General features: G+C 46.7%; 6 protein-coding genes, 2 long non-coding RNA genes and 1 pseudogene across 15 annotated transcripts in view; 2 read left to right on the top strand and 7 right to left on the bottom strand.

Annotated features, from left to right (window-relative positions):
• Positions 1 to 15,773: 15,773 nt before the first annotated feature.
• Positions 15,774 to 46,799, bottom strand: TOP2A (DNA topoisomerase II alpha). Of its 2 annotated transcripts, none has more exons than XM_021929164.2 (35): positions 46,654 to 46,799; positions 45,624 to 45,779; positions 45,338 to 45,428; positions 44,916 to 44,979; positions 42,228 to 42,373; positions 41,942 to 42,039; positions 41,504 to 41,716; positions 40,100 to 40,273; positions 39,807 to 39,908; positions 39,562 to 39,699; positions 37,067 to 37,205; positions 36,539 to 36,696; positions 36,118 to 36,243; positions 35,390 to 35,500; positions 35,141 to 35,246; positions 34,941 to 35,050; positions 33,236 to 33,328; positions 32,826 to 32,940; positions 32,599 to 32,720; positions 31,349 to 31,497; positions 29,291 to 29,522; positions 28,966 to 29,100; positions 28,647 to 28,847; positions 28,308 to 28,503; positions 27,455 to 27,546; positions 27,188 to 27,352; positions 26,982 to 27,065; positions 24,154 to 24,336; positions 23,048 to 23,138; positions 20,138 to 20,290; positions 19,763 to 19,886; positions 19,609 to 19,652; positions 18,738 to 18,872; positions 17,217 to 17,416; positions 15,774 to 16,897 (listed from the first exon to the last, which is right to left on the bottom strand). In XM_021929164.2, exons 1-35 carry the CDS (start codon positions 46,672 to 46,674, stop codon positions 16,769 to 16,771), a joined length of 4,596 nt encoding a protein of 1,531 aa, XP_021784856.1. In that variant the 5' UTR covers positions 46,675 to 46,799; the 3' UTR covers positions 15,774 to 16,768. The 2 variants fall into 2 exon arrangements, with proteins under 2 accessions (XP_021784856.1, XP_021784857.1); XM_021929165.2 differs by lacking the exon at positions 46,654 to 46,799 and adding an exon at positions 46,466 to 46,608.
• Positions 46,800 to 66,633: 19,834 nt separating this feature from the next.
• On the bottom strand, positions 66,634 to 68,442 carry LOC101021223 (annotated as a pseudogene).
• Positions 68,443 to 70,926: 2,484 nt separating this feature from the next.
• IGFBP4 (insulin like growth factor binding protein 4) lies at positions 70,927 to 86,049 on the top strand. The gene is made up of 4 exons (XM_003912975.4): positions 70,927 to 71,562; positions 80,107 to 80,264; positions 81,099 to 81,233; positions 84,771 to 86,049. Exons 1-4 carry the CDS (start codon positions 71,214 to 71,216, stop codon positions 84,903 to 84,905), a joined length of 777 nt encoding a protein of 258 aa, XP_003913024.1. The 5' UTR covers positions 70,927 to 71,213; the 3' UTR covers positions 84,906 to 86,049.
• Positions 86,050 to 101,740: 15,691 nt separating this feature from the next.
• TNS4 (tensin 4) lies at positions 101,741 to 127,205 on the bottom strand. The gene is made up of 13 exons (XM_003912974.4): positions 127,063 to 127,205; positions 121,653 to 122,186; positions 114,203 to 114,626; positions 112,975 to 113,402; positions 110,836 to 110,922; positions 110,400 to 110,525; positions 108,183 to 108,275; positions 107,988 to 108,065; positions 106,562 to 106,630; positions 105,558 to 105,726; positions 104,468 to 104,536; positions 104,195 to 104,221; positions 101,741 to 103,588 (listed from the first exon to the last, which is right to left on the bottom strand). The coding sequence occupies exons 2-13, from the start codon at positions 122,089 to 122,091 to the stop codon at positions 103,447 to 103,449; spliced, it is 2,151 nt and encodes a 716-aa protein (XP_003913023.1). The 5' UTR covers positions 122,092 to 122,186; positions 127,063 to 127,205; the 3' UTR covers positions 101,741 to 103,446.
• Positions 127,206 to 172,540: 45,335 nt separating this feature from the next.
• Positions 172,541 to 178,482, top strand: LOC116271062. Its single transcript, XR_004179454.1, has 2 exons — positions 172,541 to 174,609; positions 175,080 to 178,482. It is a non-coding gene; the product is annotated as an uncharacterized LOC116271062 (long non-coding RNA).
• Positions 177,504 to 189,227, bottom strand: CCR7 (C-C motif chemokine receptor 7). Of its 2 annotated transcripts, XM_003912976.4 has the most exons (3): positions 189,134 to 189,227; positions 182,598 to 182,647; positions 177,504 to 179,550 (listed from the first exon to the last, which is right to left on the bottom strand). In XM_003912976.4, exons 1-3 carry the CDS (start codon positions 189,141 to 189,143, stop codon positions 178,474 to 178,476), a joined length of 1,137 nt encoding a protein of 378 aa, XP_003913025.1. In that variant the 5' UTR covers positions 189,144 to 189,227; the 3' UTR covers positions 177,504 to 178,473. The 2 variants fall into 2 exon arrangements, with proteins under 2 accessions (XP_003913025.1, XP_021784858.1); XM_021929166.2 differs by lacking the exon at positions 182,598 to 182,647 and having other exon boundaries at positions 177,511 to 179,550; positions 189,134 to 189,201.
• A 42,534-nt stretch (positions 189,228 to 231,761) lies between these two features.
• On the bottom strand, positions 231,762 to 234,721 carry LOC116271063. The gene is made up of 3 exons (XR_004179455.1): positions 234,640 to 234,721; positions 233,580 to 233,641; positions 231,762 to 231,931 (listed from the first exon to the last, which is right to left on the bottom strand). It is a non-coding gene; the product is annotated as an uncharacterized LOC116271063 (long non-coding RNA).
• Positions 234,722 to 250,440: 15,719 nt separating this feature from the next.
• SMARCE1 (SWI/SNF related, matrix associated, actin dependent regulator of chromatin, subfamily e, member 1) lies at positions 250,441 to 272,840 on the bottom strand. Of its 5 annotated transcripts, XM_009190565.4 has the most exons (12): positions 271,277 to 272,840; positions 269,278 to 269,329; positions 269,058 to 269,101; positions 265,898 to 266,002; positions 260,941 to 261,021; positions 259,837 to 259,968; positions 259,374 to 259,545; positions 255,316 to 255,488; positions 254,713 to 254,814; positions 253,856 to 254,066; positions 253,351 to 253,429; positions 250,441 to 252,064 (listed from the first exon to the last, which is right to left on the bottom strand). In XM_009190565.4, exons 2-11 carry the CDS (start codon positions 269,282 to 269,284, stop codon positions 253,365 to 253,367), a joined length of 1,092 nt encoding a protein of 363 aa, XP_009188829.1. In that variant the 5' UTR covers positions 269,285 to 269,329; positions 271,277 to 272,840; the 3' UTR covers positions 250,441 to 252,064; positions 253,351 to 253,364. The 5 variants fall into 5 exon arrangements, with proteins under 5 accessions (XP_009188829.1, XP_021784860.1, XP_003913026.1 ...); XM_021929168.2 differs by lacking the exon at positions 265,898 to 266,002; XM_003912977.4 differs by lacking the exon at positions 253,351 to 253,429.
• Positions 272,841 to 278,157: 5,317 nt separating this feature from the next.
• The window catches only part of KRT222 (keratin 222), a 10,442-nt gene continuing 3,388 nt past the window's right edge, over positions 278,158 to 285,211 (bottom strand). For both annotated transcript variants that reach the window (XM_003912978.5, XM_003912979.4), the window contains exons 3-6: positions 283,475 to 283,695; positions 281,162 to 281,238; positions 280,838 to 280,973; positions 278,158 to 280,123 (exon numbers count right to left, since the gene is read on the bottom strand). In XM_003912978.5, coding sequence (XP_003913027.1) covers positions 279,895 to 280,123; positions 280,838 to 280,973; positions 281,162 to 281,238; positions 283,475 to 283,695 — 663 coding nt within the window. In that variant the 3' untranslated portion in view covers positions 278,158 to 279,894. The remainder of the gene's footprint in view (positions 280,124 to 280,837; positions 280,974 to 281,161; positions 281,239 to 283,474; positions 283,696 to 285,211) is intronic.

The following is a 285,211-nucleotide window of genomic DNA, read 5'->3' on the forward strand; positions in this document are numbered from 1 at the left end:
TTTAAAAAGTCCTTACAGAAATGCTGTCTTTTCGTGAGGCTTTCCCCAGCTGCCCTAGCAGAAATTTACCCCTTTCTTTCCTGTCCCTTCTCAGCTTTATTTCCTTTGTACTGACCACTACATAACTATACACACACACACACACACACACACACACACACACACACACACATTTTTTGAGACGGAGTCTCGCTCTGTCACCCAAGCTGGAGTGCAACCTCCGCCTCCCAGGTTCAAGCAGTTCTGCCTCAGCCTCCCAAGTAGCTGGGATTACAGGCGCCCACCACCATGCCCGGCGTATTTTTGTATTTTTAGTAGTGACGGGGTTTCACCGTGTTGGCCAGGCTGATCTCGAGCTCCTGACCTCAAATAATCCACCCACCTCAGCCTCCCAAAGTGTTGGGATTACAGGTGTGAGCCACCGCACCCTGCCAATGTTATCTTTTTCTTATGTATCCTGTTTAGCGTCCATGTCTCCCATTAGCACAGGCGATCCCCAGGGAAGGGATTTTTGGTCCTTTGCTTACTGTCCCATCCCCAGCACCTAGAATGGTTGGGGGCACACAGTGGATGCTCAGTAGATGTTTGTTGGGTGGATGAATGAATGAAGTGGGTGGAACTTTCTGCCCTAAGGTGGTAAGAATGCTGTGTATCTCAGGTCTCAACTGCTGGCTCTGGTCTCCTCTAGGGCTGTGGGCATTTAAGTGGCCAATCCAGTCTCAGGTCAGCAATCAGAATTTCCCATCCTCGACAGAAATAAGAACTCAAAAATGGATTCATGTTAAACATCTGCATCCAGCTCTGCTGGCCCTGGGTCCGTGCCTGGGTGGGAGAGGGAAGGGGTGGAGGGTGGCAGAGTTGGCTCTTCTTGGTCCCTTCTAGTCCTTCTGCACCCTCCCCAACCTACCTGCAGCTTCTGACCCTTTATATTCTTCCTAGTGCCCTGAAAACCCTCCAGACCACATGACTTCTGCCGCCCCAGGGTGGCCCCACCTGCTGGCTCTTGCCTTGGAGCTTGCCTTTGGCTCCCTACAGACTCCTGGAGCCCTGCATTTTCAACACCTGGGACCCGCCTTCACATCTAGCCTTTGCTCCCTCCTTTGGCTCCATGATTATTTAATATTAGGTTTGGGGCCCGGTGAGGTGGCTCACACCTGTAATCCCAGCACTTTGGGAGGCCGAGGCGGGCGGATCACAAGGTCAGGAGATCGAGACCACGGTGAAACCCCGTCTCTACTAAAAAGACAAAAAATTAGCCAGGCGCGGTGGCGGGGGCCTGTAGTCCCAGCTACTCAGGAGGCTGAGGCAAGAGAATGGCGGGAACTCGGGAGGTGGAGCTTGCAGTGAGCCGAGATTGCGTCACTGCACTGCAGCCTGGACAACAGAGCGAGACTCCGCCTCAAAAAAAAAAAAGATAAAAAAGATTAGGTTTGGATGGAACAACAATTCGAAACAGTGGCTTAAGCAAGAGAGAAGTTTGTTTCTCTCTCACATAAAAACTCTGCCTCAGCTGGGTGCGGTAGCTCACGCCTGTAATCCTAGCACTTTAGGAGGCCTAGAGGGGTGGATCACCTGAGGTCAAGAGTTCAAGACCAGCCCGGCCAACACGGTGAAACCCCATCTCTACCAAAAATACAAAAATTAGCCAGGCGTGGTAGTGCATGCCTGTAATCCCAGCTACTCGGGAGGCTAAAGCAGGAGAATCACTTGAACCCGGGGGTGGAAGTTGCAGTGAGCCACGACATTGCACTCTAGCCTGGGTGACAGAGCAAAACACGGCCTTAAAAAAACAAAAAGGGCCGGGCACGGTGGCTCACACCTGAGGTCAGGAGTTCGAGACCAGCCTGGCCAACATAGTGAAACTTCGTCTCTACTAATAGTCGGGCGTGGTGGCGCGTGCCTGTAATCCCAGCTACTCGGGAGGCTGAGGCAGTTGCTTGAACTCAGGAGGCGGAGGTTGCAGTGCACCCAGATTGCAACACTGCACTCCAGCCTGGGCGACAAAGAGAGACTCAAAATTTAAAAAAAATTTAAAAAAAAAGGAAAAAAAGCTCTGCCCCACGGAGTCCTCAAGGGAGCGGGCACCTCGCGGCCCCGCTCACAGCCTGCCTCTCTCTCTCTCTCTCTCTCTCTCTCTCTCCCCCCCCCTCCCCCGCCCCTCCCCCTCCCCTCCTCTCCCCTCTCCTCCTCTATCCCCCCAACAACATCCCGCTGTCTCCCCCAAGTCCGCCCCATCTCAGAAAAGGGCCGGGAAATGGCCACAGTTACCGATTTGCTCACATGTCATTGGGTAGGATGAGCCCCACGGCCACACCTATCCGCAAGGGATGCTGGGAAATGTCTTTATTCTTGTGCCCAGGAGGGAGCAGGGAGACTCCCTCACTGTCATAGATCTGCTTCTGGCATTGGTCCCCCACGCTGACATGGGGCATTGGACGCACTGGGTTCCTCCCAAGTCTTTGCCCCCATTAGCTGCTCTGGAGGAAGAAGGAAGCCTCCACAGTCTTGCCTGTCACCTTGTCCCTAGGCCCTTCCAAACCATTGCACCTCTGGGCTGTCCTTCACACCCCTCTGCCAAGCCTCATCCCTTCTTTACCGTCCTTGGGCAGATGGGTCATTTCCTTCAAGGGGAGCCCCTGAGTTTTCACCCATTTTTAGGTTGCACATGTAGCAACCTTGCTCTGGAAAGACAATGACTGTACCTGAAGGTGGCTGGGGACTGCAGTAGCCTCTTCTTAGAGACCAAGGGGCTTGGGAGTCCCTCTCTTCCTTTCCTTGAAAGCCCTTCTTTTTCTTGAAAGAGTGAACTGACAGGTGAGAGAAACTGCTTTGGGATTGGGGTTGGGGCAGGGGAAGGATTTGAGTCAACAAGAGGCATTTTTCAGAGTCCCTCCCCTGCACCCCCCACCCCCACCCCTTTGCCGTGCAGCTCTGAATGGCCTGTGTTTTTGTACATGTCAAGATGTGTAAGCAATCACTATCACTGCCTGTAGCCTGGGAGCCCGACCCTCTTTCCATCACCCCAGCCTCGTGATCCTGGACTTGGGCTGGATAGAGTACTCTGAGGTCCCTTCCCTTCCAGAGCCTCTCAAGGGGGACTGAGCAGGTCAGTAGTGCAATCAGGTCAGCTCAAGATCAGTGGACCCACAGACCATTGAAGCTCCCTCCCTGAAAGCAATTCTGGACCCAAAGGGCTGTGCTTGGCACAGGACCTGGAAAGTTACTAGGGGCAGAAGACAAGGTCATCTATGGATGGAGCTTCCTTTCTTCCACCTAAAAACTGTCAAGCGCATTCGTGTGAAGAGACCAACAGGCTTTGTGTGAACAACAAGGCTGTTTATTCACTTGGGTGCAATGGGCTGAGTCCAAAAAGAGAGTCAGCGAAGAGAGATGGGGAAGGGGTTGCTTTATAGGAGTTGGGTAGATAATGGAAAATTACAGTAAAAGGTGGTTATCTATTGTTAGCAGAAGAGAGGGTCACAAGGTACATGGCGGGGAGATCATAAGACTCATTGTCCAGAAAAGTGTCACAAGGTTGATTGATCAGTTAAGGTAGGGCAGGGACAAGTCAAAATGGTGGAATGTTGTAATGTTGGTTAATCAGTTAAGGCAGGAACTGGCTGTTTTACCTCTTTTGTGGTTTTTCAGCTGCCCCAGACTTCTTGGCTCCTGCAGGCCATCTGGACGTGTATGTGCAGGTCACGGGTTATGATGGCTGAGCTTCGGCTCAGAGGCCTGACAAAAACGACATTTATGGGTATAATATCTTTTTACACTCACCATGATGTATTGGAGCTACCTTGAGCCTAATGAAGATATCGTCTGTAATGGTTAATACTGAGTGTCTGTGAGGGTGTTGCCAAAGGAGATTAACATTTGAGTCGGTGGGCTAGGAAAGGCAGACCCATCCTTAATCTGAGTGGGTACAATCTAATTAGCTGCCAGCGCAGCTAGAATATGAGCAGGCAGAAAAATGTGAAAAGAGCGATTGGCTTAGCCTCCCAGCCTACATCTTTCTCCCATGCTGGATGCTTCCTGTCCCGCAACTCCAAGTTCTTCCGTTTTGGAACTTGGACTGGCTCTCCTTGCTCCTCAGCCTGCAGATATGACCTATTGTGGGAACTTGTGATCATGTGAGTAAATACTTAATAAACTTCCCTTTATATATATCTATTCCATGAGTTCTGTCCCTCTAGAGAACCGTGACTAATACATTGTCTTACCCAAGAGAACACAAATCTGACTCCTGACAGTACCAAGCAAGTAAGAGGGAATGTACCATGATGCAACTGCTTTGAAAACCAGCTCCTCAGTTTCTTATGAAGCTAAACATACACTTAACATGTAACTCGACAATTCCACTCCTATGTATCTACCCAAGAGAAATGACAAGTTATGTCTAGAAAAGGATATGTACTCTAATGCTCATTGCAGCTTTATTGATAATGATCCCAAACTGGAAACAGCCCAGATGTCCATCAACAGCTGAATGGAGAAACAAGATGATACCATGGAATAATATTCAGCAATAAAAAAAGAAGGGCCGGGGTGGTGGCTCACACCTGTAATCCCAGCACTTTGGGAGGCTTAGGCAGGCGGATCACAAGGTCAGGAGTTTGAGACCAGCCTGATCAACATGGTGAAACCCTGTCTCTATTAAAAATACAAAAATTAACTGGGCGTGGTGGCACATGCCTGTAATCCCAGCTACTTAGGAGGCTATGCCTGGAGAATTGCTTGAACTTGGGAGGTGGAGATTGCAGTGAGCCGAGATTGCACCACGGCACTCCAGCCTGGGCAACAGAGCGAGACTCTGTCTCAAAAATAAAAAAAAAGAAGGGCCAGGTGTGGTGGCTCACGCCTGTAATCCCAGCACTTTGGGAGGCCGAGGCTGGCAGATCACGAGGTCAGGAGATTGAGACCATCCTGGCTAACACGGTGAAACCCTGTCTCTACTAAAAATACAAAAAAATTAGCTGGGCGTGGTGGCGGATGCCTGTAATCCCAGCTACTTGGGAGGCTGAGGCAGGAGAATGGTGTGAACCCGGGAGGCAGTTTATAGTGAGCCAAGATCACGCCACTGCACTCCAGCCTGGGCAACAGAGTGAGACTCTGTCTCAAAAAAAAAAAAAAAAAAAAGAAGGAATGATTGATACATACAACAACATGGATGCATTTCCTTTTCTTTTCTTTTTTTTTTTTTGAGACAGAGTCTTGCTCTGTCGCCCAGGCTGGAGTGCAGTGGTGACATCTCAGCTCACTGCAGGCTCTGCCTCCCAGGTTCACGCCATTCTCCTGCCTCAGCCTCCCGAGTAGCTGGGATTACAGGCACCCGCCACCATGCCCGGCTAATTTTTTGTAATTTTAGTAGAGACGGGGTTTCACCGTCTTAGCCAGGATGGTCTCGATCTCCTGCCCTTGTGATCTGCCCGCCTTGGTCTCCCAAAGTGCTGGGATTACAGGCATGAGCCACTGCGCCCGGCCAACATGGATGCATTTCTAAAACATGCTGAATGAAAGAAGCCAGACACAAAAGCATACGTACTATGATTTCATGTATATGAAGTTCTAGAATAGGTGAATGTAATCTATAATGCTGGAAACCGAATTAGTGTTTTTCTGGGGCAGGGGTTGAAGTGGCACATAAGAACTTTTTTTTTTTTTGAAACGAAGTCTGGCTCTGTCGCCCAGGCTGGAGTGCAGTGGCCGGAACTCAGCTCACTGCAAGCTCCGCCTCCCGGGTTTACGCTATTCTCCTGCCTCAGCCTCCCGAGTAGCTGGGACTACAGGGGCCCGCCACCTGGCCCGGCTAGTTTTTTTGTATTTTTTAGTAGAGACGGGGTTTCACCGTGTTAGCCAGGATGGTCTCATCTCCTGACCTCGTGATCCGCCCGTCTCGGCCTTCCAAAGTGCTGGGATTACAGGCTTGAGCCACCGCGCCCGGCCCATAAGAACTTTTTAGGGTGATAGAAATGCTTTATATCTTGATTGTGATTGTGGTTATTCAAGTGGATACATTTATTGTTTACAGCCATACCACCCTGCACTTGGAAGCTAAGCAGAGTTGGGCCTAGTTAGCACTTGAAAGGGAGGAGTTTACCTTTGCCAAAAAGTCATCAATCTCTACACTTGGAATGAGTGCATTTTATGGCCGGGCGCGGTGGCTCATGCCTGTAATCCCCAGCACTTTGGGAGGCTGAGGTGGGCGGATCACCTGAGGTAAGGAGTTCAAGACTAGCCTGGCCGACGTGGTGAAAGCCCATCTCCATTGAAAATACAAAAATTAGCCAGGTGTGGTGGCGGGTGCCTGTGGTCCGAGCTACTCGGGAGGCTGAAGCAGGAGAATTGCTGGAACCCGGGAGGCAGAGGTTGCAGTAAGCTGAGATCGCACCACTGCACTCCAGCCTGGGCAACAGAGTGAGACTCCGTCTCCCCCTCTCCCCCAACACACAAAATAATAATAAATAAGAATAATAAAAATAAGAATACTCACTTTCATGCATTATTTAAGTTTTAATTATCTCACACTTTTGAGAAGTCAAATTTGCCTAAGCAATGAACACCTAATTGATTACATTTCTAAACACTTCTAATGCCTGATGGGACAGACGTGCAACTCTAACAAAATAATATCTTCCTATGCATTGAAACAACTCTTGTAAACCGAATAAACCAAATTTACAAATTTAGTAATTCACGTTCCTTTTTCTTTTTTGAGATGGAGTAGTCTCGCTCTGTTGCCCAGGCTGAAGTGCAGTGGCGCAATTTCAGCTCACTGCAACCTCTGCCACCCGGATTCAAGCGATTCTCCTGCCTCATCCTCCCAAGTAGCTGGGACCACAGGCATGAGCCACCATGCCCGGCTAATTTTTTGTATTTTTAGTAGAGATGGGGTTTCACCATGTTGGCCAGGCTGGTCTCGAACTCCTGACCTCAAGTGATCCTCCCGCCTCGGCCTCCCAAAGTGCTGGGATTACAGGCGTGAGCCACCGTACCGTACCCTGCCCTAATTCAGGTTCTTTTAAATTTTACAATAATGTTATAATGTTTACAAATTTAATCAAATTCCTTAAGCCTTCCAATGTAAAATCATACCTACAAAATTGTGCATTTAAATTGAAAAAAACAGCTGGGTTACAAGATTTGAGGGAGAGTCAAAACCAAAACCAAAACAAATAGCTGGGTGTAGGCGTGGTGGCATGTGCCTGTAGTCCCAGCTACACAGGAGGCCTAGGTGAGAGGATCACTTGAGCCCAGGTACTAGAGGCTGCAGTGAGCCATAGTTGTGCCATTGCATTCCAGCCCGGGTGACAGAGCAAGACTCTGTCTCTTAAAAAAAAATTGAAATTACAAGACAAATCTGAAAGATTCTCTAATGTGACGGGTTGAAAGAATGTTACAGGCCGGGCGCGGTGGCTCAAGCCTGTAATCCCAGCACTTTGGGAGGCCGAGGCGGGCGGATCACGAGGTCAGGAGATCGAGACCATCCTGGCTAACATGGTGAAACCCCGTCTCTACTAAAAATACAAAAAACTAGCCGGGCGTGGTGGCGGGCGCCTGTAGTCCCAGCTACTCGGAGGCTGAGGCAGGAGAATGGCCTGAACCTGGGAGGCGGAGCTTGCAGTGAGCCGAGATCGCGCCACTGCACTCCAGCCTGGGTGACACAGCGCGAGACTCCGTCTCAAAAAAAAAAAAAAAAAAAGAAAGAATGTTACATTCTCTTAAACATTAGGGACATTTAAAATATGCAATACAGACACATTATCCTGATGACTTTTAACACTAAACTGTAAATATTATGGGTTTGATTACCTTATCATTTCCATATTATTTCTTTACCCTCAAGGATGTAAAGTCATCTACCCCACTCTAAACAGTTTGACTGTGTCAGGTGGACTGAGGATTTCTACATTAAAAATAAATGAAGGCTGAGATTTAGGGTTAGTGATTCAAGGCTGAGATTTGGGACCAGGTTACTTTTTTTTTTTTGAGATGGAGTCTTGCTCTGTTGCCCAGGCTGGAGTGCAATGGTGCAATCTTGGCTCACTGCAACTTCCGCCTCTTGGGTTCAAGCGATTCTCCTGCCTCAGCCTCCTGAGCAACTGGGATTACAGGCATGTGCCACCACGGCTGGTTAATTTTTGTATTTTTTTTTTTTTAAGTAGAGATGGGGTTTCACCATATTGGCCAGGCTGGTCTTGAACTCCTGACCTTGTGATCCGCCCACCTCAGGCTCCTAAAGCGCTGGGATTACAGGTGTGAGCCACTGCACCCGGCCCAGATTGTTTCTTTTCTTGTAGTTGAGCCTGTCTGTTTTATCAGCAGCAGTCCCCAAGTTCACCCCTTTCAGTGGGAATTTGTTTTATAACTCAATTTGTCTAATTGTTCACTCATGATCAGGTTCAAGTTAAGTCTTTTTAGCAAGGATACTCCATGAGCGATGATGTACGCTTCCCATTGCATCACATCAGGAGCACATTATGGCATTTGGTCTCATTACTGGTGTGCCAAGTTTGATCACTTAGTTAATGTGGTGTCTGCCAGAGCGCTCCACCTTTTCACTTTGTAATTTATCAAAGATAGGTTTTTATGTTCTCGTTTTTAGTCTTTTCACAGACTCTCTTGTCTGGCAGAGACAATTATAAAGCACATAATTTGAGTTTGCACTCCCTGGATTCTACAACCACACAGATGGTAAGGCAACCATTTTTCCATCCAGCTCAAGCTCCTCTATTTCATCCGGCAAGAAAAGATACATTGGTGGTTTTCTTTCTTTCTTTCTTTTTTTTGAGACGGAGTCTCCCTCTGTTGCCCAGGCTGGAGTGCAGTGGTGCAGTCTCAGCTCACTGCAACCTCCACCTTCTGGGTCCAAGCGATTCTTCTGCCTCAGCCTCCCAAGTAGCTGGGACTACAGGCATGTGCCACCATGCCTGACTAATTTTTGTATTTTTAGTAGAGATGGGTTTCACCATATTGGCCAGGCCGGTCTTGAACTCCTGACCTCGTGATCTGCCTGCCTCAGCCTCCCAAAGTGCTGGGATTGTAGGTGTGAGTCACCGCGCCCGGCACCTTTGTGGTTTTCGTATGTTTAGGAGAGACAGGGTTTCACCATCTTGGCCGAGTTGGTTTCAATCTTTTGACCTCAAGTGATCCATCTGCCTCAGTCTCCCAAAGTGCTGGGATTACAGGAGTGAGCCACTGTGCCTGGCCAAAACTTCTTTCTCTCTCTCTGTTTTTTTTTTTTTTTGAGATGGAGTCTCGCTCTGCTGCCCAGGCTGGAGTGCAGTGGCGCAATCTCAGCTCACTGCAACCTCTGCCTCCCACGTTCAAGTGATTCTCCTGCCTCAGCCTCCTGAGTAGCTGGGACTACAGGCATGTGCCACCATGCCCAGCTAATTTTTGTAGTTTTAGTAGAGAAAGGGTTTCATCGTTGGCCAGGCTGGTCTTGAACTCCTGACCTCAAGTGATCCTCCTGCCTTGGCCTCCCAAAGTGCTGGGATTACAGGCGTGAGCCACCACGTTTGGCCATATTGGTGGTTTTCATGGAGACTCTTGAAGGCTAGATAGATAGTTCTCCCATGGTGATTCAAAAGTCTCTCCTCACTACCCCCAGTATATGTTCTGGTGAATCCCAGATCACATTGGTAGGTGACGTTTTTAGTTCTGTCTTGTGAGTTTCTTGCATAAAAACACAAGCGTCTGAGATCACAACAGTTGTAATACTGGGGTCAGAGTATCACCTTCTTTTTTTTTTTTTTTTTTTTTGAGACGGAGTCTCGCTCTGTCGCCCAAGCTGGAGTGCAGTGGCGTGATCTCGGCTCACTGCCAGCTCTGTCTCCCGGGTTCACACTATTCTCCTGCCTCAGCCTCCCAAGTAGCTGGGACTACAGGTGCCTGCTACCACGCCCGGCTAATTTTTTGTATTTTTAGTAGAGATGGGGTTTCATCGTGTTAGCCAGGATGGTCTTGATCTCCTGACCTCGTGATCTGCCTGCCTCGGCCTCCCAAAGTGCTGGTATTACAGGCGTGAACCACCACGCCCGGCCAGAAAAATGTGACTTCTAATGGCTGTACAATACATTGTAGGTAAGGATGTTAAAGTTTAACCAATTCTTTTATTTATTTATTTTTGAGAGAGCCTGTGCTGTCGCCCAGGATGGAGTATAGTGGTGCAACCGTGGCTCACTACAACCTCCACTTCCTGGGTTTAAGCGATTCTTGTGCCTCAACCTCCCAAGTAGCTGAGACTACAGGTGTGCTCCACCACACTCAGGTAATTTTTGTATTTTTAGTAGAAACAGGGTTTCGACATGTTGCCCAGGTTGGTCTCCTGAGCTCAGGCAATCTGCCTGCCTAGGCCTCCCAAAGTGCTGGGATTATAGGCATGAGCCACTGTGCCCGTCCCAGTTCAACAAATTCTTCTATTGTGAGACATCTATGTTGTTTCCAATTTCTCACCAGTGAATGCTTCAGTGAATGCTTTTGGACTTAAATGTTTTCGTTTGGACTTTAACATACTTTTTCCACAGCTAAATTACTAAGGAAAGGGTACTGGAGAGGCAAGAACAGGTATTCATTACTCAAGAATAAAAAGTTAATGAATTACATTTTTTCTGTTTGGGTTTCAGGAAAAATGGCTAGAAATCATTAAAAAAAAAAAATCCATTGCAGCAGAAACAGTGGGATGCAACGTATCTTAAAAACAAAAAGGGTCAGGTTGGGCATGGTGGCTCATACCTGTAATCCCAGCACTTTGGGGGGTTGAGATGGGTGGATCACCTGAGGTCAGGAGTTCGAGACCAGCCCAGCCAAACTGGTAAAACTCTGTCTCTACTAAAAATACAAAAATTAGCTGGGTGTGTGGTGGCGTGTGCCTATAATCCCAGGTACTCGGGAGGCTGAGGCAGGAGAATCGCTTGAACCCGGGAGGTGGAGTTTGCAGTGAGCCGAGGCTGTGCCATTCCACTCCAGCCAGGGCATCGGAGCGAGACTCAATCTTAAAAAAAAAAAAAAAAAAAAAAAATAATAGCCGGGAGTGGTGGCAGGCACCTGTAATCCTAGCTACTTGGGAGGCTAAGGCAGGAGAATTGCTTGAATCCCGGAGGTGGAGGTTGCAGTGACCTGAGATGGTGCCACTGCACTCTAGCCTGGGCAGCAGAGCAAGACTCCGTCTCATGAAAAAAAAGAAAGAAAAGACTCAGTAAACTTATTGTTGAATCCTTTACCAATTAATGCAACTTTTGAATCTTTTCTCAATAACCATTCTTTTATAATTCATAACTTATGTAATACGTATTTAAGGAATGTTTCATACACATAGGAAATAACCACATTCTATAAAGGGTCTAAATACATAAAACCATTACGTTTATTAGCAAATCTTTATCTCCTTGAATGTGTCAGTAGCTTAAGAAATAATGAAGGCCGAAGGCCGGGCGCAGTGGCTCACACCTGTAATCCCAGCACTTTTTGAGTCCGAGGTGGGTGGATCACGAGGTCAGGAGATTGAGACCATCCTGGCTAACACGGTGAAACCCCGTCTCTACTAAAAATACAAAAAAATTAGCCAGGCATGGTGGCGGGCACCTGTAGTCCTAGCTACTCGGGAGGCTGAGGCGGGAGAATTGCTTGAACCCAGGAGGCAGAGGTTGCAGTGAGCCGAGATCGCGCCACTGCACTCCAGCTTGGGCAACAGAGTGAGACTCTGTCTCCAAAAAAAAAAAAAAAAAAAAAAAAAAAAAAAAAAAGAAATAATGAGGGCCGGGCACGGTGGCTCACACCTGTAATCTGAGCACTTTGGTAGGCTGAGGCGGGCGGATCTCTTGAGGTCAGGAGTTTCAGACCAGCCTGGCCAACATGGTGAAACCCTGTCTTTCCTAAAAATACAAAAATTAGGACATGGTCGCGCGTGCCTGTAATCCCAGCCACTCGGGAGGCAGGGGGATGAGAATCACTTGAATCTGGAGGCAGAGGTTGCAGTGAGCTGAGATGGTGCCACTGCACTCCAGCCTCGGGGACAGAGTCAGATTCCATTAAAAAAAAAAAAAAAAAAAAAAAAGAAATAAAACAAACAAACAAAAAAGAAGTAATGAATAGGCCTGGCATGGTGGCTCATGCCTGTAATCCCAGCTGTTTGGGAGGTTGAGGCAGGTGGATCACTTGAGCCCAGGAGTTCCAGATCAGCCTGGGCAACATAATGAGACCCTGTCTCTACCAAAAATACAAAAATTAGCCAGATGTGGTGGCGTGTACCTGTGGTCCCAGCTATTTGGGAGGTTGAGGCAGGAGGATCGCTTGAGTCCAGGAGGCAGAGGTTGCAGTGAGCCGAGATGGAGCCACTGCATTCCAGCCTGGATGATAGAGTGAGACCCTGTCTCAAAAAAAAAAAAAAAAAAAAGAAAGAATAAAGAAAAAGAGTCAAGGAAATGTTATCCACTTTTAGTTAGCAAGGTGTTTACTCATCAGGAAATGTAAAACTTCTACTTTAAAAAAGAACTATTGGCTGGGCGTGGTAGCTCAGGCCTGTAATCTCAGCACTTTGGGAAGCCGAGGCAGAAGGATTGCCTGAGCTCAGGAGACCAGCCTGGGCAACATGGTGAAACCCCATCTCTACTAAAAATACAAAAATTAGCTGGGCATGGCGGCACACTCCTGTAATCCCAGCCACTTGGGAGGCTGAGGCATGAGAATCACTTGAACCAGGTAGGCAGAGTATAGTGAGCCAAGATCACGCCACTGCACTCTCCAGCCTGGATGACAGAGCAAGACAAGACTCTATTCCCCAAAAAACCAAAAACCCCAGAAAAACCCACAAATAAAAATACAAAAAATTAGCCAGGCATGGTGGCAGGCGCCTGTAGTCCCAGCTACTTGGGAGGCTGAGGCATGAGAATTGCTTGACCTTGGAAGGCAGAAAGCAGAGAATTGCAGTGAGCTGAGATTGTACCACTGCACTCCAGTCTGGGTGACAAAACGAGATTCTATCTCCAAAAAAAAAAAAAAGGAAAAATATTTGATTCTTTTACTTTCTAAAAAGGATTTACATACTTTCCTCCCACTCCAGATGGGGATTTCATCTTCGATTTGTAGCTGCTTTTTTCTACTTGGCAATGTCGTGATCATCTATCTTTTCATGTCAATAAACAGTATACATGATCGATCATTCTTTCTTTTGTTTTTGAGACAGTCTTGCTCTGTTGCCCAGACTGGAGTGCAGTGCCATCATGGCTCACTGCAGCCTCCTGGGCTCAAGCAATACTCCTGCCTCAGCCTTCCAAGTAGCTGGGACCACAGGCACGCACCACCATGTCCAGTTGATTTTTACTTTTTTTTTTTGTAGAGATGGGGGTCTCACTATGTTGCCCAGGCTAGTCTCAAACTCCTGAACTCAAGTAATCTTCCCACTTCAACCTCCCAAAGTGCTAGGAATACAGGTATGAGCCACTGTGCCTGGCCTACCTGATGGTTTTTTTTTTTTTTTCTTCTTGATGGAGTTTCACTCTTGTTGCCCAGGCTGGAGTGCAATGGCACGATCTTGGCTCACTGCAACCTCCACCTCCCGGGTTCAAGTGATTCTCCTGCCTCAGTCTCCTGAGTAGTTGGGATTACAGGCGCACGCCAACATGCCCGGCTAATTTTTGTATTTTTTAGTAGAGACGGGGTTTCACCATGTTGGCCAGGCTGGTCTCAAACTCCTGACCTCGTGATCCGCCCACCTCAGCCTCCCAAAGTGCTGGGATTACAGGTGTGAGCCACTGCACCTGGCCTACATGATCATTCCTATTCCTAATAGGCACCTGGTATTCCATATTTACCATTTTAACCTTTTGGACATTTAGGTTATTTTAAAATATAAAGTTTATTATTACAGAAACTTTAATAAGCATCTTTGCATGTGGTTTTGGTTTGGGATAATTGTACATTCAGGTAGTTTTAAGAAATGGATCAGGCCGGGTGCGGTGGCTCACACCTGTAATCCCAGCACTTTGGGAGGCTGAGGTAGAGAAGCCGGATCATGAGGTCAGGAGAGTTTAGGGCCAGCCTGGCCAGCATGGTGAAACCCTGTCTCTACTAAAAATACAAAAATTAGCTGGGCGTGGTGTCATGCACCTATAATGCCAGCTACTTGGGAGGCTGAGGCAGGAGAATCGTTTGAACCAGGGAGGCAGAAGTTGCAATGAGTCAAGATTGCACCATTGCACTCCATCCTGGGCAACAGGGCCAGACTCTGTATCAAAAAAAGAAATGGATCAGAAGCAAGGACTCTTTCTGAAAGGAAAAAATTAAAGGATGGAAATCCATTGTATACTTTGCCCATTTCCCAATTTTGCAAAGTTATATAGTAACCAGAATATTTACATTGAAACAACCTACTGATTTTATTCAGATTTACTTGTACTCATATTTGTGTGTTTACAGTTTTTTGCACATGTCTGATTCTTCTGTCAAATGAAATTCCTTTTTTTTTTTTTTTTTTGAGTTGAGTCTTGCTCTGTCACCAGGCTGGAGTGCTGTGGCCGGATCTCCAGCTCGCTGCAGCTCCGCTCCGGGTTCCATACATTCTCCTGCCTCAGCCTCCGGAGATTGGCCTGTAGGCTACAGGCGCCCGCCACCTCGCCAGCTAGTTTTTTTGTATTTTTTAGTAGAGCGGGGTTTCACCGTGTTAAGCCAGGATGGTCTCGATCTCGACCGCCATTGATCCGCCCGTCGGCCTCAAAGAGATGCTGGGATTGGGCTTTCGAGGCTCCCCAGCGCTCCCGGCCTTTTTTTGAGATAGGGACTTGTTCTGTTGCCCAGGCTGGAGTGCAGTGGCACAATCTCTGGTCACCGTAACCTCTGCCTCCCGGGCTCGAGCAATCTTCCCTCCTTGGCCTCCCAAACTGTTGGGATTACAGGTGTGAGCCACCACTCCTGGCCCAGATTTCTTTGAAAGGGCTAATTCCTCCATATCTTTGTCCACACTACTCTTGGGTTTAGTTTAGTTTATCTCTCTGTAACTCAAGATCACTTTTTTTATAGTTTTAAATAGTTTTTGACATTTAAATATTTCATCTATTTGAGCTTAATTTTGGTGTAAGGTGTGAAGAAAGAGATCTGATTTTTTTTCTAAATGGATTAGCCAGTTGCCTCAATATATCTTACTAATACCATGAAGTAGTTGACTAGGTTATCAATATAGTTGTTAAAGGAAGGTATCATTAAAAAAAAAGATACATGCATATTTACTGATCAAGTGTGGTGCAGATGAAGAACTTAGTACTCATGTATAAAATCTCAGGAGGCCGGGCGCGGTGGCTCAAGCCTGTAATCCCAGCACTTTGGGAGGCCGAGACGGGCGGATCACGAGGTCAGGAGATCGAGACCATCCTGGCGAACACGGTGAAACCCCGTCTCTACTAAAAAAATACAAAAAACTAGCCGGGCGAGGCGGCGGGCGCCTGTAGTCCCAGCTACTCGGGAGGCTGAGGCAGGAGAATGGCGTAAACCCGGGAGGCGGAGCTTGCAGTGAGCTGAGATCCGGCCACTGCACTCCAGCCCGGGTGACAGAGCCAGACTCCGTCTCAACCAGACTCCGTCTCAAAAAAAAAAAAAATCTCAGGAAAGAGCCTTATTGGCCTTAATTAGGTCATAATGCCTATCTCTTGGACCTATCACCATAGCCAGAGGCTGTAAGGTCTGTCAGAATATGATTGGAATGCTTCTGAAAGGGAAGTGAAGACTATATTTTAGAATAAGGAAAAGGGTGTAGTGTGTGTTTTAAAAGAGGCATTCTATGGGTTGCAATGTTTAGAACATTTTATTAAAGTACAAAATTGTTGGAATTTAGCTAATAGAAAAACATAGTAAATATTTACAAAAACACTGATAACATTACTCAAGTCACACACATGTAACAATGTAGACAGGTCTTAACAAAGTTTACAAATTGAAATTATGGAGATTTCCCAAAATAAATCTAATAGCTCATTGCTGAGCATGGTTATCAATATAACATTTAAGATCTTGGAGCAAATGTTGTCCCCAAGTCTTCTGCAATCCAGTGCCCCTTAAAATTGGTTTCTCTCTTTGGGAGATTCAGACTCAGAGGCAGCCAGAGGGGACAGGTCAAGAGCTGAAATAATAACCTAACTAGTCTAATTTTCTTCATTCTATTGACTGTGTCAAGTTATAGACACAGCCAAAGTGTTTTCCTTCAGCCTCTGATGATTTGAGAAGATGAAGAACGTGAGCAATTTCTCATTGCTTAAAGAAAAACTTAGCACATAAGAGGCTGAGTGTAGAGTATCTATACTAGAACCATAAAGTTCTGTCTGATGGTAAATTATGTATAAAACTAAGATAAAACAGAGAATTATGCTCTATCTCATATTTACTGAAAGTAGGAAAGGAGGAAGAGTGACACTTTTAAATCAAACTGCTCTAGTTTTAGCACAGTGGATGGTTAATAAACACACTGCTTTATGCTGAAGTGACCAGATAACTATTTCTACAGTTCAGAATAACTTAAAATCAGGTTGTAAAGACCAAAGAAAGCAGACTCAAAACACCGACAAAGCAGAGAAGAAAACAATGCCCATGAGATGGTCACTATTTAGACAGTATTATAAAAAGCTAAAGAACACTTGGGCTTTACTTCACTTTGATGGTCTTGTACTAAAAACACCTTCCCCAAACTAAATTCAGAGGGGAGGAAGTTAAGAGCTTCAGGTAACTTTAAAACCAGTCTTGGGCTCAGTAAGATAATTACTTAAAATAATCACCTCACATTTTAAAACAGATCATCTTCATCTGACTCTTCCAGGTACTTTATAGGTTTCTTTGCCCGCACAGATTTTGCCCGAGGAGCCACAGCTGAGTCAAAGTCCATATGGAAGTCATCACTCTCCCCCCTGGATTTCTAAAAGAGAAAAGCCCAGGTAACTTGTACAATGTAAATCTGACGACATAATTGTAATGTTAAAAAAATGTATCAAGACACTACATTCAAGGAGTTTTCTACTTTCTACTAAGTAATAAAAAGCAGATCTAAAGCCAACTCTTCCATTGCCCAAATAAGTGACATTATTTAACTTTGTTAAAACTAAATATGTACAGTAAAAGCTAACAGATTATGAAAGTTAATTTTCTTAAAGACATGCCAAATTATTAAGAGCAATGGCTTAGTTACGTGTTTCAGAACACCTACAGCAAAAGGACTGACTAGAATCAACACTCACCTTGCTTGTGACTGCTTTTGAAACAATTTTCTCAAAATTAGAGTCAGAATCATCAGAAGTGGATGGCTTCCTTTTGCGGCGAATCTTGGTTTTGGCAGGATCAGGCTTTTGAGAGATACCAGAATTCAAAGCTGGTTCCTTTTTAGTTCCTTTAGGGGCAGCCCTTTTTTTGGCACCGGTAGTGGAGGTGGAAGACTGACCTGCAATTCAATACATGCATTTGTTACAGCCGCTCTTTTTTTGAGATGGGGTCTCACTCTATCGCCCAGGCTGGAGTGCAATGGCGTTATCTTGGCTCACTGCAACCTCTGCCTCCTGGGTTCAAGCGATTCTCCTGCCTCAGCCTCCTGAGTAGCTAGGATTACAGGCACGTGCCACCACACCTGGCTAATTTTTTGTATTTTTAGTAGAGATGGGGTTCTACCATGTTGGTCAAGCTGGTCTCAAACTCCTGACCTCAGGTGATCCACTTGCCTTGGGCTCCCAAAGTGCTGGGATTACAGGCATGAGCCACTGCGCCCGACCTAGTCACAGCCACTCTTAGATGAATTGTTCTCATTGTGAACTTTCTTCAGCAATGTGATGACTGTGTATATTTAACATAGGAAAAGACAATCTAAGAGAGGTGAAAATAGAGAATCAAAGTATTCTTAAACATTCTATTTTTTTTTTTTTTTTTTTGAGATAGCCTTGCTCTATCTCGCCCAGGTTGGAATGCAGTGGCACGATCTCAGCTCACTGTAGCCTCTGCCTCCTGGGTTCAAGCGATTCTCCCGTTTCAGCCTCCCGAGTAGCTGACTACAGGCATGTGCCACCACACCTGGCTAATTTTGTATTCTTAGTAGAGACGAGGTTTCACTATATTGGCCAGGCTAGTCTCGAAATCCTGACCTCAGGTGATCCACCCACCTTGGCCTCCCAAAGTGCTGGGATTACAGGCATGAGCCACTGTATCCAGCCTTAAACATTCAATTTTAATATGTTTTACATTAAACATTTGCAATTGCTTATAAATCCTATCCTTGTCATAGAAATGAACTAGATGAAGCCTGGTACTGAGAGAAACACGCTGATTTTAAACATTTGGACTACCTTATTTTTGGAGACAGGGTCTCACTCTCTCACTCAGGCTGGAGTGCAGTGGCTTGATCATAGCTCACTGCAGCCTTGAACTCCTGGCCTCAAGCGATCCTCTTGCTTTAGCCTCCCAAAGTGCTGGGATTACAGGTATGAGCCACTCTGCCTGGCTTTTGTTTTGTTTTGTGTTTTGACTAGTCAAGTGCAGTAGTGAGAAGGAGGGAAAAGAGTAGAACAAGGAGTTTGATCTGTAACTGAATGAACAATCAGGACCAGCCTTGACTACTAATTTTGATTATAAAGATCTAAAAGAAATTGCTTCCATTTGGAAAAGGTTTAATTTGTAATATCAACAGTAAGTTTTGGCAATAAAAAATTGAAATTGCCACGTGAAAACCAGTTAGTTAGTTGCAACATTAACCCATCTCAAAGATTTAGGCTTACTTTTTGCTGCTGTCTTCTTCACTGTCACATTCTTTTTAGGAACTGTGTTTGTAATTTCAGTTTCATTTGGGAAATGTGTAGCAGGAGGGCTTGAAGACAGTGGTACACTGTCCTTAGCATCATCAGCTTCAAGGTCTATCATTTCAAATGGAAAGGAAAATAGTACATTTAAGCCAACACATGAAAATCCATTTTCTGCTTTGTGCTTGGTATGAATTCCTATTTAAACACCAAATATGTGACTTTTCTGGAATATTTAAAACATGCTTTTTTTTATTTTTTGAGATGGAGTCTTGCTCTGTTGCCCAGGCTGGAGTGCAGTGGCTTGATCTCGGCTCACTGCAAGCTCCACCTCCCGGGTTCACACCATTCTCCTGCCTCAGCCTCCCGAGTAGCTGGGACTGCAGGTGCCCGCCACCACGCCTGGCTAATTTTTTGTATTTTTAGTAGAGGCAGGGTTTCACTGTGTTAGCCAGGCTTGTCACGAACTCCTGACCTCAGGTGATCCACCCACCTCGGCCTCCCAAAGTGCTGGGATTACAGGTGTGAGCCACCATGCCCAGCCTAAAACATACTCTTAAAACTTTGTTCTAATTTCTGAATTTTTTATCAGCAAGAACAGTTTTTATTTTTTGTATCTCTAGCACCTAGCAAAGTACCTGGCAAGCACTATGATTACTTTTAGTATACTGAATGCAGTACCTATTTACATGTGAAACTAAACCCAACAAACAGTGTCAACATAATGTTATTAAGAACTCAAATTTATTTCCAAAGGAAGTACTTGGATAATGTAGCCAGGATTAGAACCCAGTTGGATCTGAGTGTCCCAGTAAGGCAGATGTCTCACTACTTTTACTTAAATACATACCTGACATAGCACTTTTCTGTGGTTTCAGATCTTTGTTAGTAAGTCTAGAATTAAAAAAAAAAAAAATCCTGACAACCAATTCTAAAGGTGTTAAGCAAAAAACAATATATTAGAAACAATCATGACAAAAACCCATATTAGATAAGATACTTACTTTGGGGAAGTTTTGGTCTTAGGTGGACTAGCATCTGATGGGACAAAATCTTCATCATCAGTTTTTTCATCAAAATCTGAGAAATCTTCATCTGAATCCAAATCCACTGTGAATTTGGTTTTTGCTAGTAAAAAAATCATATACAAAAAAATCAAAGAGGGTAGTAGGAGAAACACTTAATTCATAGGTCGATATAACATTTCATGAATATTTTAGTTTTTAATCTCCTGAAAGATGCTTCAGTGTTTCAAAGCTTTAACTTACTTTAATTTACTGCTCTATTAAGACACAGTAATTTCTGGGGCAAAGTACCCTGAAGTATATTGGCCATTCCACTCCTACAGCTTATCTATAATGTTCCTTAGTTTTCCTTACTTGCTGCTCTTCGTGGCTCTGTTTCTCGTGGAGGGACATCAAAATTACTTTCGTCACTGCTCCTATCTGATTCTGAATCAGACCAGGGATTTCTCTTCTTTCCTTTTTTGATTGGCTTAAATGGCAATGTAGTTTGTTTCTTTGTCCTTGTACCTAGAGGAGAGATAGAAATCAACCACCTTTATATATTCTTAGACTCACTTTTCTCCATCTATCATCCATCTATGCTTCAAATTTATTAACCGCTGTGATAGTTCTGAGAATACAATCGTGAAAAGAAACAGATATGGTCCCTGTTTTTGTGGTGCATATAGCTTGGTCACTTAATCTTATAAATAAATACAATGTGGCCGGGCACAGTGGCTCATGCCTGTAATCCCAACACTTTGGGAGGCTGGGGCAGGAGGATTACTTGAGCCCAGGGGTTTGAGATCAGCTGGGGTAAGATAGAAGACCCTGTCTTAGCTGGGTGCGGTGGCTCACACTTATAATCTCAGCACTTTGGGAGGGTGAGGTAGGTGCATCGCTTGAGCTCAGGAGCTCAAGACCAGCCTAGACAACATGGCCAAACCCCATCTCTACAAAAAATACAGACATCAGTGGGCATAGTGGAGTGTGCCTGTGGTTCTAGCCACTAGGGAGGCTGAGGTGGGAGGACTGTTTGAGCCTAGGAGGTCGAGGCTACAGTGGGCTATGATCATGCCACTATACTGCAGCCTGGGAGACAGAGTGAGATCTTGTCTCAAAAAAAGAAAAGAAAAAAAAAAGAAAAAAAAAAAAAAAAAGAAAAAAGGACTGTCTCTACAAAATACAAAAAATTTTTAGAAATTAGCCAGTCATGGTGGTGAGCACCTATAGTCTCAGCTCCTTGGGAGGCCGAGATAGAAGGATTGCTTGAGCCAGTATTTCAAGACCAGCCTGGGCAACAGAGTGAAACCTTGTCTCAAAAAAAGTAGATACTCAAGGACAGATACATAGCTCAATCAATGGAACAGAATTGAGAGTCCATAAGTAAACCTTAACATTTATAGTCAATTGATTTTTGACAAGGGTGAAGACAAACATTGCGGAAAGAAGCCTTTTCAACATATGGTACTGAAATAATTGGATATCTACCTGCAAAGGAATCAGGTTGGACACCTTCTTTACACCATATACAAAAACTAATTCAAAGTGGATCACAGACCTAAATGTAAGAGCTAAAACTATAAAATGCTTAGAATAAAACACAGAAGTCTACCTTCATGGGCTTAGCAAAATGGGAGGCCGAGGTGGGCGGATTGCTTGAGGTCAGGAGTTCTAGACCAGCCTGGCCAACTTGGTGAAATCCTGTTTCTACTAAAAATACAAAAATTAGCATGGTGGTGCGTGCCTGTAATCCTAGCTACTCGCAAGGCTGAGGCAGGAGAATTGCCTGAACCTAGCAGGTGGAGGTTGCAGTGAGCCGAGATCTCATTACTACTGCATGCCAGCCTGGGCGACAGAGCAAAATTCTGTCTCAAAAAAAAAAGAATGAAGTACTAATATATGGGCTACTACATGGGTTACCCTTGAAAATATTATGTTAAGTAAATAAGTCATCTCCAAAAGACCACATATTATATGATTCAATTTGTAGGAAATGCCCCGAATAGGAAAATCTAGAGACAGCAGATTTTTAGTAGATTTTTTAGTGGTTGCCTAGTGGGGCAAGGAGTTGGTGGCAAATGGCAAATGAATGTTAATGAGTTCAGTTTTCTTGGGGGGTGATAAATTGTACTAAAACTGTGTCTATACTAAAACCACTGAATGGCATACTTTACTTTTATTTTTTTTTGAGTTGGAGTCTTGCTCTGTCGCCCAGGCTGGAGTGCAATGGCACAGTCTTGGCTCTCTGCAACCTCTGTCTCCTGGGTTCAAGCAAAACTCATGCCTCAGCCTCTCGAGTACCTGGGACTATAGGCACACACCACCACACCAAACTAATTTTTGTATTTTTAGTAGAGATGGGGTTTCACTATGTTGGCCAGGCTGGTCTCAAACTCCTGACCTCAAGTGATCCGCCAGCCTCAGCCTCCTAAAGTGCTGGGATTAAGGCATAAGCCATGGCGCCCAGCCAAATGGCATACGTTAAATGGGCAAATATGGCATGCGAATATCTCAATAAAGATGTTTCAAAAAAAGTAGACAGTAAAGGCATTATCAAATGATTAAAAGAATTGTTAATTCTATTTAGTTCATTGAGTGAACATTACCTATATCCGAAGCATGATGTTGAACTCTAGAGATAATATAATACAAACATGACTAATATGTGGTCACTTTCCTTAAGAAACTGTATACTAGAACCTCATAAGTGGCTAGAAAACGAAATCTAATAAACTGGGTATTTTCTTAGATCCCAGTTCAGGAATTCAAATTAACGAACTACTTCATTACAAAATATTTTCTACAATGAATCAAATCCCAAGGACAGTATTAAAGAGGTCCAGGCCAGGTGCAGTGGCTCATGCCTATAATCCCAGCACTTTGGGAGGCGGAGGGGAGCAAATCACAAGGTCAGGAGTTCAAGACCAGCCTGACCAACATGGTGAAACCCCGTCTCTACTAAAAATACAAAAATTAGCCAGGCGTGGTAGTGCATGCCTGTCACCCCAGTTACTCGGGAGGCTGGGGCAGGAGAATCCTTTGAACCCAGGAGGTGAAGGATGCAGTGAGCCGAGATTGTGCCATTGCACTCCAGCCTGGACCAGAAGAGCGAAACTCTGTCTCAAATAAAAAAAAGATGTCCAAGTAGAATTCAGATACAGTCCTCTTTCACATTTCTCAATTCAATTCAACAAAAAGGTTTTGAACATCTATGTGGAATGTACTAGGTAACAATTAATTTAATCTTCGCTTTATACCATTTTCCTAAAAATGTTGTAATACCTGGTTCTCTTTTCTGTTTCTTTTCTAATCTTTGTTTTAGGCCTTCTAGTTCCATACCATCTTCTTGAGGGCTTCCTTCAGTATTTTCATTCTAAAAGATAGCAAAGTTAGGGTTGGATATAGAATAAATTCTGAACTATGGGATTAGAAATTTTATACATTTTTGGCCGGGAGCTGTGGCTCACGCCTGTAATCCCAACACTTTGGGAGGCTGGAGCGGGCAGATCTCTTGAGGTCAGGAGTTCGAGACCAGCCTGGCCAAGATGGTGAAACCCCGCCTCTACTAAAAATACAAAAATTAGCTGGGTGTGGTGATGTGCCCCCAACTACTTGGGAGGCTGAGGCACGAGAGTCGCTTGAATACCGGAGGCGGAGGTTGCTGTAAGCTGAGATCCTGCCATTGTACTCCAGCCTGGGTGACACGGCGAGACTCTATCTCAAAAAAAAAAAAGTATACTTTTTTTTCAATTTTAAGTGGAGGTATGCATCAATATTTTATGCATAATTTTTTTTTTTTTTTTTTGAACGGAGATCCTTGCTCTGTGTAGGCTGGAGGTCTGGCTCAGCGCCAATCTCGGCACTGCAACTCGCTCCGGGTCATTCTCCGTCAGCCTCAGTAGCTAAGGACTACAAGCGCCGGCCACGCATCCAGCTAATTTTTTTCTATTACAGAAAGCCAGAGGCAATTTCACGATGATCTGATCTCTGACCTTGTGATCTGCCACGCCTGGCCTCCCAAAGTGCTGGGATTACAGGCATGAGCCACCACGCCCGGCCTATGCATAATGTTTTTAAGAGTATTACCATTTTTTTTTTTTTTTTTTGAGACAGAGTTTCGCTCTGTTGCCCAGGCTGGAATGCAATGGTGTGACTTTGGCTCACTGCAACCTCCGCCTCCTGGGTTCAAGCAATTCTCCTGCCTCAGCCTGCCAAGTAGCTGGGATTACAGGCACCTGCCACCATGCCCGCCTAATTTTATTTTTGGTAGAGACAGGGTTTCACCATGTTGGCCAGGCTGGTCTTGAACCACTGACCTTGAGTGATCCACCCACCTTGGCCTCCCAAAGTGCTGGGATTACAGGTGTGAGCCACGGCGAGAGTATTACCTTAATTTTCTTTTTATTTTTCTTTTCTGCCTCTGCTTTCATTTCTATGGTTATTCGCGGAATGACTCTTTGACCACGTGGAGAAGGCAAAACTTCAGCCATTTGTGTTTTTTTCCCCTTGGCCTTCCCCGCTTTCCCAGGAAGTCCAACTTGTTCATCTTGTTTCTCCTTGGCTTCAACAGCCTACAGAAGGGATATAAGAAAGCAAGTTTATATGTTAACAAAAACATTACAGTATCTAAACGGTCAACAGTTAAACTGATTTCACTTTGTTACATCTTAAAACTTGTGATAAATTGCTCTATAACCTAGTATACTATCAACAATAGTGAAGATGTAATTAAAGCACACCTTGAAAAGGAAGGTGTGGAGACAGAAAACTGGGTTTTATTCCTGGTTCTACCACTTAACCTTTTTGAGGAAAACAAAGGAGAAACTAAGAATAAAACATGTATATACATAAATATTTGTAAACTCACATACAAAATATGAAAGGAAGTGATGCATACTTATCCAACCAACCGATTACAATCAGCTAGGCATCTATACTGAAGTGCAATAATACAAATTTGCTTGTTGAATTTAAGAAATAACGTTTTTGGTGTTTTTTTTGTTTTTGTTTTTGTTTTGAGACAGTTATGCTCTGTCACCCAGGCTGGAGTACAGTGGCATGTGATCATAGTTCACTGCAGCCTTGAACACCTGGTCTCAAGTGACCCTCCCACCTTGGCCTCTGGAGTAGCTGAGACTATAGGCCCATACCACCATGCCTGGCTATTTAAAAAAAATTTTTGTGGAGATTAGGTCTTCCTAGGTTGTCCAGGCTGGTTTTGAACTCCTAATCTCAAGTGATCCTCCTGCCTCAGCCTCCCAAAGCACACTGGGATTACAGGTGTGAGCCACAGTGCTGGCCTTTTTTCTTACGTTAAAATAATGTTGAGAAACAAATGTTATTAAGAAGATTTAAGTAACAAAGACTCTTCTGAAACCATCTGGATAGCCCTGCTTTCTCCTTTTTTTTTTTTTTTAGATGGAGTCTTGCTCTGTCACCCAGGCTGGAGTGCAGTGGCGCCATCTCAGCTCACTGCAACTTCGCCTCCTGGGTTCAAGCAATTTTTGTGCCTCAACCTCCTGAGTAGCTGGGATCACAGGCGGATGCCAACACACCCAATTTTTGTATTTTTAGTAGAGACAGGGTTTCACCATGTTGGCCAGGCTGGTCTTGAACTCCTGATCTCAACTGATCTGCCCACCTAAGCCTCCCAAAGTGCTGGGATTACAGGCATGAGCCACCATGCCCTGTGGCTTTGTTCTTTTTTTTTTTGGAGATGGAGTCTCACTCAGCTGCCCAGGCTATCTCGGCTCACCACAACCATCATCTCCTGGGTTCAAGCAATTTTCCCATCTCAGCCTCTCAAGTAGCTGGGATTACAGGCACCCACCATCATGCCCGGCTAATTTTTGTATTTTAGTAGAAACAGGGTTTCACCATATTGGCCAGGCTGGTCTTGAACTCCTGACCTCAGGTGATCCGCCTGCCTCGGCCTCCCAAAGTGCTAGGATTACAGGCATGAGCCACCATGCCCGGCCGGCTTTGTTCTTTTAAGTTGACTTGGGGGACTGGGTTGGTGGTCTTCTTCCACATTTAAGCTCTTTTTATCTTCTCAGTCCTAATATGTTCTTCCCTTTATCAAAAATCAACTCCTGCTCTTTCCTTTTTTTGTCCAAAAACGTCTGGGCAGTCTCCTGTTACGGTATTCTAAATAGCATTATTTTTTGAGACGGAATTCCACTCTTGTTGCCCAGGCTGGAGTGCAATGGCGCAATCTCAGCTCAACGCAACCTCCGCCTCCTGGGTTCAAGTGATTCTCCTGCCTCAGCCTCCCAAGTAGCTGGCATTACAGGCATGTGCCACTACGCCTGGCTAATTTTGCAATTTTTGTAGAGACAGGGTTTCTTCATGTTGGTCAGGCTGGTCTCAAACTACCAACCTCAGGTGATCGGCCCGCCTTGGCCTCCCAAAGTGCTGGGATTATAGGTGTGAGCCACCGCGCCTGGCCTTGTATTCTAAGTAGTATTTAACAATCTGGCCTTTTCTTTTTTTTTGAGACAGAGTCTTGCTGTGTTGCCCAGGCTGGAGTGCAGTGGTGCGATCTCAGTTCACTGCAACTTCTGCCTCCCGGTGCAAGCAATTCTCCTGCCTCAGCCTCCTGAGTAGCTGGTATGCACCACCATGCCTGGCTAATTTTTGTGTTTTTAGTAGAAATGGGGTTTCACCATGTTGGCCAGGCTGGTCTTGAACTCCTGACCTCAAGTGATCTGCCCAACTCAGCCTCCCAAAATGTTGGGATTACTAGCGTGAGCCACCGTGCCTGGCCAATAATCTGTTCTTTTTTTTTTTTTTTTTTTGAGACGGAGTCTCGCGCTGTCGCCCAGGCTGGAGTGCAGTGGCGCGATCTCGGCTCACTGCAAGCTCCGCCTCCCGGGTTCACGCCATTCTCCTGCCTCAGCCTCCTGAGTAGCTGGGACTACAGGCACCCACCACCGCGCCCGGCTAATTTTTTGTATTTTTAGTAGAGACGGGGTTTCACTGTGGTCTCGATCTCCTGACCTTGTGATCCGCCCGCCTCGGCCTCCCAAAGTGCTGGGATTACAGGCGTGAGCCACCGCGCCCGGCCTAATCTGTTCTTTTATATGTTATTTTGAATTTGTCCTTATGCCTCTCATTTTCTTTTTATTGCCAATTGTTAACTATGTTGACAAAGGTATTGCTGGAATATACTATTTCATTAATAAAAATTCTAACATGGGCATTATAAACTACACACCTCCAGTTCTTCAATAAATGTAGCCAAGTCTTCTTTCCACAAATCTGATGGACTCTTTCTCTTTAATGTGTCCAGCTCTTGTTCCTTCATAATTACAAAATTGAGTTAATATATGTACACAAGCAGCATTTTCATGCAATATACAAATTTTACTTTTACCATTAGAACAAAACTAAGCAGCATGTACCATCCTACCATCAACTCACTTTTTCATTTCTTAGTCTGCAGAGTTCATCTTTCTTTTCCTTGGTTAAATACCAAAGGGGCATATCAAGAAGATAGTTGAAGGTTGGTCCAGAATCTGTTACAGAGTCACTCTTTTCAGTTTCCTTTTCATTGTCACTCTCTTCATTTTCTTCTTCATCTGGAACCTAAAGGATGAATTAAAATCTAGCTTTATTAGAAAATGTGAAACGTAAACATTATACAATACATAGTCTTTAACAATACAGAAAAGTGCCACTCAAGATTACCTTTTGCTGGGCTTCTTTCCAGGCCTTCACAGGATCCGAATCATATCCCCTCTGAATCAGAACTTTAATTAATTCTTTCTTAGGCTTATTTTCTATTTTAAAAAAAGTAAACAGAGATAATGATTTTGAGTAATATTTTAGGAAAGGGATAAGGTTTTACCACAAGTGAAAAGTTTAAAACTGGAAATTAAACTGTCTTGGTACTTGCATAAATTTGTATATCCTGGTATACAGGCAAGTCTCCCTAAACTACTGACAAATGTAAATTACCACAAGAGGGCAGTCAAATCATATATGAGGCTACGATCAAATCTTTTTTTTTTTTTGGAGACAGGGTCTCTCTCACTCTTGTGCCCAGGCTGGAGTGCAGTGGCACTACCTAGGCTCACTGCAGCCTTGACCTCCCCAGCTCAAGTGCTGGGATTACAGGCATGAGCCATCGCATCCAGACAGTATAAGTCATTTGTAATCTTCCTGTTTTTTTTTTTTTTTTTTTAAAACCATCAGCCTTATTATCTATTCTCTCTTGGTCTCTTTTATTTTCTGTTCCTGTAAACATAATTGGTGTATCTATTCGCTTGATCAATCAGTTTATGCAAGGTCTTCTAGCTCTCTATTCTCATGTCTAATTGTCAACTAAATCTTGATTTCTCAAGATGCTCAGTCAAGGAAACACCATCTCTTTCAAACTATAAATACCTAATCAGATATTTAAAAGAAATGCTTGTATAAGTGACCAGGTGAATTAAATGGATTTTGCCTCTTTCTCCACCATTACCCTCACCAAAAATGTTTAAAGAAAGTTTGGTGTAACTAGAGTTTTAGTAAAGCAGTTATTATTCCCAAAACATACCAATGATTATTTTGCCATCTATTTTCTCTAAGATAAAGCGAGCCTGATTATTCAGTTTAGCAGATTCAGCACCAAGCATTCCTAGGAGCCATTCTTTTCTTAATCCATAATATTTAAGTCTGAGTTCAAAAAAGTCTCTTAGAATATCCAACACCGTGTCATATTTCTTTAAACAGCCTACGTGGTCAAAAAGCACCTGGAAAAGGAAAACAAGATTAGAGCCAAGAATAGACAAATTGGCTAAACTTTATAAAGGTAGACTAAGATATACTTTTAAAATTGATATTAATCTTTAATATAAATGGAAACATATGTACATCTCACAAAACAAATACATACCATAGAGTTGCATGTGAGACTAGTTTGGAGTTTGAAGACTTTGTGTAGTCCAACTCTCTCTGCCTCTGCCAGTTTTTCTTCAGTCATCTTCACAACAAATTTCACAGTGGTATCTGTATGGTATTCCCTATAGTCTGTTATGAGAGGAGGTGTCTTCTCAGTGCCATTCAACATGGGTTCTAGAACTTGTTCTTTGTATGTCTAAAGAAAGAAATAATCCTGAAATTTCTAAAATACAGGCTCCTGAATAGTCAACAGCAATGGTACAAAAAGTGTTTCTTTTGACACAAAACTAAAAAAGAAATCCACAATTATTTACCTGGGTCCATGTTCTGATGGGAAGCTCTGAGATTTCAATGGTTGTGGAATTAAGAATAGCTACTTCACCACTAATCACATATTGATTTGGAGCCAGTTCTTCAATAGTACCCTTGAAGTTCTTGTAACTTGGAAGCTAAATTGGCATTTTAAAAAACAATGTTTTTTAAACGTGATACTAGACAGAAATCACAACAGCGTTTAACAAAAAATCTAAGTATAAAGTATGAAATTAAATTTTATGTTTGCATCCTCTTTATTCATACAGTCTACTCAACTGAAACCCAAGGAAAAGTTAAGGCTCTTAACGCACACAGAATACTTACCATTGGCAAAGGTTCTTCTCCATCCATCAAACGCCTGATGTTATTTACAACTTCACGTACATCAAAGTTGGGGATTTTGCAGGACCACCCGGTACCGATTCCTTCAGCACCATTTATCAGCACCATGGGAATAATAGGAATGTACCATTCAGGCTCAACACGCTGGTTGTCGTCATATAAAAACTTCAATGTGTGATCATCTTTTGGTGGAAATAACAACCGAGCCAAAGAGCTAAATAAAGAATCAAAGAATGTTATTTTATAAAAATACTGAATTTGACACTTAACTTTTATCGAAAGGACATGTGTTATACATGAAAATTATCTTGGTTTTACTTGCTGACTAATATTCATTTAACACTATTTATTGAGCACTTTCTATGTGTCAGGCACATGGACATAAAGTCTCAATCCTCAAGGAGCTCACATTCCAGTAGAGGTTTGACACTGAACATACATTTTGTTAGGTGGTGGGATAAACACTGAGAAGAAAAAGTAGGAAAGTGACTGAAGAGTTGCTAAGGAAAGGTAAGCCGTTTCTGATAGGATAACATTTGAGCAGAGAAAAGAAACTGAGGGGGCCAGGTGCGGTGGCTCGCGCCTATAATCCCAGCACTTTGGGAGGCTGAGGCAGGTGGATCACCTGAGGGCAGGAGTTCAAGACCAGCCTGGCCAACACAGTGAAACCCCGTATCTACTAAAAATATAAAATTAGCTGAGCATGGTGGCGTGCACCTATAATCCCAGCTACACAGGAGGCTGAGGCAGGAGAATCACTTGAACCTAGGAGGCAGAGGTTGTAGTGAGCTAAAATCGTGCCACTGCATTCCAGTCTGGGCAAAAAGAGCGAAACTCCATCTCAAAAGAAAAAAAAAAAAAGAAAAAAGAAACTGAGGGACTGAGCCATTTGGATGTCTACAGAAAGAGCGTTGCAGGAAAAGGAACCAGTAAGTAAATGGCCCTGAAGAGAAAATGTGCTTGGTATAGTTGAGTATAGGCCGAGGACAGTGCGGCTGGAGAAGAGATGGTATGAGAAGGAATCAAAAGATATGGAAGGTGGGGACACGGATCACATAATGTCTAGTTAGCTAAAATAGGTATTTAGATTTTACTCTGAGCAGTTGAAGATTCTGAATCAGAGTGACTTATTTTTTAAAAAAATAATTGGCTGCTATAAGATGGTATATTACAATAGTTTAGATGAGATGGGGGTGGCTTAGTATTTTTCCAATGCAGATCCTATAGGATTGGCTGAGGAACTGGATGTAAGTATCGAGCAAAGGAGTCAAAGGTGACAAGGTTTTTAGCCTGAGCAGTTAGAAGGATGGTATTCCATTTACTGAGACAAGAAAACTAAGGATTTGGTTTTAGACTTATGTTTGAGATACTTAACTAGATATCCAAGTGACAAATGTTGAGAGGGCAGTCAGACATAAAAGTTGAGAGTTCAGGGGAGAGATCAGGACTGGAGATTTAAAGGTATAGACCAGATGAATGGGAGATCATTTGGGAATTGAGTGTAGAGATATTGGAAAGAGATCTGACGAAGGAGTCCTAGAATGGGCCAGTATTTAGAGGTTGGGAAGGTGACAAGGACCCAGCAGAGACAGCTAATGAGGAAAGAGAGAACCAGAAGAGTCTACAGTCATAGAGGCCAAATAGTTTCAAGAAGGATGGAGTGATTAGTAACTGTTTGAATGCCACTGAAAGGGTGACTGGGATGACAGCTGAAAATTGACCATTCATAATATACTTTCCATAGGCTTGTATAGGAGTAAAATTTCAATTGTGATATTTAGGAAGAATCAAAGTCTCCTTTACTCAGTCCTAAGCTCTACATCAAGATTTCTCAACCTTAGCATAATCGACATGTTGCGCTGGATAATTCTTTTTGTTATGGCGGGGCTTTCCTGTATATGTTAGGGTATTTATAAGCCTCACCCCCGCCTCTGCCCACTAGATGCCAGTATCTTCTGATTAACTGAGTTTTTGTTTTTTTGATCAACTAAATCTCACATTGTTTCAAAACTGGAATGGTGAAAGTGAAAGCATACTTACCTGAGCATTGTGAAGATGTATCGTGGACTAGCGGAATCCTTGCCACCATGTAGCCTGGTACCAAACTGACCAATGGGCTGCAAGAGGTTCAGATTATTGCTACCCACAAAATTCTGAGCCAAATTGATAATGGTCATCATTAGTGACATCTGTGGGGAAAAAAGATTCATTAAGTTGAGGCTTTTACTAATACAAATACATTATTATGACTTAATCTCACTATAATCCTGTAACATTTTGTGAAGTTTAGTTGTTTAGTGACTTTCCTCAGATTAATAGATGGCAGAAGTAGTACTTGAACCTACAACTTCTGGCTCCAAGTTTAGGGCTGCCGTCCAACAATTTCTACTAAGTCCCACTCAACTTTGAAGGCATAGCTCCTCTCCTTATCCTCAGCAAAACGAAATACTTCCTCCTTTGTGTTACAATGCTGTGCTCATTTCTATTCTAGCATGTATCACTTTATTCTATAGCTGTGTGTGTATTGGCCCTCTGGCTAAATTATTATATCTTGGGGATAAGGAACATATTTTATTTTTATTTATCTTTGTATACCTGGTACATGGTAGGCATTCAACAAATGTTCGTTGGGTGAAAATTTATTGTATCCCTACTATATTTTGATTGAAAGCAAAAAGACAACCATTATATTTAAAATTCTAGAAACCTGTAGGCAATCTAGTGCTTTAAAACTGTTTTACCTAATTAATGCAAAAAGCAATCACAAAACATTGGTGTAAAGTCAAACAATTCAGACACATATAAAAAGTGAAAGTTGCCCTTTCCAATTCCCAGGGGTAACTAAAGTGAACAATTTGGAACATATCCTTGTAGACCTTTTTAGTTATTGTTCTGCCTCTTTTTCTCCTCACCTGACAACAGACCGTGAATATTCCTCAGTGTCAGTGTACACAGTTTTACTGAAGCTATAGCAATGATTCTATGCATACATGTGTCACAATTTATTATAACAATTTTCAAATCAGTGGAGGTCTAAATTTTGACATCACAAAGTTATAATAAACATACTAAGTATCTTTTAATGTAGACCTTTGCAGACTTATGAGTATCCCTGCAGGAATACTACTTTCAGAAATCAAAGAGCAAGCAGTTTTATTGTTTGACAGATTTTACCAACTTGTTCTTTACTATGAATATATGAGCTTATACTTTCACCAAATCTATTTTGAGAATGACTCTGCAGGGATTTCTGACATAATGCTTTCTGGAAACATGGATTGTATGTTTACCTCACCATGATGATAAGAAGACATTTCAGCCACTGATCCAGCTAACTGGGCAACCTTTACCTCTCGCTTGTCATTCCGTTTGAAGCAAGTAAACAAAACCTTTCTCTGACCTGGTTTCAAACCTTTAAAATGAAATAAGAGCAAAAACATAAGTATCTTCAATTTAACCATTTTTGGAATTTGATTTCCATCTTACAATGAAAACAGACGAACAAATTGGAACTCACCATCCACCATAGAAGGGATAGATCTCTCGTTATCAGAATTTGAGAACAAGATAAGTTCCTTGTTGATGAAGTCATTATATGTCAGATATGTGGTAGTTTGTCCATACAAGTAATCCTGAAGGACCAAATAATATTACATGAGACCACCAGTCTTAACAATGCTCAACACAAAAATCAAACAGAAACCTTTCAGAACTAAGAATTATTTCTGTAATTCTTAAGTCTTAAAGAAATATTGAATAATACATAAATATTTTGTTTTAAAGATAAAGCAAATTTAACTGCTACACAATTCTATCATATCAAATTTTTTACTAAAATAACTATTCAGTAAGTTTAATTTGCTATAGTATCAATACGAAAAGGTCAGTCTAACAGTCCATTCTGTGGGATATATTTAATACTTTTACCTCAGGAAGTCCAAGTAACTTTCGTTGTCTTCTATCCTCCATGAAATTAGTTAACCATTCCTTTCGATCATCTATCTGTTTTTTGCTAAAGGCCTATAAATTAAAGGATGAAAAAGATGTCAGTGATACTAATAGGCTCCAAAATATCCTTCTACAAAGAAGGAACAAACAACAGAAAAACAACAAAAATCCTGTTTTCCTTTTTTTTTTGAGACAGAGTTACTGCTGTCTTGCCCAGGCTGGAGTGCAATGGTATCATCTCAGCTCACTGCAACCTCCGCCACCTAGGTTCAAGCGATTCTCCTGCCTCAGCCTCACCAGCCCCTGGGATTATAGTTGCCCGCCACCACGCCCAGCTAATTTTTGTATTTTTGTATTTTTTTGAAACGGAGTTTCACTCTTGTTGCCCAGGCTGGAATGCAATGGTGCGATTTCGGCTCACCACAATCTCCACCTCCCGGTTTCAAGTGATTCTCCTGCCTCAGCCTCCCGTGTAGCTGGGGTACAGGCGCGCCCCACCACGCCTGGATAATTTTTTGTATTTTTAGTAGAGACGGGGTTTCTCCATGTTGGTCAGGCTGGTCTCGAACTCCCAAGCTCAGGTGATCCGCCCGCCTCGGCCTCCCAAAGTGCTAGGATTATAGGCGTGGGCCACTGCGCCCGACCTTTCTTTTCTTTCTTTTTTTTTTTTGAGACGTAGTCTTGCTCTGTCGCCCAGGCTGGGGTGCAGTGAGTGGCGCAATCTCGGCTCACTGCAAGCTCCGCCTCCCGGGTTTTGCGCCATTCTCCTGCCTCAGCCTCCAGAGTAGCTGGGACTACAGGCGCCCGCCACCTCGCCTGGCCAATGTTTTTTTTGCTTTGTTTTGTTTTTTCTTTTGTATTTTTAGTAGAGACAGGGTTTCACTGTGTTAGCCTGGATGGTCTCAATCTCCTGACGTTGTGATCCACCCACCTTAGCCTTCCAAAGTGCTGGGATTACAGGCGTGAGCCACTGTGCCCGACCTTTCTTCTTTTACGTTTTTTTTGAGATGGTCTCACTCTGGCGTCCAGGCTGGAGAGCAGTGGCCTGATCTCGGCTCACTGCAACCTCTGCCTCCCGGGTTCAAGTGATTCTCCTGCCTTAGCTTCCCGAGTAGCTGGGACTACAGGCGCCCGCCACCACGCCTGGCTAATTTTTTTTTATTTTTTTATTTTTAGTAGAGACGGGGTTTCACCGTGTTAGCCAGGATGGTCTCGATCTCCTGATGTTGTGATCCGCCCACCGTAGCCTTCCAAAGTGCTGGGATTACAGGCGTGAGCCACTGCGCCTGGCCTTTTTCTTTTTTTTTGAGATGGAGTCTCACTCTGTTGCCCAGGCTGGAGAGCAGTGGCCTGATCTCGGTTCACTGCAACCTCTGCCTCCCTGGTTCAAGTGATTCTCCTGCCTCAGCTTCCCGAGTAGCTGGGACTACAAGCACCCGCCACCATGCCTGGCTAATTTTTTGTATTTTTAGTAGAGACGGGGTTTCACCGTGTTAGCCAGGATGGTTTAGATCTCCTGACCTCGTGATCTGCCCACCTCGGCCTCCCAAAGTGCTGGGATTACAGGCGTGAGCCACCATGCCTGGCCGAGACAGAGTCTTATACAAAAATGTAAATGTTTCAATTGACTAAAGTAATGATTTCTAAAATTAGAAGGTATATATAAAATACAACTCAAACGTACCAGGCTGATAGCAGCATCATCTTCAGGACCAGAATATTTGAACTGGATACGATGTCTTTTCATATCTGCAAAATATTCTTTAGCTTCCTTTGATGTGCTGGTACCCAAACCTATAAAAGCAAGAATACCAAGTTCCCTCATATAGTCTTGTACAGGGTGTATAATAAAATAAGAAGTTCTATATGAGTTTCATTACAAACCTTTGTAATATTTGACTTTCCATTTTTTATAATTTGGAGTAGAACTCTTCCATTCTTCAAATTCAGGAAGGCTATAAAATGCCATTTCTTGCTTGTTTTTGGACACCTGTGATAAAAAACAATGACTGTGGCTTTGCACACTGTGGGGTCCCCTGTATACCTCTGCATGTGACTGGGCTTATATGTATATCCAGGTTTGAGGAGTAGGGCCTTAAAATATCCATGATGGTATCTTAGAAATTAGTGTACCTTCACAATGGGAGTGATAAATTCCTCCAGGAAACGATGTCGCAGAAGAGAGGGCCAGTTGTGATGGATAAAATTAATCAGCAAGCCTTTGATGTGGGAACCATCTTGGTCCTAGAAATATTTGAAAGCCAAAGTTCAAAATAATTGTTAGGCTGGGCCTGGTAGCTCACACCTGTAATCCCAGCACTTTGGGAGGCCGAGGCAGGCGGATCACCTGAGGTCAGGCGTTCGAGACCAGCCTGGCCAACATAGTGAAACCCTGTCTCTACTAAAAATACAAAAATTAGTTGGGTGTGGTGGCATCCACCTGCAGTCCCAGTTACTCAGGAGGCTGAGGCAGGAGAATCGTTTGAACCCATGAGGCAGAGGTTGCAGTGAGCCAAGATTGTGCCATTGCACTCCAGCCTGGGCGACAAGGGCGAAAGTCCATCTCAAACAAACAAACAATTGTTTAGAAATTTAAAAAAAAAAAAAATTATGATTGACCTACTGGCAATTTGTCAAATTTTCTATGGGAATCAAAAAAGGTCTGTTCAAATCCTGGCTCACTTAACCTGTATTTGTAATATACATATGATATGAGCTTATCTGATTAGATGTTGATTAGAGGTAATGAATAAAGCTCCTATTTAAATAATTTATTTTCATGGCAAAAAACCCACAATGCAATTAAATTAAGACATGCTTAATTTAGTTGAACAATCTAAAAATTTAATAACAAATCTGACCTGATCTGTCATAATCATTATCTTCCCATAACGAAGAGTCTTCAGTGAATCTTCATCTTCATAGTTTTTCTTGTACTGAAGACCCACAATCTTGATGATATTGTTAATCTCAGCATTTTCCATGATCTGAAATGGACATATACCAAAAAAAAGCGTCTTGTTTATAAATTTGAAAAGAACAAAGAAATGTATCAGTATATGTTGCTTGAATTTTCTTGAGCTCCAATATTTTGAGCTATTAGCTTATAACTTACTACATCAGAAAGGTCTGTTAAAATAGGCTATAGTGTACCTAATTTCTCAAAATAATCACAAACTGTCTAAAATATATTTTAAAATGCCTAATGAGGGAATTAAATATAAGCATGAAGTCTTGTATTATAAACTAGATTTAGATTCCAGAGATAGTTTTATATTCTACCTGCTTATGAGAAGCTTCTCGAACATTGAGCATTTTTCCTCTCAGAGGGAAAACCCCATATTTGTCTCTCCCAACCACACCAAGGCCTGAAACAGCCAAAGTTTTGGCTGAGTCTCCCTCAGTCAGGATAAGTGTACAATCAGTGGAGTTTCGGCCCCCTAAAATAAAAATACACAAATTAATATTAGCTCATTCAGTTCAACCTCAAATATACTAACTTGGATATGCTGTTTATAGCCTTGTGATAAAACACAAATAATTTATTATATATCAAGTAAAATTATTTGTTAGGTAATAGATCATGATGTAAACATTCTTGTTTTATACTCCAAAATAATCACCTCAATATTATTTATAACATGGAAATGACCTAAATGTTCCACAATAGGAAACAGGTTGATTTTTAACAAGTTATTCTGTTGAATATAGTTATTCTGTCAAGGGAAAAATAACTATCCATGGTATGCCATTAATGAATAAAATAACAACTATAAGACTTAAAGTTTGGAAACATTATTAAATATGTACCTGCATCATTGGCATCATCAAGTTTGGGAATTCCCTTGATTCTGTTATGTTTTACAGCTGAACACTTCTTGTTTAACTGGACTTGGGCCTTAAATTTCACCCAGTTTAGTATGCTTTCTACAATACCACAGCCAATTGCCTGAAAATGAGGAGATTCATATTAGAGAAGAAGGGATCTTTCAGAACCTAGAATACAAATGAGCCTCAATAAAAACGATTCAAAAATTAAAAAGATGTAGAACAATAATTTCTGGATAGAGGATGGCACATCTTTCCATGTCAGGTTATCACTGCTGAGGGAGCTGCTCCTTTTGGTTCATTCGTTCAATAAATATTTACTATGTACATATATTGTGCTAGCACTGAGCTACTTGTTGGAGATATAGTGGTTTAAAAAAATTAGGACAGGCGCGGTGGGTCACGCCTATAATCTCAGCATTTTAGGAGGCCGAGGTGGGTGGAACACCTGAGGCCAGGAGTTTGAGACCAGCCTGGTCAACATGGCCAAACCCCATCTCTACTAAAAATACAAAAATTAGCCGGCATGGTGGTGGGCACCTGTAATTCCAGCTACTCAGGAGGCTGAGGCAGGATAATCGCTAGAACCCGGGAGGCAGAGGTTGCGAGTCAAGATCGCACCATTGCACTCCAGCCTGGGTGACAAAAGTGAAACTCCATCTCAAAAAAAAAAATTAGCCACGTGTGAAATGGCTGTAATCCCAGCTGTTTTGGAGGCTGAGGCAGGAGAATTGCTTGAATCTGGGAGGCGGGTGTTGCAGTGAGCTGAGATCAAGCCACGGCACTCCAGCCTGGGAAACAGTGAGAAGCTGTCTCAAAAACAAATTATAAATAAATAAATAAATAAATAAAATTAGACACAAATAAAACAAATTGAGACACTTGTCCTCATGAAGTTTAAGACACAACACAGAAGACAGACACAGGTGGGTGCGGTGGCTCATGCCTGTAATCACAGCACTTTAGGAGGCTGAGGATGGTGGATCAAGTGAGGCCGGGAGTTCAAGATCAGCCTGGCCAACATGGTGAAACCCCATCTCTAACTAAAAATACAAAAATTAGCTGGGCGTGGTGGTGCATGTCTGTAATCCCAGCTACTCAGGAGGCAAGGAGAATTGCTTAACCCTGGGAGGCAGAGATTCCAGTGATCCGGGATCACGTCACTGCACAGTAGCCTGGGCAACAGAGCAAGACTCTGTCTCAAAAAAGACCGGGCATGGTGGCTCACAACTGTAATCCCAACACTTTGGAAGTCCGAGACGGGCGGATCATTTGAGGTCAGGAGTTTGAGACCAGCCTGACAAACATGGTGAAACCCTGTCTCTACTAAAAATACAACAACAAAAAAAGTAGCCACGCCTGTAATCTCAGCTACTCAGGAGGCTGAGGCAAGAGAATCACTGAAACCCAGGAGGCCACTGCATTCCAGCCTGGGTGACAGAGCGAGACTCCGCCTAAAAAAAAGACAGAAATAAAGTAAGTTACAGTGTTATAAGTGTTATGGATAAGCAAAAAGTTTGCTAATAAGGTATGTTCGATATTATATTGGAACCAACTTGGGTGGTGGGAAGGGTAGAAAGTAAAGGCTTTCCTGAGGAAAGGACAAGACCTAAAGTAGCCAGGTGAAAAGGATGTATTTCAGACAGAGGGATTAGCATGTGAACAAACTCTGATGAGGGGAAGAGTACTGTGCTTTTCAGTAATTTAAAAGCAACAGGACCATACAGGAAAAACTGGCACTGAGATGAGTTGGAGAAGTAGGTATAATTAGATTACAGCCGATCTTTCTTGTTGGCCAAATTATGGAATTTGGACTTTCCCTGAGTGGAAGTCATTGAAAGATTTCAAATGAGAGTGAAGACAAAAATGTGTGCTTTAACACAAAAAGGTCACTCAAAAGCATTGCAAGGAAAGGACTTGACCAGTATGAAGGTTAAGAACCTACTGTAGCAAACCAAAAAAGAGATAATGGTGAGAAGCTACTGCGACATCCAAGAGATGATTCTTATTGACTGGATTAGAGAGGAGGGGAAATAAAGAGAAGGCTCCCAGCTTTGTTTACACAACCTAGAGGTTGGCTGGGGCTTTTTACAAAGATAGGAAGTTGTTTTTTTGTTGGAGCGTGGGGAGCTGCTTGTATGGGCAAATCAGTGAGTATGGAGGTAAAGAATTCAATTTTAGATGTGGATGATTGAGAGCAAGTCTTAGGCATTTAAGTGAGGGTGTTTGTTGAACAGCTAGATTAATTCAAAAGTGATCTAAGCTTAATGGTGATATGTAATTGGGAAATACTGAAATATAGATGGTAATTAAGTCCTTGGTAAAATCAGTTAAAGAAAAGCCCTTTTTTACTTCCTTTTCAGATTGGGAAGACTTGGAGAAGTGCACTGTGGGAAGAATCAGTTTCTGCAGAGCTGAGAAGTGCAATGGAAAATAAAGTCAGGTGTTTCTATTTTTATTTCCCTCTAAGTACTTACAGCTTTGATAAATTTTTCACTTAATTGGCATGTTGATCCAAAGCTCTTTGGTTGTAAGGTCATGTTTTCTTTTGTCTGAGAGTCAAAGGTTGGGTTTTCAATTAAGGCATTTACAAATATCCACATGTGATTTTTCACCTGCAATAAAAGTTGATAATAAGTCACTAAAAATGTACTCATGCTTTATTTATAGCCTTTCTCTTCTTCCTTGACTTTAGAAAAAGAAAACTGCCAAAAGCACATACCTGATGTGCTTTTACTGCAACACCACCCTTGTTCTTCTTCTTCACAACATCAACAAGTTTAGTCACAATCTGATCAGCTACATAATCAACATGTCTGCCACCCTAATAAAGAAAAACACCAAACCATAAAACTCAGTATCCTCAAAATTATAATCATCAAACATTAAAAAAAACTAATTTAACCTCCTTTATACTAGCTAGCCAAATATTCAAGTCTACTTCATATATTAAAAACAGTAAGAACACATATATGTAAAGCTAAAACATGATTAATAATTTAAGAATAAAATTACCTTGGAAGTAGCAATGCTGTTGACAAAGCTAATTTGCTGAAAGCCTTTTTCACTCATGGTTAAACACACTTCCCACCTGTGGTTCACTTGTTCATGTATTACTTTCAATGGGTTACCAGTTTCATCCAACTTGTCCTTCAAATACATGTCCACATAACTACGAAATCCTTTTACCTGTACAAGAATTAAAGGTAATAGTATTAAGAAAGTTATTAAAAAATAGTTTCAATGATAGACTATGAGGACTTTCCAAAACCAATGCAATGATATTCACTGATAGGCATAAAAGAATGGTCATGGCCGGGCGCGGTGGCTCAAGCCTGTAATCCCAGCACTTTGGGAGGCCGAGACGGGTGGATCACGAGGTCAGAAGATCGAGACCATCCTGGCGAACACGGTGAAACCCCGTCTCTACTAAAAAATACAAAAAACTAGCCGGGCGAGATGGCGGGCGCCTGTAGTCCCAGTTACTTGGGAGGCTGAGGCAGGAGAATGGCGTAAACCCGGGAGGTGGAGCTTGCAGTGAGCTGAGATCCGGCCACTGCACTCCAGCCCGGGCGACAGAGCGAGACTCCGTCTCACAAAAAAAAAAAAAAAAAAAAAAAAAGAATGGTCATTAAAGGACACAGGCCGAGGTGGGTGGCTCACTTGAGCCCAGGAGTTCAAGACCAGCCTGGGCAACATAGTGAAATCCCCATCTCTATTAAAAAAAAAAAAAAAAATTAGCTGGGCATGGTGTTGCTGCCTGTATTTCCAGCTACTCCAGAAGCTGAGGTGGCTTGATTGCTTGAGCCTGGGAGGGCCAGGCTGTAGTAAGCCGTGATTGCATCACTGTACTCCAGCCTGGGTGACAGAATGAGAGGCTATCAAGAAAAGAAAAAAAAAAGTAAAATTAAAAAAAGGACATGAAATATGTATTTTAGGTGTTTCTTTGAGAAATAAATTCCTTCAATACATTTAAAATGAGCTGATTAAAAAATGTGGCATACTATTCTTTTTTCAAGAACATATGTGAGAAGTGGTAAGAAAATACATATGGTGGCGCCGGGTGCAGTGGCTCATGCCTGTAATCCCAGCACTTTGGGAGGCCAAGACAGGTGGATCATGAGGTCAGGTGTTCGAGACCAGACTGGCCAACATAGTGAAACCCCGTTTCTACTAAAAACATAAAAAATTAGCCGGTTGTGGTGGCGGGCGTGTTATCCCAGCTACTCGGGAGGCTGAGGCAGGAGAATCGCTTGAACCTGGGAGGCAGTTCGTGCCACTGCACTCCAGCCTGGGCAACAGTGTGAGACTCTGTCTCAAAAAAAAAAAAAAACATATGCGAGGGGAAAAAAATCAATTTTGCATTTGACAATGATTACAAAATCCCTTATTATCGTTAACATCCAGGAAAATACTCACTGGCAGTTTATTTCCATTAAGAAAGACTTTGACATCTTTGGTGGATCCAGCAATATCATATGCTCTTCTGACCATTAGTGCAACAATATCTTTGTCCAGGCTTTGCATTTTAAACTTAGACAAATCAGGCTGAAAGGTGATACATGTATAATCTTCTCCACTGAAGGGCTTGAGTTCCATCTCACCAGCTCTCCCCATATTATCCATCCATGTCTATGGAAGTAAAGAATAGGAAAGATGAAAAATTCAAGTCACCTCACAAACTAGAAGTAAATAACATAAATTTATGCATCCTAATAACCTAATATATGCTTATGAATAATTTTTCATACTTCAATAGCTTATAAATTATGTTAAATTAAACTGACCATTAATGCCATTATAAATGGCTATACTACTACCATTTATCATTAAGGTACAAGACACTTTTTTACTTGCCTGTTTGAACATTTTCTTGTATTCTCTACTGGCTGTTTCCACAGTAAATTTGGTACTGAATATGTTACACAATTTGGCTCCATAGCCATTTCGACCACCTGGGCAAACAAATATGAAACACTATTTTATTGTTATTATCTCATTGACAGCTTTATTTCTTAATCACTGGGAGAGCTATTCAATTATAGAGATTTATTTCCATATTTTTAACCCTCATGCCACAGACAGTCATTTAAAATACATATATTTTTAGTAACAAATATGTTATTTCCCCTCAATACTCTACCTGTCACTTTCTTTTCATCATCATCATAGTTACTAGAAGTTAGGAGCTGTCCAAATATGAGAGCTGGGACATACATCTTTTCAACTTTGTGTTCAACAACAGGAATACCTTTTCCATTATTCCATATACTAATTAAATTGTTTTCCCTAAGAAAACAAGATTGAGAATTGTATTGTACAACACATTAAACGAATGCTTACCGTTTTAAAATATTTAAATACTATCATTTCTAAAATATGTATATTCAGGCTGGGCGCGGTGGCCTACACCTGTAATCCCAGCACTTTGGGAGGCTGAGGAGGGCGGATCACTTGAGGCCAGTTCTGGCCAACATGTTGAGACCGTCTCTACTAAAAATAAAAAAATTAGCCAGGCGTGGTAGCGCACGCCTGTGATTCCAGCTACTTGGGAGGCTGAGGCAGGAGAATTGCTCCAAGTGTTGGGATTATAGATGTGAGCCACCACGCCTATCCCTCAATTTTTTTTACTCTTTTCATATATACGTTCTGAAATTCAGCAGGAACAACATTTCCCACCATGCTCAGTTCCTGACATTCCTGAAATAGGAGTCAAGAGGAAAAAAAACTTTCCAACACCTGAATAGACACTGATAATGTTGAAAAAATATAAAAATTTAAAATGTTAGAATAAACAAAGGGAAATGATTTATGCCCAATGGAAAGAAAAGAACAATCTGGAAACATTATACACCACTCCCACTCCTTTTTTGAGACAGCATCTTGCTCTGTCACCCAGGTTGGAGTGCAATGGCAGGATCACAGCTCACTGAAGCCTTGACCTCCTGGGCTCAAGCAATCCTCCCACTTCAGCCTCCCGAATAGCTAGGACTACAGGCGTGCATCACTACATCTGGCTAATTTTTAAATTTTTTGTAGAGATGAGGTTCTCACTGTGTTGCCCAGGCTGGTCTCAAACTACTCCTGGGCTCAACTGATTCTCCCACTTTGGCCTCCCAAAGTGCTGGGATTACAGGAGTGAGCCACCATGCCTATTATACCCCTTTTAAGAGGATCATCTATACATCTCTTGTTTCCACCCAACAAAGTACATTGCAAAACAAACATAAAAGGGAAAACAGGCTGGGTGTGGTGGCTCATGCCTATAATCCCAGCAATCCCAGCACTTTGGGAGGCTGAGGCAGGCAGATCACCTGAGGTCAGGAGCTGGAGACCAGCCTGACCAACTTTTGTTCAATTCAACAAGTGACTCCTGAGCAGCTATGGTATGCTGTAGAATAATGAGAGAGAACCCTAGAAAGATATGGTACTGTCTGTGCTTAAGAACTCATTTGCTGCGGGGCGCGGTGGCTCACGCCTGTACTCCCAGCACTTTGGGAGGCCAAGGAGGGTGGATCACGAGGTCAGGAGATCGAGACCATCCTGGCTAACACTGTGAAACTCCATCTCTACTAAAAATACAAAAAAATGGCCGGGCGCGGTGGCTCAAGCTTGTAATCCCAGCACTTTGGGAGGCCGAGACGGGCAGATCACGAGGTCAGGAGATCGAGACCATCCTGGCTAACACAGTGAAGCCACCGCACTCCAGCCTGGGCGACAGAGCAGACCCCGTCTCAAAAAAAAAAAAAGAAAAAAAAAAAAAGAATTCATTTGTTGGCTGGGCGTGGTGGCTCATGCCTGTAATCCCAGCACTTTGGGAGGCCGAGGCGGGCGGATCACGACATCAGTAGTTCCAGTCCAGTCTGGCCAACATAGTGAAATCCCGTTTCTATCAAAAAAATAAAAAATTAGCTGGGCGTGGTGGTGTGCGCCTGTAATCCCAGCTACTCTGGAGGCTGAGGCAGGAGAATTGCTTGAACCCGGAAGGCGTGTTCAGCCTTGGGCAACAAGAGCAAAACTCTATCAATCATAAACTGCCTTGCTCTCAAATAAAATGCTGAAAACTTATTTGGACTTATTTCGGTTAATTCTTGGATGGTAATACATTTTAGTTAATAACTAGATATGCGTTATGGTTCTTGTTCTACATAGTACTTATTATCTATAAAAAAACTAATTAAAACTAGCTCAACATTTTTTAAAGACTATGATATTGAGTTCTTAGGAAAATCCAGGTATACTTTGTCCTAATTAATCAGACTAACAAAAAAGTGAAATAAGCACCCTGATCACCCACAAAGGGACACCCCGTATTTATAAGCAGAAATGTTAGATCAAATTATTCTCTACCACCACCTACTGGTTTACTGTTTGAATAGCATCATGAGAAAAAGTTAAAACTCTGGATGCCAGAATACTTAAGGCCATTACTGAAGGTGCTTGCTCAAATATTTAGGGATTAAGTGTCATAAGGCCTGTAATTTATTTTGAAATGATCCATAGCAAATAGGCTGGGTGCCATGGCACACACCCATAATGCCAACACTGGAGGATTGCTTCAGGCCAGGAGTTCGAAGACCAGCCCAGGCACTTCCTCCAAAAAAAAAAAAAAAAGAACTAATTAAAAAAAGATGGAGAAAATATGGAAAAACGTTGGCAACTGTTGGATCTAGGTGGTGGGTATCCACAGGTTTTTCATTTTAGCATTCTGCTTTTGTGTACTTTTGTGAATTTCTGTTTAAGAAAAACCAACTTCACCAGTAATCAAAATATATGCAACTAACAATAGCAATGAGCTACATAACAAACAAAAACTAGGCAAAAGACGTACGGATCAATTGTGACTCTAATACAAGACATTTTTGGGTCCCTTTGTTTGTTGTCCGCAGCATTAACTGAAAGAAAATAAAATATACATTTGTAAGAAATTAGTGTTTTAAAAAAACATTCTGTAACTCTAAGTAAGATATAGAAAAAAAAGTTCCTAAACAGCACAGGAGTGGCATTAATAAGGTGTTAATTTAGGAATTTTTGTTCATAGTACTGTTTCCAGGAGAAAGCTCAACCTCCTGGGCTCCAGGAAACTACCGCACCTTTGTCAACTAATTGAAATGACAGGAGCCCTGGCTACAGCAGGTTTGCTAGAAATGATACTTTTTTTTTTTTACTTTTATCTTTTTTTATTTTTATTTGGAATGATACTTCTTATGAAAGATTTGACCAGCAGATCTTTATGTTAAAGGATTTACTCACCTAGAATCTCATCAAAGATTTTGTACAAACCAGGAACAAAAGTGACTTCCCTATAGTTAATGCCAACATCTTCATCGTAAACCCACATTTGCTAGAAATAAGGCAAAGAAACACTGTTATTTTTACTCTATATTCATTGTTCTGTTATCACGATTACTGTAAAGTCTTCGTATTAAATATTACCATATTTAGGCCAGTTCCAGTGACACTCAGTACCCAAGAGGTACAGAAAGAAGAGTATCCATTTCAACTACTAGGTAACTGCCTTTGATGAGCTTGATTTTACCTGGGTTACTAATTCCACAGAACCAATGTAGGTGTCTGGCCGGAGCAAAATATGTTCCAATTGTGTTTTCTTTTGATAGATTCTTTCAATAGACAGTCTTTTCTTAGCATCTTCATTTTTCTTTATTTTGTTGACTTGCATATTTTCATTTACAGGCTAGCAATTAAAAAAAGAGAGAGAGAGAAGAAAGGGGATTTTTAATCATAAGTTTACCCCAAACTAGGAACAAAATGCCTACCATAGTGAGACGTCAACACACATTGCAATCTGTTAGTGGGTAGTGGTGGGGTTGTGTACAAAGAGGACAATTTAAATTCGCTGCGGCCAGGTCCTCAGGTGTCAGGTTAAACAGACACATATTATCTCACCAAGTGGGTCTGTCTGGAAACCTCTTTTCTTGAGCAACGTGGTAGATGTCATCAATAAAATGCACACATTATTTACCGATTTCTTTCAGTTCCTGCACACATTATTTACCGAGTGCCTATTATTATAAACCGCGGTGTCCCGAGCACACGACAGATTCTAGGTCGGCAGCAGCAGTTGGGGCGGCTATCAGTTTTCAATCCCTCGGCCACATGAGCCTTGCGAACTCAGGAAGGGGGCGCTTTTGGAAGCTGGCCAGCTGCTCCAGGGGAACACTGTGCCAGGCTCTGCCCTTTCCAAGATCGGGGACATTCAAGACCGTTTTCAAGCAGAGGGCAGGAGGGGAAAGCATCTGTCCGCGCGAGTCAATAACGTCGCACCCGGGCCGCTGTAACATGGATCTACTACGGGACCAACGGACTCCTGCCCCTAGAAACAGAGCAACAACGCACTACAGCCTGGAAGCCGGATCATACTTCACTACTAGCACCAGAAGGGGCTTCCGCCTCTCCACGATCACCCCGGAACCGGGAGATGGAGAATATGGGCTCCCAAGCCTGTCGCAGGCCTGACCGCAGCCCCGGAGCTTCACTCGTCACGGGCGGCCAGAGAGATGCCCGGGCCGCGCTGAGGCTCCACCGCCAGTCCCTCCCGCGAGCCGTACCTGCAATGGTGACACTTCCATGGTGACGGTCGTGAAGGGGCTCGAGAACCCTGAAAGCGACTAAACAGGCAGGACCCACGAGACCACCCCGGACCAAGCCGCTTCTCCACAGACGCGCGTCGGTTAGGAGAGCTCCACTTGAACCTTCCTTTAGCCCGCCCGAAGCAGACGAGCCAATCCCTGACTCGCTCTCACCGTCTCCTTCCAGGAGAACCAATCGTAACTGGTCTTTTATATCCACCTATGAACGGCTGAGTTGGCCCGGGGTTCGTTTGAATAAACCAATCAGGTTAGGGAGGCGGGACTAGAGAGGCTTCAAAAGGCACCACTCGGCGTTGTAGCGGAGAGATTGACAGGGATTCTGGCCAATGACAAGGACTCACTTGTTTTCTAGTGCGGAAAGCTTGAAAGAGATGGGCGTTGGAAGTGGGAAGGGGTTGCCTGAGGCAAAAGCGTGCAGGTGAAAAAAGCAAAGGATGTTTATTCTCAGGAACTGCCAATCTACTTAAGATCCCTCAAATCTAAAAACTGTCCTCTGTTCTGACGTTGTTAGCGAGGGGAATGGGAGCCTTAGCTTCGTTTTCCTGAGGAAATTGAGTGCCGGCTTTCTGGACAGGCAGCCTGGTTGAAGCGAACGGATTCTGGCATCTGCCTCAACCCCGCCCCCTTTCCCCTCGAATTTATTTTTCAAAGAAATAAAAGTAGGCTGTGTGCGGTGGCTGGCGTCTGTATTCGCAGCACATTGGGAGGCTGAGGTGGGAGGATCGCTGGAGCCTAGGAGTTGGAGACCAGCCTGGGCAACATAGCGAGACCCCGTCTCTACCCAAAAAGGAAAAAAAAAAAAAAATAGCCGGGCGAGGCGGTGCACCTCTGTAACTCCAGCTGCGGAGGCTGAGGAGGGAGGATCGCTTGAGCCCCGGAGATGGAGGTGCCTTGAACTGTGATCGCTCCACTGCACTCCAGCCTGAGTGACAGAGGGAGACCATATCAATAGATAAATAAATAAATAATACAAATAATCAAAATAAAAGTGCTACAGTTGTGGTTTGGGGGTTCCATATAATGGAAGGATGTAGAAAGGCTTTGCAAAATGGAGGGCAGCAGCATTCGGGTCCCCAGTAGAGCCACACTGGACTGCAGCTGGTAAGTGGAAAGGGATAACTTGTGGTCGTAGCCTCTTGAGCTGAGGGTGGGCTCAGCCGTCCGGGGCTGAAACCTTTTCCGCAGCCAGCTGGCCAGATGCCCGCCGACTGGCTACTTTTGCTCACCTCCGTGAACCATGCAGTCCAGAACAGCTCTTCCAATTTGACAAGGAAATGCCAAAGACTGAAAGTTTTTTATTTGTTTGTTTTTGTTGTTGTTGTTGTTGTTGTTTTGAGATGGAGTCTCATTCTGTTGTCCAGGCTGGAGTGCAATGGCACGATCTCGGCTCACTGCAACCTTCACCTCCCGGGTTCAAGCGATTCTCCTGCCTCAGCCTTCTGTGTAGCTGGAATTACAGGCGCCCACCTGGCTAATTTTTGTATTGTTTAGTAGAGAGGGTTTTGCCATGTTGACCAGGTTGGTTTCAAACTTCTGACCTCAAGTGATCTGCCCGCCTCGGCCTCTCAAAGTGCTAGGATTACAGGTGTGAGTCACTGTGCCCGGCGGAGACTGAAGTTTTTAAATTACTCTTACATATAAATGTTTGAGTGGATTAAACAAAGTTATTGCCCTTACAAGATGCCTGGAAAACAAAACAAAACAAAACAAAACTGCACAATTTGAGTGCCTACTAATTCCAACTGAGCCACCTCCTTCCATTCATTGCTTCCTTCCTCTACCTGGGTTTCAGTCCCACCTCAGCAATTTGCCATTCCTATCATTTCGATGGAGGAAGCCTCTCGGGCTTCGGTGGGGGGAGGGGAAAGATGCCACTCTCTGCAGGACACCCGAGGGCGCTGACAGAAACCAGCCACGCTGGCTTCTACCTCCTGAAACACACTGCCTCCAAGGTAGTGGGGATGGTGGGCATGCTTCCTCAAGAATGGCAGCTCAGTCTCTGCAGCTCCCGGCCTCCACCCTGTAGCTCATCCTAGCCTGCAGTGACCCACCTGGCGATGAGGCAACAGGAATTTAACAAGCAGCTCCAGCCCTATTTTTTGGGGGCCCAGCTTTAAATCTCTCCTGCAGTTTAGCCTGATCCTGTGTGTCTTTGTTCCAAAAACCCAGAAGCAGTACTGTGGAGTCAAAAGGACTTTGGGGGCCAGGTGTGGTGGCTCATCCCTGTAATCCCAGCACTTTGGGAGGCCGAGGTGGGTGGATCACCTGAGTTCAGGAGTTTGAGACCAGACTGGTCAACTTGGTGAAACCCCATCTCTACAAAAATACAAAAAAAATTAGCCATGCCTAATGGCGGGTGCCTGTAATCCCAGCTACTTGGGAGGCTGAGGTGGGAGAATAGCTTGAACCTGGGAGGCGGAGTTTGCAGTGAGCTGAGATTGTACCATTGCACTCCAGCCTGGGCGACAGAGCAAGACCCCATCTCAAACAAACAAACACAAAAGGACTTTGGGGCCACACACACCTAAGTTAGAATTCTTCCTGGGTCTTTTGGTTTCCCCATGCCATTATCCTTCATCGAAGGCACAGAGGGCAAAATGAGATATGCAAGTGTCTGGGACAATCCTTTTCCAGCTCTCTAGCACAAGGTGGTCTTGCTCTGGCCCACCCCCCTTCTCTTCTGGGTACAAACTGTTTCTCTGCCAGCCCCTCCCTCTTCCCAGAGCCTATTGCAGGGGGTCCTGCAGGACTTGTGGGGACTATTGAAGAAAGAAGTGGGTGGGGGTCTGGGATGGGTGGGCCTGGAAGGCATCGTACACAAAGAGGGAACTGCAGGTGCCTGCCAGACACTAGTCCTGGGAGGCAAGAAGGGGTTGGGGGTAATTCCAGGGGGCTGTGGTTTGGGGAGGGGAAAGATGCCATCCTCATTATCCACTCACCCTGCCCCCACTCTGCAGGGGCCCAAAGTAGCTACCTGGACATTACCCCCCTCCCTCCCCCAACCTGTACTTGAATATGTGGTTGAGTACTTAAGGCAGACCCCTGACTAGGGTATTTGCTGGATATATGACCTTGGGCAAGTCACTCAGTCTCTCTGTGCCTCCATTTCTTCTCATCAAAAGACAAAATTACAAGTTAAGTTGTAGATCAAATTGACTTTTATTGTGATTCATGAATTGGGGCAGCCCCCATTCTACAAAATAGAATGAAAGCTTCTACTGGGCAATAGCAGAACAGTGGGTTTTGTAAGGTGGGAACCAGGAAGCAGCAATAGAAAAAAACCTGATTGGTTAACATCAGGTACTTCAGGTTACTTTTTTGTGGAGTTAAAGCAGAGGGGACTTCCTTATTAAACTGACTTAGGTAGATTGGATTCCTGTTTTCAGGAAAAAGTGGTCCATTTTGGAATCTATCTGCTTCTTTAAAGTTTCAGTTGGATTATGTGGCATTTAGCATGAATGACTCCATCTTGGTTTGGTCTGGTCTTTTGGGGCCTAGTGCAGGAGCCCAGTTTAAAACAATGACCTCCATAATTTTTTTTTTTTTTAGACAGAGTCTCACTCTGTTGCTCAGGTTGGAGTGCAGGGGTGCAGTCTTGGCTCACTGCAACCTCCGTCTCCCGGGCTCAAGCAATTCTCCTGCCTCAGCCTCTGGAGTCGCTGGGATTACTGGCGTGCACCACAACGCTCAGATAATTTTTGTATTTTTAGTAGAAACGGGGTTTCACCATGTTGGCCAGGCTGGTCTTGAACTCCTGACCTCAAGTGATCAAGCCTGCCTTGGCCTCCCAAAGCGCTGGGATTACAGGTGTGAGCCACCGCGCCCAGCCAACCTCCCATAATTTTTAACAGTCTAAAATGGGGATAATGGGAGTACCTTCTCCTGCTCCTCATAGGGTGATATAACACAAAGTTCTTAGTGCATTGTCTGGCAAGTAATAAGTGCTCAAGACATGTTAGCAAAGACTACCTCTACTCCTTTCCAGGATCTTCTCTCCCTGCTAGTCCCACCAATTCCTTCTCCAAAACCAGTTCAGAATTATCCTCCCCAGGGAACCTTCTCTGACAGTCTTTTTCATTGAACCTCCTCAAGTCTTTTGAGGTATATTTGCATATGTAGATGAGTTCCTTTTATAAGTATTCTTTGGTTGTTTTCTCCTGGGTTGTGTGCTTCCGTTCTTTCTGCTCTTTGGCTGGGGGGTTGGGGGGGGGGGGGGGTGGGGAAGGTCCTAGAGGCATAGTGTCCCTTTCTTGCATCTGGAAGGTCCCCTAGAAAGAGCAGCGTTTCTTCTCTTTTGCAGGCTTTCCCAGCAGAAGGAGGCTAGACTGAAACTGTGGCTCTGGATTTGGGGTTTGGAGCTGGCTAGACTGGACCCCACTGGGAATTCCTGGATGAGGCTGGGCCGGCGCCAGAGTACTCAGGTGGTTAGGGCTGGGCCAAGAAGCTCTGTTTACTTTGAGGTTGACAACTGGCAGAGTCTGGTCAGTTTATTTATTTATTTATGTTTATTTATTTATTTTCACCAGGGATACCAGCCTCCAGTTGGAGGAGGCCAAGAAAACCCAAAATGTCCCATAGAGCCCAGCCTATAGGTGGCCCCTGGCAAAGAAATGTGGACAAAGTTGGGAGGAGAGCAAGGGAGGTTACAGAGGGCAGCAGCTCAGGACTAGAGATGAGTAATCCCTAAGTCTACACAGAAATTCCCTAACCATCAAAAATTTAAAAGTGTATACACCTTGTAACTCAGCAGCTGAACTTCTAGGAATACTGAATTCAATCAATTCAAATCAGTTGTGGAATTGTGCAAAGATGTATGTACATATGTATAGGATTTTTGCAATGTTGGTGGTTTTCTTTTTCTTTTCTTTTTTCTTTTTTGTTTTTGAGACGGAGTCTCACTGGGTTGCCCAGGCTGGAGTGCAGTGGTACAATCTTGGCTCACTGCAACCTCCGTCTCCCAGGTTCAAGTGATTTTTCCTGGCTCAGCTTCCAAAGTAGCTGGGACTACAGGTGCCTGCCACCACGCCTAGCTAATTTTTGTATTTTTAGAAGAGATGAGGTTTCACCACATTGGCCAGGCTGGTCTCGAACTCCTGACTTCAAGTGATCCACCTGCCTTGGCCTCTCAAAGTGCTGGGATTACAGGTGTGAGCCACTGCACCCAGCCTATTTATCGCAATATTGTTTTTAATAGAAAATAACTGGCAGCAAGCTAATGGAATGAAATGATATGCAGCTATTAAAGAGATGGACGTTGGTCTAAGTGTACTGATATGGAGGTCTCTCTAAGAGATACCGTTAAGTTTTTTAAAAAGTGAGGCAAATACTGTGTAGAGCGTAATTCCATTTGGGTAAATAAAATTATATATATATATACACACACACACATATACACATATACATATATATATATGGATTGAGAATATCTGGAAGGAATTGTAAGGAGGTGGAGGGAAAAGGAAGACTTCTTTTCTTCTTTCTTTTTTTTCTGAGACACAGTCTCAGCTCTGTTGCCCAGGCTGGAGTGTAGTGGCACCATCTTGACTCATTGCAGCCTCAAACTCCTGGCCTCAAGCGATTCTCCTGTCTCAGCCTCCCTGGTAGCTGGGACTACAGGCCTGTGCCACCAAGCCTGGCTGATTAAAAAAAATTTTTTTTGGTAGAGACGAGATCTTGCTATGTTTCCCAGGCTGGTCTCCAACTCCTGGGCTCAAGTGGTCCTCCCAGTTCAGCCTCCCAAAGTGTTGGGATTACAGGTATGAGCCACTGCACACAGCCAAGACTTGCTTTTTTGTATTTTTCCTCCTATTTGAAAATTTAAAAGGATGGTCACCCTTCTCACCCCTGTCACCTCACTGAAGGCAGGCATACCTGTCTATACAAGTTTGTGTGAGAATGTAATTTTTGTAGATAAAGATAGATTCTCAGTAGACTTGGGAACTCAGTGGTAAGAACTCTACAGAAAAATTAAATCTTTGGACCAAAGTAAGGGACACTGTGCTGTGGCGAGAAGTCCCAGCCCAGCTCTGCTGTCCCTAGTTGCGTGACCTTGGGTAAATCCCCTTCTCTCTCTAGTTTTCAGTTTCCCCATCTGTAAACTGAAGTTGAGGTACCCCAGTTAGAGGAGTGGGTTGCAAAATGCCTTCCTTACAGTCTTAGAGAGGTGACAGTGAGAGCACTTGGAGGAGGTGAGGCCCAGTTAACCAAACCAAAGATGAAGCCACACCTTCATCTTTTCATATTTTGGGTTCTGTGTAAGACTTCATTAAACACAGGGATCCACTGCTTAGAGTTTTTAAATTCATGGGTAAATGATTGTTAAGGGCTCTTCAGGTTCTGACACTGTAATTCCAAATATGACTTTTCATGTATTGAGTTGGTTTAAATCAGGGTATGCCTGCAGTTTTGTCTTCCTTTCCCCCCACAGAGCCCAGCCAGGCTGCAGAGGAACTCAAGCCCATTGGGGCTGAACCCTGGTATATGGGGAGGCAGAGCAGGGCCGCAGATTCTTTTCATTCTTTATGTGACATCCCTTCCCCATCTTCTGGCCTAGTGGTATGGCCGGGGCTCTGCCAGCTCCCTAAGACATCCCCATTGCCCCTCTCTGGCACCAGTGGCTGCTGATGGCAGCTGCTGGAACTGGATCTTGTCCTTAGTTTCATGCCTACTGGAGACTTGATCAGCAAGACCTGGGCAAACATAATGAGCCCCTTGCTGCTTCCTCACCCCTAAACTCTCCAGCTCCCCACATCCTTCCTCTGTAGCCCACAGAATGGAAGTGGTAAAGTGGCCCTCCTATCTGACAGCAGAGGCCAGGGCTGGGCCTCTCTGTTCTCTCAGCTTTTCACACCAGGAAAGGGAGGCAGAACCAGACTGAGTATCTTGCTAGTCCTCAGGCTACTTGAATGGTCACCCCCAGTATGTTTTACTTGGTCACTGTGGAACACAGAAGGTCATCACCGAGGAACTTCTGTCTTGGAATCTTCTACCTTGGAAGAAGAATAAAAACGTACATCTCTGGAGTGTCTTCCCTCCATTATCCAACAGTTGTCCCCTCTGCTGCTATCTCCAAGGCAATCAGGGCCAGTTTATATCTGTAGGGGTCCCTTCACTGATGATCTGAGACACCAGGCAGTTTGGAAAGGGGCGGAGTGGTGCTAGGAGCAAATTATTCACATGAAGAAAATAGAAAGTTAGATCTTTCTGTTTAGGATTGAAGAAAATAATGATGTTTCCCAAAGGCCTGCAGTTAAGTTCTGCTTATGTGGTTTTCTGTCTTCCTTCCTGATCATGAAAGGAGAGAAGCTACAGGAGCAGGAAGATGGGAACCCTGACTGATACACACTCTATTTCCAACAATAGTTTTGCTGATGATAGTTTGTTGAATGCCAATTATAACGTTATGCCAAACATAACGTTTGTCCCCGAGATTGTGAATTTCTACTGATCTTTCAAGACACAGATCCAATGTCACTTCCTTTAAAAAAAAATTATTGACTTATTTATGAGATGGGGTCTTCTTATGTTGCTCAAGATGACCTCAAACTCCTGGGCTCAAGGATCCTCCTGTCTCAGCCTCCAGAGTAGCTGGGATTGTCACCCAACACACCCAGCTCAATATCACCTTCCTTTGAAGATTGCTCTAACCACCCTTGGTTTATCTTTGTTTTCTCGGCTTCCTGTGCATTTCTCTCTATTACACAGCGCTGTGTGTTAACCCACAAGTCTTCCACTTCAAACCACAAGCTATTCTAAAGGCAGGGATTTGCTTACTTCTTTGGTACCCTCAACACCTAGTACAATGCCCACCCATTGGAGGCCTTCTGTGAATGGTATTATTAGCACTATCATTGTCCACCTGGGGGCAGCACACCCAGCTACAGGCCCCTCGTGTAGGAAAGCCAGGTCTGTGGCCACGAGGCTGGGCTGTCAAACTCCTAAGTGAAGGGAAATGTCCACACAAGCCTCTGCTTATGCCCCGGTAGAAGCCAGGGATGACTGTATCAGCAGTTTGTTCCATCCTCTTGGGATTCAGTGGAAGGTACAGTACTCATTGCTGACATCAGCTGGGCTGTCCTTGTGGACACTGGGGCTATGAAGGAACATCTGTACCTTGGACTCAAAGACCCAGGGCTACGGTTTGAATGTGTCCCTCAAAAAGCATGTGTGGAAATTTAACACCCAATGCAACAGTGTTGGAAGGTGGGGCCTAATGGGAGGTTTGTAGGTCATGAACTCCCCCCTCATGAATGGATTAATTACAATTATAAAAGGAGTTGAGGCTGCAAGTGTGATGTCTTGCTCTCTTGTCCTTTTGCCTTCTGTCATGGGATGACACAGCATGAAGGCCCTCACCAGATGAAGGCCCCCTGATCTTGGACTTCCCAGTCTCTAGAACTATAAGAAATAAATCCATGTTTTAAATAAATTACCCAATCTCAGATATTCTGTTATAGCAGCATGAAACAGACTAAGACACCCAGTGAGAAAGCTGCAGGAAAGAAAACCCAGAAGGGGCAGAAGGGGTCAGTTGCAAGGGTCTCAGAGAAAGCTTCTCTTGAGTAGGGCTGCATCTCATAGGTAAAAGGGGAAAGGAATTCTCCACTAGAGCTAATGAACCCTGCTCCTAGCTGGGAAGTGGATAAAGTGTCAGCAGGGGTCTGATTGAGGAACCAGGTTATGTCTGTCCTCTGGAAGCGGAGGCAAAACAGTCACAGGGGACAGTGATAGAGTGTCTCTGTAGACACCTTCCTTCTTCTGTTACCAGGGGAACACCTGGAGGCAGAAGGTGCTAGGGGTAATGATGGTGGCATTAGAGGCAGTAGGGAGGAGGGAGAGCATCCACTTCTGCCAGAGAACTTTGAGAGAAGGGGAGCAGATGAAACAATGAGGGGAGTGGCAGGGTATGGCCAATGACTTAAATTATGAACAGATAGGTGAGAGAAGAGAGGGCAGGGGAGGTATCTGGCATCTGGAATTATTTATTCTGAGAAGAGAAAGACATTTTCTCCTTCTTCTTTTTTTTTTTTGAGACAGAGTCGCTCTGTCACCCAGGCTGGAGTGCAGTGGTGTGATCTCAGCTCACTACAAGCTCCGCCTCCCTGGTTCATGCCATTCTCCTGCTTCAGCCTCCCAAGTAGCTGGGACTACAGGCGCCTGCCACCATGCCTGGCTAATTTTTTGTATTTTTTAGTAGAGACGGGATTTCACCATGTTGGCCAGGATGGTCTCGATCTCCCAACCTCATGATCTGCCTCCCAGAGTGCTGGGATTACAGGTGTGAGCCACCGGGCACGGTCGAGAAACACATTCTCATAGGCTTCACTGATATATGAGAATTGACATGTGTGGCTGGGCACGGTGCCCACGCTGAGTCAGGGAGCTCAGCTCCCTCCATGTCGACTGACATCTGGTCCCAGACGGGGCACCCCACAGTCACCGCCGGTGTGGGCTGAGCAATGGTGCATCAGTACAGCTGCCTTCCTGCCCACCAGGGTGCCATACTTGGAGAGGCCGGATCAGGAGAGCCAGGATCTCCACAGAGACAACACAGTGCAAAGGGAGGCCTGATCCAGCCCAGCCCCAGACTGTGGAGCCTGGGTCCTTCCCTGGGCACACATGGTTCCAGAGGTGAACACCCAGGCAAGACATGGGGAGGGGAGGGGAGAGCCATCCGCAGCTGGGCTGGCCAGGATCTGGTTTCATATCTCCAGGCCATCCTGCTCAGCTGCTTACCAGTTTTGTGACCACTTCCTGTTCCTCAGCTTCAGCTTGGCCATCTGTAAAATGGGGGAAGGCAACTCACTGAACTGTGAAGTCCCTTCCAGCTGTGGCAATCTAGGAATCTAGGACCTCCGGATGATTCCTTTTGCATGGTCCAAGGCCCCATGCTGGCATGGCTTCCAACGCTCCCGAGCCTGCAATGCTTCCAGGCCAATTGGCACCAACAGGAGCGCTTTCTCATTGTCCAAAGCCTAAGCAGGAGACAAGCCAAGTGAATGATGTTGGGCCCTATGAGCGTTCTGTCACCATTCCGAGAAGTGATGAGGCTAACCCAAGAGTGTACAGCTAGGGTTAGCCAAGACTTGTGCCAAATACAATTACTGCCTCCTACAATTTTAGCCTTCTTTGACCGGGAGCTATGGACTCAGAACTCGAGAAAGATGGGGGTAGGGGCAGAAGAAGAAAGTGCAACCTGGGAAAATCTTGCAGAGAACATTTGCAAAAGCAATGACACACAGGGGACTCTGAGCAGAGAGAGAGCCAGAGATTGGGCTGGGAAATCGTTTGCCCTGCTTCCCCTGATGCTTGTTGAGTCAAAGGGCAGGTGGCCTGACAGATCAGAGATCCAGAATCAGAGCAGACACCCTGTCCAAATTTCCTAGAGGGCCTCCAGGCCCTGACTCCTGCTTCCCCAACCCTGGGGAAAAAAGTGCCACCTTCCCCTTAGGAAATCCTAAAGAGACCAAGGGACCTCTGAACGCAGAGAGTCCTCCAAAAGGGCTTTAGGCTTAGAGACGCCCCCACAGAGGGGGCATAAGACTTTAGATTCGGTAAGCCCCTAGAGTTTGCTGGACCTTCAGAGTGATGTCCAACACCCATGCACACAGGGACTTACCCCCCAGCTGCATGCCTCCCCCTTTTCCCCACCAGCAGTAGGAGCTCACAGATAGCATCAGTCATGCCTTCTGCATATGCCCAGACTCTCTTCTGTCCCCATCATTCCATCGCCAGAGCCAGGATCCTTCATGCCAGCGTCTATGCCTCATCTTTTCTCTCCTCCTTACCCCTGCCCACTTCCTCTTCTCCCTTCCCAGAAGAACATCCTGGCCTGAGGGGCCTCTCAAGATTGGTGGTGACCAGACATCCCAGTCCCACTTGGAAAAGTAGGGAAGGGCCTCCAGGAAAGGTGAGGGGATTAGAAGAGAGGAAAGGCATGCCTCCATTTCCTCATCTGCGGAATACGCTGTGCATGGGATTGTTATGAGAAACTGTACAGAGTGGGTGGTAAGAGTGCCTGCTTCCGATTATGCCTCATTTAATAAATACATATGGAAAATCATAATGGGAAACCACTCCACACCCACCAAATGGGTAAAAAATTAAAATACTGACGATACCAGAATGTGGAGTAAGGGGATTCTCCTATAATGCTGGTAAGAAAACAAATTTGTACAACCACTGAGAAGCAACCAATAATTCCACCCCTAGATATATACCCAGCAGAAATGTGTGTGTGTGTGTGTGTGTGTGTGTGTATTCCAAAACATATGTTCAAGAGTGTCATAGCAGCACTCTTCAGAATAGCCAAAAAAGGAACCAATAGTAGAATAGTTAAGTCTCGACTTGAATATGCTGTTGATACATCCAACAATATAGACAAATCATATGTTAGCAAAAGATTACTACTGTATCACTCTATATAATCTCAAAAACAGGCAAAACTAATGCTACGGTTTGAATGTCTCCTCCAAAACTCACGTTGAAATGTAATCACCGTTGTGACAGTATTAAGAAGTGGGGCCTTTAAGAGATGATTAGGTCATGGGGGCTCTACTCTCATGAATGGATTCATACTGTTATCACAGGAGTGGGTTAGTTATCACAGGAGTGGGCTCCTGATAAAAGGATGAAGTTTACACCGTAATCTCAGCACTTTGGGAGGCCAAGACAGGAGGATCACTTGAGCCCAAGAGCTTGAGACCATCCTGGGAAACATGACGAAACCCAGTCCCTACAAAAAATACAAAAATTAGCTGGGTGTGGTGGTGTGCACCTATAGTCCTAGCTACTCAGGAGGCTGAGGTGGGGGAATCACCACCTGAGCCTGAGGAGGTGGAGGCTGTAGTGAGCTGTGATTGCACCACTGCACTCCAGCCTGGGCAACAGAGTAAGACCTGGTCTCAAAAAAACAAAAAGGTGCTGGGCGCAGAGGCTTATGCCTGTAATCCCAGCACTTTGGGAGGCTGAGGCGGGTGGATCAGCTGAGGTCAGGAGTTCGAGACCAGCCTGGCCAACATGGTGAAACCCGTCTCTACTAAAAGTACAAAAATTAGCCAGGCATGGTGGCACATGCCTGTAGTCCCAGCTGCTTGGGAGGCTGAGGCAGGAGGATCACTTGAATCCTAGAGATGGAGGTTGCAGTGAGCTGAGATCATGCCACTGCACTCTAGCCTGGGTGACAGCAAGATTCCATCTCAAAAAAAAAAAAAAAAAAAAGATGAAGTTTGGCCTCCTTCTCTGTCTCACACACTTCTTGCTTCTGCCCTTCTGCCTTCCACCATGGGAGGACCCTTGCCAGATCCCGGTCCAATGCTCTTGGACTTTGCAGCCTCCAAAACCATATGCCAAATAAACTTTTATTGTTTATAAATTACCCAGTCTGTGGTATTCTGTTATAAGAGTAGAAAACAGACTAAGACAACTAATCTATGTTTTTAGAAATCAGGATAAAGTTTACATGTGGGGAGAGGAGTGGAGGTAGCCTTTTGGGGTACAGGTAGTATTATTTAGTTACAACCTCACTAAGTGAACATTTATTAAGCTAGACATTTCTCATTTCTGCACTTTTCTGTATGCATGTTATACTTCCATTTTTACTGGAAAAAAAAAAGGCTTTTCCTGTTTATGTTTTTCAAAGAGTGCTGGCTCTCAAGTCAGCCTGCCTGGGCTGGATTCCTGGCAGCAGAAACTGGGATAAGTTAGCCTGTGCCTCAGTGTCCTCATTCTTCGTATTAAATGAATATTATTATAGTGTGGCTATGATGACTAAATGAATGAATCTGCATAAAACATTGAGAGTGCTGCCTGCCAAACATTAAGTGCCCAATGAGTGTTAGTTATTAGCCATGACCAGCCAAGTGAGTGAGATTAAGAGCCTGGAGCCAAAAGTCCTGCACTGAATCCTGGATTTGCCATTTACTAGCTCTGTGACTTTGGCAAAGTGGCATCCTCCCTCTTATCCTCAAATGCCCTCAGTTGTAAGAGAGATAATGCCAGCCCAACCCAATAGGGCTGTGCAGAAACCTACTTAGACAATGTGCGTAAAGCACTAAACACAGTGCCTGGCATGGAGTAAGGCTCAATGCCTGTTATTATGATCATTGATCACCATGGTAACCCTATAAACCCATTTTATAGATGGGGCTCGAGGTAGTAAAAACATGGGCTTAAGGTCACATGCAACTAAATGTCATTCAAACTTATTTTTAGGACAACAGAGCCTGTGTTCCATTCACACCCAGCCTCTAATTGGCACCTCCCCCTCCCCACCTCCAGAGGCAGCACAGCCTTGGAGACTTTTCTCCCAAATCAGCACCTTTTCCTCCTGTCCAGTGGTCCTGCTACCCACTGAAGCCCTTGTCTTTCCAACTCCAGTTGCCAGATTCTGTGTGCCCAGAGGGGGTTGTGTCTTCCCTGCTGGCCCAGCTGTAGCACCAACCTAAGAGTTCTGGTGCCCTCAGTCAGGGTGCATCCCGGGCCCCAGATCTAACCTCAGCTGTGGGAGGAGAGGATCCCAGAGGGAAGCCACAGTGCCCAGCAAGCTTTCCATACCAGGGGCCTCTTTCACTGCAGTCTCCTTTTGTCTTTGGTCTGAGAGAGGTAAAGATGACTGGTGACGGCTGGGGAGAACTTGACGGTAGAGGAACAGGGCTGGGTAGGCCCAGCAACAAGGCCTATCACGCCTGGAACTCCTAATCCACAGAGCCTCCGTGTCCTCTCCTGAAGCCTGGATTCACTCCCTTGGCCTGCACCATTTTCAGAGACTTGATGTTTGGAGCCAGTCATCTTTGAGATCTGTGCAGGCTGTTCCTTACCCCCACCTAGTCATGATGATCTAAAGAGCAGCAGAAGCTGGGCCCCAAGCCAGGGAAAGCCAGACAGCCTGAAATGGAAAAGAGCTTTGCTCCCAGCTTGGGATGCACAAACTGTGGGGCAGTCTGCACTGGTCCTGCAGTCTGAGCCAAGGGTTCAGATCCCAGTTCTGCCCTTATTAGCTGTGGGCTTGTCTCTTCACCACTGTGAACCTCAGTTTCCTTATCTGCAAACTGGAGATGCTATTCCCTACTTCACTCTGGCAGGCTGTTAAGGAAGATCAAATGAGGCTGTCTATAAAAATGACAGGCTTGTATACCAGAAAGCAGGTTACAAATTGATAGTGTCCTTATTATGACCCTCTTGGATCTTTTTTGATGCTAAGATTCTATGATGATTTGGAGTGAAAGGATAGAGAGAAGAGGAGGGAGTACTAGCAAGCGAAAAACCAAGAGAGGGAGGGGCTGAAACAGGGAACAGGACAGAGAGACGGAAAGGCAGAGAAGGATGAATAGATGTGATGAAATGAAAAACCTGGAGAGATGGGAGAGATTTAGAAACAGATATGAAATCAAAGATCCCGGTCCAAACCCTTCCTCTTCATTCATTTGTTCATTCTTCAGAGGAAAGAATGAGGTAGTAGCTGTCAAGCTAGACCAAGTCTCAGAGCCCACATCTACCCATCAGACTTGCTCCCAGCATCACCCAAGAGCCCTCTGAAGGCAATGGACTGGAGGATGGGTTTCTGCAGTTTCTCAAGTCAGACCCCTGGGTTCTGAGTCCAAAGTCCGAGGCGGGGGTCAGCTACTTGGAATGCTGGTCCCCTGCCCCCACTCCCACCCTGACTCCCACTAATGAATGGGAGTTTCATTAGGCTCTTTCAGGCCACACTGATGTGTACCCCTCAGTATCTGGCTCCTATACAGGCAAACAAGTAAGCAGGCATGGGATAGAGGAGGGAGAGAAGGTGTAGAGCCTGAAAAGGTGAGATGGTCAGGGAAACAGATGGATGCCGGGTAGAGGCACACAGCACTCTACCCTATCCTACTCCTCTCTTCTTTGGCCCCACCCTAGTGCCTCCCAAGGACCTCATGTGGAATGTCAGAGCTAGGGAGAAAGTGACAGGTTCAGGTGACCCTATTCCCCACCACATTAGGAGGCATCGCTGGCTTTCTCACCGCATCCCCCAGCTCAGCTTGCTGCCCCATTGCAGTCATCTATGGTTACACCTCTCTCTGGGCCTTAGTTTTCCCATTTGTACAATGGGGAGGTGGGACTTAGTCATCTAAAAGCCAGCCTGATTCTAACCTCTCTTCCATGCCTATCTCATCCTGCTCCCAACTCACCTTCTGGATATGCCTGCCCTGCTGGGCCCCCTGAATATCAATAAGTGCCACCTTATTGTTTTTTTTTTTTTTTAAGCTAGATTTTTGAGACGGAGTCTCGCTCTGTAGCCCAGGCTAGAGTGCAGTGGCCGGATCTCAGCTCACTGCAAGCTCCGCCTCCCGGGTTCACGCCATTCTCCGGCCTCAGCCTCCCGAGTAGCTGGGACTACAGGCGCCCGCCACCTCGCCCGGCTAGTTTTTTGTATTTCTTAGTAGAGACAGGGTTTCACCGTGTTAGCCAGGATGGTCTCGATCTCCTGACCTCGTGATCCGCCCGTCTCGGCCTCCCAAAGTGCTGGGATTACAGGCTTGAGCCACCGCGCCCGGCCAATAAGTGCCACCTTAGGTGAGAAATCTCTGGGCCTTTGGGATGCCCTGGGTTGGCAGTGGAGGGGAGGTGGGTGAACAAACGGAAGACTAAGGAGCTGGAGTGAGACAGAAAACCCTCTCCTCCCTGCTTCCATCTCTACTGCTTGCCCCGTTTGTTCCAGCAGGGAAAGCAGGGGCAGAGGAGTGCCCCAGGACAAAATGGGCCCCTGGCTTTCCTGATGAAAGGGAGCTTTAGGGAACCCAAGATCCCCTGCTCCTTAGGAACTCCCCAGGGGACCCCCAGACCCTCCTCAGAGACCCTGGCCTCCCAGTACCCTCTGTGGCCCCCGATTAGCACTATCTTTGGAGGGAGCAGCTAGACCAGAGCTGAGGGTGGGTGGTATGCAGTTGGTAGGAAGTGGGTGGTGAGTTGACAGTGGGCAGACAAATGGGTGGATGGTGAGTGGGTGGGGAGGAGGGTGAATGGTGGATGGGGCTGAATGAATAGTGGGTGGGTAATAAGTAGGTGGTGGGTGAATGACAGGTGATGGCATTATTTGGGTAGAAGGGTGGTTGAAGGTCCTGTGAATTAAGGGTCTGGGGTAAAGGTGGTGACAGGAGTCTCAAGCTAAGAAACCATATTGTCTCTAACTATAGAGACAATCTCTATATTTACACTCAAGTGCTGGGATAGGTCCTGGAACCTAGTAGCCCCACCCCCAGGACCATCTTGGATTTCCCTAAGTGATCTCAGGGCCATGGGCCCTTTCCTGTGTGCATGCTCTAGTCCCAGCAGGGTTCCCAGGCTTGGCCCCACTGACTGCCCCTATAAGAGACTCCCAACTTCGAATACACACCCCTACTTCTGTGGTTCACATCCACCACTCCCGCCTCTTCTTCCAGTTGCAAGGTAGAATTGGGCCTCTGGACCTCCTGGCAGCCCAGGATCTCTATGACCCCTAGGACCTTAGGTCTACTCTGGCCATGAGGGCCCCAGGACCACCCTGGATGCCCAGGAACTTAGGGGCTGCCAGGAACCCTGTGGACACTGGGCCTTTCAGGGTTGCCCAGCCCAGACAAGCTCCTAAGAATCCATGGAGTTCAAGGACCAGTGAAGCCTCTGGGCCAGGGTTTCCTCAAGGACAACCAGGCCAGCCAGGTCTATAGGTGAGAAGAAGCCACCTACCCTGCCAACCCACTCCTCTGTCCCAAGCCCTCCTGAAACCTTGACACCCCCCTTTTAACTTCTCTCAGGTGACTGCTCACTTATCACTGAGCTTTTTAGCCACCCTTTCTCTAGATGTCTGATTGCCACAACTGGAGTATGGGTTAAGAGACACTGACGGCCAGGCGCGGTGCCTCACACCTGTAATCCCAGCACTTTGGGAGGCTGAGGCGGGAGGATCATGAGGTCAGGAGATCGAGATCATCCTGGTGAACATGGTAAAACCCCATCTCTACTAAAAATACAAAAAATTAGCTGGGCATGGTGGCACATGCCTGTAGTCGCAGCTATTTGGGAGGCTGAGACATGAGAATAGCTTGAACTTGGGAGGCAGAGGTTGCAGTTCATGCCACCACTGGACTCCAGCCTGGGCGACAGAGTGAGACTCCGTCTCAAAAAAAAAAAAAAAAAAAAAAAGATTTAACAACTGCGTCTTTCTTTCTTCCCCTTCCCTTTGTTTCTTCAGTCTCTTCCTTCCTTCTCTTTCTTTAGCACCCCATCCCCCATCCTTCCCTACATGTTTTCCTACAACAAATGCTGCCTACTTGGTTGACACTGTGTCCTACACAACCCTGTGTGGTCAGAAACTGAAGCTTAATAGATGCTCAGTAATGCCTATTGGCTCACTGAGCCTGTACCTCACTCCCCTAGGATCTCCCCCTGGGGGGTTCTCCAGGGGCTGGAGAGCTCATTTTATCCAGTATTCTACCTCCCTTCCAAATATAGGGTAGAAGAGAGAGCAAGGCTTGCATAGTGGGAGAGGCTTGGAGGGGCCTCCTGGAGCCTCTAGTCCATCTGAAAAGGTGATCTATGCTCAGGTGGGTCTCCCTGAGAGAACAGAAGAGGCCTGTGTCCCTTTCTTCATGGCTGCCCTTTCCTCTTTCTCTTTTACCTCCTTGTGATGGTTAGTACTGAGTGTCAACTTGATTGGATTGAAAGATGCAAAGTATTGATCCTGGGTATGTCCGTGAGAGTGTTGCCAAAGGAGATTAACATTTGAGTCAGTGGGCTGGGAAAGGCAGACCCACCCTTAATCTGGGTGGACACAATCTAATCAACTGCCAGTGTGGCTAGGATAAAAGCAGGCAGAAGAATGTGAAAATACTAGACTGGCTTAGCCTCCCAGCCTACATCTTTCTCCCATGCTGGATGCTTCCTGCCCTCAAACATCGGACTCCAAGTTCTTCAGCTTTGGGACTCGAACTGACTTCCTTTCTCCTCAGCTTGCAGATGGACTATTGTGGGACCTTGTGATCATGTGAGTTTAATATTCCTTAATAAACTCATATATATATATAATATATGATATATATATCTGATATTATATATGATTGATATATGATATATGATATATATGATATATATAACATATATATAATATATACCATTAAGGATTAATTCCCTTGGCTTTGAGGAAGCAGTGTGTACAGTAGAACATCCAATAGATCAGGAATTGTGATCTTACACGTCAATTTTTTTTTTTTTTTTTTGAGACGGAGTCTCACTCTATCACCCAGGCTGGAGTGCGATCTTGGCTCCCTGCAAGCTCTGCCTCCTGGGTTCATGCCATTCTCCTGCCTCGGCCTCCCGAGTAGCTGGGATTACAGGTGCCCACCACCATGCCCGGCTAATTTCTTGTATTTTTAGTAGAGACGGGGTTTCACCCTGTTAGCCAGGATGGTCTTGATCTCCTGACCTCGTGATCCACCTTCCTCGGCCTCCCAAAGTGCTGGGATTACAGGCGTGAGCCACTGCACTCGGCCACTCTGCCTCCAGGTTCACGCCATTCTACTGTCCTGTCTCAGCCTCTTGAGAAGCTGGGACTACAGGCGTCTGCCACCATGCCCGGCTAATTTTTTGTATTTTTAGTAGAGACGGGGTTTCACCATGTTAGCCAGGATGGTCTCGATCTCCTGACCTCAAGTGATCCACTTGCCTGGGCCTCCTAAAGTGCTGGGATTACAGGCGTGAGTCACCATGCCTGGCTTAACTTTCATTATTACATAAGGTTTGCCTACTCAATCAGAAAAGATGATCCCTAGGGCAAGCCCATTAACTCAGGGGTTCCCTCAGGGCAGAACTGTGTCTTTCCCCCTGAGAACTGAACTTGCTTTTTTCCTATCTATTCTGTCTCTCTCTTTTTTTTTGTTTTTGAGACGGAGTCTTGCTCTGTTGCCCAGGCTGCAGTGCAGTGGTGCTCTCTCTGCTCACTGCAACCTCTGCTGCTCAGGTTCAAGCAATTTTCGTGCCTCAGCCTCCTGAGTAGCTGAGATTATAGGCACCTGCCACCATGCTTGACTAATTTTTGTATTTTTAGTAGAGATGGGATTTCACCATATTGGCCAGGCTGGTCTCGAACCCCTAACCTCAAATGATCCACCTGCCTTGGCCTCCCAAAGTGCTGGGATTACAGGCGTGAGCCACCTCACCCGGCCTCTTCCTATCTATTCTCTAAGATGCCCAGCCTGAACGCTGCAGAGGTTGGAAATTGTACAAACAAGGAAGCCAGTGAGACCTTCTAAGTAACAAGCTGGCTAGGCTGGGAGGTAGAGGAGGCTGGGAGGGAGTAGTCATTTTCTTCATCCATTCATCAGGAGGAGTGTCTTCCCAGTCCTTAGGGTACCCAGGAGGCAGGGGCAGACAATGATGCTGTGGGAGAGGAGGTTTCATTTTCTGGTAGAGCCCTGGGCTGAGAAAGATGTCAGGGAAGGAGGGCCAGATTTCTGCCTTGGAGAGGGTCCTAGTCAGAGCTCCCAAAGTGCTGGGATTACAGGTGTGAGCCACTGCGCCTGGCTGCTCTTTTTAGAAACAATTTTATATTTTATTTTTAAAAGACCAGGTCTCTTTCTGTTCTCCAGGCTGGGATGCAGTGGCACTCATAGTTCACTGCAGCCTTGAACCCTTGGGCTCAAGGGATCCTCCTGCTTCAGCCTCCTGAATAGCTAGGACTATAGGCACATGCTACCATAGCTGGCTAATTTTTTTTTTTTTGAGACAGGGTTTCACTCTGTTGCCCAGGCTGGAGTGCAGTAAGCTATCTTGGCTCACTGCAACTTTGACTTCCTGGGCTCAAGTGATTCTGCTACCTCAGCCTCCCGAGTAGCTAGGACCATAGGTGCATGCCACCACGCCTGACTAGATTTTGTATTTTTTTTTGCAGAGACAATGTTTTGCCATGTTGCCCAGGCTGGCCTTGAACTCCTGTGCTCAAGCAATCCACCTGCCTTGGCCTCCCAAAGTGCTGGGATTACAGATGTGAGCCACCGTGCCTGGCCCCATGCTCTTTATATAGCCTCTCCCAGACATGACACTTGCAGGCTGAAGGCGGACACTAAATCCAGTCTTCCCAGAGCCTCTAGTTCAGTGGGGGAGACACAGGTCTTGCCACCAGGGACTCTTAGCCATGTGGAGAAGTTACAGTTCCCAGCAGAAGAGGGGTAGGAGGGAGCAAACACTTGGTGCTTACTATGTGCCAGGCACTTTGGATAGGTCTCTCTCTCTTTCTTGCTGCAAAGTCCCATTTTCCAGATAAGGCCTAAAGCTCAGAGAGCTAAAGCAACTTGTTTTAGGTTTCCTAGTGAGCCCAGTGAGCCTAGTGAGCACAGCTGGGGTCAGAATCCAGGTCATCCTGACGCTCGCACTGTGCTGATTCTTGTAGCACGGAGGGCCATTGGCTCAAGGATCATCTCTCTCTTTTAATTTTTTTATGGTGAAAAGATACACATATATTTAGAATTAGCCAGCTGGATTCAGTTTAGATGATCCCAATTTTGTTGGCAACATCCAAAGCATCGTAATCAGGAGCCAGTCCAACATATGCCTTCTCTCCATCAGGCTGAATCAGGGTGTTGACCTGGGCCACATCAATGTCATAGAGCTTCTTCATAGCCTGTTTGATCTGGTGCTTGTTGGTTTTAACATCCACAATGAACACAAGTGTGTTGTTGTCTTCTATCTTCATTGCGGACTCAGTGGTCAGCAGAAACTTGGTGATGGCATAGTAGTCAAGCTTGTTTCTCCTGGGGGAGTCTTCCGAGGATATTTGGGCTGCCTCTGGAGTTGCAGTGTCTTAGGCCACCGCAAGGTGGGTGACCTGTGGATCTTTTTTTTGTGTGGCTGTGGACACCTTTCAACACTACCTTCTTAAGTTCGGCTTTAGAAGGGGCAGGAGCTTCCTTCTTCGCCTTCAGTGCCATCTTGTGAAAAAGGATCATCTCTAATGAAGGCTTTCAGCCTGTATGCCCTGAATGTAGAACTGACCACCTGTGGCTCTGGATCCCCACTGTGCCCCATATGAACATCTCCCAGGGCACCTGCACACTTCTCAGATTTATTTTATTTACATACTATCTTCCCTCATTAGGCAGTGAGCTCCTTGAGGACAGGGGATGATCTGGGTCATCTCTGCATCCCTGGTATGTAGCATAAAGCCTGTGCATATTAGGTATTCAGTAAATGTGTGTTGCATGAATGGTGGGAGGAGCTTGGAAGGCCTCTTCCTGTGCATCTTCCTGCCTCCTTGGAATTAACCCAATGATGAGGGGTAGAGGGACACCAGAGGATGGACTGAGGGGCTGGGGTTGAGGTGTGGGAATGTCTTGTCTGGCTGCCTTTCCAGATTCCCACACTCACCTGCACTCACGCTTCATCCCAGGCATGCTGCATGACATTGTCCAGCCTCTCCTGCACTCCTGCCTCCATGTCCCGGCACCTTTTCTCCTCTTGGGTTTGCTGACCAGGGGACATGTCTGGCATTGGGAGCAGAACTATTCTTTTTCATTCTATTTTATTCTCACAAGAGCTTCATGAGGTAGGATGGGTGGAGATGCTCTGCCTTCATGTTACAGCTAAGATGAGTCAAACTCCAAGTTCACACAAGTTGGTGGTAGAACAGGGTCCAGTGATGATGGGGTGGGGGCAGTTTTCTTTCCTTTTCTTCTTTTCTCTTTTCTTTCTTTCTTTCTTTTTTTTTCTTTTTTGAAATGGAGTCTTGCTCTGTCGACCAGGCTGGAGTGCAGTGGCGCAATCTCAGCTCACTGCAACTTCCGCCTTCCAGGTTCAAGCGATTCTCGTGCCTCAGCCTCCCCAGTAGCTGGGACTACAGGCGCGTGCCACCACGCCCGGCTAATTTTTTGTGTCTTTAGTAGAGATGAGGTTTCACCATGTTAGCTACCATGGTCTCGATCTCCTTACCTCATGATGCGCCTGCCTTGGCCTCCCAAAGTGCTAGAATTACAAGCGTGAGCCACCGTGCCTGGCCTGGGGGCAGTTTTCTGAATCAGGCACAGGCTGGGCTTCCCCAGGGACTTGAGGAAGCTGGTTCTGTTTGCCCTTCTCCAAGGCATATGGGGCAAAAGGGTCCCCACTTCATCTCTGAGATGGAATGGAGAGAACCCCAGAATCTTGGCCCCATCACTTTCCAGCCCTTCTGCAGTCTTGATGGTTGCCAGTAGGTGCCGTCAGTTTGCAACTTTTTGGTCTGTCCTGCAGGTCCGGCTGCCAGTCCCAATCTCCCTGCAATCATCTCTCAGTCTGCACTTGCAGGAAGTAGGAGGTAGCCCAACCCCCATGAGGCTGAAAGACTCCTGTCCTGGGGAAGCAGGAAGGGGGTCTCTGAACTGCATTTCAGCTTGGTTGACCTGCAGCTTTCCAGGCCAAGACAAAAACAAACAAACAAACAAACCAACCACAGTGGGTTACTGATTATTCCTGGACAGGTACCCTTATCCTGAAACCAGCTCCAGTACAGCAGAAACATTTGTAGGGGAGGATGGGTGGGAATTAGGGGGGTCCTGAAAGGGAACCTAGGAGATGGATCTTTGCTCCAAATGCTACTGCAGGGCTCTTCTCAATTTGGGCAGGATTGGGCAAGGTTGGGGGAATAGGGGCATCAATAGGACTTCACAGAGGGTCAAGCCAGGCCCAACACTAGCCCAAGTAGCAACACTGGGTGAATTAAAAAAGCATCCCTTCCTTAAAATTTTTTCTTTTTTTTTTTTTTTTTTGAGGAGTCTTGCTCTGTCACCCGGGCTGGAGTGCAGTGGTGCGATCTCAGCTCACTATAACCTCCTCCTCCTGGGGTTCAAGCAATTCTCCTGCCTCAGTCTCCCAAGTAGCTGGGATTACAGGCATGCGCCAGCATACCTAGCTAATTTTTGTATTTTTAGTAGAGATGAGGTTTCACCATGTTGGCCAGACTGGTCTCGAACTCCTGACCTCAGGTGATCTGCCCACCTTGGCTTCCCAAAGGGCTAGGATTATAGGCATGAGCCACCACGCCCGACCTTCTTTTACCTTCCTTCCTTCCCTCCCTCCCTCCCTCCCTCCCTCTGTTTCTTTCTTTCTTGACAGAGTTTCCTTCTTTCACCTAGGCTGGTGTGCAGTGGCATAATTCTAGCTCACTGCAGCCTCCAACTCCTCGGCTCAAGTGATTCTCCTGCCTCAGGCTCCCGAGTACCAGGGACCACAGGCGAACGCCACCATACCCGGCTAATTTTACAATTTTTTTTTATAGAGACAAGGTCTCACTACATTGCCCAGACTGGTGTTGAACTCCTGGGCTCAAGTGATCCTCCCGCCTCAGCCTCCAAAATGCAGGGACTACAGGTGTGAGCCACTGCTGCAGGCCCCTCAAAAATCCTTCACTGCCATCTGGTAAATAATCACAACAGCTCTACAAATACATAATGACTACAAGGAATGGGGCCCCACTGGAGTTGTTCAACGCAAAACTTGCACACTGCAAATGGCAATCTCCCAGGCCTGCCTCCCTCCACGAGTGGGTCTGAGTGGGCCTGAGAGGCGAACATTCAGGAAGGAGGAAGAGGCTCGGTAGCACCTCCCTCCCCGGGAGTTCCGCTGATTCCATCCTGGGGAAGCAGAGTGGACCAGGGCCCAGATGAGCCCTGGGGAGATTGCGGGGGTGGGAGAGGTTGCAAGGGGCAAGTGGGAAGAAGCCTGTTAACGTTTTAGGGCCACCAAGCCTTTCTGTGCCCCAAGCTAAGTGCCTGTACGCTTTACCGCACCTCACAAGGCTTGGTCTCCAGCGGTTGAGGCTGAAAGCACTGGGGTGGGGTGGAAAGGGTTCTGTCCAGGGAGACCAGATCCGCAGAGCCGAGTTCGGGCTAGGAGGTCCCTTTCTCGGTGGGAGACTGAGGCCGCCTTGGCGGGGCGGGACAAGACTCCTCCGAGGTCGGGAGAGGGGGCCCCGCAGCAGCCCCTTGGCTTCCCTTCTCCCTTGCCTCCCCTCCGCGGCTCCGGTTCAGAGGCGCTCTGGGCGCCTGCCACGGCTTCCAAACTGCGCCGCTTCCTTCTTCGGCAGAAAAGGACTTTCAGATGTAGCGGCGGCGGCGGCGGCGGCGACTCAGGACAGCGCCCCCTCCCCCTAACGGCCGCCTCTCCCTCTCCCCCTCGCCCGCCCCGGCTCCCCCACCTCTGGGAAGGCGCTGGGGGTGTGGCCAGGGACCGGTATAAAGTCCGGGGGAGCCGGTCCCGGGCAGCCGCTCAGCCCCCTGCCCCCTCGCAGCCCGCCGCCTGCCTGGGCCGGGCCGAGGATGCGGCGCAGCGCCTCGGCGGCCAGGCTTGCTCCCCTCCGGTCCGCCTGCTAACTTCCCCCGCTCCGTCCCCGTTCGCCTGCCGGGCCGCCCCGTCTCCCCGCGCCCTCCGGGTCGGGTCCTCCAGGCGCGCCGGGCGCTGCCGCCGTGTGCCCTCCGCCGCCCGCCCGCGCGCCCGCGCTCCCCGCCTGCGCCCTGCGCCCTGCGCCCGCGCCCAGTCCTCGCGCGGTCATGCTGCCCCTCTGCCTCGTGGCCGCCCTGCTGCTGGCCGCCGGGCCCGGGCCGAGCCTGGGCGACGAAGCCATCCACTGCCCGCCCTGCTCCGAGGAGAAGCTGGCGCGCTGCCGCCCCCCCGTGGGCTGCGAGGAGCTGGTGCGAGAGCCCGGCTGCGGCTGTTGCGCCACTTGTGCCCTGGGCTTGGGGATGCCCTGCGGGGTGTACACCCCCCGCTGCGGCTCGGGCCTGCGCTGCTACCCGCCCCGGGGGGTGGAGAAGCCCCTGCACACACTGATGCACGGGCAAGGCGTGTGCATGGAGCTGGCGGAGATCGAGGCCATCCAGGAAAGCCTGCAGCCCTCTGGTAAGGTACCCCTGGCCTCCCAGTTCCCTCCTGAGTGCACTCCCTTCCCAGCGGCTTCTTCCCCATTCCAGCCACCCTGGAAGGCCCTTAAAAATCCCCCGTGAGTTGAAGAGAAGGCAGGTACGTGGCAGGGCCCGACTGGCATGGGACGGGCTCACCAAGGAAACTGCTACCGAGTCCCTAGCAGCCTGTTGCCATCACCAAGGGGGACTGTCCCATCGCTCCATCTGAAACCTCCAAGGGCTGTCTATTTGATAAGGGGGTCCCAGTGGGAGGCCTGGCTGCTGGTGCAAGAGTGGCAGATTAAGGTCCAGTTAAGTCAGCTGTCCAGGGCCAGAGAACTGGAGGATGGTGGTGGGGTGTGTGTTGGGGAGGATGGGGGAGGGGGGAAAGCTTTCTGTTCCTGATCCAGGCCGAGGGTGAAATCCCAGTGTTCTGGGGAGCTAGAGCCTGAACTTTTTTTTTTTTTACATGGTCCAGTGGTGGAGTGGGACATACAAATTAGAGGGACTTTGGCGGTGAGGGGCATTAGACTTGCCCTTCCCCAAAGCCCGGAACCAGGTCACCTTGTTGTTTGAGAGGCAGTGGGAATACAGGGGTCCCTCTGCCAGGCCTGGGCACCTCTGCCTGCCCTGGTATACAGGCCCCCTGTTCTTCTCTCCAGGCAGGTATGATTTGAGGTGGCAGAAAAGTCTTGGCTCCCAGCCCAGAGCTGCAGAAACCTCATGTGTGTGGGTTAGGGAATAGAGAAGTGGATGGGGGGGCCAGGGGAGAAAAACAGAGAGAGAGAGAGAGAGACACAGAGAGACAGAGAGAGAGAGAGAGAGAGAGAGACTCTGAGAAGGCCCTTGCCCTAACCTCATTGTTACACTTTCTTTTTTTGTTTCTCAGTGAACCTTTCTCAGTTTCTTCTTAGACTCTCAGTGTCTTTTCCTTCTTTCTCTTGCTCTTTTGTTCTTCCTGATTTGTCTCTCAGCCTCTAGTTTCACTAGTCATGCTCTCCAGTTCTGTTTTCCTCAGTGTCTTCTGCTCATCATGCCTTTCTTTCTCCACTTTATTCCGTGTTTCTGTTTCAGTTGCTTTGCTTCTCTTCCTCTCTTTCTGTTGCTGTTTCTCTGTGTCTCTGTCACTGTTTCTGTCTTTCTCTGTTACTTTGGGAATCTCTCTGTCTGCCTTTCTGTATCTATGCCTCTGTTTCTCATTCCATCTCTGGCTCTGTTTTGCTCTCCTGTGCCTCTGTCTGTCTCTGTCTCTTTTCCTGGTGCTTGAAGCTTCCATTGTTGCAGTCCGGATACTGGGACTCCAGCCCCAAGCTTCCTGTCCTGGGTCCCAAACCCTCTACTTCCTCAATCCTCTGCAGCTTGTCAGCCGAGGAGAGCAGGATGCAGGGAAAACAGGAAGGAGGTGGACTCCAGGGGTCTGGGCCTCGGGCCTCTCTGCCCTTCCTGCCCTTGGGTAGGGAGAGATGGGTCAGCAGAAAACATTCTCGGAGAAATGCCAGCCTGGCACCCAGCATATCTGAGAAGGGGGGTCCTGGGGGAGAAAGTCGCTAATCTTGGGGCAGAGATGCCGGAGGCAGTGGTAGAGGAGGGGTACTGAGACTGGGAGCAAGGCTGAGCCCTTGGGTTCTCAGGGTACAACAGGGTCACATTCCCTTTGAATCTCCATCCTCCACCAGCCAGAGGGTATCTGACACCAGATAAGGATGGCTGCTAGCCTCCTCCTCTCTCAGCACTTTGAATGCAAGACCGAAGAGCCCTCAAAGGGCTGCATAGGAATACCTCATCCTCTGGTTGGGTTGGAATACTCCATCCTGTAGTGGAGGAAAATAAGATCCTCTAGGGGTTTGGGGAGGGCATGGCATGAAAAGTCCTTGGTTGTCCTCTGGATGTAATGCAAACTGGCCTCCAGGAGTCTCCAGGAGTGTCTAGGGTCTGAGTGTGGAGGTTCATGCTTGTAATCCCAGTACTTTGGGAAAATTACTTGAGGCCAGGAGTTCGAGACCAGCCTGAGCAATATAGCCAGACCCCCATCTCTACAAAAAAAAAAAAAAAAATAGCCAACTGCAGTGGCTCATGCCTGTAGTCCCAGCTACTTGGGAGTCTGAGATGGGAAGCTCAAGGTTACAGTGAGCTATGATCACATGATTGCATTCCAGCCTGGGCGACTCTATTTCTCTATTTCGTTAAAAAAAAAAAAAAGGGGGTAGACTGGGCGCAGTGGCTCACGCCTGTAATCTCAGTACTTTGGGAGGCTGAGGAGGGTGAATCACCTGAGGTCAGGAATTTGAGGCCTGGTCAATATGGTAAAACCCCGTCTCAACTAAAAATACAAAAATTTGCTGGGCATGGTGGTGCCCGCCTGTGGTCCCAACTACTCGGGAGGCTGAGGCAGGAGAATCACTTGAACCTGGGAGGTGGAAGTTGCAGTGAACCAAGATTGCGCCACTGTACTTTCACCTGGGTGACAGAGCGAGACTCTGTCTAAAAAACAAACAAACAAACAAACAAACAAACAACAGTGTCTTGGAATGGGGCGGCTTTAAGTCCCCTTTGGATGACACAGCCAAGGTCTGTAATGCCCCTTCTCCTTTCCTCCTTGCCTTGTCCTCCAGCCATGCAATGGATGCAGGTATCTGGAGAGAGACAGGAGAAGCCTGGAGGTACCTACTGAGCAAGCTATGCCTGTGCCCTCCCACACCTCCTAGTCATCATAGAAGTAATTCCTTGCTGTGACCTGGGCCACATGGCACCATGTAAATGGCACTCTCTAGAGTTCTGCTGCAGCCCTGCAGGGTCTGTGGGTGAGATAAGGTGACCAAGCCCCTACCCACCCATCTTTTTAGCCTTACACAGTCAGTAGGCCACTGTCTGCTTTAGGTCCCAAGGATTGGGCCCACTGGCCTGCGAATAGCTTGATCAAGGCTGCCCGTCTATTCTTTCTGCCTTTTCTTTTTGAGGCTGAGTGTCAGCAGGTGGCTGGGGGAGGGTAGCCACTTGGCATGCCTCCTTTTTTGGCTGCTGTGGTCCAGCTGCCTCTTGTTTGCCCCAGGGGCAGATCTCCCCTTTCCATCTCCAGCCACCCCCGCCCACCCTCCTGTCTCAGCTTTCCATGAGCTGGCCAGGTTGTGGCTTAACACCACTGAGGCCATCAGAGATGAGGCGGGGTATGTGCGTCAAAAGTCCACAACTCTCCATCTTGGTACTGATCCTCGACTCATGGAATCTGGGGGAGTGGACAGCGGAAAGATCAGCGTTTGGACGGGGAGTTCCTAAGCTGGACTCTCAGTCCCTTTGGGACAGGGTTAGGGAACAGGCAGGCTGGGTTAATTTTTAGTCAATGCAGCAAATACTGACTGCCCCCCTACTTCAGTACTGGGAATCCAGTTATGTCATGGGAACAAGGGCATTCCCAGAAATTCTGTGCCTTGTGGGGAGGGGGAGGGAGGAGCATGGCTGCTTCCCATTTTTAATTTAGTGCTGGCAAAGCCAGCAGTATTGGTGCCTCGGGTATCAGGAGTCTTTCCACTTAAAGACAGAGTGCTGCAGAGCTAAGTCTCTCCTCCTCCCCTTCCACCAAGTCTACTTCAGTTTCCTAATTTGCAAAGTGGGGAGGGCAACAGGACCTGCCTCACAGCGTTGGGGTGTCTGGCATGGGGTAAGAGCTCAATAATTGAAGTGGTGATGAAGATGGTGATGAAGAAGAAGCCGATGCTAGGACTTAGGGAAACAGTAGGACAAGGGGGCAAATTTGGGGCAACATTCAGAGAAGTTGAGAGGGGTGGGGTGGCCTTTGGTGCATTTTGCTGCTGTCACCATGGGAAGAACAGGCCAAGTTGTCTTATCTGACTTTTTATTCTGAGGCTGGCAGCATGACACAGCTGTTGGGGGGATACCCCTTGAGCCAGACCTCAGAGAAAGGGCCTGGTACCCAGCACCAGTGGTCTTGGCTTCTCCAGCCAGAGTCTAGGGGAAGAGGGAAAAGACCTTTCTAGCAGGACAGGTGGGTGACCCTCTGGATCACAGCTGAAATTTCTGGTCGGGATGGATGAGCCCACTCAGTACATAGCCTAGGTGTCTCTCAGGGGCCAGGGGGTGGTGTTGGGGAGAAATCGTGAGGGTAAAATCAGGCAACAGGAAAGAGGAAATCCTCTGACTTTTGCCACAAACTTTGCAGCCGGTGGTGCCACAGCTGTGTGGCCTCTTCTCTCTCTGACGCCTTCCCTTCCTCTGCTGCTGGAGCAAAGACCGAGGTTTCCCCTATAGCCAGATGTCAGCTGGCTTAGCTCCAAGCTGGGGGCTATAGGAGGACCAAGCCTGCTTGGAAGTCCCATCTCCCAAACAAGCTTTTTGGAGGTCAGACTTTTCAGGGGAATAGGTCTGACTCCACTCCTGCTCAGAGGGGAACCCACAGGCACTGAAATTTCTCCAGAGGGCACTACCAGGATGAGTGGCACCAGGTGGCTGGAAACTAGCAAGTATTTAGCCAGTTTTGGAGATGAGAAGGTTAACGTTATCAAGAGACTCAATGCTGTAACCCTTACCCCCACAAAAACCTAGTGCTTAGGGGTGGATCCTGGGGTGGCTCTTCAGTCTGCCAGTTAAGCAGTGTTGGGCAAGGAAAAGTTACAGATTACATGGAAAGTCAACAAACCACGGTGCAGAGAAGCTGTTGAAGTCAGCATGCCCTGCCCTGGCTCTGTGTCTCTGACCAGGGCAGGGTCAGAGTGCCCAAGTGCATGTGAGTAAGGCACATGTGGATGAGTGTGTGTCTGGACACGTGATTGTTTGTATACATTTGCGATTCTTGAGCCCCAGCCTGTCTGTGTGTGAGTAGGCAAATACAGATTTACCCTGTGTCCCCATGAGACTAGGGAGGGAGCTACTCTCCCTATCTGGTGGGTTCTACTCCGTGTAGACAAGAACTGGGGATAAGTAGGATGGCTAATGGGGACTCTAACAAGGGAGAAGCCAGGCAGGCTGCTGGCTCAGCTTTTCCCAGGTAACCCCTGATGTGACATGGGGCCACACTAACCCAAGAGCATGAGCCATGCCTCTGGGCTCACCCTGTGCCCCATGCAGCCCTAGGCTTCAATGAGCATACCTAATCCTCCTTGATGGTAAACATCCCAAATATCCATTAACAATCCTCTGAGGGTTAGTTGTTTGTGAACTTTGACTCATACAAACTCAGCGTTGTGGCTCACACCTGTAATCCTAGCACTTTGGGAAGTCTATGTAGGAGGATCACTTGAGGCCAGGAGTTTGAGACCAGCCTGGGCAACATAGTGAGACCCTGTCTCTTAAAAAAAGAGAGAGAGAAGAAGAAACTCAACATGGAAAGCATAGTTGTGGTCATGCTTCTATTCCATATCTCTTGAGATTTTTGAGGCTGCTGCTACCCTAATGCTCCACACCTCCAGGATGGGAGCTCGCTCCTGAAAACTCTTCCCCGCTCCTTGAACTCCTGAAAACCCTTCCTTACTCCTTGAACCAAAGAATATTCTGCCCATTTACTGAGAGGAATGAATCACTGTACAAAATAGTGCTTGCTTTTTTAAAAAATTGAGACAGGGTCTCACTTGTTGCACAGGCTGAAGTGCAGTGGCTTGATCACTGCTCACTGCAGCCTCGACCTCCTGGGCTCAGGTGATCCTCCCACCTCAGCCTCCCAGGTAGGTGGGATTACACGTGTGCGTCACCACACCAGGCTAATTTTTTGTGGAGATAGGGTTTCATTATGTTTCCTAGGCTGGTCTTGAACTCCTGGGCTCAGCGATCCACCTATCTCGGCCTTCCAAAGTGTTGGGATTACAGGCATGAGCCACCCCGGCTGGCCCCTAGTACTTTCTTTTATGGTCATTACAAGAAAGCAAACTCAGGAAAAACGAAGGCTTTCCAGGTTGGAAGGGTGCCCCCTGGTGTTAGTGTCCTGGGCTGTGGCAAACAAGTCTACGTGATCTCCTCCAGTCGTACCTAAGTAACACGGTGGGGCCTTTGTTCATATCTCAGCTCAGCCTCTGTCCTTCTGACATTTGGTTCTGATTCTTTAGTTCTTGAATTTTTTGTTTGTTTGTTTGTTTTTGTTTTAAGAGACAGGGTCTCGCTGTGTTACCCAGGCTGGAGTGCAGTGGCGCAATCATAGCTCACTGTAGCCTTGATGTACTGGGGTCAAGCGATCCTCCCACTTCAGTCTTCTAAGTAGTTAGGACCACAGGCATGTGCTACCACGTCTGGCTATTTTTTTTTTTTTTGGTAGAGACAGGGTCTTGCTATGTTGCCCACGTTAGTCTTGAACTCCTGGCCTCAAGTGATCCTCCCACCTTGGCCTCTCAAAGCACTGGGATTACAGGTGTGAGCTCCCAGCCTGGTTCTAATTCTTTGAGGTCTTCCATTTCCTCTTTCTCTCCACTCCCCAGCTCCAGCTTACACCCCTGAAACACTGTGACTCCATCCTCAAGCCTTATGGCTTTGTGCAAGGTGGAGGCATGGAGGGAGGTGATCACTGGGCCAGCTTAGGTTTCTTTGGCTGGAGGAATTCCTTGGGAGGGTCTCCAAGGAATGGCCTAGATCCCAGATCTTTCTCTGGTTCCTAACCGAGGGCTCAGGATCCATCTTCTTATGGGCTCCTTGGCACAATCCTCATCTTCTGAAGTTTATGCTTCTTCTTTTGCTGCCTACCTTGGCCGGGGGGTCTTGCTATAGTGTCTTCTCTTTGGTTGACTCTTAGGAACTTGATGTAGGACTGGAGTCCCCTCTGGACTGTCCTTGGGATTTTAAATGTGCAGAAGGACGGATTATATCTGTCTCCTCTGTTTATTTCTTTCCTTTTATTCCTCTTTCTAAGCCAGCCCTCCACCGTGACAAAAATCTTCTTCCATCCTTAGTGAATTTTATTAATAACCTTTGGTGTGGAAGGTTATTGACAAAGACTTTCTGGTTAGATTCCTCCTTGCCTTGTTTGCTTTTATCCACATATTTCTCCCTACACCCCCCAAACTAGGAGAATGAAAAGAGAACCAACCCCCAAACTTTGGCTAGGCAGAAAAATACCATTTGACCCAGAGGCAGCTCTGGGATTGCTGCCACGCATGGAGGAACCTGCTAACTCCTCAGGAAAAAAAAATCCTGACGCAAACCAGATGTAACCTCCTGTCCGGCTGCCAACATCTGGAATGCTGGCAGGGGCTTTGCACTCAGGCCGGCAGAGAGCTGCCAAGCCTGAGCATTTCAGAGGTGGCTCTGATCTGTAGAGAGGTCTTTCAACCTCTTTCTCCAGCTCGCCCTGTAATCTGGTTTTGACTGCCTGGAGGGAGGAGCAGTGGTTACAGTTCTGGGACTCGAGCATGGGGTTTTTCTTTTTTTAAAAAATGTATTTTGTTTTATTTTTTAAGAGACGGGGTCTTGCTCTGTCACCCAGGCTGGAGTGCAGTGGTGTGATCATAGCTCACTGTTAACCTGGAATTCCTGGGTTCAAGTGATGCTCCCGCCTCAGCCTCCTGAGTAGCTAGGACTACAGGCACATGCCACCATACCCGGTTAATTAAAAAATTTTTTGTAAAGATGGGGCCTTGCCATGTTGCCTAGGCTGGTCGCAAACTCCTGGCCTTAAGTAATCTTCCCTTCTCAGCCTCCCAAAGTGTTGGGATTACAGGCATGAGCCACAATGCCCTGTTTAGATGAAGTTTTTCTTGAGCTCAGATAGAGCCTTCAGGAGATCCCACAGAGGGGTTGAAGGTCCAGCCTCATCACTCCTGTCTCCAGATCCCAGGTGCCCTGGTTCTGGGCAACCCCTATGGACTTTGGATGGAGTCTGAAGTCTAAGAAGGGAAACTTCCAGGTGGGGGACTGAAGGAATGTGTGAGGCTGTTCTTGTGGTCCTGGGACCACACAGGTTGTATTACACACACACACACACACACACACACACACACAAACACACACACACTCACTCTTCCTCATGCAGGCGGATACACTAACTCTCACTCTCTCCCACCCAGCCAATGGGGAGAGCCTTTTGGGCTAGAGTTCTCATTGCTCATGGAAACTCTGATTCTGGCCATTTGGAAGAGGGTGAGCAGAGCCCACAGCCCTGGGGATCCCCTGGCTGGCTCAGCCAGCCACCGAAAAAATCAGGAAAGGCGACAGGGAGAACGATCAGATGGAGAGGGGGATGGCGGGAGGAGCTGAATGGAAAGGGGACAGGATCCAGCAGGGGGCCCCCCTGCCTGCCTCAGACCTCCCTGCAGGGCCCAGGGGACCCTCCTGCCATCTGGGCAGCTGCAGCTGGTGACTCATCTGAGCACTGGCCTGGGTGGGGTGAGGGACAAGTCAAGGACTTCAAGAGGAATATTCTGAGAGATCCAGGGGAGAGGGGAGGAGGTAGGGGGCTGCTTTTGTTTCTTCCTGCTCCCCAGGTCCCCTGCTCTTCTCTAGCTCCAAGCCGGAGAATCCCCAGGAAGGAGAACGTGGGTGGGAGGCTGGGTTGGTGTGATGCTCTGACCTCTTCCGGTGCTGACCTCTCCTTATCGTGACCTGAATGCAGACAAGGATGAGGGCGACCACCCCAACAACAGCTTCAGCCCCTGCAGTGCCCATGACCGCAGGTGCCTGCAGAAACACTTCGCCAAAATTCGAGACCGGAGCACCAGTGGGGGCAAGATGAAGGTCAATGGGGCGCCCCGGGAGGATGCCCGGCCTGTGGTAAGGACCTCCGATGCACAAATGTGCATGTGCATAGACACACACACACACACACACACACGCCCCTCGCCCCCAAGCAGGCACACACACATACACCATCATCACCAGATCTGTGGTGTGTTCATTCAGCACACATTCTAGGGTGACTACCGTGTGCAAGGTACAACTAGTGTGAGTCATCAGGACCCAGAGAAAGCACTCATTCCCTTCCTTGGGATTCCTTTCCTGCCCATCAGTTATATCCATCGGGACAGCTTAAGTGATTATTAAATACTGAAAAATACTGAAAATATTATTCAGTATTATTAAATACTGAAAAACTTTTATACCGGTTGGTAAAAAGCAGTTGCCCAAAGTGCCCTGGGGTTTCTTGACCTTTTTTGGATTCCCCACCCCAGACCTTCTCAGTAACCAAAGGATAAATGCTGGCCATAGCAGGGGGCCTGAGGACCCTGCTTCAGCGTCTGGCTAATGTCCCTTCTGAAGGTCTTACAAGTTGTCAGTTGTAAGTTTTATCTGTCCCTTCTGCATAGAAATCACCCCCTCCCTGGCTTTCTGCATAGGTTCCCATAGCCCCTTTCCCCACAGTGTCCCCTCACTTCCCACCCCTCCTTTGAAGAAGCTCTTTGGCTCGAGACCCTTTCCTTCATGTGTCTGCCCTCCCCACTGTGTCCTCTGGACCCAGGCCCCTCTCTTCACCTCACTGGGTCCTGCCCAGTCCCCGGGGCTCGGGCCTCCTTTTGGGGCCTTTAGTTCCCACTTAGCTCTGACCCCAGGCCTGGGCCTCCTGCCTTTCTTCCTTCTGCTGAGCAATTTTGTTTTCCCCTCCTCCAGCCCCAGGGCTCCTGCCAGAGCGAGCTGCACCGGGCCCTGGAGCGGCTGGCCGCTTCACAGAGCCGCACCCACGAGGACCTCTACATCATTCCCATCCCCAACTGCGACCGCAACGGCAACTTCCACCCCAAGCAGGTGGGTCTCTGTCTCCCACTGGCTTGCCCCTGGCCTTGCCCCTGGCCTCAGCTCTGGGGGCATTCCCAGCCTCTCCGCAGGATGGTCCAGGATGGAGATCTCAGGAAGGGGGAACTCCTCAACCCCAACCCAACCCGTTGGAGCCTCCCTAAACCCTACATCAGTGTCAAAACGTCACTCATTTTGGAGATGAGGAAACGGTGATCCAGAGAGGAGTAAAAGCGCCCAGGCTAGTCCAGAGTCATAGAGCAAGTTAACAGCAGATCTTGCCTCCCTCTCCAGGGCAGTCTCCCTCAGCCCTGGATTTCACCATCTCTGGTACAGACCTAGCAACCCTGACAACCTCTGGCTCCCAACACTCTCTCATTCACTCTACTCTATTCCTATGAGTCATTCCTCCTGCCACTGAGTGAGGTTTCATCTGGGAATGGAGGGCCAAAGTCATGAGGAGTCAGGGAGGAAACTCAGCCTCCCCCTCCCTACAGGGCGAGCAGCAAAACCACCTGGAGTACAGCAAGGGTGGAGGTCAAGCCAGACTGGATGGTTGGAGACAGGCACTTTGGGTAGAAGCAGAGGAAGGAGTGGGCAGGAGAGAAGACACAAAGGCAGCAACTTCCCTATTCCTTCTTGCCCTTGGAAGCTGGGGTCCTCTGACAAGCCTCCAGGAGGCTGGGATGGTCAGCAGGGTTGGCCTCTTTCAGCCCATCTCTGGCCCGTCAGAATGGGTGGCCCGTCTGGGCAGGGCCTGGTGTGCCTCCTGCTGGGTGTGGCCTGGGGAACCCTAGCCTGGAGCTCTTTGTGGGTGTAGACAGACCCATTGCCCTGCTCCATGAGCTATAGATAAATCCACAATTTGAGCTGCCACTTGGCCAGTGGAGGCCTAGATATAAGGACAAAGGCTGCCCTGGGTCTGTGCATCCCAGGATGGCATGAAAAGGGTATGAGTGAAGGGCCAGAGAGGGCACCCCAAAACCAATGCCTAGCCTATTTCTAACCTTTATCCTAACACGGATTTTATCTTCGTCCCAATTTAAAAAACTTTTTCTTGGCCGAGTGTGGTAGTTCACGCTTGTAATCCCAGCACTTTGGGAGGCCGAGGAGGGCGGATCACGAGGTCAGGAGATAGAGACCATCCTGGCTAACACGGTGAAACCCCGTCTCTACTGAAAATACAAAAAATTAGCCGGGCATGGTGGCGGGTGCCTGTAGTCCCAGCTACTCGGGAGGCTGAGGCAGGAGAATGATGTGAACCCGGGAGGCGGAGCTTGCATTGAGCCGAGATCATGCCACTGCACTCCAACCTGGGTGGCAGAGCGAGACTCTGTCTCAAAAAAACAAAAACAAAAACAAGGCCGGGCGCGGTGGCTCAAGCCTGTAATCCCAGCACTTTGGGAGGCCGAGGCGGGCGGATCACGAGGTCAGGAGATCGAGACCATCCTGGCTAACATGGTGAAACCCCGTCTCTACTAAAAATACAAAAAACTAGCCGGGCATGGTGGCGGGCGCCTGTAGTCCCAGCTACTCGGAGGCTGAGGCAGGAGAATGGCCTGAACCTGGGAGGCGGAGCTTGCAGTGAGCCGAGATCGCGCCACTGCACTCCAGCTTGGGTGACACAGCGCGAGACTCCGTCTCAAAAAAAAAAAAAAACAAAAACAACAACAACAAAAAAACAAAAACAAAAAAACAAAAACACCTTTTTCTCTTAATTTTAAAGAAACAATTAATAGCTTTATTTTTTAGAGTAGTTTTAGGTTTATAGAAAACAAGCAAGAGTACAGAGTTTCCGTGTACTGTCCTCTACCTCAGTTTCCTCATTATTAACATCTTACATTATATTTGTTGCAATTGATGAACCAATATTGGTATATTATTATTAATTAGTGGTTTATATTAGGGTTCACTTTTTGTGTTGTATAATTCTATGCATTTTCTTCTCCCATTTTTTTTTTTTTAGAGACAGGGTCTCACTCAGTCTCCCAGGCTGGAGTGCAGTGGTACCATCACAGCTCACTGCAACCTCCACATCCTGGGCTCTCGTGATCCTCCTACCTCAGCCTCCTGAGTAGCTGGGACCACAGGCACACAACTATGTCAGGCTAATTTTTTTTTGTTTTGTTTTGAGACAGAATTTGGCTCTTGTTGCTGAGGCTGGAGTGCAATGGCGGAATCTCTGCTCACTGCAACCTCCACCTCCCGGGTTCAAGCGATTCTCCTGCCTCAGCTCCTGAGTAGCTGGGATTACAGGTGCCTGCCACCACGCCTGGCTAATTTTTTGTATTTTTAGGAGAGATGGGGTTTTGCCATGTTGGCCAGGCTGGTCTTGAACTCCGGACCTAAAGTGATCCACCCACCTTGGCCTTCCAAAGTGCTGGGATTACAGGCGTGAGCCACCATGCCTGCATGCCAGGCTAATTTTTTTTTTTTTTTTTTTTTGTAGATGGAGTCTCACGCTCTGTCCTCTAGGCTGGAATGCAGTGGCATGATCTTGTCTCACTGCAACCTCTGCCTCCCGGGTTCACGCCATTCTCCTGCCTCAGCCTCCTGAGTAGCTGGGACTACAGGCGTGCCACACTGCCTGGCTAATTTTTTGTATTTTTAGTAGAGACAGGGTTTCACCGTGTTAGCCAGAATGGTCTCGATCTCCTGACTTCGTGATCCGCCAGCCTCGGCCTCCCAAAGTGCTGGGATTACAGGCTTGAGCCACCGCGCCCAGCCTATGCCAGGGTAATTTAAAAAAAAAAAATTTGCATAGAGATGGAGGGGTCTCTCTTTGTTGCTCAGGCTGGTCTCAAACTCCTGAGCTCAAGCGATCCACTGCCTCTGACTCCCAAAGTGCTGGGATTACAGGCTTGAGCCACTAGGCCTGGCCTCTTCCTCTGATTTTTATCCCATTGAAAGTTCTGACACTTGAACTTTATCCCCAGACCAATTCTGATCCTTAAGCCATCCTTTACTCCAAGTTTAATTCTCACACTGAAATATACATTTGCGTCCCCTGAACCCCCTACTGTCTAGTTTTGACCCAAACTTTCGCTTAACTTTAATTATTCTGATCTTGACCTCTGTCTTTATCCCAATTGTGTTTCTAACCTGGGCTTTAACCCTCACCCAACTCATCCAACTCAAATTTTAGTCATATTTCCTAATTCAACTGCAACTCTTCTCCTGGTCCTACCTTAATCCCATCTTGAATCCTACTCATAACTATAATCTCTTTCTTAACATCCCAACCCAATCAGAATATGTACCCAAAACATCTCCGACCTGAACCCAGCCTTTCAAATCCAGCTGTGCCTTTAAACCCGAGGGCCTTCTTAAAGTCCTGCCTTCTAGAACTCTCTGGACCTTTCCTTCTTGACCGTGTTCTCCCTGCTTCAGTGAGCTCAGAAGACCCATGCTCAAAAGAGAGTCACCGCCCTCAGAGGCCATCTTGAAGCAGCAACCGTCTGACTTGGGGGCTGGGCTGGGATTGGGGTGGGCCACTTGGGGTCTCTTTTTCTGCCTTGGAACTGACTCCTCATGCCCTTCTCTTGGCAGTGTCACCCAGCTCTGGATGGGCAGCGTGGCAAGTGCTGGTGTGTGGACCGGAAGACGGGGGTGAAGCTTCCGGGGGGCCTGGAGCCGAAGGGGGAGCTGGACTGCCACCAGCTGGCTGACAGCTTTCAAGAGTGAGGCCTGCCAGCAGGCCAGGGGCTCAGCGTCCCCTGCTACTCCCGTGCTCTGGAGGCTGCAGAGCTGACCCAGAGTGGAGTCTGAGTCTGAGTCCTGTCTCTGCCTGCAGCCCAGAAGTTTCCCTCAAGTGCACGTGTGCATGTGTGCGTGTGTGTGCGTGTGTGTGTGTGTTTGTGAGCATGGGTGTGCCCTTGGGGTAAGCCAGAGCCTGGGGTGTTCTCTTTGGTATTACACAGCCCAAGAGGACTGAGAGTGGCACTTAGCCCAAGAGGTCTGAGCCCTGGTGTGTTTCCAGATCGATCCTGGATTCACTCACTCACTCATTCCTTCATTCATCCAGCCACCTAAAACCATTTACTGACCACATACTACATGCCAGCTCCAGTTTTCAGCCTTGGGAGGTTTTATTCTGACTTCCTCTGATTTTGGCATGTGGAGACACTCCTATAAGGAGAGCTCAAGCCTGTGGGAGAAGAAAAATCTCATTCCCAGGGTCAGAGGAGAAGACACATGTACCTTGACCATCGTCCCTCCTCTCAAGCTAGTCAGAGGGTGGGAGCCTAAGGAAGCGTGGGGTAGCAGATGGTGTAATGGTCACGAGGTCCAGACCCACTCCCAAAGCTCGGACTTGCCAGGCTCCCTTTCTCTTCTTCCCCAGGTCCTTCCTTTAGGTCTGGTTGTTGCACCATCTGCTTGGTTGGCTGGCAGCTGAGAGCCCTGCCGTGGGGGAGGGAAGGGGTCAAACTTGAAGCACAGAGGGCTAGGGAGGTGGGGTGCATTTCTTTGAGCAGTCAGGGTGGGAAGAAAGAATGCAAGAGTGGACTGAATGTGCCTAATGGAGAAGACCCACGTGCTAGGGGATGAGGGGCTTCCTGGGTCCTGTTCCCTACCCCATTTGTGGTCACAGCCATGAAGTCACCGGGATGACCCTGTCCTTCCAGTGGCTCACTCCCTGTGGCTCTGCCTCCCTCTCCATATCTCCTTCCCCTACACCTCCCTCCCCACACCTCCCTACTGCCCTGGGCATCTTCTGGCTGGACTGGACAGAAGGAGACTTAGGAACTTACCAGTTGGCCATGATGTCTTTTCTTCTTTTTCTTTTTCTTTTTTTAACAAAACAGAACAAAACCAAAAAGTGTCCAGAGGATTGTGTTTGGTTGATTTATTCTCAGTTAGACACAGGGATGCACCAGGGGTGGAGAGAGGGGGACAGATTTTGGGAGGTGAGCATTGTGTGGTTCCTAGACCTGCCTGAATGGTAAGGGACTGCAGAAGGATGGCCAATCCACTTTCCTTTTCCCTGCAAGGGAAGTTTCCTAGGGAACTCCTTGGCTTCAAAGTCTGTGCTGTCTGTACTTAGACTCCGGGCAAACAATGGCTCCTGAAAGGGGGCGTGACCAAGGACAGCCCTGTGGGGGCAGAGCTGTGTCTGGGGTCAGCTGGCATGCGGGGCTGGGGCATTTCCTAGGGCATCGGGCGGACTGGGCTTGCATCTGGATTTGATTTAATAATTTGTTGGGGAGGGGCAGGGACACTGCCCTGCATTTGGGGAAATGGGGTAGATGCTTCAGCACATTCCACAGCTCTGACTGCCGAGATCTCTGACTCGGGCATTGTGCTGAGATTGGATTCTGAGGCTGGGAGGGGTTGACTTTGCTGTAGACTCGGTGCCAGCCGCAGCTTCAGAGTTTGTGCTCACATGGTATGCCTGGATTCTTGGCCATCCTCCAAATGCCCCTCCCCTCCCACACCTCTGTGCTCTGTGTGTGTGTGTGTGGGGGGGGGGGGGAGGGGGTAGGGGGTCTGTGTGTGTGTGTGCGCACGCGCGTGTGTGTGTGGCAGGGGGTAGGGGGTCTGTGTGTGTGTGTGTGCGCGCACATGCGTGTGTGTGTGGCAGGGGGTAGGGGGTCTGGGAGCAGAAGCTGATCTCTCAGTGGGGGCCTTTTTCCAGGAGGTTGCAGGCAATCTGGAGATGCTGCATGGAGCCTGCCGCCCGCTGCGGGGGCTCCCTCCTGTCTAGCTGTGTCCTGGATTCTCAGCCCCCTCCCCAGCTCCAGAGGCGCTCCCAGGCTTCTGATTTCACTGGGCCCCAACTTTGTTGGCACCTGTCCGGTCTGCATCTTGAGGCTGGGTCTGCAGTTCCATCTCTAGCTCTGCCCCAGCAGCAAAGTCCTGCAGCCATCTGGTCTCCCTGAGGCACCACGGCGGCTGCCAGCAGCAGGAGATAAAGAACAAAGCGGGGTTGAGGGTTGCTCCCTCAGCCCCAGTCACTCTTCACAGAGCCCCTTCCTTCTGGAGCCCAGGCCAAGGGAAAGTAACTCTTTCCCTAAGGCATCTTTTTCATCCCCCCTTGTCTCTAGGCCCCTTCCCGATGCTCTAGCCTTGCACCCTTGGCAGTGGTGGTAGGAGGTCCTTTTTCTTTCATGAGCCTCCCCAAAAAGCCCAGTCAGCTTGGAAGTAGCTGTGTGCATGGCGTGGGTGTACCTTCGTGACACACATGCATTTGTGGAGTATGTGTGTGTGCATGCATGTGAGTGAGTACGATGCAGTGATACCTGAAACGTGACAGCGTATGGGCTTTTTGGGGATGTGCATGCCTGTTTGATGTGTGAAGGCAAGGTGTGCATTTGTGTGGTGTGTATATGTGGTGTGTGCATTTGTGTGGTGTGTATATGTCCCGCGTGGCTGTGCATTTGTGTGGACTCTCGCTCATTAGGTGATCCCGCCTCAGGGTTTGTGGGGAGATGTCTGCCACTAGAGAATAAACATGTACTTTTGGGAGAGGACTTTCACATCACAGAGAAACACTGCCGTATCCAGCCTTCACGCCCACAGGATCCTGGAGCCAGGTCCTAAGTACCAAAAAGCAAATAAAAGCAGCTTCATGTGTGCACCTAGGCCCTCCCACCCTTGAAATGGTGGGAATACCCGAATGGTCTCTCTAGTTGCCACAGGGGTGTCAGCACCTCTGGGAAATGTGGGAGGGAGGTCCTGGTGGCACCACCAAACCTGGATGGACTTGAGAAATGAAGTCCTTGAGGTCTCTGCCCTGCCTCCTGGAGACATGTCATTCCCTCCCACTGGCTTGGAGCAGGGGATGGGACATCCCGCCTGCCAGCAACCCCTAGCTGATCTACATAAAGCATTTGGTTTCCATTTCCCAGCTCACTAGTGGAGATCAAGCCCTGATGTCGGCTGGGGGTTGGGGGCTGGGTTTTCCACTGGCAAGAAGGTGGGGTGGGAGGAGGGAGGAAAAATGGAGACCTGAACTGATTCCAGCCTTGGATTCAGGTTGGGGAATCTCTGGAGAGCTGGCCAAGCCTCCTGGCCCTGCTTGCTCTTCAGGCCCTGAGGTTCCAGCCACTGCAGTCCCCCACCTCTTTCCAGGAAAAGGCTGGTTGTCCTAACCCCGCTGTCCCCTGAGCCACATTCTGCCACCAAGCTGCTCCAGGAATGTTATGAGGCATGCAGGATTTGGGGCGCCTGCTCAGTCCTCCTTCCCAGTGTAGGGGGCTGTTATATGGCTGTGTGGTAAATGGCCTGCAACATTCCCTGACAGAGACTCCCCCTGTATTCCAGGCCTCTCTGACCTCGAAAGAGAAGGTCGGTGTTGGGTCGGGACTGTGGGGCAGACTTTTGGGCACACCCGTGGAGAAGCAGACACTGCTGCAGCCAACCAAGGGTCTAATTAGATCCTCACTCCCAGAGTGACCCGTCCCCTCTTATGTCTGAAGCCCCAGGGTTGGGGAGGGTGGGTCAGGGAGTAGAAGTTGGGGGAGTAGCTGCAGATAATTAGAAACATGCTCTACTGAATGAGCAGGCGGCACCAGGACCACCCCTCCCCTCACCCCTACTCCCCAACCTCTTTTCCTTAGGTCCCCAACCCCCTTCCCTTCTACCTGGACAATTCCAGCCAAACTGGGGGAGGCGCTGGTGGAGCCTGAGAGCAGCAACTCGGTGGGGTTGGCTTCCTAGGCCCTTACACAGTCTCTAAAGTGCAAACAACATATTTTCGCCATGCAATAGGATTTAATTACACATAAAAACAGAGCCATTAAACGGAAATTAAACCCTTGTTGGAATCACTTAATTCAGGGCATGACAAATTGCTTTCAGTGGAGGCGGCAGTGCAGTCCCCCGGGGAAAGATGGAGATTAGTGGCTTCCATGGCTGGCTGGGTCCCCTCCTGCTCTTGGTCCCCTTGCCAGCTCTAAATTCTGAAATTGGGGTCAGAACCCTTTTTCTGAAGACCACCCAAGCCAAGGGGAAGCCTCTAGGTTTGTTCAGGAGGATAGGAATGGAGGGTTGGGGAATTACAGAATCACTGTCCAACCCAGATTTAGACAACCCAGTACATTTTATTGATGGGGAAGTCAAGGCCCAGACACCAAGGTCATCCAGAGCCAGGATTAAAACTCTGGCACTAAGCCGTAACTAGAGAGGCTGTTTTTTTTTCCTCAGGCTTGTGTCCTTTGACCTTGGGCTTGAAGACAGAGATTGAGGTTGGGGCCGCATGGATAAGGGGTGGGAACCAAGGCAGACCCTGGATGGGGATGGTGGACTTCTCCAGAACTAGATTCCCACCTGGTCAGAGTCTGGAGACAGTGGGAAAGGGAAGATGGCCCTGGGGTTTGGGCGGTCGAGGCGGCCTTCACTTCTGGTGGGCAGCCTGGAGCCCAGACTCGATTCAGGCAGACCTGGCTGCTGACCACCTGAGTGAGGTTGGGCAGGTAAGAACTTCTGCTCCTGTGAACCTACGTTTTCCCATCTGTCAAATGGGAATGGTAATTCCTATCTAGAGTTGTGGAGACCATTAGATGGGCATGATGCATGAACAGGCTTGGGGCTGAGCTCACTAAGTTCTGTTAGGCTTCCTTCTCTGGACTTCAGTTTCCCCATTTATAACAAGATCCAGCTGGAATCTGATGGCTTTTAGAAGCTTTGCTTGCTCTTTTTATGTTGGCAGCCCTTCTTCCTCCCTCTAGCCCCTTCCTTTCCTTCCCTTTCCTTCCTTCTTCTGTGGATTGAATGTCTAACTATGGACAGAAGTCTGGGGCTGTGGTCAGGTGATTAGGTAGGAAAGGGAGGTCCACGCCCCCTAAGGTTTCCCTGCCCCACGTGGCCCTCCGGTGGCTGTGTGTGAGGCCCATCTGGAGGGTGAAAGGAGACCAAATGGGACAGGGGCTGCACTCGGGAGGAGCTTGGGGGTCCTGAACAAGGGCGGGCTGCTTGTTGTCTGTGGCCTCCCTCCCCATGTATCCTCTATGGTCTGGGAACCTGTTCTCCTGATTGGAACCAGATGGGTCTGCTGCGGCTGGAGGCCTAATCTGTCTACTCACTCCGTGTCCTCCCCCAGGAGAGGAGGTGGGGGTAGACCAAGGGCAAGTGGTGGAGGTGTGTGTGGGCTCCCTTTTCGCAGGGGCTGGGAGGGAGACTCCTTCTTCCCTTCTCCGTCTCTCTAGGCTTGTGGCCTGGAAATCTTTCTATTAGCCCACAGAGGGTGGCCAGCTGTGGACAGCCTCTCACCGAGGCTTGGGTGGGCAGTTTGCTACCTTACCCGATGCCACCCTCTAGGAGCAGTACCCACTGCCCTCACCTCCCTACCCTGCCCCCCCATTCTCAGAGCTCAGCTCAGCTGCAGACTGTCAAGTGAGGGCTGACCATGCCTGACCCCTGGTCTCCTGGAGTAGCCTCAAGGCCATTTCCTTCACCTCGGCCTCCTTGGTCTTGGCAGACACAGAGGTCCCTGCACTGGGGCTCGAGTGAAAGGGATGGAGCTGGGCTGGGGCCCAGGGTTCCCATCATTTCAGGCCTGGCAGCTACCCAGCTGCAAATGGCGCCCCAGCACAAATATTTTGCAGCTGTCCCTCGGTCGGCTTGCCCTGGAGAGCTTTGAGACAGAGGTGGGGAGTCCAGGAGACAGAGGGCACAAGTAGAGAGCAAGGGTGGGTGGGAGACAAGCCCAGACAGCCACCCAGCAGACCCAGGCTGCTGGGAGAGTGAGAGTGATGAGGAATCTCCAAGTTCTTGAAACAGCCTCCCCAACTTGCAAGGGTTGGGATGGGGGCTTCCCGAGGCAGGATGACGGGGAGCAGGGGCTGCCTGGCAGGGCCAAAGCTCAGGGTCTCTGCTTCCCTCCTGGGTCCCGGTCTCTGAGCAGAACCAGAAACTTCTAAGTTGGAACGCAGGGAGGGGAGCTCAGCCTCCACCCCACCCAGGGGAAATTAGACCAGACTGCCCAGGAAATAAATTCAATTTTCCAGCATCATGGAAGGCTAGTCGGACAATAGAGGATTTTTTTCCCCAAAAAAAAATTCAAAAGAAAAAACAAAACTCCAACTGCCTTTGGCTGAGCTGTTTTCCAACTTCATTTCTCAGCCACAATTCAAAACTTCTCATTCAAAGTGACATGTGACTTCTCTGTGACCCTGGTCCGGCCGGCCGCCTGCCCTGTGAGGGGTCAGGCCAGGCCAGCACAGAACTCGAGCTCCCAGGATCTGTGACCACCCCCACTCTCAAAAGCCCTCTGAGGTCTGTTCTGGGGACAAGGCCCGCAGGACTCTCTCTGGGCAGCCCCAGCGCCTCACAACGAGGGAGGGGCTGCGGTGGAAACAAACGTGCCTCTAAAAGACAGGAGAGTTTAGGCGTGGGTGATTCCTACAGCCTAGGCCCAGGCCCACAGGGGTTTATGTTACAATATAAACTGGAGCCTTAACAACTTGGAGAAAGTGTCTTATTTTTAGGGTTGAGGCGGGGAGTGGAGGTTGTCTTAAGAATGCAAATGGGGTCGGGCGAGGTGGCTCACACCTGTAATCCCAGCACTCTGGGAGGCCAAGGTGGGTGGATCATGAGGTCAGGAGATCAAGACCATGCTGGCCAACATGGTGAAACCCCGTCTCTACTAAAAATACAAAAATTAGCTGGGTGTGGCGGTGCGTGCCTGTATTCCTAGCTACTCAGGAGGCTGAGGCAGGAGAATCCCTTGAACCTGGAAGGTGGAGGCTACAGTGAGCCAACATCGTGCCACTGCACTCCAGCCTGGGCGACAGAACGAGACTCGTCTCAAAAAAAAAAAAAAAGAATGCAAATGGGCCTTGTAAACCCCTCCACAGGGATGTTCTTAGGGCTCTAATGAGTGGGGAAGGCCCTGCAGGCCAGGGAAGGGCCAGCCTCCAGTTGTACTGTCTGCAGTCAGCAGCCCTGGGGCACTGGCAGAGGACAGGAGGGTCACTGCAATCCTAAGTGGTGGGTGGGCAGGGAGGGGATAAAAGGGGGAAGAGCAGAGGCTGCCAGAGGCGGATCTCAAGGTTCTGGGGTGGGAGGTAGGAGAGGGGGCAGACCACACAGGAGGCTTTGGGGAGAGCAGGGCAGGGTCACGGCTGGAGAGGAGAGAGCAGGGTGTATGTGTGCATGTGTGTATGTGTGTGTGCATGTGTGCATGTGGTCAGGGGAAGGGAAGGGATGGCTCTCTCCTGTGGCTGAGAAAGGTCATCCCCAAGACCAGGGTTGGGACCAGCACATTCCTCTCTGGCAGGTCCATTATGAAGATGGGAAACCGAGGCCTCGAGGGGCCTGAACTGGCTTGTTGGAAGGTGTAAATGAACTGGTGGCGGAAGCAGATTAGAACTCAGGGCCGTATTCTTTCCCCCAGTGTCTCCTGGTGGGATGAAAAGGGGAACCTAAATAGGAAGGGGCACTTCGGCCACCAGAGAGGTGAAGCTAAGCCAGGTGCTTTCATTTGGGAGGAAGGAAGGGGGCACAGTTTCTGGGCAGAAGAGCCATGATCCTACGCGAGGGGGACGGATGTGTGTGAGGTCCTGCTGGGGACCACACACCTATGTGGTGGCCTTATGTACCTGAGCTCAGGGGCAGAGGAAGGCAGTGGAGAGGCATCTGCTTGGGACCCTGTGTAACATCCTCCAGAGGCCTCCTGTTGAATACCTTCCTTGGCCTGTAGGGCTCTCTCCGAGTTTCTCCAGCCCCTTTAGCATGACGCTGCCAGCCTCAGGGCCTTTGCACATACTGTTCCCTCTGCCGAATCACTCTCACCCCTGCTCTTCACAAGGCTGGCTCCCCGACCTCCAGCCTTCAGCCAAATGTCGCCTCCTATGAGAGTCCTTCTCTGACCATCCTAGGTAAAGAATCTCCCTCAACCTTACTTTTCTACCAGCTTGTTTATTTCCTGCATGATGGTTTTCACAATTGTTCCCTGGGTTCCCTTGTTTTTCTAAAACACATGCTGGTCTTATTTAACTACACTTGAATCTCCAGAGCCGAGTGCACAGTAGGTGCTCAACGAATGCTTATTGAATGAATAAGTGAATAAAAAAAGAAACGGGCAGCAGTCCTGGGTGGCTGCAGGGCTGAAGGCTTCTTACAAGGGGACCAGGGCCCTCTGCTCATTTCTGCCTTTCTCTTCACTCTTCCTGCTCTAACCTTGTGGGGTCCCTAAGGACAGCCCAGGTGGCAGAAGCCTTCCTGAGACAGGAGAGCTCAGTGCGACAAGAAGGCTGGCACTTCGACATCCTTCATCTTTTGTTGTTGTTTTTGTTTTTGTTTTGAGACAGGGTCTTACTCTGTTGCCCAGGCTGGAGGGCAGTGGTGTGATTATGGCTCACTGCAGCCTCAACCTCTGGGCTCAAGAGATTCTCCCACCTCTTGAATAGCTGGGACCACAGGTGTACACCACCACGCCGAGCTAATTTCTGTATTTTTTTTTGTAGAGACAGGATTTTGACATGGTGCCCAGGCCGGTCTCAAACTCCTGGGCTCAAGCCATCCTCCTGCCTCGGCATCCCAAAGTTTTGGGATAACAGGCGTGAGCCACCCCAGCCAGCTAGCTGTCTTTCTATCTATGCCTCTGTCTTTCTGTGGGTTCCTTTGCCTCTGGTCCTGGTTCTCTTATTTGGGCCTTATCTTTCCATTTTCTGTGTCTTGCTATCCTGTGCTCCTGTCCCTTTTCTCCCTCTCCCACTCCCCCTTTTTTTTCCTTTTTTTTTGAGATGGAGTCTCGCTCTATTACCCAGGCTGGAGTATAGTGGCGTGATCTCAGCTCACTGCATCCTCCACCTCCCTTGTTCAAGTGATTCTCCTGCCTCAGCCTCCCGAGTAGCTGGGATTACAGGCACACACCACCACACCTGGCTAATTTTTGTATTTTTAGTAGTGACAGGGTTTCACCATGGTGCCCAGGCCGGTCTCGAATTCCTGACCTCAGGTGATCCACCTGCCTCGGCCTCCCAAAGTGCTGGGATTACAGGTATGAGCCACCATACCCGGCCTCCCCCTACGTCTTAAATCTGCCTCATCACTGAGTTTTCCTGTGTCCCACTCCCCGACACTACTCTGTGGTCTGCCTGGAACTGAGGCATGCCCTCTCCTGCCACCACAAAAGACCCTCTGCAGTGCGAGATAGGCTCTGTCATAATGCCAAGGCTGCCCGGCTTTTGGGAGGGGAGGTGGATGGAGGAAGTGAGGGTGAGGCACCAGGGATCTCCCCACACACCTGCTCCCAAGCGTGTCTGAGGGCTCAGGCGGCCCCCACCCTTCAGGGAGGGCAAAGTGGGTGGTTTTCTGTTCATCTTCCTCCTCTCCTCCACTATGCATTAGTTTCCATCTTGGCAATTTAGTAGAATGATTGGCTGCCCTGTCTGGGAGGATGGTCCTCATGGGGGTATCTCAGAGAGTCCTGCCCAGCTGATGGGAGGGGTGGGGCAGGGATCTGACTCAGAACTCAGGTTTTCATCCCTATCCTAAGCTGGATCCTCCTGGCTCTCCCCATTTCAGGAGAGGGTTCCACCATCATTCCTGTAGGCTGGAACCCTGGAAGTCCTTCTAGATAACTCCCTCCCCCACTTCTCACTCCTGTTCCATCTCAAAGTCCTGTGGATTTTAACTCTCAGTATCTCTCTGCTCTATCCCTGCTGTCCTGCCTCCATCCAGGTCCTAGACGTAGCCTCCACCGTTGCTTCCTTTGCTTACTCTACAGCCATTCTCAGCTTATTTATCCTCAGTTTTTTGTTTGTTTGTTTTTTGACAGTCTCACTCTGTTGCCTAGGCTGGAGTGCAGTGGTGCAATCTTGGCTCACTGCGACCTTCACTTCCTGGGTTCAGGCAATTCTCCTGCCTCAGCCTCCCAAGTAGCTGGGATTACAGGTGCATGCCACCACGCCTCACTAATTTTTATATTTTTACTAGAGATGGGGTTTCACCATATTGGGCAGGCTGGTCTTAAACACCTGACCTCATGTGATCCATCCATCTTGGCCTCCCAAAGTGCTGAAATTTTAGGCGTGAGCCACCACACCTGGCCCCCAATCAGTTCTTCCTACAATACCAGGAAATTGAGTCCTGTCAGCCTCTTGCTTCCCTGGCCTCTCAGGGAAGGGTCAAGACCAAAGCCCCCAACATGGGCTGAAGGTCCTGCTTGGCCTAGCCCCTGCCGACCTCACCAGGCCCCCTGCCCTTCACACCCCCTTGCTCTCTGGGGCCGCTAGCCAGACTGGCCGTATTGCATTCCCTTCCACCACAGGGTCTTTGCACATGCTGGTCCCTCTGCTTTCAAGGCTCCCAGTGCCCCCTTCTCCACATCCCCGACAATGGATTTTCTTTCAGCTCTCATCTCAGCCGTCATCACCTCCTTAGGGAAGCCCTCCCTGACTTCCCTGAGCAGGTCAGTTCTCCCGACTATTCATTTCAGAGCACCTTGCGCATCTTCTCAACAGAAGAGTGTTTAGTTAGGCATTCACAGTGCAATTACTCTGTATCTTTGTCCCTCTTTTCTTTTTATTTTTTTGAGATGGAGTCTTGCTCTGTTGCTCAGGCTGGAGTGCAGTGGCGTGATCTTGGCTCACTGCAACCTCCGCCTCCTGGGTTCAAGAGGTTCTCCTGCCTCAGCCTCCTGAGTAGCTGGGTGCCCGCCACCACACCCAGCTAATTTTTGTATTTTTAGTAGAGACGAGGTTTCACCATGTTGGTCAGGCTGGTCTTGAACTCCTGACCTTGTGATCTGCCCGCCTCGGCCTCCCAAAGTGCTGGGATTACAGGCATGAGCCACCGTGCCCGGCTATCCCTCATTTGTATAAGCTCCATGAAGTCAGGAACCTCATTCATCACTGTAGCTCCAGGCTACCTATTTAGAAAATAAAAAACATAGCCCATTCAGTTCTGTGTGAATTTCAGATAAAGAACAAATAATTTTTTAGCATAAATGTGTCCCAACCCATCTCTAAGGGCTAAGCACAGTGCCAGATACACAGGAGGCCTGAGGCAGATATTGAATGATGACTGAATACATGTAGCAAGGGGCTTTCTGCCTGTCTCTTCAATGCCTACTTCCCATAAATGCTTTTCTCCTGTGCTCTGTACCTTTGGCACCTAGTAGCCCTATTTCTTCTTCGTCGTCGTCTTTTTTTTTTTTTTTTTGAGATGGAGTCTCCCTCACTTTGTCACAGGCTGAAGTGCAGTGGCGTGACCTTGGCTCGCTGCAACCTTCGCCTCCCGGGTTCAAGGGATTCTCCTGCCTCAGTCTCTCGAGTAGCTGGGATTACAGACGTGTGCTACCACACCTGGCTAATTTTTGCATTTTTTTGTGGAGATGGGGGTTTCACCATGTTGGCCAGGCTGGTCTCGAACTCCTGACCTCAAGTGATCCGCCCACCTTGGCCTTCCAAAGAGCTAGGATTATAGGTGTGAGCCACTGTGCCTGACTTATTTCTCCATTTTGTAAGACGGAATGTGTCTCTGTAGATTGCCTTGATTTGGGTCTCCTGTCTTCTGGCCCTGTTCTTCCTCTGGGTTTTCTTCTTCTCGGATGCCCCTCCTCCTGGTTTCTCCATGCCCTTTTTTTTTTCCTTCCTGTTTCTCCATATCTCTTTTTTTTCCTGTCTTTTCTCAGAAAAAGACTCCCGAGTAGCTGGGACTACAGGCGCCTGCCAGCACGCCTGGCTAATTTTTTTTTTTTTTTGTATTTTTAGTAGAGATGGGATTTCACCGTGTTAGCCAGGATGGTCTCGATCTCCTGACCTCGTGATCCGCCCGCCTCAGCCTCCCAAAGTTCTGGGATTACAGGTGTGAGCCACCACACCCGGCCGGCTTCCAGTTCTTGATCCAAAAGAAGCAAGTGTGTGTGTTGTGTGTGCACGCACACGCACGCATGTGTGTTTGCATGCATAGATGGGAGTGGAGTGAACTAAGAATATGTCCCATGTCAGTGTTCACAGGGTGTCAAGTCTGAATTCTTGGAGGAGAGAATATCGCTTCCTGGGGCACGTGTAAGCCCCTCCCCCAGCTCCTGGCCAACCCCGTTCGCCTGGCTCTGCGTGGTTCACATGGGAGCACAGCGCTTATTTGTTGAATGCGTGAATGAATGAGTGTGTGTTGCTCGCCCTCCTAACCCCCTCCTCATTCTTCCTCTCTGGTTCCCTCCTTCCCGGCTTGTCTCCCTGACCCCCAGGCCTGCTCCCAGCCAAGCTCTACTTGCCTTTCTTGGCTAGTCCAGATGGGGAGAGGAGAACACTGAAAAGCCTTCCAGGAAACAGTTGCAAAATAAGCCCCTGGCTGGCCCTGGGAGCCCGGGAAGTTGAGGATCTCCTTTTCTGGGGCTGAGGGCTCCAGCCTGGTCCGGACTGAGGCTTGGTGGGGATGGGGAACACGACTGGGCAGGACTCTGCCTGGATGGGTGCTGTGGATTGAGCTGTGTCCCGTCAAATTGGCATGCTGAAGCTCTCATTTCCCATGTGACTATATTTGGAGATAAGGCTTTTCTGAGGCTTAACTTAAGGTTCAGTGAGGCCACAAGGGTGAGATTCTAATCAGATGGTGGCTTTAAAATAAAAGGAAGCGAGGGAGAGAGATGTCTTTCTCCATGCACACACACTGAGGAAAGACCATCTGAGCACACAGGGAGAAGGTGGCTGTCTGCAAGCCATGAAGAGAGTCCTTACCCAAACCTGGCCATCATGGCATCCTGATCCTGGACTTCAAGCCTCCAGAACTGTGAGAAAATAAATTTCTGTTGTGTAAGCTGCCCAGTCTATGGTATTTTGTTATGGCAGCCGGAGAAGATGAATAATACAAGGGGGAATGCAGGCCCCTGGTCCTGCTCTGTCTCACATAGTCCTCCCAAGCTCAGAGAGAACCAGGGACCCAGGCCTGGATCAAGCAGGCTCCTGCCCCAGCGTGTCTCAGGGTGAGAGCTCCTCTTTTTAGGCTCTCATCCCTTCCCTGGTCCAAACTCCAGGTTCTCATCCCAGCATTCTTCTCCCCAGCTTCAGCCTCAGATGACATCTCCGGCCTCCATGTTTCTAAAGCATAAATCTGGTCAATTACTCCTTGGCTGAAATGTCTCCCTGATGCAGGGCAGGCGAGCCCCAAATTGGGGCTTAGCCTGGGAGGGTTCTTGGCTTCATTCAGGGAATAATTCAAGGGCAAATGGTGGTAGAAGAAAGCAGCTTTCTAGATGTGGCAGTGTCACAATTCCGTGACTGCTCCTCCAGAGCCGGGCTACCCCAGTGTGCTGAGAGCTGCAGCTCAGTAGCTTCCACACTCTTATTTGCACCCACTTTTAAACACATGCAAGTTAAGGGGCAGAGTATGCAGAGATTTGTAGAAAAAGGGTGGTGACTTCTGGGTCATCAGGTTGTTGCTGCCATGGAAAGGGGTGGTAACTTCTGGGTGTTGCCATGGCAATGGTAAACTGACATGTCACACTGGAGGGTGTGTCTTATGGAAAGCTCCTCCTACCTCATCCCTGTTTTAGCTAGTCCTCAGTTTGGTCCTGTGTCCAAGCCCTGCCTCTGGAGTCCAGTCCTGCTTCCTACCTCATCCTCATTACCTATGGGATAAAGCTGAAGCAGGGTGCCATGTATGACCATGCACTGCATAGCCTACAAAATCGTACACGGCAGGCCTGAGTCCCACCTCATTAATTCAGCAAGTCTTCAATCTCCAGACATTCTCAGCTGGCACCCAAGGGTCCTGAGGGTCCTGTTGCTGCCTTTTTCTTCTGCTTTCTCTCTCACCTACTCCCTTAGGTACCATGTACTTGAGCCACGTCAAACATGGTACATCTTTTCACACCTGTGTGCTTCACACACGAATGTCTCCCTCTGCTTTCTCTGAACGCTGGGGCAATAGGATGGGCATGGACTTGAAATCCTGTTTCTCTGCCATTTACAGTTAGGAGAAGTTAACCCTCTGAGCCCCAGTTTTCTAACCTGTAAAATGGGATTAGGCATATATAATGTGCCTCTGATTATATGTAGCACATGAGAGCCCCTCCCCCTCCTAAAAGTTGGTTTCTACCTCTCTTTGCATGCTGAACTCCTATTCATCCTTGAAGACCCAACTCAAATGTTACCTTCTTGGTAACATTGCCCTCTTTCCCTTCAAGTGGGTAAAGTTTATCTTTTCCAGTTTCTACTCTTTCTGCCAGCCCTGCACAGCACTTGTAAACCTCTGTTAGAAACACTGTCATATTTTTCTGTTTTCCTGGTTCACATGAATAAAGCACACAGCCAGAAAACATTTGTTGCATGAATGAAGGCATTGGCCCTGGGTTGAAAGCCTTTAACCCTGCCCCTGCCCTGGGTCTAAGACCTTGCCCTGGGTCTAAGCCCTGGCACAAGAGTGAAGGACCAGAGGCCAAAGATAAAACAGAGCAGTGAGCAGCCTCAGCCCTTGGTGGGTCATGGGTATGGGGCGGCGGCTGGTCAGATGGTCAGGGTAAGGGCACTTCAGTCTCCTGAAGAGGTCTCTGTAGCCTGAGAGGAGGCAGGGTTTAGTGGGTGTGGGAACCTGAGTTTTTTTTTGTTCGTTTGTTTTTTGTTTTTTTGTTTTTAGAGACAGCGTCTTGCTCTGTCAACCAGGCTGGAGTGCAGTGGCACGATCGCAGCTCACTACAACTTCCGCCTCCCAGCTTCAAGGGATTCTCATGCCTCAGTCTCCTGAGTAGCTGGGACTACAGGTGCGCTACCATGCCCGGCTAATTTTTGTATTTTTTGTAGAGACGGGGTTTCACCATGTTGGCCAGGCTGGTCTCAAACTGGAACCTCAGTTTTGAGAAACGATTGGCAGTGTGAGAGGCTTCCCGGTTCCCTTCTCATGAACTCCAGCAGCAGCTGGACTCTGCTGCATGTCCAGCCACCTGGGACAAAGGGGCGAGGAAATTCAACTGGAAAAGAGCAAGAAGCTGGAAAGGTTTCTCTGTGAAGGGGTGATCGAGTAGAGAAGACATAATGAGGAGAGATGGTGAGAAAGGAGAGAGAGGAAGTGGGAGAAGAGAGGGAGGGAGGGTGGGTGGTATGTGTGTGTATGGAGATCAAGAAAGGGATGGGGAGGGATGAAAAGACTCGGGGGAGAGAGACACTGGAGAAAAGACTCGGGGGAGAGAGACACTGGAGCGGGGGCTGCGGCAGGGGTTAAGACGGAGGGCTATAAGGCCTGGAGCCTCCTGGAGAAAACTCTCCTCTGGTGTTCCTGGGTGGATAGGAGGGTGGCTCCTCCCCTCCTGGCTCCTGGCTCGGTGGTTGTCCTGCCTCCCCTCTGCCGTCCAGCCCTCTCAGCCTGTCCAGCCGTCCAGCCCCTGCCGGGCTGGCTGCTTTGCCCTCAGCAAAAGTCTTAAGTTCTCTGCTAAATCTTCTTAGGGGAAACATGAACTGTGGCAAATGCAGCAGAAATGATCGCCTTCCACGAACTCTGTTCCATGCTGGGCTAAGCAGGGCCAGAGCAGGAGACTGAGAGGAGTCTCCACCTGGAACTGCACTGGGGCAGTGGAAAGGGAGGCAGGGTCTACCCGGCGAGGGTTCAAGGCCCCTGCCACTGGGTCACATAGCTCAGCCCACACAGAAGGAGGGGCTCTCCTGTTCCCAAAGCTCTTTAGGAGAACAGAAGTGCCACAGCCTCTCTTGCATCACTTGCTGAGGCCTTCTCAGGGCATGCCAGCCTTGGCTTCCTAGTTGTAGTGAAGTCTGGAGCAGGTCTGGGAGGGGGGCATTCCTCTGGGACTGGTTTAGGGGAGGACTGCCACTGGAAGGAGCTGGGGGTAGAACTCCCCACGCCCAGGGTGGGATCAAGAGGCCATAGTCCAGTTCTTTTTCTTTCCTTTTGAGATAGAGTCTCACTCTCACTCAGGCTGGAGTACAGTGGCACAACCACAGCTCACTGCAGCCTTGAACCCCCAGGCTCAAGTGATCCTCCCACCTCAGCCTCCCAAGTAGCTGGGGCTACAGGTATGTGCCACCACACCTGGCTAACTTTTTGTATTTTTTTGTAGAGATAGGGTCTCCCTGTGTTGCCCAGGCTGGTCTCAAACTCCTGGGCTCAATCCTCCGGCTTTGGCCTCCCAAAGTGCTGGGATTACAGGCGTGAGACACCACACCCAACCACAGTCCGGTTCTTCAGGGCGGAGCTGGCAGCTGTGGGGCCATCTGGTTTTGGGGACTCTTCTGGACTCTTCTTGAGGAGTTCCTGTTTTGCCCGCCTCTCCTTGCCTCTCAGTGGGGGCTGAGTGAGACTTTGGAATCCATCAGGGGCACCATACACACTCACTTTGGGCCCCAGGAAATCACAATCCTCCTGTTTCCCTGGCAAAGCGGCAGGAAAGGGGTGATGAAGAAAGAAGAACAAGCGTGTTGGGCATGTGGGGGACACAGAGTGGTTTAAGCAATGGTTTACGACGTGGAAGCCTGCTGAGCCTGTAGTGCCGTGGCCAGGAGCGTGGGAGGGAGGGTGGCACACCTGGTCTCCCCTAAGACACAGCCACGCCCTCCCAAGTCAGGCCCCCTTCTCTGTTCAGGTCTCCATCTCCGAGGGCACAGCCCTGACTGCCTCAGAACTTACTGTTTTGCAAAGACAAACACTTTATTTTTCATGATAGGAGCTGTAGCGGAGTATATGGGGGCCTCTGTCAGCCCCAGGCTGGGACTGGGCCCTGTGACCTTGAGAACCTCATCTCACATTCTGCAGACTTTGGCGGCAGGGCAGTGCTCGACCACCGGCTGGGTGGGCTGGTCTCAGCCTCTCCCGCAGGCCCAGGGCTGAAATCATAACCATCAGGCCCAACCTTGGCCAAAGATAATGCAGCTTTGGCAGGGCTGGCCGCTGGGAGGGGGCAGGCACTTGCTCCTCGTAGAGCAAGAGTGGGCTTCTTCCCTGACCCTCCCTTCCACCCCGGTAGTGTGGTTTTCTTAGGAACTCAGGCCTGCGGGAGAAATGGTTCCAGCTTCTGGAGGCTGGGTGGGGGTGGGGGTGGGGGTGGGAAAGAGCCCAGCTCCTCCAAGCCTCTTAGAGAAGCGGCCTCCTTGCATTCTTGACTCTCTGCTGCCCCCGTGTGGCTGTGAGGTTGGTTGAAGCCACATAGCAGTAGAGGGGCGTGTGTGTGTGTGTGTGTGTGTGTGTGTGTGTGTGTGTGTGTTGGAGCGTGGGTTGGGGGAGGGCTCAGCAAGACAGGAGCTGAGGCAGAATCACAGAGAGATGGCCCTTATCTCTACTCCCACCGCCTAATATGCAACATTAGGGCAGCTACGATACCAGCTTTGGAATATTCGCCTATCAAGAAATAGAAAGAAGCCGGGCGCGGTGGCTCGTGCCTGTAATCCCAGCACTTTGGGAGGCCGAAGCAGGTGGATTACTTGAGGTCAGGAGTTCAAGACCAGCCTGGCCAACATGGTGAAACCCCATCTCTACTAAAAATACAAAATTAGCCGGGTGAGTGGCACATGCCTGTAATCCCAGCTACTCGGGAGCCTGAGGCAGGAGAATTGCTTGAACCTGGGAGGTGGAGGTTGCAGTGAACCTAGATCGCACCACCGCAGTCCAGCCTGGGTGACAATGAGACTCTGTCTCAAAAAAAAAAAGAAGTGGAAAGAAAAGATGGGGTGATACTCATCGGCAAGGGGGTGCAGGACAGCTGGGTCTCCTCTGACCAAGGGGGCAAGTTCCCCCTGCTGAGCTGCCCGAAATACCATACCCAGCTTGGCCTGCAGCATCCTGGCTGGGTGGACCCAAAAAGCCACCTAGAAAGTGGGAAAAGGAACAGAGGAACAGATATGGAAGGAAATAGAGTCTATCCATTCCCGTTTTGTAGTCAATCCTTGAACATCACTGGCTGCAAGCCAGATACCCCGTGGGTCAACGCCAGGCACCTGAAACAGGGGCTGCAGGTCTCTCGCTCAGACTATTGTGTTGGCAGAGCCCAGGTCGATGGGGTCAGAGGGTTCTTGGAGGTTATTTTCATGCAGGGGTCTTCAGATGTGGGCATGCTCCAGAATCATGCAGAAGGGTGTTCAAATGCCCACCAGCATCTGAGAACAGCTGATCTTGTCTATTGGTCTCCTTCTGTGGTTGAGGAAACTGAGGCCTGGGGGGTCTGGATGATGGTGACTGCTGAAGGCCATAGCAGGTTCAAGGGTGTCAACTTTATACCAATCCCCCTAGTTCTACAGATCGGTCTGTCAATATGGCCACACCCATTCAGGGGGTGGAGGGGGGCTCCTTCGTGAGTCCCTGGAGGTGTTGGGAAGGTGCACAGGCAGTCTCTCCCCTACATCCTTTCTGCATCCTGCAGCAGAGCAGTCACCAGGCTGATGACCTGCGAGGCTGGCTGGACCGTGTCATACTCCGCAAATAGGTGGCACACGTTCTCCTGAGGCTCTGTCTGGCTCTTGGCCACAAACCCAAAGATCCTGGTGGGGAAGGGCAGTCTGAGTGAGGGGTGGGACCCAGGGAGGCATCAGGCTGGTGGGAATGGGGTGGTGGGGGGCCCTCAGCCTGCACCTCATTCCTCCCTGCCCCTCCCTTAGCCAATTGGCTCCAGCACCTCCTTAAGATGGGGCTCCCTGAGGAAGAAGGTGCCTCTCCTGTCAGACTGGGAGATTTCCAAGTTCAAGCTCTGGGTTTCGTTTGTTTTGGGTGGGGGCTCCTTGAGGACAGGACCTGTGCATTCCCCATTAGAGTGGAAGCTCCCTGAGGGCAAAGATGCATCTTGAGCATCAGACTGGGACATTCCAATAGCTTGAGGCTCCCTTAAGTTAGAGCCTGTACCTCTTGCAGAAGATTGAGGGCTCCCAGGCTCATGTCGCCTCTATCAGCCCAGAGGCTCTGAGGGCAGTGAAAGTCTTTCCCATCAGATGCGAGCTCCCTGAGGACCAGGGCCTGTGCCCTCATCAACACCTTGGACTATTAAAGTCAGAATGGGGCCTCTTTCCTTCTCTAGTTCCCTCCCCATGTTGGGTTTGGGGCCCTGAGACAGGGACCCCTCTTTGGTAACAGAGTAGACAGGAAGGCCTTACCAGGAGGGCTTGCAGTACTTCTGCCACCTGTAGGGAAAGAACATGATACCGAGTAATGAGGCTTTGCTCCATGCCACAGGACCCTGAAGGAGCCGCAGGACTGGCCAGCTGTGTCCCCGCCCCAGCACACCTCACCCTACCCTCATTCTGTCACCCTGACCCCTTGAGGTTCACAGGCTCCCTCTGGGATCCCAGTCCCAGAGTCGTCAGGACACCTTGGTGGGCAGCTGGGCCCTGGACGGCCTTCTTAGTTTGGCCCAGCCTTGAACTTACTTCCGTTGCTCAGGGTCCATACCACAGAAGCGGAGGGTAGTGAGGGGGTAATGGCGCCGGAAAAACACCCTAGGAGGAGGTGGGGAGAGAAGGGAAGCGATGAGAACCTGTCCCAGTGTCACCCTGCCTCCAGCATCTCTTGTTCCCCCCAAGCTCAGGTGCCCTGTCCTCCAAGAAGTCTCTGGGTTAGACCTCGACGACCGCTCTGGGGGGTCCTGGTGCCCTGCTCCTGCCTCTCTCCTCTCATGGGACTTGTCTGCCTGTGTCTTATACTCTGGGGTTTTCTTTCATACCCCTACCATGCCATTTAACTTTTTTTTGGTCCCCTAACTTTTTGAGGACACGAATTACATCTTGGTCATCTCTTGTTTCTCCCTGTGAAGTGCTCAGCCCTGGATCAGGCTCCTGTTAGACTTGAGATCCCGAGCCTGGGGAAGGGACGATCTCATTCCTCTCCGGGTCCCAGTGTCAGCCAGAGTCTGGCCTAGGGAAGATGTTCCATCAATGGGTGCAGACATGATCAGCACCCATGAATACTAGTTAACTCCATTTTCCTTCTTTTTTTTTTTTTTTTTTTTTTTTGAGGTGGTGTTTCACTCCGTCACCCAGGCTGGAGTGCAGTGGGGCGATCTCAGCTCACGGCACCCTCCGCCTCCTGGGTTCAAGTGATTCTCCTGCCTCAGCCTGCCAAGTAGCTGGGATTACAGGTGTGCGCCACCACACCCGGCTAATTTTGTATATTTAGTAGAGACGAGGTTTCACCATGTTGACCAGGCTGGTCTCGAACTCCTGACCTCAGGTGATCCACCCGCCTCGGCCTCCCAAAGTGCTGGGATTACAAGCATGAACCACCATGCCCGGCCTCCGTTAACTCCATTTTCATCAGTCACGATAAACTGGGGCTTTGGCAGTGGATTGAGGCCTGGAGGAGGCAGGGAAGTTGCCTGGAGTCACTCAGCACATCACTGGCCCCGCTGGGTCATCCAGGACCCTAAACTCGACCTTCATCCCTGATCCGTGACTGTCTCAGCTATCCCCTCCAGCTCTACGCCGCCAGCCCTGCAGCCCTAGGGCAAGGGAAGGCCCTTACTTCCTCTGGACATCCGTCAGGGTGATGCCCTGCTCTGTGACTTTGAAGTGGACCACGGTGGGCGTGGGGAGGACGTCCCTCTCAAAGGTGGTGGAGATGGCCTTCTGCACGGCCAGGGCTCCGGTCAGGGTCTCCACGCTCACTGAGCTCAGGTACAGGGTGTGGCAGCCTGTGGGAGGCAGACACTGTGCTGGGCCACTGACCCAGGCCCAGGGGAGGGGGTGAGTCTCCTGTTCAGGAATCCAGTGGAGCTCCTCTTAGAGCCACCCAACAGGAAGTGGGTGTGTGGGTGATCACAGTCTGAGGCCAACCCCAGAGGGCTTTGGGATCTTCTGTGGCTTTGCATCGCCCTGGCCCCTGGCCCTCCAGCATGGGGCAGGGGAGGGGAAGTTGCCCTGTGTGTAGGGGTGCCCAGGAAAACATCCTTCTGTCCACACTTAACGACTGCCCTCCTCCCCACACCTCTACCCTCAAGGTCTTGGTTCATTGGTGACAGAAGGGACAGAAGACAAGAATGGGGAGGGAAGCCGTTCGTGCTCCGGGCATAGAGCAGGAGCTGTCACTGAGACAAGTGCTGATGTGTGCTGGCCTCTGGGAGTGTGGGTCAGGGACCTTTCCCCTGGTGAAGGCTAGAGGACTCAGACCTGACACCCCATAGAGGATCCCAAACCTGGAAACACCTCCAGGGCAGGCTCCTCAGACCCAGAGAGACTCTAGCACATGTGCACGTGCCCGTGTGCGTGCCAGAGAGACTGCAAGTTCTGCCACCCCACCACCCCCAACCCCACCCCACTTCCCTGCTGGCCTCTCATCTTGTTTTACAGGGGTGACGGGGGCGGGGGGGTGGCACCTTGTTAAAGATGCACAAATGAAGCTGAGATGGGAAACACGTGTGGGCCTGTGTGTGTATGCGTGTGTGCGTGCATGCGTGCGTGTGGGCAGGGTCGGGAGGTGCCCTCTTGGGGCACAGCCAAGCTTGGCGTTTCCCGTCCTGTACCACTCACCTGCAGATTTCCTCTGGCAGGAGGCTAGGCTGTCTGTAGAGTCTGAGGCCCCATCTGCACCTCCCAGTTCTGAGCCAAGGCAAAGAAACAGGCCCCCCAAAGGGGCGGGGGTGGAGTGAATGGACCCCTCTCACGGGAACAGGCCTCATGAATCCCTTTGAAGATCTCCCACCTCCACCCCCATCTCCAGGAAGTGACTCAAACCAGGTGTGATTACCGTAATTAGGCAAACAGGCCACTTTGGGCTCCCTAAATGCTTAGTTTGCAACCCTTTTGATCTCTTCTTCCCCTCCTCGCCCCCTACCTCTTAGATGGCTGCCATGATCTTGTCCTCACAGGCCCCTGACCTCCTCACTTCTTTTGGACCCTGTCCCAACCCCTGACCTGTCTTTGCAGAAAGCGAGGAGGCTCTCACCAACGCTCCTCTGGGACTCCCCTGCGCCGATGCCCTTCTCGAGCTTCTCCTGCATACCCTTGAGATGCTCTGTTCCATCTGAGCTGTCCCCCTACCTGGCTGTACGCTCTGGATAGGGCATGCTGATCTGAGTTCAAGGTCTGACTCTGCGGGCCTTTGGGCAAATTACTTAACATCTAGAACCGAATCCTTCCCTTCCCTTACCTTCCTTGCTCTTTCTTTCTTTCTTTTTTTTTTTTTTTTGATGAAGTCTCGCTCTGTTGCCCAGGCTAGAGTGCAGTGGCGCGATTTTGGCTCACTGCAACCTCTGCCTCCTGGGCTCAAGTGATTCTCCTGCCTCAGCTTCCCAAGTAGCTGGGATTACAGCCACCCACCATTACGTCCGGCTACTTTTTTGTATTTTTAGTAGAGACAGAGTTTCACCATGTTGGTCAGGCTGGTCTCGAACTCCTGACCTCAAGTGATCCCCCTGCCTCGGCTTCCCAAAGTGCTGGGATTACAGGCGTGAGTCACCGTGCCCAGCCCTTATTTTCTTATCTGTGAAATGGGGATGATAACAGCAAAGTCTGCTTCACAAGCTTGTAGTGAAGCATGAATGGGTGAGTGAGTGCTCAACAAATATTGGACCCAGAAAAAGAAAACCTCTCCAAACTATTTGATTTAGGCTCTTTCATCCTCTCAAAGCAGGCTGCTATTTATCCAACATCCATTCTATGCCAGGCATTGCGCTAAGAGCCTTGCCTGAGCTATCTCATTTAGTCTGCACAGCAATCCTATAAGTGGGTACCATGATGATTGTCCTCATTTTATAGATGAGGAAACTGAGGCTCAGAGAGGTCAACATTCTTAAATTTTCATAGCTAGGAGGTGGAGATGTTGAGCGACTCCAGTACACGCAATTTTAACCGTGACACTAAAATAATCCACCAACAAGGTAGAAATGAACCCCATTTCTAGTGAGAACAAACAGGTCCCCCACCTTGGCATTCCCTCTTTGGGGCCCAGACCCACCTCTCTGCGGGATGGTGAGTTTGCAGGGCAGGGCCAGGGCCATGATGGAATGCTGGCACACGAAGGCAGAGAGGCTCCCTGAAAGGAAGCAAGCAGCCCTGCATGAGTAGAGCTTCCCTAGCCCACCCCACAGTTCAGAACAGAGACTTCGCTGGTCCCCCATCCCTGGGGAGCCTGGAGGCTGGGGAATCTCACCAAAGTAGGGCTCCTCATCGGCTCCTTTGAGATGCACTCCTTTGGCAGAAGACTCGATGAGGAAGTGTCGAATAAGGTCATTGCTGTCCTCGCCTGGATAGAGAAAGAAGAAAGTGCATTCGGATAGAATTCCACCTTGTGGTTGGGCGCAGTGGCTCACGCCTATAATCCCAGCACTTTGGGGGGCTGAGGCGGGTGGGTCACTTGAGGTCAGGAGTTCGAGATCAGCCTGACTAACGTGGTAAAACCCCGTCTCTATTAAAGATTTAAAAAAAAAAAAAGCCGGGCGTGTTTCACACGCCTGTAGTCCCAGCTACTCGGGAGGCTGAGGCAGGAGAATCGCTTGAACCTGGGAGGCAGAGGTTGCAGTGAGCCAAGATTGTGTCACTGCACTCCAGCCTGGGTGACAGAGTGAGACTCCGTCTCACCGGAAAAAAAAAAAAAATGCCACCTTGTCCATCCCCCTGCCTCTCACTCCCACAGAGGAGGTGCCAACACATCTGCTCAATGACTCCAGCCACACCCTCTTCAGAAAACCTTTCTCTTCTTCTTCTTTTTTTGGGGGTGGGGTGGGGAAAACTTTCTGTTGCTCAAGAGTTACCAGGGATTTTTTTGTTGTTGTTAGACATTGTCCTGCTCTGTCTCTCAGGCTGGAAGTGCAGTGGCGTGATCTTAGCTTATTTGCCTCAACCTCCTGGGCTTAAGGAATCCTCCCACCTCAGCTTCCTGAGTAGCTGGGACTACAGGCGTGCCCCACCACGTCTGGCTAATTCTTCTGTAGAGACAAGGTCTCACTGTTTTGCTCAGGCTGGTCTCAACTCCTGAGCTCAAGCGGTTCTCCTGCCTGGGCCTCTCAAAATGTTGGGATTACAGGTGTGAGACACAGAGAGGCCTAGGGAATTTTTTTTTTTTAATTTATTATTATTTTTTTAGACAGGGTCTTATTCTTTGGTCCAGGCAGGAGTGCAGTGGTGTGATCATGGCTCACTGCAGCCTCAAAGACCTCCTGGGTTCAAGCGATTCTCCTGCTTCAGCCTCCCAAGAACCTGGGACTACAGGTGTGCTCCACCACACCTGGGTAATTTTTGTAGAGACAGGGTTTTGCTATGTTGCTCAAGCTGGTCTCAGACTCCTGGGCTCAAGCAATCATCCTGCCTCGGCCTCCCAAAGTGCTGGGATTACTAGCGTGAGCCACTGTGCCTGGCAAGGACACTTCTTAATTATTGTATAGATAAATGTTGACTCTTTGCCCTGGTTTCTGTCTCCTCCTGCCCACCAGGTCATCTTTGCTGGAGCCACGCTGGCCCCGGGCGTGGCAGGGGGGCGGGGGGCTGGGGGAGGCGAACAATGACCTTCTGACTCCTTTCCACCAATCCACAGCATTCTCCTCAGTCTGGGTTCATTGCCTCTTGCAAGGTGTCCTTTATAAGCAACACCCTCCTCAGAGGTCACTTTCTTATTGTGACAGTGAGGCGTACTGTCAAGAACACAAGGCTGGGTCTTTCATCCTCCCTTTATCACTTAATTGCTCTGGGGTCATTAAGTAACTCTGGGAGCCTCCGTTACCTCATCCATTAAATAAGAAGGTGCAATCCTGGGGTCTGAGTGAGGCCTATGACCCAGGTACTTTGCGTTGTAATCATGTTTTCGTCTGTCTCCCTGGTGAGGTGGCGTCTGGGTCTGATTCCTCTGTATCCCTGCAGCCTCACACAGTGCCTGGTGTGTGGCGGATGCCCTGTGGATGTTTGCTATCAAATGAGCGTGGGAGACCACAGGAAAGCATGTGATAAGAGCTATCACACACACGTGTGCTGAGCTCATACACACACGTGGTAAGCTATCACCCGTGAGATAAGCTAGCTACGCATATAATCACACATTAGGTTCCCTGGAAATGAATCCAGTTTGACTCCAAAGAGAGCAGCCTAGAGGGGGGCTGGGACCCTCCTCCTTCTCTCCCACCGGGAGGAAAAAGCAGGGAACTGGGGGCGGGGCTCGGGAAGGCAGAAGCACTCAGGCTTGCTGTGAAAGGCATTTTTCAGGGTGCCTTGGGGCTGGAGGGCATTGGAGAGAGTACTGGAGTGGACACTTCTCCTAGGTGCTGTTTTAAGACTGGTGCCATGTCACCCTGAAAGCTAATGCCAGAGCCAGGACTGGAAGCTACCACACCCCGCTGCCTCCGTGAGACTTTGAGCGAGCACAGAGACAGATGCATACCTGGTCGATTCTGGGCAGATGGGGGAACCTCCTGGACCTTCAGGGCCAGGCCGAAGGAGCCTCGGTATGAAGAGCTGTCCCTTATGACAAAAGCCCCTGGCTCCTCTTTCCTCAGCAGCTCGATTGCTGGAACAATCCTTGAGTCAGAGATGGACACCGCCCCACCTGGACACCCTCTGTCCCCCTCTGTCCCCCGTAACAGAGCAGATGTTACAGAGTCACCTTTTGTCCCCAGGAAGTTCTTTCTACTGTCAAATCTCCACCACTCTTGCTGTGGTTCCTACCTCCTTGGGAGGTCATGAGGTCAGCAGGACATCCCCCTCCCCTGCTTCCCTGGACCCACTATTTGCCATTCCTTAACTGTAACCCAGGGCCCTGCCTGATGCAAAGTGCAAGACCCAGATCCGATTCTGGGGTCGCTCATGCTTCCTTTTACCTTGCTCTCGGGTGATGTTTGGCTTAAACCAGTATTTAGATGTGTCCATCACGAACTTCATGGTGGGCTGCATGTCCCTGGTGGGACCTGGAGACAGACAGAGAAGGGGGACCCTGTAGGCTGGACAAATGGGAGCTGAGGGATGTTCACCAGAGAAGGCTGGAGACCCTTCCCTATTCTATTGCTCCAAGGTCTCATTCGACCACCATCCCAGACCCTAACTCCATTGTATCTCCAAACTGCCTACGAGAGGGAAAATCAAACAGAAGGATGCCAGGGTTTGGTGCATCTAGGACTCAGAAGTGCCCTTGTATCCTTGGTAATGAATAAAAAAATGAATAGATACAACCTTAGTTTAAGGAGAAATGGTTTCTCAAATCTAGTGTTGAGTCCCCTGGTGAGGACTGAAATAAGAGATAAACAAGGAATTCTCAGATGCTTCATGTTTGATATCACATTCTCCTCCGTCTTCATAATCCTAAGAATTCCTCAGGGGAATATTTAGCTTGGAAAAGAAAATGGCAGAAAACGTGAAGGAGAGGAAAATAGCAGATCCGGGCAGAAAAACATGCCCCTGGGAGGTGGGACGCTGGGTCTTGACTCTGATATGCGATAACCGAAGCTCAGAGGGAACCAAGTGGACTAAACAACTTCTGAGGGTCTTTAATGTTCCAGTTGCCTATGAAATTAAAATGAATGTTGTTTTGAGAATATTTTGCAGAATTTGAGAAGATCTGGGGGTACAGTTAGTGATATTATGGGACCAAAGCAGGATGGGAATATCACTAGGCTAAGTAAATGTACTCTTTGAGATGCCAAAATGGCCATTTCTCTGGGTCCCTAAGGCAGAGAGCAGTAGCTGTCAACCTTGGCGGCTTGAAAAGGAGTGTTGTGACCAGTTACTCTCAAGTAACTCATTAAAAAAAAGTACTGAAATCTGCAACTGATTCGTCCTAGGAAATCGATCAGGGCAGATGCAAAGGCATGCTGGAAGTGTCATTTTCTCCTGCTTGCCTCCACATGGCTTTGTGAGTGGGAGTGAGCACTGGGCTATAGTAAACATTTCACCCCACTCCCCCAGAGTTGCCTTGATGCCTGTGAATGTCATGGCCAAGTGGGGGCTGAGAAGCCCTCCGATGGCCGAGGGAGGGGGAACAGGGGGTTGGCAGGGGACTCTGCTCATGGGAGAGGCATCCAGAGGGTGCTAGAGCTTAGCTTCTGTGTTTACTGCCGTAGATTCTGGTTGATTTTGTTCTCCTTGGACGCCTGTGGTCTCAGACTCCGGGAAGGAGGGTGTTTGCTGTTTTGTGGTTTTCAGCTGTCTGAACTGGAATGCATTGTCTCTATTGCCCCAGACACCCCCTCTGCGTTCTCGTCATCCATGAACGTCAGAGTCAGAACTGACTCGCCCTCTTGCTCTCCTTAAGTTAGTCATCAAGCACATCCTGAGGGTCGCCTGGCTCTGTCCTCTCTCCTCCACCCCCACTGCCCCACCCCGGTTCAGGCCCCTGCTATTCGTTGAGCTGCCAGGGTGATCCACTGGGTGTGCACCTCTGACCCCATCACTTTTCTGTGTGAGGCTCACTGATGGTACCCCATTGCTTAAAAGGCAAATTCCATTTTTCTTTCTTTCTTTTTTTTTTTTTTAGTTTGGCATTGAAGGCCTTTCACAATCTGGCTTCAAATTACTCTCAATGACTTGAACCTGCACCCAACATTCCGGCATTTCCTGAACATGCCATGTGCTTCCACACCTTCCCGACTGTGGACTCCCTGCTCTCTCTGCTGGGAAAGCCTTTCCTCTGCTTCTCTGGCCACAAACTTCTGATCCACTTCACAGATCCAGCTCGGATGTTGCTTCCTCTATTCTCCAGACTGAAAGAATCATTCCTTCTACTTTGGCCCATATGATTGAGAATATCTCTTTACCTCCACATTTATCCTACCCTACCGTGAGGATTTGTGTTTGTCTCTTTCTAAACTGTGTCCCTTTGTGCGTCCTCGCTACCTGGCATAGTACCAGACACACAATAGTTGCTCAATAAATGCGTTGACTGGCTGTTGCAGAAACCTGCTGGCACTTTATCTATTCCCCCAAGCCAAACCTTACATTGCTTGAAATATTGGTTTACAACGTACCCTCTGGGCATGTGGTGAAGGGGGCATCTGACAGGGTCTGGCTGTGGCTCCTGGTGCCTGGACAGACCTGGTTGCTGGGAGAAGCAGCTCCAGGTCGAACAGAGCTCTGGTGTCCTGGGCTCCGCTGGGGTGGAGAAGACCCTGGTTCTGGGCAGCCGTTGATCAGCACAATGGGTATGTCCACCATGGAGTTGGTGATGGATGGGGGGCAGCTGCTGGCATGTTCTTTGGCCAGTGGTGGACAGTGGGGTGCTCTGGGTTGGCCCATGGTTAGGGTGGGGTTTCTGGGAGCCTGGAAGTCACTGGGTCTCGTACACAGGGACACTGAGCCAAGGCTGTGGAGGCTGGAGGAAGAGCTGGCTGGACTTTCCAAGGATCTGGAAGATGATTGATGACTGGAGTTGCTGGAGTGCAGGAGGGACTGGCTGCTGCAGCAGGAGAGTCAGACAGGTTGTTAGGGCAGCAGGTGGCTCAGGGGCTAGAGCCAGGCTCTGGATCTGGTGATCTGGGTTCCCGTGGCTTTGGCTAAATAGAACACTGCATACCCCACCCCGTACAGCCCACAGCAAAGTGCACCCCCACCTAATCCTTAAGGGATGGTAAGGATACAGAAATGTCCCTGGATGGTAGGGTCTTTGGTCATTTAAAGTAGCCGATGAGCTGACCCCTGCAGGCTTTGGGCATAGGCTGGCCCCCATTCCGTCTGCCTTCCCAGCCAGGTCGTTCTGACTGAGCTGTCGGATCAGGATCTCCCCAGGCCCCCATGACTCCCAGGAGCCGTGCAGATGGGCTGGACCTACGCTGGACCACAACGTGGCTGATGCAGAGGGAACTCCCCAGCTGCAGGAGGCGGCCAGCTTCCCATCCAGCCAGACTTCTCCCCGAGCTCAGAGGCCTGTGCCAGTGGGCATGGCTGTGGAATCCCCAGCCTCTGTGCCAGGGACTGCCTTGGCCAGTGGCTTTGGAGGTGGAGTGGGAAGCAGAGTCCTGTGGTTCGGTCTTCCTGGGGCAGAATGGGTGTGCATGTGCCTGCAGTTCTGCTGTGAGGTCTATAGAGAATTGACCTGGGATGATTGTAAGCGATGCCCAGGCAGGGCATTCCCTTTTGGTTTTGGTGCATGCCCAGATTTTGCTCAGAGTAGGGTGCCTTTCAATGATTTTAGGGGATGTGTGCGTGTGTATGTCTGTGTGTGTATGTGTGTGCAATGTTAGAAGCTACCGAACCTACCTTCCAAACATGTAGCTGACATCAGACGCTGGGCTGGCTGATAGCACGGAGATCCTGCTGGCCCGCTGTGGGGCCAGGCCTCCCAGCCGCTTCTCCAGTCTTGGAGAAGCCACCAGTGGGGAGCCCAAGCCATGGGGGCTCAAGGCTTTGCTCCCCATGCAAGGGATTGAGATACTGGGGGAATTTGGGGGTTGAGGGGAGAGACCCTCTGAGGGGGGCAGAGGGCGCTGGTGCCCCCTGCCCTGGTTCCCAGAGAAGATGAGACTCTCACTGCTGCTTCGTGTCTCTCGGGGGACGTCTCTGGAAAGGAGGAGGCCACCACTGCGAGGGGAGCCGAAGGGTGGGGTGACAGAGGGGCTGGAGCAGCATTGGGGGCCATCATGGCACCTTGATCTGGCGGAGGTCACCTCGATGTACTTTATGTCTTTGGGGGAGAAAAACAGAGCATTGGTGAAACACAGGAGCCTGGACTCATAGAACAGAAAGGCTGGAAGTGTCCTCAAGGCCATTCTGTCCCCTCTTTTATAGAGATGAGGAAACTAAGGCGCAGAGAGGAGAGCCCAACTCCATCTTCAGGGCCCAGTTCCAAAGTCACCCTTCCTGTGACAACTTCTCTTGGGTGAGGAGATGCCGTAGAGGACCGAGGCCTTGGAATGAGACAGACCCAGGCTTCAGATCTGGCTCTGCTACTTTTTCTCTGAGAGAGTTTGGCCAAAAGACTTCACCACCCAGGGTCTCAGTTTCCACACCTGTAAAGTGGGACAACTGCATCCAGCCTCTTGTTGTTACAAAAAGGATGAAGTGACACTTGTGCAGGCAGCACAGCACTGTTCTTGGCACAGAGCAGGTGCTTAAAAATTGGGCAACCCTCTCCTTTGTCTGTGCCCTTTTCCTAGGTTGAAATGGCCACTTGATGGGTTGTACCAGTGATACTTTCTGATGCCTCTGCTACTTAGGGTGTGTGAAAGTGGTTTCTTTGAGGCTGGGCGCGGTGGCTCACATCTGGAATCCCAGCACTTTGGGAGGCCGAGGCGGGTGGATCACCTGGAGGTTAGCAGTTCAAGACCAGCCTGGCCAACATGGCGAACCCCATCTCTACCAAAACTACAAAAATTAGCCGGGCGCCTGTAATCCCAGCTACTTGGGAGGCTGAGGCACAAGAATCGCTTGAACCGGGGAGGCAGAGGTTGCAGTGAGCTGAGATTGTGCCACTGCACTCCAGCCTGGGTGACAAGAGTGAAACTCCATGTCCAAAAAAAAAAAAAAAAACCACCACAACAAAAAATGAAGTGATATTTCTGTACCTGCAATGAAAGCAGGGATTCCCAAGCTTGGTTACACACTAGACTCACCCCAGGCTGCGCCTCCTGCCAATTAGATTAAACTCTCAAGGGTGTTAACCCAGGCCTCAGTTTTGTTTGTTTTCCAGTTTTTCAGGTGAGTGCAGTAGACCATGAATGGCCCAGCAGGACCATATCACCTGGGCTCCACCCCTACAGAAACATAATCTGCATTTTAGCGAGGTCACCCAGGGCATGTGAATATGCAGTGGAGTTTGAGAACCCTGCTTTGGAGCAGGCACTCCCTGAGCACAGGGCTTGCTGCATTCTTGAGCTACGGATCTCCCAGGGGATCGGAACTGGTACACAGGGATCACCCAACACACCCCAGGCTGCCGACTCGCTCCAGCGCCATTTCCACTCCCTGGTCAGGGCACCCGGGACTCTTGGGATTCTGAGGCCTTGTTCCTCTCCCGAGGTCAGCCTAGGAGTGGGCTGCTCTGCGGTTCTCCCTATGGTGAGGATGAACACCCTTCCTCCTGACCTGGGGGAGGGGAATTGTCCTTGGTCTTGTTCCAGCGAAGCTGGAGGAAGGTGGGGGTTAATGAGCTGCTCTTTTCTGAAGAGTGTGAGTCTTGCCTCTGGCTTTCTGGCATGGAGGCTGGGGAAATTGGGGAGAACGTGCACCCTCAGCTCCCACGTGCCTGGGGCCCTGGCACATGTACGGTTCCTCCCCGTTATGACTGTGGAGCCCCAGCCTGCCCCAGCCCGCTCCAGGGTAGGGCCATCTGGCCCTGCTCACAGTTACTGCCTCTGCCTGAGCCTGCTTGGGCCACACGGAGGGGGTGGGGAGTTACATCAGATGAGCAAGGGCTGGCAGCTGACCGGGGCTTGCTGCTCAGCGGGTGGAGGAAGAGCCTGGCTTTGTAGCAAAACAAACCTGGGGTGAGTCCTGGCTTTGCTGCTTTTCAGCCAAGGGCATTGTGTAACTTTCCGACCCTCTCTGAGCCTCTGTTTCCTTATCTGCAAAGTGAGGATCTGAAACCAGTCTTCCAAGGCTGTGATGAGGATGAAATACAATAGCCTGGAGCCCGGCCCATGGTGAGGCTCGAGAGAGGAGCCTTTCCTACCTGCCTGCTTTTTGGGGGCAGTATTGGCCAAATGGAGCCCTCTTTCTGGCTAAGGTTGGGGATCTCTCTGCTTAGAAAGATGACTGCAAGGTGAGACTCTTTGGGGGACTGTATGGTGGGCTCCGGAAGAAAAGAGATCTTGGAATGGGCTGGATTCTTCTGGAAGGCTGGAAAGCACAACTTCAATTTTTATAGGACTTTATAGTGTTTATACCCATAATCTCCTCTGAACCTCGTACCAGCCCTTGAGCAGGGCAGGCATTATTTTTACAGAGGAGGAAACCGAGGCTTGGAGAAGAGTGGGCATTGAGCTAACACTTAGTGTACAACGATGTTTCATAGAGACTGGTTTTTACTGAGTGCAATGTGCCGGGACCACTACGAACACATTGCTTGTATTAGCTCTTTTAACCCTCGTGACAACTCTATTGAAGTAGGGAATGCTATTAACGCCCATATAACAGATGGGAAATCTGGAAGGCTCAGAAAGGTGAAGTGAGTTATCCGATGCTGCACAGCCAGGGAGTGTTGCTAAGCTCTGTTTAGGGACTGCTTCTTCCTGGATGAGCCCTGCCCCAAGGCCTTGCCCCGTGAGAAGGTGCTTGGCTGCTTTGGGGAGGATCTCTTGGCCTGGTGAAGCTCTGGGCTCCCCACTCACTGGGTCATCTAAACATCCACCAGGGACCTTGCTGGGGGCGCTGAGTAAGGAGAGTGGGAGGGGAGGGAGGAGCCCCGTGCTCACCTCCTGTGGCTGTCCCAAGGTGGGTGTAGCTGGGGGGGTGGGGCTGGGGGCCTCCACCCACTGCAGGGGTGTAGTCGCTGTTTACTGGCCTGTGGGGCAAGTCTGAGCAGTGCTGGGTGGGTGCCGGCACCAGCCCCAGGCAGGCGGGTGAGTGGAGGGAGGGCATGTAGTTGAGGGGTGGAGAGACAGTTATTAAACCCCCTTCATTTGGGCTGGTAAACAGCCTTGTCTGGCAGAAATTACTGGAAAATGAAAGTGGCGGCCTGTTCCAAAGATGGGGTGGGGGACGTTGGAGAGGATAAAGGAAGGGACATGGTGTTTGCTTCTAGGAACCACATTCCCTGTGGGATGGGGGCGCCCAGGACAAGTTTAAAGGAAGGCAGGAGCAGGGAACCTGGGGAAGGTTTGTGAAGCGCCCAGGAGGATGGGTCTCAGAAGAGGAGCCTGCAGGCTGCCTCCAACCTGATGGATTCTGTGATGCCCCAGAGGGCAGAGGACTAGACTTTAGAAAGAGAGAAAGGCCAGTGGCCTACGGAGCCCAGAAGGCTGGGGTTTGAGGCCTGACCTGTCTCTCCCTGGCTGTGTGACTGTGAGCCATCACACACCCACCCTGAGCCTCAGTTTCCTCATCTGTAACAGGAGGTTTCCACTATTTCCTTCAAAAGCCAGACACTGGGATCATGGATTACATGGACTCTTTTTTTTTTTTTTTTTGAGACAGGGTCTCACTCTTGCCCAGGCTGGACTGCAGTGGCAGGATCTTGGCTCACTGCAGCCTCCACCTCCCAGGCTAAAGTGATTCTTCCACCTCATCCTCCCAAGTAGATGGGATGACAGGTTCGTGCCATCACACCCAACTAATTTTTGTATTTTCAGTAGAGACGGGTTTTCGCCATGTTGGCCAGGCTGGTACATGGAATAGTTTTTTTTTTTTTTTTTTTTTAAATTCTGGGCTGGGTGATATGGCTCACGCCTGTAATCCCAGAACTTTGGGAAGCTGAGGAAGGAGGATCACTTGAGGTAGGCTGGGCAACATGGCGAGACTGTGTCTCTACAAAAAGTTTAAAGATTACCGAGTTGGCAGGGCGTGGTGGCTCACACCTGTAATCCCAGCACTTTGGGAGGCCAAGGTGGGTGAATCACTGAGGTGGGCGAGGTCAAGAGTTCAAGACCAGCCTGGCCAACATGGTGAAACCCCGTTTCTACTAAAAATACAAAAAAATTAGCTGGGCATGGTGGTGGGCACCTGTAATCTCTGCTATTCGGGAGTCTGAGGTATGAGAATCGCTTGAACCCTGGGAGGCAGAGACTCCATCACCCACCCAAAAAAAAAAAAAAAAAAAAAGAGATTAGCTGGGCGTGGTGACATGTGCCTGTAGTCCCAGCTACTGGGGATGCTGAGATGGGAGGATTGCTTGAGCCCAGGCATTGAAGGCTGCAGTGAGCTACGATCACACCACTGCACTCCAGCCTGGGCAACACAACGAGACCCTGTCTCAAAAAAATATATGTATATATATTAGGGGAAATGTCAACATAGAATTGCCAATATTTAATTTTAAAAATTTCCACGTTAGGACGAAGAGGAATAGTAAACATCTCCTAGCACGGTAATGTCAGAGTTCTTTCCTTGAACAGCCCAAAAGTAGGAAGGATGAGATTGTAAAATGGCAGGGGATCCTCCACTCTGAATACATTTAGAGGTAAGAGAACTCACCACAACGCTCAGAGTTGTAGGCTGCCATGGGCCAGGGAGAGCTTTGTCACCAGCAATAGGGTCTGCGGGGAGGATTTTGGGCGCAGGTGCCTGCTATTCTTAGTGATGGTGGAGAACTTCTCAATGGGGAGCTGACCTGGCTGGGCTGTCTTAGGAGGCAGTGAACTCCCAGGCATTGCAGGTGTCCAGGCAGAGTTTAGAGGAAGGGATTTTTTTTTTTTTTCTCCATCAGAAGGGGCCAGGGCAGTGAGGCAGCTTCCTCAGGACCTTCTGGCCGCTGCCTGCCTTACATTCCCTGTTCCCCAGAGTTGGGTGGACACATGTTCACAACGGCATGTGGTGCCCGGGGCATCTGTGGATGTGGACCCATGCCATCAGCCCTAAGCTGACCATGAGCCCCTTCCGTGGAGGAAGGGCCCAGTTGTCACCAACCCTCACCCAACATGTGTGGACGTTCCACAGGGACTGGTTTTGCCCCACCTGGCCTTGGATATGTGGAACTCCTGTCCTGGGGCATGAATGGTAAAAGCCTGGGCTTACTCCTGCCAACAGTAATTAGGCCCTAGACGCCTTTCCTGCAGTGACGTGCCCATGACTGGCCTTAAGAAACAGGAAGACCCTTGAGGGACAGTTTCTTTAACAGGCCTGGCAGGTAATGCTTGGCGAAAGGGGGCAGAGCAGGCAGGAGCCCAGGAGCCCAGGAACCCGGTGTGCCAGAGGGCGTGGGTGCTGGGCTGGCCTCCACCTCAGAGCCCAAACCTACCCTGGGGCCAGCCTGACGTGCAACCCCAATGTTTAATAAAAACAGCTACGATTTAGAATAGCGTATAGTGTGCCAGGATTAGTGATAAGCAGCCAACAAATGTAATTTCCTTCAATCCCCATAACACCCTTTGAGGTAAGAACTCTCATAATCTCCATTTCTCGGATGAGGAATCCGTGACACAAAGTGGTGAAGCAAGCAGCTTGTGAAAGCTCTGCCTGACGCCAGCCATTAGGCTAGACTGGCTCCTTACCCAACCCCAGCAACCCCAGCTTTCTCATTTGCGAAACGGAGATAAAATATTCGGCCGCGCTCACGCCTGTAATCCCAGCACTTTGGGAGGGCGAGGTGGGTGGATCACTTGAGCTCAGGAGTTCGAGGCCAGTCTGGCCAACATGGTGAAACCCTGTCTCTACTGAAAATACAAAAAGTAGCTGGGCCCAGTGGCAGGTGCCTGTAATCCCAGCTACTGGGGAGGCTGAGGCAGGAGAATTGCTTGAACCTGGGAGGCGGAGGTTGCAGTGAGCTGAGATTGTGCTGTTGCACTCCAGCCTGGGTGACAGCGAGACTCCATTGAAAAAAAAAAGATCAGCTCAGGGAGTGGATTGAGAGGATTGAAGATTCCACATAAAGTGCTCAACACAGTGCCTGATATATAATATGTGTCCAGTAAGTGGAATATCTTATGGCTCCTATCTCTAATCCTAATGATGCACCCCCTTACCCTTGCTGGTAGTTTAAAGCCTTGGAGGCCTCAGTCTTCCAACCTGTCTAATGTGCCTGCTCCTTGACCCTCATCAAGAGCTTCCTTGAAACTCTTTGTTCAGGAAACTGAAGCCAGATATAGGAATTTCCAGGTTCCTTTGGACTCGGTGGTGCCCTGGAATTGGCTTGTATCGGCTGGTTAAGAGCTGATTGTTAAATTTTCAGGATTTTGTCCAGCTGGTTACTAAACCCAGCCATTGAGTAATTACATTATGTACACTTACAATGAAATAACTTCCATTAAAAACAAAGGTAATAAATACTCAAAATTCATCACATCCCAATTATTTTACAACAATGTCTCCCCACCCTCCTTATTATTGTCTGTGCTGTCAGGGTTATTGACCATCTGTCGTGTCGGTGTGGTGGCAAGGCTGTGTAACAGCCTGCTACTCCACCTGTCTCCAGCTCCTCATTCAGTGACATCATCAATTTCAGGTAGCTTGAAATTGGCCGGAGGGGGAGAATTTACACTGTGGAAATGGGCAGAAGCTTCAAATCAGCTCCCTCTGCCCCTGCTCCCCAACCAGGGAGCCAGGGAAACATTCACCAGCATACCACTGCTTGAACACTACTGGGTCCTTATCCTACCATTCCCAGTGTGGGCCTCTCCGGAAAGATACCCCCCCAAACAAGGACAGAGGTCCAGATAGCAATCCTACCAACATTTCAGGGGGGGCCCCAGGTGAGGCTCTGAAGTGAGACACCCTAGGACAGCGGGGGTCAGGGATCCACATTTACTGAGCTCTTCCTTATGGGCATGGTACTGCACAAAACACTTTCTATAGAAGCTTATTTGAGTCCTCATAAAATCATAGAAAATTGGTATCTATCACTTTCCAAACTCAGGAAGCAAATAGAATTGGCTAGTGAGGGAAACTTGTATTTATCCCTTTTGTGTAGCATAGAAAACAGAGGGGTTAGTAACTTGGTTAGGTTTGCACAGTATCTCCCAACAGGACAGGGTCCCCTTCTCTGTACAAAGGAAAGTCCTTCTTCCTCATAAGGTCTGGCGCCAAGCCCTGCTCCTAGTACTGTGCCCCAAATCCTTACCCAAGGCTTCAGGTTCCTCCTTCTTTCTCACTGACATGGTGCTCTGGGCCGGCTCAGCCCGGGGGCCCCCAGTCCCTTGGGGAAGCAGCTGGAAGGTGGGGTCCAGTTCCAGGATCATCTGATTGAGGCTCTCCAGTGAGAAGTCAATGTAGGAGTCAAGGTCTTCCGGGGTTCCCAAGGTCTGCTTGCCAGGGGACGGCAGGAAGCAGGTGGTTTTGGCCTCGGCCTGTGGGGCTTGCTGGAGTCGGTCAGGGGGCCCCATGCAGGGCACGGGGGCCATCAGGGCCTGGGCTCCCCAGCCTTCCGTGGTGTAGTAAGAACACTGGAGCGGCAGGCTGGGACTGGGTGCTGGGTGCAGGGTCCTCCTGGGCTCGTCACAGGGTGCCAAGCTGACAGCATGGCCTCCTGCCAGCAGTGGGCTGGACATCACCTGGGACATGGTGGGGATGGTGACCTCTGCGGTTTACCTCTGGTTTTCAACCAGCCTCACTGACATCCCAGAGATCTCACTTGCCAAACAGAAGCTCCCAGGACCTGAAAGAGTCCAAGAGTGGGAATGGAGTAACTTCTGTAGGTGAAGCCCCTGCCTCCCAACCCTCCATACAAGAGCTAATTTATTCATTCATTTAAAAGCATGGATGCTGGAGCCAGACCACCTGGGTTTGCAGCCTGGCTCCACCATCTACTAGCTGTACAACCTTAGGCAAGTTAATTGACTTCTCTGTGCCTCAGTTCCCTTGTCTATAAAACAAGTTAATATTTGTAATGTGCTTAGAACAGTGCCTGGCACAGAACAAGCCCATTATGTAAGTGATCATTAAATAAAGTAACTTCAGGCCAGGTGCGGTGGCTCAAGCCTGTAATCCCAGCACTTTGGGAGGCTGAGACGGGCGGATCACGAGGTCAGGAGATTGAGACCATCCTGGCTAACACGGTGAAACCCCGTCTCTACTAAAAAATACAAAAAACTAGCTGGGCGAGGTGGCGGGCGCCTGTAGTCCCAGCTACTCGGGAGGCTGAGGCAGGAGAATGGCGTAAACCCGGGAGGTGGAGCTTGCAGTGAGCTGAGATCCGGCCACTGCACTCCAGCCTGGGCGACAGAGCGAGACTCTGTCTCCAAAAAAAAAAAAAAAATAAATAAATAAAGTACCTTCAGTAGCTGTTTACTGAATATCTACTACATCCCAGGTGTGTTTATTAAGTAAATACTACTTAATGTTTACTGAGTAATTATCCACATAAGCTCTGGTATTTTACATAAAGCCTTTAAAAATCCTCATCACAACTGTATAAGGTAGGTACTATTATCCCATTTTACAGGGAGAGAACTGAGGCACAGAGAGGTAGGTAACTTGCCCAAGGGTCACACTGCCAACAAGTGTCAGAGAAGGACTGGGCCCCCGGCTGCCTGATGTCCGAGTGCCTGCACTTGGGCTAGTTGGTGAAACAGACAAGTAAGCGAGCGAACAACTGTAAGCAGTGTCACGAGGAGGAGAGGAGGGACAGTGGACTTTCCTAGTTTAGTGGGGGAGGTTAGGGAGGCCTTCCTGGAGGAAGGGACATGCAAAGGGAGATAAGCAGGAAAAGCAAGAGGTAGCTGTGGAAGGTGGGTAGGGATGAGGAAGCAGAGAGGAAGGTTTAAAGTAGAGGGGATGGGCTGGGCTCGATGGGTCACACCTGTAATCCCAGCACTTTGGGAGTCTGAGGTGGGCTGATCCCTTGAGGTCAGGAGTTTGAGACCAGCCTGGCGAACATGGTGAAACCCCATCTCTACTAAAAATATAAAAATTAGCTGGCATGATGGCACGTGCCTGTAATTCCAGCTGCTCAGGAGGCTGGGGCAGGAGGATTGCTTGAAGCTGGGAGGCAGAGGTTGCAGTGAGCCGAGATAGAGCCAATGTACTGCAGCCTGGGCAACAGAGCGAGACTCTGTCTCTAAATAAACAAACATCAAATAACTACATAAATAAAACAAATAAATAAAGTAGAGGGGACCATTTGTGCAAAAGTCTGGCCAGCAGGGAAACTCACAAGACACTATTGAGCACCTGAGTAACAGGGCACCTGGGGTGGGTAGAGGAGATGGGGCGGGGGAGGCAGGCTGGCCAGATCCCGCAGGGCCTTGCAGGCTGGGCTCAGGACTGCCAGCTCAACGCTGAGGGGCAACAGGGAGCCTCTGAAAAGTTTTGAGCTGGGGAGTGACATCATCAGATGATATTCATTTCCTTGGGGCTCATTTGGGAAAGAGATGTCCCAACCTCCTCATTTTCCTGACTGTGAAAAGTCTTTTCCATTGTCTAACCTTAATGCCACATGCTAGTTTCTTGTAGGTGGGGCTTGGTAAGGAGGTAAGAGGTTCTGGGATTGAGGCTGCCAGGAAAACTGTACAGAGCTGCAGTGTGCTGATTGCACTTCCATTGCATGCTCTGAGCTTTGCTGCCTGTCCCCAGCCCCCACCAACACCCCCTGACTCTCTTTCTTCTCATTGCCAAGACGCCTCCTTTACATCCTGCTTTGGAGTCAGACTTTAGCACTGGAAAAGGTATCTGAGACTAGCCTGGGAGAAGCGAAAACGGACTCAGGGATCCGAAGATTTAGATTTGACTTCTAGCTCAAATAGCTCCTTATGGTATGACTCTGACCCTGAGTTTCCTCATCTTTGAGATGGGCGTGAGAATTCCTGCCCTGCACCCTCCCAGAGAGTTATGGCACCAGTGAGGTGCTCCCTGTGAAGGTAGTTAGGCAATTCTATATAGTACTTAGAAAGAAGGACTTACGGAGTATAACAGCCTCATTAACAGTAGCTTCCATTTATTGGGCGCTGACCATGTGCCACGTAATTTACAGATGAGTTACATTTGGGAACTCAATTCTCTCACAGCTCTAGGAAGTACTGCACCCTATTGTCAGTCCTCTTGATTTTTTTTTTCTTGAGACAGGGTCTCGCTCTGTTGCCCAGGCTAGAGTACAGTGGCACAGTCATGGCTCACTGCAGCCTTGATCTCCCGCGGCTCAAGTGATTCTACCCTCCCGAGTGGCCGGGACTACAGGCTTGTGCCCTACACCCCGCGAATTTTTTGTAGAAAGAGGGTCTCACTTTGTTGCCCAGGCTGGTCTTGAACTCCTGGGCTCAAGTGCTCCTCCTTCCTCGGCCTCCCAAAGTGCTAAGATTACAGGTGTGAGCTGCTGTACCTGGCCTTATTTATTTATTTTGAGTTATCAGTCCATTTTACAGATAAAGATAGTGAGACTCCGAGAGGTCAAGAAACACGCTTCATATCCAGCAAAATGGTGGAGCTGGGATTCAAACCCAGGTGTGGGATTTTGGAATCTTAATTCCTTATGCCACATGGAATTCAAGTGCAGAGGGACACCTGGGATCTGGAGAGGGGGCGTGATTGGCTGAAGGTCGCACAGGTTTCATGAGAAAAGCCAGGCCCCCTTCCCCTCTCCCGCCTCCCCACACCCCCGCGGCTCCCGTAGGTCTGATGCCAGACTTTTCCTTGGCCAGGTCCTGCAGGGGGCGGGGCATCCCGGGCACGGGAAGCTTTCTATAAATGGAAGTGGAAGGGAGCCGGCCTCTGCGCTCCCGCCCTCCCGGGACAGCTGAGGACACAGAGCCGGAACCGCGGCTTTTCCCACACAGGCTCCAAGTGGACTGGGTTTGTTGGGACAGGAGTTTTCTGGCTGTGTCCTGCAGAGGAGGCTGGGGCTGCTGACTTTGCAGAGCTCAAGGAGAGCTGGGTGTTCCCTTGCGACCAGGATCCAGGATACCTGCTTACTAATTTGGACACAGCTTTTGTGCCACCCTGGGCAAGCGTCCTTTCCTCTCTGGGCAGACCTCAGTTGTCCCATCTGTATGATGAGGATATGATAGTAACAGACACCAAACACCTTGCATTTTCTCAGCAGTTCTCTGAGGAGGGTGCTATTGCTGCAGGGCTGGAGAGGTTGAGGAATTTGCCCAAGGTCATACAACGTGAACTGTGAATTGGGGTTTAAACCCAGGTGGTCTTCCTCCAGTGTCCCACACTTTTAGCCTCTGCTGCTGCTGCACATATTTAAGAACCCTGTCCAACATTGCCCCTTCTGGGATTCTGGAACCAAGAGGGATGGACCTGGAGCTGAGCAAAGGGCAGGTAGCCCCTAAGCTCCTCTTCAGCCTCCCCTCACTTTTAACACTTTTAAGGCTCCACGTTGCCCTTGGATGTCCCAGGGCAGGGTTTACCCCTGTATTCCTGAAAGCTGTGCCTTTCGCGGCCCCACACACTCCTCTAACTTGCTCTTTCTTGGTGGAAGTGGTGAGGAGAGTCCCTGGGCCCGGGGCTCTGTGTGGTTGGGATGCACGGGGCAGGGGCAAGGAGGGCTCCAGCCACCTCCCCGCCCTGTTTGTGGGTGCCCATCTCCGGCTCCCACTTCTGATTCTGACTCAGATCTCTTTCTTTGTTCCCAAGGACTCTGGGGAGTCCTGGCACCTTGGCAAATCCCCTCTTCCGTGTCATTGCCAACCTCTTCTCCTGACTTACTCTCTCCCTACGAGCCCAGGTCAGTAAAGGGAGAGGGTGGGGCAAGGGTAAAGCCTGAGTCTCCCCCAAAAGCACTTTGCCTGATTAGCCCAATCTCCACTGCACCCGTATTTTTGAAAACTGGCTCCCGATCTTCCCATCCCTCCTACCCAGACCCGGTGACGCAGGATGTGGACCGCAGGCAGAGACTACAGGACCAGTGAAGGCCAGCCGCCCCACCTCCCATTCCTGCCTACCTCTGAAGGGCCCAGAGGGCTCCCGGAGTGCTGGGAGGCAGGAGGCCTGGATGCTGTGTCCAGTCCCTTTCCATGACCTCAGGCAAGCCTCTTCTCCCTGGCCCTCAGCTCTCTCATCTGTTCACCGAGGGGCACAGTTTTAGTTCCCTTAAAGTGCTGAACTCTGCGGTCTGTGATCCTGAGACCATCTCAGTCTCATCCACATCCTCCACCCCATTTCTCCCAATCTTCACTCTGAGCCCCGAGAAGTGGAGAAGCTGAGGACAAAAGGTTAAATGAGTCTGGGCTCACGCCTGTAATCCCAGCACTTTGGGAGGCTAAGGTGGGAGTATCACCTGAGGTCAGGAGTTCGAGACCAGCCTGGCCAACATGGTGAAACCCCGTCTCTACTAAACATAAGAAAATTAGCCGGGCATGGTGGCACACACTTGTAATCCTAGCTACTTGGGAGGCTGGGGCAGGAGAATTGCTTGAACCCTAGAGGCAGATGTTGGCAGTGAGCCGAGATCATGCCACTGTACTCCAGCCTGGGCGACAGAGCAAGACTCCGTCTCAAAAAAAAGAAAAAAAAAAATTAAACAGTTAAATGAGTCAGGGCTGGCAAAGGTGCTCAGTGTTCCTCTCTTCTTAAAGAATAAAGGCACCTACCTGGTGTCCACGGGTGGGCAGACTGTTGCGTTCACTACTGGCTCCTGGGACCAAGACGACTCAGAGTCCAGGTGAAGAGTCACGAGAGGCGCCAGTTCACCTCCAGACCTGCCTTAAGAGCAGCTTGCCCGCCCTCTCTCCTCCCCTCTGGGCGGGCCCTGCACGTGGCCCTGACAGCAGTAGGCCCCACCCCTGCTGGGTCCAATGAGCTCAGGTAGGGCTGACACAGGCAGCAGGAAGGGAAGTACTGGGTGGTGGGTTTTGGGGCCGCGTGTGTGTGAGGGGCTCCCAAGTTCCTGCTTGGCCTTCTTGTGGCACCACATGGCCAGGGAGTCCTTGCTTGGACAGGGCATTGCTAGGATCAAGGTGTGCAGTGGGCACACCTCAGGTGCTGGCTGGGGCAGAGGACATGGGTTGGCAGAACTGGCAGAGAGTGAGGGCCTTGACAAAGCAGGGTGCCAGTGGGCAGGAGACCCTCTGCAGCCCCCCTTTGTGCTGCATCATGCTGGAACAGGCACAGGGTAGGGGCCCACTGGAGGTAAGGCTAGGCATGAGCTTGTCTTTTCTTCTTTCTCTCCTTTTACAGTAATGACTGTAGCCTGGAATGGGGCCTCTAACTCAAGGAAAGGAGGCTGAAGTGTCTGGAGGCCTTCAAGAAGAGGCTTATAGCTGTTCCTTCACTCGCAGGCTCCCTCCGTCCCTCGTCTGGTCTGTGCCTCAGGGTGGAAGTTCCCTGAGGGGAGGACATTGGAGGGTGATACCAGGAAGCCCGGAAGTCTGGTTTGGTAGCTCCTTCTCCGTGGTTCCAACTCTCTCCCTGTTCTAGAGGGGCCAGGGGTCCTAGAATGTTGTAAGGGGGTGTTCAGCCATGGTGGGGGAGGGCGCTGATGGCAGAGCCTGGTCTGGGGGCGCTGGTCTGAAGTGAGGGAGCTGGTGAAGTCTCCAGCCCAGGGACTTATGGTGACCCCAGTAGGCTAATCTCAGGGGTGGGTTGCCCCATGCCCCCATTGTGCCCAGTGGAAGGGCTTCTGGCCTTACAGTTTTTGATGCCCTGGGGTTTCACTGAGGCATGGTGAGCTAGCGCATGGGAGGCTGGTGAGCAAAGCTATGCAAAGTTATATAAGGTGCCCCTTCCTGATGGTGACATAAAAGGTGTCCTTAGGTGTCCATGCAGCCTTGTTGGCACATGGCTTGGTGAGCAATTATGTCTTTGGATGAAAAATGTGATGTTCCTGCCCTGGAGTGGATGTCGCTGCACACGGCAGCTTCCCCCATGAGGCTGCGGCTCAGGACTGTGGGAGAGTGGGCAGGGCAACTGGTGAGTTTCTTGAGCGGAAGGGGCAGGTTACAATAGGGCAAAGTGTTGGGCTAAGACTGTGGTAACCCTGGCCATCTCCCCTGGGGCTGGCGTGGATAGCCTCTGCAGTGGTTCTTCAGGGCCAGGGGACCCTCCAGCCATTCAAACCCATACCTTGGGGTTATGGTCTTTCTTGGCAGATTGGCTCTTTTGTCTCACACCCAGCTGCTTCCTTTAGCTTGGTGGTCCCAGAACACTGCCTCACAGACCCTGCCCAACACCATGCCACTGCCCTTCGCCATGATCATCAAGGGATGGATGGAATGGCATTTCTTTATACATCTGTAGATATGACATTTTTTCTTTAGCCTATGGATGTGATAGATTACATTACTTGACTTTTGAATGTTGAACCCTCCTTGCATACCTGGGATGAACCCCCGGTCATGGTATATAATTCTTTTTTTTTTTTGTTTTTTGAAATGGGGTCTTGCTATGTTACCCAGGCTGGTCTCAACCTCCTGGACTCAAGTGATCTTCCCACTTCATACTTTGGAGTAGCTGGGGTTACAGACATGTACCACTATGCGTGGGTCTGTATAATTCTTCTAATACATTGTTGGGTTCAATTTGCTAACATTTTGTTGAGGATTTTTGCATCTATGTTCATGAGTGATATTGGTATATAGTTTTCTTTTGTAATGTCTCTGGTTTCAGCAATGCTGGCCTCATAAAATGAGTTGGGAAGTGTTTCTTCTGCTTTTATCTTCCGAAAGAGGTTGTAGAGAAGTGGTCCTATTTCTTCCTCAAATGTCTGGTAGGTTTCACCAGTAAAACTGTCTGGTCCTGGTGCTTTCTCTTTTGGAAGTTTATTAATCATTAATTCAATTTCTTTGCTAGATATAGACCTATTCACAGCATTTGTTTTCAACCTCAAAATACACTATTTCCCTAGTTGACGGAATCACCTTGTCCTGCATCTACTCTTCTGAGAGAAGGGATTCCAAGTAGATAAAAAAAAAAAAAAAAAAAGTCCAACCTACATTTTGTTGTATTCTGCATGTCTCTCACTGAGGCAGAGGGAAAATCAGTTAAAGAAACTAAGAAATGTAATTTCTGACTGAGTTTTTTTCTTGTAGAGAACCCACATTACTCATTCATTCAAAATGCATTTATTTGGCTGGGTGTGGTGGCTCACACCTGTAATCCCAGCACTTTGGGAGGCTGAGGTGGGCAGATCACCTGAGGTCAGGAGTTCAAGACCAGCCTGGCCAACATGGTAAAATCCCATCTCTACTAAAACCACAAAAATTAGCCGGGCATGGTGGTGGGCACATATAATCCCAGCTACTCGGGAGGCTGAGGCAGGAGAATCTCCTGAATCTGGGAGGTGGAGGTTGCAGTGAGCCGAGATTATACCACTGTACTCCAGCCTGGGTGTCAGAGTGAAACTCCATCTAAAACAAACAAACAAACAAACAAAAAACAACCACTTATTGAGTGCCTCTGCATTCAGATGTTAGGATGTAGAGATGAATGGGACAAGGCTCCTGCCCCCAAGGAGCACACTGTTCATGGAGGAGTATGACTCATAGACAGAAAGGCCCCCAGATCACAGCCTGGTGCAACCAAGAGGCCTACAAAAGGCTGGAGCTGAGCCATCTTCTGTCAGCGTTAGTCGCGTGTGGATACCGAGCACCTGAAATGTGGCTAGTCTAAACAAAGATGTGCTGTGGGTGCAAAATACAATTCAAGTTTTAAAGACTCAGTATGAAAAATTATATGAAATATCTCAATAGTAATGGAAGAATTTATTTTTTATTTTTTTATTTTTAGAAATGCAGTTACATTATTTAGAAATGCCCAGGCTGGTCTCAAACTCCCAGCTTCAAGCTATTCTCCTACCTTGGCCTCCCAAAGGGCTGGGATTACAGGCGTGAGCCACCATGCTGGCTCGGTAATTTTTTATATTGATTGTGTGTGGAAATGATGCTGTTTTATAGATACTGGGTTAAATAAAAATATTATTGAAATTAATTTCCTCTGCTTCTTTTCACTTTTTAAGATGTGTTTTATTAGTTTCCCGAGGCTATTGTAACAAATTACCACAAACCTGATGCCTTAAAACAACAAACATCTGTTCTGTCACAGTCTGGAGCCTGAAATTGGACAGGGCCATGCTCCTTTCCGGCCCTGAAAGGGAGAATCCATTCCTTGCCTCTTCAAATTTCTGGTGGCTGTCCTGGAATTCCTGAGTTTGTGGCTGCGTCACTCCAGTCTCAGTCTCCGTCTTCACATCTCCTTCTCCTCTTCTGTCTGTCTAATCTCTCTTTGTCTCCCTTTTATTTTCTTTCTTTATTTTGAGAGAGGGTCTTGCTTTGTTTCTCAGGCTGAAGTGCAGTGGTACCATCATGGCTCACTGCAGCCTCGAACTCCCAGGCTCAAGCAATCCTCTTGCTTCAGCCTCCTGAGTAGCTGGGACTATAGGCACATGCCACCACACCCAGCTAAGCTTTTAATTTTTTTGTAGAGATGGAAGTCTCACTATGTTGTGCAGGTTGGTTTCAAACTCTTGGCCTCAACTGATCCTCCCACCTCAGCCTCCCAAGTTGCTGGGATTACAGGCCTGAGCTGCCGTGCCCAGCTCGACGCTGGGCACTTTTTTCAGCAGCTGGTTTCTAACATCCAGTGTTCAGCTTTGTGGGCATCAAGAGGTTGTTGCCGAAACAACTTCCTGAATCAGTTATGATGATGGTTCTTGAAGCCCACAGACCCTGAGCGGCTCCTGATTCTTTTTTTTTTCTTTTTTTTTCTGAGATGGAGTCTTACTTTGTTGCCCAGGCTGGAGTGCAGTGGTGCGATCTCAGCTCACACTGCAACCTCCACCTCCTGCGTTCAAGCGATTCTCCTGCCTCAGCCTCCCGAGTAGCTGGGACTACAGCTGTGCGCCACCATGCCTGGCTTTTTTTTTTTTTTTTTTTCTGTATTTTTAGTAGAGACAGGGTTTCGTCATGTTGCCAGGCTGGAACTCCTGACCTCAAGTGATCGTCTGCCTCGGCCTCCCAAAGTGCTGGGATCATTACAGTTGTGGACCACTGTGCCTGGCCACTCCTGATTCCTTACTCTCCTGCTGGTACCAGAGGGCAAGACTCCCAGGTGGATTGCTCGGCCCCTGTCTTCTGGGAGCTATTCCTGCAGTGCAGCTTGCTCCTCTGGCCCTCTTGATCATTTTCTAAGGACAGAATACTGCATGAAATTCCTCTCTGCTTACACCAGCTAGTGTGGCTTCTGTTTCCTGCAGGTGACTGATGCACATGGGTGGGGCCAGGGTGTAGACTGGCCTGAGCGGTGGGAATTTTCTGTGGTGGGTGGTGGAGGTACAGAGGGAGCCTTTAAGCAGGTCAAGGTCAGGGAGGGAGTGACATGAACATATGTGTGACTTAGGGAGGTCCTGTTGCTTCAGGGAGGTGCTGAGCCCCCTGAGAAGGTAGCAGAGGTGCAGACTTCACTTTTCTCTGGGAGTCCTTCTTCTGTGGGGTTAAGACAGACCCAAAAGATTGGAGAGAGATGTTCTTTGCTTCAATGGGACAGATAACTGACTTTGAGTATTTAGACTCCTGAGCATTCTAGGCTTTATTTGCCACATGCAAATCTAAAATGAATAGCAGGGACGACTTGACAGTAGAGAAGATAGTGAGAATTTTGGTAACCAAAAACCAGGCTTGGGATCAAGAGAGAACAGAGCAGGTAAAAGCTCAGCACTGGCGCTCTGGGTGTCTGAATTCACACTTAGTCTCCATTGCCAATTTGCTGTGATACTACAGGAAAGAGAGTTACCCTTTTAGGGCCTCTGAATTCCCTCTGAGTGGGAGGAAAGTTTCCCTTCTCTTGTTGCATAGGAGGGGTGAGGAGCAGTGGAGAGAGAGATCCTTCTTTTTCCAGGGGAGGAGATGATGGTCTTCCCAATGAGGCTGCTCTCAGGTCTTACACTGTTGGACCTCTGACCCCCTAGCTATAACATGCACATGCCTGGCCGGGCGCAGTGGCTCACACCTGTAATTCCAATACTTGGGGAGGCCGAGGCAGATGGATCTCAGCCTCAGGAGTTTAAGACCAGCCTGGGCAACATGGTGAAACCCTTGTATCTCTTTAAAAAAGGAAAACAAAAGTTAGCTGGGAGTGATGGTGCCTATCTGTAGTCCTAGCTACTTGGGAGGCTGAGGTGGGAGGATCTCCTGAGCCCAGGTAGGCTGAGGCTGCAGTGAGCCATGATGGTGCCACTGCATTCCAGCCTGGGTGACAGACTGAGACCCTATTTCAAAATAATAATAAGAACAATAACACCCACATGCCTGAAGCTCTAGTCAATGGCTTGCCTCTGCAGGGCAGGTGAAGCCCAATTCGGGAACATCTTTATTATGAAGGCTCACATCCAGGTCAAGTGGCCCTGTGCATTCTCCAACCCCAGACTGGAGGGCCCCTCAGGTACTGCTGCATCCTCAGACTCAAACTCTGTTGTTCACGCATCCCATCGGTAAAAAATGTTGAGCAGGCACCCCAATAACTATTTGTTTACAAATTACAGATATATAGGCCAGGTGTTGGTGGCTCATGCCTGTAATCCCAGCACTTTGGGAGACTGAGGTGGGTGGATCACTTGAGGTCAGGAGTTCAAGAGCACCCTGGCCAATATGGTGAAACCCCATTTGTACTAAACATATAAGAATTAACTGGATGTGGTGGTGCACGTTTGTAATCCCAGCTACTTGGGAGACTGAGGCAGGAGGATCACTTGAACCCAGGAGGTAGAGGTTGCAGTGAGCCAAGATCATGCCACTGCACCCCAGTCTGGATGACAGAGTGAGACTCCATCTCAAAAAAACCCCCAAAAATTATGTATATGGAACTTTACAAATTATATACATGAACTATGTATACATAAATATATTAGTATTTACATTATAAAAATATATGTACATTATAAAATATGTTATGCTCATTATACATATATGTATAAACTATATCTATTATATGCATTCTACAATTATAAATAAAAATGAAGAAAAATACATTGAATCCTTTTTGATGATACATTTAAAGGCAATTTTATGGCATTTCATTTAATAAAAACCCTTTTGTTCTCACACTGAGAGCAGCGTGATTGAATGTGCTTGTTGATTTTGGAAGATCCTGGTTTGTGAAATCGGAAACCACTCTGTGGGACAGTGATTTGAATATCTCATTCTCAATTCAGTTTATTTCAATATTCAGTTTTAATGGTTGTCACAGCTGAAAAGAAGGCCTCGCGAAGATACCTAGATCCAGACGGACGGGGTGCCTTGTGGGCTCAGCTCATTAAATCATGACATTAATTTTCAATTTTCAATTTCATCCACCAATTATGCAAAGGTTTTGTTCAAAATTGGCTTGCAAATTTCCGTCTCCTCTCATGTCAATCAGTTGTTCTTGCAAAGAAATTGGAATATGTTGCATTTTAATACTTTCAGCAAATGGATTTTAAACCCACTCAAACTCTTCATTTAGAAGATTTTTAAGCAAATTAAACATTTCTTTTTTAGTTCGTTGTTTGAAGGGCAGATATGAAAGATCTTGGGAACACGTGAGGTTTTCAGCAACAAAATCATGTAACAATGGGAACGCTTTCCGACCTTCTTTTCAAATGCTCTGTCATATCTTTTCCTTCCCCCACAGTTGCTTCCTTGATAACTTGGCTGAACTTCACCTTTATCCTGATGAAAAGAGATTTCATTTTTGGAAATCTCCACTGTAGCACTCAATAGGCAATACTTGTTCTTCCTTTGTGAGATGGCAGATGAGGCGATCTTCTGCTATTTTCTTGCTGTTTCTTTGCAGAAATCTTTTTAGGTCATTTATCCTTTTTTTTTTTTTTTGAAGGAAGGCTAATTTAGTTTGAATCAGGCAGTATAAACTGGGCATATGCAGACATCAATATGTCATAATACATTGAAAGTGAGCAACAGAGTGAGAGTATGGCCCTCAAGTTCTCTGCCTGATGGAGTGACTAATTCAGGAGACACAATTGGCCGACAAACAGACCGAGTGAGGGTGCCTGGGTCAATCTGTATGTTAAATATTAGTTGACTTGAATTTTTCCTTCCTTCCTTCCTTCCTTCCTTCCTTCCTTCCTTCCTTCCTTCCTTCCTTCCTTCCTTCCTTCCTTCCTTTCGAGTCTCACTCTGTTGCCCAGGCTGGAGTGTATTGGTGTGATCTTGGCTCACTGCAACCTCCAGCTCCCAGGTTCAAGGAATTCTCCCTGCCTCAGCTTCCTGAGTAGCTGGGATTACAGGCACCTGCCACCATGCCTGGCTAATTTTTGTATTTTTTAGTAGAGATGTGGTTTCACCATGTTGGTCAATCTGGTCTCGAACTCTTGACCTCAGGTGATCTGCCCTCCTCAGCCTCCCAAAGTGCTGGGATTACAGGCTTGAGCCACCGTGCCCAGCCTCTTTCTTTCTTAAAAAAAAAAAAAAATTTATTCCTTTTATAAATTTTTGTAGAGATGGGGGTCTCACTATGGTGCCCAGGCTGGTCTTGAACTCCTGGACTCAAGCAATCCTCTTGCCTTGGCCTCCCAAAGTGTTGGGATCACAGGCATGAGCCTCTGCACTCTCCATCTTTCTTACTTTTAGATACAAATACACGTATATGAATTCTAAAATTTTCTTTCTACATTCCGTGGTACCTTTGGGGTATGTATGTGTAACCTCATTGGGCTGACTGGTGAGCTGAGGCTTAGTGTGGGGGTTGCCTACGGGACCTATTGCCAATGGAGTGATAATGCCAGACTGAAACTCAGGTCCTTGTCTTCCACAATCCTCCCTGGACCCTGACAGTGTGGATGTGGAGGTGATGCAGGGTAGCCTGTGCAAGCCCCACCCCTGCATAGGGTCCTGTGGCCCTAGGAATACCTGTCTCCCTGGACTCAGGGCCGGAACCTGAACATCTGCTCTGCTCTGTGCTCTCTGGGGAGCAGCATCGGGTAAGCCCCAGAGCAGGTGTGGACATGCTTCTGATTAGAATGCCCCTTTCTTTTCCCACTCCCTTCCTTCCTCACGTCAGAGCCAGGCCTCTCAGACCAAGTCTAGAGTACCGTGACCAGGGGTAAGTTTTGTGGGCCTCTCAGAACCGAGGAATTTGTACTTGGCTTTGGGACATAATTTGTTGATTTTTACACCTCAGATCTGAAAGGAAAATCAGCCATCTGTGCCCAAAAACAGATAGGCTGGGGGTTGGGCACTGCCATCCTTGGGCCTGTCCTCCTGGGCCTCTCACTGTCCTCGGAGGAGGGGAAGTGCGGGCTGCTTTTGGTGGCATCAGTACCTGTGCAGCAATGACCCAAGTTGCTGGACCGTCTGTCCAGGCACTGGTCAGGAGAAGGGCATCCCCGGCCAGCTCGTGTGCGATCCTGCATGGCCCTAGGCCCAAGGTGAGCTCATGGGATGAGTAAAGCCTTCTGCTGAGCCTGGCGGCTGAGTAAGAGGACACGCTGTGCTCTCACACCTCCCTGGCCCCACCGCGGCATGCCCACCCTTGTCTTCCCTTCTGCTGCTTGGCGTGTTGTCACTGACGGCATGGGGCAGCCCTTTGCACACTGCATCCCTGGAGCCACGTGTTAACTGTGAGTTAATAAATGGGTGTTGTTTTTAGCCACTAAATCTGTGGTCATTTTTTACATTGAAGTAGAAGAGGAATACATACCATAAGTCTGAATATTCAAAAGCCATAAGTCAAGCTTACAAACTGTTAATAAAATATGTTCTATCCATCTACCTTGATCTTTTTTATGACTGTGAAGGCCAGGGTCAAATTCATAATTCTCTGACAACTAGGAGTTCTGTGCCAGGAGGTAGCTGCCTGGGGAGGGCTGGCCCCTGGATCCTAGTCCCTCACTGGGACTTCTCATCTTCTCATTCCTGGCTTCATCCTGCACCAGAAGCAGCGGGGACAGAAGAGCCAGGAGAAGCCAAATTCTAACCACTCTCCTTCAAACAGCTGTCCCTTGGGCCCTGAGTGTGACTTGGCTTTGGGAAATTAACCTGGAGAAGAGTTTCAGGGCTGTATGGGCAGGAATACCATCGTCCTCCATGGGGAATGCATGGTCTAGAAGAGAGGGCTGTGGTTCTGGTGGGTACATCCACGCGGACCCACAGACTCTTCATTCCGTGGGGGTGGCCAAAGCAGAATTCCTCTACAGCCGGGGACCCAAGCCAGGGACCTTTCATTTTATCCTTTTATTGTAGTAAAATACGTATGACATCAAATTTACCATTGTGAATTTAATACATTCACAATGTTGTGCAACCACCACCTCTATTTCGGTCCAGAACATTTTTATAGCCCCAAAAGGAAACTCTATACCCTTTAAGCAGTCACTCCCATCTCCCTCTCCTCCAGGCTCTGGCAACCACTAATCTGCGTTCTGTCTTTATGGCTTTACCTATTCTGGATATTTGATATAAATGGAATCACACACTACGCAGCCTTTTGTGTCTGGCTTTTTTCACTTAGCATAATGATTTCAGGTTCCTCCATGCTGGAACACATTTCGGTAGCTCATTCCTTTTTATGGCGGAATAACATTCCTTTGCACGGATAAACCATATGTCCGGGGGGCTTTCCTGCCAGGATCTAAGATGGTATTGGGCTGGGGCTTGGGGGAGGTCAGCTGGCGACTTTATCTCTTTGTCCTTTTCTCCTCCATGCCTCTTGGGGTTTGTCACTTTAGAATATGCTGCTGAGGCTTGGGGACCCAGGAAGACAGCCTGTCTCACCATGTCCCCTAGTCTTTGAAACCTGATCCTGAATCCTGCCTGGCGGTGGCGGCAACATCAGACAGAGCTGGAGCTGGTGTGACCCCATCCCAGGAGGACGCTCCTATTTCGGGGCTCCCAGCTGTCTGTCTCTGGTCAGGGTGCCCCAGCAGAGTCTGGGAAAAGCCAAAGCCAGTCTCTGGTGACAGCTCTGAGGTCCCACAGTGGGGAGAGGCGGTGGGTGGGGGAAGGAGTTGGACTTGCTCAACCGCCGTGCCTGGAGGGCGGAGGGAGTCCATCCTGGCACAGGGCAGAGCAATCAGACCCACGCCCAAAGAGATGCTTAGTTCTTCACTTGCGGAGCCTATTTTCCAGGGAAATTTAATTCCACATTGTTTGTTCTCTGCTCTGCAGACGCCTCGGGGTTCTGTGCCAGGAACCGAGCTGAGGAACTCAGCTGAGGAAACCACGGGAATCTCATTTGAAGAGGAATTTGGCCCCTGGAGCCCCCTCCCCACTCACTGGTGAGAGGGTGCCAAGACTTCAGTTGCCGCCGCCGCACCAGCAAACCCCAAACCACAGGAATGCAATGGGGTCACCTGGGGACAGAGGGAGATGGCTGGACAGCGAGTAGGGAGTGAGCCCTTGGGCCTGCATTGCATGGGGGTCTGCTGTTTTGTGACAAAAGCACTGGACTTGGTCTCCAGGCCTGGGTGTGGATTCAGGCTTGCCACTCTGGTCATGGGATCTTGGGTGGTCACGCCTGTGGCTAACCATGCTCACCTGGCCACTCTGGCCTTTGGACCAACTCAGGCAAGGAGCTGAGCTTGACAGGGAGGGAAGCCACGGATGGGGGTGGACGGAGGCGGTGAGTGAGAGTAGAATGTTCTGGTCTCCAGGCTCTGCAGCCTGAGCTGGGGAGGCACCCAGCACTTGTTACCCAGGAAAAGGAAACTACAATAATGACATCAGCTATGGGTCAAGGACTGCTCCAGGCCCTTTTTTTTTTTTTTTTTTTTTTTGAGACAGAGTCTTGCTCTGTCACCCTGGCTGGAGTGCAGTGGCGCCATCTGGGCTCACTGCAAGCTCCGCCTCCTGGGTTCGCGCCATTCTCCTGCCTCAGCCTCCCGAGTAGCTGGGACTACAGGCGCCCGCCACCACGCCTGGCTAATTTTTTTGTATTTTTAGTAGAGACAGGGTTTCACTGTGCTAGCCAGGATGGCCTCGATCTCCTGACCTCATAATCCACCCGCCTCGGCCTCCCAAAGTGCTGGGATTACAGGCGTGAGCCACCGCACCCGGCCGGCTCCAGGCACTTTATATAATACATTGCATTTCTCCTTATGATGGCCCTCTGGTGTGGCTGGCATCATTCTCTTTCACAGACAAGGAAACCAAGAAAGGAGAAGGGGACTCCCCTAGAGTAACTGGTACCAGGGCAGAGGCTGGGCAGGGAGTGGTCATCCCCAAATGCTGAGTGCTCCACACCATGCTACTGGCCCCCGACTCAGTCCTCAGACTTGTTCCTTGGTGAGATCACAGTTGAAATGATAGTTTCTTCCTCTTAAAACTCCTCCTAGTTAAGAAAAGAATCATAGTATTTTTGAGCGGGAATGGACTTGGGTACGAGTTACCATTTTATAAATGGGGAAATTGAAGCTTGGAGAGGAGAAGCTGCTTTTCCATTTGAATCTTCAAATGAGATTCCCGTGGTTTCCTCAGCTGAGTTTCCCAGCTCGGTTCCTGGCACAGAACTCCGAGGCGTCTGCAGAGCAGAGAACAAACCATGTGGAATTAAATTGCCCTGGAAAATAGGCTCCACAAGTGAAGATCTGGAAGATCTTCCTGACTTTTATCCCCCAGGAAGACAGCAGATCCAGCTCCAGATGCTCTCTGGCCATTTGGCCCATAGGGGTAGAATCCAGGGTCCCCGAGGCCAAGGCTGTCTTTAGTGCCCAGTGGGGCAGAATCTCCTTGCTCTGCCCAGGTTCCACGCCTGTCTGTTGGTGTGATCCTGCGTCCAACCTGAGAGGCCAGTGATGGTTTGGCGCACCCTGTCCCCACTATTAGAACCCTGCTGGGTGGGTTCAGGAGTGCCACGTTGGTAGACGAAGCACTGCTCTATTTTGTCCCTCACCTTAACAGGCACACGTCACCTTATTGGGTGGCTCTATCCAGCAGAAGGAGAGAAGGTGGGAATGAGTGCCATCGTGGTTCAGACACTGTCCAGTGGGGTCACCTTAGCCTAGTCACTTCATATATGGAGGGATTCCTGGCAGCAGGCTCTGTGCTAAGGTGCTGGGGAAACAAAAATAAAATAATGTCCCCCTTCTCAAGGAGGAACTCTCAGTCTAGTGAAGGCAGATATGCTCTATTGCATTAAAAAAAATGCTGGCTGTGACTCACTAAATGGACTATAGGCTGGCAGTTGGGAAAAAAGGTCTAGACGACAAGGTAGATGCCTGCAAATTCAGGAGAGTAGGGACTTAATTCACTTGTGCTCACTGCTGTCCCCCAGGGCACTGCACAGTGCCTGGCACCCAGAAAGGTGCTCCATCAGTATTTGTTGAATGACTGTATGATAGGAACAAACACGGATGAATGAATGAATGAATGAATTGCCTGCCCCACCCAGACAGGAAAGTGTGGCTTCTATCAGATTTTTCTGTTACCAAAAAATACCAGCCCACTTCCTGTGGCTTTGATCTGCAGCCTTAATTCTAAACTGCCCTGCCTCAGTCAACAGCTATCTGCAGCTCATTTCCTGCTTTCTGGCCATCTTATCTCTCTCTCCAAACATTTCTCAGCTTTCTCTTTCCAGGTGAGTATACCCAGAGCCCCAGTTCTTCCTCTTGCAACTTTGGCAGCACGGGGTGGGGCTGCCCTTTTGGGCCAAGTACTTCCCAGATCTCAGGCTCCTGGGGTGCGGGGCCTTTCTGGGTCAGGTGTGTCCTTCTGACTCCAGCCTCCTGGGGGGCAGGTGCTAGGACTGGGCCTGGGCATTGGTCCACATCCTGTTGATAGTCTTTGGGACAGGATGGGGGGTGAGGATGGAGGGTAGACGTTGATGAAATAACCATGCAAATGTCTAATTATGGACTGTGAAAGAGGCTATGAAGGAAAAGTCAAGGTTGCCTTGAGAATGTAACAAGGTACATGCCTATAGGGGATCAGGGAGAGCTTCCTCAATTAATCCAAGATCTGGATACAGTGGAAGTTAGCCAGGCAAAGAGGGTAAAGGAGAGAGAAAGAACTTGCAGATGGAAGAGACTGCAGGTGCAAAGGTCCTGGGGTAGGAGTGAGTGATAGTGGTCCTCTTGAGGAGCTGAAGAAAACTCAGTGCAGCTGGTGGACAAAGACACAAGGATTTACAACAACAAGGCCAGAGAGGCAGCTGGGGACCAGCCCCAGTGCACCAGCTTAGAGGATTTGGATTTACCTTGAGAACCGTGGAAAACAGAACATTTGTAGAAGTGTGACGACATCGTGTTTGTTGTTGTTTTTTGTTTGTTTTCGTTTATTTATTTTTATTTATTTATTTTTGAGACAGAGTTTCGTTCTGTTGCCCAGGCTGGAGTGCAGCGACGCTATCTTGGCTCACTGTAATCTCCACCTCCCGGGTTCAAGGATTCTCCTGCCTCAGCCTCCCTAGTAGCTGGGACTACAGGCACATGCCACCATGCCCAGCTAATTTTTTGTATTTTTAGTAGAGGTGGGGCTTCACCCTGTTTGCCAGGATGGTCTCAATCTCCTGACCTCCTGATCCGCCCATCTCGGCCTCCTAAAGTGCTGGGATTACAGCTGTGAGCCACAGCGCCCGGCCCTGTTTTGGTTTATTTTCGAGACAAGGTCTTGCTCTGCCACCCAGGCTGGAGTGCAGTGGCATGATCATAGCTCACTGCAGCCTTGACCTCCTGGGCTCCAGCAATCCTCCCAAGACATTGTGTTTTGAAAGATCCTTTGAGTGTGTTTGGCTAACGGGTGGGGGAGCTGATCAAGTGTAGAGGCAGAGCCTAGGGTGGTGGTGGTGGAGACACAGGCACATGACTGGCTTTGAGAAACACAGTACTTAGTAGGTACTGTCCAAAACAGTCCAATACAGTAGAGTTGAATTTGTCCATTCAACACTATTAAACACCATGACTCTAAGGACCAGAGAGCCAGGCTGGGCTCTGCCTTTAGGCAGCTCTCACTCCCAGAAATTGGAGTGCAGGTTGGAGGCAGATTGGCCAGGCTGAAAGTGCAAAGTGCTCAGGGAGGTTCAAATAGCAAGCATGCGTCCTGGAACGCATGCCCAGAGGAAGAAGGAGCACCTTCAGTGGATGTTTTCCTGCAAATACTGTTTGAGTTCCAGGCAGAAGAGAAAACGGGGCCCTGGGAGAGGATTCATTAGGGTCTCCTCCCTGATTCCTCACCATCATTTATAGGACTTTTGGCTACAGGGATCTTCCCTGCATTCCACTGGGGCCCGTAGTAGGGCTGAGAGTGTGAGACGGAACAGGGGTCTCCTCAAGTGCTTGGGGCAGCCGAGCCTCATAGGTCAGGTGAGAGAAGGGACATCCAGACTGCTCTCACTCTCCTCTTCCTGCCTCTGACTCATTTTCCTTGGAAGTGCATTTCTCTGTAAACCTGCTTACTCATGGAGTCTCCGCCCTCCAGCTGCAGGCTCGCACCCTTCCCTGGGGTGTCTCAGTGAGCAGGCTCGAGCACCCACCCCTATCCCCTCATACCCATCTCCAAGTAAGGCCTGGGTCTTCCCCTTGGAGTGGGAGCTCCCTGAGGGCAGGGCAGGGATGTTTCTTTGCTTGGTGATTAGGGCTCCTCCAAGGCCTTGAGGAGGGTTTCTCACCCACAGCTTGTTGCCAGCCACCCTCGCGCCAGCCCTCTGCCCCTCAAAGGGCTCTGAGGGATCCTCCTGTTATATGGAATGGCAGGTTGTGGGGTGGGTTTGTGGGGCTCCAGCTGCCTCCCCAACTACTTCCTGCTGCTGAGGACTGTCTAGAGGGCTTCAGGCCCTGGCTGTGGGGAGTACAGACAGCCCTTGAGGGTGCTTCCCCATCAGAGCCCACTCTGTCCATTTCATCCAAAGAGCTCCAGGGCAAACTCTGCTGTGACTGGAAATGGGGCCGGGCTTTAAGGGGCTGCTGGGGGCTCATGGAGGTCAGGTTGTGCTCTCCAGCCTGGCTTTCCTGACTCCCGGGGGCGCTGACAGCAGTGCTCTCTCCCTGGCATCTGGCTCCCTCCTCTGCCGCACCCCCTGCCCCTGCTCCGCCTGGGCTCCTGGGTCCGCTTCATAGACCAGCAGCAGAACTGCACAGAGAGGGTAAGAACTGCCTTCTAGTCAGCAGAAGCTCAGATGGAAAGAGACTCTGCTGACCAGCACCAGGACATCTGGGGCAGCCCCATGGGAGCTCCCCAGGGCTGGGAGCTCACAATCACCTGCTCCAGTCCCTGCCTTCCTGCCAAGGGGCAGACCCTCTCCAGTGTGAGCTGGGACCTGAAGCAGGCGCCTTTCCTTGCTCTGGTCTCACTACGCTTTGGTGTCCACCCAACCTCCTAAGATCACATCAAGGGGTGCTTGGGAGAATAGGACGCCTGCTCCCCCAACCTGCCCCCTGAATCCCAGCACTCTCAGACTTTGAATGGTGTAGCACGGAACTGTAGAGCTTTAAAGAAGGCAGCAGAGTTTAGGGGAAGAGAAAAACAGTTGATCTCCAACAGGCATTCTAAGTGGAGTCCTCGACAGCTGGGAGCAGCTCCACAGGCTTCGAGGTGTGGGTGAAGCAAAAAGACCAAGTGAGACCCAGGGAAGCAGGAGGGGCTGTGGGAAGGTCAGAGGGCACTGGGGCAGCCTGTGCCTTTGAGGGCCTCAGAAATATCCCACACACACTCCCTTCCGGAAGGACTGAGGAACAAGCTCTTGGGAGTCGCATCCAAATTGGGCAGAACCGGCTGGGTGCAGTAGGCTCATGCCTGTAATCCCAGTACTGTGGGAGGCCAAGGTGGGCAGATCACCTGAGGTCAGGAGTTCGAGACCAGCCTGGCTGACATGGCGAAAACCCATCTCTACTAAAAATGCAAAAATTAGCCAAGAGTGATGGCACACGCCTCTAATCCAAGCTACTTGGGAAGCTGAGGCAGGAGAATCATTTGAACCCAGGAGGCAGAGGTTGCAGTGAGCCGAGAGGGCACCACTGCACTCCAGCCTGGGCAACAGAGTGAGACTCGGTATCGAAGAAAAACAAAAAAACAACAACAACAAAAACAAAACCAAAAACAAATTGGTCAGAACCACCGGGGTAAAACAGACAGCAAGCTCAGAAGGTTTACATATTTGAGGGGTGAGGGTCAGGGGAGGTGTCCCATGGAGACGGTCTCAAAGGGAAGCCATGTGTTGAATACTTCCAGTACCAATAGCGGGGTGGGGGGACCCAGGAGGAGTGAAGCAGTGAATCCCCTGGCCCATTCCCAGCCCATAACCTGGAACGTCCTCCTAAATGTACAGGAAAATCCTTATTTAATAACGATCAACAGAACAGGATTATGAACAGACGCCATACAGAGGTATTTGTAAGAAAGAAGGTGGATGCAGAATCCTTTCTTCAAACAGAAGCTTACCAGTAAGTGCAGACGAATACAACAGGTAGGTCAAGGCTAATCCAGTTGGAGGGGGTGCTGGTGGAGGTGGGCACTGAGGGAAGGGTCAGCGCCCTAGCCGTTCAGCCCCCTCCAAACTCCTGCACCCCCCACCTGGGTTCTATGCAGCCTGATGTGTCCCCGCCCCCTCCTATGCAATGAAGGAGGGAGACACAGAGAGGGAGAGTGGCTTCCCCAAGACCACCCAGGTTTGTGGTGGAGCGGGAAGAGGTCACGAGGCCTCCTGCCCAGCACCGCCTCTCTTACCCCAGCCTGTCTGTTGCCGCTTGCATCCCTCCATTCACACAGTGTCTTCTCCTGCCAGACCCCAGCAGGACACAGTGGGCAGGACAGGTTCCTCTGGGTCTGCCTGAAGGACCCAAAGTCCAAGGACAAGAGTCTCTTGGTGGCCTCAGGAAGGAGAGAAGGAGGCACTGTTTCAGATGGGCTGGGGGAAGTGGAGGTGGGATGCAGGGCTGTGGAGTCCTCCTGGCAGCCTGGGCTGTCTGTGGGGCGTGGCAGGATGTCAGAGGGTCTGTGTTGAGGCCTAGCCCTGTCTTCTCTACAATAAAGGAACTGCTTTGGGCCTCAGTGTTCTCACTTGTGAAATGGGGCCACACTCTGCCCTTCCAGCTTCGTGTTGCTGAAGGGAGGCTCTGAGGAGACGCAAGCATCCTGTGGCTGTAACAAGATGCCATGAACGAATCATACACTCAGCCTGGGCCCCGGGAGTCTCCTGCCTCTGGGCTTCCGGAGTCCCCCGCTCCACTCTGACCCCCAGGGAGAGTCCTCAGGTATCCTCCCCGGTGTGGAGGGTGCCCTCACAGTTGTCCCTGAGCCGCTCCAGGATGAGTGGCTCCACAGGGAGCGTCCTCCCACTCTGTAGGAAGTGGAGCATGGCTGAGAGGAACTTCCTGTGGTCAAGTCACTCCCGTCCCCAGACGCACACAGACACAAACACATACATATCCTGAGGTATTGAAGAAGAATTCACCACACCCTAAAGATTGCTTTCCACAAAGCACCCCCTCCAAGCCCTGAGTCACCCAACTCCTTCACTCTGGACACCCTGCTAGGGACAAGGATATTTGTTCTTTTGGCAGACGTGGGTTCAAGTCCCTGCTCCACTGCTAACTAATGGCATGGCCTTGGTCAAGCATTACTTGCTAATCTCAGTTTTTTCATCGGTAGAATAGGGATAATAGCATCAACCTTATACGGTGGTTGTGAGGATCAAATGAGATACTGTGTGTGTGGCAGGAGGAAAGCTATGGGGGCGGGGTGAGTGTTCCATCCCAGTCTCTCCCTTCGCTCTGCTCATCAGAGAAAATCCTGGCTTGGCCTATTTGAATTGTGTGTGTGTGTGTGTGTGTGTCTCCCTTGCCCTCTAAGAAAGGTGCTGATTTATTGGAATAGTCCTTAGGCATAGGTGATGGGAGGAGAGAGAGAGGGAAGAAGGATCTGCAGTAAGACTGAGGGAGGAGGGAGGTTTGAGCAGCTGTAATGGGTGAGGGAAGAGAGTGGGTGGGAAAAAGGAGATTTGAGAAGCATCACTATGATCCATGATTCTTTGTAGTCAAGTTTAAGAAATTCAAGTAAATGGAGTTATTGTGAAATTATTATTTTTTGGTTGCTATTCTCGCTCTCCCGTCCCCCCTCTTTTTTTTTTTTTTTTTTTTTTTTGTGAGATGGGGTCTTGCTCTGTCGCCTAGGCTGGAGTGATGCAGTGGTGAGATCATAGTTCACTGCAGCCAATTTTTTTTTTTTTTTGGTAGCGACAGGGTCTTGTTATATTGCCCAGGCTGGTCTCAAACTCCTGGCCTCAAGTGATCCTCCTGCCTTAGCCTCCCAAAGTGCTGGGATTACAGGCATGAGCTACTGCGCCCAGCTTGGTTGCCATCCTTGATGATAACACAGCTTTGAGTCTGGACTATTTTCATGACGGCCTTATAAGTGATACCTATGTAACGTGCTTAGCACACAGTAGGGACACAGTAGGCGCAGTGACTGGTGCTGCATCCTCTGAGTTTGGATGACACTTGTGTGCACATGTACTGTCTCCCATACTGGACTGGGCATTTCTTGAGTGTGGGTGGGATCACATCAGCCTGGGACTCTATTTTGTTTCCCTGCCCTCCCACCCCCCGCTATATTAGATGAGAAGCTCCTTGAGGACAAGGACTTTGCATTCTTCATTAGACCTGCGACTCCCAGTGTGGACGATGCTCTTCCTCCTCTTGGCTCTGCCCAAGGCCCGAGAACAGGATCCTGCTCACAGATTGTGTCTTAGCTCCATATTTGTCTGACTAATGGGCCTAACTCTGCCTGGATGGGAGGCGAAAGGTAGAGGGAGGAAGAAGGGAGAGCTCAAGGCCTAAGGTGTTTTATTCTGACTTGTGCTGCCCAAGGCGGTAAAGAGAAGAACAGAGAAAGCATCCTGCCCCAGCCCTGCCCCAGAGCTAAATGTGTCATTCTAGAGAATGAAAAATTCCATCCCCACCCAGTGGGTTCTCAGAATTCCAGGTGAGCTCTGTCTAGTCTAACTGTCTTTCTTCCTCTGACTCTGTCTCATGGGGTAGGGCAAGGGCCAAGCCAAACCAAGGATGTGTCTCGTGGAGTGGAACGTGTTTACTTGTGTTTGGCAAAGTGGCAGGGTTGGCTATGGAGGTCATGACAGCAGCTCAGAAGCTCCTGCAAGAAAGGAACAAAGTGTTTGTGTTGTGGACAAGTTAGAATCTGTCTGTCTAGGTCATAACTTGGCTTCTTTCTTCCTTCCTCCCTCCCTCTTTCCCTTCCCTCCCTCCCTCCCTCCCCCCCCCCCTTCTTTTTTTTTTTTTTTGAGAGAGGGTCTTACTCTGTCACCCAGGCTGAATTGCAGTGGTGCAATCTCAGCTCACTGCAAACTCCACCTCCCTGGCTCAAGTGATTCTCCTGACTCAGCCTCCCAAGTAGCTGGGATTACAGGTGCATGCCACCATGCCTGGCTAATTTTTGTATTTTTGGTAGAGACAGGGCTCCACCATGTTGGCCAGGCTGGTCTCAAACTCCTGACCTCAAGTGACCCACCTGCCTCGGCCTCCCAGAGTGCTGGGATCACAGATGTGAGCCACCATGCCTGGCCATAATAGCTTGGCTTTCATATCTCTGCCTGGCAGTGGGTTTGGGCTCTTCATAATCCGGTTCAGTTTGCTGCAACTCAATTAGACTCTAATACTTATTGATTGCCCACTATGTGCTAGCTATAGGACTGGGTATAGGGGAAATATGAGGAATCAGATCAGGATACTCTCTTTAAGGACTCCCTCTGTACCAGAGGGACAGGTGTGTGCCAAGCTCTCTTGGTTGCAGAGAGATTGGAACAAAGCAGAGGTGTGAACAGGTGTCGGGGGACCCAGAAGAAACAGCAGTTAATCTTCTGGAAGGTTGGAGAAGACTTTGTGAATGTGGAGATGTTTAATCTGAACCTTGAAGAACAAGCATAAATCCAAGAGGTACAGAAGAGGGGAGGTGGAAATAGCATGAACGAGGTGGGACATGGTGAATAGTCCAGTATGGAGTGGGAAGGAGGAACAGCAATGAGCATTTATTGAGCACCTACTAATCACTGATTCTGTGCTAGGTGCTCTGTGTATATATGATCTCACTTAATCCTCACAGCAATCTGAGAAGGTAGGTACTGATGAGGGAACTAACATTTGGAGAGAACAGATGGTTGAACCAGGATTTGAATCAGGTTTGTTTGACTCTAAACTCCATGCTCTTTTTTTTTTTTAATCATGCCAGTGGTTTTCCCAGTATATTCTACAAAATTTTTAGGGTTCTGAGGAGGTGCTTTAGGGACACGTATAATTTTAGTTTCATATTTAAAATATATTATAATCAACAGACACTGAAATGTGTTATGTAACAAAAAAAACTTTCCTTCCATCTTTCTGTGCATATTTTTGAGTTTCTTGTAAATGTGTCATTGATTAGAAGGACCACACAGTCTACTCAGGTCTATCCATGTAAAAGCACACACCCATGCCCACCACCAGCCTTCATTACAAGGTCAGTGGGACTTCCAATCCAAGAAGGTTGACTAAATGCACATGGGCTTATCTTTACCTCTTCCAGAAATGTCTTCATAATAAATAATAAATATATCAATGCTTCCAAAGGAAAATTTGAACTGGGAGGGGGCACTTGTGTACAAGAGAAATCTCAACAAATTTCTGGAGAAGTGGTTTGATGGGGAATGATGACCGAGTAAGCAGGACAGAGGAAGCTGCAGTGTGGAATGCATATGGCTGGGTTTGCAGCCAAAGAGGGAGCTGACCTGCCCGCAGAGGCCCGGAGAAGCTCAGGACTTGGATGTGCTAGGTGCAATGGAGGGTGGGAAAGGGATGTGTGGCTGAAAAGGGGGAACTTAATTGGAAGTCAAAAAATGGAACAGTTAACTTCCCTGACCCTTATATGCAAACTGTTCAGCCAGTAGATGTTTGCTCTGTCCCCCATTTTGCTCCTTCCCTTAATTTCTTCTTTAAAGAAATTAAACTGCCTGAGGAAGACTAGGATAGCTGGGTTTTAAGGTGGCATCTGAGAGCAAAGCACACTGCAGGCTGACATTTAGAAATCTCAAGGCATAAAGATCAGTTTACTTGGAAACAAAGCCTGCCATTCATCTCCTCTTATCCATGTACACAGAGCTTCCAGGAAACTTTTCTACTGCTTCATTCTTAAATATGAATGGACAACCATAAGCCAGAAGCTATTTGAGGAAGCCTGAAATATGAAATAGAGAGACTAAGATAAACAAAGTGAAAATAAGACCTCTGAGGAAACAAAGACAATTCATACGTAGAACAGAACTTAAAAAAAGAATTCAAGAAGACACTGAATCTATAAAACATGAGTAGTGATATGAAAAAAGAAACAATTAGAGAACACAAAAGCCCCAGACATAGAAAAATATAATTAAAATTCATTGGAAATGTTGAAAGTTAAGGTCAAGGTAATCTCTCAGAAAATAAAGCAAAAGGGTAAAGACACAGAATTTTATTAGAGAATATATGAGACATAAAAAATCAATACAGGAGGTCCATGTTTGATTTATAAAGATTTCAGAGAGAAGAGAGAAATCAAGGGAGAGAATTTTCAAGTAAATGACTGAACAGAATTTTTTAAACACAAAACACTCCAGTCTTCAGAATAACAGGACTCATCAAGCCCCCAGCATGAAGAACATACAAGATTTAGAAATTTCAGAATACTTAGGAAAACGAGAAGGTGCTAAAAGTTTCCAGAGAGAAAAAAATCACCTATAAAGGACTGAAAATCAGAAAGGCACCAGACTTCTCACTAGCAGCATTGGATGCCAAAAGACAATGACGCAATCTCTTCCAAGTTCTGAGAGAGAGTGATTTTCAATTTAGAATTCAATACCCAGCTAAACTGTCTACTGGCTAAGAGGGCAGATCAAAGACACTTTAAGACACACGAGGACTAAGGAAGTTTACTTCCTGTAGACTCCTTGTGCTAATGCTGCCGGAAAAAAAACAGCAATGGAGGATGTGCAGCAGTAAAACAAAGGAGAAACCAAGAATGAGAAAAACATGGAATTTTTGTCAGCTTATAAGTTGGCTTGGTATGTAGTTTTAATTAATTTGTTAATTTAGTGTGTGTTTTCTGTTATTAGGTTTAGGTATCAGGGTTGTGCTAGCTTTGTAAGATGAACTAAGTTTTCTACCTTTTTTATTCTCTGAAAGTGTTTGCACAGGGAATAATCTCCTTCTTGAATGTTTGCAAAAACAATTGTCCACATCCTTTTAAAAAACCACTTTTTGGACAAGATTTTTTTCTATTTTCTTTCATCATTTTGTGCTCTTTGTGGCAGGCCATTCTGCTATCCAATATTCATTCTTCTTCCTTTATTGAAAAGAATCCAGTTTTGTCAAGTTCAAAGTTAAATTTCATGGACTCCCTTTCAGAGAGAGGGGCAAGTGACACAGTTTTGGCCCATGAGATGAAAACACACATTTACTGAATAGAGTTTCTGGAAAAGTTATCCGTTTCCTGATAAGAAGGGACAGATTTAGCTGTCTCTTTGTCCTCCCTGCCTTGTCTGGAATGTAGACAGGATGCCTAGACATGGAGGAGCAATCTTAAAAGTGTGAAGACAAAAGCCACTTTCTAAGGATGGTGGAGCAGAAAGGCAGATGGAGTCCTGCTCCCTGGCACCATCATGGAGCATGACCCAGCCCAGATCTGCCCCCCTCTGAATTTCCTGTTGCATTAGAAAAAATGTCCCTTTTTAGTTTAAGTTACTGATCTCAATTTTGTGTTATTTGCAGCAAGTTCACTTCCAATTGATACGGCCTTTCGCCTCAGATCTGCTTCCTGTAACACAAAAGTTTTCAGATTCTATGAAAAGGTATTGAGTGAATTGAAGGCTCTGTTAAGGGGGCAGCTATCTCCCCTCCCCATTCTCCTATCAGCCCGTAAAACAGGAACTGACAACCTCTTGGAAGAACTGGGAAGAAACTTTTCAACTTTCTTGGTACAATCTTCACTGGTTCCTCTCTGTGAGAGGAGGAGGGAAATCTTGGGTTGGTGCAGTTGGGAAAAGGGTATGAAGTGTGTATGGCTCAGCCTGTTCCTGGCTCTCTCTCTGGGACTGACCTGACTGCAAGCAGCATGTTCTCTCTCTGCTCCTGCCTCCTCCACGCAACGAGCACCAGGGCGGGTCCAGCCCCTGCTTGGGAGGACTTCAATAGTCCAGCTGCTCTGCCGCGAGTGGGTGAGTGAGTTCAAGTCAGGGGAGAAGACACAGAAAGCTCATTTGGGCCTTGGGTCTTAGCCACATCCTCCAGTCCATCTGGACTAGCAATAAAGCTGACATTTTAATCCCTACTTGTCTCCTGTGACTATTTCTCAATTGGATCAGACCTCGGAGAAGTGAGGGGTGTGATTAACTAGCACCCGCAAACCCCCAACATCTGTTGAATATCTAGCCCCAGTGGGAAAAGCCAAAGTTAGATGAAAACACTGGTTTAACATTCTGGTAATTATTAGACAATATTTCTCTATCCTTGTTCGTATGTCTTTTGATCTTACTATAAAATGTGTGTCACGTGGGTTTTTAAATTTTTACATCTTCTTTTGAAGGTAAGAGCCTGGATTGAGAGCGATAAGTCTCTTCTGAGTCTTGGCTACACTCCGTTTCTCTGTTCCTTGACTTCTCTGGGCTTCAATTTTACCAATTATATAAAATGACAAGGTTAGACTAGATGATCCATCAGGGCCATCCCAAGCTTCGGTGTTCTTTCATTCATTCAACCCCATTTTTATTGAGTGTGTGTTGAGTGCGTGCTGGCGGCTGACTCTGTGATGTACAAAACAAACCTGGCCCCTGCCGTCTTGTCTCATAGAAGAGACAGACATCAAACACACCACAAATAAGAGGACAATTACAAATATTTCACTTGTTTAGCCATTAAACGTTCCTAAGTGTCATTTGGATTGCTAAGATTCCTACTTCTTCTCAGTTATCCACACTCAGGGCAAACCTTGCAGGGTCCAGCAGTCACACACAGCGTGCCACTACTGCAGCCGTGTCCCAGACGTGTCCCAGCCATTGCACTCAGGAAGACAACAAAGAGGCTTCCAAAGGGCTGGCCTTTCGGATTAAAAAAAAAAAGTTAAGCATTTTTTAAAAAGTCACAAATGAGTAACATGCTTGTTATAAAAATTTAAGCAATAAAGAAAAAAAAAGAAAGGAAAAAATCTTTCCTTTGTCCCCTCCAAGCCCACTTGGAAAAAGAAATAATGGGTAGATGTGTGTCCTTCCATCGAGCTGCATACTTAACTGCAGGCTCCAGGAGGGCAGGGATGGCACCTGCCTTACCCACGGCTGTGTCCCTGGTGGGTGCCCAGGAAATACTTGCTGACTGAACTAATGCATAAGTAGTAATCACACATAGAGGCTCATAGATAGTTGTTTTTTAAAGATTAAAAAGGGAATCATGCTACATATGTTTTTTTCTTCCACCTTCCTTGTTTTGACTGTTTTTTTTTTTTCACTCAAAAATCTGTCATGGAATCCTTCCATGTATTGGTTCCCAATTTATCCATTCCCCTTGTGATGGGCTGAATTGTATTATCCTCAAGAGCTACATTGAAGTCCTAATCCCGAGTCAGGCGCCATGGCTCACGCCTGTCATCCCCAGCACCCTGGGAAGTTGAGGTGGGTGGATGATTTGAGGTCAGGAGTTCGAGACCAGCCTGGATGACATGGTGAAATCCCATCTCTACTAAACAGACAAAAATTAGCTGGGCATGGTGCGCCTATAATACCATCTACTCAGGAGGCTGAGGCAGGAAACTCGCTTGAACCAGTCAGCCGAGATCATGCCACTGCATTCTAGCCTGGGCGACAGAGTGAGATCCTGTTCCAAAAAAAAAAAAAAAAAGAGGAAGAAGTCCTAATCCCTAGTACCTATGAACATGACCTTATTTGGAAATAGGGTATTTGCAGATGTAATCAAATCAAGATGAGGTCATGCTTGATTAGGGTGGGTCCTAATCCAATATAGCTGGTGCCCTTATAAAAAGAGACAGAGAATGCAGCCATAAAAAAGAATGAGTTTATGTCTTTTGCAGGGACATGGATGAAGCTGGAAGCCATCATTCTCAGCAAAATAACACAGGAACAGAAAACCAAACACTGCATGTTCTCGCTTGTAAGTGGGAGTTGAACAACAAGAACACATGGACACAGGGAGGGGAACATCACACACTGGGGCCTGATGAGGGCTGAAGGGCAAGGGGAGTGACAGCATTAGGGCAAATACCTAATGCATGTGGGGCTTAAAACCTACGTGACAGGTTGATGGGTGCAGCAAACCACCGTGGCACATATATACCTATGTAACAAACTTGCACGTTCTGCACATGTATCCCGGAACTTAAAATTTAAAAAAAGAGAGAGAGAAACAGAGACACAGGGAGGATGTCACACAATGACAGAGGAAAGATTGGTGTGATGCAGCTGCAAGCCAAGAAGTGCTGAGGGCGGATAGCTGCCTGTCAGAATCTAGAAGAGGCAAGGAAGGAGTTTTCCCAGAGCCTCGGAGGGAACAGAACCCTGCTGACACCTTGATTTGGGACTTCTGGTCTCCAGGTTGCAAGACAATCCATTTCTGTTGTTTTAAGCCACTAGAAAGGAATCCCCGCCTCCTCAGATGTATTCAGGGTGCTTCCAGTGTTGAACTATCACAACAATGAAAACCGCTTCCGTGGGCTGTTTGGAGAGGGGAGCCCTAGGAGTTTTTTTTTTTTTTTCTCTTTTGAGAAAGGGTCTCACTCTGTTGCCCAGGCTGGAATGCAGTGGCGTAATCTTGGCTCACTGCAACCTCTGCCTCCTGGGTTCAAGCAATTCTTGTGCCTTAGCCACCTAAGTAGCTGGGACTAACAGGCGTGTGCCACCATGCTCGGCTAATTTTTGTATGTTTAGTAGAGACAGGGTTTTGCCATGTTGGCCAAGCTGGTCTTGAACCCCTGACCTAAAGTGATCTGCCTGCCTCGGCCTCCCAAAGTGCTGGGATTACAGGCATGAGCCACTGTATCCAGCCCCCCACTTTTTTTTGAGACTGGGTCTCACTCTGTTGCCCAGGCTGGGGTGCAGTGGTGTGATCATGATTCACTGCACCCTCAGCCTCCCACGCTCAAGGGTTCCTCCTACCTCAGCCTCCTGAGTAACTGGGACTACAGGTGCGTACCACCATGGCTGGCTAATTATATATATATATATATATATATATATTTTTTTTTTTTAAAGACAGGGTTTTGCCATGTTGCTGGTTTCGAACTCCTAGCCTCAAGTCATCCTCCCACCTTGGCCTCCCAAAGTGCTGGGATTATAGGTGTGAGCCACTGTGCCTGGCCCTGAGTTTATTCTTGTCTCCAGGAAACCCATGGAGTAATCATGGACTCTAGCCTTGGGGCCTTAGCATCAGCTCATAACCTTGGCAGCATTGCCAGTTAAAATATGTGACACTTGAGTCATATTTGGGACATACCTATGTTACAAAATTATTTGTTGTTTATTTGAAATTCCAGTGTAACAGGGCTTCTGCATTTTTCTTTGGTAAACCTGACAACCCTAAACCTCAGTCTCCGCCATTGTAATCCTGAGCAGCTGGGCTGTGAGTAGACGACACTATCCCAGAGAGAGCCTGAGGTTCGTGGTTTTCTGCCTGGTGACTGCTGGAGCACTGGAAGATCTCTCCTCTTCCTGGATCTCTGTCTCTTAGCATCCTGAGTGTTCTCAGTGAGACCTGGATGTCCTGCGGCACCTGCCTCCCCCAACAGTGCCCAGCCAAGCCTCTCTTCAGCCCATCTCAGCAGCAATGTGCTCATTTGCTCCACCCCACCTTTGCTTTGGCAGTGCCTGTCCATCTCCCTCCAGCCTGCTCTCCCCCTGCCTACTTACCCCTACTGGGCTTAGGCGAGACAGATGTGGGCCTGGCCCGCAGGGGTCCGCAGGGCAGAACCAACTCATCAGCTCTAGGTGTGCTGAGTGGGACCGGAGAGGGAAGGGTGCCAGGTGAACTTGTGAAGACAGTGGGTAGTGCCTCCCAAACTTGCCCTATTTTAAAAATTGCCTAAGGGCTGGTTGGAAATGCTATTTCTGGTTGGAATCGGAGATCTCCTGGCGGGGGGGGGGGAATCACTGGTAGCTCAGGGAGCTGGCCGAGACTGGAGGCTTGGAGGTGGCCCCTGCACGGAAGTGCTGTCCAAGCGGAGGTCTGAAGGCTCAGTAGGAGTCAGGCAGGTGAGGCTTTGGGGGCAGGGCGGGGATCCAGGAGAGGAAAGAGCATAGCAAATGCCTCATTGGAGAAGAAGAGCCTGGCCTCTCTGAGGCCAGAGAAGAGGCCATTGTGGTTAGCGTGTGGAGAGAGTGAACAGAAAGGCGGGTTGAGCTTGGAGAAAGCGGGCGAAGCCACATCCGGACACACCTTGTTGGGCTGGTTAAGAATTCAGCCTAAAGCAATGGTAATGGCCTGGGGCAGGCACCAACTGAACCTTTTTCAAAGGCGAGTCCTGAGTTGCCTCCCTCCTCTGACGTTTGACTTCTGAAGGTGCCCATGTTGCCCCCATCCCACCCCCACCCCACCCCCAATCTGGCAAATAGCCGCTCACTCACCCGGCAGGGACTTTCCAGTAAGTCTGGTGGGGGCGGGGGACCAGGGGGACCGGGGGCTGTTGCTTGCGAGAAATGGGTGTGGGCATTCACCAATGGATTTAGAAAGTTTCCATATTAGACAAGTAACTTGAGAAAATACTGTTTTTGTTATTGAGAAGATGCTATAAATGTTCAAGTATGTGGTAGGCATACCACGCGTCCTTGTGTAATCCCCTCCCCTGAGTGTAGGCTGGACCTGGCGACTTGCTCCTAATGAGTAAAATATGGTAGAAGTGGCGGAATGTCACTTTTGAGATTAGACGATACAAAACTGGGACTCCCCTCCTGCTCACACTCTTCAAGACTTCTTTCTTATGTGTTCTGAAGAAGCAGCTGCCACGTTGGGGGCTGCCCCATGGAGTGGCCAACGTGCTGAGGAAGAGAGGGCACAGGCAGTGAAGGGCATCGGGACCTTGGATCCAACAGTCCACGAGGAACTGAATCCTGCCAGCAACCACTAGAGTGAGCTCGGTATCGGGTCCCCAGCTGACGACTCCAGCTCAGCTGACAGTTTGACTGCAGCCTGCAGAGGTGCTGAAGCGGAGGGCTCAGCTAAGCTGCACCTGGATCTGTGACCCACAGAGACTGAGATGATAAAAGTTGTTGTTTGAAGACACTGAGCTTTGGGGTACTTTAGGATGCGTCAAGAGGCAACTAGTACAAAGTATCATTTGGAGAAGACCAGCCGTACCTGTACCCTCCTTAAGCCTACATTTGTATGAGTTGAAACCATGGTGGGTGCACTGATTTTGAAATCTTTTTTAAACATCACTTTATCATTATGGGGGAGATAGCATTCATCAGGGTCCATGGTCTATGCATGTATCAGGGTCTGGTCAGAAAACAGAAACCACACCAGGTATCTTAACGAAATTGAATATGATGAATTAGATGGCTTAATAACGAGTATGGTGTGAAAGGTGAAAATCATCGATAGCCAATCATCAAAATCACTCTCAGAAAATGTCATACATCATCAGGACCTGGGGCCTTGGAAACTCAAAAGCCAAGAATTACTGAGCTTATTGTTTTTGTTGCATTGAAGCTTCTCTTCTGTTCCTTTGGGGTGTCAGAGGCTGAGTTTATTTTGAATACGAACAGGGAGACCTCTCTCCTTGACAAGCGTGATTTGTTGAACTAGCTAGTTAGGTGGGAGTGTAGTGGTGATACACTGTGTAGTGGAAGCATCCTCCATGTTCCCATTCCCTGTCACAGTCACACAGCTGTGGATTTCCAGGCCTGACTGTCCATTGTGTTGATGTCCCAGTTTATTAAACCACTTCCTTATTGTGGTTCCCAGTTTTTGACCTTTAAAGAAAGATTTCAGTGCACGCATGTATTCAGATAACACTTGGCTTCGTTTGGATAATTTCCTTGGAATAATTTCTCAGGAAAAGAGATTATTGGGTCAAAGGGGGAGGAAGAGCTTCGTGCCTTTTGCTAGTAATTGCTTTACTGCTTTCCAAAGGCACTAAACCAAACCAGCATCGACAGTTTATAGCGGATGAGGGTTCAGTTTCAGGGCACCAAGTTATTCACTCTTAGGAAATCGGCTTCCAGGTCCTTCATCAACCACCCAAAAGGGCCTGGAGATGTGAGAAGTGGAGTCCAGCACAGAGGATCCTGGGCTGAGAAGTAGGATGTCTGAAAGTCCAGCCTCGAGGCAGCAGAGTGAGCAGTTAACAGTAGGACCTATGGACAACAGGTCCTGAGTTCGAATTCTGCCTTCACCACTGAGTGACCCTGGGCAAGTTACTTAATTTTTCTGAGTCATTAGTTTTTTCATCTATAAAGCAGGAATTACAGCAACACTGAGACTTGCAGAGGTGAGAAGAAGATTAAACAAGTCATGACATGTGAAGTGCTTAGACCAGGGACTAGCACTTGGTAAATATGAAGAGTGAGTGTTATTACCATTTCTGTTATTTAGACGGAGACTCCATCTCCATCAGCCCTGCTTTTCCAGTGGCTGACCACCTCCTCTTCTGGGTTTCCACGCGAGACCCCACCCTGGTTCTTCAGTTTTTCCTGGGATCTTCTCTCTCTGAGACCAAGTTTAAGTAGCAGCCTTGGCTTTGAGATACTGAGTTTGATGGTCCTTGAATGCCCCCTTGTGGACGGCTGGCTCTCTTTCACGCTCAGCTAAAGAGGAAAACCGACCGTGTGTGTGTGCGTGTGTGTGTGTGCGCGCGCATGTGTGTGTGTGTGCGTGTGTGTGTGTGTGCGCGTGTGTCTTGGGGTGGGGAAGAAAGTGGAGGAGGCCTCCGTGTTTGCAGACAAAACAGGAAATAGCACGTCATGGCATCTTTCTTGCCGGCTAGGAAGGCATGGGTGTATGGGCCTCTGTATACTTACATAAACATGGAGGGGGGCTGCATGTGCTGGTGTGCATGTGTGTATGTGGGCATACACTTCATACCACTCTCCTTGTTACTGGGGCCTCTCACTGGGTTCTACTGAGACAATGTGATTAATGTGATTTGAAAAATGAAAGCCCTGTGCGCACACGAGTCCATTGTTATGTAGAAGAGTGTGTATAACCATTTGGTTGATCCTTTCACTGATTTGGACATTCAGTCCCACAGTTGTTTATTGAGTACTTACTATGTACCGGGTCTCTTGAGGTCTGGGGAGGCTACAGTGACCAAGACAGAATCTGTTTCCATCCTCGCACAATCCAGTGGGTGAGACAGACAGGTGAGTAAACCTGTGGAGTGCTAGTCCTCAAGGACTAGCACTTGGTAAATATTCAGTAAATATGAAGAGTGAGTGTTATTACCATATTCCCAGAGGAGTGGCAGAGCTGCTGTGGAGGAGGAAGGAAGGCTGCCTGGAGGAGGTGACATCTGAGCTGAGCTATGAACTGTGAGTGATCTATCCTCTCCCTGGCTTTGGGGCAGAGGGCTTGGTACAAAAAGCATTTGTGGGGTTTTAGAAGTGCAGGCTGTAATCCCAACTTCCTGAGCAAGTCCCTTTTTTTGGGGACTGGAGTTTCCTCCTGGACTAAGCCAGGAGATTTGGCCATGAAACCCACAGTTTCCATCAACTTTGATGTTTTCTGACCTTTTATTCCTTCAGCCTGAGGAATTCTCTTTTCTTCCACTCGTCTTTCATGCCCCATCCTCTTCCCTAAAGAGATGAAAACCAGACTGAGTGATAGAAAGCAGTGAGACGTTGGTATACACGTATAGGACACACACACACACACTCCACACACACTCCCACACGTGCAGTACTCCATTCCCCTTTTCCCCGCTCTGCTGGAAACTTCCAGCTGCCTCCCAGGTCAGAGGGGTCTGACAAGGGAGGGGTAGAGTGCGGAGGCAGAGTGGAGGTGAGAGCTCAGCAGACCCAGTTTCTTTTATGCTTGGCCACTCAGGCAGGTCACCTTGGGGAGGTTGCTGAGCTTTTCCCAGAGCCTGCTTCCAGCTTAGCAAAGTACATACCCACCTGGCAGGGCTTCCGTGATTATTAAACTGCTGTATGTGAAATGCCTCCCCCCACCCGCCCGCCGACTCTGTGTAGGACCTAGAAGGCTCTCGGAAAATGGGAGCTGAAAAGTAATGATATTACAAAATATCTAGTGCGGTGGCTCACACCTGTAATCCCAGTACTTTGGGAGGGTGAGGCGAGCGGATCACTTCAGGTCAGGAGTTTAAGACCAGCCTGGTCAACATGGTGAAACCCCATCTCTACTAAAAATATGAAAAACTTAGCCAGCGTGGTGGTGGGGGCCTGTAATCCCAGCTACTTGGGAAGCTGAGGCAGGAGAATCGCTTGAATCCAGGAGGCTGAGGTTGCAATGAGTTGAGATCGTGACACTACACTCCAGCCTGGGCGATGGAATGAGATTTTGTCTTGGAAAAAAAAAAATCTAGTGTGGGTCAGACTCTTGTCTCTGCAGGAGGGCAAGGTGTGATCTTTCTTCCACTCTGATCTTCTCAGTGACAATGGTCTGGGGAGGATAGCAGACATGTACCAAGCTCACTGTAGGTGGTGAGGCACTCTGGTTCCAGTTTAGAATGCAATTTATTACTTGGGCCACTTTGGCCAAGTTACTTAACCTTTCTAAGACTCAGTTTCCTCATCTATAAAACAGGCACTTTAAAATAGCTCCCTCATGGAGGTACTGTGAGGATTAACTGAGACAATGAATGTAAAAACACTTCATGTAATTCCTGGTATACAGTAAGTGCTCCACGAATTGATAGCTACCTGCATTGGTCAGGTATGCTAACTGGTGTAACAAATAGACCCAAGAATGTGTGATGGCTTAGAGACAATGGAAGCTTGTTTCTTGCCCCCCAATGGTCTAAGAAAATACCAGGTTAGCAGTGAGGCTCATCCAGAGACCAGGTTTCTGACAGCTCTGCCATTTTTTTTTTTTCTGAGACGGAATCTTGCTCTGTCTCCCAGGCTGGAGTGCCGTGGTCCTATCTCGGCTCACTGCAACCTCCATTTCCTGGGTTCAAGTGGTTCTCCTGCCTCAGCCTCCCAAGTAGCTGGGACTACAGGTGTGTGCCACCATGCCTGGCTAATTAGCTCTGCCGTCTTTAACAGTTATCTTCCAGTATCACTTTGGCCATCGGCCTCTAGCTAGGGGGTGGGGAAGAGAGAGTGGAGAAGGCACATCAGTTTCTTAACTGCCTTGGCCCAGAAGTGCCACTTCAGCTCACGTTCCATGGGTGAGAACTAGTCACATGGCCCCATGTTAATGCCACGGGGGCTGGGAAATACAGTCCCTGGCTGGGCAGTGTCAGATCTCAGTGTCAACTCCATATACTTTTCAGTGTCAACCCCACGCGCTAGGCAAGGGGAAGCAGGAGTCTTTGGTGACAGAGATGTCTATTCCCATGACTGTTGTTGCTATTTCCATCCAAGACAGAGTGATAAGCACTGGATTGGGGGGTGAAAGCATAGTAGGGGTCTAAAAAGTCGGGCAATGGGGGCCTGAGCTGACTGGGGATCTAGCAGTGCTGCCCAGGGAAGACAGCGTCCAGGGGGCTTGGAGAGAGGCAGGAGTTCATAGGGTGGGATGGAGAGAGCAGGGAGTGAAGGTCACTGGGAGCTGAGGGAGTCGCATGAACGGTCAAGAGGCAGGAAAATCCAGGCCGGGGGAGAGTCCAAAGCGGGAAGGGGTGGAGAGGTGTGCTGGCAGCCCACCCGGAAGGCCTGGAACGTCAAGATAAGGGTGTGGAGACGCGGAGTCACGCGTGGTCTCTCTGCAGCGTAGTCCAGGGCAGTGGGTGGTCATGGGATAGGAGTGCCAGGTGGGGAGGAGGATGTGAGGAGGGAGAAAGAGAAAGCGGGTAGGGGAGGAAAGTTTGGGGTTCACAGAGGAGAGGCTGGAATGTTCAGGAGGAAAGGGGGCTTGCCTGACCCCATGCTCATCCTTCTCCCTGAGGCTCTGCAGCTCCTCTGGGGCCCCAGTTGTCACCTGGCAGTCTCCTTCCTGGAGGTCCACCCGCTTGGGCCCCATTGCTCCATCACCCTCCACAGGGAGAGGCTTGATCTCCTCTTTCTGCTTTGTTCTCCTTCCAGGAAGGAAGTGGCTCCAGATGCCGTGGGTGGGACATTCCTTGGCTCTGCTTGCTGTTCCCAGATTTCTCATGATTCCCAGTGACAGAGCTGGCATCTCTAATCAGCCTCAGAGAGGGGCAGAGGCTTGCTCAAGAACACCCTGCACTCAGGAAGCCAGAGGCTCTTTTGAGCTGTCTCAGCCCTCTGAGTGCAAGACCCACCTCCAGAGAGATGCTCTGGCAAGGTGATTCCCTCCCAGCCCTGCTGGGCTCCTACTGTGTATCCCGCACTGTGACGGGCACCAGGAGACAAGATGGCTTCTACACTCAGGAGCTTACCATAGACTGGGGGAATGAGATATTACTCAGAGAGCTATAAACCCTGGGAAGTACCACCAAAGAGGCACAGACCTATGGGGAACCAAAGAAGGGAGGATTCATGTTAAAATATTACTGGGGGCCGGGACTGGTGGCTCACACCTGTAATCCCAGCATTTTGGGAGGCTGAGGCGGGTGGATCACCTAAGGCCAGGAGTTCGAGACCAGCCTGGCTAACATGGTGAAACCCCATTTCTACTAAAAGTACAAAAATTAGCCGGGCATGGTGGTAGGCACCTGTAATCCCAGCTACTCAGGAAGCTGAGGCAGGAGAATTGCTTGAACGGGAGGCAGAGGTTGCAGTGAGCCGTGGAGGTTGCTGTGAGCTGAGACTGTGTCACTGCACTCCAGCCTGGGCGACAAGAGTGACACTCCATCTCAAAAAAAAAAAAAAAAAAATTACTGGGAGGAAGTGACATTTTGTGATGGTTCATGAAGAAGGCATAAGATTCTGACAGGTGAAGATGCCTGGGAAGTTATTTCAGGGAGAAGGGAGAGCCCATGCAAAGGTGGTAGAAGGAAGCCGGGTGTGGGGGCTATGCCTGTAATCCCAGCACCTTTGGAGGCTCAGGCAGGCGGATCACCTGAGATCAGGAGTTCGAGACCAGCCTGACCAACATGATAAAACCCTGTCTCTACTAAATACAAAAAATTAGCTAGACATGGTGGCACATGCCTGTAATTCCAGCTACTTGGGAGGCTGAGGCAGAAGAATCGGGAGGCGGAGGTGGTAGTGAGCCGAGATTGCACCACTGCAGTCTAGCCTGGGCAATAAGAATGAAACTCCATCTCAAAAAACAAAAAAAAATCAAGTCAGGTTCACCTTTAAAGGGCCATGGTCCTGGAGGAAGTATCAGGCCAGAGTGGAGGGAGAGCCAGAAGCCTGGGCTTGCCTCTCAGCTTCTGACTGTGGGTCCTGGGCACATTGGTAAACCTCTCTGGGCCTTGGTTTCCTCAGTGTGGCGTGGAATAGCAGCACCCACTGCTCATGGCAAGTGGAATAGCTGCCCTGGCTTATTTACAGTTGTGTTTAACAAATAGTTTTTCACTTGGAGTGGGTGGGGGCAGGGGAGAGGATCAGTGAATCGGTGCCACTGATGGTTTAGCCTGGAGGCGGGCAGTGGCTGCCTGTCCCTTTTCGTCTTGTGCCTGAAATGTTTGGGGGAAGAAGGTCAGTGGTGGTTGGAAGGATTACCCCCTTCTCAGGCCTAGCTGGCTTCGTCACCTGCCCTCCTGCTCACCTGGAGGGACGGTTGTGGGACTGAGGTCTGTGTCATTCTGGTCACTGTCATGTCATAAGCTGCTCCGATCAGGCTGGCAGGAGCTCTGCAGCACCAGAGGCTGTGGGCTTCTGGGAGTGGAATGTGAATGCCTGAGAGCCTGGCGGCCTTGGGCCCCATGCCCACACTGGCACAGCCACTCGGTCCAGAAGAGGGGCAGGAATCCAGGTCACCAGCCGGTGCAACACAGGCTGGCTTGCCATCTCCCTTTCCTTTGGTTAATCTTCCCTATGAGGAGAGAGAGAGGAAGAGTCTACAGGATAGAGCTCATTTTGCCAGTTTTTCCCCCCAAAGTCCACTGGGAGGGACGTGTCTGAGCTGCCCACTTCCTTCGGCCAGCCTTGGAGTGAGAGCACATGACTCATAGCCTCACTTCTCTAGACCTGGAAGGTAGTGGGAGAATCAGACAGATCTTGGTTCTAATCCTGGCTCTGCCACTTATTAACTGGGTAACCTTGTGCACGTTATTAACCTCTTCCAGCCTCAGTTTCCTTGACTGTAAAATGGGAATAATAGCACCAACTCATGGTGTTGTGAGAACTGGATGAGCTAATGGTTAGAGTTAGCATAGTGACCAACACATTTTGGAAGCCCTCAAATATTAGTTTTCTTCCTTCCTTTCTTCCTTCCTTCCTTCCCTCCTTCCTTCCTTCCCTCCCTCCCTCCCTCCTTCCCTCCCTCCTTCGTTCCTTCCTTCCTTCCATCTGGGGAATATCTGCCTTGAGGGCAGAGATCTGAGTTGAGAGAGCTGCAGGTAGATAGAGGTGGCCTCCTTCCTCATAGAACCCCTCAGAATCACAGGCTAGAAGACTGGAGAACAACAGGAAATAGGCGATCTCCAAGCTTTGCACGCTGGCAGTACCCAATAGACGATGAGATTTATCTGAGGCACTACTATTGTTAAAAGGAATTTAGGGATCTGAGCCCCAGGTGCAGAACCCTAGCATACAGATGGGAGCGATTCCAGCACTCACCATCTCTGGGGAGAATCTGCTCTGGCACCCCTTGCCTTAGGGCCCAAGTGAGGCTGAGACAAGCAAGTGTGGCTAGGTACAGCAGCATGGGAGGGGGTGGAAATAGCTGGACTGGGCTTTTCCCCTCTGGAGGACCAGTATCTCCTATCAAAACTTAACAGTATGGATGTCCCAGCCACTCTCTGCCAGCCAATTGACAGTCAGCAGCTAATTCACACTAAAATGTTAACAGCAATAAAGGAATCAATGATATTCACACCCTAGGGGTGTTGAGAGCTGTTAATGGCGGTCAGGTTCTACACGTGGCCTTTCTAGCAGCACAACTCTCCTCTCTGAAGTGCCTGAGGCTCGGCTGGAGAGCTGACTGCTGCAGAATGCCGAGGCCCACGTTCTGGCTTTAGTCTGTGGCTGGGAATCCCACCCAGGGGACATAAGCCACGGTACAGGAGGCAGGCCGAACTGGAGTACAGGGTCACCTTGGTGACCACCATCAGCTCCGAGAGCACGAGTGAGCCAGTTGGCCTTATAAGCTTAGGTCAGATAAGACGAGACCAAGCATGTGGCCCGCTGCCTACCACCGCCCCTTGCTTCGAGAAAGGCAAGGTCTGGAAGGTGGAGGAGAGGTGGCATCTGGGGCAGAGTAGGGCATGGAGGTCCTCTGTGCACAGAGGAGCAAAGCTGTTGCCCCCTGCTCTTCTTCAACGTGGGCAGCTAGAACCTAAACTTAGCACCACATCAACCTCATCTGACACGTGGCTGGAGGAACAAGGCAGTGGTGGCCGTGGCAGGTTGGCCGCAGCCTCTCATGGGCACAGCAGACCAGCTCTTTGGGTGTAATGTAGCTCTTAGGAGGCCTAGGCCCGGGCTGAACCCAGCGTGGGGGAGTAGGGAGTCTCAAACTTATTGGGCTAAAAATCAGCTGAGGGCATTGTTAAGATGCAGGTTCAGATTCCTTGGGTCTGGGGCCTGAGGCTTTGGTTTTTCACAAGCTCCTGGGTGGTGCTGAGGCTGCGGGTTCAGGTCACACTCTGAGCAGTGAGTGTGGATGCCTGCCTTAGTGACAGGCTCAGCAAAACACTTTCCTGGCTGTGACCTCGGTGTCCCTTCCGGCTCTGACACTTTGTGCATCTCCAAGACCGCAAGTTGAGGGGGTGGCTGGGGCGCGGAGCTCCTCCACTCAGTTGCCCCACTGGCGGAGGAAGGTGGCTGCCCTTTGATGGTGATGAAAAATAAGAACAGTTGCCAACCATTGAGAACTTACTTTGAGGACACCTCATCACTTGTATGTGGCAGAACATGGCCCTGAGATGTTTCTGACACTCAGGGGACCCTGAGTTAGGAGAAAGTTTAGGGAGAGGAAGCACTGGTTTATTCGGGAATTATTCCCATCCCAGATCTTTCTGGCTCTTTTAAGGGTCAAGGGTCTTATCAATCCCTTTCTCGGTGCCCAGCACAATGCCAAGAGTTCAGGGGGAAAGCAGATGCCCCACAGAGACCTAGACCTTCCAGAGGCACTGTCCCTGGGCAGGGGAGGCAGGTCAAACCAGCGGTGCTCACCCAGGGAGGCTCCGGGAACTCAGGCCTCTGATCAACCGCAGATAAACACTGAACTTTCTACCTGAGGAAGCTCCCGGGCAGGGCTGGGTTCCTGTCAAGGAGACAGAGAAAGTTTCCATTGAGCGGGTGTGTGTGCATGCGTGCGTGTGTGTGTGAGTGCATGTGTGCAAGTGTATGCGTGTGAGTGCATGAGTCTGTGAATGCATGTGTGTGTGCATGTGTGTATGTGTGTGCATGTGTGTGTGTGTCTGTGTGCGTTTCTGTGTGTGCACGTGCGCGTGCGCGCATGTGCCGAGGTGCTCTATTATCTTTTCCTCCCTGCAGAAAATCAGGTCAGTGGTTTGACTGTTGTTAACCGCAAGGTGGAGTGGGGAGGTGGCCTGAGCTGCTGAGGCTGGGCTAGAGTATGAGCGCTGGGGTCTGGGGCCACCAGGCTATGGGGCCCCCAGGAAGCAGTGGCAATGCCTGCCAATCTGGGGAGAGGGTGCTGCCTGCCATGTCCTGTTTCCCTCCCAGCATTACTCTCCCTTTCTTTGGGGCCTTGGTTGCCTGTCCTGGTAGACGCTGTTGAATAACCCAGGGACTATGGCTGAAGAGAGGCAGTCACTCTGCCCTGTGGCTCCGGACATGGTGGAGGGTGAGAGGTGCGGGCGGGGCCCCCCATGGGTAGTAGTAACAACAGTCAGGCTTTGGCGGTAGCACTTTCACACTGGAGTCCTCACCTCGCCCACGGTGCCCTGGAAGCATGAGAGCAGGTGTTATTGTTGAGGGCAGTGAGAAAGAGAGAGAGGGGCCAAAGAGCTCATTCAAAGGCGTCCTGGTTCTCACCCTGGCCTCAGACTCCCCTTCTGGAGTCCCTGAGGGCCCCTAGGCCACCCCAAGGGGTTGGAGGAACACTTTGTCCATTCCCCCTGGCGGGTGGAAGGAGGCTGGCGCATGACAGCCGCAACCTGGGCCTCTGTTGGGTCCTTGGCTCTGGGTCTCTCACAGGTGGCTGTCAAGGTGTTGGCTGGGGCCTTGGTCATCTCAAGGCTGGAGCAGGGAAGGACCTGCCTCCCCAGGCCCTAAGCTTGAATGGCGCTGGGGACAGGGGGCAGCACTCTTCTGGCACGGGCAGCCCCTCCTCCATCCTCTTGGCATCCTGTCCTTAAAGTTCATCATTGCCTCGTCTGCTAGTCTCCTCCCCCTCTTTCCACCTCCATCTCCCCAAGTCCTTCTGGCTCTGCTTTTGCTTCCACGGCTGTTTCCTCACGGAGGCTCAGACAATAGAGGCTAATGATCCAACTGCTGAGAGCACACCCTCCCCTAGCAGCCAGAAATCATCTGTTACCCAACGCCCGCCCTCCCTGGGGCCCAGGCTTCCAGACCGAGACCTTTTCCTTCCCTCCCACTTCTTACTGGAAATGAGCCCCATCCTTCCACGCCTCCCTACCCCCCAGACCTCCCCTAGGGAGGTTCAAGGACTCGCCTCTGACTCCACCTATCTACCGGGCACCCCTCTGTAGGGGGCAGGCAGGGGCTGGGGCCCACGGCCTCTGGAGGCCCTCTGGGAGCACAGCCTTGCCATGACCTCTCTAGGTCAGCTCAGCGCCCTGTGCTGGACGCAGACCCAGAGAACAGCTCAGCACGAGGTTACCAGGCTGACGTTGCACAGACTGTGCTGGAAATTACAGAGTGCCTTGGAGGGAAAAACAAACTGGGGTTTCAGTTCCCATGGAAACGACATCTATTTGCAGAGGTGCTTGCGTCAGAGCCCAGGACCCTGTGCTTGGCAGGGATGGGGTGGACATTAAAAGGCCGGGTCATCTGTTGACTGTCTGGGACTTTTCCAGGACAGTGTCTGAAAGGGGGCCCTTACCTTTCACCACGACAAACAGCTCTTCCCACAGAGGGGCCTGTCTGCCTGGGCATGTCTCTGCAACGCGGGGGTTTTTGGGTAGATTTTAAACTTATGAGTCAAGGGTGTGGAAAGACCCCGCATTCACCATTCATGAGCATTTATTCCACGAGCATGTTTTGACCTATGATGTGCCAGGCACTGGGCTAGGTCAGCCAATCAGGAGCTGGTCTGGACCTGCTAAGTTTGGGGCCTAAAGCCTCCCTTCCTGGGAGGAACTTTGGTCAGACAGGGGTGAAGTGGGGACCTGCCAGGGACCACGTGACGTGGGAGCACACAGGCTCAGCAATGCCAGTCCCCTCACTTTGCAACCAAAGCAAATGCCTTCTGTCCCCGTGTGTCACAGAGGAGTAATTCCTCGTCTCACGGGGAAAGATGACCCCTAAACTCGCCACTGAGGTCCCCACAGCAGAGGCGATTATTCCAGCTACTGCTATGGAAGAGTGTCTCCTGTTACCCTCTCCACCACTGTACACTTTACAAAGAGGCCTACATCCACTACCTCATTTAACGTAACTCTCTAGGGAAGTTTTCACAACATCATACCCATTTTCAAACGGGAAAACTGCATGGAGGGAGGAGAAGGCACTTGTCAAGGTCACACAAATGATAAACGGTGAAACCTGTATGGGAATCTGAACGCCAGACCCCCTGCTTTGCCCCCTCCTCCCTGTCCTGGGGCACCTGGTGACCAGACCTCCCACCCTGGCAGGCCTCCAACCAGCCCGGCTGTTTCCCACGCCTGGGGAATGGGAAGCAGCTGTGTGCTAGTGCGGTGGGGCGTGGATTATTCTGGATCTGGTCTCATGGAGGCTGCACATCAGAAAGACCACAGCCCCCGACTCTGCTGCTCACCCAAGTCACTTCACTCTTCTTTGCCTCAGTTTCCCTCTCAGTAAGTTGACAGAAAGCCTGTGCGGGGATCTGAGTGACTTATGCCCTATAAGAAATCGGATGAACTAGGCCGGACGCGGTGGCTCATGCCTGTAATCCCAGCACTTCGGGAGGCCCAGGTGGGCGGATCACGAGGTCAGGATTTCAAGACAAGCCTGGGCAATGAGGTGAAACCCTGTCTCTACTAAAAATACAAAAATTAGCTGGGCATGGTGGCGGGCGCCTGTAGTCCCAGCTACTTGGGAGGCTGAGGCAGGAGAATTGCTTGAACCTGGGAGGTGGAGGTTGCAGTGAGCTGAGATCGTGTCACTGCACTCCAGCCTGGTTGACAGAGTGAGACTCCATCTCAAAAAAAAAAAAAAAAAAAAAAAGAAATCTGATGAAATAGTTTCTTGTTGGTGGCCACTTGGATGACCTTTCCTCTCTCCTGTGGATGACTCTAATTGGAATGGGGCACATTAGCACGCCCCTTAGGGCCCATTCATTTTTCTGAATCCCTCCTTAAGCATCTGGTATCACCTAACAGATTGATGGGATTTTCAGGGAAGGGACAGAGCCTGGGACAATTTTAAATAGGGAAGGTTAGGTGGGGCATGGTGGTTCACGCCTGTAATCCCAGCACTTTGGGAGGCCGAGGTGGGCGGATCACTAGAGGTCAGGAGTTTGAGACCAGCCTGACCAACATGGTGAAACCCCCGTCTCTACTAAAAATACAAAGATTAGCTGGGCGTGATGGTGCGTGCCTGTAATCCCAGCTACTCAGGAGGCTGAGGCAGGAGAGTCACTTGAACTTGGGAGGCAGAGGTTGCAGTGAGCCAGTGCACTCCAGCCTTAGTGAGAGAGCGAGACTCTGTCTCTAAATAAATAAGTAAATAAATAAGGCAGGTTAGGGTTGGGGGTGGAGAATAGAGGTTGTGGGTAAAGAATAGAGGAGGAGGCCGGGCGCGGTGGCTCACACCTGTAATCCCAGTACTTTGGGAGGCCGGGGCGGGTGGATCACGAGGTCAGGAGATCGAGACCACCCTGGCTAACACGGTGAAACCTTGCCTCTACTAAAAATACAAAAAATTACCTGGGCATGGTGGCGGGCACCTGTAGTCCCAGCTACTCAGGAGGCTGAGGCAGGAGAATGGCGTGAACCCGGGAGGTGGAGGTTGCGGTGAGCCGAGATCACGCCATTGCACTCCAGCCTGGGCAACAAGAGTGAAACTCCGTCAAAAAAAAAAAAAAAAAAAAAGAATAGAGGAGGAAGAAAAATTTGCAGGCCTTGGCGTCCTGCTTGGTTTGGTTTGGGTAGGGGGTGGGGCAGGATAGGGCTGTGGGATCCTGAAGGTCCCTGAAGGGATGGTGGCCATGAATTACATCCACCTCTGTGCTTGCACCTGGCTGGGAGGTGTGAAGTGAGAGGAGGAGAAAATGGGATATAAACGTGTTCCAAATGTCTGCTGTAATGAGGGGGTCTGGAGTTTCTGCCCGGAGAATCAGATTGCAGGCCTGATCAGGAGACGAGCTGTTGAACGCTGCAGGAATCCAGGAGGTGCTGCGTCTGTGTGTGCCTTGCCACCCTGTAATGTAGAATTTGCTATCCCATTTCACAAAGGAAGAAGCTGAGGCCCAGAGTTACACGGCACGCCCAAGGCCGTGTAGCTAGTAAGAAGGGAGGTGGGCATCTTCTGACTGACTCTGAGGGCAGGACCGCGTGTGCTTTGTGGGGAGCACAGGGGCACTGTTCTTACTTCGTTGGGTTCAAGACCTTCTGAGCTCTTATGAGACCACTGCTGGGGCCAGCTCGCCTGGGGACTCAGTTCCTGCCCCTACTCCCCACCCGTTCTTTCTTACCCTCTCTCTCCCTCTCCACCTCCGTCCCTGTCCCCTTTCCATCCATGCGTCCACCTCCCCAGCTCTCCCTTTCTTCTGATCCCAGCCGCTGAGTGGGGTGGGTGCGCCCAGGGTCGAAGAGAGAGGTGGGAGACATGAACTTGCGGGTGGAGGACATGAACTTGTTTTCTTTCCAAACCCCTTCCCGGCACATTGTTCTGCTGTCCCCAATGTTAAGTCAATCGAATTGTGTCAGGAGGCTGCAGGGCGTAGGCTGCATGTTGTGGTGCTGCTTGTGAGTGTCTAAGCCCCTTCTGGGTATCAATGCGTGTGCTTTGGCGCATGCACATGGGGGGCTATTGCTGTTTGTGTGGGTGTTGCGTTTGTAGGATGCATGTGTTTGTGCATCTGTGTGTATGTGTATAGTGGATACACTCTTGTCTATAAAGGTAGGATTTTTTTTTTTTTAATTTTACTTTAAGTTCCAGGATACATGTGCAGAATGTGCAGGTTTGTAACAGGTATACATGTGTCATGGTGGTTTGCTGCACCTATCAACCCATCATCTAGGTTTTAAGCCCCTCATGCATTAGGTATTTGTCCCAATGCTGCCCCCCACTAACCCCTGACAGGCCCCAGTGTGTGATGTTCCCCTCCCTGTGTCCATGTCTTCTCATTTTTCAACTCCAGCTTGTAAGTGAGAACATGTGGTGTTTGGTTTTCTTTTCCTGTGTTCGTGTGCTGAGAATGATGGTTTCCAGCTTCATCCATGTCCTTGCAAAAGACATGATCTCATTCTTTTTTATGGCTGCATAGTATTCTATGGTGTATATGTGTCACGTTTTCTTTATCCAGTCTGTCATTGATGGGCATTTGGGTTGGTTCCAAGTCTTTGCTATTATAAATAGTGCTGCAATAAATATATGTGTGGATATGTCTTTATAGTAGAATGATTTATAATCCTTTAGGTATATACCCAGTAATGGGATTGCTGGGTTACATGGTATTTCTGGTTCCAGATCCTTGAGGAACCACCACACTGTCTTCCACAATTGTTGAACTAATTTACACTCCCACCAACAGTGTAAAAGTGTTAAAAGATATATGCTTAAGCATGTAGTGAACGCTCTCATGAGTGCACACCTGCAGGAGCAACTGCAGAACCTGTAGGGCCCAGTGCAAAATGTAAATGCTGGGCCCCTTGTTTAAAAATCATTAAGAATTTCAAAGTGCAGGCAGCAAAGCATTACACCCAGCGTGGGCCTTAGTGCAGGGCCCAGCGTGACTGCACAGGTCGCGGCCTATGAAGCTGGTCTTGTATGGGGGTAAGTTTTCTATTTGTATGTGTATATGCATGTGCTGGTTGTGTGACTGGTGTGTTAAGTTTTCTATTTGTATGTGTATATGCGTGTGCTGGTTGTGTGACTGGTGTGTTAAGTTTTCTATTTGTATGTGTATATGCGTGTGCTGGTTGTGTGACTGGTGTGTTAAGTGTTCTATTTGTATGTGTATATGCGTGTGCTGGTTGTGTGACTGGTGTGTTAAGTTTTCTATTTGTATGTGTATATGCGTGTGCTGGTTGTGTGACTGGTGTGTTAAGTTTTCTATTTGTATGTGTATATGCGTGTGCTGTGATATGTGTGACTGGTGTGTCTAAGTGTGTCTATTGTGTATGTGTATATGCGTGTGCTGGTTGTGTGACTGGTGTGTTAAGTTTTCTATTTGTAGTGTGTATATGCGTGTGCTGTGTTGTGTGGGCTTGAAATCTGAACCCTTTCCTCACCACCCGGAGGACAGACTGCCTTAGCAGCTGCCTATGCCTTCTGCCGATGCCTATCAAAGGAAAAGTGTGTTTTATTTTTGGCGCCCTTGCTGCCTATTCCCATGGTGCCCCGGGAGGCTTTTATTTGACTGCCTTTGTTGGAAGGATGACAAACACTTCCCTCCACCTGCTGCCATGGTGGCCCCATGAGAAACCACAGCTGGGGGTGGAGCAGCTTCCTCAGCCCCTCACGCACTTGCCCTGCACCTCTTGCAAGCATCCACATGCCCAGAGCCCTGCCCCGCTGAGCACTGGCCTCCTGGACTCTGCGCAGACAAGGCACCCATAGCAAGTCAGAGCTGGAGGCAATGAGTAGAGATGATTTGGTCCAGCAACCTCATTGTACAGCTGGGGAGTTGGAGGCCCAGAAAAGGGAGGTGACCTGCCCATATCGCCCAGTGAGTCTATGGCAAAGCCATCTCAGCCCTGAGAGCCATGTGCCTCTCAGGTGGTGTGCAGCCCTGCAGGGCTAGCCCATGGAGGAAGCCTAGGTGAGAAGCAGGGCCCAGAGGGGAGAAGCGGGGACCAGGTTCTGTGGAGCAGCAAAGACCTGGTTATCGCCCAGCTGTGGGGGTCACAGCCACCGGCAGATGGGGGCTGTGTCTTTGTTATTTGATTCTCCCTTCTCCCAGGTCAGAGTTCTGTGTCTGACACGGTTTGAAAGATGTTGGTTGGACACAGTACAGCGCCTGGCACTCAGTAGGGGCTCCGGAAATATTTGGTATTAAACAGCTGTTTAGTTGAATGGTGTAGTAGGGTGGCAAAAGCAAACTTTGGAGGCAGCTAGAACTGGTTGAAATCACTTAGTAGCTGTGTGACGCTGATAAAGTTACTTAACGTCTCTGAGCCTCAGTTTCCTCATTTATTAAATGAGACTCTAGTAGAGTTGTTGTGGGGATTACATGAGATAAGATACCGATGCTTAATACAGTTGTTGTGGGGATTAAATGAGATAAGATACCGATGCTTAATACAGTGTATAGTATGTAATAACATCTTCATAAAATTGCTAGCTGTGTCACCACAGGTAAGTTACATGAGCTCGCTAAACCTGTTTCCTTCTCTGTTGTCGTCAGAATTCAATGGAAGATAGTATAGCTATCCTAGTCCTTGGTGCATCACAGGCACTTAGTAAATGTTAGCCTGTCTCCCGCCTAGGTTCATCACCCCTCCACCTCTTCAGCGTCTCTTTCCTCTGCCCCCAGCCTCTGTGATCCCTGCCATCCCTTCCAGAACATCTCATCTCTCATACCTTCTGTCTCCCAGCCTCTGACACTCCCAGCAACAAAAGCTCACAAGGTCTTGTGGTCCATGGTTTCCTCAGGGTTCGGCTCTGATGAGCATGGGTGGGAGGGGGCAACTGAGCATGGGTGGGAGGGGGCAACTAAGAAGGATGCTGGGGACACAATAGGTGTAGTCCTTGGACGAAAATCCCAGTTCTGCTTTTGACAAAGGATTGAAGGATTCCAGTGGGTCTAGGCCTGTGTCTTGCCCTGGAGAACAAAGGCAGAGGGCTGTCTTCCTGAACAGCCCAGTCACAAAGCTGCCACCATTCTTCCCATTCCCTTCCTCCTGATTTCCAAGTCCAGAGGTTGCCAGTTGCACCCTCAGCAGCTGAGCTTCCCGAAATGGGAGTGTGCGGAGGAGGGCAGGTGGCAGGTAAGAGATGCTAGCGCAAGCAAGACAGCGTGTCCAGAGAGTCAGTTGTAGAAGTCTGTGGAGCTTCGGGGCAGGAGGCAGTGCTGGTTTCCGCATAGGTGACCCCTTAGCACTGGCTTCACCATAGGCCTGGGCCAGGCCACAGAAAACACCCCCTGGGCCTGAGAAGCAGACTGAACCATTCAGTCTTTACACGTGATCAGGTTTCTGCTTCAGTCACTCGAGTGCAGTTGCATAAACCAAATGAGATCAATGAGCTTGCCTCAAACATTGGGAAATGGTTTGGGGGCATCTCATCCGCTGCATCTGTTGTGCTTCCCAATGTCAGATATTATTTACTTGGAGCAAATATAAACTATTCTGTCCTAAATAAACTCTGACACAGGCACAAGAGGACTTCAGGGCAAGAACTGTCTCCTTACCTGCCCTCTTGCTAGTGGGCACGGATATCTGACCTCAAGAGCTATTGCATCATGCAGGGACCGAGCCAGTCCAGACCTGGCCAAGCCTGTGAGGAGATGTTTATTTACCCAGAGATGAGAACCTGGAGGCCACACTGTGTGGTGCTTACCGTGACACGTAGGACAGCCCAGCCACAGAATTCCCTGGGGTTAGTGAACAACACACAGAAATAAGGTTATATCCATCCTCAAAGTGAACATGGGCAGGAGAATATCTGACGGCGGCAGAGGAATCTGAATTGGGTCACGCACAGATGCAAAGAGAGGAGCCCGTGGGGAATTCACATCCCGGCGTTTCTGATTTCGCACGAGATCAGCTGAGATTGACTTAGTCTGGAGCAGCTCTCCTCAGAAAAGGGCCTGGGGAGCTTTTTCTGTACACAGACTCCTGTCAGTGGCTCTGCCTGGGCCCAAGAGAAGTGCAGGGACAGAGCGGGTGGCTGCTGGAGGAGTTGGGGCTTCTCAGACAGCGGCTCCGTGGGCTGGAGTGCTGGGAGGGCTTGCTTTTCTGAAGCCTGACACGGTTGCTCTTTTGAGTTGAGGGAGAGGCCCCCCCACCTTTTTTACTCTCCCTGGGGTTTCTCTAGGGTCTCAGACCAGAGGAACATGGCCATTTCTAACCATCTTCTCTGCAAAGAAGGCCATGGACCCACCTGTCTCTAAGACTAACAGAGCCCCATTCTCCTCACCTGAGACTGGGAAACCTGCGGAGGCTGTGTGTGTGTGTGTGTGTGTGTGTGTGTGTGTGTGCGCGCGCGCACGCGCACGCACATGCACGTGTGTGCATGCAGGAAGGGGCATCTGACTACACACTGAAGATACGCTTCAAGTCCCGCCCCCAGTGTGTATTCCCTAAAACCCATTCCTGCCCCATCTTCCCCCTGCCTTTCCCCCTCTCCTTTGCCTTAATTCCCCTGCCAATCCCTTTAGGTCTGTTTCCTTTCCTCCAACTGTTCACTCTCAGCAAAGACATGTAACTGAGAACCATTCCCAGAGAAGACGGCCCATCTTCCTTTCTTAAAAAGATCAGCTGCCTGATTTCCTTTGGGCCCGCTGCCATATTTCTTTTGTATTTCATTCATTCTCCAGACTCAGTGATAAGCACGGGAACTATTTAAAGGGGAGAAGGGAGGTTCTCCTTAAGGACCTAATCAAAGGACAAGATGGACGGTGCCTGCTGGAGAGAACGAGACAGCGTGGGATGAGAGCAGGTGCCACGGTGGATGTGCAGGGATGTTCCCGTGAGCCCAGCAGGGTCTGGTGGGAAGAGCTCTGGTTAGGAGCCCGGGGAACGAGGTTAAAGTTCCCCCATCTTTGCAGAGCTCCTGAGAGACCTCAGGTGAGTTGCTTCCCTCTCTGAGCATGAGTTGACTCACCATACAATGGATGGAAAGGCCAGAATCACTCATCTCTAAATTGCCTTCCAGCTTGAATTATAAATTCTGTGGGGATGGAAATGGGCTAAGGAATTGAACTTGGTTTCCTCATGGTTAGCAACTTTTTTTTTTTAAAGTTACCATTTCTTAAACATCTCCTAAAGATTACCAACAACGCATATGTAAGTTTTTCTAAGCGTTTTACATATATGGATTTGTTGCCTTCCACAACAATCCGAGGACATAGGTACCATTAATATCCCTATTATACAGATTAAGAAACTGAGGTACAGAGAGGCTAAGTAACCAGCCCAGGTAGTGGAGCCGGGGTTCAAACCAGGCAGTCTGGCTGCAAAGTCCCCATTCCTTACCACCACACTCAATATTCCAGGCATTGTGCTAAGTGTTTATACAAATCCTTTCCATTTTGCAGTTGAGAAATCCAAGACTCAGAGCAGTTGAGCAACAGCTGAAGGTCACACAGCTGGGAAGCAGCAGAGATGAGATTCCAAGTCGGCAGAGCTCCAGAGTCTCTGCTCTCCCCCACACCCTCCTGCAACCCTGCCAGACGCTCAGGCTCCCAAAGCAAGTTTAACCAATATCCCTACGTTGCAACGCCTCTTCAGGCAAGTCAGCTTCTCCCCCCTGGGCCTCAGTTTCACCATCTAGAAAATGACTGGGGGATTGGCCCAGCTGATCTTTGAGGTCCCTTGGAGCTCTGTGAGTCTGTGATGAGAAAGGTGTGGTGCTTCTAGCTGAAAGGGCAGATCTGTGGCCTGGGAATGCCTTGGGCTTGACCTGGGGTTGCAGCCAGCAAGGATGAGGGAGACGAGGGCCTGGGGATGACATGAAAAGGAAATTTCAGGTGACTGGAGCAGGCTCATGGCTGTGAACCCGGGAAGAGGGGGCAGATGGATAAAGCCGGTAAGAAAAGAAGAGAGAAGCCCTGGGTGAGCCTCTCAGGGGGCCTTTTCCTTCTTACCAGGGGGTCACCCCAAGCTCAAGATGGGCACGTGAGCGCCTTGGGCAGGGGAGCAGGGATCAGGCCAGCACCGAGCCGAGGTCAGAACTTCTGAGACACAGCAGTTCGAGGGAATGAACATTGCTGGGGGTTTTGTTTTCTCTGTAAATATTTGGAGATGTCCAGTTATTCTAGAAAAATGTATCAGCAGCTGAGGTGGTGCGTTGGCGCGGTTGGCCTGGCTGCCTTTTCCATGACTGCTGTTACATTCCTCCCCTTCAGGAACCGACTGTTTTCCCATCTGTAACCTCATTAGGATGTCCACACCAGCGGGCGCCACACGCACATGTGCTCCGGCAGGTTCCCCTCGGGGACACACGCACACTGGCATCGCCCCCTGGCCGCACGCTCACGCACACAGTGGCAGCTGTGCCTTTTAATATTTAATGCCGTTGCTGCGAATGCTGCTCCACGCTGACTGCATCCGTGCCAGGCTCATTCCTCTCAGGGCACCGATTCCCGGCTTGGAGACCAGCTGACAAATCTTGTTAAAAACCTTCCAGCCCAGTGCATCTCTCGGAGGAGGGTAATGTCACGTTCTTGCGAGATGAGAGAATGGGCGTCATTACCAGGCAGCTCCATTTTCAATGAGGCTCTTTCCACTTGGGGAAATTGATGGAATCACCTATTGCGTGAGTGTCTCAGCCCTCCCTCTAGTTCCCCCCAGGCCAGAGCTATTGCAGCTCTGGGTCCTTCAGACCCCTCTCGATGCATTGCAGGTTGGACTGACCTGCTTTCTGGCTTGCAGAAGTCACGGCTCTGGGTGGGCACCAAGGCACGAAATGACATGAACACCTGGCCTGTGTGGGGGCCTGTGTCTGTCCCTCTCTCCCTACTCCTCCATAGTTGGTAGCCACACTATGGTTTGAACGTATGTATCTTTCCAACATTCATATGTTGGAACATAAACCCCAAGGCAATGGTATGAGAAGTCGGGGGGGCCTTTGGGAGGTGATTAGGTCATGAAGGCTCCACCCTTGTGAATGGGATTAATGCTCTTATAGCAATAAAAGAGCAGGAGGGAACTAGTTCGGCTCATTGTGATCTTCCACTCTTCTACCATGTGAGGACACAGCGTTTGTCCCCTCCAGAGGGCATGGCAAGGCCCCATCTCGGAAGCAGAGAGAGCCTGCACAAGACACTGAATTTGTTGGCGTCTTGATCTTGGACTTCCCATCCTCTAAAACTGTGAGAAATACATTTCTATGGTTTATAAATTACTCCATTGGTGGCATTTTGTTGTAGCAGCAGGAAGGGACTATGACATACACTGTGGAGGCCACTGCTGCTACAGTGGCCAGCAGAGAGCGTCATGGGTGGTTCCAGCTCTCATGCAGCCAGCAAAGGGTCCCATCCCTGACCCCTAGTCCGGCATGCTGTGGTCTCTGAGCCCACAGAAAGGCCCTCCCTCCAAACCCCAGCTTTCAGAGTCTAAGGGGCTGGCAAAAGGTCAAGGGCTCTAGTTCTGGGCTGAGCTGGGACAGGTGTGCAAGAGCTGCTAAATGCAGAGTCCCCAGGTATCGAGGTTACCTGGACAACGTGGTCTTCCCAAAGCTGCAGTAGGATCGGCATGTCCGGTTCAGTGCTGACTGTGCAGGCTTGGGGCCTATCCCATGAACTCTGGAAGGGTATTTGTAAGATGGACCTCCTGTCCTCAACCTCTTTCTACCTTTTAGCGTCTTGGTCCTCTGTCACCGGATGGGCTCAGAGCATTCCTGAGCTAAGAACCTCTGTGGTTCTGAGCATCTCTAAGAAATGAGGCCTGGGGGAGGGCAGGTAGGAGGGGAGACGGGACGATCAGGTGGGGTGTGGGGGTTTGCAAAACAAAGACACTCATTTGCCATTTACCGAAGACTTTTGTTTTCTTTTTCTTTTAAAACTGTTGTTTCCTCAAGGGAAAACTTTATTCGTGTGTGGGTAAAATGTTGCTCTCTTAACGAATCGAAAGCAGAACATGAGGAGAGGTTTTCAGTCCCTGTGACAAAGAACAAAGAACGTGGGCCTTGGGTGGCCACTGTCACCCTCCCCGCCTTTGACATTTCCCTGTCCTCTCCTCCCATCCCAGTGGAGCCAAGAGCTGAGTGCATGTCATCCCCACTCTGGAGCCCAGAGTGTGGCTTTGGTTAAGCAGAGGCAGCCGGCCTGGCCTGCAGGAAACACCACACTCTCCCCTGTTGAGAGCCTGGGAGGGCACTGCGGCAAGTGAGGGAATGAGTGTGCTTTTAGGGCGGTGTGGCAGCTGCCATTCCTGCTGGCTCGGAGGACAGTGGAGAAAGTGATGGACGGAGGGGTTCAGAGAGTTTGTCTGACCAGCTGATGTCCGCTTTTCCTCACCAAGCCAAGAAGTCTCCCCACTATCTCTGGTCTTGGAGACAAGGCCTGGTTTTCGGAAGAGCTGGTCTGAGCATTTGAGTCTGTGGGAGGCCGGAAGAAGGTTCATTCGGAGGACTCATCAGGCCACTCCCACACTCCTCGCACTCACCCTCCTCGGCCCCTTCACCCCAGCAGGTGGGAACCCGTTCTGGACTTTCACTTTCAGTATTTGGTTTAGGGGACAATAATAGCCTCTGTTTCCCAGTGTTGTCTGTCTGGTGTTAGCTTATCAGCCCTTTTTTCAGCGTTGGTTGAGGTAGCTGGGACTGGGGTGAAGCTATCTTCTGGAGCAGGGGCTTGTACTCTGAGGGGAGAGCTGCTTTTCCCTGAGCAGCTTTTGGCAGGGGGATGTCCTGAGTCATTGCATCTGCTCCCTGTCCCCACCCCAGGGACCCTGGGAGAGGTCCCTCTCTAGTCCAGGCAGAAGAGTCGCCTATGGGGAGAAGGTGGTGGTGGTCTCGGCCTCCACGCTCATGGAGGAGCGCCGGATGTGCCGACAGGAAGACCACTGCCGGAGCTGCTCCTGGCTGAGGCAGCCCAGGTCCTTGAAGAGCTTGAAGAGGTCGTTGCGGAACTTGACGCCGATGAAGGCGTACAAGAAAGGGTTGACGCAGCAGCGGACGCAGGCCAGGCTGTAGGTGACATCGTAGGCGATGTTGAGCTGCTTACTGAGCTCACAGGTGCTGCTGGTGATGTTGAAGTTGGCCACTGTCTGGGCCAGGACCACCCCATTGTAGGGCAGCTGGAAGACGATGAAGACCACGACCACGGCAATGATCACCTTGATGGCCTTGTTGCGCTCAAAGTTGCGCGCCTGGAGCAGGGTGCGGATGATGACAAGGTAACAGAAGCTCATGGCCAGCAGGGGGACCAGAAAGCCGATCACCATCTGGGCCACCTGGATGGTGATAAAGGCCTCCACATGCTCTGTGATGAGAGAGCATCGCATCGCTTGCTCACTGCTGCTCCTCTGGAGGCCGCTGTACAGGAGCTCCGGGATGGAGAGCACTGTGGCTAGTATCCAGATGCCCACACAGGACAGCTTGCTGATGAGGAGGACGCGGGCACGGTGGCGGTGAGCTGAGACTGCCTGGACGATGGCCACATAGCGGTCAATGCTGATGCAAAGAAGTAGGAGCATGCCACTGAAGAAGCTCATCTTGTAGATGGCAAAGATGAGCTTGCAAAAGTGGACACCGAAGACCCAGGACTTGGCCGCACTGTAGGCCCAGAAGGGAAGGGTCAGGAGGAAGAGGATGTCTGCCACCGCCAGGTTGAGCAGGTAGGTATCGGTCATGGTCTTGAGCCTCTTGAAATAGATATAGGTCAGCACGACCAGTCCGTTGCCCAGTAGGCCCACGAAACAAATGATGGAGTACATGATAGGGAGGAACCAGGCTTTAAAGTTCCGCACATCCTTCTTGGAGCATAAAGACTCGAACAAAGTGTAGTCCACTGTGGTGTTGTCTCCGATGTAATCGTCCGTGACCTCATCTTGACACAGGCATACCTTCAGGGAAGGAAATGAGGGAAAACAGGCCAGGTTAGCTGAGTGGCTCCAACTCTGGCTGGGATTTAGCCTAGAGCAATGGTTTCTCTTTTTTTTTTTTTTCTTGAGACATGGTCTTACTCTGTTGCCCAGGCTGGAGTGCAGTGGTGCAGTCATGGCTCCCTGCAGCCTCGGCCTCTCCAGGCTCAGGTGATCCTCCCACTTCAGCCTCCTGAGTAGCTGGGACCACAGCCTTACGCCACCAAACCCAGTGAATTTTTGTATTTTTAGTGGAGGTGGGATTTTGCCATGTTGCCCAGGTGGGAGGAATAGTGGTTTCATTGTGAGGTCCACATCATCAGTATCACAGCGTCACCTGGGAACTTGTTAGGACTGCAAATTCTCAGGCCCCACTTGAACCAGAATCTCAGGTGATGGGCTTAGGAATCTGTGTTTGCCTAAAGTCTCCAGGTGATTCTTTGGTTTGAAATCAGTGCTTCTCAAATTTTAACTCTAATACACATCACCTGGTTAATCCTGTGAACATGTCTATCCTAAATCAGTAGGCTGAGATGGGGCCTGAGATTCTACAGTTCTGCTAATAAGTAGCAAGTGGCTGATTTTGCCAAGTCTGAGAGACTCTACATGTGCTGACAGGGGACTGGAAATTGGTGGGGCTCTGGGAGCCCAGATGAGCCTTGAGCTGGTTAAACTCTCTGTCTCTCTTGGAGCCTCAGTTTTCTCTTCTGTGAAATGGAGATGAATCCTATTGGCTTCACATGGTTGCTGTGAGGTACCTAGCCCAGGTTCCAGCACCATTTCCTCTCCATGGAGCTTTAATTTTGCCTCGGGGAGCTCTGTGAGAGTGGGAACATGTGTCTTTCTTCTTGACCCTCCTTTAGAACTTGGCGGAGTTTTCCAGGGGGCTTACAAAAGACCTCAGCTTTAGGGGGAAAATCCACCTGGGGGTCAAGGTTGAGGAGGGCCTGGAGTGAGAAGAGAGGAGGGCAAGTGCTCCCATTTTGAGGCCATGAAGGCTTGGGTTTGGGGCCAACTGCTGTGATCACGGGTGGTGGGTGACCTGGAGAGACTCTAGATCCTGGGGCTGCTCTTAGCACCCAGCAGGAGCTCAGGCAACGTGAGCCCAAGTGCCATAAAGACTGTGAATGGATGATGGGCCACAGGGGTGGAGGCGAGGCCTCCTCAGCAGCTGTGTCCCTGGAAGGAAGCGCGGCTCTCGTCTCCCACTCTCCCTCTGTGCTCCCGCCCTCTCCTCCCACCTCTCTGCCTCTCTCTTCCTCACATCTCTTCCGGCAGATCCCAATCAGCAGGACTCAGCTGCTGGAGCTTTTTTTAGCCTGTCTGCAGGGCCGGGTGAAGGTTCAGCAGCCTGCTGTGATTTTATCAATGAAGGAGGGGGCCCATGCCTGCCCATGCCTCTGCGCACAGCGATGGACGGCCTCGTGCAGGGCAGGGAGCTGGGCTGGAGGACCTGCCTCGCGAGGCTCATGGTTCTATCTCCAGGAACCAGATTCAGCAGCTCAGCGACGATGGGTTTCTACACATTTGTGCTGGAGGGATTCACCGCATCGTGTCTCTATCTCTTTTTTACATCCATGTTCTGGATTCATCACTGTCCTGCTCGGGAACAGGGTGAGGACAAAATGATGTCCAGGAGCCTTTTCTTTGGCCATTGCTAGCCTGAGACGAAAAGTCAGCGGCAACCCCTCTTCCCTCTCCTGGGCATGGCTGCAGCCTGGGAGCCCTGAAGGAGGCTGCTGCCATTGGCCCAGCCATGGTTACGGCCCAAGGCCTTAGACTCGGGGTCCCTGGACATGAGGGGGTCTCAGCCTTCCTGGAGGGCGGTATTCCCGGCCTCTATGAAGTGCACTCTTCATCATCCAGTCCTGCCTTCCCGTCTCCCCTTGAACCTTGTTCCTGTTTTATAATTCCCCCTCCCCCAGCCTCACTGCCTCTGCAGCCCACAGCCCCACCACATCCTGCCCTGTCTGAGCACCCCCTCCTCAAGTGAAAGGGAGGAATGAGCCTCAGCTGTCCTCCTCCCCGCCCCAACCTTCCAGCCTCCACTGCCAGCAGCACAGCCCCCCAGATCCTGGAGACAGGGGAGAGAGAGGAGGGAGTGGTGATGGGGAAGGGGCCAGGCTGTGGGCTGTGGGCTGCAGCCCAGGCTCCGGGGGCCTCCGGGATGGGGTTTTGGGAAGAGTGCCCAGTTTGGGGCCTGCCTGTGGCCTGAGCTTCTGGAAGGCTGCCCGTCTGGCCTCCAGACCTGGGGACGAGCCGAATTCTGAAGCACTGACTCGCTCGCTCTGGCCTCAGCGGGACTCCCCGGCCCCCACTCTGAGCTCCCACATCTAACAAATGGGGGAAAGTTGACTCTGCGAGTTATGGTTTCCTCTAATTTTGGCACTTGGTGAGGTACACTTTCTGTCTGTTTCTGGATTGAGAAACAGAGCTTTGTAAAGTGAGGGTCTTCGTTCCTGCCGAGTTCAGGCCTGCTATAAAGTATGTGCTCATCCGCCCCTCTCCCCATCCCTAGGGCCCCATCCTCTCTTCCCTCCCCTGCCAGGGAGGCCAGAAGGTTCTCCATTTCACCAAAGAAAAAGGGGGCTGCGAGGGGAGCCTTTGGGTGAAAGTTGGAAAGAGACAACCTTGGGGCGATAGGATAGTAACAAGATCTCCAGATCCAGGGTGATTTTCTCAGCACACACGCACAAAACCCAGTAACCATTTTTGCAGCTCTTCTCTCTAAGAGAATTCTCATGTTTCTGTCTCCTGGGCAGGGAGATTGGAGGTGGGATAGGGAAGGTGGCAAGTTATTTTCCCCCATGTTTTAATCTAAATGGAGTAAAGGAAGTCCAGAGAACATCTGTGGCTCTCCAGGGTCACTCAGCAGATGGTGAGGGGATAGCCATTAGCTTAATGAATGGCAGGCGGGCTTATGTCTGGGTCTTGTATCTTCTAGTAAATGCCCAGTTCCTCCACTAAACCCCTGACTTGGGAGGCCGTGTGGAGAAGGGAACAGAGCTTTCCTTGGCAGGGAACCTCACCTGGAAAATGACAAGGAGAGCCACCACCAGCACGCTTTTCATTGGTTTCCCTGTAGGAGACAAGGCGAGAAAGTTATTGCTTGGCAGGGACAAGTCTTTATTATTAAAGAAAGCAGTGGAGGGGGAGACGCTGTTGGGAACTTTCCTCTCAAGCTCCAGGCACTGTCTTTGCTGAAAGAGAACATCAGAACCAGATTGTGCCTTTGAACACCTGGCCCGCTGCCCGGCATCACTGTCCTCACCTCCTTCTCGTCCTCCTCCATTCCCAGGTCCTGGAAAGCAGCAGCATCAGAATGCAGGGCAGCCCCTCCCACCCCCCGTCTTGGCCCATCTAGGCTGCTTCTTCGAGCTGGGAAGTCTTTCTAGCCCAGACCACCCCTCAAGACTGAGCTTGGTTGGTGGGTCTGAGTGCCCCCCCGACTCCACGTGATGTGGGACGAGGCAGCAAAGCTATGAGGTCGTGGGGTGGGTGCACACATTTCCAGCCTTGCTTTGGTGCTGGTAGCCACTGGCCCAGGAGCATTTTCCTGGCATCCAAGTGAGTGGGCAGCCACATGTGCATAAAGCCAGGCCTGAGTGTCTCCTGAGGGAGGTGAGCTGAGGAAGGAGGACCACCCCACAGGCTGGGTAGAGGGATGAGGTTCCTTACTAGTCCACAGCGATGGAGACTGCCTCAGGGCCCCACCAGCTCCACAACACCCCCTCACTGAAATTACATTCATTCAGCACTGACTGTTGGTCCACTGGGCCCACACCCTTGGCTTGCCTTTGGGGCAGAGATCCCTTCCCTTTCATCTTGTGCAGGCCCAGAATTGAGGAGGTGTCCCACAATTGTGTGCTGATGAATATACAAATGATACATACATGAATGATGAACAAATACACGAATGACAAGTAAACGAATGCCTGTCCTTTTTCCAAGGCAGAGGGCATCAAGATGGCCCGAGAGGACACAGAGGGGATGCCGTCCTGTGGCAGTGTCGGGGAAGGATGCTCTTTCCTGATGTCACGACTTCTTTCTTTATTTTTTTGCTTAATTGAAGTGCCTGCATACTCTTTCTCTCCTTTAACTTGTTTTCTAACCTAGGCTTGGGGGGGCAGGTGGAAGGGGGAACAGGGTCAGCTTTGGGAAGGGAAGTGTTCTGGAAGTCAGGAGGCTTCCTGGGGTCTGAGCAGCAGAAGGGGATCCCGGCTTAGCACAAGGCCCGGATGTGCTCAGTTTGGTTTTGTGGCTGAGCCTCAGGGCCATCAGGAACTTACTTCTTCTTGAGGCTGAGCAGCGAGGACAGTTGACAAAGTAATTTGCCTAGACGTCTTAGCTTACCTACAAGTCAGGGTGTCGGTGGCCCTCTTCCCGTATCCTGACCCTCGGGTCCCAGCTAGGTAGGGCCTGGCCAACTGGAGAGTCAGTAACTGCAATGCCACAAGTGAAGGCAGGCCCGTGACAGCTCCAACCTCAATAGGGCCAGGAAATGCGTGGGAACCTGTTTAAGGCACCTTCTCCTGGAGGCTGGGGGCCCTATGGAGGCTGGGGAAGCAGTGAGAGCCTGGCACTTCCGTGTCCTTGGCCACAGCACCACCTGCTGGAGGCCTCCCTGCATGGCACCCAGCTTGCAGTTGTTAATGTGTTCCCCGGAAAGTGTGTAAAGCCGAGGATTCTGGGCTTGGGAGTTCCTCCAGGAAGGAGAGACTGCATTGGGCTACATAAATAAATGGGTATTTCTCCCGCCTTGAGCAAATTATCCTGCACACTACTGCTAGACATATCTTCCTAAAGCTTAGCTCTGATGCCAGTCCCCACCTCACCTTCCTCCTCAATCCTCAGGGGCTCTAACCATCCCTGAGGATGAAGCCCTTAATGCTTGGCCTGGCAGTCCAGTCCTCCACTGTCCACTCAAAGCGGGCTTCCTAGCTGCATTTTCTGTTCTGGGGACAAGCAGCCACTGTCCCCTCGTTCCCAGCCTGGGCTCAGGCATTTGCAGTCCCGCTGGGATTGGACCCTGTGACAACAGAGCTCCCCACCGCACCCCTCATTCTCCTTTCTCACTGAATTACCCCTGAGCTCCTGAGTTTAAGTCCACATGTTTATACCCAACCACACTCTTCAGGGTTCAATGCTCTGCCCATCCTCCACTGACTCATCCAGAGGTCGAGTCTCGAGGTTTCTTTAAACACGTAAATGTCTTTCAGTTACTCTAGAGAAAGCCCGCTCTGACTGTCAGGGAGAAACGAGAAACCTCAAAGTTTGATAAGTCACAACGGGTGAGATCTGAGTAGCAAGAACTTTGTTTCTGTTTTACTCCGTTGATAACCCCTCTCCTGGGCACTGTCCCACTTCTGCTGTTCCTGTCAGGGCAGGGGAATTGGGGGAGTGCTGGCGTGTGTGCCCGTGAGTTCTTGTTCCAGGTGCTTTGGAGGAGGTGGATGAGCAAGGATCTTGTAGGTCCATAACAGGTGGTTTTCAAGAAACATCACAGGGAAACTTAGGGGAACTCTTGTCTGTGGCAAAAGGGAGCCTGGTCAGTGGCCATGAGTCAAATCATCCCTGCCTGTTACAAAGTCATAAAGCAACTGGTCTGGGGCAGCAGCTTGGGGGAGACCAGTGAAGTTGGGAATCTCTGGGGCTAAGGAGTGGTTGACCTAGATGTTGGGTGTTTTCTGAGTTCTTGAGTTTTCAGTAATGATCATCATGAAAATTCCCTAGAACTCCAACCTGAGCCCCCAACATGAGAGACTCCCCATCTAGGAAAGATAATTATTGGCTGGCTGCCCCCACCTCTAAACCATGAAATTCCATCCCCACATTTTTCCAGGTCCTCCAGACTGCCCAGGAAATCACAGTTGCCCAATCAGCTCTCCCTAAGAGTCACCCCAAGCTTTTTCCTCTCTGAACTTCCTCACCTGCCAACACACCTTCTCTCTCTCTCTCTCTCTCTCTTTTGGATAGGGGAGAGAGAGGAGAAACAGGGAGGTAGTTAGAGGTCTAGAGATCTGGGGAATCCACTTTCAGACAGTAGGTAGGGATGGGTGAGAGCCGGATAGATCTTGCAGTTTCTATGTTATCAACTGCTGTATCTAATGAGATAATTCATATTCACTGAGCTCTCACTGCGCGCCAGACTGCCTGCACGTATGGTCTCATTTCATCCTCTCAAAAGCCCCATGAGGTAGGTGCTACTATTAACCCCGTTTACCAATGAGGAAACTGAAACACAGCAAGTAACTTTCTCAGAGTCACACAATGGCCAGCAGGGGAGCAGGCTTTGAAACTCTCCAACTCCAGAAACCACACTCCTAACCATCCTTCTCCGCTGTCACTGGGTCTGTATGTCTCTCCCTCATAACATCTCATGAGCTACCCTGGTGATCCTCATCCTAGATTCCAGAAAATAGAGGCCCAGAGAGATTAAGCCAAATGCCTGGGGTCACACAGCTGCTAAGAGAGGGACCTGAGATTTGAACAGGACAGCAAGGTTTGGGCTCTTGCTACTGCATCAGGCTGCGTTTCTGATGAGTCTGCTGTGTCTAGGACGCTCCACGGAGCATGAAGGGAATCTTTGCTCCCCATGCCCCACTGGCCACCAGTGCTTCCTGCTTCCATCCCCAACATCCCAGCCCCCAACAGAGCCGGCCCCACCTCTGTTCTGACACAGGGCTTTGCCGCTTCTTTGCTGCCACAGAACTCCTTCCAAAACACAAATCTCATCCTTTAACTCACCTACTTGAAAAATAAAAATCTTTGATGGTTCCCCATTGTTTTCAGGATAAAGTCCCAATTCCTTAGGCATGCTGTACCACGTTTTAAGGATTGGGTCTCCCGTGCCTGCGTCCTTCCTCCCCATCTTCCTCCTTGGCATGGCCAGCTACTCCACTCTCCCCTCCGCGTGCTTCTTTCTTGTCTCTGTTACTGTTGTCTCAGCTGACCGTCTACATGGCTGCAGCCTTAGTCCCCAGGACACTCTCCTTGGCAGCGTGGAGTTTTTGAAATAATGGATTTGAATGCCTTTAGGTGGGGCACTCACCCTCTGGGTTACTCTACTCCCCTCCACTTCCTGCACCTTATGCCCCTTCCCTCTTTTACGCTGTCAGCCTCTGATGGCAATGGAGTTTGCCATTCCTGCCACATCCTTGGCCCCTTGTGGCTCCTCGTTTGTTTGACAACTCCTATACACCCTTCAAAACCCACCTTAAATACCTCTCTGACCCAGGTTCACTATTCCCTTCTTGTCTTGCCCTTGCCCCGGTCAATGCTGTATCTCACTCTGTTGCAGTGGCTTCGTGACATATGTGTCACTCTCCCCACCAGACTGGTCATCCCTGAATCCCTCAAACAATAAGAGTTGATGGAATGTCCCAAGCAAAGCGGAGAGATTTTTCCAACAGCGACCCCAGGCTGCAACGTTCCTCTCCTCCCCAGCCAAGTTTCTGGCAGGCGGGAAACTGGCCTTGAATTAGCTTCAGCATCCCCCTTTGCCAGCATTTGTGTCTGAGCTGTGAGGCACATGTCTCTCATGGGTTCATTTTTCCCTTGCTTTGCTTTTGAGAACTATGAAAGATCTTTGGTCTCATTGCTCGAAGGTGGGGAGGGTGCCTCGGAGCTGCTCATTCAAACCGTGAAAAAGGCCAGCTCAGCCCCGCTTTGGAGTTTTCATTTTGTGTAACAGAAACCCTGCCTCCTCACCCACCTCTTGCTCCTTGCTGGGCAGAGGAAGAGCAGAACAACAGATCCTCCGAGGCCCACCCACCCCATCAACGGCCCAGAGCCCGTTTTGAGCAAAGCTTGTCAGTGGCTTCCCCTCCTACCAGTATTTCGGGTTTGACCGTTGGGGCTGTCTCAAGTTGAGTGAAGTGGCAAGAACATCCCTTCCTCCTGGACCAGAGATTACCCTCTCTCCCTGCATCAAAGCCTAGGAGTCTAGCACCCCCAAACCTAGTCTGGGGCAAGCCACTGCGCACATCTTCCCAACCCCCTGTTTAGTCATGTGGACGGCTTGAAATCAACCAGCCAGAGGGGGAGAATTTACACCATGGAAGTCGGCAAGCACTACAAATTCAGGACTTTCCCTCCACCCTGGAGGCAGCTACCAGTGCTCCATCCCGGGGAGCTGCTTTTCAAACGCCCAGCAGCACACCACTGGGCACTGCTTGGTTTCCTTCCTGGAGGCCAATATGAAAGGCTGGAGCAGGGTCTTCTGTGGATGACGTCTGTATTCTGGGATTGTGATGGAGGGGCCGGAGTGCTGGGGACTGGGATTTAAGGGTAGATGGGCTGGGAAATGAGGCATTTGGAAGAGATTTTGAAAAACTAAACTCTACTGAGTTCTTGATACAATGTATTCATTCATTCCACAGACATTTTCTCCTCACATCTTCAAAGCATCTGAACCTGCCTTTCGGGAGTTCACAGTCAGTGGGTGGGGGTGACCACTTTAACCCTTTCACAGCTGTTTGCTGGGTCCAGACCCAGGGTTTGGGGCAGGCGGGGAAGGAAGAGATGAAATCAAGGAGGCTGTGGTGTGGCGAGGAGGGGTGTGAGGACAGCACCAGGGAACCTTCACTTTTTAAAGCCAACCCCTTGCGGCTTTGAGGCCGCCGTGGTGCATTGCTTGCTGGTGAGACAAGCCATCTAGGAACCTGGTCTTCTTAGCCTCAGCCTGGTCTGACTCCACAGCTGAGATTTATAAAGGAGGTGTCTGGAGCTGGATGAACCACTCAGAACACCCTCAGCACTTCCCCTGGACCCCTTCTAGTCAAGACGGAGGTTAGACCCAAGAAAGGGCTTTCTGAAGAGTAGAGTTGTCTGCCGGTGCAGAGTGTGTGAGGTTTGCTCAGGGGCACGGGCTGTGCTGAAGGCCTGGCTATGATTTCTCCAAGCTGAGTGCCCCTTGCCATCCCATTCCATGTTGCCTGTCCACTCCTTAACTTGCAAGAGGTAACAGCAAAGCCAGAGCAAAGCCGGTGGGATGTGCAGCAGAGAGAAAGCAACCAGAGCTTGCATTTGCAATGCACTGCACCATTCTCACAACCCAGTCACCTTTCATTTGCATCTCCTCATGACCCCAAGTGGACAGGTATACGAATATTCGGCAGCGGAGAAAGGTGGGAATGAGAGAGTGGGTAGAAGGTCCTAAGCTCTCTAGGGAGAATTTCTCTGTTGAAACCTGTCCCCAGAGGTCCCAGAGGGCCTAACCTATCACCCTCATGATGAGAACAGGTTCTGCCAGACCACCAAGCCCAGCTCCGCCACTCTCTTATGTCCCTGCTATTTTAGAAAGACATGATCTCGGCCCCTCCCTTGTCCCCACTGGCACAAAAGGCTGACCCCTTCCCCAGGTTTGAAAGGGCAGGTGCACCCCTCCTGGGGCAGCAGGGGGCATTCTCTGGAAGTAGCTTCCAATGCCCAACAAATCAGAACTGATTTCTCCAGGAAGCACCCCTATGCGCTCCACCCGCATCCTCCACCCCCATTCCACAGGGTCAGTCTGGGTGTCCGAGACCCTGGTACTGTTCCTTCTCACATGAAGAGGCTCACTCACCCAGGTCCATGACGCTCTCTGGGCGGTAAAACCACACAGGAAGGCTGTGCCCGGCCTCGCGCTACCCCTGTCTGGGGAGGAAGTGGTTCGAGCCCCTTTTAAGTTGTCAGAAAGCCACCCTCCTCCCTGCCCCTCCCACTCTTGCTCCTCCCCCGAGCCCTCCCTGACTCACGCAGGGTCCCTTCAGTGCCTTCAGAGATAAAGGGGCAGAAGAAAGGTGACAGAGGGTGACAGTCGCTGGTCATAGGATCCTGAATCATCAGGTCATTTACATTCAAAAAGCCCCCTGTGCTGCCTGGCAGAATCTAGATGAGGGGCCATTTATTGATTCAACAAATATTTATAGCGTGAATATCACATGCCAGGCCATGGGTTAGATGTTGGGGAGTCAGAGATGTGTGAAAGAAGTGTCCCCATCCTTCCCTTGCTCTGCTCAGAGTCACAATAGAATATAGTCCCAAATGGCTTTCCCTCTGGCTTCTGGGTAGTTTAGGCCAATGGGAGGCACTGACACATAATGACAGGCAAAAGGGAAGATATATACCACAATGTATCTTTTTTCTCCCCTCTTCCCCTCTCCTTCCCTCCCTTCCCCCCTTCCCTCTTCTCCCCTCCCCTTCCTTTTCCTTTCTTAATGACAGCTTTATTGAGCTATAATCCACATCCCGTAAAATTTACCCTTTTAAAGTATAGAATTCCATGGTTTTTGTAAGTTCACAGAGTTATGAAACCATCACTACAATACATTTTAGAACATTTTTTTCTCACTCCCACTCAAGAACCCTGTAATTATTAGCAATGACCGCTTCCCTCCCCTCCTGTCGTCAAAAGCCCCTGGCAACCACAATCTACTTTCTGGCTCTATAAATTTTCCTATTCTGAACATTTCACATAAATAGAAGTATTCAGTATGTGACCTTCACATCTGGCTTCTTTCAGTTAGCCTGTTTTCAAGGTTATCCCTGTGGTGGTATGGATCCGTTCGCCATTCCTTTTTATGACTGAATAACATTCCATTGTATGGATATGCCACATTTTGTTTATCTGTCATCAGTTGGACTTTGGGCTGTTTCCCCTTTTAGCTGTTATGAATGATGCTGCTATAAATATTTATGTACAAGTGTTTTTGTGGACATATGCTTTATTTCTCTTGGGTATATACCTAGAAGTGAAATTGTTGAGTCATGTGGTAATTACATATTTAACATTTTGACGATCTATGAAACTGTTTTCCAAAGTGACTACACCATTTTATGTTCCCATCAACAATGGGTGAGGATTCCACATTGTCAACAAAACTTACTATTGTCCATTTTTTTTGATTCTAGCCATCTTAGTGCCTATAAAGTGGTATCTCATTGTGTTTTTTTTTTTTTTGGAGATGGAGTCTCATTCTGTTGCCCAGGCTGAAGTGCAGTGGCATAATCTTGGCTTACTACAGTCTCCACCTCCTGGGTTCAAGAGATTCTCCTGCCTCAGCCTCCTGAGTATCTGGGACTACAAGTACGTGCCACTATGCCCAACTAATTTTTGTATTTTTAGAAGAGATGGGGTTTCACCATGTTGGCCAGTCTCGTCTCAAACTCCTGACTTCAGGTGATCCACCAGCCTCAGCCTCCCAAAGTCCTGGGATTACATGTGTGAGCCACCATGCCCAGCCTAGTTGTGGTTTTGATATGCGTTTTTGTAATGACTACTGATGTTGAGCATCTTTTCATGTGCTTATTGACCATTTGTATTTTTTTTTTTTTGAGAAATATCTATTCAAATCTTTTGCCCATTTAAAAAATTGGGTTATTTATTTTTTATTGTTGAGTTGTAAGACTTCTTTATATATTCTGGATACAATCACTTATCTGATACATATCTGTGAATATTTTCTCCCACTCTACGGATCATCTTTTCACTTTCTTGATAGTGTCCTTTGAAGCACAAAGGTGTTTTGTTTTTTAAAACCTGAATCTCTGGCAAAAGAAGCACAAAATTTTAAACGTGAAGGTTCAATTGATTTTTCTTTTGTCAATTGTGTCTTTGGTGCCATATCTAAGAAACCATTGCCTAATTCAAGTATACAAAGATTTATTCTTATATGTTCTTTTAAGACTTATAGTTTTAGCTGCAACATTTAGATCTGATCCATTTTGAGCTAATTGTTGTATATAGTGTGAGGTTGGGATCCAACTTTATTTTTTATGTGGATATCTAGTTTTCCCAGCATCATTTGTTGAAAAGACTATTCTTTCTGCCATTAAACTGTCTTAGCACCTCTGTTGGAAATCAATTGATCATAAATGTAATGGTTTATTTCTGGACTATCAATTCTATTTTATCAATCTCTGTGTCTGTCCTATGATAGTACCACATTGTCTTGATTACTGTAGCTTTATAGTAAATTTTGAAATTGGGAGGTGTGATTGCTCCAACTTCATCTGTCTTTTTAAAGGTTGTTTGGCTAATCTGCGTCTCTTTCTTTTCCATATGAGTTTTAGGGTCAGCTTATCAATTTCTGCAATGAAACCAGCTAGGATTCTGATAGGGATTGCATTGAATCTGTAGATCAATTTAGGGAGTATTGCCATTCTAACGAAGTCTTTTGGTCCATGAATGTGGGATTATTTATTTATTTATTTAGGTCTTCCTTAATTTCTTTGCATTTTTTAGACTGCAAGTCTTTAACTTCTTTGTTAAATTTATTCTTAAGTATTTTACTCTTTTTGATGTGCTTGTAAATGAAATCGTTTTCTTAATTTTATTTTCAAAAATGGCCAACTAGAAGCAGATATGGGGCATGGCTCTCTCAGAGAGGAACAAAAGGGGTGAGTACATACAACACCTTTATCTGAAACATGCAGATACTTGCACTGGTACTGATTAAGGAATCAGCTCGACCCACAGAGGAGAGAGAAAAGCAGGGCAGGGCAATGGCCCACATAGGAACAACACAGACTCAAAGGAAACCCTCCCCTCCCCCAACCAGGGAAGCAGTGGGTGAATGTGCAAACCTGGGAAAAGATGCTTCTCCCACCAATCTTTGCAACCTTTGGATCAGGAGATCCCCTGTGAACCCACTCCACCAGGGCTTTGGGTCTTACACACAGAGCTGCACTGGGGTATCAGCAGAGCAGCCACTCAGGCATGCACAGAGACCCAAGAGCTTTATATACTCAGGCTCCGGGACCCCAGCAAAGGTGACTGCAACTCAGGCAAGGCAGGACATCTAGGAAGAAGGCTGAATCGAGGGGGCTGAAAAGCCAAAGTGCCTCCTTCCTTCCAAATGACTGCAGCATCTCTCCAGCAAGGGTTTGGAACTGGGGTAAGGCTGGGATCACTGCAATGAAAGAATTAGACTTCAGAATGTGGATAAAAATGAACTTCACTGAGCTGAAGAGGCAAGTTGTAACCCAATGTAAGGGAGCTAAAAATCATCATAAAACAATGCAGGAGCTGACAGCCAAAATACCTATTATAGAGAAGGACATAACTGATCTGATCAAGCTGAAAAACACACTACAAGAACTTCACAATGCAATCAGAAGTATTCATAGAAGAATAGGCCAAGCTCTGCTTGGTCTTCTGAAAGATTCTTCCTCTGAAAGAATCTCAGAACTTGAAGACTGTCTTTCTGAAATAATACAGGCAGACAAGAATAGAGAAAAAGAATGAAAAGGAATGAACAAAACCTCCAAGAAATATGGGATTATGTAAAGAGACTGAATCTATGACTGATTGGGGTACCTGAAAGAGATGGGGAGAATGGAACCAATTTGGAAAACTTATTTCAGGATATTTTCCAGGAGAACTTCCCCAACCTAGCTAGACAGGCCAACATTCAAATTCAGGAACTGCAGAGAACCTCAGTAAGATACTCCATGAGAAGATCATTCCCGGGACATATGATCATCAGATTCTCCAAGGTAGAAATGAAAGAAAAAATATTAAGGACAGCCAGAGAGAAAGGCTAGGTCACCTGTAAAGGGAAGCCCATCAGACTAATGGCAGACCTCTCAGTGGAAACCCTACAAACCAGAAGAGATTGGGGGACAGTATTCAACATTCTTAAAGAAAAGAAATTCCAATGCAGAATTTCATATCCAGCCAAACTAAGCTTCATAAGTGAAGGAGAAATAATATCCTTTCAGGACAAGCAAATGTTGGGGGAATTCATTACCACCAGACCTGCCTTACAAGAGGTCCTGAAGGAAGCACTAAATATGGAAAGGAAAAACTGTTATCAGCCACTACAAGAATACACTGAAGTACACAGACCAGTGACACTATGAAGCAACCACATAAACAAGTCTGCAAAATAACCAGCTAGCATCATGATGACAGGATTAAATCCACACATAACAATACTAATCTTAAGTGTAAATGGGCTAAATGCCACAATTAAAAGACAGAGAGAGGCAAGCTGGATAAAAAACCAAGATCCATTGATATGCTATCTGCAAGAGACCCATCTCACATGCAAAGACAGACATAGGCTCAAAGAGACCTTTAAATAGACTTGGACTCACACTCAGTGATAGCGGGAGATTTTAACACCCCATTAGACAGATCATTGAGACAGAAAATTAACAAAGATATTCAGGACCTGAACTCAGCTCTGGAATAAATGGACCTGATAGATCTCCACAGAACTCTCCACCCCCAAACAGCAGAATATACATTCTTCTTATCACCACATGGCACTTACTCTAAAATTGATCACATGATTGGAAGTAAAATACTCCTCAGCAAATACAGAAGAACTGAAATAATAACAGTCTTGGGCAATAGCACAATCAAATTAGAACTCAAAACTAAGAAATTCACTCAAAGCAATACAACCACATGGAAATTGCAACCTGCTCCTGAATGACTTTTGGGTAAATAATGAAATTAAGGGAGAAATCAAGGAGTTCTTTGAAACTAATGAGAACAAAGATACAACATACCAGAATTTCTGGGACACAGCTAAGGCAGTGTTAAGGAGGAAACTTATAGCACTAAATGCCCACATCAAAAAGCTAGAACGATCTCAAGTTAACAGCATCACAGCTAAAAGAAGTAGAGAACCAAGGGCAAAGAAGTCCCAAAGCTAGCAGGAGACAAGAAATAACCAAAATCAGAGCTGAACCAAAGGAGATAGAGACATAAAAAACCATTCAAAAGATCAATGAATCCAGGAGCTAGTTTTTCAAAACAGTTAATAAAATAGATAGACTGCTAGTTAGACTAATAAAGAAGGAGAGATGACTCAAATAAATACAATCAGAAATGATAAGGGAGATATTACCACTCTCCTCACAGAAATACAACAACTATCAGAGAATATCATAAACACCTCTATATGCATAGAAAATCTAGAAGAAATGGATAAGTTTCTGGACACATACACCCTCCCAAGACCAAACCAAGAAGAATTGAATCCCTGAACAGACCATAAATGAGTTCTGAAATTGAGGCAGTAATAAACAGCCTACCAACCAAAAAAAGCCCAGGGCCAGACAGATTCACAGCTGAATTCCACCAGATGTACAGAAAAGAGTACTATTCCTACTGAAACTATTCAAAAAAATTGAAAAGGAGAGACTCCTTCCTAACTCATTCTGTGAGGCCAGCATCATCCTGATACCAAAACCTGGCAGAAATATAATAAAAAAAGAAAACTTCAGGCCATTATCCTTGATGAACATTGATGCAAAAATCCTCAACAAAATACTGGCAAACCGAATCCAGCAGCACATCAAAAAACTTATCCACCACGATCAAATTTGGCTTCATCATCCCCTGGGATGCAAGGTTGGTTCAACATATGCAAATCAATTAGTGTGATTCATCACATAAACAGAACTAAAGATAAAAACCACATGATTATCTCCATAGATGCAGAAAAGGCCTTTGATAAAATTCAATATCCCTTCATGTTAAAATCTCTCAATAAAGTAGGTATTGAAAGAATATACCTCAAAATAATAAGAGTCATATATGACAAACTCACAGCCAATATTATACTGAATGGGCAAAAGCTGGAAGTAAGCCCCTTGAAAATCAGGACAAGACAAGGATGCTTTCTCTCATCACTCCTATTCAACAGAATATTGGAAGTTCTGGCCAGGGCAATCATATTCAGGGAAGAGAAAGAAATAAAGCATACTCAAATAGGAAGAGAGAAAGTCAAACTATCCCTGTTTGTAGATGACATGATCATATATCTAGAAAACCCCACTGTCTCAGCCCAAAAACTTCTTCAGCTGATAAGCAAATTCAACACATTCTCAGGATACAAAACCAATGTGCAAAAATTGCTAGCATTCCTATACACCAACAACAGGTAAGCCGAGAGCCAAAGCACGAATGAACTCCAGTTCACAATTGCCACAAAAAGAATAAAATACCTAGGAATACAACTAACAAGGGAAGTGAAGGACATCTACAAGGAGAACTACAAACCACTGCTCAAAGAAATTAGAAATGATGGAAACAAATGGAAAAACATTCTATACTGATAGATAGGAAGAATCAGTATTGTGGACAATACTGCCCAAAGCAATTTATAGATTCAATGCTATTCCCATTAAACTACCATTGACATTCCTCACAGAACTATAAAAAACTATTTAAAAATTCACATGGAACCAAAAAAGAGCCCACATAGCCAAACCAATCCTAAGCAAAAAGAGCAAAGCTGGAGGTCTCATGCTACCTGACTTCAAACTATACTACACGGCTACAGGAACTAAAACAGCATGGTACTGGTACAAGAACAGACAGATCAATGGAACAGAATAGAGAATCCAGAAATAAGACTGCACACCTACAACTATGTGATCTTCAACAAATGTGACAAAAACAAGCAATAGGGAAAGGATTCCTTATTTAATAAATGGTGCTGGGATAACTGGCTAGCCATATGTAGAAAATTGAAACTGGACCCCTTCCTTACACCATATACAAAAATCAACTCAAGATGGGTTAAAGACTTAAATGTAAAACTAAAAACTATAAAAGCCCTAGAAGAAAACCTAGGCAATATCATTCAGGACCAAGGCACAGGCAAAGATTTCATGACAAAGATGCCAAAAGCAGTTGTGACAAAAACAAAAATTGACAAATGGGATCTACTTAAACTAAGGAGCTTCTGTACAGCAAAAGAAACTATCAACAGAGTAAACCGACAACCTATAGAGTGGGAAAAAAGTTTTGCAAACCATGCATTTGACAAAAGTCTAATACGTGGCATCTATAAAAACTTAAACAAATTTACAAGAAGAAAAACATTAAACAGTGGGCAAAGGATAGTGAACAGACACTTCACAAAAGAAGACATACATGTGGCCCAGAATCGTATTTTAAAAAGCTTAACACACTGATCATTAGAGAAATGCAAATCAAAACCACAGTGAGAGACCATCTCACACCAGTCAGAATTGCTATTATCAAAAATTCAAAAAATAACAGATGCTGGTGAGGTTGTGGAGAAAAAGGAATGCTTTTACATTGTTGGTGGAAGTGTAAATTAGTCCAACCATTGTGGAAGATAGTGTGGAGATTCCTCAAAGACCTAGAGACAGAAATACCATTTGATCCAGCAATCCCTTTCTTGGGTATACACCCAAAGTAATATAAATTGTTCTATTATAAAGACACATGCACGTGTATGTTTACTGCAGCACTATTCACAATAGCAAAGACATGGAATCAACCTAAATGTCCATCAATGATAGATTGGTTAAAGAAAATGTGGTACATATACAGCATGGAATATTACGCAGCCATAAAAAAGAATGAGATAATGTCCTTTGGAGGGACATGGACGGAGCTGGAGGCCTTTCCTGTGTCCACTGAGACAACTGAGTGTTTTTGCCCTTTATTCTATTAAATACGGTGTATTATATGAATTGATTTTTGTATATTAAACCAACCTTGAATTCCTGGGATAAATCACTTGGTCATGGTATACAATCTTTTTTGTAATGTTTGTGGATTTTTCATGTTAATATTTTGTTAAGACATTGTACATCTATCTTATATGCATCTTATAAATATAAGAGATATTGGTCTGTACTTTTCTTGTGATATCTATATGTGGCTTTGATATTAGGGTAAGTCTAGTGAAATGTTTATCAAACTTATCAATCTTTTTGATATAACAACTTTTGGGTTTGTTATTTTTTCTCTAGTTTTTCCAATTCCATATTTAATTTTTTCCATTCTAATCTTTATTATTTCCTTCATTCTGCTTGATTTGGGCTTGGTTTGCTATTCTTTTTCTTAAAGTGAAAAGTTTTTTTTTTTTGGTATCTTTCTTCTTTTAAAAAATATAGGCATTAACAGCTATTAATTTCTCTGTAAACACTATTTTAGCTGCATCTCATAAGTTTTGGTATGCTGTGTTTTCATTTTCATTCATTTCAAAGTATTTTCTAATTTCCCTTGAGTTCTTTGATTCATTTCCACATATTTATGAATTCTTCAAATTTTCTTCTGTTACTGGTTGTGGTCAGAGAACATACTTTGTCTGATCTCAATTCCTTTAAATTTCTTGAGACTTGTTTTATGTCCTAACAGATGGCCTATCCTGGAGAATGTTCTATGTATATCTGAGAAGAATATGTATTCTGCTGTTGTTGGGTGGTGTTTTATAGATAGGTGTTAGGTCTAGTTGGTTCATAGTGGTATTCAAATCTTCTGTTTTCTTGTTGATCAACTGCCTAGTTGTTGTATCTATTATTGAAAGGAGGATATTGAAATTTCTATTATTGTTGAATTATGTGTTTCTTTTATTTCTTGCTTTATGTGTTTCTCTTATTTCTTTGACAATTCTGTCAGTGTTTGTTTCATATATTTTTAGGCTCTGTTATTTAGGTGCATGCATATTTATAGTTGTTATGTCTTACTGATGGGTTGACTCTTTTTAAAAATTTTTCATCCTTTGTCTTAGAGACAGGGTCTTGTTCTGTCACACAGACTGGAGTGCAGTGGCACAATCATGGTTCACTGCAACCCCAAACACCTGGCCTCAAGCAGCCCTCCAACCTCAGCCTCATGAGTAGCTGGGACTACAGGTACATGACACCATGGTTGGCTAATTTATTTAAACAGTTTTTTGTGTGTGTATGTGTGTAGAGATGAGGTCTTGCTATGTTGCCCAGGCTGGTCTCAAACGCCTCACCTCAAGTGATCCTCCTGTTTCAGCTTCCAAAAATGCTGAGATTACAGGAATGAGCCACCACATCCAGCTTGGATTGACCCATTTATCATTATAAAATGTCCTTCTTTGTCTTTATAAACAAATTTTGTCTGAAAGTCTATTTTGTTTGATATTAGTCTAGCATTTTTGAACAACGTATCCAATATACATACTACTACTTTTTGGATGGTATACCTTTTTCCATTTTTGCAATGTTTCTTTTCTCTCTGCTTTCATTGGCATCCCAGCAGCAGCTACAAGTCTTTGATTCCAGAGTCCATCAGCCAACTCCTAGCACTGTGGTAGCAGCTCTTGTTAAGTGACCCCCATCATGGTTCCAGCTCCTGCCGCACTTTCTGGGTTTTGGTAACATAACCTTCTCCCTGTGTCCCTCCAGCTCTAGGGGTGGGGCAACTTCTTGCCGCTATTAATCTCTGGGTGACCTTGCCCTTCCTTGTTTGGCTTCAGCTCTTCCTTCACCTGTATAACTGGTTCTCTATATTAAATTTCTTCTGTTTGGAATACCTAGAGTGGCTCTTGTTTGCTTTGACTCTGATTGATACAAGGTGATTACTGTCTTCAAGGAGTTTAAGGTATAAAAGAAGTTAAGATTAGATCATACCCCTGTTGTCTACAGTTATTATGGTCAAGAGCAAGTCTGATGTGGTACTCTACCTCAAACAAGGGAAGGAAACCCAAGATTGCTTGGGGCTGACAGCAAGATGGACAAGCAGGTAGAATAGCTTTTGTTCTTTCTAAACTTATAAAAAACATTCCACTGGGGTGTAACGCATAAGCCTAGCTCTTCACCAGGTGCCCGTGTAGTTTTGGGTAAGTTGCTTGCTCTCTCTAGGCTTCATTGTCCTCAAGTGTAAAGTGAGGTGATTAGACAGCCTAGAAAGACCTAAGCTTTTGCCTCCTGAGACTGAAGTCTGGGACCTTCCCCTGGCACCCTGCCCCTTGCTTAGTCATTCTCCATTATTCCAAATTCCCGAAATGAAGGCATGAGAAATCCTTGCCAAAATTTTGCTTCAGCCCAAAGGTTTTGGTTGCCCTTATCACCGGCTTTTGGAGCGGATTCACTTTTAGGGATATCAGCAATCTCTGGAACTAGGTGGAAGGACTCTAAGAAGTTATTCACTGGCAGGTGTATTGGTAAGAAATGTCAGGGCAACTTCAGTTTGGAACTATTTCAGAAGCTTTCTGCTGGAGTCCTTTTCCATGTGCCAGATGCACCTTCAAAAATGAGTTTAAGCTGGGGACTCACACCTCTAATCCTAGCACTTTGGGAGGCCGAGAAGGGAAGATCATTTGAGGCTGGGAGTTTGAGACCAACCTGGGCAACAGACTGAGACCCTGTCTCTACTAAAAAATAGAAAAAAATAGCTCAGTGTGGTGGTGAGCACCTACAGTCCTAGCTACTTGGGAGGCTGAGGTGGGAGGATTGTTTGAACCCAGGAGTTTGGGGCTGCAGTGAGCTATGATGGTGCCAGTACACTCCAGCTTGGGTGACAGAGTGAGACCCTGTCTAAAAGAATAAAAATAAAAATAAAAATGAGCATAAAGCCAGACCTGTCTGTATTTTAGTCCTGCCTCTCCTTTAACTTGTAGATGACCTTGGGCAAGTCACTTCTCTCTGGTTCTTGGATGCCTATCTGAAAAGCAATAGGATCTGACCCTACAAGTTACAGGCTTCTTTCTCAGGATAATCTTTGTTATCCATGAGAATTTTCTTGGTTCTTTAGCTAGCATAGACCCCCCGACAGAAGGTCCCAGAGGAAGAAGAGTTTATGAACAGACTAGAACTGGAGAGTTTGTGGCAAATGTGCCAGGTTGTCAGGGGGAAAAAGGGCCACTCCTTGGTTCTGATTTCCTCAGCAGCCTGTGTCTGATGCTAAGTGGTGTTGTCCAGCCCAGACCTGATTCCTCCCTTGACTGTCCTCCGACCCTCCAATTCTAGCTGCGTGGACATTGCATACTTGGTCTCGGGAGACTCCAGTTTCAGTTTCTTGGCTGGTTCTCTGAGTGAGGTAATGGGGAATCCCTAGCATTTCTCAGTACTGATTGTGAGCTTCCCCTCTGCACGTTAGCATGCAGTTAGTGACGATTCACTACAAATCTGCTCTTTATGAGAGGGATAGTATAGGAGGAGCCCAGTATCACTTTCCAAATCCTACCCATCCTTCGAGGCCCAGGCAGGCCCTACCTACACCACACGTTGTCCTCTGAACTCTCAGAACACTTAACTTCAGGGACACCCAAATTGATATTTACATTAAGGGCATGTGAACTATTTTCTATTCTAGAATAGACTTTGTACTTCTTGAAAACATTATTGTACCATGTAGTTCTTTTTGGTAGTCTTTGCATTGCCTTGAATAGTGCTGATTTTAAAACTAGATTTTAAAATATAATTTGGCATAGTTCAATAAGTCTGGATTTCATGGGCTGTCTTCTCTATCCCAGGAGATTCTGCCTCACATTATTGTTAAGAGCATGTGTAGCACGCCTAGCAAGAAACCTGAAGCCAGCTCCTTGAGATTGCTCTCTTTTTCACTCTGGAGATTCTTAAAGGTCAATGCAAGAATTCTAGAAAGGAAGCCCCTGATGGATGCCAAGGGTGTCATTAGAATGGGCACCATTGTTGCTGGAGAGGATGTGGAGAAATAGGAACACTTTTACATTGTTGGTGGGACTATAAACTAGTTCAACCATTGTGGAAGACAGTGTGGTGATTCCTCAAGGATCTAGAACTAGAAATACCATTTGGCCCAGCCATCCCATTACTGGGTATATACCCAAAGGATTATAAATCATGCTGCTGTAAAGACACATACACACATATGTTTATTGCGGCACTATTCACAAGAGCAAAGACTTGGAACCAACCCAAATGTCCATCAATGATAGCCTGGATTAAGAAAATGTGACACATATGCACCATGGAATACTATGCAACCATAAAAAAGGATAAGTTCATGTTCTTTGTAGGGACATGGATGAAGCTGGAAACCGTCATTCTGAGCAAACTATCGCAAGGACAGAAAACCAAACACCGCATGTTCTCACTCACAGGTAGGAATTGAACAATGAGAACACTTGGACACAGGGTGGGGAACTTCACACACCGGGGCCTGTCGTGGGGTTGGTCGGGGGGGGATAGCATTAGGAGATATACCTAATGTAAATGACGAGTTAACAGGTGCAGCATACCAACATGGCACATGTATACATATGTAGCAACCCTGCACATTGTGCACATGTACCCTAGAACTTAAAGTATTAAAAAAAAAGAAAAAAAGAATGGGCACCATTGTGTCCAAGCTGTGCTGTGGATGTAGTTTGTGTCATAAGTGAAGGAGAGCTCTCTGAGTTCATGTTCTCCAATTGGAGTGCCATGGGCATTTCAATGTATCTGTCCAAAGAACATGTTTCTAAGAGAGGCCAAAAAGCACTGTGCTTGTTTATATCCGGGGCATCTTTAGACCACTTGGTCTTTGGTCTTCCAAAGACTGATTGCCTTATGGGAGTAGAGACTGTTGAACATGGAATACTTAATAAGCAGGTGCTTAATAAACATTTGATTGATTGATAAAGGGACTTTAAACTTTTCCTAAGATGCTACCACTTCCTTTACACCTGTCTGGAGAATGCCTTTCTTCTTTACTTTCAAATTTCCTTTGTTGGACACTGACTGCAGATCCTGGTATCAGCAGTAGCTTGAGTATCATGGCAGAGCAGAGAACACCTTGCGCCTAAGGAATGGACTCTAGGGTACCTGTTTTCACCTGCAGTGTTGTCATTTATTCATTCAACAAATATTTAATGAACACTATGTGCCAGTCATGGTGCTGGACTCTACAGATACAAAGATGAACACACATGGTCCCCGGCCTTCCCAAGCTTACATAAAGCATTGTGGGTGTATTACTCTGCTCAGGCTGCTGTGCCAAAATACCACAGACTGAGTGGCTTAAGGTCCAGCAGGGTTGGCTTCTGGTGAGGGCCCTCTTCCTGGTTTGCAGATGGCCACCTTCTCCTTCTTGCTATGCCCTCACATAACCTTTCCTTGGTGCATGTGTGAGGGGAGAGGGAGGGTGCTCTCTGGGGTCTCTTCTTGTAAGAACACATCTTATTGGATCAGGACCCCACCTTTATGCCCTCATTTAACACTAATATGTCCTTAGAGGTCCTATCTCCAAATGCAGCCGTATTGGGGGTTAGGGCTTTAACATATGCATTTAGGGGGGACATAAACATTCAGTTCATAAAAATGAGGCACATGAACAAATGAAAAAGCAATTATCTATAAGCAGTAAAAGCATAAAAACAAGCAGGAGGTAGTATACACTAAATTTAGGATGGGGAGGGAAGGGGATGCAGAGAGAGGTATGCAGGGTCTTAAACTGGTATTTGCTATATCTGTTGGTCATGATTTGTCTTCATTCAAGACCTACAAAAGTCTTCATTGTATTATTCTTTACACCTTTAAGTATTAATTATTTCACAATATTTAAAAAATAATATAAGACACTATTATTGTGCAACGTAGTAAGAGGTAACTAGGGGCATGCCCAACATGCCGTACGAGCACATAGGAAGGGAATCAGGAAGGGTATAAAAAAGATGGCCTCTACAGAGGAGTAGGAGGGGCCCAGGTGCAGGGGGAAGGCAGTAGTGAGTGGTCAGTAGAAGGACCAAGGCCAGGCTGGGAGTGGTGGTTCATGCCTATAATCCCAGCATTCTGGGAGGCCAAGGTGGGAGGATCGATTGAGCCCAGGAGTTTGAGTCTAGTCTGGGCAACATGGTGAAACCTCATCTCTCCAAAAAAATTCAAAAATTAGCCGGGTATGGTGGTGTACGCCTGTAGTCCCATCTACTTGGAAGGCTGAGAGGTAGGAGGATTGCTTGAGCCTGGGAAGTCGAGGTTGCAGTGAGCTGTGATCAAGCCACTGCACTCCAGCCTGAGCAACAGAGCAAGGTCCTGTCTCAAAAAAAAAAAAAAAAAAAAAAAAAAAAAAGAATTACCAAGGCCTGAAGTCTTGCCGGGCTGACCTCAGCCAGCTTACTTTCTCTGAGTTGCTTAGTTTGGGAATTCAGAAGACAGGGCGAGCCATACTGTTTAACTTGGCCTTTTGGGGTGATGTGGCCTGTGGGGCAGATGGCTGGCCTTTTTTGCCTGCTCAGTGGTGTGGCTGTGTTTGGCACATGAACTATGTTTGACTTTGGCCATGTCTTTGAAGGGAACCTCTCTCTGCTGCGGTGGCATCTAGAACAGGTGGTGTTTACAGTGTTTCCCAGAGTTGCCTGCTTCCTAGGACTTGACCTTTCCATTTGTCCCTGTATTCATTCATCCAGCATCCATTCACTGAGCACCTACTCTGCCAGATATTAGGCCAGGTGCTAGGGCTTGAAGGCCCATCAACCTAGTTCTGGGCCTTAAGGAGCTTGACGAGCAATGGAAAACAGTATTTCCATATCTGTATGGGCAGCCACATCTCCAAGTACGTTCTTATACCTCGTCTCATTTAGCCCTCGGGCTGCCCTGTGTGGCAGGTTTCCATTCTATGATTGAGGAAGCTGAGACTTGAAAGGAAAGTGACTTGATCTTTGACTCTAAGCTAAGGGGCTTTTCCCACTATGCCAGGCTGTCTTTACTGACGTTGGGCATGGTTGGAAGAGCTCAGACCACGGCTGCCCCCTCTCTGCCTGGGAAAAACACCCTCAGACAGGTCTTTGCATCCCATCCTGTTGTACGAAGGTTTCTGAGAATGAGCAGGGAGAAGGACCTAGGAGTAACCTTTATAGGCATTCAGTCCAACCACCTCACTGATGACTTGGTTACCCAGGGGATAAAGAAAAGCTTAGCTTACCAGAAACTCAAGCCCCTGTTATTATGAAAAAGAACAGGACAAGTCTTGAGACCCCTGGAGGAGGTCTCTGATCTGGAGAGACTCAACAGAGGAGCCAGACCCAGAGTCCCCTGGAGGGAACCAGGTCTGCAGAAGCTCAGAAACTCAGTCCTGCCTTTCTTGCATATGGAGTCCATGGTCATAGTACCAGTGTCCTGGCTCTACCTAGAGTGTCCAATGGCTTCCAGTCCGCTTGTCATTCAGTGGGCAAAGTCCAAGATCACACCCCTCACCCCCGCCCCCACCTCTTGCCCCTGTCTTATCTCACTTGGGAATAATCTGTTCCCATGTGAAGCCAACGAAAATGAGCCTCCACTAGGGCAGGGTAACCCAACAGGCAGATTTGATATGGACTCAGGGCCCCAGTCAGATGAGGACACCCCAAAGCTGAGAAGAGTTCAGTAATCAGAAAATCTAAAAAGAAGCTCTTTTAATTTCAGCACACACGTACATTTTGTGTTGTCTGGTGAGTATTAGGAATTATATCCCAAAGGATTATAAATCATGCTGCTATAAAGACACATGCACACGTATGTTTATTGCAGCACTATTCACAATAGCAAAGACTTGGAATCAACCCAAATGTCCATCAGTGACAGATTGGATTAAGAAAATGTGGCACATATACACCATGGAATACTATGCAGCCATAAAAAAGGATGAGTTTGCGTCCTTTGTAGGGACATGGATGCAGCTGGAAACCATCATTCTTAGCAAACTATCACAAGAACAGAAAACCAAACACCGCATGTTCTCACTCATAGGTGGGAACTGAACAATGAGATCACTTGGACTCAGGAAGGGGAACATCACACACCGGGGCCTATCATGGGGAGGGGGGAGGGGGGAGGGATTGCATTGGGAGTTATACCTGATGTAAATGACGAGTTGATGGGTGCAGCAGACCAACATGGCACAAGTATACATATGTAACAAACCTGCACGTTATGCACATGTACCCTACAACTTAAAGTATAATAATAATAAATAAATTAAAAAAAAATAAATTTGTCTAATAGAAAAAAAAAAAAGGAATTATATTTGGAGGGAGACTGTAATCTTTATAGGGTTCAGGGCTTTTTAAGGTCTTACTCCGACCTTGGACCACCAAGAGGAAAAGGGCCAACAGGTGTGAGGAAAATAAGTTGTGAGGCTGCAGGGAGGAAGAGGATGGCTCACCAGGATGAAGAAAAGGGAAGGAGAGGAGCTCTCAGTGGTGCAATTGGTTAGCGCGTGGCACTTACATGAAAAAGGAAGGAGGGCTGGGCACAGGCTAGCGGGAAGCCTCAGGTCACCCTGACACCTGTTGCCACGGCCCGGTGGTGGTTTCCTGACTTGTCAGGACGTGTGCACAGAGAGAACAATGGGTTTGCCTTGACAGGAAGATGCTTCCTGTTTTGCTGCACGGGTTCATTGTTGGGCATTAAGAGGGAGGGGTCTATGTGTCTGTGTTTTTCATGTTGCCATAAGCTCTCTGAGGGGAGAATTGGGGGCGGGTGAGGACGGGGGTCTGAGGAAAGGTGAAAGGGAAAGGAGGGGAGCAGTTATTCTTCCAGAATTGCTCAGCCAAACCTCACGCCATTCTAGTTTCAGTCAACCAGAGAGGGCGGGGCTGGCCCTGCTGTCCTACTGTCCCCAGGGGCTCTAAGCCCAGAGCTTTTGTGCATGACTGAGGGCTGCCCAGAATCCCTCCTTTTGTTCCAAAGTGAGAGCCGGTGTTGACTTCTGTGGTGACCTTTATCTTGGCAAGGTGGCAAGGGTGATGGGAAACTTGGACTGAAATAACCTCTGTGGTGAAGGCAGGGGTGGGAAATGTTGAGGCTGGTCTCATGGTGAGTGATAAATTAGACAACCAAGATGCCCACTCCCCATCCCCAGCCTGCCCACTGATGGGCCAACCCTGCACAATTTCACAACCGAAATTGTACATTTCTAAAATTTATTTTGTATTCTTTTAAAAAATTTTTCATAAGTTATTGGGGTACAGGTGGTATTTGGTTACACGAGTAAGTTATTTAGTGGTGACTTGTGAGATCCTGGTGCACCCATCACCAGAGCCGTATACACTGCACCATATTTGTTGTCTTTTATCCCTTGCACCCTCCCACTCTTCCCCCCAAGTCCCCGAAGTCCACTGTATCATTCTTACGCCTTGGCGTCCTCACAGCTTAGCTCCCACATATCAGTGAGAACATAACAATGTTTAGTTTTCTATTCCTGAGTTACTTCACTTAGAATAATAGTCTCCAATCTCATCCAGGTCATTGCAAATGCTGTTAATTCATCTCTTTATGGCTGAGACTACTCAGATGGAATACTATTCCATTGTATACCACAGTTTCTTTATCCACTCGTTGATTGATGGGCATTTGGATTGGTTCCACGATTTTGCAGTTGTGAATTGTGCTGTTATAAACATGCGTGTGCAAGTATCTTTTTTGAATAATGACTTCTTTTCCTCTGGGTAGATATCCAGTAGTGGGATTGCTGGATCAAATGGGAGTTCTACTTTTAGTTCTTTAAGGATTAATCTCCACACTGTTTTCCTTAGTGGCTGTACTAGTTTACATTCCCACCAGCAGTATTATAGAAGTGTTCCCTGATCACTGCACCCATGTCAACATCTACTGTTTTTTGATTCTTTGATTGTGGCCATTCTCACAGGAGTAAGGTGGTATTGCATTGTGGTTTTGATTTGCATTTCCCTGATCGTTAGTGATGTTGAGCATTTTTTCATATGTTTGTTGGCCATTTGTCTACCTTCTTTTGAGAATTGTCTATTCATGTTCTTAGCCCACTTTTTGATGGGATTGTTTGTTTTTTTCCTTACTGATTTGAGTTTGTTTTAGATTCTGGATATTAGTCCTTTGTCAGATGTATAGATTATGAAGATTTTCTCCCACTCTGTGGGTTATCTGTTTACTCTGCTGACTGTTCCTTTTGCCATGCAAAAGATCTTTAGTTTAATTAGGCCCCAGCTACTTATCTTTGTTTTTATTGCAGTTGCTTTTGGGTTTTTGGTCATGAAATCCTTGCCTAAGCCAATGTCTAAAATAGTTTTTCCAATGTTATCTTCTAGGACTTTTACAGTTTCAGGTCTTAGGTTTAAGTCCTTAATCCGTCTTGAGTTGAGTTTTGTGTAAGGTGAGAGATGAGGATTCAGTTTCATTCTTCTACATGTGGCTAGCCAATTATCCCAGCACCATTTGTTGAAAAGGGTGTCCTTTCCCCACTTCATGTTTTTGTTTGCTTTGTTGACGATCAGTTGGCTGTAAGTATTTGAGTTTATTTCTGGGTTCTCTATTCTGTTCCATTGGTCTATGTGCCTATTTTTATACTGGTACCATGCTGTTTTGGTGACTATGGCCTTATACTATAGTTTGAAATCAGGTAGTGTGATGCCTCCAGATTTGTTCTTTTTGCTTAGTCTTGCTTTGGCTATGTGGGCTCTTTTTTGGTTCCATATGAATTTTAGAATTGTTTTTTTCTAACTCTGTGAAGAACGATGACAGTATTTTGATGGGGATTACACTAAATTTGTAGATTGCTTTTCGCAGTGTGGTCTTTTTCACAATATTGCTTCTACCCATCCATAAGCACAGTATGTGTTTCCATTTGTTTGTGTCGTCTATGATTTCTTTCAGTAGTCTTTTGTAGTTTTCCTTGTAGAGGTCTTTCGACTCCTTTGTTAGGTATATTCCTAAGTATTTTATTTTTCTTGCAACTATTGTAAAAGGGGTTGAGTTCTTGATTTGATTCTCTGCTTGGTCATTGTTGGTGTACAGAAGAGCTACTGATTTGTGTACATTAATCTTATAATTGGAAACTTTGCTGAATTCTTTTATCAGTTCTAGGAGCCTTCTGGAGGAGTCCTTAGGGTTTTCAAGGTAAATGATCATATCATCAGCAAACAGGGACAATTTGACTTCCTCTTTACTGATTTGGATGCCCTTTATTTCTTTCTCTTGTCTGATTGCTTTAGCTAGGACTTTCAGTACTATGTTGAAGAGGAGTGGTGAGAGTGGGCATCCTTGTCTTGTTCCTGTTCTCAGAGGGAATGCTTTCAACTTTTCCCTATTCGGTATTACGTTGGCTGTGGGTTTGTCATAGATGGCTTTTATTACATTAAGATATGTCCCTTGTATGCTGATTTATCGTTTTAATCATAAAGCAATGCTGGATTTTGTCAAATGCTGTTTCTGCGTCTATTGAGATGATCATGTGATTTTTGTTTTAAATTCTGTTTATGTGGTGTACCACATTTATTGACTTGCATATATTAAACCATCCCTGCATCCCTTGTATGAAACGCACTTGATCATGGTGGATTATCTTTTTGATAGGTTGTTGGATTCGGTTAGCTAGTATTTTGTTAAGGATTTTAGCATCTATGTTCCTCAAGAATAGTGCTCTGTAGTTTTCTTTGTGGTTGTGTCCTCTTCTGGTTTTGGTATTAGGGTGAGGCTGGCTTCAGAGAATGAATTACAGCGGGTTCCTTCTCTCTCTATCTTGTGGAATAGTGTCAAAAGGATTGGTACCAATTCTTCTTTGAATATCTGGTAGAATTCTGCCATGAATCCGTCTGGTCCTGGGCTATTTTTTGTTGGTAATTTTTAAATTAACATTTAAATCTTGCTGCTTTTTATTGGTCTGTTCAGGTATCTAATTCTTCCTGATTTAAGCTAGGAAGGTTGTATTTTTCCAGGAATTTATCCATCTAGGATAAATTCTAGGTTTTCTAGTTTATGTGCATAAAGGTGTTTATAGTAGCCTAGCCTTGAATGATCTTTTGTATTTCAGTGGTGTCAGTTGTAATATCTCCTGTTTTGTTTCTCAGTGAGGTTATTTGGATTTTCTCTCCTCTTTTCTTGGTTAATCTTGCCATGGTCTATCAATTTTATTTATCTTTTCAAAGAACTAGGTTCTTGTTTCATTTATTTTTGTATTTTTTTTTTGTTTCATTTTCATTTAGTTCTGGTCTGATCTTGGTTTTTTCCTTTCTTCTGCTAGGTTGGGGTTTGGTTTGTTCTTGTTTCTCTAGTTCCTTGAGGCATGACCTTAGATTGTCTGTTTGTACTCTTTCAGACTTTTTGATGTAGGCATTTAGGGCTATGAACTTTCCTCTTATCTCTGCCTTAGCCATATCCCAGAGGTTTTGATATGTTGTGTCATTATTGTCATTTGGTTTGAGGAATTTTTAAATTTCCATCTTGATTTCATTTTTGATGCAATGCTCATTCAAGAGCAGGTTATTTAATTTCCATGTATTTGCATAGTTTTGAAGGTTCCTTTTAGAGTTGACTTCCGGTTTTATTCCATTGTGGTCTGAGAGAGTGCTTGATATAATTTAAATTTTCTTAAATTTATTGAGGCTCATTTTATGACCTATCATATGGTCTATCTTGGAGAAAGTTCCATGCACTGTTGAATAGAATGTGTATTCTGCGGTTGTTGGATGAAGCATTCTGTATATATCTGTTAAGTCCATTTGTTCTAGGATATAGTTTAAATCCATTGTTTCTTTGTTGACTTTCTGTCTTGATGACTTGTCTAGTGCTGTCAGTGGAGTATTAAAGTTCCCCAATATTATTGTGTTGCTGTCTATCTCATTTCTCAGTCTATTAGTAATTGTTTTATAAATTTGGGAGCTCCAGTGTTAGGTGCATATATGTTTAGAATTGTGATATTTTCCTGTTGGACAAGGCCTTTTACCATTATATAATATCCCTTTTTGTCTCTTTTAACTGCTGTTGCTTTAAAATTTGTTTTGTCTGATATAAGAATAGCTACCCTGTTCACTTTTGGTGTCAATTTGCAGGAAATACCTTTCCCCACCACTTTACTTTAAGTTTATGTGAGGCTTTATGTGTTAGGTAAGTCTCCTGAGGGCAGCAGATAGTTGGTTGGTGAGTTCTTATCCATTCTGTGGTTCTGTAATTTTTAAGTGGAACACTTAGGGTATTTGCATTCAATGTCAGTATTGAAATGTGAGGTACCATTGCATTCATCATGCTCTTTGTTGCTTGCGTACTTTGTTTTTTGTTTGTTTTTGCTTTTTAACTTGTATTTTTGTTTTATATGTCCTGTGTGATTTGTGCTTTGATGTGTTTCCAGGATTTGTTTCAAGATTTAGAGCTTCTTTTAGCAGTTCTTGTAGTGGTGGCTTGGTAATGATGAATTCTCTTAGCATTTGTTTGTCTGAAAACAACTGTATCTTTCCTTCACATGTGATACTTGGTTTTGCTGGATACAAAATTCTTGGCTGATAATTGTTTTGTCTGAGGAGTCTGAAGGTAGAGTCCCATTCCCTTCTAGCTTTTAGGATTTCTGCTGATAAATCTGCTATTAATCTGATAGGTGTTTTGTTTTGTTTTGTTTTGTTTTTTAATAGGTTACCCGGTGCTTCTGTCTCATAACTCTTAAGATTCTTTCCTTCATCTTCACTTTGGACAACCTGATGACAACGTGCCTAGGCAAAGATCTTTTTGTGATGAATTTCCCAAGTGTTCTTTGTGCTTCATGTATTTGTGTATCTAGGTCTCTAGGAAGCCCAGAAAAGTTTTCCTTGATTATTCCCCCAAAATATGTTTTCCAAGCTTTTAGAATTGTCTTCTTCCACAGGAACACCAATTATTCTTAGGTTTGGTTGTTTAACATAATCCCAAACTTCTTGGACGCTTTATTCATATTTTCTCATTCTTTTTTCTTTGTCTTTGTTGGATTGGGTTAATTCAAAGAACTTGTCTTTGAGCTCTGAATTTCTTTCTTCAACTTGTTCAATTCTATCGCTGAGACTTTCCAGAGCTTTTGCATTTCTAAAAGTATGTCCAAATTTTCCTGAATTTTTAATTGTTTTTTCTTTAAGCCATGTATTTCCTCTAATATTTCTCCCTTCACTTCTTGTATCATTATTTGGATTTCCTTGCATTGGACTTCGCCTTTCTCTGGTCTCTTCCTGATTAGCTTAATGACTAACCTCCTGAATTCTTTTTCAGGTAAATCAGGGATTTTTTCTTTTTTTTTTTGAGATGGAGTCTCGCTCAGTTGCCTAGGCTGGAGTGCAGTGACGCGATCTTGGCTCACTGCAAGCTCCGCCTCCTGGGTTCATGCCATTCTCCTGCCTCAGCCTCCCAAGTAGCTGGGACTACAGGCGCCCACTGCCACGCTAATTTTTTGCGTTTTTAGTAGAGACAGGGTTTCACCGTGTTAGCCAGGATGGTCTTGATCTCCTGACCTCGTGATCCACCCGCCTCGGCCTCCCAAAGTGCTGGTATTACAGGCGTGAGCCACTGCGCCCGGCCAGAGATTTCTTCTTGGCTTGGATCCATTGCTGGTGAACTAGTGTGATTTTTTGGGGGTGTCGATGAACCTTGTTTTGTCGTATTACTGGGATTGGTTTTCTGGTTCCTTCTCATTTGGGAAGCCTCTGTCAGAGGGAAGGTCTAGGGCTGAAGGCTGTTGTTCAGATTTTTTTTGTCCCACAGGGTGTTCCCTTGATGTAGTACTTTCCCCCTTTTCCTGTGGATGTGGCTTCCTGTGAGCCAAACTGCAGTGATTGTTGTCTCTCTTCTAGGTCTATCCACTCAGCGAGTCTACCTGGCTCTGGACTGGTACTGGGAATTTCTGCACCGAGTCCTGCAGTGTGAACCGTCTATGGGTCTCTCAGCCATGAATACAAGTACCTGTTCTGGTGGAGGTGGCAGGGCTGTGCAATGAACTCCATGAAGGTTCTTAGCTTTGGTGGTTTAATGCTCTACTTTTGTGCTGGTTGGCCTCCTGCCAGGAGGTGGCGCTTTCCAGAAAGCATCAACTGTAGTAGTGTGGAGAGGGACTGGCGGTGGGTGGGGCCTTAGAACTTCCAAGATTATATATCTTTTGTCTTCCACTAACTACCAGGGAGGATAGGGAAGGACCATTAGGTTGGGGAGAGGCTAAGCATGTCTGAGCTCAGACTCTCCTTGGGTGGGTCTTGCTGTGGCTACTGTGGGGGATGAGGGTGAGATTCCCAGGTAACTGGTGTTGTGTACCTAGGAGGATTATGGCTGCCTCTGCTGAGTTATGCAGGTTGTCAGGGAAGTGGGGGAAAGTGAGTCACAGGCCTCACCCAGGTCTCATGCAAACCCAAGGGCTCACTCCCACCATGCCTCCCCCTACAGCACCAAGTCTGTTTCCAGGTGAAAGGCAAGATGGGCTTGAAAATTTGCCTGAGGTTTTTTACCTCCCAGAGTATTTGGGGTGTCTCCCGGGTCTTGCAGGAGCAGTCCGCTTCCTTCAGAGTGTGTGTGGATCCTCTCAGGATTGCTGGTTTGTTCTTGCAGTTGATCTGTAGCTAAAATTCACCATGCAAACCTCCATGTGGCTGCTCTGTCCAGAGCTGCAATCTAGTCCTGCCTCCAATCCGCCATGATTCCCACTTGGATTGAAATTGTACATTTTGAATATGATTAGAAAGCCCAGGTATCTTGATGCTCATTGAGCCTGAGATCATCTGTTGCAGTGAAAACATGCGTGGGGTTCCAGTCTTGGCTCTACCAGCCAAATTTCCATGAGACCCTTTACTCCTGGTTCCTTATCTGAGGATTGAACCAGATGATCTTGTTTGTCCTCTCTGGTCTCACATTTGGGGATTCCATTGATCATCTCCTAGTGGGACTGTGGCCTCAGAGAAGCTTAGGTTATGCACATTTAGGAAATCCTAGTAGAGCTTTTGTCAGAAAGAAAAGATGGGTGGAAGGTGGAGTCCTGAAATCCTCCTCTTCCTCCTCATACAACTGTTTAAGGAGACCATATCTATTTCATCCTCCTCTTCTGCTCTTAATGGCATTCAAAGCCCTTCTCTATCTGGCCCAGTTGACATCACTGACCTCAATCTCTCTACTCCCCCGCTGTAGCTACTTTGTGCTGCAGCCATTCTGGACCAACTGTGGGTTCCCTAAAAGCATGGTGTGCTGGGATTTTCCACATGCTCCTCTCTCAGGCTAAGGTGGCTCCAGCTCCTTCTCCTCTGTGTCACACTTTAACTCATCATTCAAGACCCAGCTCAAATACTCTCACCTCCTGAAGAATTCTTGAAGTCCCTGAACCCACAAATGCTGTTCACACTACTAGGATAGCACCTCGTAGCCAAATTTGTGTCATGGGAATGTATACATTTTTCTCCCTCTATCAGGTTACCATTATGTGGCATCTTATTTATTTCTTACATATTTAACACAGCTCCTGGCATATTCTTGGTGTTCAGCCAAAGAGTGCTAAGTTAAAATGAAGCATATTTCTGTTGATTTGACGCCAAATAGGCTACACTCAGAGTGCATAAAATAGTGACCACTCTTTGAGTTGAATTGGATCTGATAATTAATTGGTTTAGATCCAGTTAGAGGCCTCTTATGTCTGACTGGGTTAGACAGAAACTGATAGTAAATGGAAATATTGCAAGGGGTGTAAATTTCAGCTTTTGGAAATTTGCAAAGATTTTTGTGTTCTACCCTATTTATTTCTTTTTCCCTAGTGTGCTTAAATGGAGAAAAATCATTGGCTAGGTTGATCAAGGGGATCCTCAAATTTCAGTATCAGTCTTGGCTTTCATGTAATGCTCATGAGGTCCCTGCTCTGCGGAGGTTCTTGGGCTGGACAAGGCACCACAGCCCAGGCTTCAGGGAGCTCCCAGAGTGATAGGCAGGCCACCAATTTCGATGCTTTTACATACTGTTTGAGGATTAACTGGAGGTAATACTTATTCAGCACCTACTGTACGCCAGACCCTGAATCACCTCATTTAGTCTCACAACAACCCTGCAAGTTAAGCAACTGAGATGTCCATTCTGCAGATAAGAAAATGGAGACTCAGAGAAGTTAAGAACTTCCCCAAGGGATGCTCATAGCCAGTTGCAGCAAACCAGGAATGGAACTCCCCCATCGTTCTCTTTCCCCCATACCACACTAGTTGATAAGCAGGAACGCAACTTCACAACCACTGAAAGCCCTCTTAAATTACATTTAGCCTAAATCCGCTTCTTACATATTCTAAGTCCAGCCTAAAGGTTTCTCCATACATAGTAAACTGCAACTTAACTGGATGTGTGAACAGACTGTAACTTCCTCCTGTGGAAATCACTGAGTTTTGGCCAATCAAGGTTGCCAACTGTACAGACTATGTTCAGATAAGGCAACGCTAAGCTAAACAATCCAGCTGTTTCTATGCCTCACTTCCATTTTCTGTAGGTCACTTTCCATTTTCTGTCCATAAATCTTCTTCTACCAAATGGCCATGCTAGAGTTTCTCTGAGTCTACTCTGGCTCAAGGAACTTCCTGATTCGCAAATCGTTCATTGCTCAATTAAACTGTTAAATTTAATTTGTCTAAGGTTTTTCTCTCTTCTTCTTCTATTTTTTGTTTTCAGATGGAGTTTTGCTCTTGTTGCCCAGGATGGAGTGCAATGGCATGATCTCGGCTCACTGCAGCCTCCACCTCTCTGGTTCAAGTGATTATCCTGTCTCAGCCTCCCAAGTAGCTGGGATTACAGGCATATACCACCATGCCTGGCTAATTTTTGTGTTTTTAGTAGAGACGGGATTTCACTATGTTGGCCAGGCTGATCTCGAACTCCTGACCTCAAGTGATCCACCCGCTTCAGCCTCCCAAAGTGCTGGGATTATAGGCATGAGCCACTGCACCTGGCCAGTTTTTCTTTTAACAGATGCTGTCAGAAGTAGGATCCAGGGACAGGTGTGGTGGCTCATGCCTGTAATACCAGCACTTTGGGAGGCCGAAGCAGGTGGATCACTTGAGGTCAGGAGTTCGAGACCAGCCTGGCCAACATAGTGAAATCCCATCTCTACTAAAAACACAAAAATTAGCCAGGCATGGTGGCATATGCCTGTAATCCCAGCTACTTGGGAGTCTGAGGCAGGATAATCACTTGAACCTGAGAAGTGGAGGTTGCAGTGAGCTGAGATCACGCCATTGCACTCCAGCCTGGGTAACAAGAGTGAAACTCCATCTCAAAAAAAAAAAAAAAAAAAAAAAAGACTGAGTCTCCTCTCTTATCAAAGAGTAAAGGTTTTTGCTTTTAAAAATCTCCTATCACTTTGGCTACGTGAAAGACTTCTATTTTATGGTGACCTGTGATCCTTGGTCAAGTGTTTGAATCTTTTCACATACTTGACAGGATTCCTGAAAATCAAATTTCAACTTCAAAATTAAGTGTTTTTTGTTTGTTTGTTTGTTTACTTGTACATTTGGAAGGCTACAGAGGGCTCCTGCAGCATCCAAAAGAGAGATAAACATGATTATGTGATATGTTAAATTACAGGAAGCACTGTCAAATAAGAAATGATGTTTAATCTTCTTCAAGTTATATTTTTATAAATATTTTATTAATATATGTTCCAAAATTGTATGGGATTCCTAAAATTCTGATATGTCTGGATATATGCTATCAATTATAACTATGGTTATGTTAAATAATTTTAGGCCACAAAAATAACCAAATGTCCTTGTCAATTGTATCTTTATGACCATTTTAAGTCATTTTCACAGTTAATTGTTGCATTTAGATGCAGTTTCTGAAAACTCTTCACAAGCAAGCAAAATCCTAGAGTAGTGTGTCTTCAAAGAGGTTCATACAACGATAGAAAGGACTCTGACAAGCACTCTTGAATACAGGTTTAGGAGCCTATCATTTGGACTGGTTAAGAATTCCCAGAACTCTAATAAAAGGACTGACTGATTTATAAAACTGCTAACCCAAGTAGGGCAAGAATTAATTGACAACCAAAAAAATACTTAGCCAGATTTTCATGCTAAAATCAGCTAGCACTAAAATTATTTAGATATATAATTTAAATGAACTCCCTGGTCCAAGTCAAATTACCCATGATAACCATCAAATAAACAGTGCTATGCATCTAAATTGGAGAAACAAAATTGGTATTTAAGATATATGTCCAGTATAAGCATGGACGCATGCAGAACCTGGAAGGCCTCCTGGTCCTTCCTGAGTCCTTCAAGTTCCCATTATTAGAAGCTCTGAATTTCATTTCTTATCATAAAACAGATAAAATGATCCAAATTAAATATATATATATATATATATTGGTGTGGTGAGTGTTATGAATTGCTAAAATAGTTTACGATCAACATTTGATTTGTCAAACCCATAATTATTGGAAGACAATAAAAACTTCAGGTACATTTCTGCTATCTGATGGGCCATTTAAACATTTATAGGGGGATTTGGCTGGGGTCGGTGGCTCACGCCTATAATCCCAGCACTTTGGGAGGCCAAGGAGGGCGATCACTTGACGTCAGGAGTTCGAGACCAGCCTGGCCAACATGGTGAAACCCCATCTCTACTAAAAATACAAAAATTAGCCAGGTCTGGTGATGTGCGCCTTTAATCCCAGCTACTCAGGAGGCTGAGGCTGGAGAATCACTTGAACTGGGAGGCAGAGGCTGCAGTGAGCCAAGATCACATCACTGCACTCCAGTCCGGGTGACAGAGCAAGACTCTGTCTAAACAAAACAAGAGAAAACAAAACAAAACAACATTTATAAAGGGATTTAATTAAATTGTCATTTTTGATATGTGCTTTCTATTTCTATAAAAGCTTTCCCATACAAGAGGGCTAATGTTATAACAATAGCTAAAAGGTTATTAGGAAATGTGTTTTCCTCGTGGGACAGTCCTAGAGAAATCTCCAGTGATAGAGATACTTGTTTCACGGGACAAGTTGTAATATAGTTAAATAAGGTATTACAGATATAACAGCATTAGGCAAAGCTAACTGAACTGACTTGATTGCTTTGGTCAAAGATATTAGAGATTGATGACAATCAGACCCACTTCCAGTGAAAAACGTAAGTTGACCCCTTATGAAATAGTCACTGAAAGGCCTATGCCCTAAATAATGGAACCTCATGTATCTTCTGCTACTAAACTCTGATACGACTAAATGCTGCAAGTCTTTAGTGCATTGTGCCATGGTGTATTTCCACCAGGTAAAGAAAGTTTTTCATGGTTCACTGACTAATCAAACCCTTCACGATCTAAAACCCAGGGACTGGGTCTTCCGAGAACAACATCAGAAAAAGATTGCCCTCGTTACTCACACTGCAGCAAAACTTTGGGAACTTGAACCTTGTTCGTATCTCATAACTCAGAAGGGCGCCTCCAGACTCTTAATTGTACAGCCATGGGAGACCTAAAAATGGAGATAACCAAGGAAGTTTCTCCCCAGAAACAGATGGCCTCCCAGATATGAACAACTTTTTCCCAAGATCATGGATCCAGACTTCTCTGCTACCGTGAGACTTGTATCTCTCGGTTTTTCCTTGCTTTTGCTTGATATGCTTTGGATCTGTGTCTCTGCTCAAATCTCATGTCTAATTGTAATCCCAGATTTGGAGGTGGGGCCGAGTGGGAGGTGATTGGATGGTGGGGGTGGTTTCTTAGGTTAACATAAAAAACCCTTGGTGTTGTGATTGTAAAAGTGAGTTCTCATGAGATCTGGTTTAAAAAAAAGTGTGTGGCACCTCCCCACTGTCTCTCTTGCTCCTGCTCTGGTGATGTAAGATGTGGCCTGCTGCTCCTTTGCCTTCTGCCATGACTGTAAATTTCCTGAGGGCTCCCCAGAAGCCCATCAGAGGCCAGCATTATGCTTTCTGTACAGCTTGCAGAACTGTGAGCCAGTTAAACCCCTTTTCTTTCTTTTTCTTTTTTTTTTTTTTGAGACGGAGTCTTGCTCTGTCACCTGGGCCGGAGTGCAGTGGCCTGATCTCAGCTCACTGCAAGCTCCACCTCCCGGGTTTATGCCATTCTCCTGGGACTACAGGCGCCCGCCACCGCGCCCGGCTAGTTTTTTGTATTTTTAGTAGAGATGGGGTTTCACCGTGTTAGCCAGGATGGTCTTGATCTCCTGACCTCGTGATCCGCCCGTCTCGGCCTCCCAAAGTGCTGGGATTACAGGCTTGAGCCACCGTGTCCGGCCTTTAAACCCCTTTTCTGTATAAATTACCCAGTCTCAGGTATTTCTTTATAGCGGTGTGAGAATGGCCTAATACATACCTCTATGAAAAATAGAACTGAAAATAAGCTCTCTTTTGTACACTCATGGAGTATACTTTCATTTGTGGAGGATTTCGAAGCAAACCTTTTATATGGACACACTTATGTCTTGATAGATGAAGGATAAAGGGCCAGTGTGGATGAAAAATTTTACTGGTATCTTTGTAGCTTCATAATCACTCAGAAATAGAACACTGGTCCACTCCTCTTAACCTATATCATAGGTTAAAACATTGCCAAGAGGCCTTCACTATTCTAGATAGGCATCATTTATTAGGTCTCTTTTTTCATGGTTTAGAGTAAATGAGGCAATAATTAAAAATTTATCCCTCATAATAGGCTAGATAACAGATTCTACTACAGAGACTGTGGTTACACAACAGATTTTAAATTCTCTTGCTAAAGTTGTGCTAAATAATAGAATTGCTCTGGTTTACTTACTGGCTAAGCAAAGCAGTGTCTGTGCAGTTACTGATGCTTCTAGTTACACATGGAAGAATACATAAGGTATTATAGAGACTCAGTTGTAGATGATTAATGAACAGGCTGCTTGGCTGAAATGAGTAAACTCTTTGTCTAGTTTATTGTTTGATCTATTTGATTTTACTTGGTTTGGTTCATGCAGAACCTGGATACAGAGCATACTCCAAACTCCTGGTATTATCCTCCTGATAGTCATAATTGTAATCTCCCTGGTATGCTGCATTCTCTCAAAAGTTCTAAATGTTTGTACGTAGCCATCTCCAGAATGTCAAATGGTCTCTCCTAGATTGGAATGACAATAACTCAAAGAATTGTATCGTCATAAGGACACTGTAAACTATGAACGATGTGCTGAGACTGAAAACCCAAAATGATAGTAACTGAGAGTGGAGCTCATGGCTGAAGTTTTGGTCACACTCTTACTTAAGTGAGAATCTGACCAGAAGGAGGAAATTTTTAACAAAAGTATGTGAGTTTCAGCCAGTCAAGGGCAGTCAACTATTCAAAGCGTGTTTAAATAAGGCAAATGCCAACTGTAACCAATCTGGCTGTTTCTATACCTCACTTCCTTTTTCTGTCTGTAAATCTCCCACCAAGTGGCTGTGCTAGTGTCTCTCTGAGCCTACTGTGGCTCAGGTGAATACCTGACTCACACATTGCTTTTTGCTCCACCAAACTCTTAAATTTAATTTGCCTAAGGTTTTTCTTTTAAAAGCCCCAAAGTCAAATGCCTCTGTTGTCTGCACACCAGCAAAATGGAAGCCTCATGTAGCCCTCATGTCTATGCAGTACTCACTTGTGAATTAGCAGTTACATGAGTGCTTCTGCTTGGTGGAGGACAGATCACATGCCTGTAGTCCTAGCTGCAGGGGATGCCGGGAGTTTGAGTTCTTGACTACTATTTAGGGAGGCAGGATAATAATAAAGGAATTTCCTTCAGAAAGAAAAGCTGTCCATAAGATGATGAGCTGCCACCATGAATGTGACAGGTGTCCACTACACCGACTCACCCTAAATGTCACACCATAGGAAGTGAAGTTACATGTCCGAACACATTCCCCTTTTAAAATCATGCTCCTTTCTTAAAATGTGATTTAGAGCAAAGAGTTTTTATTACATAGTTTTTTTGAGGTATAATTTTACACGTAGTAAAAATTACCCATTCTAGTGTACAGGTCTAGGATTTTTTAAAAAATAAATTCATACAGTTATGTACTGCCACAAACAAGACACGGTATATAACAGTTTCATCACACACCACTGTTCCCTCATGTGTCTTTGTAGTCAACCCTTTCCTCTACCCTCAGCTCCTCACAACCACTGAACTGGTTTCTGTCTGTAGTTTTTGGAACAAAGACTTTCTAAGCAAAGAACAAAAATGGAGCAGAAGAGGTTCTATGTGTAAATACCAATGTATGCATGTTGGAATCTCCCCCTCCTTGGCTCCTGTCCTGGGAATGAAGAAAGAGAAAGATTATTGAAAACAAATTGAAATGATCAAAAGTATAATTTCCTTTCGATATCTGATTTAGGGCTTAACTCAGGAAGATGGATGAGTTCACTATTGTGACTCCAGCTCACTGCATGAATTCCTGTTAGAGTGACAGGTAAATAGCACCTGAACAAATGCAGCCTGCCCTCAGATTCAGGTGGAGGAACCCACACCTTAGAGGTCTTTCTGGCCTTCCTCAGACTGTACTTTTGTCAGGTGAAGGACTGGTCCATGTCCCCGCTCTATGTCACACTCCAGGTCTCAGGACCCAGTATTCCCTGCCCAAAGAGTCTTCAGCCACTTTCAGGCTTGCATGGGCCTCTTCCTAGGGAAAATCCTCCACAGGGTAGACTGCACAGCTTGGTATGCACCCCTACACCCTGTTGATGACCACGTCCTGGCTGTTTATGGTGGCTGTGGATGATGCTTAGGTATGCAGGATAGAGAAAGGGGAGCTGAGGGGTGAGTCTGAGAGTTCTCGAAGGAGTCTAAGAATTCTAAATTTAAACATGGCCCTTTAGGTGATTATGAAAATGTACAGTTTCATTATGAAATGGAACCTATTTTATAAGTCTGTTAGCTCTATTTATAATGTAACTATCTGGGCATGTAGTGCGTAGGCCTCTGTTTGTACTCTTGCCTGGGCCTTGCAAATATCTGAGACAGGCCTAAATGAATCTAATTGTGCTTTCTCAGAGAGTTACCAAAGCTCTCTGCAGGCCAGGCTCCCTGGTAGCAGCCCTGAACCCCTTTCCTGAGGATGTGGGAGAAGAAGAGAGGGGGAAATGTCTTGGATGTCTACTATGTGCTGGAATCTGACCTGGGCCATTTCCTTCACATCATCTCATTTGGGTCTCCCAGCTACTGGCCAGATGGGTATGTCATTGCCAATTTATAGTTGAAGAAGTGGAGGCTTAGCAACATTTAAGTGCCTTGAGTGCCCAAGCTGGGATTCCAGCGCAGATCTGTGTGGCTTCAAGTCTGGCCGTCTTCCATGCTGCCATTAGAGTTCTGTCCACCTTGGCTCTCCTCCCCAACAGGATTCCCAGAGGGCAAGAAGTCAGTTACTTAAATGGGTTGAAATCAGACATGTACTATGCTTTGGGGAGAAACGAAACAAAACCAAACCATAAATTTCCAGAACCTTCTCTGGTTGGCCCTGTTTTTGTTCCAAAGCAGAAAAGGGCAAAGTACAGGAGGTGGCTGGGGCAGAGAGAGTGCAAACACACGGGTATAGAAGGCACGTGATAATTCGCTGTGGGAGCGAGAAGGGGTGGGCGTGGACGTGGGTGGGAGTGAGGGCTGAGACCAAAGAAGTTTGGCTTTTGAGTCAGTCCTGGTTTTAAATCCAGGTCCCACCATGTACAAGTTGTTCGACTTAGACCAAGTTGTTTAACTACACAGAATCTCGGTTTCACTATCTTCAAAAGATAATTGATAATAGGGTTTCTTCTAAGAGTCTCTGTAAGGAGGAAACGAAATCTCATCAGTAAGGCCCCAGCCCGCAGCAGGTTCTCGACAACATTCATTCCCTTCCACCGTCTCCTTCCTCCTATTGACAGAGTCGTTTCAGCCCATTTTGGCATTCTGTAGATTTCTACAGCTGAGAAATCCAAAAATAAACTTGAATCATAGTGGAGTTAGCACCGAGGCACTTCTGTGTAAATAGCAGAAGTGAAAAGAAAAAAAAGGCCATCTCATTTCTAGTATTTGAAACCAAGAACCCTCATCGTGTGGGCGACTCGTAGTAGAGGGGGCAGAGGGGAGCGTGGTTTGGTATTTTTTCTCTGCTGTTTTTGTTTTTGTTCTGTGATGATGTGGGGGACTCTCCAGGGACATGATGCGTCACAGAGCAGGGGAGAAAGGTGAGGTGAAGACAGAGCAAGTAGGGAAATTTGATCCGGTCTCTGACGTTGCAGGGCAGAGTTGGGGAAAGAGGGAGTGTCAGTCAATATGTGGAAAAGGTCCCGTGGCTGTCATGCCCGTCTTACCTCCTGCCCCGAGACACAGTTGGGCAAGTCCCTGAGTTCATTTTTCAGTGCGTTTCCCAAGAAAGGCCGTCTTCGGAAACATGTGTTATTCCTGAAATACATGGTGGACTCAGTTGAAAGTGTGTGTGTGTTTGCGGGTCACAGAGACTCAAGGAAAGAGAAAGCAAGGGGCTGGCCCGCTTGACGTGAGCCCACATGGATGGGAGTCACAGTGATTATTATTAACAAAAGGCTTCCCTTGCCTCCCCAAACCTAACTTTTCACTATTCATACCATTCATGCCTTATAGGCCCAGGGAGATGAAAAAGTGAATTTACTCAAGGGAATTCACAAGGGCCTAAGCAGAACAGCCAGGATTTGAACCGGCTGCTCCCTTCTCTATATGGGGCTAGCACTGGCCATCCTAATAATGGGGGGAAAGTTGGGCTAATGACCAGTGTCCTGGGAACCATCAAGGGACCATTCAGGTCACCTTGATGTTTGCCCTATGGTCTTGAGTTCTGCAACTTAAAAAAAAAAAATGTGTATATATATATATATATATACACACACACACACGTATATGTGTATATATGTATATATGTGTGTGTATGTATATATACACACATTATCTATCTATTTTTAAGACAGGGTCTTGCTTTGTCACCTAGGCTGGAGTGCAGTGGCATGAGCACAGCTCACTGCAGCCTTGACCTCCCATGTTCAATTGATCCTCCCACCTCAGCCTCCCAAGTAGCTGGGACTACAGGCACATGCCACCACACCTGGCTAATTTTTTTATTTTTTAATTTTTTGTAGAGGTGGGGTTTCATTATATTACCCAGGCTGGTAAATGGACATATTGACATTACAAGTCAATGTTGTTTTTATCGAAGGAGCAAATAATCCAAAAAGGACCAGTTCATCAGCGAAAACATGTCATACCATGCTTGGTGTTTGCCTTGGTCTATAAGTCTCTGGAGGTGAATTTATGGAGAACGCATTCAAGCTGCCTTCCGTTCCCACTACAGATAACCAGAGGAAGGGGTTTAAGCTGCAATAGGAGGCTGTTGGAGAGACTCAAGGAGAAGCTTCCTGACCGTAGACAGTTGATAAATATAGGAGCCACTGGAGGGTGGAAGCAATAACTTTCCAATCCCCTGAGCCTTCCAGCATTTTTTGGTGTTTGCCAAATATCATCACCTCCTACCTCTCACCAGTGCCTGGACCCAACCTTTCTAGAGCCAGCTCAAATGCCACCCCCTCAGACTCCCCCGCGTTGCTGTGAAAAATTGTGGGCTTTTCTTTCCTGCTCCCAGTGTGACTTTGGTACCTTTATTTAGCATCTATATTGTTCTTCCTTGATTTAAGGCCAAGTTGTTAATTCTCTCCTTTCTTGAGTTCTTAGAGGGCAGGGATGCATTCCATTCATCTTTATCACCAACACCTAAGGTGACATCTGGTGCATACTCAGTGTTCATTGAAGGTGTGCTGAACTTTGAAACAATGGGTTGCCTGTTGGTGGTAAAAAAAAAATTTTTTTTCAAACCTTGTTAAGTTTGAAAAGTTCAATCCCCATTGCCAACATGCATATAAATATAGGTACTTTCATGCTCTGTTGATGGGAATGTGAACTGTTTCAACTTTTGGTAAACATTTAGGAGAAGTCTTAGAATTTTCTGTGCCTTTAGACCTAATTCTTTTTTTCTTTTCTCCTAAGGAGTTAGTGAATGGCTTTTCATAAAGACATTGTTAGTATTTTTTTGTAGCAATATTTTGAAAAATTATAGCAAAAATGGGGCCAATATTAATATGAATTTGGATAAATAGTGGTTTATATGCAATAGAATGTCATGTAGCCATTACAATTGATGATATATTTGTTAATCAAATAAGCAAAGTGACAAAAACAGTTACAAAATAGGAAGCATAGTAGGATTTCAATTTTGAAGGAAAATAAGGCTCTATCCATGGAAAAATGCCTGGAAGGATATACGTCTAAGTGTTTTAACCCTTTTTCTCTAGGTGGTGGGATTTTAGGGGATTTTTACTTTCTTCTGTTCGTTTCTCTGAATTTCCTCAATTTTCTCTCATGTGTTACAATGAACAGGCATTACATTTAGAACATAGAAAAACATTTTCCACCATCTTGAGTTGATTCTCTAAGTAAATTCCTTGCTCCTTAAATTCTGAAAACTGTAGAAACCAGATCGATATGTAGAATGTCAGAGGCGGAAGAGCTGTGGGAAGTCCTTTGGGCCAGAGGTTTGCAAAACTGGCTGTGCATGAGAATCTTGCACGGGGCTTTCAGAACTCTGGCTCTGCTCACACCCAGTGGCAATAAATCAAAGTCACCATGGATGGCTGCAGGTGTCAGAGTGGTTTAAAGCTCCCAGGTGATTCTAATCTGCAGCCAAGTTCAAGAAACCTGCTTTTGAGCTGTGCTGTCTAACAGTAGCCACTAGCCACACATGGCTATTTAAATTATGCAACACTAAATTAAAAATTCAGTTCCTTAGTCAAAGTAGCCACTTTTCTTTTTTCTTTTCTTTTCTTTTCTTTTTTGAGACAGAGTCTCGCTCTGTCACTCAGGCTGGAGTGCAATGGTGCGATCTCGGCTCACTGCAACCTCTGTCTCCTGGGGTCAAGCAATTCTCCTGCTTCAGCCTCCCAAGTAGCTGGGACTACAGGCGCCCACCACCATGTTCGCAAAGTAGCCACATTTTAAGTACTCAGTAGTCACATGTGTGGTTAGTGGCTACTATGTTGGGCAGCACAAGTTAAGATCTACCTCTCACATTTCAGGAGAGGGCTGGGTGCGGTAGCTCATGCCTGAAGTCCCATCACTTTGGGAGGCTGAGGCAGGTGGGTTGCTTGAGCACAGGCATTTGAGACCAGCCTGAGCAACATGGTGAGACCCCCCATCTCTACCAAAAAAAAAAAAAATAAATAAAGTAGTCAGGCTTGCGGTGGCACACACCTGTAGTCCCAGCTACTTGGGAGGCTAGGGTGGGAGGATCACTTGAGCTGGGGAGGTCAAGGCTGTAGTGAACCATGATCATGCCGCTTGCACTTCAGCCTGGATGGTCAAGTGAGATTCTATTTCAAAAATTATTATTTTTTTTTTCAGGAAAGGCTTCTGCAGATGGGTGCCCTCCTTCTAGCAGGCCTGAGGCTCAGGGAAGGGGCAGGCCTCTGTTCTTGCCTGTTTTAGGGCAGTGGAACAGACCTCACTCAGCCATCAGTAGAGTAATCTTGTGCCTAGAAAGTTCTTTCTGCTTTCTCGTGTCTACCCCATCCTCCTCCCGGACCATGGTAAAGCTCTGTGCAGCATGGTTATTTTCAAGGGCTTGACAGACCCAGGCCCTTCCTATCTGTTCAGCCCGGTCCAGGCCACCAGGCAAGCTGTTTACAAGGAATCCAAGTGCTCAGTGGAGAGCAGAACAGGCCGAGTGTTTTCCACGGCTGCCGAGAAAGATGAGCGAGTGGAGGCAGAATAACAAAAAGCCACTTCAAAAACACACCAGAAAAAGTCACAAAGCAGAGACAATCAGAGGTTTGAGACACACGCCCCCCCCAAAACCCTGACAAGAGAGCAAAAACAAGTCATGAGGGAGCCTCTGATGGTTTCAAGACAGTCGCGGTTGCTGATTGAGAACGGGCCTGTCCCAGCAGTTCTGAGAGGAGTCGGGACCTGGGGCTGTGGGGGCTCAGAAACTTCACCTGAGTTCTGAGAACTGTGGTGGGACAGTCCCTGAGGGCTCCGTCTCTCTGGGAAGATGGTGGGGGGTGGGCGGGAATGGCAGGCCCATGCTGGCTGGGTGAGGGCGTGAGGCTGTTCCAGCCTAGAGACTGGCCACCGGTGAAGAAGCAGAGTCCCGCCTGGCCCCAGGCTTCTGGCACCTACCGCCTGAGAGGGTGAGGCCTCTATGGCCATAGTCCATCTGGGAATTCAAAGGCGTAAGGCCACCTGCATCTGGGAAGCTCCTCCTTTGGGATCTGAGCTGAGGACCCAACCATGAAGAAGCCAAACCAGAAAGGAAATGCTGGTGCTCCGCTCCACCTCGCCCCATTTTGCAGTGAGGTCCAGTGAAGAGAGCCCTAGGGGTGGAGCACTGGGGTTCAGGTCCCAGGCACTATTATTCCCTTGCTGTATGACCTTGGGCAGGTCAGTTTACCCCTTTGGACTTTAGTTTCTTGACCTGCAAATTGGAAGGTTGGTCTAGATGAATGGCTTTTAACCCTGGCTGAATATTGGAATCACCTGGTGAGCTGCAAAAATCAACATGATGCCAGTTGTTCTGGGTTACAGCCTGGGCATCAGCATTTTAAAAGCTCATCAGATGATTCCAGGCCAGGCACGGTGGTGCACGCCTGTAATCCCAGCACTTTGGGAGGCTGAGGCGGGCGGATCACCTGAGGTCAGTTCGAGACCAGCCTGGCCAACATGGTGAAACCCTGTCTCTACTAAAAATACTAAAATTAGCCGGGTTTGGTGGTGTATGCCTGTGCACGAAAATCACTTGAACCCAGGAAGCAGAGGTTGCAGTGAGTGGAGATCGTGCCACTGCACTCCTGGGCGACAGAGCAAGACTCTGTCTCAAAAAAAAAAAAAAAAAAAAAAAGAACCATTAGTCTGCCTAATGCTTCTCAAAGTTTGGAGTGCACAGGAATATTGTAAAAATTTGAGTCGAATTCGGTAAGTCCAGCATACAGTCTGAGATTCCACGTTTCCAACAAGCTCCCAGGCGATGTCCATGGACCACGCCTTGAGTAGCAGCAAGCCTGTGTTGAATTGTCCTTCCCTTGAACTTGCAAGTTGGATCCAAGCTCCAATCTACTCAGTCTGCTACAGTTCTTGTTTTGGTAGCTGGCTGTAGTTGCCTATTTCTGCCAATCTGCCAATAGCGTCATTTTTTCTAAGTTCTTTCTTCCCCTTGCCCCCCGCTCCCCCCCACAAGAATTGTTTAAATCCTCACTCATCATTTGAATTCTAACGAGATGCTGTGGATTGAATCAAACAGGGATCTTCCCTTCAAGGGCAGTAAATGAAAGATAGAACCAGGCTGTGATGTGAGCTCAAAATGGGGCAGAGGTCATTTTTAGCTGAGAGGATTGGAAGGGGTCCACGTGGCTGATAATAACAGTGTACCACTGTCCATGTGCTTTGTACCAGTTGTCTCATTTTAGCCTCACACAACCCTTCAGGTGAGCATTGGGAATGTTCCCCAGTTTACACACAAGGAAGCTAAAACTTAAAGAGAGGCAGAGGTGTTTTGAAGGAGGCATAGCAAGCAAGGTGCAGTGTTGTAGCTTGAACTCAGGTGCCTGTGCTGACTTTCAGTCTGCTTAGAGCATGGGTGGCATTCAAGCTGCATGCCTGACCAGACCTGACCAGACCCGATCAGATCCGGCCTTTTAGCACCAAGTCGTTTGGGCTAGGATGAGGTTTGTGTGAGTTTACCCCTCACCTTCCATACCCCTGCAGCCAGAAAAAGACAGGTGGTAACAGTTTCCACCTCTGGTTTCTGGGCCCAGACCTCCAGGCCTGTACACAGAGCCTGGGGCCTGAACTCACACTTTTCCCCAGTTGGCTGCCTGTCCCAGCATGGGTTTCTGCTGCCTGCATCTTTGTCTGTATCATTTTATTTCCTTGGCGGACCAGGCTGTGCGTCCAGCCTTTTGTAGGCTTGTCCTTTCCTAGGCACATAACCCCAAATAGTGCTGCATAGAAGGTTGCCCGAAGCTACCACGAAGACTGCAAATCCTAAACTCAGATTCTGCTGGATTCTTAGCTTGAATGGTATCCAACAGCCCAGCCCCATGGTTTCTCAAAGTTGATGCAACCCAGCTTGTCTCACCTTTTGATATCAGGGTTGCAGGGTTGGGGTGGAGGTGAAGGGTGAGGAGGATTGGAGACCTCTGTGTTCCCCGACTAGAACTTGAGTTCCTAGAGACACGAACTTTGTCTTTTCATTTTTGAACTCCTAGTGAAGAATACAGTGCTGGGCAGATAGATGTGTCACCGCCTTGTCAGACGAGCACATGACGGAGACTTGGGTGCATTTTCTTTGTGCATGGGGTGAATGGCAGCATTGGTAGCTTGTTTGGCTTGGCTCTCACACAGGAGATTCACCTGCTATAGGCTTCAGCTTGTAGGCCCCGGAACCCTGTGGGCGCAGCTACTGGGAAATCTGTCTTTCACCACGTCTTTTTGGGTTCTGTAGCTGCTCAGGAAGACGAGGGTTTTTTTTATAGAGCCTCAGCCCCTGGAGATGCTGGGTGAGTTGTAGAAATCCAACTTCGAGAGCATTAAGAGAGACCCTGTAATGATTAGGCAGCCCTGGGATTGTAGCATGGGGAACCCATGGAAAGAGGAGACCCCCACTTCTTACCCTTCAGAGAAGGGGATCATCTTATTGTAGCAGAAGTTTCTTAAAATTTTTTTGGACATCTAAACTTGAAAGCTGAGGTTAAGAAAGCGAAGGGCTTAGTCCACAGAAAGAATTTTCCTCTGCATGTAGTTTTTCTCCTATCTTTAAAAAAAATATGAAGAAAATAAACCAAATTCGTACCAAGGTGCTAAATGTGCTCTAGAATGTAAAGCCACTTTGCATTGGTCAACAGGATCCAGTTAGGGAAATATTTCCATTTATTCAACTTGTGTACTTACGAGAGATTTTTTTTTTTTTTTTTTTTTTTTTTTTTGAGACAGGGTCTCTTTCTGCTGCCCAGGCTGGAGTGCAGTGGCACAGTCATGGCTCACTGCAGCCTCCATTTTCCAGGCTCAAGTGATCCTCCCATCTCAGCCTCCCTAGTAGCAGGGACTACAGGTGTGCACCAGCACACCTGGCTGATTTTTGTATTTTTAGTAGAGATGGGATTTCACCACCTTTCCTAGGCTGGTCTCAAACTCCTGGGCCCAAGCAATCCAGCTGCCTCGGCCTCCCAAAGTGCTAGTATTACAGGAAAGGGGTCGTGATCCAAACCCCAAAAGAGGGTTCTTGGATCTCGCACAAGAAAGAATTCAGGGCGAATCCGCGGTGCAAAGCAAAAGCAAGCTTATTAAGAAAGTTCAGTGGCGAAAGAACAGCTACTCCATAGACAGAGTAGGATGTGCCCGAAAGTTAGAGGAGGAACGCATCCACCCTAGGTACAATGCTTGTCTATATGGGGAGATGTGCTCTGCTGTAAGGGTTTGTCATAAAGGATTCATTTTCTTAATTACTATATTTTGCAAGACTCGATATTATTATCTTTAAAGCAAAACTAGGAATGCCTTTGTTCTCCAGATATCAGGACATCTGGACACTCCCAAGTCTGGGTCTGTTTTAGTAAACATTATTAGTTTGTTCCCTTAATTGTAAACATCTAGAGGCTAGGAATGCCTAACTTTCTGGGAATGCAGCCCAGCAAGTCTCAGCCTTATTTTCCTAGCCCTCACTCAAAATGGCGTTGCTCTGGTTGGAACACCTCTGACACTCAGATTTTAGGCGTGAGCCACTGTGTCCGGCCTTAAGTGAGAAAATCTTGTTGAGCCAGTTCTTTAAGACTCCCTCTTGACTCTTGAGTCTTAACAAGAAATAAATCAATAAGAGGTTTTCCCTCACCTCTTAGGACCTTTTCCAGGAGGAGAGTGTTCAAGAAGAGGAGCCAAAGCTAGGAGAGGCCCACAGAGTGTGGCACTGAATTCAGAGGGGTGGTGTTCTCCTGGAGCCTGTAGCTAATCCATTTACACCATCTCCTCTGAGAACTTCATCCAGCCCAGGAGGGTGTGCTGTGGCCTTGCTGGGTCTTTTACCCTGGGGCCAAGGATGGCTTGGGGTATAAGCTGGCGATCAGTGCTATTTCCACCCCCTTCTTCAAGATATAGGCTGCTTTTAAAAAAATTTAATTGTCAGGGTTAGAGGTTTTGATGGTGTGGAACCGGGAGGTGGGCGTGGGAGAATGGAAACTGGATGTAAATGATTGAAGCTGCCCCACAGAAGTCATTCTGCAGTACATGTTCAGTGACTCCATTTCCAGGTGGGGAAGTTGAAGCCACAAGATGGGCTGTGATTTGCCTAAAGTCTCCTAGCAAATAGTGGCAGAATTGGGACCAGAGCTTTTCCCTTGAAGCCCTGGGTAGAACATTAAAGTAATGGCAGTGTAATTGATTCATGTCTGCTTAGGTCATGAATCAATTATTCTGCACCCACCTGCCCTCCTGAGGAGATGGCTCCTGAGAGGCAGGGACCTTCTCTTAATCCTCTCTGTGTCCCTGCACCTCCCAGTGCAGTGGCCAGTACATGCTGGGGCGCCCTGCGGGGTGTGGGGAGTTGGATTGGGTGGTTAAACCTGAGTTGCGAGACTCTTCGCTACAAAGAGCACTGGGGGCAGGGCGGGGGTTTGGGGGAGGGCAGGCTGGCCCCACCGCATCCTCTGTACTCAGCTGTGTCAACTCTCACCTTGTCAGAAGCCTTTCCAGACCAACTCAGCCTCTGAATTTTGGAGCAATATCTGTTTGTGCCCCACATTTAGCCCCCTCTATAGACTTATTTACGTGGGAAGAGGACGGCATGCATTGTGATTCTGAGTGTGGGCTGTGGATCTATCAGCCTGAGTTTCAGTCTCAGCTCTATCCTTTCTGAGCTGTGTGATCTCAGGCAACCCCTCCGAGCCTCAATTTCCTTATCTGTGAAATATTCCTTCTCCACGGGCTGGTCATGAGGATGAATGGGGACAAGGCACGCAGCCATGTGGCACCAGGCACTCAGCACGTTCCCGCCCTTATCGTTGTGAAGTTTCCATCATTAAACGTGTTGTTCTGCACCTACTCTGAGGATGGTTACCTCACCCATGAACGGGAGGAAATGATATGTAACCTTGGCAGATTGTTATGGCAACCAAATGAGATAATACACATGAGAATGCTTTGTAAACTCCTAAGGCTTGGGTGTGAAGTGTGATTGACCCCAAAAATCACACAATTGGTAAGAGGTGGCGACCTCCTGCAACGACCACACCCTCCCCCAAAACACATGCACACACATACACACTCACATATGCACACACATGTACACATATATACATACATATACATACTCGCACAGGCACACACACACACCACCACCAGCATCAGCACCATGAAACATCTCTGTGGTCTGACCCCGCCCACTGCCCCCCCTCCACCCCTGGCATCCCAGGGAAGTTGTTCTCTCATGTTTCCAACAGCCTCTAATGAGCCCTCCCAGACATCCAGACAAGTAGTGGTGGAATTAAAAAAGACAAATGAGACACAGACCTCACTCTCAGGAAGCCTAGCAGGGGAGAAGGGTGAGCAAAGTTTACTCTAAACAAGGCCAAATGACACAAAAACCATAACCACCGAAGACTGGGTGGAGGGGAAGTTTGGGAACGGGCGGTTTCGTGGCAGGGCTGGCATTGGAGCTGGTCTTTGAAAGGTGGGTGGTGTCTCAGTCTCCTAGGGCTGCTGTAAAAAATACCACTGACTCAACGACTTAAACAACAGACATTTATTTTGTCATAGTTCTAGAGGCCAGAAGTCCAAGATCATGAGGTTGGCTGCGTTGTTTCTTCTGAGGCCACTCTCTGTGGCTTGCAGATGGCCACCTTCTTGCTGTGTCCTCACGTGGTTGTCTGGGTCCTGATCTCCTCTTCCTTTTTTTTTCCAAGACAGAGTCTTGCTCCATCGCCCAGGCTGGAGTGCAATGGCGAGATCTTGGCTCACTGCAACCTTTGCCTCCCGGGTTCAAGCAATTCTCCTGCCTCAGCCTCCAGAGTAGCTGGGATTACAGGCCTGCACCACCACGCCCGGCTAATTTTTTGTATTTTTAGTAGAGATGGAGTTTTACCCTGTTGGCCAGGCTGGTCTCGAACCCCTGACCTCACGTGATCTGCCTGCCTCAGCCTCCCAAAGTGCTGGGATTACAGGCGTGAGCCACCGCGCCCGGCCCCAATCTCCTCTTCCTATAAGGATGCCAGTCATATTGGATGAGAACCCACCATTGACTTCATCGAGGTAAAATGACGTCATATCCATGGGCCCCAATCCAATATGGCTGGTGTTCTTTATCTCCTGATATAGCCTTATCTCCAAATATAGTCACAGTATGAAGCACTAGGGGTTAGGAATTCAATATATGAATTTGAGTGGGGAGACACAATGAAGCCTGTAACAGGTACGATGTTTTCTTTTCACATTTGTTCCATTACAAAACTACTCACTGTGGCCAGGTGCAGTGGTTCATGCCTGTAATCCCAACACTTTGGGAGGCGGAGGCAGGAGGATTGCTTGAGCCCAGGAATTTGAGACCAGCTTGGGCAACATAGGACGACCTAGTCTGTACAAAAATTAATACATAAATTAACCAGGCATAGTAGTGCATGCCTGTGGTCCCAGTTAATTGGGAGACTGATGTGGGAGGATTGCTTGAGCAACCCAGAAGGTTGAGGCTACGGTGAGCTGTAATTGTGCCACTGCACTCCAGACTGGACAATAGAGTGAGGCCCTGTCTGTCTCAAAAAATAAAAAATAAAAAAACCCAAAAGTACTCACTGTAAAATGTTGTGAAATGTTGAAAAGCACAAGAGGGAAAATAAGAACCCTTTGGAGATGACCATATCTGTCCATGAAAAAAAATCTTAAAATGGGTTTATACTTATAACACCTATTGTTTTATAAACAGCTATTTTTATATAACAAATATATCATGAACTATTAAATAATCTACCACAACATCGCTTTTAATGCCTGCCTCGTGGTCCACAATAAGGGTGTGTTGAATGTGTTTAACCAGTGGAGAGTGGGGTTTTGATTAGCCAAGAGTGGGGTGGAGAAGTAGCAGCCTCATGGGAGGGAACGATATGAGCTCCAAGGGCACAGTAGTTGGTTACACTTCAGCGAGCTGCAGCCAATCAGAACAGTTCTCAGAATAAGATCGATTACACGTATAAGAAGACGTAATTTTTTGTGCGTGTCGGGGTGGTTAGGGAAATAGACTGTGGATGTCAGAGCGCTGCTGCTTCTAAGAAGTCCTGAAGGGTCCCAAGAATGAGCCAGCTCCATGATTTATGTCTGACTAATCAGTCTCAACTAGACCCTACGGGGGCAACTGAAAGTCAAAATCTGATTCTGCAGGGTGAGGCTGAACTCGATGAACATAGTTTTATAGTTTTAATTGAGATGCTCGTTTTTAATAAGTGACAGTTAGTGATGAGTGATTATTGCTTTTCCCATCACTCTTTTCCCTCACTCCCCTCTTTCCTTCCTCACCCTTCATCCCAGATGAGGAGAAATCATTGGTAAAACAAAACAACGGGAAAGGGACTTAGTGATAAAGACTCACCTTGTTTCACACTGAAGACTGAAGGATCTAAAGGAGAAGTTCAGGTTGGACCAGGAGGGCTTCTAGGGGAGAGAAGAGGCAGAGAGAGCAGGGAGAGAGCACAAGTCCCAGGCTGGAGTGCCGTGGCCCAATCTCACCTTACTGCAGCCTTGACCTCCTGGGCTCAGCCTCCCAAGTAGCTGGGAATACAGGCTCTCGCCACCATGCCTAGCTAATCTTTCTTTCTTTCTTTCTTTCTTTTTTTTTAAGAGATGGGGTCTCACTATTTTGCCCAGGCTGATGTCAAACTCCTGGGCTCAAGTGATCTCCAGACTTCGCCTCCTTAAATGCTGAGATTACAGGCATGAGCCACTGTGCCTGGCCCACTGTGAATTTTGAATGATCCAATAGGTGATTCAATAGGGAAAAAATGTTTATCCCTATTAATTTCAATAACTGAGCCTTTCAAGTTATGTTTATAAAGCCAGCAGAGACTTACGTTTCATTTGCTCTGTTGTGCAAGTGGAAGAAAAGGCATGTGGCAGTGACTCCTGATGTGATAGAGAAAGCCCACAGAGCAGTTTAGAAATACAGAGATGTCAGCTGCAATGCTACTTCCAAGACAACCATTCCCAAGTGAGAAAACCAGTCAGAATTACAGCTCTCTTTGGGGGTTCCTTATCAGAGGACAAGGCAACTATTTCTAAAGTCTTAGGAGTCTGGGCTGGGTGTGGTGGCTCACACCTGTAATTCCAGCACTTTGGGAGGCTGAGGCAGGAGGGTCACTTGAGGCCAGGAGTTTGAGACCAGCCTGAGCAACATGGTGAGACCCCCATGTCTACAAAAAAATTAAAAAGAAAATAGCCAGGCATGGTGGTGCTTGCCTGTAATACTAAGTACTCAGGAGGCTGAGGCAGGAGGATCACTTGAGCCCAAGAGTTGGAGGCTGCAGTAAGCTATGATTGAGCCAGTGCACTCCAGCCTGGGCAACAGAGTGAGATCCTAACTCTAACTAACTAACTAACTAACTAACTAACTAACTAACTAGGAGAAATGAAAAATAGAGTCTTAGGAGCCTTACCGGATCCCTTTTGTTGAACGAATGAGTCCAGGAGTCCGGGGACGGATTTATTCTACCCAAGATCGACTGGGAACAGTGATGACTATTCACACGAGTCCGCTTGGTGCCCTGAAGAGCAAGATTTCATATCTGATTCTTTGAACTGGCTTTTTAATGTAGAGTGGCAGCTGTCTCTCCCCAGCTGCAGGGGAGGGAGCCATCTTCTGCATCTCCTTCCGAGGCACTTGTGTTAATGACGATGGCTTGCATTTGGGAGGCAATTTCATCAGTTGGCATTATAAGGAAAATAACAGGCCTGCCAAGCTCAATTTACTGGCAGAAAAAGAAAAGGAGTGAAGAGGATATTACTTATTAACTATGAAACGCGGACTGCACAGCACAACACTATCTTTTGAATTCCCCATGATTGCAGAATCATAAGGCTTTCTTCTGGTGTGGGAGCATACTGACACCCCTCCTTTGTGCTGTGGTTATGAAAAGGATTATGTAAAGATGATTGCTACTTTCAGGAGCCACCAGCCTCTCAAGTTTAGCGAGGATGCAGGAAAAGGTAATTCAGGAAGGATGCAATTCACTTCAAACCTTTAACAAATCCACGTCATGAAAACCTAATTCAGAGAATGTCATTTGCTAGAAGGTATATTATTAAATAAAAAGAAGCAAGTTTTTTTTTTTTTTAAAAAGATCATTTGCTATAATATCGTTTTGCAACCATTCACCACATGATTACTTAGACAGTTCTTCTCATGCATTTTGTATCTTTTTTTTTTTTTTTTCAAATTAATGAGTCTTTATTGAGAATGTGCTGGGTGCCTTTCTTTGTGGGAAAACCATATTGGCCAAGTCTCTAAAGCTGACGCACACCCCCTCATTCTGTGCAAGTGAGTTTCTCAGAGCCTTTCAGCACCCGCCTCCAGTGCCTAGTGAGGTAGTCACGCCACCCAGGAAAGTGGGCAATGCTCCTAAGAACAGTGCCCACATTCCAGCAAACTGTTTTCCTGGAGCCTGGCAACCTCCTCTCTAAACGCTTGCAAAAAAACAGGTGGGAGCACTAACAGACTTCTTGCTGAAACCAGGTAGCCAGAGAAGCTAGTGACGCACCTGAGGAGGAAACCGGGGATCAGGACACTGCAAAGGCCCAGTGCTGGCAAGGTGCCCCAGGCGAGGGTGACTGTCAGGACATTTCTGCATCATTCAGTTATGAAAGCTGATTCTATTTAATTCACTTTAATTTAAACAGGAGGGCCAGTTCCACCCAAAGGCAGAAGATGCTGTCAGCAGATGCAGAGTGAGATCTGAGGACCAGGAAGCAAAAGTAGCACCTCTTCTGAATCTGCCACTGATGACTGCAATGACCCCATTACCCGCTTCCAGTTACCCTTCATGACTTACTCATCCCTTACCCCTCGGGAAGACACTGTCCAGGGCAGAGTCTGCCAGTCCAAGGCCCTCGGCTCTGGTGACCACATGCTCTGCACCAAAAATCAGCAACACATGATCTGGCAAGTGTGAAGGTCCAGGGTGCTAGGGGGCCAGCATATTTGAAATTGAGATGCCCAAAGGGCGATGAGACCAGGAATTCAGGTTCCTGTTCCATTGTCCTTTGGGAAAGGCAGTAGTGTGGCTTGGTTGAACTGAGAACAGTCAGGGGACTTGCTGGGAAGGGGAAATCAAGGTGCAGATTCTCTCGGAAGGAGGCAGGATCACAAGCGGGTCCTGGGGTGGAGAGGGGGAAGGTGTGAGCGGAAACAGCAAGTGTGCGTGACACAGCAGGCACAGTCGGCCTCATTCTCCACTGGATGGAAACTTCCTAAGGCAGGGGGCTTTGTGTTTTGTACCTTGTTGTGTCCCCAGCACCTAGAACAGAGCCTGATGCATTGTAGGAGCTCAGTAAATATTTATTGGATGAGTTGTAATATTTATTGTAAATATTAGTAAATATCAGTAAATATTTATTGAGTTGAGTTGGTCTTTCCAGTGAAGTGGTTGCTTCTCTGTGAAGCTCTGTGGGAAACATAAATGGTGGCAGATAGGGTACCTGTCCTTAGGGCTGGCCATATGTGAACCCTATAACCATTTGGTATCCATTCATTCATTCATTCATGGAATATTTGCCCAGCTTCTATTCTGTAATATATTGTATTAGTCACTGGGGTCACAAAGATGAAAGCCAACACATATTACTTCAGGACAGGTGCAGTGGCTCACACCTGTAGTCCCAGCACTTTGGGAGGCTGAGGCAGGAGGATCCCTTGAGGTCAGGAGTTCAAGACCAGCCTGGGTGACATAGTGAGACCCTGTCTCTATAAAAAATTAAAAAATAAATCCAGACAGAGCAGCATACCTGGAGTCTTAGCTACTTGGGAAGCTGAGGTGGGAGGATCGCTTGAGCTCAAGAGTTGGAGGCTGTAGTGAGCTATGATTGTGCCTCTGCACTCCAGCCTGGGCAACAGAGTGAGACCCTATTGTTAAAAAATTAATTAATTAATTAAAAATATTTCTTTAATACCCATCATGAGCCAGGCTCTGGGGGATACCATGGTGACCAGGCTGGAAACACCTTCTTTGGTAGAAGACGCAGACTGTCCAAGCCACAGACGGGGGAGCATCAGTCCCTATCTGGAAGTGGAGATGTTGGGAAAGGCTTTGCAGGGGAAGGCATATTTGGGCTGCATCCTGACCACAGGGCAGGCGTTCGTCAGGCTGGGGAGGTGTGGGGCAGCACCGGAGCAAAGTGTCAGCGTGTGTCATGGCTTGGTTTCCCGCAGAGGCCTGCTGGGGCCACCTTTTAGCTACACTCTTCACACCTCGTTTTCCTACTTCCCAGACCCTCTGAATGTGTCCTTCTCTCTTACTAGTTGCTCCCAGTTTTGCTCACCCCAGGGCCTTGCACCATGTGTAACACAAAGATTCATTATGATCAATACCAGTTAGTCTAGGAACTGTTCCCAGAGCTCAGCGACATCCGTGATGTGGGCGTGGCTGGGGACTGCGACGGAACTTTGACTCCCATTTCCTCTCATGAGCTCCTTGGCCTGGCTCCCCTGGGAACTTGTTGTGAGAGGAGGATCACAACAAGGCTGGGCAGGATGAGGGCATCCCTGGGTTCTCTGTGCCATTGAAATACAACACGGCCCCTGCTGCAGGCGAGTGGATGGTGGGCCCATGTGGTTTAGCATAACCCAGAGCCAATGTCCTCCACAGAGCTGCCGATATGGTAGCGCTCACCTTTCACCTGGAGGCGGCCACGCTCCGGGGCACACTTTGACGCACTTTAACAGGGCAGCGTGTTGGTGCATCGGACTAGAGGGCCTTTGAGGTCTCTTCCAACTGCACACTTCATTCTGATCCAGTGATTCTTTCTGGCCTTGAGCTGGGAACATCAGAACCCAGCTGATGGCTGCCAGAAGATACTGTTAAAATGCAACTAGAAGAATGTTGTTTTGGTTCTTTCACACATCAGCTGCTAATCTTTGTAGGATTTTCCCCTTCCCAGGGTTAAGAGAGAGAAGAGGAAGTGAAAACAGGAGGGGAGAATTTTCTTAAAGCACCTCTTGCCTTGCAGACAACAACCAAAAACCCCCTAGGGTTTGAACAGCGCCGTGTACTTTTTTTCTGTAGCTTGTTCCCATCCACAGCCTGCCTCATTTGGTTCTCAGAGCTCCCCCAGGTGGGAGCAGAATTCTGAGCTGCCCCAGTTCCACTCTTATTTGCAGACAGGGGGCGTTCCTGGGGCTGGAGGGAAGGGCTGAGGACTGGCTCTGCTGGCAGAAGCAGGTATTTTGCAGAGTCATTCTGGTGAGGCACTGGGGGTTGCTGAATTTCTTCAGGAAAACTGGGCAGAGGCTCCTCTACACCTGGTGGAGAAAGGTCTGTGTGAACAGGGATCAAGCTGACTGTCCTCTGGGTGGAGCCCTTCGGCCACGGAAGGCGGTGGAGCTGGCCATCGCAGCACTGATTCAGCATCCGCTGATCTCTGCCAACCACAGGACTCTCCTGGCTGTCGGAGATCTCCCACTCCAAGGCCCATACCCTCGCAGTTGAGAGCTCCCAACTGCAGTGTCCACTGCCAAGACAGGGGTGTCTTCCCCAGAGTCCAGTAGGCACGTTTCCAACTTTTCTTGTTGAACAGATTTCATTGACAACTCTAAATATGCAACTGGTCGGTGGGAAGCAGGGAGAATCTGGAGGCAAATGAGATGGAGTCCTTGTTCTCCAAGAGGCGGCAGCTCTCCTGACGCAGACAGACATGGACACATACACGGTGTGAGCATAGAATGGAAGGGTGGTGGGGAGGGGAGGAGAGGGAGCACTAGACGGGAGCAAGGTAGCCTCACCATTGCACGTTGGAGCCCTGATGCCCAGTCCCAGGGCAGAGTCTCCCAGAGCAGAGTTTCCCTGTCCAGGGCCCCCTGCTCTGGTGACCTCATGCTCTGCACTAAAAATCAGCAACACACAACCGGGCAAGTGTGAAGGTCCAAGGCGCCAGGGGACCAGTGTATTTGAAATAGAGATGGTCCCGGGAATTCAGGTCCCTGTTCCCATTGCCCTTTGGGAAAGGTGGTGGTGTGGCTTAGTTGAACTGAGAACAGAAAGGGGACTTCCTGGAAAGGGGAGATTAGGTGGTCCTCTCCTGCCTCCTGGGAGCTTTGGCTGGGGATTGGGAAACTGGGACTGGAGGAGAAGCCGGCGATCAGGGATGCCAGGAGAGAAGGGGCAGTCTTCACTTTGTTTGGCAGAGATCAAGCACAGGGCCATTTGGCATGTCAGCAGGGCTGAAAATGAGCCGTTGTAGGACCTGGGTATACAGGGCTCCTCTCCCCATCATGCACTCCAAGGCCCATTCTTGTGCCTCTCAGACAAGTGTGGTGAGTTGATCCTAGATTCAGTCTGGGCTGCGGATCAGAGCCCTGAGTGTCTCCCAGCCTGCACCGGCCAGCCCCTCCTGTCCTTCTGGCTGATCTCTGCTCCTTCCCGTCTCTGCCCTGGACTTTCCCCACAGAGCCTTCGCTCCCTCATACAATCCCTTTCTCTCCACTTCCACTGCCCTCTCCCGGCTGCTCAGAAGCTGTGTTTCCCTGAGGCCTTCCCTTAGGAGTGCCTGTCTTCCCTCTCTGAGCTGCCCTGGTTCGGGGGCCATGCGTATGACACCTGCCAGAGGGTTTTGGTTCATTTCTTTCATCTGTCTCCAAGGTTCTAACTCCTTGGGGCTGAACCCAGGTCTCCTTCACCTCTGAGTTTCCCTCATCACTTGGCTCTTCATTAAGCCATCAGTAAGTACCGCATGAACACAAGGAAAAGCTTTATCACTGGATCTCAGAGGATGGCCTCTGTCTCCCATCTTCTTTTCTGGAGAAGAGGCTGTTTGCTTTCCAGGAATAGGCCGGGGAGACAGCTGGAAGGAGCGTCCATAGCAGATTCCTCCCAGGAGTGTGGAAGAGCTGAAATCTCGTCAGGATCAGGACTGTGGGCTCAGGGGCACCCAGCCAGGGCACCTGGGAATGACAGACCAGTTTGCTGGTTGAAGCAGGAGAAAGGGGGTAGAAATCTTGGTAATTTCTGGCAGTGTGAAAATCTGCCCAGTCTACCAGCTTGGGACAGGGTTGGTTTTCAGGGCGAGGCCAGAAGAAATTCTACACAGATGTATCCCAGCTCCTTCTTTCTGGGGGTACAGAGTAGGGTGAGCCATACAGAGTGAAGGGATGGGACCACCTCCAAGAGCAGCCACCTCTGACCCAAGAACCATGTTTCCAAATAGAGTTGATTTAACAACCATTCACATTTCCTACAAGTTCATATCTACTTCCTCAATCAAGGCCCAGCCATCCCTGGGGAGAAGCCTTAGGTGCTGGGGTGGGCCCTGGGTGGGGAACTTCATGTGTTGTCATTTTAACTGACATCTGTAGAGGTTTGAAACTGGACAAACAGGAAGTGTCCTGTCTTTAACACTTGCACAATCTCAAGCCTTTTGTGAAATATCCAGGAGTCGGGGTCGCAGGGGCCGGTGGTGTGAGGTGCTGTGAGGTAGCCCTGGACCCGTCTCTGACCCCGAGAGAGCGGGGCCCTCTGCAGCTGAGAACCTGCCCCCGCAGCCGCTTTCCCTCCTTAGCTGTGGTGCACAACCTGTGTTGTGAGGCGCTGCTGCTTGCCTGGCACTGCTGTTGAATCAGTCCCCATCTCTTCATTTTGATGGCAGCCTGGGTTTGTTATCCTTCAAAGAGCGTCTCTTGGAAGGACACCAGCCTCTGATTACGTTTCCCAGCCTGCCTGGAGGCAGCTCAGCTAATCCGGCTCGATTTGGGTGGTGGAGTCCCTTCTGGCCTCGAGATCTGACGCCACCTCTGGCACCAGTAGGGTGGGAAGATGGACAAAATAATTACGCCCCATGAGCTGAAAGGAGAATTAAAATTAATTCCCTTGTGCAGCCTTTTCTTTTTTTTCTTTTTTCTTTTCCTCTTCCTGGGTAACTTAATTTTTAAAAAATTAATTAATTAATTTATTTTTTTGCCAGGTGTGGTGGCTCACACCTGTAATCCCAGAACTTTGGGAGGCCAAGGCGGGTGAATCACTTGAGGTCAGGAGTTCGAGACCAGCCTGGCCAACATGGCAAAGCACCCTCTCTGCTAAAAAATACAAAACTTAGCTGGGTGTGGTGGCGCACGCCTGTAATCCCAGCTACTAGGGAGAATGAGGCAGGAGAATCGCTTGAATCCAGGAGGTGGAGGTTGCAGGGAGCTGAGATCACGCCACTGCACTCCAGCCTGGGCGACAGAGACTGTCTCAAGAAAAAAAAAAATTGCTTTATGAGTACATAGTAGCATATAATTCAGAGCTGTTCTCTTTTCCTTTTGTAACAGGTCTAATTTATGGCAGTATTTTTTTTTAAATGTATTTTTCATTAGAATTTTGTACATATGACCTTTATAACATTTATGACATTTACCCTTGTTTATTATAAAAATGATTTAATTGTAGTAAACCCGGTTTTGAAAAGAGAAGAATAAAAGATCTCCCAGAATCTTAACACTGAACACATCGGGTCCAGTTTGTTTTCCCAATCAGTCTTCATCTGATTGCATATTTAATTGCATGATCCTAACATACATTTACTTTTTGAAGAAACCTAGTTTGGTAGCATATGCACGGTCCCATGTGGCTACATAATCTTTCTCATCATCATTAAAGCACAAATTCCTTTAGGATCATAATTTACTGAGCCAACTTCCTACAGCTGAAAATTTAATTACTTCTTTTACCTTTCAAACCAAGGTGTTTGCTTGTCTTTTCTGGACTCTGCCCCGGGGCTGCGGCAGACAGGAAGTGGAGCCGTGGAACAGGAGTAGACCCAACTCGTCCTCATGTCCTGCCCCTCAGCCCAGCCCTTGGCCCAACCCCTGCCAAATGGCTCCTGCTGTGTTCAGGTACCTGCGGAAAGGAGCTCCCGCCTGTCAGCAGTGTAAGGGCATTTCCAGGGCACATCTGTGCAAGGCCTTTCACTCATGGAGCACTTGCACACTGGACACTTGCCACTTGTGTAGACACCTCCTCTAGCAAGGACCATGCCATACTGCATCTTTTGTTACTAGTGCCAAGGAGGGTTCCCGGCATATACAAGTGTTTAGTAGTTGTTTGTTCAGTGATTGACAACTCACGAGGAATCCCGTAAGTCACCAGCCTCTTGCTCCAGCTTGGGCTGCAGAATCTGACACTGACACTGTGCTGCTGCTTCACAGGCCTTGGGGACTTTGACTAAGATACCCTCCCCATTCTCCAACTTCAACCGTACATTTACAGCGGTTTAATAGTGCAGTGTCCCCACTAGACCCTCCAGCGTAGGTCTATTTTTTTTTTTTTTTTTTTTTTTTGAGATGGAGTCTCACTCTGTCTCCCAGGCTGGAGTACAATGGCATAATCTCGACTCACTGCACCCTCTGCCACCTGGGTTCAAGCAATTCTCCTGCCTCAGCCTCCCGAGTAGCTGAGATTACAGGCACCTGCCACCGCACCCGGCTGTTTTTTGTATTTTTTAGTAGGGACGGGGTTTCACCATCTTGTTCAGGGTGGTCTTGAACTCCTGACCTCGTGATCCAACCGCCTTGGCCTCCCAAAGTGCTGGGATTACAGGCGTGAGCTACCGCCTGTAGTGGTATCAGGGTATTTATCAGGGTGATCAGCTTGTTTCAGTTTTCTTGGGACTTGCCGGGTTTTATCACTGGATGTCCCTTGTCAGTCCCAGGTAAGCGGGGACAGGGGTTTTCTCCTAGTTCTCGGCATCCAGTTCTTAACAAGCTCCTGTAGAGGGCGCTGGAGGCAAAGCTCAAGAGGCAGGTGCCAGATGGATAGAGCAGTTGCTGTCCCAGGTGGGAGATATCACGTCATCCGGACACCATCAGACTCAGGAGCGGGTTAGAAAACAGCGGATCTCCTTAACCCTCCCCCAGGAAACGCTGGTGTCAGGAAACTGATGCTTGTTGGCCAAAAGGGAGTGACCGTGTCAGACAAGTCTCTGTTTCTTCATCCTGAGAAAGCAAATCATGTATAGATGAATTGTGGTTGTTTCAGGCTGTCAAGCTCCAAATGTGTTCTGGCTGTAACTACCCTGACAGCAGGACGCTCCAGTTGCATTGACCTAGAACAACCTAGGACAGAGAAAAAAAAATCGCTTTGATTTTGTAGGGGAGGACACATTTTTAAATTCTGCCTTTCCAGGTTATTGGCAGGATCTCTGTAACAAAAGTCAGGCTAGCAAGAGAGAAGCATATGTATTTATTTAATACATGTTTTACATGATACAGGGGCTTTTGTAAGGAAATGAAGACCCAAAGAAATGTTTAAACCTGAGTGTTTTTATGCGGGGTTTGATGAAGAATGGAAAGTCATGGAAGAATATGACAGGAAACAGAGGGGATGAGCAAAGGGTAGGAAAGCGGGGAGAAGCTCAGCAAGGCCTGTTAGCCCAGTTTCTCTTTTTCACAGATAAAAATGCGCTTTTACCCGAGTATAGGGAGGGCACCTGTCACCTAGGTTCTTATGACCTGCTTCAAGGGAAGTTCAGAAATTGGTTCAGCTTAAAACATCCACTATTTTCAAGGTGCCATATTTTGGGCCTGAATCCCATCCATTTTTTTCAAGTGGTCTATCAACTGTCCATTTTCCCCTGGTTTATATAGACCTATCCACTTCTCTTGGGAAATTGATTGGGAAACACGAAATTTACTTTCAAAGTGGGTGGTGATAATGAAAAAATAATCTGATAAGAGAGGAGACCCACACAGACCCTAATTTGGGCATTACCTGGCCAAAGCCAGCAGCAAGGCAGCAAAGCCCTTCTGACATGCACAGTTTGCCAGGGGCTCCACATGCATCAGCCCCCTGCTTTGGTGCATTACGTATATTGCTGTTGATGTGTTCAACTCTGTTGCAAAGTGTTTAGAACAGATAACCTCACAGTCAGATCATTTACCAATTCTTTCACTTGACCACCTTTTGTTGTTAAACCACGTACTTTGGGTAGTATCTGCAGTTTATTAGGTACGCTGTGGACACTGTTTTGTAAGGAGTGCCTGGCTGAAAACACCCACAAAATGATTTAAAAAACACAAAACTAGGCCAGGCAGAGCGGCTTACACCAGTAATCCAAGCACTTTGGGAGGCTGAGGAGGCGGATCACTTGAGGCCAGCAGTTGGAGACCAGCTTGGCCATCATGGTGAAATACCATCTCTACCAAAAATACAAGAATTAGCTGTGCATGATGACATGTACCTGTAGTCCCAGCTACTCGGGAGACTGAGGTAGGAGAATTGCTTGAACCCAGGAGGCGGAGATTGCAGTGAGCTGAGATCACTCCATTGCACTCCAGCCTGGGCAACAGAACGAGACTGTCTCAAACAGAACAAAACAAAACAAAACAAACCCTTCAAAACCCACAAAGCTAGTATTTACAACTTGGAATGTCATCATTGTGAATGTTTCTATCTGCACAAATATCTGGAAAATGACTATTAGGATACCAGCCTTTATTACTGTTCTATTAAGAGAAGCCACTTGCTCCTCAGCCCTTCGCTCTCTTAAAAAAAATCATTTTAAAGCCAGGCGCGGTGGCTCACACCTGTAATCCCAGCACTTTGGGAGGCCAAGGTGAGCGGATCACGAGGTCAGGAGATAGAGACCATCCTGGCTAACATGGTGAAACCCCGTCTCTACTAAAAATGCAAAAAATTAGCCGAGTGTGGTGGCGGGCGCCTGTAGTCCCAGCTACTAGGGAGGCTGAGGCAGGAGAATGGGGTGAACCTGGGAGGCGGAGCATGCAGTGAGCTGAGATCGGGCCACTGCACTCCAGCCTGGGTGACAGAGCGAGACTCCGTCTCAAAAAAAAAAAAAAATCATTTTAAGAACTGGAGTGGTTATGAGAAAAGCACCAGTGCTTTTAAAGATTTGCAGAAGGGGGAAAGGTCACTTGGCTGTCAATTGGAGTTTTTATGTCATAGGTGGGGTACCTATCACTCAGAGCTGGAGTCAGACAGACCCGAGTGGGAATCCTGTCTCCAGTGTAAATTAACTGTGTGATCTTGGACAAGTTATTTAACGTTTCTAAACCTCAGTTTCTCCATCTTTAAAACAGAGATGATATTCGTCATATGTCGTTAAAAAGTATAACATTGGAAAGTGTCGCACACCGAAGAACGTCCAACTCTTGGCAAAGTTCAGTCCAACTAGGGTTTGAACATGTTTTTAAAAATATCCTGAGGCTCTGCTCTCCCCAGAAGACGCTGTAAAGAACATTTCCAGCCCTGGCACCGAGACAGTTGGATCTTAGATGAGTCATTCCATTCTCTTTTTTGGGGCCTCAGTTTCCCCTTTGGTAAAATGAAGGGATTAAACCAAATGAGTGATTCTGCAAACTTTGGTGTGCTAATCTGCTAGGCTCCACCTTGGTACCCTCTAATTCAATAGGCTTGGATGGGGTTCACACAGCTTCCCCGGGAGATTCTGTGCTCAGGCTGAGAACCACCCGCCGGAGAACCACAACCACAGCCACCCAGACTGGGACTGATATTTGATGGCTTCAAGGAGGTATTTTAAGGCTATTGTCCCAGAATACGTGATGTGTTTTTTGAGGAGGAGGAAGACGCATCCACAGCACACACCAGGAAGAGGTGGTTAAAGGTCAGAGAGTTATTCTGCATAACATCCATCTGATTTGATACTTCCTGAAATTTTTGACACCCAACCAGGGATGTCTTTTAAAAGGTTTCCCACTGCTCACTGATTGACAGGAAACCACAACAGGGGTAAAATGCACACATAACACAGCAGACATCAGACATGAGAGTAGTTCTCTGTGTAGCACAGTATTTTGTATTATTGTAGACACACAAATTATTTAAGTCTGTGTGTTTGTGTGTGTGTGTACTTTTTCATTTTGTTGGTATGGAGAGCTTTGGAGGGAAGAAGGAAAGGATTACAAAGGGAATAGTTTTTCCATATACATCTCCCATTGCAAGAACACTGATCTCCGAGTGGATACTTTTGTCTTGAGTCTTTTGAATTATTGATCCACAATGATGAAATCCCTAGCACAGATGTTCAATCTTGATGTCATTTAATCTCTTGTACAACAGCCTGGGGCTAATTTTCCTCTCTCCAGGAAAAATGGTTTGTAGGAGTTGATTGATCAACTCAGGCCCAAGATCATAAATATAAACTGCATTGGTAAAGTGATCTACTCTAATATTAACTTCAGGGATTAGAAAATAAAAAGTATAAAAAGTGCATGAGCATATAGGAAGTGCTCAACAAATGTTGGCTTTTAGTATTATTAGGTGATCATGGAATTAACTTTCCGAATTTGCCCTTGAGTTATAAGCCGCTGTTGACCCAGGGATAGTTTCTAAAAAGACAAGCCTCCTGCAACTGCAGGTAGCAGGAGATAGCCCTTCCCATTACTGTTGTCTTCTCCCATGTGTGTTATCCAGACCACCACGTGGGATCCTTGGGATGATTTTGGGTAGTACAAAGACCATTTAAAGAATGTTCTTTTTTTTTTTTTTAAACTTTATTTAAAAAATAGAGACAGGATCTTGCTATGTTGCCCAGGCTGGTCTTGAACTTCTGACCACAAGTGAGCCTCCTGCCTCGGCCTCCCAAAGTGCTGCGATTGCAGATATGAATCACCACACTTGGCCTTAAATAATACTCTTTTACATAGTACATATTTAAGTCTAAACAGAACTACTAAAATATTTGTGTTAAGGTTATTTTCTTTTTTGACAAAAGACAACGGTTTTAACATTTATGCTGATACACAGTTTCCCTTTAAAATAAGTCATTCAAGTGGAAGAAGCTGATTCAAAGAAAGCTGCTAAGTAATACTAGCACAAGTCGTACCCAGAAACGGTAAAAATTGTGATGGTGGCATGCAAATGATCGAGTTTGAGAAGTACTAACTCAGTGAACTGAACCTGTGTGCTCCTCGTTGTGCTACATCTGAAAACATTCGTCAACGCTCATTTCATGGAGCTCGAATCTGTAGTACAGTTACAAAACTTCTGTGCTGTACAGGACCTTGAGGTCATCATGGGACCACCCCTGTATTTTAGGCAGATGGTTTCCATGACCTGGAGATGTTGTGTCTCAAGTACAATACACTGGGGAGGAAACACTTTACCAGATTAGAGAAAAACGTGTTTGAAAAGAGACAGTCCTTTTATCCCAGGAGAGACACATTGGAGGGGAGACAACAGGACAATGAGAATGTAAACTATCTATGTTCCAAATTTTTCTGGACATTAAAAAATTAAAAATTCTAAAAAAGAAAATGGAAATTGTCTTCTGAAAGGATCTCAAGGGGCACATGTCTTGAAATATTTGAAGATCTTTTACTTGGAAGGTGGTGACACGTACTCTAATTGACTTCAAGGTGTGTAAGAGGGTGGCTGAAATGATAGGAAGACAGATTTTAGCTCAGTGAGAGGAAATACCTTTAGTGAACTAAAGAAGGAATGAGCTATCTTAAGAGATGATGGACTCCCCAGGACTAGAGGTATTTATTTAAGCAGAGCCATGACGCCTATGGGCACCTGGGACCAAGTGCTAGACGGGTGTGGAGGTGGCTGACCGAGGGTCCTTGCTGCCCCTTAAAGTCAAGGAGTTTAAGGCAGCCCTTCCGTTCTTTCAAGTGCCTCCTCAAAGGGAGCCATTATCTGCAGTTACTGTCTCACTTTTAGGTAAAAAGCTTTTATCATTTGGGAATTTCCCCTCCCCATATAATGCTTTTTACTCCTGAATGCATGCAAAAGAGCTGTAAGAAACTTTCTGGTGCTAAATGAGAAAATGTGTGAACATAAACGAGCTAGTTTAACTATAAGTTCACCACAGTGTATTTTAAACATCAGGCTCTTAAAAAGTCAATAGTTTGAGATTTGCGTTTTAATCAGCGTTTGGCTAACAATGTGAGATAAACTATTAGAGAAGTGTAGGTCATTCTGGCAAATAGAAAGTTCCATCATTTCACACTTAGAGAGCTGCCATGAAGAGCTTATTCTTGGAGTACAAAACGCAGAATTTAGGTTAAGCCAGGTGAAGTTGTCATTTTGTAGATGAAATCGTACACTGGCAATGTCTTATGGTTCAATCTAAAACACTGATAAACAATTGTATCATTACAAATACATTTAGACACCAAAGTGTTCTGCTAAACTCAGTATTTTCCTTTCCATCCTGATCAAAGAAACATTATTGCAGTAAGCCACATTATAATTGAGGATGATTTCTTCTAAAAAGGCTCCGAGTTCCTCTGAGCTTGTTAATGCACAGTGGATTTTTTCATTTGCAAAGACATTAAGCCCTCCAAATGTGCAAATCATGAAGTCAGTTGTTGTTCCAGCCAGGTTTGCCCAGCGGTAAAAAACAAGATAAAACTAATGCACTAGCTGAAACCAGGTGGGGAGACCATGTGTGGTAGTGCTTGCGGGTGGAGGGAAACTATTTCTGAAATGAGGACTTAAAGTATAATCCCAGCTTCACTGCCTGTTCACATGAGAAACCAAAGCTTCAATTTAACTGCAGGCAATAGAAGTTTCACACCGTCAGCACCAACTGTCTAAAATCCAAAACTAGTATCTAAAAGTGTAGGATCAAAACCAAAAATCTGGAGGGATCTAGTTAAACTTCAATATGCAAGACCCCAGATTCCCCTTTAAAACATAGTCCAAGTATTGTATCTTTTCCATAGGGCATTTACATCATTGTATTAATGTGAAATAGCTATTTACCTCTCTCCAAATCTCGGCTTTATAGAATACATAATTATCACATCCTGTAGGAGAGTCATTTAAAAAGACAGCCTTATTTATAGACAGGAGAAGTTACAGACTTTAAAATTCCTGTTAGAAAACCAATCCCAGCACTTTGGGAGGCAGAGGAGGGCAGATCAGGAGGTCAGGAGTTCAAGACCAGCCTGGCCAACAAGGAAAACCCTGACTCTACTAAAAACACAAAAATTAGCCAGGCATGGTGGCGGGCACCTGTAATCCCAGCTACTCAGGAGGCTGAGGAAGGAGAATTGCTGGAACCCAGGAGCCGGATGTTGCAGTGAGCCGAGATGGTGCCATTGCACTCCAGCCTGGGCGACAGAGAAAGACTCATTCTCAAAACAAAAGGAAAGTTGATTGGGGGACTATCAAGGATTCCTCTCTCCCATTTGTTAAAAATTAATAAAATTTAGGCCCTCAGACTTTCTGCATTCATACTCAAAATAAATGCACTAAAAATCAAGGAGCAGTAAGGGCACCGAGAAAGAGAGCAGTTTGATCTATTTTATAATTAAAACAGGCTCAAGAGTTTAAGTAACTTGCCCCAGTGCCTGTTGGGACATGGGAAAAAAACAAAGACCTCTACTACATCCCACATTCTCTAAACTGACAACCATCTCAAACAAGTCTACATAGATCACTCTGACAAAGTGGATTTTTACTTCAGTCTTCCCCTGCTGAGGTTCAGAGCTGTCAAATCCCAACTGAGGCCGAGCACAGTGGCTCATGCCTGTAATCCCAGTACTTTGGGAGGCCAAGGTGGGCAAATCACCGGAGGTCAGAAGTTCAAGATCAGCCTGGCCAACATGGTGAAACCCCGTCTCTGCTAAAAAATACAAAAATTAGCTGGGCATGGTGGCGAGAGCCTGTAATCCCAGCTGTTCTGGAGGCTGAGGCAGGGAGAATTGCTTGAACCTGGGAGGCGGAGGTTGCAGTGAGCCAAGATCGCCACCACTGCACTCCAGCCTGGGCAACAGATGGAGACTCCAACTTAAAAAAAAAAAAAATCTCATCTCCCATCTGACTTAATTCCCTCATCAACCAATTGCCAGTGTTGTATGGGCAGGCTTGGTCTGGATACACTTGTTTTCCCAGTGCTATTTCCAGCTGGGCAAAAGAACCACTTCCATTCTCTTAGAGCTTTCCATACCACAGTAAATAACCTGGTATCTTGCTGGGGCACTGTTTTCCACCCATATTATACTACATCTGCCCCATTTTGACTACTAGAAAATGTATCAAGGAGGCTGTCCAATTTGTCCGAGATGAGATGGCTGAAGTTCTTAGCCATATAATGGCCAAAGCTCAACAGATTTGATACGAATTCGTTCTTTGACGCACAAGGAAACAGATGTCAAGAGTCGTTTCCACCCAACATCAAACTTCCTCCCCTCCTCTCAGGAAGCTGAACATAGATTCCTAGTCACTAATGTGCTATGAACTGAATAGCAGTGAATTCACTATAAATTAACTCATGCTGGTACAGAGTTCTCTCCATATAAGCACAGGACTTACATTTATTACATAGCCATTTTTTCAAAGATAGTTCAAACGTTACAGATTTCTTCATATTCCGTTTACTTTTGGAGTCAAAGACCAACTTCCGTATGTGACATTGACTATAATGTAAGAAAAGTGATTTTCACAAGTGTCTTGTACAAATAAACTATTGCAGCAGTTTATCGAGACAGTTGGGTGAGACAAGGGCCCTGAGTACACAAATTCATAATGGCTGAGTGGTCATTCCACACTGTCACTGCATTACAGAAAAAAACTGGATGCCTGTCTTGCATACAACTACATAGTGCATTAAAAACACTGAGACCTTTTTCTTCATTTTTTTTTTTTTTATTACATTTGGACCTTTAAGAAACATATACCATCAGATATACCACTATTCAGTAAAAATCTATTCTAGTTTTTGGGAAGCATATGTGTCACAAACTATCTTGCTTCTAGTCTCCAAGACTTTAAGAGTTTATCAAAAAGGTGGGCTCTGATCTATGGGATCCTGAGCCTTGAGGTTTCGAATGTTCTGATTATTGTAAAACAATTTCAAGTGGATTAACTTAATTCCCAGCTGTTTTTCTTCAGAAATGGGCTAATCAGTTTGAATTATCTAGTCCATTACAAGAATATTAAATTCCTTGAGCTTTGTGATCTATTCTGTCTTTGGAAAACCTGGTAAAAAAGTAATTTTCTTTCTATACAATAAGGATGGATTTACCAGAACATACCCAATATTAATCATAACAAAAAGCAGTACAGATAATGTATATGTGCTGTGTTCACTTTAATGACCATTTCATAAGTAACTACTCTAACTATGGGGACTATTTCTGGATCAGTAAGATCCACGCGTAGTTGCAGGCTACACTCAACTTCTTAACACAACTCTTGGTATCTGACATTGATTAAAAGTAAAAAAGGGTAAGTGAACAAATACTTACTCATACATGATCACGTTTTTAAGAAGCTACCCTTTGCAGAAGTAAACAAGAGAGGAAACTTTCAGGAAGCTGTTGATGGGGATTGGGAAGGTTTAAAGCTATGGCTTTGGTAAGCACCCCAGTGAGCTGTAGGAAGGCATTGTAAGAGTAGATTCTGCAGCATCAAAGGATAATTCTCTAAAAGAGGTGGGTGTTTTCTCAATTAACCTAAATTCTGAGGCTTTCAGCAGTTGAGGGCTAGAAACAAGATCCAAAGAAAAGAGCCATCTTCACAACACTTAAGAAAGGTGACTGACTGTGCCATTAGGCTCATGATGCTAAATGGTCCAAAAGCCTTTGGTGGTGTGATATGGACAAGAAAAAAATTAATACACAAACCACATAACACCATTAAAACCAAAAAACATTTTTTCATTTAAAAAAGTATTTAGAACACATAAAACAAGGCAACATTTATTCTTTTTTCTCATCTTCTGGTATGGGATCTGTTGGTGGCTCCTCCACTGTTGCACTGTTGCTCTCCGAGCCAGTGTTACTATCACTGGTTCCTTCCTCTGCCATACTGTCGACCCCCTCCTGCCCACTCTCCTTGTCCTCAGGAGTAGACGTGCCTTCTTCACCGTTCTGTTGGCTCTCTGTCGTTTCTTCAAGGTGTGTCTCCTCTGTAATCACACATTTGTCACTGTCAGTTCCAAGATGAAATTCTACTCTAGTTAAGCTGACAGTATACAGCTGTGCTGTCCAATATGGTAGCCACTAGCCACATGTGGTTATTAAACCCCTGAAATGAGCCAGTGTGACTAAAGAACTTTTAAGAATGTTGGAACAATTTGGGTATGAAAAATCTACTTTTTAGCTGTAAATTAATGAAATTTATTAAATAAATGCAGATCAAATACTTCTGATGAAAATTTAGCTTCTGACTTGAGATGTGTATAAAAGTATAAAATATACATTGGATTTGAAGACTATTTAAAAAAAGGAAAGCTGATTTTAAAAATGTTCCTTCCGTGTTGAAATAATTTTATTTAAGATATGTTGAATTAAATAAAACATACTGTTAAAACACTTGTTTGGCTTAACTTTTAAAAATATGTTACTAGTAGAAAGTGTAAAATTTCACATGTGACTTGCATTTTATTTCTATTGGACAGTGAATGAGCGTTAGTCTGTAGTGTTATGGATTAAACAAGAGAAAGCAGTTGTAGAAATAATACAAGGTTGATCTTTTAGACACTTTGTTTAAAGTCATGCTGGGCTGTTTCCTGTAAGAAATTAAAAGCATGAGGTTTTAGCTCTAATAGTCTCAAACAATTTTCTTCAGGTTTTTTCCTTGAACTAGGAGGACAGAACCTGAGTAAAGACCTGCAAACCTTAAGCATAAGACATGCCCCATTCATAGATGCCAAAACAGAGGCAAAGGACTGAGTGTTCGTCTAGTTGTAAAATTAGCAAAAATCAGTATTTTATTTTGCAAGCTTTTGTTTTAACCACAAAAATGTGCTCATGCTCCAAATTCATTAAGATGAATGAATTCACGTTCATACAAAACAGAAAGAGACTCAGATAGTGAAACTTAAAATATGACTATTTAAAATGTTAATCTGCTGGATTAAATTTTGCAGAAATACCTGGGAAAGATATCTATATTCCATTCATGTTTTCCAGATGGCTGTCATTTGAGTACAAAGTATGGCACTCGGAGGTTGTCATTTGAGAACCAAGTATCACTACTGTCCCTCCCACTTCTTTCAACGATGCTCCAGGAAGCCTTTGGTTTTGTTTTCCATAACTACTTTTAGCTGAGTCCTGTTTACACAGTGTACTAGGCAGTGTCAAAACAGTGCTATGAGGTAAGGTGATCTCAAAATTACAAGTGACGATCAATGTAATCAGTACTTTATGTAAGTTTTATTTATACAAGTTATTTTTAATTTTATTTTTTTACCTTGAGGGATGCTTTTAATCAGGAAAATCAGTATACCTAGAAGTAAGGGTTTTTCTAGGACAGAGCTGGCAATTTTTTTCTGTAAAGAGCCAGACAGAAAATATTTTAGACTTCGCAGGTCAGGCAGTTTTTGCTGCAACTACTCAACTACACTGTTTTAGCCCCAAAGCAGCCACAGACAGTATGTAAACAAACAAGTGTGGCTGTGTTCCAGTTTTATTTACAAAAACAAGTGATGGGCAGGATTGCCTTACAGGTATTACTTCGCAGAATGCTGTCCTAGGACACCAAAGACAATTAATCTTAACAGTAATAACCACATCTTGATAAATAATGTAAGCATTAAAGGTTAAAATTTTGAATGTCAGTATCATGTCAAATCTCGTACTCGGCATCACCCTCAGTGGCAGGTACCAGAATACCTGCACTTAGAAAGAAAAACCTAAATTAAAGACAGCCATACAAAGTCTTGGCACTTCCTTTGCGTTTGTTGCTAGTGGGTTACCTGTCTCCATTGGAATGTTCTCATCGTCTTTCTTCTCCTCGCCTTTGTTGGCTGCTTGTTCTTCCTCAGGAACTATGCTGCTCTGACTGCGCTCAGCTTGCTCTGCGGCCTCCTTCTCCCTTTCCTCCTGCCTTTTGCGGGCCTGTTCCTCTGCCTGTGCAATCTCAGCTGCAATTTTCTCCATATCCACTTCTACTTTCAGACCGCACAACTAGTCAGAAAAAAACAGAACTCGGTAATGTTTTTCCTTATAATTTTTGAGCCAGATATATTCTTTCAAAAGTTGGTTTCCTTGCCTATGAACTGTGTCTGTGTATGTGCGCAAAAAAATGTGGTTCTAGGTCTTCTCTGAAACTCTTGGGTCTACAAGAAAAGAAAACTGCTCTAGCAGTCATATAATATGGGATATTCCAGAGCAGCTGGTGAGGCAAAATAGTGAAAATTCTGGGGTATACATAAGGCTTCCATTTTACATTCTGGGCTACCAACTAGATTTCCTTGTCTGAATGCAAAGTGCAAACTATAAATTACATTTAATGAAGACATTTGATGAATAAATCACAATAAAATGAAAGTAGTTAATGACTGTATGGGAGTTTAAAATATCAGAGGGCTCTAGCATTTATAGGCCTAGTTGATATGCATATAGTTCATGATATTTCAAATTTATTGCAATTTTGTCAAGAGAATGGGAACAATTTTATAAAAAAAAAAAGATCTTACAGGTTTTATAGTAAAGTTAGCCCTGTTTCAAAGTGCACAACATTCAATAAAAATACTATTTTGGAAAAAAGAATGAGGAAAAATAAAGTAACAGGTACGGTGATAAAAGTATAGTTAACATATTGAACAGATACCCTTTTAAGTTCATTGTTAAATGAATCTGTGCTTTCCAGGAATTTCCTCTTCTTCTCCTGGTGTCGTTCCTCTATTTGAAGAAGTTCAGCTTCTAGTTTTCGCTGCAAGACAGGATCAGGCTTTACAATCATGTCTCCTGTTTTAATGGTTCATACTTTCAAACAGTGTACCAAATAATGTTTTGAACTTTAGATCATTTATTACATGAGTCTAGCTAAGATTTAAAAAATACAAAATGCAGCACAAAGAAATGATTATGATCAATAGGTAAATGTTAAAGAATACTGTTTCAGGCCTGAGCAATTCCTTTGGAAAAAGTATTTAGTAGAGCAGTAAAGACTGATAGGATGCCTCAAAATTCTTAAGTTCACATGTATTTCTTAACAAATATACCTTCCATTACAAGGTTCTATATTATAGTTTTTAATGACAAACTTATTAAACATTTGGGAAAGGTCCACTTCCTTAAACCTCTTCTCCAAATCAGGAAGAGTTTAGACTGACATATTTAACAGGTACATTTAGGCATGGTGTAGGAATCATGTCAGCTGGGATTTGTGGTATAGGCCCATTTTATTGAAACGAATGTTTTATGACTTTACCTGATGAACCATTAAGGACTGGACCTGCCGTTTGAGGACCTGCATTCTAGCTGTTGTGACAACTGACCGAACGTCTGGCACCACACTCTCACTAAGAATTTCACTGATGAGGCGGTGGTTTCTCTGGAAACGGGCGGTGGCTGTATGCTTCATTGAAAAGCCATCATCATAATCTGGAATGAACAAATTGTTCTGCAAAGTAGGTCACCAGTAACCATAAAAAGGAGTGTAACATGTTAACACTTAATTATCAAGGAACCATGGCCCTTGCTGGCCTAACAAGGGGACCTGACCAGCGTCATGGGAGCACTGGGCAGTTACTTGATAAAAACCATACAGAGGACGTAATGTGTTCACTGGCCAAGGTAGTAATTTATCTCACAGTCTTTAAGTGACGATGTGTGTCTGAGAAGGCTTTGGCTAAAACATAAATGAGATACAACATGTCTCTTCTGGCTTTGGAATCAATGTGAAGGCTGCATGTGATGGCAGTAATTGAAATTCTGCCCAGTGTTTCACTTTCTTGGTAGTGACTTAAGGCATTTAACAACTAACGAACAACATATGAACTGGGCAGTGACTTTATGAAAATGCCAATTTGTAAAATTATCACAGCAGAGGAAACATCATCTCTAACAATATTCAGTTTCCCAGGCCCTCAAGGAATTTTATAGAAGAAAAATAAATGTTTTGATTCCAAATTTAATTTTTGTCAGTTTACACTTAGCCAGCTGTACGGGTCTGGTTTATATGCTTCTGTTTCGTTTTGTTTCGAGACAGAATCTCACTCCGTTAGCCAGGCTGGAGTGCAGTGGCCCAATCTCGGCTCACTGCAACCTCCACCTCCCGGGTTCAACTGATTCTTGTGCCTCAGCCTCCCAAGTGGCTGGAATTACAGGCACATGACACCACGCCCAGCCAATTTCTGTATTTTTAGTAGAGATAGGATTTCACCATGTTGGCCAGGGCGGTCTTGAACTCCTGACCTCACGTGATAAGCCCATCCTGGCCTCCCAAAGTGTTGGGATTACAGGTGTGAGCCACTGCGCACACCCTATATGCTTATTTTTAATAGGTATCTAGTGTTTCCTTAATCTCAGTCTTTGCTCTATCGCCTTCGTAGTTTTTCATATATCTACTAACAGCCTGTACTATTGTTTACTTAATATTTTTCTTTAAACTAACTCATTTAAAAAAAAAAAAAAGCTTTCTCTGTAGCAATACATACTAAAACAAATGCTCCTTTTTGACCCACTTAATCACCTCAGTGTCCCACCAGACAGGGAGAAACCATACTTGAGCAAACCTTGTTACAGAGGAAACCCTGTTACAGAGGAAACCCCGTTACAGAGGAGAAAGCCCGTTACAGAGGAGAAAGCCCGTTACAGAGGGAACCCTGTCACAGAGGGAAGCCCGTCACAGAGGGAAGCCCGTCAGAGGAAACCCCGTTACAGAGGGAAGCCTGTTACAGAGGGAAGCCTGTTACAGAGGACACCCTGTCACAGAAGGAAGCCTGTCACAGAGGGAAGCCTGTCACAGAGGGAAGCCTGTTATAGAGGACACCCTGTCACAGAGGGAAGCCCGTCACAGAGGGAAGCCCGTCACAGAGGGAAGCCCGTTACAGAGGACACCCTGTTACAGAGGACACCCTGTTACAGAGGGAACCCCGTTACAGAGGAAACCCCGTTACAGAGGGAAGCCTGTTACAGAGGAAAGCCTGTTACAGAGGGAACCCTGTTAGAGGCCTTTGTGGTGCTCCTATGTCAGTTTAGCACCTCTCTTATTGTCTCGCACTTAAGCAGTTCCTAAAATTCTCATTATCATAAATACTACAGCTAAAAACTGTTGTTTTTGTAAAAAGTTAAAAAAATTACTTTTCTTTCCTTTTGAGTAATTCCTTTAGGAAATAAACTTCTGAAATTAAAACTATTAGGTAAGATACAGTTTTTTAAAAACTCTGTAATCTTTCTACTTTTTAAGAGTTTTTCACCTTTAGGGTTATATGTGGTATATCTGTGCTATGTCTGTCTAAGTTATCTGTTTTTGTTATTTTTTATTTTCTTCTTTCATTTATATGGCCCCAGTGTTGACCACAGATGGGGTAATAAGGTCTAAGAATTTGGGCTTGTTCTTCCTTGCATGTAAGTCATCTGCTTCCTTTTTTCGGGGAATGGCTTTTCTAATTATGATCTAATTGAACAGCTATTTATCCCATGAAGAGGCTCTCATTGAACAAAAGCCTTCATTGTCTTGTGTAGATAATTGCACATGCCCTCTTTTTTTTTTTTTGGGACTGGGTATTGCTCTGTCATCCAGGATGGAGGGCAGTGGCATGATCATAGCTCACTGCAGTCTCGAACTCCTGGGCTCAATTGATCCTCCCACCTCAGCCTCAGTTGGAGCAGCTGGGACTACAGGCACAAGCCACCATGCCCAGCTAATTTTTAAGTATTCTGTAGAGATAGAGTCTTGCTGTGTTGCCCAGGCTGGTCTCAAACTCTTGGCCACAAGCAATCCTCCTGCTTTAGTTAAAAGTATTGGGATTACAGGCGTGAGCCATGGCGCCTGGTCATGTCTATCTTTTGATAGTCCTCTGTTAAAGAAGTCAGTAGCTGCTGTACTTCATGCAGATGCCCTTTCTCTTATGTACATTTGACATACATTTCCACCTCCCAAGTCTTCCTCTTTCTAATCATTTTCATACTGGCATGCTAAAGACATTCTCATACTGGCATCTTAATTACTACCTGAACTTACTTACTAGCAACTTTAAGACCCACCCTTAAAGTTAAAAACATAATAGGCCCAAGTTTGAGACTGTTTCTGAGTGAATCTCTTCAGTCCTTCTCAATGTTCATGGTGTTAACGAAAGCTTTAGTTATTTTCTACTTACGTTGCTAGCCTTTGTTTCCTCTTGTACTGACCCCCATCCTCCCAATATCTGTAGCCTGGATCATCTTCTGTATGTTTCTCTTGCATTAATCATTCCATTTGAGTAATTAAAGTGTGAGGATGCTAGTGTGTCTTTAGCACTGCTGATTCTGTTTAACACTCAATACTGTTTCTATTCCATATTCTATTCTCTATAGTGTTACATTCCACTGTGTGTATTTATGAGAACATTTGACAATATTCCAGTCCATTATTTTAAAAAATGATTTCTGTTTTTCCCCACTTTTATCAACTTATTCTTGTCTTCAGGTGCTATTATTGCTTCCTCCCTCATTGATACTGTCTTTAAAGTTCTTATAGCCTTCCTCTTTGTTACTGCAACTTTAAGATGGGATCTTAAATCATTTTCCTGATGTTTTTGTCACTTGTAGCTAGAGCTTCTAACCTTTTGCACATCATAGCAGTACACAGAGAAACTATTAGTATTTATACAGCACATTAAATATGTGGTTGAGTGTGTTCACACTGCAAGTGGCTATCTCTGGGTCTCCTTGCAGCTTCAGACCCTGCCTGGCTGCACAAGACCAGAACAATCAGCACACCTGCTAACTACTCATACAGAATGGCAATTAGGAAGCTCTGCTATTCGTGTGCATGTATAAAATTTGTATGGGTGTACCCTCATGTACACCCATAAAAGTAGTAGCATGAGCTATATTTATACATTCTTATTAGATTTCTGAATTAAATGGAAAGGAAACTTCATAATGTTTCCACATACTCATTAGCTTCTCCCTTAAGAGCCTCTAATTCAGCAAATTTAGTGAACCAGTAAGAAAACAGGATATAACTAGAATGCATTTAGCTTTGTAAAAGCAGATGAGGCAAAATCCTGATTGTGATTTAAAAACCTTTCATGCATTTTGAGTACAAAGATTTTGATAAACAATAAATAATTTTTGCCATTTTCTGCACTCAAAATGATATTTCTTTTTCTTGTGGGAAATTCACATACAAATCTTACTCAATATAACCAAAATACTGAGATGACACATAAATTATGCTTTCTTTTCCATTTAGGATAAGAAATAAAACACACCTAAGAGATTACTCATATCCTAACTCTCAGAGAAAGCATAAACAAAACCCCACTTTTTTTCTTTTACCATCTGGATCTTCAGCCGGCTGAATGCTCATGTACGGTTCCCCTTTCTCCATGCGAGACTGTCTCTGTCGACTTTCTTCCTCTAAAGCAGCTTCTGCACGACTTTTTGCATTTATGTAAGCAAGGTACGCGGGGGAATTATGATAGGCCTTCATAGATTCATTGTACTCTATCTGAAATTCAAATGTTTTTTGGTTTTATAATTAACATTTTACAGGTTATAATGCAGACTTATGTTATCTCATTTGAATATCAAAAGATATGATGTAAACAGGGTGTTCGGATAATTATCTCCTTTTTACAGACAAGAAATCTGAGGCCTTGAGAAATTGACTTGACTCAGGTAGACAAAGCCTCAGTACAGCATCAGCCTTCTGACCAAATCTTATGTTTCTTTTATAAATAGTAAGCCAGTGTTTTTGTACTTTACACATTATCTATCCCACTGTGAGCCCCTATCCTACCTTTTCTGCTTCGTATTCGTTTAAATATTCTTGTTTTTCTTCATCAGTGAGATCTCGCCACATGCCACCAATAATCTTGCCAATCTCCCACAACTTTAGGTCAGGGTTGGAAGCCTTTACTTGGTCCCAGACCTTAAAAAGAAAACAGATGAAATGTTAATACTGATGTCTAAATGTATAGACCTTTAAAAATACTTTTTAATATGGAAACTTTTGAACATAAAAAGCAGAGACAACAGTATCAAATTTCTATGTACTCATCAGCCTACTTCAACAATGATCAACGACTGACCAACCTCAGGTTATCTTTGCCCTACTGGATTATTTTAAGATAGATCTCAGACATCATGTCACTCACTTATAAATACTTCAATGTGATATGCAAGAACATCTCCAATCACTACAGACACTTAAGATGAATTACTTCAATAATACAGTCTATGTCACTAAAAGTTCACGTGAATTTAGAAGTGCTTAATTTGCATAACACAATACATCATATTATCAAAAACCAATGTAATAGTCAAGATCAAAAGGTTTACAATTTCTAGATAGTAGTTATAATGCTCTGCCTTTTAATAAAGATATTGGCTATTTTTTTTATTTTAAGAGTAACGTAAGTTCATCACCAAAAAAAAAAAAAAAAAAAAAAAAAAAGGAAAACTTGAGGAAAAGAAAATAAAAACTACCATAAGCTTACTGCTTAGAGATAACCACTGTCTTCTGTGTTTTCCCCCTTCAAACTAACATGTGGTTGCCATTATTTTTATAAAAATGAGATATTAATTCATGTAGTCTTGTAGTCCTCCTTCACTTAATATTTTCCTCATGTCATTAAATATTCTCCAAAAGACATGACTTTAATTTAATGGCCACAGAACATTCTATCTTAAGGATTTTAACAGTTTATTTAATCATGCTCCTCTTGTTGGATTTTAGTTCTGGAATTCTGAAATCAGAACTAATTGCCTTAAAAACTGTATTTTTTTGGTCCTTTCCTCCGAATATGCACAGAAAAGCTGGCTAAGCCAATCTAAAATTGGATGCAAAGAAAGAAGCAGCAAAGACAGTGTCCTCATTCTTTTCCAGGTCCTAAGCGCCTACCTTTCTGCTGTACCTCATGTAGGGCATCAGCGGCTTATCTGGTGGCTTTGGGGGTTTTGGAATCGTAATACCAGAGGATGCCTACAAAAGAGTTAAATACATTCATTATTCAGCTGTAAGGAGTTCACCGGCAAACTGAAAAGAGAGTCCCTTAAAAAATTCTAATGCGCCTTTCTTCTACTCGTCCAAATATTTTCTCCACTGAAAATAGCTATCACTGCAAATTCAGAAATGTTCAAAAGAAAATGACTTTAAGCACAAACTTTTTAAATGTTTTACTTAGCAGTTTATTGCCAATGCTTTGACAACCTGGCTGCAGGAACAAATAAAATATTACATAGTAACCCATACATTGAAAATATATGGTTATATATCAACCGTCTCACATTCAGGACATTACCTGGCACCCTCTTATTCTGCTCAATTACCATTACACATACAGTCAACACTTGATTATCTGCAGCAGGATCTGAACCCTTAACACTTACCATTCTCACACTGTCTACAGGGGCCTTAACCTATTAGCACTATGTCAGGAATGTACTTCCAATATCACCACAAAAACAACTTCTCAGGGTGAAAAACAATTAGTGAAATAACAAACCACTTTACCTCCTTTGCCAGGCTAGAGATTTTATTTCTCTTAAGGTTCTGTCTGTTACCTAGTGGTTTTCTTGTAAAGGGGAAGGAGAAGTGTGAATGAAAGTCACACCTTTTTGTGTCCTTAGTCCTAATCACAGTGTAAAAGCAAACAAGTTTATCCGGAACAGAGAAGTGGCAGATATGGGGCCTGATTGTTATTTTTGAGGTGTTGTATCAAGAAGTTCCATTCCATTAAAAATGTTTGGTTTTATGGGAAAGACAGAGGAAAAGGAAAGATGTGATGTGCAGGAAAAGAAAGACAGAAGAAAAGGAGGGGGAGGGAAGACTGAAAAATATTTTTTAAAAAGGTAAAGCAAAAATAGGTGAGAGAAAAAATAAAAAAAGAAGGAAAGAGAAAGATAAAGTGATCAGTTTTTCCTGTGGTCTAAAGTCTAGGTGAGATTCCAGACAGCTTCTGGTAGACCACCCAGATAACACCCATCTAAAAGTATTTATTTCTGAACTTTTTAGTCTCCTCTTAATATACATGACTGCATTTGATTAAAGACCCAGAATAAGAAAAATCATTGCTATTTCAGACAATTTGCAAATTTTCAGGAGATCTCCTCTGATATTGACTCTCCCTGCTAGGCTGGAGAAATGAAGTGCTGGCTTTATTCTAATTATCAAAAGACAGGATTGGCAAATCCTTATAAGAAAACTAAAGTAACATTTTGTTCGCTTCCCCTTCTGTTGTTGCTATGATAAAACCCCAGAGATACTCCTCCACTCTAGGCTGGGACCCCAATCATAACCTTATTTTTCATTTGAGGGCTCAGGGATTAGCATGTTTGTGTCCTTTTCCACTATGATCAAGAAATGTTTCCTCTTCCTACAAGGGTCTCTCTCCATCCCTGTAACTCTACTTCTTCATATATGAAGTTATTAGAAAGCATTTCGCCTTGGAAGCAGTATTTCCTCTCTTTCCATTCCTTCCATGCATTCTTACTACACCTCATGCTAGTGCCCAGGTAGACAGACACTGTTTTTGGCCAGCAGTGGGTAAGAGAGTGAGATGGCCAGGGGGCATGGAAACTATCAAAAGTGGTGGGGTAGCAGCCAATAAAGGGAAACCTGTATCAGGGTTTGTACAAGTTCTTTTAAGGGGAAAGGGAATTCCTATAAGACTAACCTTACGGATTCAGAGGAACAGACACACAAAAGTCTGCTTCTTCACACATAGTTATTAGAAAGCATTTCCAACTCATATCCAACACAAACCTTCAGAATTCCATGAAATGGGTTACAAATAAGGTTGGAATTGTGCCCATAATTGAGGTGGTTAAGACTACTGTCAAAATTTTTTTGAAATTAAAGAGGTAAAGAATTCTAAAATGCCTATGCTTTCGAGCTTTAAGTATGAATTAAACCACTTTAAAAACATAGTAGTATTTGCTTTGATATTTTTCAAAGAATCACATTTATGTTAATGGATTTGCTATTTCTCTTCCTTTCTCCCAAAGAAAGGTACACATATCATCTATATATTGAGACCAGTCAACTTACAACAAAAAAACCCAAACTAAAAAAACACCCCAAAACAATAATAAAGTTAAAATTCCAGATGGTTTGCAGGATAGTAAAGATTTATATCATTACACACCTCCAATTTATTTAATGTCTCAGACAGACATCTTTCTACAATGTCTTAAACATTTCTGTAAAAAAAAGTTGAACATACTTTAGACCCTTTCTGGATAAGATTCAATTGTAAACAACCACTGTTTTGCTGTGCTGTAACCCTCTGTCGGGTGTGTGAAATGCGAAAATCTGTTGTTGGCTCTTTCAGTGGCCTATGGCTATGCTTTTGGAGAATGTGTTTCCATTTTTGAACTGTTTCTTTCCTTGCTACTATCAGGAAATCCACCTCTAGCAGCAACTCTCTTTTCAATTTTCTGCTTTCAATTTCCAACGGAGAGGTCGGTAGAACTGGGCTTACAGAAGAGCAAGGTCTTAGGAAATCGCCTATGAATAAAATTCATGATTTTGTGAAATTTATCTTGGCTACTCAGTTTTTTATTGTTGTTTCTTTTGTAATTCTCAGCTGTTTCTCTAGCAGGAACTTATTTAAGAGCTTTCTTCTGGGACAGAATTTCTATTAATGTACAGAAACAGGCTGTTTTTAAAGACATTTTTGTCTCAATGTGTTTTCACACCTATACTTAGGAGAATGCTAATCATCATCTGAATGAAGAACTGACTAGGAATGAATTCTATCTTGTAGCTATCATAAGCACTCCAAAAGGTCTTGACATGCTATATAAAGTATTTACTGTCTGAGAACTATCCAAGTATACCAGAGTCACCAGGGAAACCCAATGTTCTCTACAGCCTACCAGAAGCTACTGGACAGGGCTTCACAGACTCATGAAAGCCACTAACACAATATGCACACAATAATACCAAACGGGAGCTTCTCCTCACCCCCAAAAGTAATGCATAACTAGGGTCACAATGCTTTTATGAAAATCAAAATGCTTTTATTATGGTCAAAATCAGAGCCACTGAGTCCTAACAGCTTAAACTAGATATAGAAAACAGGGCAAGTAGTGTAAAACCTCCACATTTTCTAGGCCCTTCTTCATATAGCAGTTTGATTACACTTCAACCTGGTGTTAAGAGGACAATAATACAAAGTAAATCTCTACAAAGGACCAAAACACCAAATTTTCCATGCCCCACACCTCTCTATACTTCATCTACCATGTAGCTAGTGTCCACGCCAAATGCTCAGTTCTTAACATTCGCCAAGAAGGAATGAGAAGAAACAGATGAGTGACTTCAGATAGGGAGTGCACTTTCTCTTCCTAGTCTCCATCGAACAATCTCACATTTTTAACAGAGAATCCCCCACAGCTACATCCAAGTTAAGAACAAAATGCTTACACAAAACCAAAAGACAAATTATTGTAATATTATAGTTACCATTTGTATTCCATTAACATAGATAATCAAGAGGTGACTGTATAGAGCTATTAAATGCAATCATTCTTGTTTACTGCCCGTGAAAAAATTTCTGCATTAACATGAAGATCCAAGATTGATTCTGTTCATTGTTTAAATTAAAATGTTCTTTATCATCTGCAAACCTTGCCACCCATTACACTTGTGAAACAACACGTTTAGGCCAGGGAAAAACATGTATTGATGCACATAAAAATTGTATGCATTGTGAAATGCATACATACACACACTTTGTCAGAATTCTTTTCAGATACCATGAAATATGCATGGCACATAAAACTTGATATGCTTATGAAGTACAAATTATGCAGAAACAATGAAAAATTTAGACAAACAAAACCTATCAAGCTAAGCAATATGCTTATCAAGATAGACATTCATTTGATAGCTACAAACTTTCAGTTCTAGCTTGACTACAGGGTGAGAGGGCTTTTTTGAAGTTACATTAATAGAAGGCACTTGTTATTTATGAATACAGCAAACAAAAACCAGATATTAAAAACTTTACAGCCATTCTGGGTTGTATAAATTCTCAGCAACACTACATTCCAATGTAGTATTTGACTTTTGGATTTTTTATCTTTAGTAAGTCATTTTTATAATTATTGGCTTTTTTGGCACTTAAACTTTTTTGAATGAAATTTAAGATGATTCTAATTTTGAAATCTTAGGCTGATCATTTAAATGAAACATCCTAAGTTTCAGAAATCATATCTCTTATACTAAGGATTAGAAATGCACTTCTCGTTGTACGTATCTAGTTTGATACTTCAAATTAATTTCATTCAATCTTCATTCTGCATTTCTTTGAGGTGACATTAAAACGTTTTTCTCTTTTTCACTGTAGAGCAATGAGTCTCAGTTAGAAGGTCAACTATTAAATCCAAAAGACAAATAACTATGGGTAGGGATTCAAACTGGTATACCAGCCAAAAGCGTTCCAGCCCTGAAAAAGCCAGGTCTGAAAGCCCAGCCTTTACTAGAAACTGAATCCTTGACACTAATGCCAATCACCTTATAAAAACGAAAAATACTCTTTATGCCAAAAAGGGTATTTTTACCAGAAGAAATTCTGTTTGTTTACATACAGTATAAGCATCAAGTGCTCAAGGCTTTATCCCTACCAACCACCAAACAGAATGGATTTTTCTTTTCTTCCATATACATTCCAGATCTCACTATTTATTTTTTCAGTGTGAGATGCTACAATGAATGTTGAAAATAGTCAAAAAGCTAGGTTAAAAAAATTTTTTTAAATGGCTGTGCTTATGATTCAAAAAGACCTAATTCTGAAGGCATTTCTGGTCAATTCCAGTTGTTTGCCGGATGCTGTAATAGTTGATTCTCCTACCGTGACCCGGCTGTTGGTGCCCGGGTTCCCTCCCAGCCTGTAGTTGTTGTAGGCGAGATGACTGTATGGATTGTATCCCACAAACCCTGGTGTGCTGGGCATTTGCTGATGGAAACAAATGAGACAAAAACACGAATGAGAAATGAGCTCAAACGAGGAAAACACAGAAATGAAAAATGATCTGCATATGGCATGCAAAAGCAACCTGAATTTAAACAAGCAATGGTGTGTTGTAATTGTTCTTTTTTTCCACTGAGGAAATTAAATCTTTTTCTTTCATTGAGAAACCTGTCTGCAGTGTCTTTTGGTTGTTTTTCTCTTTCTTTTTTGCAGGGACTGGGGGTGTTTGTGTGACTGTGAATGTGTGTTGTGTTTCTGGAGGAAAGCAATACACTGAAGTGTTTAAAACATTCAGGATTTACTTTATGGTCAACAACAGGATATAACAACTTAGCAATATATGAAGACTGAGATAGGAAGGCTTAAAGTGTGATAAACTAGAACTCTGAAAACACTACATGCAAAACAAAACACAATTTATTTGACATGTGGATGCCACCAATGTATTCATCTACTAAAAACAAAAACAAGAAATGGATCTGATTTCAAAGACGGTTTTAAATCATTTTATATAATGTGAGAAATGAGAAGAGACTCAAATCGGGAAGCCAGGATTTGTCAATTGAAAAGAACATATGCTGGATTTGATGGATGTCACATACATGATTTAAAACAAAGACTTGTAAGAAATGCATGGATTTCATTCTGGGGTACTATCTGATCTTTTTAACCCAGTCATTCTTTTATAGGATTTCTCTTCCATCTCTTCTTTGATCCATCTTCCACAGGTCAATCATGAAAACATTTCTGCATTTAGTCTCAATGTGAACTACTTTTCTAGTTGATAGACTTGAATTTTCTTTTTTCATCTAGTTTCCTGATAGCTCTCACCCTTTCAAAACACAACTGCTCATTTCAGCAACAGAACTCTTGGTTTTTGTGAATTATGTGTTGATGTAATCACAAATGGGCTCTTATATAGCAGTGGCCTTGGGGCTAATACAATGACACTCAATGTTCATGAGAACCAAGGCATAATGTATAGAAAGAATATAGTAGAGACAGACCAAAATTCGGGTATTTTACCTTGTAAAGCTCAATCAAAATATGTGACAATTTCATTTTTACATGCAATTAACAATATCGGTCCTTAATTGTATAATGTAAAATACACTTAACACATTCCAACTAAGCTGTAGCTGTTACAAAATAAACACAATTTCCTAAAACATGCCGCTGCACATATCCTTAGTACCCAAAAGAAAGACATTTAAGCAGATATTACATTTGATACTCTTTAGGAGAAAAGAGAACGGCTGATCAATTTCTAGTCTATACAGTTAGAAAAGACGCAAATTAAGCATATTTAAGTAGGCAAAACACAGATGAAGTATCAAAGGCATGAAAGAAGTGTATATTACTTGGAGTGGTACATTTGGGTGGCGGAGGTGATAGTGGTGATAGTATTGGTAGTGGTGGTGATGGTGGTGGTGGTAGGAGTAATGGAAAGAAGGAAGGAGAATAATTAATTTAGTATCCATTCTGTTGGATGTTTTAATCCCTAGTTTTCTATATTTTGTGTGTTAACGTGAAATTATAATGGCACAAAAATATAACTAAAGAAAGGCAAAAAAAAAAAAAAATCCTTTTTACGCATAGTAAGTTATAAGGGGACACTTCATTTTTGAAATATTTTAATCTCAAAAAATCAAGTTTGTCCTCAAGATATGATACATTGTCAGAGGCAGTATTTATGTCAAAATGACACCTTCAAAGTTTGCATAAATAATAAGAATCACTGTTCAACATTATGAGGCAATAATGTTATAAAAATAAGGGAACTAAAAAAAAAAAAAATGGAAAGCAAAACATTATAATTATACCATTTCCAAAGCTGAAGTACATGGTTAGCTCTTTGAGGTCAGAATCTCAATTGTTCAGCTCCACCTGTATAGCCACTAGCGGAATGCCATGGAGATGGTCATAACAAATGTTCTTTGATTTAAGAAAGAAAAGAAACCAAGCACAGGACTTTACGGTCTACTGGAATTAACTTTAGAGCCTGTATATAATATAAATTGAAATGAGAACATATGGTACAGTATCTCTTTTTAAAAGTATCTCACTAAAGAAAAACAAATTGTTGATAAATGTAACTAAAACATATATCTGAGGGTTAGTAAATATGAATAGTTTTCTAGCGGAGAAAACAAAATTACACAAGGACCTAATTAGTAGTGAAGAGTAGACTAGCCTGAAATTTAGGTGGTAGGGGGTATGGAAGGAAGGATTAATATTAAAGAACTAATTTTGTAGAATTTGGTCATGTTAACAGTGTTTTTAAAAAAACAAACAAAACCCCCCTCCCAAAAAACCAACAAGGAAGCCATTTCAGCAAGACCTGAACAGTTACTGCTAAATCTGTTTTGTAGGTTGGAAAATTATTTTACATGCTGACCAAGCTGGGCCAGAGCTTGCTGGATGAAAAATATGTTCACAACTACTTCTTAAATACCTCAAAACATACATACTTCCAAACCAATAAAATATAATTTATGGAGTGGAAAAAGATTCAATAGCAAGATCTGACCCATAGATAACGAAATCTTTACTTGAACAGCTTGAAAATACTTACAATGAGTATAGTTTCAGAAGCTTTATTGTTTAATATGAAAATTTTATAGAGAGACAAGAAAGGAGAGAAAAACATAACCAGTTGAAGGTTAGGTTTAACAAAAAAGCCAGAATGAGCATTCATTCAGTAACAACTTAAAGACTCTTAATAGTGAAGATTAATAAGAAAGAAATGGTAAAACTTTCACTTATTTCCCATTTACAAAGAAAAAAACAAAACAAACTGAGCATAGGAGGTTGGAGTTTTACAGTATTGTTTCTTTAAATGTTGGGGTTGGTTCAAGGAAAGATGCAAATAATTATTTTATTTAGTAGGAAATGCTTTTTTTTTTTTTTTTTTTTTTTTCTTTTAAGCTGAATTTCATCCTGTTGCTGTGATGATTGAGTGACTGTCACTGGAAGACATCTGGGTTTTTGTATCAAGGCCAGACTTGGCTATTACATTAACAAGAAAATTAAAACTTACTGTTGCAGGAGCTGGGGTGGGAGGTGGGGCATAAGATGGTCTTTCTGTTTGAAAGAAAATAAATAACTTCTTGTAAACAACTGAGATATAATACTATGCAACAAAACTACCAATGGTCCTGTTTTGAAGAAAAAAAAATGAGAGTATTTTGGAATTCCCACTTGCTAGGGCATTAGTCTCTTATTAACATAGATCGATAAATATAAAAATTGAAACTTACTTGACATTTTGGAAGATTAAGTTCTCAGTTCCTTAAGAATGAATCTGAGACACTAAAATAAAAAAAAAAGGAAAAAAAAAGAGAATCAAAACTCAGCAAGCATACGAGAATGTTTTCCTAATGAATAGGGTAATTTAATTGGTATTTCTGAGTAAAATTACTTCACCTTAATTCCTAGTAATTAAGCCTTTTGCATATTTTAACTAGTTCTTATAGGAGATTTGGTTGATTAGAATTAAATGACTAAAATAAAGTACTGGGGATATTTAGAAATGTACTTTCAGGTTTTTTCTTGGGATACTAAGCTACCTCTTGTATGGAAAACATTTTGCTGACGCCATGTAAACATTTCATCGGACTGATACAAGGATGAGAATACAAAGTGATGTATTAGAGTCCAACCCAACAAGGCCTACCAGATACTGACAGCTCCTTGATCAGCAACTGTACCATGTTTTTGGGATAACAATTTTTATTAACACTGGGCAGCATTTTATTCCTGGAAGCAGTGCAAAAGGTAATTGGTATGACAATGAACTTCGCATTCTCTTAAGAGTGGTAAATAGCTTCATAAATGCTGGGAATAAATTTTGAGAGTCTACCTGAAAAATTCTTATTCACCCTTCACGGCCCATTTCAAAATTTTTCTCCTCAATGGAACTTTCTTGATACATTACCTGGGCAGAATTAATTGCTCCCCCATCTGTATTCCTATACAGTTTACACAGATCTATGATATTATTATAACTTTTTTTTAACTTGTCAATATGGCTAGATTGTATGCTACTTGGAAACAGGGACCATGGCAGGACCCAGCTCAATTCTTAGGAAATTTTTTCCTAGTATTACCAGCTCACAACATAATCAGGCACATGTGAGCTTGTTCTTTCCATCAACATACATCACAAATAGTGAGGTACAAAAAGACAAAAATTCATCTTTAGAAAGAAGGCAAATAAACTTCTATGACTATTGGAGGTATTTGCATCCAAAGTTATGTGGAATAGATCCGATTTTTCACTTCTATTACTCATTTTAAGGAAATTCCCTGGAGCGTAAGGAATGAGTCCTGGTGTGGAAAGAAACAGTTCATTTTCTCAATGGTCCAACCTGAGTCTTTCCCTCTTAAAGAACAGTCAGAAACCTTTGACTCTGGTGTAGATTTCCTTTCTGCTCACATTAAGGGAGCTGTCAACATCCAGCAGGCCTCGCTGCAGGGGACCCTGACAACTGCCATAAGCTCCCTGTACGTTATACTTCATTGTTAATACTTTAAAATTATGGTTCTCCTTTGCTAGAACATAAAATTTAAGAGTGGGCTTGTACATTTGTCCACCGTTGGATCCATCCTTGGTGCCTGGCATAAAAATAAATACCCGATAAATATTTGTTCAAGAAATACTTTATACGGGGTAGGCTTATGACCCTATTTCGCTTAACAGTCACAAGTACTTGATATGTACAGCTATCCCCATTTTACAGATGAAACAAGGGAGTCTCGGAGAGTCTAAACAACTTGTCTGAAGCCATATGCAGCCAGGAAGTGCCAGAGTTGGGTTTCAAACCCAGGCCAAACTATTTCAGAGCGCTGCTCGTCTCCACAAGCCACATCTTGAGTCCTCAGGTCGCTGCCTGAACCAATGGGGGAACCTTATTCCTGGGGGTGAGAACCACGGACTTGCCTCGCCCGCGGGCTTCCTGAGGTCGCTCTCATTGTCTTGGAGAACGTACTTTACTAGCAACTCCCCTAAAACGGGGTATGCACAGGTGTTTTGACCAATTTCGGGTGACCAGCCTTGCCTCCAAGGAGGGGGCCCCAGATGGGACTCCCTTCCAACCCTTGCTCTGCTAGGCCTCAAGGAGGCCGCAACCGGCTCCCGGCTGTGGCCCCACGGCCAAGCCTGAACCCCAGCAACCCCCGGGAACTCGGAGTTCAGCCAAGCGGGGACACCACGACTTGCCCCCACCAACCCGGTCCGGCCCACTTGGAAACACTCACCCGCGGGCAGAAAAAGCGCCCGCAGCTCCGGCTTCGCTTCCCTTTGTCCCGCGCACGCCCCGCCCCTCGCGTCCGGAGCTTCCGCACTCGCACTTTCCACACTCTTCTTAATTTTTTTTTTTTCCGGGCCCCACCCGACCCTCTTTGGAAAAAATAAACCTTCTAGTGAGGATGCGGTGATGCTTAGCACACTCCGGGATTTTTTTCAGGCCCCATTGGTTCCTCAAAACTCTCCGAATTTGGATAGTTTCCTAGCCGGGCGCCGATTCGTCACGGCGAAGAGGGCCGAAGAGAACCGACCGCGGGATGGGCCTGGGTTTAGCGGCTGTCAGGAGCTGGAGCGGCCGCAGCGACCGAAGAGGTGGCGGGAGGCGCCGGGCCTTGCGGAGGGGCGGTGGGGGCTGCAGTGGGAGACGGCGGGAGGCACTCAGCGCGAGGCCGCGGAACCACTGTGGCCGCGCGCAGCTCGGCCAGACTCCTGCTGAGCCCGCCCCTGGAGGGGCCCTCCCCGACCCGGGTCTTTCCTTTCGGCTGTGGGCCAGAGTCTACACTTCACTATGCCGGGGATGGAGGCGTGGAGGACTCGCTTCGCGGCGTTTGCGTCCTCGCAGACGCCTCGCAGGGCTTCCTGCCCTCACGGCACGGTAGTAGCTTTGGCGAAAAGCAGTACGAGTTTTGCAGTTTTTCCAAGCGCTTTTAGGGTGTAATCGTCCCAGGTTTCTGAGCCAAGGCCCGGAGAGGTTGACCCTCTTGCAACAGCTTGTGTGTCCTTGCAGCGCCGCGGGTGCCACCTGGTCTCCGCCCCAAAGCTGCCTTGGCTCCTTCGGTTCCCGCCAGCGGGAACGACCGTCCCCACTTTCAGCTTAAACTCATCTGTCCTTCCGGATCCAGCTCAGAGGTCTCTTTGTGATGCCCTCCAGGAACTTCCCCCGCTAGTAATCCTTCGTTTGTATTCCCGTGGCTCTTTGATAATAATGACTGGAGTCCTGAACCTGACCCTTTGTATCGGACCGTGTTTGTCATCTCTAGTGCTTTATGAAGGCCTTGAAAGCAAGGTTCAGCCGTTTGTATTGGTCATCTTCCCATTGCCAGTGCCTACGAAGGACTTGACTCATTCACTGTTAGACGCTCAGTAAGTGTGTATTGAGGCAGCCCCCTGTGCTACTCCGGGGCTCTTTCCACTACATCATGAGTATGTTGGTTTACCAGATGGAGTGAGTAGCCTCCTCTTTGGATACATAAACACCTGACGGATATTGTGGGCCACTGTGGAGGAGAATGAACAGATGGGACCCCTGACCTGTCGTTACTTGAAAACAGTTGACATTTAGAGAGAGAGGCTGAATTCTTGGGCTGCCCTTAGCCCTCATCCTGAGTGTGCCAACAGGGAATAGAAGCATCTCTAGTCTGCAAAGCCAGGAACAAGTGCTACTCTGTCCAATTTATCCAATATTGTTATACTCATGAATAGAGATTAATGAAATTGAAGAGCATATTCAAGAGAAAGACTAAAGGAGAGGTCGTCTGCCCTGTGGACAGGCAGCTTGAGTGGTGCTTGAGAAAATGTACATGAAATTGCTTTTTAAAAAATATTCACGCGTGTAGTCCCAGCACTTTTGGGAGGCCGAGGCGGGCGGATCACGAGGTCAGGAGATCGAGACCATCCTGGCTAACACTGTGAAATCTCGTCTCTACTAAAATTACAAAAACAAAATTAGCCGGGCGTGGCGGCGGGCGCGTGTAGTCCCAGCTATTGGGGAGACTGAGGCAGGAGAATGGCATGAACCCAGAAGGCGGAGCTTGCAGTGAGCCGAGATGGCACCACTGCACTCCAGCCTGGGAGACATAGCGAGACTCCGTCTCAAAAAAAAAAAAAAAAATTATATATATATATACACACACACACACACATATATATACACACACACACATGTATATGCATCAGGGACATGTAAAGGATTAATGTACGATACACGAAGGCCTCGGAAGGGATTCCAGTACATTCTTTTTCTGGTTTTGCCCAGCAACTCCAGCCTGGTTTCTTCCCTGCCTTTGGGATTATGGTGGGGGGACTGGGCAAGTGCAGTGGTGGGGAGGTGTGTTGTCCCCAGGCAGTCCTCTGAAGAAAAACTGCAGGTTTTGAATGTTAGGAATAAAGCACACTATAGTAGGAAAGGGATGGCCCACAAACGGAGAAAAGGGAAAGGAGAGGACCTAAGTGGAGCAGTGACATTGTCTGATACACTTTGTCACTGGGCTTCTGCTCAAATGTCACCTTCTTAGTAGGTGTTTCCTGACCTCTTTAAAATTGCAGCTCATTCCCCAATCCCCAGTGTTTGTTCATGGCCTGTTCTTTACTTTTTGTGTAGTACTTATCGCTACCTAACATACTATACATTTTATGAATTTATTTATTTTGTCTTTTTCTTTTTCTTTTCTTTCTTTCTTTTTTTTTTTTTGAGACGGAGTTTCGCTCTTGTTGCCCAGGCTGGAGTGCAATGGCGCGATCTTGGCTCACTGTGACCTCCGTCTCCCGGGTTTAAGTGATTCTCCTGACTCAGCCTCCCAAGTAGCTGGGATTACAGCATGTGCTACCACAGCTGGCCAATTTTGTATTTTTAGTAGAGACGAGGTTTCACCATTGGTCAGGCTGGTCTTAGACTCCTGACCTCAAGTGATCCACCCGCCTCGGCCTCCCGAAGTGCTGGATTACAGGCGTGAGACACCGCACCCGGCCATCTTTTTTTTTCCCATCAGAGTGGAGACGTTTGACTTTTGGAACAGTACACAGCACATTTAGGTGCTCAATACTTGTGGAGTAAATACATGAATGACTCATTTTCTTCCCTTGGTTCTTTCTCTACCAAAGATTTGAAAAATTAAGAAACACCAGCCTGGCAACATAGGGAGACCCCATCTCTTAAAAGAAAAAAAAAAAAAAATTAGCCAGGTGTGGTCTCAGTTACTTGAGACGCTGAGGTGGGAGGATTGCTTGAGCCTGGGAGGTCAAGGCTACAGTGAGCCATGATCATGCCACTGCACTCCACCCTGGGTGACAGAGGCCCTTTCTAAAAAAAAAAAGAAAAGAAGGAAGGATATAGGTAAGAGATAATAGAAAAATAATCTGTTCCCTAGTTCTGAAGAAACTAAAACTGAAGAGTGAACTATCTAGCAAGATGGACTTGACTTATGAGTTTTTTTCCCCTTAAAGCAAATATCAGAACATATGATCTTGCCTTTAGAAGGATATTTTGGTAACTACAGGACAGATGTTTGGAGTTGTGATTATTCCCAGAAAACTTGGGATACAGCATCAATATGACTATTTAAACTAAATATAAGGGTCGTTGGGAGTGCTCACATGGGCCCAGTGGTTAACCCCAGAGATAATCTTAGACCCAATTAAGGCCTAACTTAGGCCTTAGTTTTCATTCTGGCAGCAAGATCCAGAAAGTTGGCCTGCTTTCCCCAGACACTACTCGTACTTTTTTGGGGTTCTTCTTTCCCCAAGACAGGGAAGCCAAAACTAAGTGAGTAAGCTAAGGTTCAAGCCCAGGTATCTTTGAGTTCTTTCCATTGTGCTGTGGGAAGAAACTGGTGATGGAGACAGAATTAGGGGTAGGACTGAGAAGAAAGAAGAAAAAAGGAGAAAATGAGAGAGAATAAGGAAAAACCTGAAGTCCTTGGACACCCAGTAGTCTATGAATAGGCTGTCAGTGGTCTATGAACCCTTTAAAATTATACTCAATTCTTACGGGCTTTTTTCCTGATAGAAGGTTGATTCTTTCATGACATTTTCAAAGGGGTGCGTGACTCAAGAAAGATTATGAAGCAACCACTGAGCCACGGAGTTTGTAGTATGTCTGTGGAAGCTTTTTTAATGGATTTTTTTTTTTTTCTTAAGCAAGGGAAAGCGAGAACAAAACTTTACCTGACCCAAATAGCCTATGAAAGTCTGGTTATAGACAAAATGATGAAACAAACTAATTTTCTCAGCTGTTTCTGTGAAAGCAGAAGGAGTTATGGGTATTCTGTTTTCTGTTGCTGGAAATAGTTGTGAAATATTGAAGCTTAGCAGCTTTCCAGGACAGAGTGATTCACAGAATTTAAAAAGCACGGTTTGCTTTTAGAACCCTCTGTGTTGCCCTCAAAATAACCTCGGGGATTTGGGACAAGAGTGTTGCCACATGGTGTGGAAAGGGATGAACATTGAAAACAGGATAGAGCTGGAGAATCTGGGGTGTGGGGTCTTATCCACTGATAATATTGGGAGTCTAGGGCAAAGTAGCCAAACGAGATTGTTGCAGGCCGTATCTGGGCTGCTTCCTGTTTTTGTAATAAACCCTTATTTGGACACAGGCATCTCCATTTATTTACATATTGTCTTTGGTTGCTTGTGGTTACAAGGGAACGGTTGCTTACTTGTTACAGGGATCTTATGGCCTGAAAAGCCTAAAATATTTGCTCTCTGGGCTTCAATGGAGCAGGTTGCCAAGGCTGGTCTAGAGTCTAAGCATGTGAGGGAAACTTGGAAACGCTTGTACTGATTTTCACATATACCTTATTTTAGAGCCTTTATTTGTTATATGCCCACAAATATTGCAATCTGTGTGTACATGCCGGCCATAACTTGTAAACATAGAACCAAATTCTGCCCTGTAGACAGACAAACTTTCCTTTGATTTCATGTGTTGATAATTTGAGTAATGTGTATGCATATTATTTATCTAAAATTTAATTTCAGCTCATGTATCATAATACATTTCCAATGGGGAAACTTTCAAATTAATGAAAGCATTTTCTGACTTCAGAGATTTTTATTTTTATTTTCATTTTTGAGACAGGGTCTCACTCTATTGCCTAGGCTGGAGTGGTACAATCTAGGCTCACTGCAGTCTCGACCTCCTGGGTTCAGGCAATTCTCCCACCTCTGCTTCCTGAGTAGTTCAGACTACAGGTGCACACTACCACACTGGGTTAATTTTTTGATTTTTTTTTTTTTGGTTAAGACAAGGGCTCAGTGTGTTGCCCAGGCTGGTCTCAAACTCCTGGGCTCAAGTGATCCTCCTGCCTCAGCCTCCCTAAGTGTTGAGATTACAGGTGTGAGCCACCATGCCCAGCCAAGAGATTTTTTAAAAATTCTAAAACCATAAGAAAACAAATTGAAGGACAAACTTTGACAATACAAAGATCTCTAACAAATGAATAAGAAATATGCTTATGTGCAGTATTATTCACATATTTCTGCATAGCAAATTATCCCAAAATTTAGTGGCTTAAAATAATAATCACCTATTATCTTTAGATAAACTTTTTCTTTTTTTTGAGACACAGGGTCTCACTCTGTCACCCAGGCTGGAGTTCAGTGGCGTGATCTTGGCTCACTGTACCTTCCACCTCCTGGGCTCAAGCAATTCTTGCACTTCAGCCTCCTGAGTAGCTGGGACTACTGGTGTGTCAGCATGCTTGGTTAATTTAAAAATTTTTAATAGAAACAAGGCCTCACTATATTGCCCAGGCTGGGCTTGAACTCCTGAGCTCTAGCAATCCTGCTTAGGCCTCCCAAAGTGCTGGGATTATAGGCGTGAGCCACCGTGCCTGGCATGGAGAACATTTTTGTACTTTAAGATCTATCATGACAGAACAGTTCAAATTGGGTGACTCACTGGGAAAGAATAACTTTTCTGGCAGCAATTGAAAAATTAAAAATAGTATCTTTACCTGTTGTGTTTTGAACTATTACTTAATCATTGTCAGCTATGATTTCCCCCACAAATTCTTTAAAGACAATTTTCTTCCAAATAGTACTGTATATCTGAGCAGTGCTTTACCAAATATTTTTGCTTGTATATTATTTCAAACAATTGTAAGGTAGGCAGAGTAGGAATTATTACCCAGCATTACCTTTTCCTTTGTTTTCAAGTGTAAAACTTGAGGCCTAGGAACTTAAAGTGGTCCCTCCTGATTACATGGTTAATTAGTGACAGAACCAGGGCTAGGATCCTACAATTGTTAGTAATTGGAATTGCTCTTTATTTTTGTATTTTGTTATGGAAGCATGCATTTGAAACATTTCAGAGAGATTGAAGAATATTAATTTCTACTTATGTATAAAACAAGGATAATATTATTCATTGTGTAGGATTGTTGTAAGGAAGGATTAGGGATTATTAGGGATAAATACAGTGCCTGGAGCTGAGTAAGTGCTTTGCAAATGGTGCAGCCATTATTAAACTTTTCCCAGATTTATGGGATTATGTGATTATTTTGATTTTTAAAAAACTAGAATAAAATATTGATATACCATTCTTAACTCTTTTGTGAAACAAGTTAAAAACCATTATCTATCTACCGTGATTGCAGTTTTCTTTATTCCCCAAATGAACTAACCATATTGGAGTAATTAGTTCTTTGTTTCTCTTAACCATGCGGAGATATTTTTGAACTAAAAGGACTGCTTTCAAACTCACATACAATGCAGCTTTAGCATTCATATTTCAATTTTTTCAATGTTTAATTTTTATTTATTTTTACTTTTTATAGAGATGGGGGTCTCGCTATATTGCCCAGGCTGGCCTTGAACTCCTGGGCTCAAGCAATCCTCCCACATTGGCCTCCCAAAGTGCTGGGATTACGGGCATGAGCCACCATGCCTGGCCATGTTTCATTTTTTAAATTGTATTGAAATCATTACCTTGGTAAATTCATATCCCAATTTAAAATGCCCGAAAGCGAATAAAGCTTCATTATAAATTCAAGTACTGTATTTTAAAATGTACATGTTATACACCCAATAGATGCATACTGGAATTACTACAACAAGCAGTTACATTCATGACGCCCAGTACTAAGTTTTTTTTTTTTTTTTTACACTGCAATAGATTATGCTAGATATATTGCTTTATTATGATCACTGTTGCTTAGTACAGTAACTTTAGTACAATAACTTATATGATTGCATTTTTAAAGCTTTAATAAAGTTAGTAGCATTTAGCAATATTGAATGAAACATTTTTTATGTATAGGATGTATTTTAGGTCAGATGCTTATGCAAGAATAAGCACTTAACATGCTGTTACATCCTTGACAAAACAAAATCATCCCTTTTCACTAAATAGAATAAACCAGACTAAAAGGAATCTGAAGTAATTGAAAGAAAATTAAAAACTTTATATCCTTGTATTATGTTAAAGATTATTTAACATAATATTTTCCTGGTTAAAACATACATTTTTCTGGTTGAAATATATATAATTTTATATGTATATTATATATATATGGAGAGAAAGAGAGATAGAGGAGAGAGAGAGAGAGAGAGAAACATTTTAAAGACTGTACTAAAATGCTAACATAGCTGTAGCCCTTAGATGATACTTTAGCTGGGAAAAAGTTGGTGAGTTGTACTCAACTACTTTTTCTGCTTAGAAAATAATTAAGAGCTTATAAATTTCTAATGTCTTAAAACAGGTATTTATTAAGATCTTAAATATACCTGTATTAAACAAATTAGGTTATTTTAAAAACTTTGCAACAATACCTCACTTATTCACAAATATATTTTCTACCCATATTTATTACAATTTGAACAATTTAAAAACAAATCCTGCAAATACTCTTAGCTTAGATAACAATACCGTTATCTTAGTTCACATTAGATAACAATACCATTATCTTAGTTCACATAAATGATTGCAAGAAATATTTATAATACTTCATATAGTATCTTATCTACGGCTCATAGCAAACACTCTAATCACATTATCTTTACAGATGGAAAAACTGGGATGGTGGATAACTGTTCTGATAACTATGGTAATACCTTTTCAATTTGCTTTTCATGTTTTGTTTGCGCAGTTGGCCTTCTGATTTTTTTTTTCTTTTTTTGGTGGGGGATACAACCTTTAAAGTTCTTTGAGTAAAGTAAATCTTCTGGAAATCAGATACTTATTACAAAAAAAATCTTTTAGATATATGTAGATTAACTTAATTTTATTTATCTCAAATTAGCCTTGGGGTGTGTTCCATAGTTCGCTCAGAATTTCTCATGGAAATAACTCTTACTTCTTTCAGTATACAAATGATTATCTCAAAAAGAAGAATCCTCATTAAGTAACTGGTGAATCCCCCTTTAAAAACTTGTTTATAATTGCTCTTTTTGAAAAATAGAACACACAGTAGGTTTAACCAGCCATTGAATAATGGTGAATAACTCAGTGTGACTCTTAATATAATACAATCTTAATTAAACAATTCTTTTTTCCTTAGCATATTCAGCCATTGAAAAAAATTACGAAGACTTCACTAAACCAGTTAAATGCTTACAGTCTCTGATGAAGTTTCAAGGGAAAAAGAAGACTGGAGAATATAAAGAAATAGACTGTACTGAATTTGTGATTTTATTTTTAAGCTACTCCCTCTCATTCATATATGTCTATCATCTCCATAATTAGATTCAGAGAAATGTCCTTTACTGTTTTTTTCTTCTGAAGAGAACCACATATTGATCATAACAGTTTCCATACATATGTAATAACTTACATTTTGGGACAGAGGGAGTTGGTATAGCCCACCTTGGTCCATCCTAACATTTTCAAATCAAGTCAAATACTGTCTTTGGATTAATCAGCTGTTGATGGAGGTTTGATAGAGGGAATACTGCATGATCTTCTCATGATAAGCCTGACTTCTATATCTGGTAGATTATCCTGCTTAGTCTGTAAACACCCTTCATCAGTGGCTGCTAAATGAAGATCAAATCGAAGAGAAACAGATTTTTTCCTCAATCGAGGGTTATCTTTAAAGAAAGAACCTTCCCATTCTTTAATAACTTCATCCACTTTCTCTGTCCTGAAATGATAAAATAAACCTTTTAATAATGAAGTATGGGTCTATTAAAAATATGTATTATGTATTTCATATCTATGGAAAAATCAAGAAATTTGTATAATTTATAGTGTACAGAATTTATAATGTACTTACTTTAACAACCATATGAATAGAATTTCAAAGGAATTCTATGGAATTTCTCTTTAGGAATTCTCATGTTTGGGTTGTATTTTTGTAAAAAAATGGCAAATTAAGGATTGAGTACTCTTCCATGAGTTTTTATGTATATATGTCAGATTAAAAATCACAGAATAGGCTGGGTATGGTGGCTCATGCCTGTAATCCCAGCACTTTGGGAAGCTGAGGCGGGCAGATCATGAGGTCAGGAGAATGAGACCAACCTGGCCAACATGGTAAAACCCCATCTCTACTAAAAATACAAAAAAATAGCTGAGTGTGGTGGCGCGCACCTGTATTCCCAGCTACTTGGGAGGCTGAGGCAGAAGAATCGCTTGAACTCGGGAGGTGGAGGTTGCAGTGAGCCAAGATTGCACCACTGCACTCCACTCTGGCAACAGAGCGAGACTCCGTCTCAAAAAAAAAAAAAAAAATCACAGTATACTAAAACTATGTTTGGAAACATTTAAACAAAGAAGAGTAATTACTGAGATTACTCAAAGTTAATTTCTTTACATATATTTATTATTATTTCTTAGTCAAAGTTTCTTTACTTACTGGATAGTGCCACGAGCTTCAGTGCTCTCCTTAACGATATTCCCATTTAAGATGGCCTGTTTGGTCACTGTTTCTACGTTTTCATTCTCATACTTTTGTGGGACTTTCGTAGTAAAAGATATTTCATTTATAATGGCTGTGAAAATATTATTTATGATATATTAAATTACAATATTGAATTACTGTTCACAAATTATATTCAAACTTTTATTCAAATATTGCTTGCTTTTCTTTGCTACTTTAGAGTGTTTAATTTCCATATAAAATAATCCCCGTAAATAGTACTTCACTTTTCAAATGAGTTTGTTTATGTCAGAAACTCACCTGATGGTAAAACAAAACCAACTTTACTTGTGGTAGGCTTTTTGTCTTTTTTCTCACCTTGGATACAACCATAATATCTGAAATCGGAAATAATTATATTTTAAGAGCAATATTGTATTAACAAATAATTAAAACAAACAGAAGAATGGATAAATTGTATATTCATGCAATAGAAACACTATTTCACTGACAAGAAATGAACTAAGGCTACACTGTATGTTTATGGATGGATCGCCTAAGAATAATATTGAGTGAAAAAAGTTTTATAGTTTTATAAAGTTTAGAATAATATGCAAAACAATTTCACACTTTGTAGAAATACATACATATTACTATAAATAAATGTATGAGACTAATAAGCATCAAATTCAGAAGCCAGGTCAGGTAGAGGGAGGAGCATGAGATTGGGGGATGTGGCTTAGGTGTCCAGGGAAGTTCAACAACATTGGAAACATTTTATTCTTTTTTTTTTTTTTTTTTTAACTATTTTACTTTTTAAACTGGGGGAAGTGGGTACAGAGGTGGTCATTGTATTTTTATGAAATTTTCTTGTATATCTTAAGTGTAGCCTAATTTTTTTAAAGTTTTACTATGGAAATATTAAAGACTATTTGATCAATATCTTGAATGATTAGGAATTAAATAAAATTCACAACCATTCATTTTATTTAACAATTATATAGTTACATGTATATAGGATCTGGAATGATTAGGAATTAAAATTTATAACCATTTAACTATATAGTTACATATATATATATACACACATATGTATATACATGATATATATACACACACATTTACATAGCACTTACAATGTGCCAGATACTGTTTTAACCACTTTACAAACATTAACTCATTTAATCCTCACAGCAATCCTATGAGGTAGGTAGTAGTAGTATTCCCATTTTACAGATGAGAAAACTGAGGCACACAGAGGTTAAGTAACTTGCCCAAGGTCACTCCGCTAGTAAGTGGTATATCTTTAATTCAGTTTATGTTTTTTCAAAGATTTAATAAATATCAAGATTTATTATAGGCTAAAGTTGTTTCACCTAGTTTTCATCTAGTTTTATAAAGGACTTATAATTTGGAAACAAGCAAGAATAAAGATTTCTTCATGAAGAATTGGAGGTTATGTCATGCTCAAAGCAATAGGACCTTATAAGTCATTACAGATTATGATGTATGAATTAATAAGAATTGCTCTTGATATCTTTTCTTATCAGGACATCTAGTAGTCTTTTAAATCATGACTCAAAATAATATTGCTTTCCATGGTTGTAATATAATTACATTATAGTAATTATTATTGTTTTGGGGTTTGATGTGTGGTATAGGGTGAGCCGTTGGTCAGGGGGATTGTGGTGATTGTGAATTTTCCAGGCTTTCATTGTGGGTGATCCTTAGAAGGCACAGACTAATCCTAGAAGAGATGAATGGCAAGGAAGTGAGAAAGGAAAGGTCTCTCTCTCTCTCTCTCTCTCTCTTTTTTTTGAGATGGAGTCTTACTCTGTCGCCTGGGCTGGAGTGCAGTGGCGCAGTCTCGGCTCACTGCAACCTGCCTCTCCTGGATTCAAGTGATTCTCCTGTCTCAGCCTCCCGAGTAGCTGGGATTACAGGCATGTACCACCATGCCCGGCTAGTTTTTGTATTATTATTATTGTTATTATTTTAGTAGAGACAGGGTTTTGCCATGTTGGCCAGGCTGATCTTGAACTCCTGACCTCAGGTGATCCTCCCACCTTGGCCTCCCAAAGTGCTGAGATTACAGGTGTGAGCCACCACACCCAGCTGAGGAAAGGTCTTTTTCATGATTAGCTCATTATAATCCCAAACTCCTGGGCTTAAGCAATCCTCCCACCTTAGCCTCCCAAGTAGCTGGGACTACAGGTGTGTGCCACCATGCTCAGCAAATTTTAAATTTTTTTGTAGAGATGAGGTCTCACTATATTGCTCAAGCTGGTCTAGAACTCCTGAACTGTAGTAATCCTCCTGCCTCAGCCTCCCAAAGTGCTGGGATTACAGGAGTGAGCCACTGCAGCCGGCCAAGACTACAAGATCATTTTTGTAGTAATCTAGAATTGTTTACATTTTGTTCTAGCTGACTTTGGCTATTTGGTTCCTAATTTTGGAAGTCTAGAAATGGTTCTTTCATATATTATTTGCAGTGCATACCTTATTGTATAAACTCAGCGAATACACCAAGATGATGATGGGTTTTTTGTATTTAATTTATCTGACTACATCAACAATGGCATAAGTGGCTCTGTATTTCTGGCCCTTTGTCATTAACTAAATGGATTTAGGTACCTGATTTCTTCTTTTTCTAGGAGGCGGCGATAAGTTGCTATTTCTTGTTCCAGCCTCATCTTCGTGTTGAGAAGCATTTCATGCTCTTGAAGCTGCTTTTCGATGCCGCGCCTTACTTCCTGTAGCTCTTTTTCTAGTCCTTCAATCACAGCCTCTAGGTCTTGCAGCTGCATCTGGTAATGCTGCTCGCTGGCATGTAGGGAGTTTTCAAGGCCCCTTTCCTGTTTTATATAGATTTTCATCAGTGAATCAGTAACACAGAATGTGTTTCTGAAATCTGATTTGCAATATCTTCATCTTTTTTTTTTTTTTTTTGAGACGGATTCTCGCCCTGTTGCCCAGGGTGGAGTGCAATGGCACGATCTCGGTTCACTGCAACCTCCACCTCCTGGGTTCAAGTGATTCTCCTGCCTCAACCTCTCAAGTAGCTAGGATTACAGGCGTGTGCCACCACGCCCGGCTAATTTTTTGTATCTTTAGTAGAGACGGGGCTTCACCATGTTGGCCAGGCTGGTCTCGAACTCCTGACCTTGTGATCCGCCCGCCTTGGCCTCCCAAAGTGCTGGGATGACAGGCTTGAGCCACTGTGCCTGGCTGTCTTCATTCTTTTATGTTCCATTTTTTTCTTTAAAAAGATTGCAATAATTGTATTATACCTATGCAAGAGGTGTGTTTCCTTACAGCTTTGTGTGTGACCCCTAATTTTTTAAAAATTATATTTTATGTACCTAACTAGAGATCTTACTATATTTCAAAGACATCTTGTGATAATTCTTACTGCAAAAAAAAAAAAAAAAAAAAAAAAATCCTCTGCAGCGTGATTAACTTATTATCACTCTGAATTATCTGATTTTTAAATTATGGAAAGTGTACTTCAGAGGTAGGCTTTGCTTTGTAAAACAAAAGAAAGAAAATATAGTATATTGAATATCAAAGCCAGAGCAGACTGCTCATAAAAGGCATTTAGGAACATGCTTAAATACTTTTTGTTTGTTTGTTTGAGACAGTCTCACTATGTTTCTCAGGCTGGAGTGCAGTGGTGTGATCTCAGCTCACTGCAGCCTCTGCCTCCTGGGTTCAAGTGATTCTCATGCCTCAGCCTCCCGAGTAGCTGGGATTACAGGCGTGTGCCACCACACCCAGCTAATTTTTTGTATTTTTAGTATAAGAGATGGTTTCGCCATGTTGCCTAGGCTGGTTCAAACTCCTGGCCTAAAGTGATCCACCTGCCTTGGCCTCCCAAAGTGCTAGGATTACAGGCATGAGCAACCGCATGCCAAACATATTTTCTTTTTCTTTTTTGGAGACAGAGTCTCACTCTGTCACCCAGGCTGGAGTGCAGTGGCATGATCTCGGCTCACTGCAACCTCTGCCTCCCAGGTTCAAGCAATTCTTGTGCCTCAGCCTCCTAAGTTGCTGGGACTACAGGCGTGTGCCACCATGCTCAGCTAATATTTTGTATTTAATAGAGACGGGGTTTCACCATGTTGCTCAGGCAGGTCACAAACTCCTGAGCTCAGGCAGTCAGCCCACCTCAGCCTCCCAAATTGCTGGGATTACAGGTGTGAGCCACAGTGTCGGCCTAAATATTTTTTGTTAGATGTCTCAATGGCATGGATAAAAGAATCCCCACTGTGAAGACTTTGGATAATAACAAATGCTCTATTCCCCAACTTCAGCAACTAGAGAATCCCAAGGTAATAAGAAAGGATTTCTTCATTTTTACAGGTCTGAACT

The sequence above is a fragment of the Papio anubis genome, chromosome 17 (genome assembly GCF_008728515.1).
Source record: "Papio anubis isolate 15944 chromosome 17, Panubis1.0, whole genome shotgun sequence".
Taxonomy (NCBI): Eukaryota; Metazoa; Chordata; class Mammalia; order Primates; family Cercopithecidae; genus Papio; species Papio anubis.

Coding starts and splice junctions, on each gene's coding strand:
- TNS4 (XM_003912974.4), bottom strand. CDS start 122,091: ATGTCCCAGGTGATGTCCAGCCCACTGCTGGCAGGAGGCCATGCTGTC. Junction 104,222..104,467: donor ATGGACCCTGAGCAACGGAA/GTAAGTTCAAGG, acceptor CTTTCCCTACAG/GTGGCAGAAGTACTGCAAGC. Junction 103,589..104,194: donor AAGTACTGCAAGCCCTCCTG/GTAAGGCCTTCC, acceptor CTTCCCCACCAG/GATCTTTGGGTTTGTGGCCA.
- SMARCE1 (XM_003912977.4), bottom strand. Junction 254,067..254,712: donor TTAACAATGAACTTAAAAGG/GTATCTGTTCAA, acceptor TTTTCTGACTAG/TTGTGCGGTCTGAAAGTAGA. Junction 252,065..253,855: donor GAACATTCCAATGGAGACAG/GTAACCCACTAG, acceptor GTGTGATTACAG/AGGAGACACACCTTGAAGAA.
- TOP2A (XM_021929164.2), bottom strand. CDS start 46,674: ATGGAAGTGTCACCATTGCAG. Junction 44,980..45,337: donor AATCTTTGATGAGATTCTAG/GTGAGTAAATCC, acceptor ATTTTCTTTCAG/TTAATGCTGCGGACAACAAA. Junction 19,653..19,762: donor AAGACCAAAACTTCCCCAAA/GTAAGTATCTTA, acceptor TTTTAATTCTAG/ACTTACTAACAAAGATCTGA.
- IGFBP4 (XM_003912975.4), top strand. CDS start 71,214: ATGCTGCCCCTCTGCCTCGTGGCCGCCCTGCTGCTGGCCGCCGGGCCC. Junction 80,265..81,098: donor GGGAGGATGCCCGGCCTGTG/GTAAGGACCTCC, acceptor CCCCTCCTCCAG/CCCCAGGGCTCCTGCCAGAG. Junction 81,234..84,770: donor GCAACTTCCACCCCAAGCAG/GTGGGTCTCTGT, acceptor TTCTCTTGGCAG/TGTCACCCAGCTCTGGATGG.
- CCR7 (XM_003912976.4), bottom strand. Junction 179,551..182,597: donor CTCTCCTTGTCATTTTCCAG/GTGAGGTTCCCT, acceptor CCTTCCCTGAAG/GTATGCCTGTGTCAAGATGA.